At 44.2% G+C, this 230,915-nt stretch overlaps 8 protein-coding genes, 1 long non-coding RNA gene and 1 pseudogene across 19 annotated transcripts; 7 read left to right on the top strand and 3 right to left on the bottom strand.

Annotated features, from left to right (window-relative positions):
* Positions 1-18,404: 18,404 nt before the first annotated feature.
* Positions 18,405-51,645, bottom strand: LOC114696445 (tetratricopeptide repeat protein 27-like). 4 transcript variants are annotated; one of them, XR_003735025.2, is made up of 4 exons: positions 51,365-51,642; positions 50,569-50,746; positions 21,593-21,709; positions 18,405-19,665 (listed from the first exon to the last, which is right to left on the bottom strand). XR_003735025.2 is itself a non-coding variant. In XM_037198075.1 (4 exons), exons 1-4 carry the CDS (start codon positions 51,462-51,464, stop codon positions 46,648-46,650), a joined length of 483 nt encoding a protein of 160 aa, XP_037053970.1. In that variant the 5' UTR covers positions 51,465-51,645; the 3' UTR covers positions 45,240-46,647. The 4 variants fall into 4 exon arrangements, 2 of the variants coding, with proteins under 2 accessions (XP_028729979.1, XP_037053970.1); XR_003735028.2 differs by lacking the exon at positions 51,365-51,642 and adding an exon at positions 51,218-51,314; XM_037198075.1 differs by lacking the exons at positions 18,405-19,665; positions 21,593-21,709 and adding exons at positions 45,240-46,789; positions 47,269-47,331 and having other exon boundaries at positions 51,365-51,645.
* A 69-nt stretch (positions 51,646-51,714) lies between these two features.
* On the top strand, positions 51,715-86,083 carry C22H2orf16 (chromosome 22 C2orf16 homolog). Of its 2 annotated transcripts, none has more exons than XM_037198074.1 (5): positions 51,715-52,084; positions 67,252-67,300; positions 67,901-67,952; positions 68,712-68,807; positions 69,852-86,083. In XM_037198074.1, exons 3-5 carry the CDS (start codon positions 67,924-67,926, stop codon positions 85,849-85,851), a joined length of 16,125 nt encoding a protein of 5,374 aa, XP_037053969.1. In that variant the 5' UTR covers positions 51,715-52,084; positions 67,252-67,300; positions 67,901-67,923; the 3' UTR covers positions 85,852-86,083. The 2 variants fall into 2 exon arrangements, with proteins under 2 accessions (XP_037053969.1, XP_037053968.1); XM_037198073.1 differs by lacking the exon at positions 51,715-52,084 and adding an exon at positions 57,560-57,866.
* Positions 65,288-67,863, bottom strand: LOC119086465. Its single transcript, XR_005089749.1, has 2 exons — positions 67,597-67,863; positions 65,288-65,491 (listed from the first exon to the last, which is right to left on the bottom strand). It is a non-coding gene; the product is annotated as an uncharacterized LOC119086465 (long non-coding RNA).
* Positions 86,084-86,250: 167 nt separating the features above from the next.
* Positions 86,251-143,290, top strand: LOC114696415 (zinc finger protein 512). Of its 3 annotated transcripts, none has more exons than XM_028874088.2 (14): positions 86,251-86,484; positions 87,011-87,069; positions 117,311-117,495; positions 118,175-118,279; positions 118,542-118,625; positions 119,315-119,439; positions 120,172-120,258; positions 131,119-131,217; positions 132,012-132,179; positions 134,142-134,333; positions 136,986-137,087; positions 138,697-138,759; positions 139,887-139,985; positions 141,364-143,290. In XM_028874088.2, exons 1-14 carry the CDS (start codon positions 86,455-86,457, stop codon positions 141,700-141,702), a joined length of 1,737 nt encoding a protein of 578 aa, XP_028729921.1. In that variant the 5' UTR covers positions 86,251-86,454; the 3' UTR covers positions 141,703-143,290. The 3 variants fall into 3 exon arrangements, with proteins under 3 accessions (XP_028729921.1, XP_028729913.1, XP_028729948.1); XM_028874080.2 differs by having other exon boundaries at positions 117,308-117,495; XM_028874115.2 differs by lacking the exons at positions 86,251-86,484; positions 87,011-87,069 and adding an exon at positions 87,147-87,167.
* Positions 92,798-92,898, top strand: LOC114697547 (annotated as a pseudogene).
* A 2,543-nt stretch (positions 143,291-145,833) lies between the features above and the next one.
* Positions 145,834-148,537, top strand: Ccdc121 (coiled-coil domain containing 121). Its single transcript, XM_028872889.2, has 3 exons — positions 145,834-145,863; positions 146,408-146,730; positions 147,509-148,537. Exons 1-3 carry the CDS (start codon positions 145,834-145,836, stop codon positions 148,443-148,445), a joined length of 1,290 nt encoding a protein of 429 aa, XP_028728722.1. The 3' UTR covers positions 148,446-148,537.
* Positions 148,538-156,904: 8,367 nt separating this feature from the next.
* Positions 156,905-175,858, top strand: Gpn1 (GPN-loop GTPase 1). The gene is made up of 14 exons (XM_028874068.2): positions 156,905-157,053; positions 157,641-157,734; positions 159,580-159,619; positions 160,501-160,567; positions 161,339-161,376; positions 163,323-163,401; positions 163,606-163,700; positions 165,736-165,781; positions 166,364-166,510; positions 166,710-166,792; positions 167,739-167,778; positions 169,465-169,555; positions 173,823-173,930; positions 175,245-175,858. Exons 1-14 carry the CDS (start codon positions 156,943-156,945, stop codon positions 175,325-175,327), a joined length of 1,122 nt encoding a protein of 373 aa, XP_028729901.1. The 5' UTR covers positions 156,905-156,942; the 3' UTR covers positions 175,328-175,858.
* Positions 175,859-177,901: 2,043 nt separating this feature from the next.
* Positions 177,902-187,146, bottom strand: Supt7l (SPT7 like, STAGA complex subunit gamma). Of its 4 annotated transcripts, none has more exons than XM_028874054.2 (6): positions 187,037-187,146; positions 185,280-185,403; positions 183,379-184,051; positions 182,163-182,487; positions 180,550-180,787; positions 177,902-179,172 (listed from the first exon to the last, which is right to left on the bottom strand). In XM_028874054.2, the coding sequence occupies exons 3-6, from the start codon at positions 183,789-183,791 to the stop codon at positions 178,910-178,912; spliced, it is 1,239 nt and encodes a 412-aa protein (XP_028729887.1). In that variant the 5' UTR covers positions 183,792-184,051; positions 185,280-185,403; positions 187,037-187,146; the 3' UTR covers positions 177,902-178,909. The 4 variants fall into 4 exon arrangements, with proteins under 4 accessions (XP_028729887.1, XP_028729889.1, XP_028729891.1 ...); XM_028874056.2 differs by having other exon boundaries at positions 183,379-183,987; XM_028874058.2 differs by having other exon boundaries at positions 185,297-185,403.
* An 87-nt stretch (positions 187,147-187,233) lies between these two features.
* On the top strand, positions 187,234-218,262 carry LOC114696357 (solute carrier family 4 member 1 adaptor protein). Of its 2 annotated transcripts, none has more exons than XM_028874033.2 (14): positions 187,234-188,111; positions 188,333-188,522; positions 195,300-195,422; positions 198,041-198,101; positions 198,499-198,638; positions 201,197-201,357; positions 202,022-202,091; positions 202,680-202,866; positions 207,932-208,043; positions 209,457-209,697; positions 211,168-211,254; positions 212,480-212,547; positions 214,872-214,941; positions 217,926-218,262. In XM_028874033.2, the coding sequence occupies exons 1-14, from the start codon at positions 187,425-187,427 to the stop codon at positions 217,973-217,975; spliced, it is 2,247 nt and encodes a 748-aa protein (XP_028729866.1). In that variant the 5' UTR covers positions 187,234-187,424; the 3' UTR covers positions 217,976-218,262. The 2 variants fall into 2 exon arrangements, with proteins under 2 accessions (XP_028729866.1, XP_028729857.1); XM_028874024.2 differs by having other exon boundaries at positions 212,477-212,547.
* On the top strand, positions 189,604-191,763 carry LOC114696369 (BAG family molecular chaperone regulator 4-like). The gene has a single exon (XM_037198071.1). It carries the CDS (start codon positions 189,619-189,621, stop codon positions 190,987-190,989), a length of 1,371 nt encoding a protein of 456 aa, XP_037053966.1. The 5' UTR covers positions 189,604-189,618; the 3' UTR covers positions 190,990-191,763.
* Positions 218,263-230,915: the final 12,653 nt, after the last annotated feature.

Raw genomic sequence — 230,915 nt, 5'->3', positions numbered from 1 at the left:
TGTATGGTGCTGGGGATTGACTTGATAGTTCATACATGCTAGGCACGTGCTCTTTACTGGCCTCTATTCCCAGACACTATTTTCTAGAAATTTTAATTTGATATCCTGTTTAATATGTTTATGAAATTTTTGTGGACTTACGGTTCACCACCAACTGCTTTAATTCAGTTTTTCTTTATACCTCGTGATTATGGGATTGTCAGAGGGGACAAATTCTCCGGTGTCTTCTGCCAATCCTCAGGAGCCCAACACCCCTACCCTCACCCTCCCACCCCGCCCACCTTCTCAAATCCCTTCCTTCTCCTGTGACACTGTTCTCAATTCTCCTTGGCATCTGCCCGGACACGGACCTTACTTCTTCTGCAGCAGTTCTCTGGACAGTCCAAGGCTTGCTGCATCGAGAGCCTTCTCCAAGCAATCCATTTTCCCCAACCACTGTCAGATGATGTCCGGGCTGCTCCCATCTCCAGCCATGTCCAGGTTGCCCACGAGAAGGAAAAGGTATCCTTCCCCCTTGCCGGCCATTCAACCAAAACTTTCTGAGGATCTTAAAAATCTATGGAGCTTGGTGTGACACTGGATTTACAAAGCTCAGAGATCCGTGCCACATACAGCTCCCATTTGGAGGGGTAGGTGGATGGGGGTAGGGGTGGGGTGGGGAGGCGTGACTGTGACAGAAACTACAGAGGCAAAAAAAGATACCAACAAAGGGGCTTCTGTTTTGGAGGGGCATCAAGAAGGACTGAGAGGCTTTTGCACAGGACTTCTTTCTAGTCTTGGTAACAGCTTCCTGTTCCTGCACCCACCTTACCTCCTGTGCCCAATTCTCTGCCTCTCCCAGGGTCTTTCTCACATAACCTTTTCTCCAGCTCGCCCTGCCCCTTCCCACAGGTGATCCCCACAGCCTTGCTGAGTCTGCTCCTCCCATGCTCCATCGCGGAGGCTAAGGCACGCCTGGCTGCAGCTCCTTCCGTCTGCGAGGCTGTCAGGAGCGCCCTCTCTGGGCCGGGTCAGAAACGCACCACCCGAGCCCTTGGAGACCCGACATCCTGTAGTGCACTGAATTGATGATTCTGGGACCTCAAAGGGGCAGAGCCGTGGTCCACTCCCACGAGGACTTGTGCCAATAATACGCGTGGTGGTGGGACAAATCCAGTTTCGGGAAGTGGGGTGGGGGGAGCACTAACAACCCAGGATCGGGGAAGAGTCCCGCTCTCAGCTGGATCATTTCCACTTTTTTTTTTTTTTTTTTTTTTTTTTTTTTTTTGGTTTTTCGAGACAGGGTTTCGCTGTGTAGCTTTGCGCCTTTCCTGGAGCTCACTTGGTAGCCCAGGCTGGCCTCGAACTCACAGAGATCCGCCTGGCTCTGCCTCCCGAGTGCTGGGATTAAAGGCGTGCGCCACCACGCCCGGCCATTTCCACTTTTACTGGCATCTTCTGATCTCAGAAATAAAACTAAATGTCTTGCTTTGGAAACTAACCTTGCAAAAAGTCAGTTATCACAAACAAGGAAAATGGGGGCACCAGGTAATTTCGGGCAAGAGAGAAGGTACTATTCACTAGAGAAAGACAATCCCAATGAGACAAGATCCTTCTGACTAGAATGAATGCCACATCTACTTAGAGACCAGTGAGCAGAGGGCTTTGACTGCACCCTCTCCCTGTGTTTGAAGAAAGAGCAAAGGAACTCTGGATGTGCTGGGGACCCTTTGGTGGTGGGATCCAAAGAACACTAGAAACTTGTCTGCACAGCTTTAGACTTCATCTACCATGGGTTTTGATAAATAAAGGCACCTGGATTCATCCCAGGTGCAGTCAGTCTTTAGTACCTGCAGCCAAGACTCTTACGGTAGAGATCTGGCTCCCCCTTGTGGCAGAGAAATAGCCGATTAAGAGATACCCCAGGACCTCCCCTATGGAGAGAGTTCATTGCTAGAATTATTTTGAGATATTAGAGGGGAAGTCAAGAATCAAGGAAAGTTTTGGAACAAATGAGGTTAAAATGAGGCAAATAAAACCTGAGAATGTTTTGAAGGCTTACAGTGGTTCTGTGGAGTGAACAACAGGGAGTTAGGTCCTTGTTAGGGGATTCTGGGCTCTAGGCAGAGCTAAAATAGTTCAGAAATTCCTTAGAATTGGGTAAAGCACGGCAGTACATGACTGTAATCCCTTCATTTTCGAGGATGCAGTAGGAGATTGTGAATTGGAGGCTACATGTCAAGAACTCTCTCTCTTCCAAAGAATTATCCAGAGACATATGGTCTACAACCAGCCTCCACACAGCTAGCACTCTGGAGAAATCAGACATCCGAGGAGATGAAAACAACTAGAACAGGCAGCCATGATGCTTAAATGTTGATGGGGGTGGGTGGTGGGTGGGTGGGGCTGACCATTGGGTTGAAGAAGATAAAGGCACGTGATCTCTTGGGTACCCATTTGCTGCATCAAAACCAGGAGGATTTAGGGTAGGCGACAGTTGGATACTGAACACACTGGAAGTCTAATATATTGAAAATGGAACTCATGACCATTCTTCCCGGTCAGCTAGTTGTTATTTTCACAACTTAGGTGGAACTGGGTTTAGACAGGCTAGCATGGGTCTTGAATCTGTTAAAGAGCTGGGTCCTCTGCAAGGACAAGAGCTCCTAACCACGGAGCCTGTAAGATCTGGACAGCGGTGGTGCACGCCTTTAATCCCAGCACCTGAGAGGCAGAGTCAGGCAGATCTCAGTGAGTTCGAGGCCAGCCTGGTCTACAGAGAGAGTTACAGAACAGCCAGAGATGTTACACAGAGAAACCCTGCCTCAAACAACAACAACAACAATCAAAGCAAAAAGAGTAGGGTTTGGGAGATGGCTCAGTGGTTAAGATCACTGGCTGCTCTTGCAGAGGACCTGGGCTGAGTACCAGCACCCACATGGTGGCTCACAACTGCCTGTAACTCCAGTTCCAGGGGATCTGATGCCCTCTTCTGACTCTCTTGGGCACACATGTGGTACACAGACATTCATGCAGACAAAATATCTATACACATAAAATAAATTTTAAAAAAAGATGCTAAGGATATGGGAGAAAGGGTAAATGGGGTTTGGTTACTACTATTACAGCTTTTATGAGCACTATGAAATAAAAAGTCTATTAAAAAATAGAATTCCTGCCAGGCAGTGGTGGTGCATGCTTTTAATTCCAGCACTTGGCATGCAGAGGCAGGTGGATCACTGAGTTCAAAGTCAGCCTGGTCTACAGAGTGAGTTCCAGGATGGCCAGGGCTATGTAGAAAAACTTTGTTTTGAAAAAATGAAACAAAAGCAGAATTCCCAATTATAATAGCATGTCATATGTGGGAAGGCTAAATGAATTTAAATATTCTAAAGGCCCTGGATTATCCGTAAGAGGATAAGTGTTCGATTGACCTAACACTCTGAGCAGTGTGTTTAGTGCATTCTAGAAGACACCCAGGGCTGGTGAGATGGCTCAGCAGGTAAAGGCGCTCGCTGCCAAGTCCAGTGACCTGAGTTTGAATCCCAGGAGAGAGCACAGGCATGGAGAGCTGGATCCGTGGTCAAGAGCTCTTGTTGCTCTTGCAGAGGACCCAGGTTCAGTTCCCAGCACCCACACGGCAGCTCACCATCTCTAACTCCAGTTCCAGGGATCCGATGCCCTGTGCTGACCTCCGTTGGCACCAGGCAGGCGTGTGGTACACACACATACAGGCAGACAAAACACTTGTACACATAGAAAGAGCTAAATCTAAAAATATACTAAAGAGAGCTGACTATCAAGTTGTCCCTTGACTTCCATGTAGGCCACAGTGCAAGTACACACACACACACACACACACACACACACACACACACACACACAAATACACACATCACATCACATCACATCACATCACATCACAAAGATACATACAAGAAACAGACAAACAAGGCTAGAGAGATGGCTCAGAGGTTAAGAGCACTGGCTGTTCTTCCAGAGGTCCGGAGTTCAATCCACATGGTGGCTCACAACCATCTATAATGGAATCTGATGCCGTCTTCTAGCCTGCAGGCATACATGCAGGCAGAACACTGTACATAACAAACAATAAACAAATGTAATTTGTAGAAAGGCATTTAGCAGGTGTAGCTTAATAGTAGGATGCTTGGCCAGCATGTGTGAGGCCCTGGGCTTGACACTCTCAGCACTGGGGAAAGATATAAAGACATATATATGGTTTACTATGCTGCCATCTGTTCCTTCAGCAGGGCCACTTCATTGTGACACAGTGACATGAAAGCAACCATAGACACTAGGCAAGTGGACCGAATGGACATACGGAGACTGTATTTATATCACTTGTACAGTATGTCTTGTTTTTGCGCACATGCGGACTGTTTTAATCGATTTTTCTAGGTAATGCTATGGATTAAACTCAACTGCATGCATGCTAGGGACCTGCACTACCAATGAGCTGTAGGCATCCCTAGCATGGTGGTTAAATATTTAAGACACAAAGAATATCTTTTCTGGACATACTAGGCCACTTGATCAAGAAAAGAACTTTATTTTGGCTCTGAGTTGAAGCAGTGTTGACAGGTCACATCTGGTGGCAGACCTTTTGCTGGTAGAGTCCAGATGTGGAACAGGGAGGATGTCACATGGCAAGAGACAGGGAGTTTATGTGTATGGATTTCCATTTTTACCTCTTCCCCGCTTCTGAGGCTACCAGTCTTCAACCATGGGGCTCCACTTGCATAATTTTCTGCCTGTGCGCCCCTGAAAGGCCCCACTTTTAAACACCATAGTTGGAGTCGGGCTAGTGGTGCTCACGTGCTCTCCCAGCATTTGGTTGGTGGAGGCAGTAGGATTCAGAAGATCAAGACCAGCTTTGGCTACATAGCAAATTTAAGGCCAGACTAGACTAGGGCTACATGAGACCTGCCTCGAAAATATGAAATAAATAAAATGATAAACATTTTAATTAATTAAATTCCGACTCTCCTGATGCTTCACCATGGGATGAAATTTCACCCCACGAACCCTTAAGGGACACACTGACATCATATTTAAATGACAGGGCCTATAAAGGTCCTTGTCAGGGCTGGAGGCAGCACACTGGTGAGGTACTGAGTTCAGTACCCAGCACCCATATTGTGTGGTTCACAAACATCTGTTAATGGCAGATCCCCTCTAGCACCCTCACTGTGGCACCTGCACTCATATACACATTCACATCATTTAAAATAGTAATAAAAACAAATCTTGAAAGGTTCGTGTTAAAGTGCACATAAATGTTTTAGGAAACCGAAGGGATATCTCGTCCCCAATTCTTCACCAGGACTCCAGGCTGGTCCACAGCTAGCACCTGCCACATAGCATGTGCTCAATGTACAAGCCAGAGCTCTTTATAATTAAAATCCTTGTAGAAATTGCATAGTGCTTCATGAAGCACACACACCATATTTATTTAACTATTTCTTTTTTATTTTTATTTTATTTTATTTTACAATTCCATTCAGTTCTACATATCAGCCACGGGTTCCCCTATTCTCCCCCCTCCCACACCCTTCCCTTACCCCCAGTCCACCCCCCATTCCCACCTCCTCCAGGGCAAATCCTCCCCGAGGACTGCGATCAACCTGGTAGACTCAGTCCAGGCAGGTCCAGTCCCTTCCTCCCAGACTGAGCCAAGTGTCCCTGCATAAGCTCCAGGTTTCAAACAGCCAACTCATGCAATGAGCACAGGACTGGGTCCCACTGCCTAGTTGCCTCCCGAACTGATCAAGCCAATCAACTGTTTCACCTATTCAGAGGGCCTGATCCAGCTGGGGGCCCCTCAGCCTTTGGTTCATAGTTCATGTGTTTCCATTCATTTGGCTATTTTATTTTCAATAATTGAGTAAAACTGAAATTTATTATAAGCCACAGTCGTCCTAGGGACCTCCATGCTATATATATAGCCTCCATGGTTCTATGGGTTGTGGTCTGATCTTTATTTTATATCTAGAATCCACTTATGAGTGAGTACATACCATGACTGTCTTTCTGGGTTTGGGTTACCTCACTCAGGATGATTTTTTCTAGTTCCATCCATTTGCCTGCAAATTTCATGCTTTCATTGTTTTTCTCTGCCGAGTAGTACTCCATTGTATATATGTACCACATTTTTTTCCATCCATTCTTCTGTTGATGGGCATCTAGGTTGTTTCCAGGTTCTGGCTATTACAAATAGTGCTGCTATGAACATAGCTGAGCATGTATCTTTATGGTATGAATCAGCATTCCTTGGGTATATGCCCAAGAGTGGGATGGCTGGGTCTTGAGGTAGTTCGATTCCTAATTTTCTGAGAAACCGCCATACTGATTTCCACAGTGGTTGTACAAGTTTACATTCCCACCAACAGTCGAGGAGTATTCCCTTTGCTCCACATCCTCTCCAACATTGGTTGTCATTGGTGTTTTTGATCTTAGCCATTCTAACAGGTGTAAGGTGGTATCTCAGAGTCATTTTGATTTGCATTTCTCTGATGATTAAGGATGTTGAGCATTTCTTTAAATGTCTTTTAGCCATTTGTGATTCTTGTTTTGTGAATTCTCTGTTTAGCTCTTTAGCCCATTTTTTAATTGGACTGTTCAGTATTTTGATGTCTAGTTTCTTGAGTTCTTTATATACTGTGGAGATCAATCCTCTGTCAGATGTGGGGTTGGTGAAGATTTTTTCCCCATTCTGTTGGCTGTCTTTTTGTCTTATTGACTGTGTTTTGCCCTGCAGAAGCTTCTCAATTTTGAGAGGTCCCATTTATTAATTGTTGTGCTCAGGGTCTGTGCTGTTGGTGTTTTATTTAGGAAATGGTCTCCGGTGCCAATGTGTTCAAGAGTGCTTCCTACTTTCTTTTCTATTAAGTTTAGCGTAACTGGATTTATGTTCAGGTCTTTGATCCACTTGGACTTGAGTTTTGTACATGGTGACAGATATGGATCTATTTGTAATCTTTTACATATTGACATCCAGTTATGCCAGCACCATTTGTTGAAGATACTTTCTTTTTTCCATTGTATAGTTTTGGCTCCTTTGTCAAAAACCAGGTGTTCATATGTGCATGGATTAATGTCAGGGTCTTCAATTCGATTCCATTGGTCCATATGTTGGTTTTTATACCAGTACCAAGCTGTTTTTATTACAATAGCTCTATAGTAGAGTTTGAGGTCAGGGATGGTGATGCCTCCAAAGGTTGCTTTATCGTATAGGATTCTTTTAGCTATCCTGGGTCTTTTGTTTTTCCATATGAAGTTGAGTATTTTTCTTTCCAAGTCTGTGAAGAATTGTGTTGGGATTTTGATGGGGATTGCATTGAATCTGTAGATTGCTTTTGGTAAGATTGCCATTTTTACTATGTTAATCCTACCTATCCATGAGCATGGGAGATCCTTCCGTTTTCTGATATCTTCTTCAGTTTCTTTCTTTAGAGATTTAAAGTTCTTATCAAAAAGGTCCTTCACTTGTTTAGTTAGTGTTATCCCAAGGTATTTTATATTATTTGTGGCTATTGTAAAGGGTGATGTTTCTCTGACTTCTTTCTCAGCCCTTTTATCATTTGTGTATAGGAGGGCTACTGATTTTTTTGAGTTGATCTTGTATCCTGCCACTTTACTGAAGGAGTTTATCAGCTGTAGGAGTTCCCTGGTAGAGTTTTTGGGGTCACTTATGTATACTATCATATCATCTGCAAATAGTGAAAGTTTGACTTCTTCCTTGCCAATTTGTATCCCTTTGATCTCCTTTTGTTGTCTTATTGCTCTAGCTAGAACTTCTAGTACTATATTGAATAAATAAGGGGAGAGTGGACAGCCTTGTCTTGTTCCTGAATTCAGTGGTATCACTTTGAGTTTCTCTCCATTTAATTTGATGTTTGCTGTTGGCTTGCTATAAATTGCTTTTATTATGTTTAGAAATGTTCCTTGTATTCCTGATCTTTCTAAGACCTTTATCATGAAGGGGTGTTGGATTTTGTCAAAGGCTTTTTCAGCATCTAAGGAGATGATCATGTGGTTTTTTTCTTTCAGTTTGTTTATATGGTGTATTACATTGACTGATTTTCGTATGTTGAACCATCCTTGCATCCCTGGGATGAATCCTACTTGGTTGTGATGGATAATTGTTTGTTTGTTTTTTTTTCACTTTCTTTCTTTCTTTTTTTTTTTATTTTATTTTACAATACTATTCAGTTCTACATAACAGCCATAGATTCCCTTGTTCTCTCACTTCCTGCCCCCCTCCCCTTCCCCCCAGCCCACCCCCCAATCCCACCACCTCCAGATCAAGGCCACCCTCGAGGACTGAGATTGACCTGATAGACTCAGTCCAGGCAGGTCCAGTCCCCTCCTCCCAGATTGAGCCAAGCGTCCCTGTATAAGTCCCAGGTTTCAAACAGCTATCTCATGCAGCGAGCCCAGGACCTGGTACCACTGCCTAGAAGCCTCCCAAACAGATCAAGCCAATCAACTGTCTCACCTATTCAGAGGGCCTGATCCAGTTGGGGGCCCCTCAGCCTTTGGTTCATAGTTCATGTGTTTCCATTCGTTTGGCTCGACCAACAGTCTAATTAAGAAATGGGCTATAGAACTAAACAGAGAATTCTCAACAGAGAAAACTCAAATGGCTGAAAGACATTTAAGGAATTGCTCAACATCCCTAATCATCAGGAAAATGCAAATCAAAACAACTCTGAGATACCACCTTATGCCTGTCAGAATGACTAAGATCAAAAACACTGAGGACACTTTATGCTGGAGAGGATGTGGAACTCGGGGAACTCTCCTCCACTGCTGGTGGGAATGTAAGCTTGTACAACCACTTTGGAAATCAATATGGCACTTTCTTAGAAAATTGGGAATCAATCTCCCCCAAGATCCAGCTATACCACTCTTGGGCATATACCCAAGAAATGCTCAATCATACCACAAGAGCACTTGCTCAGCTATGTTTATATCAGCATTGTTTGTAATAGCCAAAACCTGGAAACAACCTAGATGCCCTTCAACTGAAGAATGGATAAATAAATTGTGGCACATATACACAATGGAATACTACTCAGCAGAGAAAAACAATGACATCATGGGGTTTGCAGGCAAATGGATGGATCTAGAAAAAATCATCCTGAGTGAGGTAACCCAGACTCAGAAAGACAAATATGGTATGTACTTACTCATAGGAGGATACTAGATGTGGAACAAGGATGACTGGACTGCTACTCACATCACCAGTGAGGCTACCTGGAAAACAGGACCCCAAGAAAGACACGGGGTCACCCAATAACGGAGAAATGGATGAGATCTACATGAACAGCCTGGACATGAGTGGGAGCAATGAACGGCGAGGGTCGAGGGAAAGAGAGCGGGAGATCCCACCTGGATCAAGAACAGAGAGGGAGAACAAGGAATAGGAGACCATGGTAAATGAAGACCACATGAGAAAAGGAAGAAACAAAGTGCTAAAGAGGCCCACAGAAATGCACAAAGATACCCCCACAAAAGACTGCTGGCAATGGCCGAGAGACAGCCGGGACTGACCTACTCTGGTGATGGGATGGCCAAACACCCTAACAGTTGTGCCAGAAACCCCATCCAAGTACTGAGGAATCTGGATACAGAAATCTAAGGCTAGGCCCCAGGTGGAGCGCTGGGAGTCTAATTAGCGAGAAAGAGGAGGGTTTATATGAGCGAGAATTGTTGAGACCAAGGTTGGATAAAGCACAGGGATAATTGTTTTGATGTATTCTTGGATTCAGTTTGCCAATATTTTGTTGAGTATTTTTGCATCAATATTCATGAGGGAGATTGGTCTGTAGTTCTCTCTCTGTTGCATCTTTGTGTGGTTTGGGTATCAGGGTAATTGTAGCCTCATAAAAAGAGTTTGGTAGTGTTCCTTCTGTTTCTATTGTGTGGAACACTTTGAAGAGTATTGGTATTAGTTCTTCTTTGAAAGTCTGGTAGAATTCTGCACTGAAACCATCTGGTCCTGGGCTTTTTTTGTTTGGGAGACTTTTGATGACTGTCTCTATTTCTTTAGGGGTTATTGGTCTATTTAAATGGTTTATCTGGTCTTGATTTAATTTTGGTATGTGGTATTTATCCAGAAAAATTGTCCATTTCTTCCTGGTTTTCCATTTTTGTGGAGTACAGGTTTTTGAAGTATGATCTGATGATTCTCTGGATTTCCTCGTTGTCTGTTGTTATGTCTCCCTTTTCATTTCTGATTTTGTGAATTTGGGTGCTCTCTCTTTGCCTTTTGGTTAATTTCGCTAGGGGCTTGTGTATCTTGTTGATTTTTTCAAAGAACCAACTTTTTGTTTCATTGATTTTTTGTATTGTTCTCTTGTTTTCTATTTCGTTCATTTCAGCCCTCAACTTGATTATTTCTGGCATCTATTTCTCCTGGGTGAGTTTGTTTCTTTTTGTTCTAGAGCTTTCAGTTGTGCTGTTAATTCATTGGTATGGGATTGCTCCATCTTCTTTATGTGTGCATTTAGAGCTATGAATTTTCCTCTTAGCACTGCTTTCATAGTGTCCTATACGTTTGGGTATGTTGTACTTTCATTTTCATTGAATTCTAGGAAATCTTTAATTTCTTTCTTTCTTTCTTCCTTGACCCATTGATGTTTCAGGTGGGCATTATTCAGTTTCCATGAGTTTGTGGGTTTTCTATAATTTTTGTTGTTGTTGAGGTCTAACTTTAAGACATGGTGGTCTGATAAAATACAGGAGGTTATTCCAATTTTTTTGTATCTGTTGAAATTTGTTTTGTGTCCAAGCATGTGGTCAATTTTTGAGAAGGTTCCATGGGGTGCTAAGAAGAAGGAATATTCTTTTGTGTTAGGATGGAATGTTTTGTAGATATCTATTAAGTCCATTTGAGCCATAACATCTGTTAGGTCCTTTATTTCTTTGTTAAGTTTCAGTCTGGTAGATCTGTCTTTTGGTGAGAGTGGTGTGTTAAAATCTCCCACTACTAATGTGTGGGGTTTGATGTGTGTTTTAAACTTTAGTAGTGTTTCTTTTATGAATGTGGGTGCTTTTGTATTTGGAGCATACATGTTTAGAATCGAGACTTCATCTTGGTGGATTTTTCCCGTGATAAATATGTAATGTCCATCCTGGTCTCTTTTGATTGATTTTAGTTTGAAGTCTATTTTATTAGATATTCGGATAGCTACACCAGCTTGTTTCTTAGGTCCATTTGCTTGGAAAGCCTTTTCCCAGCCCTTTACTTGGAGGTAGTGTCTGTCTTTGAAGTTAAGGTGTGTTTCTTGTAAACAGCAGGATGTGTCCTGTTTTCTTATCCATTCTGTTAGCCTGTGTCTTTTTATAGGTGAGTTGAGACCGTTGATATTGATGGATATTAATGACCAGTGATTGCTAATTCCTGTTATTTTTTGTGGTTGTGTTGTGTTGTCCTTCTTTGGTGTATGTTGGTGTGGGATTATCTATTGATTGATTTTTCATGGATATGTTTAGCTTCTTTGGGTTGGATTTTCCCTTCTAGTGCTTTCTGTAGGGCTGGGTTTGTGGACAGGTATTGATTAAATCTGGTTTTATCCTGAAATATTTTGTTTACCCCGCCTATGGTGATTGAGAGTTTTGCTGGGTATAATAGTCTGGGTTGGCATCCGTGGTCTCTTAGTGTCTGCATAAGATTTGTCCATGATCTTCTAGCTTTCATAGTCTCTATTGAGAAGTCTGGTGTTATTCTGATGGGTTTGCCTTTATGTGTTACTTGGTCTTTTTCCTTTGCGGCTCTTAATATTTTTTCTTTGTTCTGTGTGTTTAGTGTTTTGATTATTATGTGGCGAGGGGACTTTTTTTTTTTTGATCCAGCCTATTCGGTGTTCTGTAAACTTCTTGTATCTTCATAGGTATTTCTTTCTTCAGGTTAGGAAAGTTTTCTTCTATGATTTTGTTGAATATATTTTCTGTGCCTTTGAGTTGGTATTCTTCTCCTTCTTCTATCCCTATTATTCTTAGGTTCGGTCTTTTCATGGTGTCCCAAATTTCCTGGATGTTTGCCTCTGCCGGCTGCTGCCGGCTGCCGCCTGGCCTGTATGTCCCTGTCGACCGCCGCCAGGCCCATCTGCCTCTGCGGGCCGCTGCCGCGGGCCTACCTGCTTCTGCTTGTCTCCACCGCGGGCCTGTCTACCTAACTATTTCTTTTTTAGTGGGCTTCCCAAGAATATTAATTGTACTGACCCTATAGACAGAAAATACTGTGGGGGGAAAAGTCTTTGTCTTCTGAAATGGTGCCTACCAGTCAGTGGTTCATTAGTGTTCCTATATGAAAAGAATAATTTTGATCACATGAATTGATCACATCAATTTTGTTTGCACTGTGTTGACTTAATAAGATGGTGTGGTTAGACATGACTATTCTAAACTTGGCAGTGAGACTGTAGATCCTCTAAGGCCACTGCTTAGTGTGATGTGTGTCAGGTCAACAGCAACTAGGAAATATGGAGACCTGGGAACTTAGAAAACCAGGTACCTTAAAGTCCCTGAGAGTTCCCACTTCAACTATCCCAACTCTCTTAGATTCCACTTGACTCTGTGTTCTAACCTGCAGTTTGAAATTTATGGCCATAGACCCAATCCCAATTTATGACAGTGACCGGCTCCAAAGAAAATGTGAGTCAGAACAAGTCATTTTGGAAGACCTTTGAAACTTTACCTCGCCACTCCTTCCTTAGTGACGAGTTTGTCTAGCTGGACCCTAGAAGATTCATAGATGGATTCTCCCCTGAGCTTTGGCTATTAGAGCTCAGAGAAAGGTCAGCCACAGGGAAGGGCATCAGCTAGGACCTGAGTGTGCACTGCTTTACCTGGCACTGCCTATTGTGATGTCATGAAATCTCAGTCTGGAGACAGAAACTCTGTAGTGGAGAGGGGCATAGGCTTGAGAAATGTCCCTAATATGGGGGCTCGCTTTCCCACTGCCGACACATCTCAGCCTTATGCTACTTGGTTTCTTGGTTTGTGGAATATGGGTGTTGTTTTCTAGGTATCAGAGGCAGAAACAGGTGGCAGCCAAGACAGAGGTACGTGATAGCCACTCGCTCTGGAAACTCTCTCTCTCCATGCTGAAACCCTATAGGTTTGTCTAAATGCCCATCCTCTGGGCCTTAGGAAGAACTGGATGGAGGGGAGAGGGGGGTTGAGACAGCATTGATAGATGGCTTCCTCTTTTATTTTTCCTTCCTTGTTTTGGTTTTCTGAGACAAGATTTCTCTGTGTATCCCTGGCTCTCCTGACTCACTCTGTATACTAAGCTGGCCTTGAACTCACAGAGATCTGTCTGCCTCTGCCTCCCAAGTGCTGTGATTAAGGGTATGAGCCACCACTGCCCACCTTGCCTTTCTCTTAATTCACTTCAAGAAGCCTTAGGACGGGCATGGTGCAGGAGTATCTCTCTGAGTTCGAGGTCAGCTTGGTCTACACAGTGTGTTTCACTACAGTCAGGACTACACAGGGAGAGTCTGTCTCAAAAAACCAAGAAGAGAAGAGGGAAGAAGAAAGAAGAAAGAAGGAGGAGGAGAAAGAGGAGGAGGAAGAGAAGGAGGAGGAGAAGGAGAAGGAGTAGGAGGAGGAGAAGAAGGAAGCAGAGGAGGAGAAGGAAGAGGAGGAGGAGAAGAAAAGAAGGAAGTAGTAGTAACGGTAGCTTTAGGATCTATTATCAAATAGACACTGAGGCAGAATGTTCTAGATACTGAGAAAGTGCTGTCTAGGAGCTCGAGCTGAAGTGAGACATCCGGATGACAAAACTTTGGGGGAAAAGAATGTGGTAAGGGTGCTGTGGGTATTTTCCATCACAGGATGGGAGGCAGACGGGAGAGTGAGTTTGTTTTATAAAGAAAGATTTATAATCATATGACGAGACAAAGAAAATCAAGTGACACTTTGCTGTGGGATTTTTATTTCCAGCAGAATTGTTTTGAGTTCGTGGTACACGTGTTTAATGTTAGTTGGTCATGCCTCTTCTGAGTTTTCAATCATGTGAGCAGACCATGAGTGACTGGCTCCCCCACAGTCCTGCCATCTTGCTCAGACTTGGCACATCCACCTCTTATTTTAGTGATTCCAGTGAGTGGTTGTTATCGCATTGTGATTTCGTGTGCAACCCCCATAACTAAACACTGAGCAATGTCTCAGGTTTATTAGCCATTTGGAAATTCTCTCTTGTAAACTGCCTATTCAAGTCATTTGTGCATTGTGTGTGTGTGTGTGTTGGGTGTATGTTAGGTGTGTGTTAGTAAGGGTCAAATTCAGGTCATTGCTCATGCTAGGCAAAGCACCCTACCACTGAGCTACATCTCAGGTCCTTTTTTTCCTTGTTTTTGTTTTTGTTTTTTGAGATGAGGTTTCTCTGTGTAGTTTTGTCCTCTTCCTGGAACTCACTCTGTAGCCCAGGCTGGCCTTGAAACTCTCAGAGACCCACCTGCCTCTGCCTCCCAAGTGCTGGGATTAAAGGCATGCGCCACCACAACCCTGCTTTCCTTGATTTTTATTAAGGATAATTTCAGGCAAATCAAAGGCACACAGAATTGGTAAACGAGCCTACTCTGAACAAGGCACTACATTTAATCCTTAGTATAAGAAAAAAAATTAAAGGTGGTCTGATGAATCTTCATAGACCAGTCACTCAATCATTTTGAAGCAAGTCAGAAATAATTTCATGGTAAATGTTTTAGTATGCATATTTTGAGATAATGCCCCTCTCCACAAAAAAAAGAAAGAAAAACAGGTTAATCACAGTATCATTATTACACCTAAAAATGTAACAATAAAATCTGAATAATTCCTTAATACCTCACATACCCACCAGCATTTAAATTCCAATAATCACGCAGTTATTTAATGGCATAAATTATTAGTTAGCCAAACTCAATATCGAATGTTGAGATTGAACAATATGTTTCTTTATTCTAATCTACAGAGTCTCTCTTTTATTTTATTAGTTTCATTCATGTATTGGATAAAAGGGTCATTTCTCTAGATTTCACAACATCTTGTTGATCAAATACCCATGCTGTGCAGCCATACACATATAGGCAACACTAATTTCACTTAGTGGGTTATAAAAAAAAAAGTATGAAGTTAGGAGGTGGATATGTTGTGGGGTATATATGGAGGAAGTTTGAGTGGGGAGGGGTGGGTATGATTATATTTGATTGTACACATGTATAAAATATTCTGAAATTAGGAAAAATTATAATGCCCCCCTCCATGTTGTCAGTTGGCACACTGCTGCCTCTCGTACTTCATGTGAGTGAGTTGAGGTTTATCCAGAACTCCTGCAGAAATGCATTTGCCAGGGCAGCAGGGTTGGAAAGTGCGACCTTCAAGCGGGTTTAATGCCATTCTTTCTAGACTGAGTAAGGTCTCACAGGCATGGCTCCTCACTCTCTGAGGACTGGGTTCGCTGCCACAGGACTCAGGACCCCTTTTGTCTTCCACACACATCCACTTGCTCCTCTGGCTCTGTCTGCTGTGAGTTGAAGCTACGCAAAGACCTCAGGTGAAGCTAAGGACATGCTAGCTCTAGGATCTTAGACATCCTCATGTGAAGCTAAGGACATACTAGCTCTGGGATCTTAGACATCCTCAGGTGAAGCTAAGGACATGCTAGCTCTGGGATCTTAGACATCCTCATGTGAAGGGAAGGACATGCTAGCACTAGGACCTTAGACATCCAGAACCATGAAGCCAACTAAACCTCTCTCCCTCATAAATGAGCTGATCACAAGTATTCTATTTCAGCAGCTCAACATGAACTAGAACCATGAGGAAGTTGGTTCTAAGATTTATCAGAATTTGTTTTCTGGTAGGGAGAGATGACATAGTTCACAGGTAATGATAATCATCAGGAGGCAAAAATGTGTGATTTCGCATGGCATTTTACTTTTATCTATCATTATCATCATCTATATCTATCTTTCTATCATCTATCTCTATCTATCTATCTATCTATCTATCTATCTATCTATCTATCTATCTATCTATCGTCTATATCTATCTATTTATTTATTTTATTGCTAAGGATCAAATCCAGAGTCTCGTGCTCTCTGCAAGCAGTCCACCACTGAACTACATCCACAGGCCTGGTATAATATTATAATTTCTTTTTTATTTTTTTGTTTTTCCGAGATAGGGTTTTCCTGTGTAGCCCTGGCTGCCCTGGAATTCACTTTGCAGACAAGACTGGCCTAGAACTCACAAAGATCTACTTGCCTCTGCCTCCCAAATGCTGGGATTAAAGATGTGCACTACCACCACCCCTTGTAAATACCATTTTATATAAATGATGAAGAAACCCGAAAATGCAACAGATCTTTCCATATTGAGCTGCTTAGAGAACCCTGCTAAGTGTATCACTTTGACTTTATTCTCCTGTAGGAATATTCTCTAAATTATGCCATGTGTAAAAAACAAGTTTTATTGCCTCTTTTCCAACCTTATGTCTTGGTTCTCCTTGCCTTCATTTATGATTATGACTTCAGGTACAATATTCAGTAGCAATGTGTTGCGGGCATCTGTCTCTTTATTAAGTCAAGGACATTTTCCAGTAATTCACCAGTTATGTATAATGTTTTCTGTGGTTTTTCAAATATTCTTTCCCAAGTTAAGGAAGTTTTAGCAAGAACTGGTGTTAATTCAAAAAAATCTAAAATTTTAAATTAAATCTCTTTATACTGGGTGCTAAATATTAAGTATATTTCCTGCCTCTGTTTAGATGGTCATATATTTTTTTCTTGTTCATTGAATGTACTGAGTTGCATGAGAATGTAAGATAATAAACCAGCTGTGAATTCCTAGGATACGTATAACACATTTGTAATGTTGGTCCCAATACTTTAATTAGATTCATTAGATTCAGTTTGCTGATATTTTGTTTGGGATTAATGCATCTATGCATAAATATATTGACTGGTCAGGTCTGAATTAGATTTTAGAATGATGATTGTTCCAGCTTCCTCAATTAAAAATAGAAGCAAATCCGAATTTCCATCTCATTAATGTAACAGATGCCACAATACTCATGGAATTGCAAGGGTTTTTGGAGTTCTGTACCAAGAATCTGGAACAAAGACCAGATTGTTCTTTATCTATCTCTCTCTCTCTCTCTCTCTCTTTCTCTCTCTCTCTCTCTCTCTCTCTCTCTCTCTCTCTCTCTCTCTCTCTCACACACACACACACACACACACACAGAAACAAACATACTCTCCAAAGGAGGATATACTAAGGTTAAGAAATAGGCTCTCATAGCACCTCTGAAATTCATAGACAAACTTGAGTAAGAGTTAATGTCATTGTCCCAAGCCCAAACACAGCATCCCCAAAGAATCTATAGATTGTGTTGGTAATGCCATTTTACCATCAAACCTTCCGATCATGAACAAAGGATGTCTTATTTACTATTTACGCTCTACAACAATGTTTTGTAGTTTTTCCATCTCATGACATAGCCACCTCCCAAACACTCCATCTACTAATACCATTACCTTGAGGGTTAAGATTTCAACATATCAAGTTGGGGGATAACATTGGACCCAATGTATGCTGGGGGAATTTCCCAGGTATTTCTACTTTGTTGAGTGTCTTAAAAACAAACAAACCGCATGAGTATATGTTTGGTTTTTCTGCACCACTGCTATGACCATGGCACCCCCCACTTTGTGTTATTAGTATGGAATAGTGTGTTGACCACTGTGCTATGCTGAAACGGTCCTGCATTATTTAAACATCGTTTCACTGTGTGTATCTACTGTATCTGGTACTGTTACACTGCACACAGTCCCCTCCCTCCCCACTCTCCTTCACTGTCTCCCCACAGTGTCCTTAACTCTTCCAGTCATTTCTACTTTCATGGCATGTTTACATCTGTGAGGTTATGTACTCTATGAAATTAGGACCCACAAAGGAGAACAATCATTTGATGTTGGTCTTTCTGAGGCTGGCTTAGCTGCTGTATAGGAGTTCCAGTTGCATCCCTTTTCCTGAGAAAACTATGTAACCTTGTTCTTGGTGACAGAAAAAGTCCATCGTGTAGACACACACATTTAACATCCAGTCCTCCATTGCTGCACACATAGCTTGGATCCATAACTCAGTTATTATGCATAGTGCTGCAGGAAACGCTGATGGGCATGTGTCTCTGTCACATTAACCTCCATACATTCTTTGGATAAATTCCAAACACTCAGATTCATCATCATTCTGTAAGTTCAGGCCAGCCAAGTAGGTGTACTGAGTTTATGTTTATTAACAAATTTTTCCACTCTGTCTTACATTTTTTAAAAATTTATTTATTTATTATGTATACAGAGGAGGGCGCCAGATCTCATTACAGATGGTTGTGAGCCACCATGTGATTGCTGGGAATTGAACTTAGGACCTCTGGAAGACCAGTAGGTGCTCTTAACCTCTGAGCTATCTCTCCAGCCCTCTGTCTTACATTTTTGAGTAGTTCCACTAAGTACAAGTCTAGATAGGCATTTGTTTTCTTATAGCACATTCAAGAATTTATGCTGTTGTTTTCTCGTGCCCTGTATTTCTAAGAACACGGCAGCTCTTCCCCTTACTGCTCATGCGGATATGCTAACTCTTTTATTCGGGGCCAAGTATCAAGAATCTTCCTCTTCTGTTTTCAGCATTTTTGAATCTACTTAATTCAGCTGTTCTTCGGCTTCTGCTGTCCTAACACTTACATATCAGTGCTTCTCAGTTCTCACGAGTTTCTAGTTTTTAAGTCAAAGAACAGACTGCTTTGAAGCAGTTTTAGGGATGAGGAGATCCGTCAGTCAGTAAAGTACTTGCTTTGCAAGCGTGAGGTCCTGACTTCCATCCCTAGAATTGTGATAGAGATCTGTGCTCAGTGGCACACACTTGTAACACCAGCACTGAGGTGGGGGTAGAGACACGCGTATCCTTGGGGATCCCTGTCCAGACAGTTCAGATCTTGACAAGCTCCAGGCCAATGAGAGACCTTGTCTCAAAAGTCAAGGTGGGTGGCACCTGAGGAATGATGCCTGAGGCTAACTTCTGACCTCCATGTGCACATGCCACATAAGCAGGCACACCCCTGCACACTTGTGTACCTACGTGTACATGCACAAACCAAAAATTCACATTATTTTCCACACTTGAATTCTTTTATAAAAATTGAGATTTTTTTTTGTATTTTATGTATATGAGGATTTTGCCTGCAAGTAAGTATACATGTGCACCACATGTTGCCTGGTACTTCCAGGGGTCATAAGAGATCAGATCCTCTGAACCTGGAGTTAAAGTTATAAGCCACCATGCGGGTGCTGGGAACCGAACCTGGGTCCTCTGTAAGTGTAGCCAGTGCTTTTAGCGGTTGAGCTATCTCTCCAGCCCCTCAACATTTGAATTCTCAACCCACTTAGAGCCCATCTCTGAATCCCGTATTGAGAAATGATCCACTTTTATTTTTCTCACTGTTTGCCACTGTCTTAGTTTCTGTTCTGTCACTGTGACAGAATGCCCTAACAAAAGAGCCTGGGGGGGGGGGCTCACTTCAGCTCACCATCACCCAAGGTTATGGTCCATTGGTCCATGGTGGTAGAGGAGGTCACAGCTGCAGGGGCTTAGGCTAGCGAGTCAACGTTGCATCTGCAGTAAAGAAGCGGAGAGGAGTGATGAGTCCAAACTGTAGCTCACTTCTCTTTCCCCACTGACACAGTCTAGGATCCCAGTCAGAGAATGGCGCCACCACAGTGGCGCCCCAGGTATGGTTATCAAGACGGTTCCCCATGGGCATGCTCGGAGGCACGGGTCCACAAGATTCTAGATTTTGGCAAGTTGACATCACTTATCACAGCTATGGAATCATTTCTTGTCACTATGTGGAGCTCTCTTCAATTAAGCTGACCTATGTAAGTGAATTTATTTCAGAGCTGGGCTTTGGGTTTTTTCTTTGTTTGTTTTGAGACAGGTTTCTCTATATAGCCCTGGCTGTCTTGGAACTCACTATTGACACAGAAAAATCCTTCTGCCTCTGCCTCCTGATTATTTCAGAACGTTTTTGTTTTTAAATCCCACCTGCCTGCTCCTGTTCTTATGAACTTGTTTTATGGTATGTCTTAATTTTTGGTCCAGTAAATTGCTCCCTTACACTTCTTTTTGTGGTTACTTTTGGCAATTAGCAGACCTTTCTTTTTATTTATTTGTTTGTTTATTTATTTATATTCATGGTATTCATTAATTACACTCATGATATTAATTACATTTGTGGTATTCATTGATTACATTCGCAGTATTGATTCAATAACTGTATTTATGATATTCATTAATTATATAAATTGTATTGATTTATTACATTCATGATATTATGTCCTGATACTACTGTCCATTTATGGGCCTTTTTCATCACATAAAACAGAGATTCTGTACTTAGGAAATCATTGCTCTATATTCCTTTCTTCTCCATCTTGAGATATCGTCTAATCTTTCTGTCTCTATGAATTTGTATATTCTATATATTTCATGTAATACAATTCTATAGTATTTGTCCCTTTTTTGAATGTAAAGCCATTTTATGTACAACTGCAGGAGAAATAATACACTTGAGCATAAAAACAGGTTATAATTCAAGTCCAGGGTTATTTTAAACAAGTCAGTTCTTTTCATCTGCCGTACTGGCCACAGGGATTGAACATAGGTTGCCAACACTTGGCAACAGGTGCCTTCAGCCACTGAGCCATGTTGCTGGCTCCCACATGGCATCTTACCTATTTAGTTGGCTGTTTTCCTTACTAATGCAAGTCTCTAGAGCACAGGACTCATATTTACCTCTAGAGTCTCAGGTCTACACACAATAATCTAGGACTTAGGTTTGTTTAAACACTTACTAATTTGCATGTGGGTGCATGCATGGACAGATGGCATGCACGTGGAGGTGAGCACAACTTGTGCAAATTGCTTTTCTCCTTTTACTATGAGGGCTCCAGAGATGGGACTCGAGTCATCAGAATTGGTGTCAAACACCTGTGCCCACAGAGCCATCTTGATGGTCCCTTAGGATATTTAATCCATTATTCACAAAGAAATAAATGAGATGGTAACTAATGATATGGTTGCAGATGACAACTGATAAAACATATCGCTATCCCCTATGTAAGATAAGATGTGTTGTCAATAAGATCCCCAAACCAGGACGTAAACCTGACTGGGTTTCTCTTTGTGTGTTTCTCTAGGCTCCTAAGCAACAAAACACATCTCTAAAACAGATCCGGAAACTCACAGGTCAGAAGGGTTCTATCCTTATGGGTCAGCTCAAGACTGATGACTGATCAACTGTGGACCTGCTTTAGGACTCTTTCCACTTGAAGGGAAGAAAGTTGAAAAAGAGGGTGTGCCTGGAGAGTACGCCCATCTCTCTGACATCTTTCCTTCCAAAGTCAGTCAGACAGCTCCATCCTCCATTGTTTCCTTTCCTCGGGCTTCTCTGTCCCTACATCTTCATGTAGAGCCCAAAGTATGGGAGAGGAGAATAGACAAATAATGAGCTACCAAGAGTCTGGTGCAGGAGGTCCATTACCTTTACTCCTCTACCACGGATGTGGATGTGGGATGGCCATCTTTGAAGGGAAGACGTATCAGGATCTCTGTGTCCCCGGGTGCTGTGTTCCCATTCCGGGCTCCTCATGGGTCACTTCTAGGACATGACGAAGACAGGATAGTATGCTTTAGAAGCAAAACAAACCTCAATAGCTGTGCTGTACACTCCTCAGCTTCACGATGGGTGTGACTTCATCTTTGCTCCCCTAATTGTTAAATGAAGGGGGTTCTGTTAGATGACGTCAGCAGTCACTATGCTAACAGTTTCTTTGCTCCTGTTACAGTTTCACGGTTGGAAGAAACAGAGATGACCGTCAGTGCAGCTGATCTGACAAGGTAAGCAGAGTCTGTCTACAGACTGTCCTGTGACAGATACCCGTGCTGACTAGTTTCCTGTCAACTTGATACAAGCTGCCATCATTTTGGAAGAGGGAACCTTAATTGCCCCCCCCAGATTGCCCTGTGGGCAAGCCTGTGGTACATTTTCCCCTGGCTGTCCTGGAACTCGCTCTGTAGACCAGGCTGGCCTTGAACTCAGGGATCCATCTGTCTCTGCCTCCTGAGTGCTGGGATTAAATACATGTGCCACCATGCCTGGCTGGATTTTCTTAATTGATGATTGATGTGGGTAGGTCCAGTTCACTGTGGGTAACCACGCATGAGCTAGTGGTCTCAGGGGGTAAAAGAAGGCAGAGTGAGCAAACCATGAAAGCAAGACAGTAAGCAGCTCCATGGCCTCTGCATCAGCTCCTGCCTCTTGAATCCATCTTGCCCTGAGTTCCTACCCTGACTTCCATCAGCAATGGAGTATGACCTGGGTGTTGTAAGCTGAAACAAACCCTGTCCCCCCAAATGTTATATTCATTGGGGTTTCCCACAGGAATAGAAATCCTACCCGTGACATCATCTTCATTGTGAATGCTCTACGTAAAACACCTGGCACTCTGACTTCATTTACTCTGAGACCAACTGCCTCCTTCCTAAATTATCCTTCTATTCCTCCTATAATGTCACTTCAATCCCACTGACATTCTCTGCTGTGTCCAGTATTTCAGGACTTCCTACTGACTGGACCCAGGATTATGTATTCTGGTCAATAGACAGGAGTCTGCGACAGATCTTCCAACATCTGGATAATGCAAGGTCAGGAAACAGAGTTACTAGGCAGGGGACAGAGGTGGGGGGGAGAGAAGAAAGAGTAAAGGAAGGAGGTAAAGGAAAAAGTTAGTTTGAGGAGCAGTGGAGAACTATTTTGTGAGCTTTTTTTATTTTATGTTTTATTTATAAGTATGTGCACCACATGCATGCCTGGTGCCCACAGAGAGCAGAAGAGGGTATAAGATCCCCTGGTACTGCAGTTACAGATGTTTGTGGCCTACAATGTGGGTGTTGGAATTCAAACTTGGGTCCCCTGGAAGAGCAGACACTCAGTCACTGCTCTTAACTACTGAGCTATTTCTCTAGGCCTCACTGTATATATATATATATATAAAATTCATTTGTATTTTTGTGCATGGGTGCCACATCATGTATGTGGCAGTCAGAGGACAAGCCACAGGAGTCAGTTCTCTCCTTCCAACATGTGAGTCTTAGGGATCAAACTCAGGCCAAGCCAAGTACAGGTGTGTGTGTGTGTGTGTGTGTGTGTGTGTGTGTGTGTGTGTGTGTGTGTGTTTTATGTAAAACTTGGGTGTCATTTCTGGGAGCCATCCACCTTGTGTTGTGAGATAGAGTCACTCCCGGGGACTCACTGATTATTCTTGGCTGTCCAGTGAGGCCCAGGGCATCTACTTGTCTCTGCTTGCCCGGCACTGGGGCACTGTGTTCTTTTTTTTTCCTGTGGGCTCTAGGGAGGGAACTCAGCTTCTCTATTGGTATAGCATGTACTCTACTGACGGACTCGTCTCCTTTGTTCTTGGTGGAGGAATTCTTTACATAAATAATTGATGTTTGTGAATGCAACTCCTCTTTTCCCTCATCCTCCCTTAGACCAGAAATATTTTGGATTTGAAATAGCCGCTCCCTTCCTTCTCTCTAATTTCCCTACTGATTCCAAAGAAAATGAAAACATTTCTCTTGGTTTCTCAGATCAACGCTTATGGAGCTGAACGTTTCAGAATCCCGAGATGTGACTTCTTCCTCCGTCTCTGACGTTGTGCTTCAGGAGGCTGTCCCACCCAGCTGTTACTGTAAAAAGGGAAAGCCTTCTACTGACTACAGCATGTCCTCTGCATCATCCAACAACAGCTCGAGCCTGTCTTATCTTCCAATGTTTCATGAAGGAACAGCTTGGCAATTGCAGAGCGATAGTGGACCTGTTTCCTCCCAGAAGGAACCATCTATGCCCAGGAGCCCTGGCACACCCCTGCCTACTTCTCGGCTGACAGATCCTGAGAAATCAGCTCTTTCTCTGAATTTGGCAGTTCTTCCTCCCTTACAAGCTCAAACTTCCTTCATTAGCTGTATTTTAGAATCCTTAGATCCTTGTGAGCAAGAGAAAACAAAAGATAAGGGAAAGACTCATTTTCCATCAAATCATGGGTCAGATTCTGATTTGGATGAGAGTCCAGGACCCCTGGTATGGGCTCCACTCCAGCTCTCTCCTTTGATCAGAGGAGAACTGGAAGGACATATGTCTCAGAAGGTTTCTACTTTGCAGCAAGAAGTGGTGCCTCTGCCTGTGAAGAAATCCTGGAACATACTCAATCATCTGATGGATGTACAAGGAGTCCCTGAAGAAGAGCTCCCGAAAACTCAGTTACCTACACTCATTCCTCAGAGTGCTGAGGAAAATACCAACACATCTCCAGATCCTCCATCATTTCATCTCCATATGAACACTGGGGTGAATTCTGAGGTCCATAGGACGGAAGCAATCATTTCACAGCCATTTCCCTCAAACAGGCAGTCACAACCCCAGGATGACGGCCAAGAACCTAGATATAATCCTTTAGTAATATCAACAGGCACTCCATCTCCCAGAAGTTTAGGGGTTAACATAATTCAGGAAGAACAAGCTTTAGTGAAAAAGGATTCAAAGCATGTGTTAGAGCTGAATATAGAGCAGAGGGTCATAGGTCTTCCAGAAAAAAGGTTACAGACACATAAGGAGCTGACACCCAAGGTACCACCTTCAGCCACTGACAGCATAAAGGTCACTCCACTGGCATTGCTTCAGGTTATGGACTTAATGGGAATAATCCCAGAACCACAGTCGGAGGTGATGGACTCTGTGGGGTTTTCCCCACAGCCACCAAATCAAACAGAAACAGTGAGTATAACTCCTCAGCCATTGAATCAAGTAATTGAACCAATAGAAGTAACCCATCATCAGCATCAAACCACAGAATTAAAGAGCATGGCCTCAAGACTGAGTCAAGTCACAGATGACATGAAGGTAACTCCTGAGGCATTGTTTCACGTCATGGATTCCATGGGGATGATTGACAAATTAAGTCCACATGGCATAGAACCAGTAGGAATAGCCCCAAAGCCACAATACCAAGTCATGGAATCAGTGAAGAAGGATACACTGCATAACTATCAAGCCATAAGACCAGGAAGTATGAGTCGAGGGCCACAGCAAACGGTTGTGGAAGCTGTGGAAATGATTCCCCAGCCTCAGCATAAAGACATGAGAACACTGACCATGACCTTGGGGTCACAGAATCAAGCCACAAAACACATCAGGATTACTCCCAGTCCAGTACATCAAAATGCAATGGAAATTAGCTCAAGTGCACTGCCTGAAGCCACTGAAGATACAAAAGTGTCTCCAGTGGCAAAACAAGTCATGGATTTCATGCAGATGATTCCACTAGGACAGCCACACATTACTAAATCTAGGGCTTTGATCCGAGGCTCCCAGCCTCCAGCTGAAAATTTGACCCCAGTGTCAGCTCAACCAGATGTTCCGACTACTACTGTCCCAGTAGGAACTGTAGAACCTAGAAGCGTACCTCCACAGCCACCATCTAAAGTCCTGGAGCCATCAGGAATGACTGATGACCTACTACTGTCAGGTCAGTCCCTGCATGCTCTAAAGGTGACCCCGCTAGTCCAGGCATCTCCCACAGAAATGATCACACCACTACAAATTGTAGAACCTCAATTCAAAGAGTCTCTGGAATTGCCTTCTGGGTTACAGGGTCAAGTTGGAGTCTCCGTGGGGACTATGCCACAATCTCGAGGCACTGAGTGTGTGTCACTGACTCCAGGACTGTCTCATCAGGTCACAGACCCTTCGGAGATCACCCCATGGCACCAAGACTTAAACTGTTCGGAGGTGAGCCCAAGGCAAAGTCACAACATGACAGAAACTATGGGGTTGAACTGGCCACAAGTGAAGGATCCTATGGAGACACCACAGCCACATCATCAAAGAATGGAATCCACGAGAACAATCCCAGCACCACCAGATCAAGGTGCAGTACCTATAGGAAGGAGCCAAAAGCATCAAGTTCCAGAAGCTGAAGTAGGGCCAGTCATACCACTGCTTCAGGAAATGGAATATTTGGGGGGGAGTACAATCCCACAGACTAAGGTTAGGGATTCAATGGACTTACCCCCAGAACTACCGAGTGTAAAATCTGAGCTACTAATGCCAGATCCAAGATTGCAAAGTATGAAATCTGTGGACATAACCACAGATTTAGTCCCAGAAATGGAAAAATATGGACCACCAACCTCAACAGTGGTATGTATAGATTTGGCCCCAGAACTGCATCAGCAGAATATGCAATATGAGGAATTAATCCCCATACCACAACTGCAAAGTGAGACATCTGTGCCATCGGCTCCTGAGTCTCAGTTTCAAGATGTGAAATCTGGCCAACTGACAGTTGAACCACAACTCCAAAATAAAAAGTCTGATGAGCTGACTCCTTGTCCACAGTTGCACAGTAATATATCAGTGCATTTGATTTCCGATCCTCAGTCTCAAGGTATGGAAGAAGCTCTTTCAGCCCTATCACAGGAGATACAAGGAGATATAAAAATGGTGGAGTTGACTCCAAGACCATCACTGGAAGATATAAAATCTGTGAACTTGGCCCCAGAACCATGTTCACAAAGCACTGGCTCTGATAAGATAGCCCCTGTACCACTGCTTGAGGATACAAAGATTCCATTTGTAGAAGGTAGGAGTCTACTTCCTGAGGCACAGGTGGAGAGTATGGAAGTTGGTGAACTGATCCCAAGCACACACTTTTATACAACAAAATCTTTAGAAGCGACCCCCAAACCAAGTTATCATTTCCTAGAACCTGAAGGACTGACCCTACAGCATCCAGCCTCAGAAGCAAGGGTGGCCTCTGAACCTTGCCAGCAGGTGGAAGAATCTGCTCCGTTGCCACAATCATCATTAGGGATGAGTCCAGCACCATTGAGCCAGACCTCAGAATCTGTGGAGATGAGCTCACCACCACTCCAAGAGACTCTTGAACCTGGGACCCAAGTTGTAAAAGAGATGGAAGAGACTCCAGAATCAGGAAGTGCAATTAAAGATACTCTGGATTTGCTACTAGATTCAGAAGTGCAAACTATGAGCTCAGGAGTGATGGCCCCAGAGCCACAGCCCCCAGATGTGAAGTTTGTTCAGGTGACTCTAGAACCGGGTTCAGAAGTTACTAACCCATTGGAAAGAACTCTGAAACCAGAAGGTGAAGACACAGAGACCTTCAGGTTGACATTCTCTAAAGCTGATGATACCCAGGGAACCATCATAGACCTATATTCAGAAGTGAGATCTCTGGAGTTTAGTCTAGAACCAGGAGTGCAAGGTGAGAAATCAGAGTCCTTTGCCCAGAATTTGAAGTCTGCAGAAGTAATCACCGAACCACCTGTACAAGTTGTAGAACCTGCAGGACTAACTACAGGACCCAAAAAACATATTAAAGATGTGATCCCAAGGCCACAGGTCCACGAAGTAAAGTCTAGGCAAGTGGATAGAGAATCACAGTTGCAAAATGAGAACTCTGTAAATGTAATACAACCTTCATCTGCAGGAGAGTTAGATCCTGAAAAGACAAAACCAGAGCCACAACTACAAAGTTTATCACTGAAGGAACAGATTGAGGGGACACAGTCCCCAAATGTGAAATCTGTGGATTTAAATCTAGGCCCACAGCAGCTAAGTGTCAAATCGAAGTTGATTCCAGGGCCAAAATTGCAAACTGTCCAGTTTCCAATGTTATATCAAGGACTACTTCTTCAAGGGGAAAACCCAGTAAATTTCATCTCAGGCCCCCCACATTATGGTGTGAAATCTGATGATGAAATATCATGTTCCCTGGGGCCAGAAACAAAATCATCAGATTTTATCCTGGGGCCAAAGCTTCCAGAACCACAGCCACAACCACAACCACAACCACAACCTGGGAAGTCGGTAGATGTAAATGTAAGACCATGCTTGCATCATGTGAGATTCTCTGATGCGATCCCAGAGCCGAAGCACCAAGGTTTCAAATGTGTACAGTTCATGCCAGGTGTTCAGCTTCAAGATAGGAAGCCTCGGGCATTGATGCCAGAATCGGTTTTGCCATTAAGCCAAGAGACACAGGTTGAAGATAAGAAGCTTGTGTTGTCTCTGGAACTATCAGAGTTTTGCAGCATGAAACGCCCAATCCCAGCCTCTGAACTGCAACATCCAAGAGTGATAGCTAAGCCGGTCAATCCAGGACTGTGGCACCACGATACCCAATTTTCTGAGTTGGCTTCTAGGAGGAAATATCAAAGAGTCAAATTTGGGGAGCAAACCCCAGGATCATTGTCTCATGGTATGAGTCCTATGGCTCCAGAGTTAGGGATACATGATCCCAAATCAGCAAAGGTGACTCCAGGCCTACAAGATACAAGGCAGGTGAGTTTTAACTCAGGGCCATGGCTGAAAGATGTCCAATATTTCTATGCAATTCCAGGAATTCAACCTCAAGGTGTGAAGACTTCCGAGTTAAAATCAGGGCCACAATTAGAGTGTGTAAAAATGTTTGAGTTGACCACACAGCCAGAGAGGCAAGGGATGAAGCCAGAGTTAATAGTACAAGAGCCACCCTTTAAAGATATGAAATATGTCACAAGGAATCTAGTACCAAACTTTGAAGGCAAAATGTCTTATAAACTAGCATCTGAACCACAGATACCAAATGCAGAATCAAAGAAATTGACTCCTGGGAAACACTTAGCCGGTGCAGATCATTCTGAGTTGATCAGAAGAGCACAGGCACAAGGTGTAGAATCTTCTACATTGATCCAGAGACAGCATTTGGGACATATAAAACCAGTAGAGAAGATCACAGCCTCAAAGCAAGGAGAGTTAACGCCAGGGCCACATTTGGAAGACGTCAAATCTATGGAATTAAGGTCAAAGTCAGAGCTGGGGAAAATCATATCTAAGCTGTCAACCCCGGGGATACAAGCAGGAGATAAGGAACATGAGGAGCTGCCTCTGTGCTCTACCTTGAAAGGTTTAAAATACGAGTTACCACCTTCAGGACCACAGTTAGAAGACAGGAAATCTGCAGTTTTAACTCTAGGACAATGTCTAGAGAGGATAAAATCTACAGTGATATCCCCAAGTAGTTCCCAGTCAGATGGTATGAAATCTGTGAAGTTGATTCCAGGTTCAAGAATTCAAGATTTGATAACTGTGGGGTTGGCCTGTGATGCACATGTGCAAGATATAAATGCCATGGGCTTAGAACGTGAACCAAAGAAGCAAGGGGAGAGTCCCGGGACTTTTGCACCAGGGATGCTGTTTCAAGATAAGCCTAGGGAGGTGTTGCAAGAGTCTCATCAACACAATGTAAAACCCAAGGAACTGACTTCACGGCCACAAACACAAGATAGCAAACGTGTGATTGTCTCATGTCTGAAGCAGCAAAGTCTAAAACCTGTGAATAAAACCAAGAAACAAGGGATCCAAGGAGTAAAATTCATGGATTTAGTCTCTACACAACAGTATCAAGGAAGGACACCCATGGATTTAACTCTTGAGACCGGACAGGATGACCACATAAGCTCAGCAGAGTGGAAAGGTGGGATGTTCGACCGGCTCAACAAACAGTTGGAGTCAGAAGATATGTTCTCTATGGGGTCAGATCAGGAACCCAAACCTGCAGGTAGAAAACCCATAGAGCTCACCTCTAAACTACAATGTAAGGATGCACCCTCATTTGAATTGGCTCCTGAACCAGTTGTTCATAATGTAAAAGCTCAAGAGGTCCAATATGGGCCACAGGCACTAAGTATGAAACCTTGTCGATTGACTCCAGAATCACAGGTGTACCAAGTGAAAGCCATGGAGCCAATGTTAGAGCCACCACTTCAGGATGCGAGAACTGTGGCACTAAATACAGAACAAAGTGCAAGTACAAAATCTGTGCAGTGGATACCAGTATCTGAGCTTCAAAGGGAAAAATGTATAGGGTCAAACTTTAGGTTACAGTCTCAAAGTTCCAGCCCTACAGAATTGAAGCCGTCTACACAATGGAGAGGTGGGAGGTCATCTGATTTGACTGTCAGGTCAATAATTCAAGCAGAAAAATCCGGAGAGTCTCATCATGAGTCACAGTTACAGCAAGTAAAAACCTCTCCGTTAGCACTAGGGCTGCAGAAAACCCAAACTTTTAACTTAACTTCCGAGCCTCAGCCTCAAGGGATCAAAACTGATCAACTAAACAAAGAGACACAGGTAGAAAGTGTAAGATCCATCCAGTGGATACCAGGACCTGAATTCCACGGTGTGACATTTTTAAGATTAAATAGTGGGTCATCATCTCCAGGTGTCAAATCTACAGAACGGAAACCATCCATAAAACTGGAAGGTGGGAAGACATCAGAGATGGCTCTAGGGCCAAAACCTCTAGGAAAAAAATCCGTGGACTTTAACCTTGGGCCACAAGTACAGTGTGTGAAGACCCCTGAGTTGTCCCCAGGACCAGAGCTACAAGAAGGGGAAAACATCACATCAACCTCAGAGCTACAGTCTCAGTGTGGGAAAAGTGTGGCCTTACATCAGGGACCACCGCTTGAAAATACAAAATCTGTTCTTTGGATACCACTGTCTGACTGTCAAGTTAATAAACCTACACTGAGTCTTAGGTTACCACCTCAAGATGTCACAGCTAAAGAGTTAAAACCCTCAGTACAACTAGATGTGAAGACATCCGATGAGTTGACTACAAGGCCGAAGTCACAAGGTAAACAGCCTTCAGGGTCAACCCAGGAACATCAGTCTCAGAGGTCCAAAACTACTGATTTTAAATCTGAGCAACAGTTTAGAATTATGAAAGCATGTAACCCAACCTTAAGATCAAAGACCAATAATATAAAATTGACATTCAAACCCAGGTTTTGCTTAGAAGACAGGAGCTTTCCTGGATTAAACCCTGGAATACAGCCACAAGGAGGGAATCCCTTAGGGTCATCCTCAGGAACACAGCCTCAATCTGTGACACCTTCAGTGTTTAAACAAGAGTCACAGTCCTCAGAAGTGAAATATGGAGCAATAAGCCAAATGCCACAATCACAAAACAATGTAGAGTTGAAATGTGGAAAATCTTCTGAGTTGGCACTTCAGACAAAGCCTCGAGGCATGAAATCTGAGAACAGCTCTGGGCCCCAGTGTCGACATGCAAACTGTTCTGACTTGACACCTGAAATAGAGTCCCCAGATATGAAATGTACTAAGTTAAGTCACAGCTCACAGTTAAAAGGTAAACCATGTATTGAGTTAGTTACGGGTACCAAAACTCGACCTGTCAAACTAGGCTGTAAACCTGGGCCACAGTGGCAAGGTATGAAATCTAACTCATTTCTGAAGACAAAGCCTCAAGGAATGGAAATGGAAGACTGGGAATCAGGCCCGCAGTTACAAGATCTGAAATCTTCAAGGACAATCATGGGTATAAAGGTCCATGATGTCATGTCTGTGGACTTTGGTCCTGGACCACACTTACAAGGTATGACATCTGAAGTCATTACAGGGAAGAGGGCTCATGGAATGAAATCCGTAGAAATCAAACCAAGTTCAAAGTTACAAGGTAAGAAACATGATTTCACCCCGAGGAAGATGTTCTTAGGTACAAAATCTGTAGAGCTGGACTCAGGTCCCCCTTTACAAGATTTGAAATATCCTGAGCTGATCATGGGTATGAAACTTCAAGGTGTGAACTCTATGGGACAACATGTTACAAGTATAAAATCTTCTGAGGGGGTAACACAGATAAAACCCCAAGGTGTGACAGTGGTGGACCTCAATTCTGGACCACAGACACAAAATAAAAAGCCGTCTGAGTTGGCTCAAGGGCAAAGGCTCCCAGCTAAGGAGTCTGTAGAGTTTCATCATGGCCCAAAGTTACAAGGTGTGACAGTGGAGTCCAAGCCCCCAAATGGGGAATCTGGGAAGTTAAACTCAGGCCCTCAGTTACAAGATGAGAAATATTCTCAGTCAATTCTGGGGACAAAGCTTCAATATGGAAGATCTATGGAGGTCAGTCCTGGCCTATGCTCACAGGGTATGAAGTCTTCTGAAGTGATTTCAGGGGACAAACTTCAAAAAGAGAAACCCGTAGGCTTTGTGCATCAGCCACTGTGGCAAGATGTAAAATCTTTAAAATGGACATTTGGTAAGGCACTTGACAGGGAACCTTTGCAGTTGGAAACCGCTCATTTACAGAACAGGAATTTAACTATGTTAACACCAGAATTACATCTTCAAGGTATGAAACCTGAGTTGGTCAACTGTGGATCAAAGTTGAAAGGTGTGAAGTCTGAGCCCACATATGTCCAGACAGTAAAGGATACAGGGATCAATCATGGTGCTGAATCACAGTTTGTGGGATTCTCTAAGCAGGCCTCGGACTCAAAGGTTTATAGAGTGGTGCCTTCTGAATTCAATGCCAGAAGCCAGAAGCGAGATCGGAAGTCTCACAAATTAAGTCAAAAGCAACAACTTCAAAAAATAAAACAAATAGCGTTTAGGGATGAGCCACACTTGCAACATATCAAGTCATCAGAATTATGTACAAAGCTTCAAGACCTGAAATCTATGGAATTCAATTCAGAGCAACAGTTGCAAGATGTGATATCCTCTGAGTTTGGCCTGGGAACAAGTCCTCAGTCTTTAGAGTTCAACCCTGGGCCACAGTTGCAAGAGATAAAATCTTCTGAGGTGTGTACAGAAACCAAGCTGCCAGATGAGCCGTCTCAGGAATTCAAGCATAAGCCTACATTGCAAGGTAGGGCATCCTGTGACCTGAGTACAGGGCCACAGATTCACTGTAAAAATGTTATGGCATCCAACACCAGAACACAAAATGTAGAATTGTCTGAATTGCACCCTGGTCCAGACCTTCAAGATATAAAATCTAAGGTGTTCTGCCTGGGGCAGCACTTGGAAGATGTGAATTCTGCATGCACTCCTAATGCAAATTCTCAATATATAAACTCCAGTGGGTGTAAATGTGGGCCATATTTGCAAGATATGAATTCCTCTGCATGCATTCCAGAGCCAGACCCTCAATGTACAAAGTCTGTGTGCAATCCTGGGCCACATTTGCATGGAATGAATTCTGCATGCATTTTAGGACCAAAATTGCAATGTGTAGATTCTACTGGATGCATCCATGAGCCAAACTGGCAAGATGTAAATTCTTCTGTATGCACCCCAGGGCCAAGTCCTCAGTATGTGAATTCTTCTGTATGCACCCCAGGGCCAAGTCCTCAGTGTATGAATTCTTCTGTATGCACCCCAGGGCCAAGTCCTCAGTGTATGAGTTCTTCTGCATGCACCCCAGGGCCAAGTCCTCAGTGTGTGAATTCTTCTGTATGCACCCCAGGGCCAAGTCCTCAGTGTATGAGTTCTTCTGCATGCACCCCAGGGCCAAGTCCTCAGTGTGTGAATTCTTCTGTATGCACCCCAGGGCCAAATGCTCAGTGTGTGAATTCTTCTGTATGCACCCCAAGACCAAATCCTCAGTGTGTTAATTCTTCTTTATGCACCCTAAGACCGAGTTCTCAGTGTGTGTATTCTCCTGTATGTACTCCAAGACCAAGTCCTCAGTGTGTGAATTATTCTGCATGCACCCCAGGGCCAACTCCTCCATGTGTGAATTCCACTGAGTGCCATCCTGAAGCACATTTGCAAGGTGTGAATCAATGGGCATCAATTCTAGGGCCACACATTCAGTGTGTAGGTTCTACTGGACGCAATCCTAAATCACATTATCAAGGTGTGAATCCTTCCTCACGCACTCCAGGGCAAAACCCTCAGTGTGAACATTCTAATAATAGGTGTAGTCTTGAGCCACTTCTTCTTGGTATGAATCATGGTACAACATTTCCAGCACCACAAATTATGTGTGTAAATCCTGTTTGGTGCAATACCAAAACACATTTGCACGACGCGGATTCTCCTCCCTGTACTGGAAGACAAGAGTCACAGTCTGTAAATTCTGCCGGATACAACCCTGGGCCACATTTACAAGCCCCAAAATTTCAAGGTATGAAGTTTTCTGAGTCGAACTCAAGGACAGGAATTCAAAGAGACATGCCTATAATAGTTAGCAAAGGTCAACACGTGCAAGACCTGAAGTTTGAATCAACTCCAGGGTCAAATATTATAGATGTAGCACCTGTAGAATACAACCCTGGGCCACAGGTACAGAGTGTGAATTTTTCTGAATTGAATCCAGGATTAAAATTACAATACATAAATCCAGCAAAGCTTAGCTCAGGGCCACAGTGGCAAAACGTGAAATCCTTTGAGTTGACCCCTGGACCAGAATCTCAATGTCCAAAGTCTGTTCTGTTGAACTCTGGACCACCTTTCCAAGGTGTGATGTCATCTCACTTAATGGTAGGGGAAGAGTTTCCAGACATCCCATTTTTGAAGAACCAACTTGGGTCATGGCAGGACACTGAAGAACCTGTGTTTACCTTGAGATCTCCATCAAATGGTGTGAAATCTGTGGGAGTTTCACCAACCACACTGCCTGAAGATAGAATGTCTCCAGAGATGATCAAACAGCCATTGCTTTGTTTGACAAATTCTGTAAAACTGACACCTGGCTGCAGTCTGCAGGACTTGAGAGGTAAGGAATTTTCACCAGAACCTTGTTTCCAAAAAGTTAAATCTGTGAAGTTGAAGCCAGGCTCACCGACTCCAAGTGTGAACCCTTTAGAGTTCCCTCCATGCCACTGTTCTCAACGTACTAAGACTTCCTTTGCACTGAAGCCATGTGTTCATGAAAGAGAGTCTATGCAGCTGAGACTAGGCTCCCAACAGCAAAGCATGGATTGCCAACAGTTTCCTTTAAATGAGAAACCAGTGGTATCAACACCAGAGTCCACTGGGAACTTCTTAGCCGGACCAGCACTGTCTAGTGTCAAATTTTCAAATTTGATTCCGGAATCACAGCAACAATGCATGAAATCAATGGAATTGGCTTCAGAGCTGAAGTGGCAAAGTGTAAACCATTTGAAATTGTCATCAGGGTCTCTGCAACAAACTGGGACCTCTGTGGGGTTATCACCAAAACCATTCCTTCAAAATGTGACATCTGGGAAAAAAAATCCCCAAACATGTGATCAAATCATAGAATCCTCTCAAGTGATATATAGACCAGGGCACCAGATAGCGGACTATGCTGAGAAGATCAGACACCAAGTCTCTAAATTGGTGGATTTTATTTCACTACCAGTTTCTCAAGATGCGGGGTCTTCAGAAATGACAAAAGGGTTGGGACATAAAAGCCCAGAAACAACAGAGAAATCTATGAGGTTGACCCCCAAACCAACAGATCAAGACATAGAATCATTAGGGATGCCTCAGCAGCTAGATCTTCAAGGACCAGAATCTGTTGATCTGACTCCCACACTAAGTGATCCAGATTGGAAGTCCTCAGAACTAACCCCACAGAAAAGCTACTGGAGCCCAGAAACTCTGCAGTTGCTGCCTTGTTTGTGGCCCCAATTTAAAGATTACAAGGAGTTACCAACAGAACAATCCACAGGATCTGATAGAATGACCCTTGACCTCAAGAATCATGTTGCAGAAGTAAGGATGCTAACTTGTGAGGTAAGACCAGGGAAAGAATTTCTTAGTGTGCCTTCAAAGCCAGTAAACAGAGAGACTGGACATGTGGAAAAATCTCCAGAGCCGTGTCCTCAAGACTTAGGACCTGTGGTGTTGAGTTCTAGGAAAAGAACCCAAAGGGAACAATCTGTAGCATCGCCACCAAGGCCATCGTATCACGTTCCAGATTCTGTTTCAGGGATAACACCAGGGCATGGACCTCAGATTCCTGAATCTGTAAGTTTGACCTCTAAGCCATGGCTGCAAATAGAAGAATTCTTAGAGTTGTCAACCCAGCAAACCAGTCAAGTTGTAGAAGATACAGACTGTGAGGAGCTCACTTTTGAGTCATGGCAACCAGGGGAGGGAGCAAGTAGGCTAACAAAGGCCCAGAATGCAGGCATGGGAGCTTTAAACATAACTCCAATTGAATCACTGGATCAAATGATAAACTTTATAACGATCAGTCCAAAGCAACTAGGTCAAGTGACAGAATCCGCAAAGACACGGCTTCATGTTTCTCAGTCAGCTGCTCTCCCCAAGGTTTCTGAATCTGTGGAAGTTATCTCTGGTCCACCACTTCAAGTTATAGAATCTGTGATGATACCAGAACCAACTTCTCAAAGGTCAAAACATGCTGATTTGACTCCCAAACTGCACGATGTGATAATGTCAGAATTTGCTTCAAGCCTTTGGCTACAAAATGTTCAATCCAAGAAATTAATTGCAGCACCAACACATCAAATTTTAGAAACAATACAGTTGTCAGGCTTTCAAGTTATAAAGACTATATTGGTTCCCAAACCACTGCTTCTGATTGTAAAATCTGAAGAGCTGGCTCCAGGACCAAATCCTCAGGCTATAGAACCAATAGGAGCTGCCACAAAATCTAGCATTAAAGTAATGGATGGTTTGAATTTACTCCCAAGACCACATCTTCAAGACATGGTAAAACCTATGGAACGAACTCCAAGGGCAAATATTCAAGAGAATTTTGCAGAATTAATGTTACAGCAAACATCTCCACTTGAGGAACCTCCAGTATTAACTCATGAGCAAAGGCTTCAGGCTGAAAAATCTCTAGGGATCAGAATAGAATCTCCTAAAGTAATGGAAATTGAAGATTTGAATCAGAGATGGGTGTGTGAGGATAGAGACTCAGAAATGATAACATCAGAAAAGTTACAAGCACAGAATTACTTCTCTAGGTTCATACCCAGCCCTTCAATCCCACTTATTTCAAGTTCTGTCAAAACAACTGAGTTAGGACCCCTTTATGGTTCTGGAATGCCGGAGGTATCAAGAGCCTTGGCTATGAAGAACTTGGCTGTTGGTATTTTGCCGTCTCCAGAGTCCTATACAGACACTATTATGTTCCGTTCATCAGCCCTTCCCTTGGTTCTTCCCTCTGATATTGGGAACACTGTGGGAACCCTATATCCTGACATCTGGGAAGTGGATGTCCTATCCAAGGAAGCAGCTGAAAAGAAGCAAATGGAGGAATTTGAGAATTCATTCCAGAGCTATTCTCCATATCCACTGAGATTACTACCCTCGGAGTTTCAGGCAGGATTAGGGGCTCGAAGAAATTCTATCCGTTCTTTCCTGGGTAGACAACAGAATGTCTGGGAAAGTCATGTCTGTAGGCAGCGACTCCCTAGGAAATATCTCTCCAATATGCTGATGCTGGGAAATGTCCTGGGAACCACTATGGAAAGGAAGCTTTGTTCTCAGCCGTTTTTAACAGAAGAAGCCACAATGGATATCTGTCAGTTTATTCAGAGTTTATTTGGGGTTCCAGCTGAACTGATGGCATTTTCCCAGAGCCTACTAGAGAGGGGTCCTAGGACGATTTCACAGACTTCAGTGGTCAGAAACTATATTCAGAGACATATTTTATGCCATGGTCACGAGAAAAGAATGCCCTTAAAGATGTGGACACGTGGATCCACATCTTCCATAATACAGCAATACTCCGGTACTAGATTGGGAATAAAGAAAACAAACTCAAAACTCAGTGATATATTCCAGGAAGTCACTCAGAACGTGTCTGTCTCGTGTACAAGGGCCCAGTTTCCTGCCTTAATGAAGCCGGAGTCTTCTCTCAAGATACTTTACAATAGGGAAGACCCTGTTTCCAGTGATCAGAGTCACGACTCACAGAGTGACTCACAGACAAGGACTTCTGACTCTCACCACTTCCTCAAAGCAAGTTGTCTTTCCCAGGCCAAGAGGGATATCTCAGAACAGCTCCATCTGCTAAAAGATCTACAGCTAAAAATAGCAGCAAAACTCTTAGAGAGTCAAGTACCCCACAATGTCCCTCCTCCTTTCTCATCAGGTCTTGTCCTGAAATATCCCATCTGCTTGCAGTGTGGCCGATGTTCAGGAATTACTTGCAGTCATAAGTTACAGTCTGCTTTTGGTCCATATCTTCTCATCTACCCACAGATCCACCTTTTAAGCACCCCTGAAGGCCATGGTGAGATTCGGCTGCATCTTGGTTTTAGGCTGAGAACTGGGAAAAGACCTCAAGTCTCAAAGCATCGTGGAAGAAAAAGAGCAGATACATGGAAGAGCACTACATCACCATCACGAAGGAAAGCTAAAATCTATCCTCCAGCTTCCAAGAGTCCAACCACTCCAAGAGATTTCCAGGCCCGATCTTCCCAGGCTACGGCTTCTGTACAAGTGCTCATTAGAAAAAAGCAATGGGACAGCCATGGTGTGGTCGGCAAGACAGATGCCGAAGTCTCTGAGCACCGTGAATTCTGTCAGGTTCACTCTGTATCTGAGAGTGGCTTTGAAAGTAATCAGGAAGAAAAATGGTCGAAATCAAGCCTCAAACAGACCTTTGGCTTCAAATATCCAATGAAGGAAACCATCAAGGGACTTAAAACACAAAACACAAAGCTCTACAAGAATAGTGGAACCCCAGAAGAGAGTCCTTTTAGAATTATGTGTCCATCAAGAAGCAAGAGTGTTGAAACCATTCAAACAAGCACTGCTTCTTCGAAGACACAACCTAAGAAATCCTCTCAGCCCAAGTTCTACCATCTGCTTTTCCAGGGCCTAAGGCAGGCATTCCAAATAGCACATAGAATTGTGGCTTATACTGGACAGAAGCCTGCGGACAGGACAAGGCCAGACAAGTTGTGGTCAACCCAATACTTGCACCCCAAACAAAAACCCAAGAAGTATTGTTTAGCAGGGGATGGCAAAGGAGCCAGCACACCACTTGCCCAGCAAAGGTCAGCAGGTGTGAACCCTAAGCAAGAGGACAGATTGCAGGGAACAGGTGACCAATGTAGACAAACTCAACAGCCAAAACAAGTGAGCTCTCTCCAACCCAGACCTTTGCAATTGGAGACCATGGCTTCTGAAAGAGATGCCACTTTCCAAGTTACCTCAGTCATCCAACCTTTGAGTATAGTTGAAAATGTCAACGGCAGAGCAAAGAACAACTGTGGTGATGAAATCTCCTGTCTGGAGTCTAAGAACTGTTCTCAAGTAGGAGCCAAATGTCAGGCCCAAGAGAGAATGGAACCTGACTCTCATTTGAAGAGATCCCTGCAGAGTCACTTTAAAGAGACACACACACCCAAGGAAGAACAACATGGCTTCTTCAGGGAGAGGGACCTCCATAATAAGCCTTTTGAAAGGACCAATCACATCCTTTTGGAGAGAATTCATGAAAGTCTCTCTGAGAGGAGATACCGCAGTCGTCCTCAGAGAAGGCATAGCAGTCCCTCTGACAGAATGCTTAGACATCTCTCTGAGAGGAGTCATTGCAGTCCCTCCCAGAGACAGGATAGTAGTCCCTCTGTGAGAACCCTTCAAAGTATCTCTGACTGGAGCCTTTACAGTCTCTTTAAGGGGGTAGGTCGCAGTCCCTCAGGGAGGAGCCGACCCAGTCCTGGGAGACGCCCTCGGAGTCCCTCTAGGAGGTCTCTTAGTCCTCGACAGAGAAGAGGACGAGAGAGAAGAGGACGAGAGAGAAGAGGACGAGAGAGAAGAGGACACAGTCCCTCAAAAAGGTGCCATCTCAGTCCCCTCCAGAGGACACGGTGCAGTCCTTCAGAAAGGAGCCATGGTAGTCTCTCTGAGAGAACCCCTTTCAGTCCCTCTGGCAGGAAAAGGCATAATTCTTCCGGGAGAGTCCACCACCCTCCCTCAGAGTCCAGGCTCTACAGATCTTCTTCCAGACTCCACCGCAGTCATTCTGAGAGAACTCACTACAGTCCCTTTGAGATCAGACACAGTTATTCTGAGAGGAGCCGGCAAGGTCACAATGAGGGACTCCATCACAGTACCAAGGAGAGGCTCAGGGTAAGGAGAAACCCAGACATAGCTTGTCTATAAAGACTTCAAGACTTATAAACTCCTAGGGACTTATGCCTCCTAGGGACCACACCAAAAAATAATCCAGAAGCTGGACAAGTGTGGAGACATGAAGTTAGTAGATAAGGAGAGACCTGCCCGTTAATTACAGCCTGCACATCTTCACCTAGCCGCCCTTTCTGCTCAGCCACTGCCTGCACCCTCAGCAATGAAAGAGCTTTCTGGAGGGGACTGAGAATGGGTCTGTAATTTAAGATCAATAAAGGGGCAACAATCGAACTCTTTGCATCCCTAAGATCACTTGTGGGGTGGGTGGGAGTAGGTGTGCAAACTGCCGGAACTCAAGGGTTGGGGTTCAGGAGGACCCCTTACTTAAACCTTCAGACTCCGCCCACTTGCTCCAACCCTGCGGCCCGATGGCCTCCCTAAACCTCCTGTCGCCATGGGGGCGGGGTCTCAAAAGCATCAGAAGAGGCGTCGTCACGTGACTTTCCCCGCTGCAGCCCCCTCTGAATCTGCTAGGCGGAAGTAGATGTTCAGAACAGGGCTAGTCGCCGCCGAGACCACATCCGGGAGAGGCGAGGAGAGCGGAAGTGGCGTTGGTCTGGCCGGAGCCCTTGGGTGAAATTGTTAGGCGTGGAGGGGGAGTGATGTCTTCCAGACTCGGTGCAGTCACCGCCGTGAGTGTCTTGGTGTGACCATTATACTTTAGAGATAGAACTGTCGAGCCGCGAACACCAGGGCCCTTGCTTTTGTCCCGAACTCGGAGTTGGTTTTATCAGAGCCCATCGTAGGCCCCACCCTTTTATATCAGAGCCACTTGCCCACCGTTTCTCCCCCATTTTTAGTTCTGCCTGTTCCCCGTGTCCTCGGACTCACTTCCTCGGCAGATCGTAATTAGTTATCTTCCTTCAGCATCCCCAGTGCCTCCCGTTTCCTTTTCTTATTTTTTTCCCGTCTCCGTTTTCGATCCCTCCTCTAGGATAGGGCTTTGAGAATGGGCAAAAATGAAAGCCCCGATATTGTCAGCCCGCCTTCACACTGTGGAAATATAGCATGGCACATGTTTCCTAGGAAGTGTCACCCACCTTCCTTCCATTTGAAGTAGTTGCCCGCGAGAGCTTCCCGTCTAGGCACAAGGGGGAGTCATCTCTTGGTGGATGAGGTTCAGAGGTCCCTGGCACTCACTCGTGTGCTTGTGATTTGCTAGACCCCGGGACCCACAGCCTTTAAGCCACAGAGGAGCACCAGGATCGTGGGAGCTAAGAAGTAAGTGAGGTTTTCTGGGGACATTTTTGAAATTGTGTAGACAGTGCTGAGAAAGATGTTTTGTGTCTGCACTTTGGAGCATCATAGCATAGATATTCTGCCACAGGTAGCAGATTTGACTCCATGTTCACTATGAATCCGATGTCCATTGTCAAAGTCCATGAAGTACTCATGAACTTTCACCAGCACTGTGATGACATCAATCTACTGCTGCTTAAAAGAGGTTCCTAAATGCCAAATGATAAGCTGCCAATGCACTGACATGCAACCCTCAAAAAGCATCTCTTCAGCTGGGTGAAGGTGGCACATGCCTTTAATCTCAGCACTCGGGAGGCAGAGGCAGGTGGAACTCTGTGAGTTCGAGGCCAGCCTGGTCTACAGTGAGCGAGTTCCAGGACGGGCTCCAAGTTGCACGGAGAAATCCTGTCTCAAATCCCTCTCCCCCCAAAAGAGCATCTCTTCTCCCTCCCACTACTCCAAGTCAGCCTGCCATTTAGCCACTTTCTAGAATACCATGTTCTCAGATTGTACCTCAGAGTTTTAAACACTGGTTGGTGGATTTAACAGATTATAACATAACACAAAACCTTTGTCATACTTACATTAAACTGCTTATCTTAAAGCAGCTTCCCTGGAGATGCCAAACAGCATCCTTAATCTTCCACTCCTTGAATGGGGGCACACAGAACCATCTAAAGAACCAGCTTGAGAATACTCTAGAATCCTTCTACTCGGTGTGGCCCATGAGCTGGGAACTTGTTGGAAATACAAAATCCTACATGCAAGTGCTCCAGCACCCTGGGTAATGAGAGTCTGCATTCCTAGCAGGCAAAACATCACTGTCCAGCCCCAGTCAGGAACAACTGGATCTAAAGCAGCGGAGGGGTCATGTGCATGGGCATTCAGGAAGCCTGGGAAGGGGCCAGGCAGCAGGAATAAGGCCAGGCTCTCTACTTACATCACACTGCTACAGAATATGATTTCAAGGTTGTTACTTTTGTTTATGCTGCATTTAACTCTGTGAAGCTTTGTTACCGTGCCTGTCTAGAATACCTGATGGTCTAATAAAGAACTGAATGGCCAATGGCAAGGCAGGAGAAAAGGTGGGGCTAGAAGGCAGAATATATAGAAGGAGAAATCTGGGAGGAGAAAAGAAGGAGCCAGAGGAGGAGGACTCCAGGGGCCAGCCACCCAGCTACACAGCAAGCCACAGAGTAAGATTTACAGAAGACAGAGAACAGGAAAAGCCCAGAGGCAAAAGGTAGATGGGATCAGTTACGTTAAGGAAAGCTGGCTAGAAACAAGCCAAGCTAAGGCCTAGCATTTGTAATTAAGAATCAGCCTCTGTGTGAATTATGTGGGAATTGGTGGCTGGCCCCTCGAAGAATAAAGAAGAAAAACAAACCAACAACATCACAGACTTCCAGTCACTACACTCTGAAAACTGCAGAGTGAACCTACAGCTGCTGTAGACACCACAGACTTTCTCCCAAATCTGTCAGGGCAGAAATAACCCTCAGCATGTGTTGGCTTTCTCACCTCCAGCCAGCCCTCCCACCCCTGCTCACTTCCCAACTTCTTCAGGCTTCAAAATAAACCCATGGAAAAACAGAACCCATCACACCAGCCCTCCATACCCCCTCCATCTCTGCACTTGTTGCGTACACCAAGCTTCTGGCTCGACTTCAGGAAATTCTCCCAATAACTTGGAAGCAAGTGGTTTGCTGCTGCCACCTTACAAACTAAAAACCAAAAAAGCCAAACAAGACTTGCACAGGTAATTGTCAAGGTCACCCAGCAAGTGACTTATCAAGTTGATTGGGGGGTGGGGGAGAACATATCCATGTATATGTATGTGAAGGTCAGAGGTCAAACTCGGGCATTTTCTTCTAATTGCACTCTATCTTTTTTACTTATTTATGGTTTGTCTTAAAGACAGAGTAACTGACTGGCCTGGAACTCTGCCATGTAGACCAGGCTGGCCTTGAACTCTCACAGAGATCTGCCTGCCATCACACCCCACTGTTTTGTAGGTCTCTCATGGCTGTTAGACTGCACAGCTGGCACACTCTTGGCACCTGTCCACCTCTACAATCACCCCGCAGAACTACAGTCACAGATGCACACCTCCATGCCTAGTTTTCATGTGGGTGCTGGGAACAGAACTCAGGACCCCTTGCTTGTACAGCAAGCGCTTTACCCTGAGCAGCTCCGGGCTCTGGGGCTGAGCTTTGGTGAGGGGATGACACAGGAGCAGTGCAGTGGCTAGAGCGCCTCCTGCAGGCCAGCTCCATGTGCACACTCAATCCGGCCAGCAAGGTGTGCTGCCCCGTGCATTCTGCAGATTAAAAACTGCAACAACCTCTCCAACGTCACACACATGGGGACACATGTGGATTTGAACTCAGCCAACAGGAATAAACCAGGACACCTGAAAAGAGCACGCAGCACGAGATGACCTGATCCAATGACGAAGAATTAAAGGGTCAGGCTCACAAATATCTACCTCAGGGGGGTAGGAGAGAAATGGAAGGAAGGAATGAGACGCCCTAGGGAGCCTCACTACATGGAAGAAGATTAGTGAGGGGGCCACACTTGGGGACACTCTCCCAGAGAAGGAAAGGGAAGGGGTGTGTGAAAGAGGGTGTGTGTGTGGTAAGAAGCAAGAAATTCCAAAACCAGGTGAAGAACCAGCAGTCAGCGGAGCCCCATGAGGCTGAAGGCCGGATATCAGCTGACGTGGCCACACACCCTATCAGCTGCCCCTTCAGTCTACACTGAAGAGTTCTTCAGTCTGGACACTCTTCATGGGTCTTGACACCCTTCTGGACCTAATGAGAGTTTGGGACATTCCCCCAATTATGTATGTACCCATACACAATTTTTATCTGGTATTTAATTTTATAATCTCCTAGAGCCTTCTTTAGAAATTCTGCTTTGTTCTCTAGGGCTCGGTGTTCCCGTGCTGTCTCTTAATATTACATACGAGCAAACGCACGCCTCTTGTTTGACTTTGAAATATGAGTGTGTGTGTGTGCGTGTGCGTGTGCGTGTGTGTTGTGGTGTGTACACGCGTATGCCACAGCGAGGAGTCATTTCTCTTTTTCCACACTGTGGGTCCCAGGGATTGAACTCAGGTCCTTAGACTTGCTGGCAGGTACCTTCACCCACTGAACCATCTTGCTGGCCCCACTTGTCTCTCTTTGAGGTTTATTATCTTCCTGTGAACTCCGATTTCCTCCCCCAGTGCCGGCGACTGCACTCAGGACCTCACACATGCATAAACACCCATCTTCTACTGACCCAGCCCCTGCTATATTCTTGGTATATCCCTGTTGTTCCTAGGCACCCGAGCCCGACAGTGTCCAAAAGAAAGCCGCTGCCATGACTAGTTGGGGGTCTCTGGCTTCCCCTCAAGGTGCCTCTGCTCACGTCCCCTCTGCTACTTCCCCCAGCCTCCAGTGAGGTGTTGGATCTGTTCTGGAGACTTCCGAGAGCCACACCACACTCTTACAGCCAGGCTTACAGCTGTTTTCCCCATGAAAGGGAGTATAACATTGTGGTAAAATAAAGTTTCTCCCAAAATCATGTCCACCCTGGGCCCCAGAATATGAGTGTTTGGGGGAATTAGGGTCTTTGTAGATATAATTAGTGATGATGAGGTCATATGGACCAAGGTGGTCCCTCAGCCCAGTAGCTAGGACTAGAAGTCATTGATTCCTTCCATGTAAGAGGAGAAAACTCAGACAGCGAGGAGAGAATACAGACATGACCGAGTTTGGAGCCTCGGTACCACAAGAGGAAGGTCCAGGACCACTAGAAACTAGAATGACCTCCCCCCAGAATCCCCAGGAACATGACAAGTTCACACTCTGATTCTGGACTTCTGGATTCCAGAGCTGAACTACAACGACAAGAAGAAACTTCCACAGAAGACACCAAGTTTGTTGAAATTTGTTACAGCAGCTCTAAAAAGAACCAAGACAATGTGTAAAACATTCAAATAAGCTCTTCCCAGGCACTCACCTGGCCAGGCTTGGCTTCAGTGCAGGAAGTCACAAAACAATGTCACCCTCATAGCCTGTCCCCCCATGGTTGGTGACCCCTTACTTCACTCACTGATCAGAAGTTCTTCCCCATGTGCAGAAGTTTTAAATGATAAAGCTCTTCATCTTCTATGATTTCATGATTATAAGTCTTCCCCCCACTCCCAAGCTCATAAAAATATCTACCAAATTTTCCTGTAATGCTTTTACAGTTTTACCTGTTTGACAATGGTGACAACTATTTTTAAATGCACTTGCATGCACCAGGCACCAGGCCACACCCATCACGTGTACTAACACATTTGATCCTCACAACTGTCCCTCCTGTGAGGCGGCTGCCGTTTCATCCCTGTCTCATGAACTGAGGCATGAAGTGGTTAACTAACCTGCCCAAGGCCACATGGCCAGTGAGTCAGAGAGAGGCGGGACAAACTCAGGCTGCCTAATTCCCACGTCTACACTCACCTACAGTATCATTCTGTTTAGAATTCCAATTTAAATGTTTTGTCCATCTGAACTTATTTTGGCTAATGGATGCAGAACTTCAGTTTTTGGACTTAATGTCTGGCTAACAACTTGGTACACACTGAATATTCTGTTCTGACAACAAGGATTTTAAAATGTGTCACTATCATGAACTACATTCTCATCCTTACTTGAATGTGCTCGTGAATTCTACACTCAGTTCCCCTTCATTCCTATAGCAGATGGTAACTCTTTGTATCATAAAGCTATTATTAGCTTGTCGCCTTTCTTATTTGTTATAAGTATTTGTCACATGTTTCTTTAATGTGGTCATAAAAATTCCTTCCAGTTTTCCTTTAATGCCTCAGGGTTCAAGAACTTTCTAAGCATTCTCTCCTGTTCCTTGTTTTCTGGGAGACAAAATACTTGGCATACATGGAGTCCATTTGGGGTTCATTTGGTGAATCATTAGACAATCTAAATAAACATTGGAAGCCTGATGCTTAAGAGACTTTAAAAATGACAATGATGTAGCTTATTGTGATAAACACGGGACAGAGAAATAGAATAAAATCATCCGAATGAATCGAAATCACCTTCTAGCTTTTGAAAGACGGAGCTGAAAGTGAAGAAGGGCTCCTGCCCTCCCACTGCCAAAGCCCAAGCAAAGGCTCTGAAAACAGAGAAGGCAGTGAGTGCTGAGCGGCGTCCACAACCAAGCACGAAAGAAGATCCCTAAGTCGCCCACCTCCCAGCCCAAGACCCCGAGGCTCTTGAAGTGGCTCAAAAACCTTCTCAAGAGCATTTCCAGGAGCAACAAGGCTGGCCAGTGTGCTGTCATCACGTGTCCCCTGACCACTGAGTCAGCCCTGAAGAGACAGACGACAAGTCAGGGGTGCTCGATGGGACGGCAAGGCCAACAGGCACCAGAGCAAACAGGCTGTGAAGAAATTCTATGACACTGATGACGTCAACGTCAGTCCTGATGGAGAGAGGAAGGTGTGTGTGAGGCTGGCTCCTGATTCTGATGCTCTGGATGTTAAACAAAACCAGAATCATTTTGACTGAGTCCACCTGCTAATTCTAAGTATAGTTCTCATCACACAAGTCTTTTTTGGCTAAATATTTACTAGATATTTTCCTCCTTCTGAATATACTCTAAATGGAATTGATTGCACAATTTCTTTCTTAGACTGGTGTCTCAGTTAGGGCTTCTCTTGCTGTGAGAAAACACCACAACCAAAAGCAACTTGGGGAGAGAAGGTTTGTGTTAGCTTGCATGTCCCGATCAGTCCATCACAAAAAGAAGTCAGGGCAAGAACTTAAGGCAGGGACCTGGAGGAAAAACCTGACCAGAGACCACAGAGGAGTGCTGCTTATTGGCTTGCTCCCCAAGGATTGCTCTGCCAGTTTCCTTACTACATCCAGGACCAACAGCCCAGGAGTGGCACTCAGGCTTACCTACAGGCCAATCTTTGTGGGTATTTTCTCAATTGTGTTTCCTCTTCCAAATGACTCCAGCTCCTATCAAGTTGACAAAAAACTAATCAGGACAACTGGATATTGTTAGTATCTGAGACATAACTGACTTTGTACTAAATGGTTCTGTGTCAACTTTCCACAAACTAGAGTCATCAGAGGAAGGGGTCTTAGCTGAGGAAAAGCTCCATGAGATCCAGCTGTAAGGCATTTTCTCATTTAGTGATCAATGGGGGAGGGCCCAGCCCATGGTGAGTGCTGCCATCCCTGGGCTGCTGGTCCTGGGTTCTATAAGAAAGCAGGCTGAGCAAACCATGGGAAACAAGTCAGTAAACAGCACCCTCCATGGCCTCTGCATCAGCTCCTGCCTCCAGTCTCCTGCCCTGTTTGAGTTCCTGTCCTGACTTCCTTCAGTGATGAACAGCAATGCTGAAGTGAAAGCCTAATAAGCCCTTTTCCTATCAACTTGCTTTTTGGTCATGGTGTTTCGTCGCAGCAATAGAAACCCTAAGACAGATTTGTACTCTTACTTTGCTGATTTAAATTAGTTCTAACAGCTTTTGTGTAATCTTTATGAGATTTTGTATATAAGATCTTATAATTGGCAAATACATGCTTTGGCTTCTTCTTTTTCTATGGCTCCCATAGGCTCATAGGGAGTGGCACTATTAGGAGATGTGGCCTTATTGGAGTAGGTGTGGCCTTGTTGAAAGAAGTGTGTCACTGGGGGCGGGCTTTGACGTTTCAGAAGCCCAAGCCAGTCCCAGTGTCTCTCTCTTCCTGATGTCTATGGATCAGGATGTAGACCTCTCAACTACCTCTCCAGCACCATGTCTGCCTGCATGCTGCCATTCCTGCCATGGTGATAATGGACTAAACCTCTGAACTAACTGTAAGCCAGTCCCAACTGAATGTTTCCCTTTAGCCAGGAGTGGTGTTACACACCTTTAATTCCCAGCCCTCAGGACGCAGAGGCAGGCAGATCTCTACGAGTTCAAGGCTAGCCTGGTTTACAGAGTAAGTTCTAGGACAGCTAGAGCTACATAGAGATACCCTGTCTGGAAAAACAAAAAACAAAAAGGAAAAAAAACAACAAAAAAACTCCCATCAAGCAATAGTTGAAACTGTCCTAATCTGGTACAATTTATATCTGCAATGTCCTCCATTAGCCACATGTGGCTTTTAAATTGAATTTATTCTAGAGCTGTAGAGATGGCTCAGCACTGGCTGCCCTTCCAGAGAACCCAGGTTTTATTCCCAGCACCCACATGGCTGCTAACAACTGTCTGTAACTCATTTCCAGGTGATCTGCTGCCCTCTTCTGGCTTCCACATGCACTGCATGCACATGGAGCACACTGGTATAGGCGAAATACACCCATACATATAAAATAAAAATAGATAAATCTTTTAAAAAATGTTAACACAGATGTAAATCTAATTTAACTTAAACTTAAAACGTAGTCTCCAGTCTCAATTTCCATATTTCAATTACTCAATAGCCAAGTATGAAAAGTGGCTACCATACTGACTACAAAAAGACACAGAATCTCCCCATCATCAAAACATTCTCTTGCAGAGTGTACCCTGAAAGAGGTCATACCAAGTGCCTCTTTTCAAACTACAATTCGAGTGCACCTATGAATAATGCATTTGTGCGCGTGCGCGCATGTGATGCTGGGGGAAAGGAAGAGCAGGGATGTGAATCCACGAGGCGAACTTTACTACAGTAGAAACACATCAGCCAGCAAAGAAGAGTCAGAAACAAAGCCAGGCCGTGTGCTGAAGCCTGCAGTCCCAGCTACTCAAGAGGCTGAGGCAAGAGGATCACACACTCAAAGCTGCCCTGGCCAGCTTAGTAAGACCCTGCCTCACAATGAAAAGTAGAGAAAAGGGTTAGGGATACAGCTTAATGGTAGAATGTGAGAAGTCTGAAGTTCAATCCCCAGTGGCAAAAGAGGGGAAAAAAAAAAAAAAAACACAATCAAAAATGAGCTGGAGCTGGGCATGGTGGTGTATCCCTGTAATCCCCAAATTTGGGGAGATAAGGCAAAAGGATTATGTGTTTGAGGCCAGCCTGGAGTTTACTGCAAACCCCTGGCCAAATGTGTAATACACGACATGATCACAAACAACAACAACAAAATCAAGAATGACAATATTGGAAATTAGAAAAAAATGAAACAGAATTTTGAACTATTTATGAATCTGTGTTAGGTCTTATTTATCTTTACAACCTAACGAATTAGCTGGCTTATTCTTCGGACGACTGTCTGAAACTGTTCTGTAAACACCAGGGTAAAATGATATTATAGGCATTTTGGAGATGGTTAACAATTCTAGACAGACGTCATGGGTGGATGAGAAGAAGAAGTAAGCTAACAACGTATGACAATAAAACAGACGCCTCTAGAAGGCTTATATTTAATCAGTGTGAAGGCATCCTAACTGAAGAAAGGTAAACTGAGGGTTCCATGATAAACACATGGAGTTCTCTGATCACTGCAGAGATAACAATCTGAGACACAGCAAATGGAAATGTAAGCATCTTTCAGTAACCCAGAAATAGCAGGATTCAAGGTACATTTACACGTTAAAAAAAATGAGCTGCCCCCTTTAAAGCACGTGCCTTTCATCCCAGCCCTTGAAAGGCAGAGAAGCAGGTGGATCTCTGAGTCTGAGGCCAGCCTGGTCTCCATAGTGAATTCCAGGACAAGGCTACATAGTGAGACTCTGCCCCAAAACAAAACAAAATGAGGAACAACAAGAAGCAAAAGGACACAAGCTGATAACTAGCACTTCCCAAACCTACGCTCTGGGGAGATTAGCAGTGACTACCACGCATGCGTCATTCTCATATACAAAACTCATTTTGATCCCACACCACTTCCATTACTCATTCTGGAAGATCTGGACCAGAGACCTCACGGAGATTACTTGACACATCGTGAGCTCAGGTTTATCAACAACTGCTAAATAGCAAGGCCTGTATGATGCCAAGGAGCCATAAAAGTATCCAAAATTTATTTATTCATTTGATGTATATGAGTGGTTTGCCTGGGCATACATATGCGCGCTACATATGTGCCTGGTACCCATGGGTGTCAGAAGAGGATGTTGGATCCCCTGGAATTGGAGTTGCACAGTTGTGAGCCACCATGCGGGTGCTGGGAATTGGACCTGAGTCCTCTGAAACAGCAGTAAGTGCTCTTAATCACTGAACCATCTCTCCAGCCCTCTGCACAAGTGTGTTTCTCTGTGGAAATATCAAATAAAATTCTACCTTCCAATGTCTTCCAAATCCGTAAAGCAATCCAGGAAATTTACTATCTGCTTCTCCAGGTAGCTGTCAATCTTTTCTCCAGCCATCATTGTGGAGCTGAATATATTTTGTGTCACTGAATGTAAGCACATGGCCTCATAGCTCCCTTCCAACAGCAAGTCTAAGAAAACTCCAATATCTGTAATTAAAAAAAAAAAAAAATCAGGCCCGCAAGCCAACAGAATGTAAGTGTAAATGATAATCCATTACACAGATATTTTAATATACAAAACGGTATAAACAGAATGCTGGCTATACAGGAATCACTAAGACTTGAGCAAATCCTTCTCACTCTACCAACATCACCCCTCCTAGAATTACAGGATACCTACAATGACTATGAGCAGCAGAGTGGAGGTCACACAGAAATAATAGTAGTAGTAGTAGTAATAGTAATAATAATAGGCGTAGTGCCCTTCTTTGGGAAATTCACAGATTCCAACCGACACAGAAAAGTTTCCTTTGCTGAGGTCCGACCTTCAATATTCTCCCCCAGAAAGCCAATCCAAACACACAGGATCTCTCGTGACTCCCTCACATTCCCCAGCTCACACCTGCCTCAATACTTTCACAACCCCGATTAATTTTTTTTCCTGACGAACTCTCTTACCTGTCAGTCCTAAAGGAAGAAAATCAGCTCAAGTCTGTCTCTCGGGAACTTTCCCAGACCACCAGATCTCAGACCACCGAACAACACTGCCCCCTCCTGCCCCCTCTCCGTACCCAGGGCCGGCATCCCCGTCCTCACAGCCCCCACCTGAGCCACAGCGCCCCTCCCGCGTGCACAGCAGCCGCTCCGCCTCCGTGGAGAAGCCCCTCAGCAGCGCCCGCTCCGGAGTCCACGTCACCCCCGGCATCACTGGACCCAACTCGGGGTCCCGCGAGGGCCCCTCGGGGGAGGAGGAAGCAGGAGGAGGAGGGGCCAAGGTCGCCGGCGTCTGGTGGCCACGGGCACCGTCAAGACACCCACAGGACTAGCGTCCCATGTGAGGATACAGGTACACGGGGGCAGCCATGACAGCAGCGCAGAGCATCCTGGGAAAACATCCCGCGCTCCTAGGCGACCAATCGGAGACTCGGGTGTGAGCATGCGCAGAGGATAGGATCGCGGCGGGCCTTGTCGGGGCTGTGGGGATGGATGGAGACGGGTCGCCCTCGGTCCTGGTGACTTGGAGGTGTCTCCAGGGGAGACAGAGGTGGGAAGCAGGTTCTGCGTGCAAACACTCCACGGTCAGAGGCAAAAGCAAGTCCTTGGAGGTGAACACGCAGCACCTTTTCTCCAAGCAGATAGGCGTAGGCCCTAGAGGTTACGACCCCATAAGTGGAGCCCATGAGCCCCAGGCTCGAGCTGCCTCGGCGTAGGCTATCCTTCGGATGACGGAAAGTGCAAGACAACCAAGCTGGAAGTGCACGCGCAGCACTGAGGAAACTGAGGCAGAAAGATCGCTGCAGTTTGGAGGCCAGCCCGAACTGCACTGTGAGTTCCAAACTGGCCTCCCCTAAGAGTGTTCCCCTATCTTAAAGGGGCAGTGGCGGGGCGCCTGGAGAGATGGCCCATCCGAGTACCAAGTTCTGTTCGCGGCACCCACATCAGGTGGCTCAGCACCACCCGTCCTTCCAGACGGTTGTCCTCCTCTGGACTTCTAGGCACCAGGCATGCAAGTGGTACATCACACCTGCCGGCAAACATTTATACGCCTAAGATAAACCATTTCTTTAAGAAGCGGGAGGCCATCACATAACCTGGCAGGGGTCAAGGACCTGGAAAGTTTTGCAGGCCAGTCTGTAGAACCCAAAACACTTCTGTGAAGTGGGAAAAGGGAAAGAAATACATCCTCCTGGCAGTGTGGCAGCCACTGAGCACAGAGTTCGCTGTGCGTCTTCTCTCTCTCTCTCTCTCTCTCTCTCTCTCTCTCACTCACTCACTCAGGATGAATGTTTTGTTTCTTTTTCACGAAGCTGCAAAGGTCCCTGCTTCACTGTGGAAAACAACAGCAGCCAATGCAGCTCAAGGTGAAGTGAAGACAGTACTGTCCTTCATCTGACATTGTACAACACTTCCCTGTGCTCCCAGACATTTCTAACGAGAAGAAACATCAAGTCTTTTGACCAAGACCCAAGAGTAGCTGGGCAGTGGTGGCACATGCATCTCAGCACTTGGGAGGCAGAGGCAGGCAGATCTCTTGTGAGTTCGAAGCCAGGCTGGTCTACAGAGTGAGTTTGAGGACAGCCAGGGCTACAAAGAGAAACCCTGTCTTGACAAAACAATAAAACAAAGATTCAGGGATAGATCTGGGTGAGTTATAATAGTATATGAGAGAACATAGTTATCCTGAAATAAGTCACTATTTTTTTGGTAGGGTCTCACCACATAACTCTTGCTATGTAAACCAGACTATCCTCAAAGTAACAGAGATCTGCTTGTTGGAATGCTGGGATTAAAGGGTGGTTCCTCATCAAACCCAGCCTCATAACTCCCCCCCCCTTTCCTGGAACTCACTCTGTAGCCCAGGCTGGCCTTGAACTCACAGAGATCCTCCTGCCTCTGCTTCCCTAATGCTGGGATTAAAGGTGTGCGCCACCTCCGCCTGGCATTTTTTTTAAAATTTATTTATTTTATGTATATGAGTACACCTTTATTTCAGAAGAGGACATCAGATCCCACTATAGATGGTTGTGAGCCTCCAAGTGGTTGCTGGGAGTTGAACTCAGGACCTCTGGAAGAGCAGCCAGTGCTCTAAACCACTGAGCCATCTCTCCTGCCTGCCTCATAACTTTTAACCATAGATAATCTCATGAATTCTGCACACCAGGGCTTAGCCTCTAGTCTAGGGTCTTACAAAAAATATGTACATTATGTTTATCTACATCCACTGGGGAGTTGGGGACTTTCTTCAGTAGCACTGTTGAGAATAGTTCTTATTTATCCATTGGTATTGCTAAAAGTTATTTCAAGTCTTCTCTAATTTAAGACAACCATGCTATCACGTTACTTCCCACTTTTATTTGGGGATGGAAGTGGGAGGTGCCGTGGTCACTCCTCATGGACTTCACAAATTTCTCATATGCCTCTTCACTGTTAATTCGTCCAGCTCTAGAGGGTCACTCATTTTTACCAGCCAACCATCTTCATGACAAGATCTGTGGACAAGCCCTGGATTTTCTTGGAGCGCTTCATTGGCGTCTGTCACCTCTCCTGACAGGAGAGTGGACGTCATTGGCAGCCTTCCCCCATTCCAAAGCACCAAACTCAGCTCTTTATTTATTTTGTCCCACCTTGAGGCAGCCGATACAGTAAACAACATCTCCCAAAGTTTCGTGCGCAGCATTGCTGACTCCCACTGGTCCAGGACCACTCACTCTCCTTTGATGTCCGTTCATGTTTCTGTGAATTGATGAACTGACAACATGGCAGATGTTGTCCTTCCTCTTTTACTGCTGGGAGAAAAATGAAGCTCCGGGAGCAAGGACTAGGACTGGGCATGGCCCCTGCAGCCTGACACCTGAAGTGGCAAGTGCCATTCCAGACCCAGGAGGCAGCTCAGGCCAGCAGTTAACCACAAGATAGCCTTGGAAGAAATAACCACTGTGTGGGGGTGGGGTGAGGTCGGGGAGGAGTATTGGGGAATGTCAGGAGAAATTCAGTGCTTCTTTTTAATTAATTAACTGGCTCTAACTTTTTAATGATATATAATTCATACCTCACCCCCTTCTCAGAACCCAGAGTTCTCCAGACTGCTGAATGAAGCAGGCAAGCATAGGTGGTAGTTTAGCAACCTGGGACTCCACTTGGTTTGGACTATGCACACACCCCTCTGCTAACAATGTGCTTGAAATCTGAGACATTTACCCACACGTACAACACAGTGTCAGCTTCTCTCCAAATAATGCACCTATCCTGCACTGAGATGCATGCATACCCTCTCTGAACTATAGAATAAGTTTCTCCTCCCCTTAACAATCATCAAACATAGACAGAGTCGTTTGAAAAGTATTCTCAGTACATATGTCTGAACTGGTTTAGGGTAGGTGCACAATAAGGTAAACTTTGTCTTCAAAGTGAACTTTTAGGGAAATCTATTTGCTATCTTACACATATTTATAATTGGGCTTGGATATGATTAAAATCAAATGTATTATAGGATGGGGCATGCAAACTAGAGAAATAGTTATATAACTTAATCTGTCAATCAAAGTAGAGGCATCCAAACTATCTCCCTTAGCAACCCAACTCCCTCTTCTCTTGAACCCTATAAAAGAAGTCCCAAACAGTGACTGGAGCCTTTGAGGACCTTCATTCCTGTGGCTCATTGTCAGTCCTGACCGGATATTCCTTTCTAATCTGTCCCATCAGTTTGCCTTAAATAAAGTTTGTGTTTCTTTGCAAATCTGTGTGAGCCCCTTATTTCAGTCTGGTGAATGAGAGGCCAAGAACCTGGAAACTCCGGCCTAGACTGCAGCTGCCACTAACAAAGCCAGGGCTCTCACAGCAAAAGCTGGAAAATTTGAGCAACAAAATGAATAACAGCAGTATTGAGCCATAACACAAAGTACAAAAGAAATATACACGCATCTATACTAGTAAATATAAATGAACAAATAGAATGTGGGGAGAGGGAGACAAATCTTTCTTACTCAAGAATCTCAAATGAGTTGTGTTACAGTATTCCTCCAGGAGATGGAACTTAATCATGCCAGCCTCGTACCTCCAATAGGAGTTAGATTTATAGATTGGCCACTTTTAGAAGCAAAGTATGAACAAAAGAAAATAACTTCCAGTAGAGAAATGTGGCATGCACTCCCCTACAAAGTACTTGAGACTAGCTAGCAGGACATACTGATAACAGATCCCTCTTGGAGTGCTGGAATAGGGAGAGCATACCACTGCTCTGTATTCTCCATTCCTACCACACCACACACATAATTTCAGTCTAAGCATAACGAGAACATCACAGAGACTCAAATTCAAGGATTTCTTCCTCTTCCTCCTCTTCTTTTATTCTTCTCCTTCTTTCTTCCTTTTTTCTTCCTTCTTCCTTCTTCCTTTCTTCTTTTCTTCTTCTTCCTTCTTTATTCTTCTCCTTTTCTCTTCTTCCTTCTTCCTCCTTCCTTCTTCCTTCTCCTTTCTTCTTTCTTCTTCCTCCTCCTCCTTCCTCCTCCTTTTTCTTCCTTCTCATTTCTTCCTCCTCCTCCTCCTTTTTTTCTTCTTCCTTCTTCTCCCCCCTCCTTCTTCATGGTAGAGCACTAGAGAACTCTGGGTTTAGTCTCCAGCAACATGGTACTATGCATTAGATCCTGAACATTGGTGGGAAAATATGAGATCCAAATGAAGGCTGAAGTTTAGTTAATAGTAAATGTGTAATGCTTTTATTTTATTTTTTGAGATAGGGTTTATGTAGATCAAGCTGGCTTTGAATTTGCAGTGTAGCCAAGGGTGACCTTGGAATCTGGATACTCCTGCCTCCACCTCCAAGGTTTAGCTCATGGTCTTGATAAGTGTACTAAAGTTTTATAACTTTATGTTTAGAGTGGAGCTGGGGCCGGGCAGTGGTGGCACTTGCCTTTAATCCTAGCACTTGGGATGCAGAGGCAGGTAGATCTCTGTTTGAGGCCAGCCTGGTCTACAGGTCAAGTTCCAGAACAGCCAGAGCTTTTACACCGAGAAACCCTGTCTCAAACAACAACTACAACAAAAACCAAAGCAAGCAAACTAACAAAAATAAAACAAAAGAGTGGGGTTGGGGAGATGGCTCAGTGGTTAAGATCACTAGCTGCTCTTGCAGAGGACCTGGGCTGAGTTCCAGCACCCACATAGTGACTCATAACTGCCTGTAACTCCAGTTCCAGGGGATCTGATGCCCTCTTCTGACTCTCTTGGGCACACATGTGGTACACAGACATTCATGTACACAAAATTCTATACACATAAAATAAAATTTTAAAAAGATGCTAAGGATAGGGGAGAAAGGGTAAATGGGGTTTAGTTACTACTATTACAGCTTTTGTGAGTACTATGAAATAAAAAGTGTATTAAAAAATAGAATTCCTGCCAGGCAGTGGTGGTGCATGCTTTTAATCCCAGCACTTGGGATGCAGAGGCAGGTGGATCACTGAGTTCAAAGTCAGCCTGGTCTACAGAGTGAGTTCCAAGATGGCCAGGGCTATGCAGAGAAACTTTGTTTTGAAAAAACAAAACAAAAGCAGAATTCCTGATCATAGTAGCATGTCACTAGGACTCCAGGCTGGTCTACAGCTAGCACCTGCCACATAGCATGTGCTCAATGTAAAAGCCAGAGCTCTTTATAATTAAAATCCTTGTAGAAATTGCATAGTGCTTTATAAAGCACACTCACTGTATTTATTTAACTATTTCTTTTTTAGTGGGCTTCCCAAGAATATTAATTGTACTGCCTCTATAGACAGAATATACTGTGGGGGGAAAAAGAATTGGTCTTCTGAAATGGTGCCTACCAGTCAGTGGTTCTTTAGTGTTCCTATATGAAAAGAATAATTTTGATCACATGAATTGATCACATCAATATTGTTTGCACTGTGTTGACTTGATAAGATGGTGTGGTGACACATGACTACTCTAAACTTGGCAGTGAGATTGTAGATCCTCTAAGGCCACTGCTTAGTGTGATGTGTGTCAGGTCAACAGCAACTAGGAAATATGGAGACCTGTGAACTTAGAAAACCAGGTGCCTCAAAGTCCCTGAGAGTTCCCACTTCAACTATCCCAACTCTCTTAGATTCCACTTGACTCTGTGTTCTAACCTGAAGCTTGAAATTTATGGCCATAGACCCAACCCCAATTTATGACAGTGACCGGCTCCAAAGAAAATGTGAGTCAGAACAAGTCATTTTGGAAGACCTTTGAAACTTTACCACGCCACTCCTTCCTTAGTGACGAGTTTGTCTAGCTGGACCCTAGAAGATTCATAGATGGATTCTCCCCTGAGCTTTGGCTATTAGAGCTCAGAGAAAGGTCAGCCACAGGGAAGGACATCAGCTGGGACCTGAGTGTGCACTGCTTTACCTGGCACTGTCTATTGTGATGTCATGGAATCTCAGTCTGGAGACAGAAACTCTGTAGTGGAGAGGGGCATACATAGGCTTGAGAAATGTCCCTAATATGGGGGCTGGCTTTCCCACTGCCGACACATCTCAGCCTTATGCTACTTGGTTTCTTGGTTTGTGGAATATGGGTGTTGTTTTCTAGGTATCAGGGACAGAAACAGGTGGCAGCTAAGACAGAGGTACGTGATAGCCACTCGCTCTGGAAACTCACTCTCTCCATGCTGAAACCCTATAGGTTTGTCTAAATGCCCATCCTCTGGGCCTTAGGAAGAACTGGATGGAGGGGAGAGGGGGGTTGAGACAGCATTGATAGACGGCTTCCTCTTTTATTTTTCCTTCCTTGTTTTGGTTTTCTGAGACAAGGTTCCTCTGTGTATCCCTGGCTCTCCTGACTCACTCTGTATACTAAGCTGGCCTTGAACTCAGAGATCTGTCTGCCTCTGCCTCCCAAGTGCTGGGATTGAGGGCATGAGCCACCACTGCCCACCTTGCCTTTCTCTTAATTTACTTCAAGAAGCCTTAGGATGGGCATGGTGCAGGAGTATCTCTCTGAGTTCGAGATCAGCCTGGTCTACCCAGTGTGTTCCATTACAGTCAGGACTACACAGGGAGAGTCTGTTTTCAAAAAACCAAGAAGAGGAGGAAGAGGGAAGAAGAAAGAAGAAAGAAGGAGGAGGAGAAAGAGGAGGAGGAAGAGAAGGAGGAGGAGAAGGAGGAGTAGGAGGAGGAGAAGAAGGAAGCGGAGGAGGAGAAGGAAGAGGAGGAGGAGAAGGAAGAGGAGGAGGAGAAGAAAAGAAGGAAGTAGTAGTAACGGTAGCTTTAGGATCTATTATCAAATAGACACTGAGGCAGAATGTTCTAGATACTGAGAAAGTGCTGTCTAGGAGCTCGAGCTGAAGTGAGACATTCAGATGACATAACTTTGGGGAAAAGAATGTGGTAAGGGTGCTGTGGGTATTGTCCATCACAGGATGGGAGGCAGACGGGAGAGTGAGTTTGTTTTATAAAGAAAGATTTATAATCATATGACGAGACAAAGAAAATCAAGTGACACTTTGCTGTGGGATTTTTATTTCCAGCAGAATAGTTTTGAGTTCGTGGTACACGTGTTTAATGTTAGTTGGTCATGCCTCTTCTGAGTTTTCGATCATGTGAACAGACCATGAGTGACTGGCTCCCCCACAGTCCTGCCATCTTGCCCAGACTTGGCACATCCACCTCTTATTTTAGTGATTCCAGTGAGTGGTTGTTATCGCATTGTGATTTCGTGTGCAACCCCCATAACTAAACACTGAGCAATGTCTCAGGTTTATTAGCCATTTGGAAATTCTCTCTTGTAAACTGCCTATTCAAGTCATTTGTGCATTGTGTGTGTGCGTGTGCGTGCGTGCGTGCGTGCGTGCGTGTGTGTGTGTGTGTGTGTGTGTGTGTGTGTGTGTGTGTGTGTGTTAGGTGTATGTTAGGTGTGTGTGTTAGTAAGGATCAAATTCAGGTCATTACTCATGCTAGGCAAAGCACTATACCACTGAGCTACATCTTGGGTCCATTATTTTTCCTTTTTTTTGTTTTTTGAGATAGGGTTTCTCTGTGTAGTTTTGTGCCTTTTCTGGAACTCACTCTGTAGCCCAGGCTGGCCTCGAACACACAGAGACCTGCCTGCCTCTGTCTCCCAAGTCCTGGGATTAAAGGCATGTGCCACCACCACCGGCTTTCCTTGATTTTTATTAAGGATAATTTCAGGTAAATCAAAGACACACAGAAATGGTAAATGAGCTTAGTCTGAACAAGGCACTACATTCAATCCTTAGTATGAGAAAAAAATTAAAGTTGGTCTGGTGAATCTCCATAGACCTGTCAATCAATTTGAAGCAAATCAAAAAATAATTTCATGGTAAATGTTTTAGTATGTATATTTTGAGATAATGCCCCACTCCACAAAGAAAAAAAAAGGTTAATCACAGTATCATTATTACACCAAAAATATAACAATAAAATCTGAATAATTTCTTAATAACTCAAATACCTACCAGCATTTAAATTCCAATAGTCATGCAGTTACTTAATGGCATAAATTATTATTTAGCCAAACTCAATATTGAATGTTGAACAACATATTGAATGTTGAACAATATGTTTCTTTATTGTAATCTACTGAGTCTCTCTTTTCTTTTATTAGTTTCATTCATGTATTGGATAAAAGGGTCATTTCTCTAGATTTCACAACATCTTTTTGATCAAATACCCATGCTGTGCAGCCATACACATATAGGCAACAGTAATTAGACTTAGTGGGTTATAAAAAAGAAAAGCATGAGGTTGAGAGGTGGATATGTTGTGGGGTATATATGGAGGAAGTTGGAGTGGGGAGGGTAGGTATGATTATATTTTATTGTTCACATGTATAAAATATTCTGAAATTAGGAAAAATTATAATGCCCCCCTCCATGTTGTCAGTTGGCACACTGCTGCCTCTGGGACTTCATGTGAGTGAGCTGAGGTTTATCCAGAACTCCTGCAGAAATGCATTTGCCAGGGGAGCAGGGTTGGAAAGTGCGACCTTCAAGCGGGTTTAATGCCATTCTTTCTAGACTGAGTAAGGTCTCACAGGCATGGCTCCTCACTCTCTGAGGACTGGGTTCGCTGTCACAGGACTCAGGACCCCTTTTGTCTTCCACACACATCCACTTGCTCCTCTGCCTCTGTCTGCTGTGAGTTGAAGCTACGCAAAGACCTCAGGTGAAGCTAAGGACATACTAGCTCTGGGATCTTAGACATCCTCATGTGAAGCTAAGGACATACTAGCTCTAGGCTCTTAGACATCCTCAGGTGAAGGGAAGGACATGCCAGCACTAGGCTCTTAGACATCCAGAACCATGAAGCCAACTAAACCTCCCTCCTTCATAAATGAGCTGATCACAAGTATTCTATTTCAGCAGCTCAACATGAACTAGAACCATGAGGAAGTTGGTTCTAAGATTTATCAGAATTTGTTTTCTGGTAGGAAGAGGTGACATAGTTCACAGGTAATGATAATCATCAGGAGGCAAAAATGTGTGATTTCGCCGGGCGGTGGTGGCACAGGCCTTTAATCCCAGCACTCAGGAGGCAGAGCTAGGCGGATCGCTGTGAGTTCGAGGCCAGCCTGGGCTACCAAGTGAGCTCCAGGAAAGGCGCAAAACTACGCAGAGAAACCCTGTCTCGAAAAACCAAAAAAAAAAAAAAAAAGAAAGAAAGAAAGAAAGAAAAGAAAAAAAAAGGTGTGATTTGGCATGGCATTTTATTTTGATGTATCATCATCATCATCATCTATATTTCTAACATCTATATCTATCTTATCTGTATTATCTGTCTATCTATCTATCTATCTATCTATCTATCTATCATCTATATCTATTTACTTATTTTATTGCTAAGGATCAAATCCAGAGTCTCGTGCTCTCTGCAAGCAGTCTACCACTGAACTACATCCACAGGCCTGGTATAATATTATAATTTCTTTTTTATTTTTTTTGTTTTTCGAGACAGGGTTTTCCTGTTGTAGTCCTGGCTGCCCTGAAATCCATTTTGCAGACAAGGCTGGCCTTGAACTCACAGAGATCCACTTGCCTCTGCCTCCCAAGTGCTGGGATAAAAGATGTGCACTACCACCACCCCTTGTAAATACCATTTTATATAAATGATGCCGAAACCTAAGAATACAACAGATCTTTTCATATTGAGCTGCTTAGAGAACCCTGCTAAGTGTATCACTTTGACTTTATTCTCCTGTAGGAATATTCTCTAAATTATGTCATGTGTAAATAACAACAGTTTTATTAACTCTTTTCCAACTTTATGTCTTGGTTCTCCTTGCCTTCATTTATGATTATGACTTCAGGTACAATATTCAGTAGCAATGTGTTGCGGGCATCTGTTTCTTTATTAAGTCAAGGACATTTTTCAGTAATTCACCAGTTATGTATAATGTTTTCTGTGGTTTTTCAAATATTCTTTCCCAAGTTAAGGAAGTTTTAGCAAGAATTGGTGTTAATTTAAAAAATCTTCTAATATTTTAAATTAAATCTCTTTATACTGGGCGCTAAATATTAAGTATATTTCCTGCCTCTGTTTAGATGGTCATATATTTTTTTCTTGTTCATTCAATGTACTGAGTTGCATGAGAATGTAAGATAATAAACCAGCTGTGAATTCCTAGGATACGTATAACACATTTGTGATGTTGGTCCCAATACTTTAATTAGATTCATTAGATTCAGTTTGCTGATATTTTGTTTGGGATTAATGCATCTATGCATAAATATATTGACTGGTCAGGTCTTAATTAAATTTTAGAATGATGATTGTTCCAACTTCCTCAATTAAAAATCAAAGCAAATCCGAATTTCCATCTCATTAATATAACAGATGCCCTCAATACTCATGGAATTGCAAGGGTTTTTGGAGTTCTGTACTAAGAATCTGGAATAAAGACCAGGTTGTTCTTTATCACACACACACACACATACACACACACACACATACATTCCACACACACACATAACACATGCACACACATAACACACACACATAACACACACACACACACCACACATATACATATCACACACACACACACACACACACACAGAAACAAACACACTCTCCAAAGGAGGATATACTAAGGTTAAGAAATAGGCTCTCATAGCTCCTCTGAAATTCATAGACAAACTTGAGTAAGAGTTAATGTCATTGTCCCAAGCCCAAACTCTGCAGGACAGGACAGGCTAGAAAAATGGGTACACTTTTGTGTTCTTCAGTCTTGTGAAAGGATTCTTTCCTCTTCAGGGAGTTCTGGCCTCTGCTCTTAAAGCCTTCAGCTGATTGGGTGATGCCCACTCACAGTATGGAAGGCAATCTGCTTTAAAGTGTACTGATTTTAAATGTTAATCATATGTAAAATTACTGTCAAAGAAATGTTCTAGACTAATATATGGCCAAACAACTGGGCTCCATAGCCTAGCCAAGTTGGCATAAATTAACCATTTCACTCCTTTCTCTTGCTTAGATTTATTATTATTATTATTTTTTAAAGGTGTGTGTGTGTGTGTGTGTATAAAATTGTGTGTTTGTGTAATTGTGAGTGTGAGCATGAGCACAGGTGCCAGCAGAAGCCAGAGGTGCTGGATCCTCCTGGAGCTGGAGTTACAGGGGATTATGAGCCGTGTGATATGGGTGCTAGGAATCAAACTTGGGTCCTCTGCAAGAGCAGTATGTGCTGTTGTTAACCGCTGAACCATCTCTCCAAGCCTAATTCTTCGCCTCTTTTTTATCTGCAAAGAGTTTCATAACTTAAATAGTTCTTACATTTAGGTTTTCACTCCATCTCCAGTTTGTTTTTAAATATGATATGAAGTAAAAGGCCCAACTTCATTTCCTTACATGTGGTTATCCAGTTGCCTCAGCACCACTGGTTGAAGCTTATTCTTTTTGCATTGAATGGTCGTAGTGCCTATGTAGAGAATCAGCTGACTTTTAATATTAGATTCCTTAGATCCTATAGGTCTATTTTTTAAATAGTTTTTGGGTTGTTTTTAGAGACAGGGTTTCTCTATGTAACAGTCCTGGCAGTCCTGGAACTCACTTTGTAGATCAGGCTGGCTTCGAACTCACAGAGATCCGATTGCCTCTGCCTCCCGATTGCTGGGATTAAAGGCGTGTGCCACCACCACCCTACTCTATAGGTCTATTCTTAAATCAGCACCACAACTATTTTTGAGTACTGTGGTTTTGTACACTGTTTTTCTTTTTCTTTTTCAAAGCAGGATTTCTCTGTGTAGCCCTGGCTGTCCTAAAACTCACTCTGTAGACCAGGCTGATCTCAAACTCGTAAGATCCACCTGTCTCTGCCTCCTGAGTGCTGGGATTAAAAGTGTGTGCCACCACCACCCAACTCTGTACAAAGTTTTAAAATCAGAAAGTATGGGTTTTCTGACTCTTGTTCTTTTTTTTTTTTTTTAGCTACTTATTTATTTACTTACTTACTTACTTAACTTACTTACTACGCATACAATGTTCTGTCTACATGTATACCTGCTATTTATTTATTTATTTGTTTATTTATTTACTATGCATACAATGTTCTGTCTGCATGTATACCTGCCTGCCAAAAGAGGGAACCAGATCTCATTACAGATGGTTGTCAGTCACCATGTAGTTGCTGAGAACTGAACTCAGGACCTCTTAACCACTGAGCCATCCCTCCAGCCCTGACTGTTCTTTTTCAAGGTTGTTTTGGCTCCTGAGGGATCTCTGTAATTCCATAGGGATTTTTAGGACAGGGTTTTCATTTATGCAAAAAAGGTCAGTGGGGTTTGAGTAGGGATTACACAGCATCCCTAAAGAATCTATAGATTGTGTTGGTAATGCCATTTTACCATCAAACCTTCCGATCATGAACAAAGGATGTGTTATTTACTATTTACTCTCTACAACAATGTTTTGTAGTTTTTCCATCTCATGATATAGCCACCTCCCAAACACCCCATCTACTAATACCATTAACTTGGGGGTTAGGATTTCAACATATCAAGTTGGGGGATAACATTGGACCCAATGTATGCTGGGGGAATTTCCCAGGTATTTCTATTTTGTTGAGTGTCTTAAAAACAAACAAACCGCATGAGCACATGTTTGGTTTTTCTGCACCACTGCTATGACCATGGCAACCCCCACTTTGTGTTATTAGTATGGAATAGTGTGTTGACCACTGTGCTATGCTGAAACGGTCCTGCATTATTTAAACATCATTTCACTGTGTGTATCTACTGTATCTGGTACTGTCACACTGCACACAGTCCCCTCCCTCCCCACTCTCCTTCACTGTCTCCCCACAGTGTCCTTAACTCTTCCAGTCATTTCTACTTTCATGGCATGTTTACATCTGTGAGGTTATGCACTCTATGAAATTAGGACCCACAAAGGAGAAGAATCATTTGATGTTGGTCTTTCTGAGGCTGGCTTAGCTGCTTTATAGGAGTTCCAGTTGCATCCCTTTTCCTGAGAAAACTATGTAACCTTGTTCTTGGTGACAGAAAAAGTCCATTGTGTAGACACACACATTTAACATCCAGTCCTCCATTGCTGCACACATAGCTTGGTTCCATAACTGTTATTACTTATAGTGCTGCAGGAAACGCTGATGGGCACATGTCTCTGTCACATTAACCTCCATACATTCTTTGGATAAATTCCAAAAACATAAGCAGGCACACCCCTGCACACTTGTGTACCTACGTGTACATGCACAAACAAAAAATTCACATTATTTTCGACACTTGAATTCTTTCATAAAAATTGAGATTTTTTTTGTATTTTATGTATATGAGGATTTTGCCTGCAAGTAAGTGTACATGCGCACCATATGTTGCCTGGTACTTCCAGGGGTCATAAGAGATCAGATCCTCTGAACCTGGAGTTAAAGTTATAAGCCACCATGCGGGTGCTGGGAACCGAACCTGGGTCCTCTGTAAGTGTAGCCAGTGCTCTTAGCGGTTGAACCGTCTCTCCAGCCCCTCAACATTTGAATTCTCAACCCACTTAGAGCCCATCTCTGAATCCCGTATTGAGAAATGATCCACTTTTATTTTTCTCACTGTTTGCCACTGTCTTAGTTTCTGTTCTGTCGCTGTGACAGAATGCCCTAACAAAAGAGCCTGGGGGGGGGGCTCACTTCAGCTCACCATCACCCAAGGTTATGGTCCATTGGTCCATCGTGGTAGAGGAGGTCACAGCTGCAGGGGCTTAGGCTAGCGAGTCAACGTTGCATCTGCAGTAAAGAAGCGGAGAGGAGTGATGAGTCCAAACTGTAGCTCACTTCTCTTTCCCCACTGACAGTCTAGGATCCCAGTCAGAGAATGGCGCCACCACAGTGGCGCCCCAGGTATGGTTATCAAGACGGTTCCCCATGGGCATGCTCGGAGGCACAGGTCCACAAGATTCTAGATTTTGGCAAGTTGACATCACTTATCACAGCTATGGAATCATTTCTTGTCACTATGTGGAGCTCTCTTCAATTAAGTTGACCTATGTAAGTGAATTTATTTCAGAGCTGGGCTTTGGGTTTTTTCTTTGTTTGTTTTGAGACAGGTTTCTCTATATAGCCCTGGCTGTCTTGGAACTCACTATTGACGCAGAGAAATCCTTCTGCCTCTGCCTCCTGATTATTTCAGAACGTTTTTGTTTTTAAATCCCACCTGCCTGCTCCTGTTCTTATGAACTTGTTTTATGGTATGTCTTAATTTTTGGTCCAGTAAATTGCTCCCTTACACTTCTTTTTGTGGTTACTTTTGGTAATTAGCAGACCATTCCTTTTATTTATTTATTTGTTTGTTTATTTATTTACATTCATGGTATTCATTAATTACACTCATGATATTAATTACATTTGTGGTATTCATTGATTACATTTGCATTATTCATTCAATAACTGTATTTATGATACTCATTAATTATATTAATTGTATTGATTTTACATTCATGATATTATGTCCTGATACTACTGTCCATTGTGGGACTTTTCCATCACACAAAACAGAGGTTCTGTACTTAGGAAATCATTGCTCTATATTCCTTTTTTCTCCATCTTGAGGTAACATCTAATCTCTCTGTCTCTATGAAATTGTATATTCTATATATTTCTTGTAATACAATTCTGTAGTATTTGTCCCTTTTTTTTTTTTTTTTTTTTTGGTTTTTCGAGACAGGGTTTCTCTGTGTAGCTTTGCGCCTTTCCTGGGACTCACTTGGTAGCCCAGGCTGGCCTCGAACTCACAGGGATCTGCCTGGCTCTGCCTCCCGAGTGCTGGGATTAAAGGCGTGCACCGCCACCACCGCCCGGTTATCCCTTTTTTTTAAATGTAAAGCCATTTTATGTACAACTGCAGGAGAAATAATACACTTGAGCATAAAAACAGGTTATAATTCAAGTCCAGGGTTATTTTAAACAAGTCAGTTCTTTTCATCTGCCGTACTGGCCACAGGGATTGAACTTAGGTTGCCAACACTTGGCAACAGGTGCCTTCAGCCACTGAGCCATGTTGCTGGCTCCCACATGGCATCTTACCTATTTAGTTGGCTGTTTTCCTTACTAATGCAAGTCTCTAGAGCACAGGACTCATATTTACCTCTAGAGTCTCAGGTCTACACACAATAATCTAGGACTTAGGTTTGTTTAAACACTTACTAATTTGCATGTGGGTGCATGCATGGACAGATGGCATGCACGTGGAGGTGAGCACAACTTGTGCAAATTGCTTTTCTCCTTTTACTATGAGGGCTCCAGAGATGGGACTCGAGTCATCAGAATTGGTGTCAAAACCTGTACCCACAGAGCCATCTTGCTGGTCCCTTAGGATATGTAATCCATTATTCACAAAGAAATAAATGAGATGGTAACTAATGATATGGTTGCAGATGACAACTGATAAAACATATCGCTATCCCCTATGTAAGATGAGATGTGTTGTCAATAAGATCCCCAAACCAGGATGTAAACCTGACTTGGTTTCTCTTTGTGTGTTTCTCTAGGCTCCTAAGCAACAAAACACATCTCTAAAACAGATCCGGAAGCTCACAGGTCAGAAGGGTTCTATCCTTATGGGTCAGCTCAAGACTGATGACTGATCAACTGTGGACCTGCTTTAGGACTCTTTCCACTTGAAGGGGAAGAAAGTTGAAAAAGAGGGTGTGCCTGGAGAGTACGCCCATCTCTCTGACATCTTTCCTTCCAAAGTCAGTCAGACAGCTCCATCCTCCATTGTTTCCTTTCCTCGGGCTTCTCTGTCCCTACATCTTCATGTAGAGCCCAAAGTATGGGAGAGGAGAATGGACAAATAATGAGCTACCAAAAGTCTGGTGCAGGAGGTCCATTACCTTTACTCCTCTACCACGGATGTGGATGTGGGATGGCCATCTTTGAAGGGAAGACGTATCAGGATCTCTGTGTCCCCGGGTGCTGTGTTCCCATTCCGGGCTCCTCATGGGTCACTTCTAGGACATGGCGAAGACAGGATAGTATGCTTTAGAAGCAAAACAAACCTCGATAGGTGTGCTGTACACTCCTCAGCTTCACGATGGGTGTGACTTCATCTTTGCTCCCCTAATTGTTAAATGAAGGGGGTTCTGTTAGATGACGTCAGCAGTCACTATGCTAACAGTTTCTTTTCTCCTGTTACAGTCTCACAGTTGGAAGAAACAGAGATGAACATCAGTGCAGCTGATCTGACAAGGTAAGCAGAGTCTGTCTACAGACTGTCCTGTGACAGATACCCGTGCTGACTAGTTTCCTGTCAACTTGATACAAGCTGCCAACATTTTGGAAGGGGGAAACTTAATTGCTCCCCCAGATTGCCCTGTGGGCAAGCCTGTGGTATATTTTCATTCTTTTTTTCTTTCTTTCTTTTCTTTTTTGTTTTTCAATGTATAACCCTGGCTGTCCTGGAACTCGCTCTGTAGACCAGGCTGGCCTTGAACTCAGAGATCCATCTGTCTCTGCCTCCCGAGTGCTGGGATTAAAGACATTTGCAACCATGCCTGGCTGGATTTTCTTAATTGATGATTGATGTGAGTAGGTCCAGCTCACTGTGGGTGGTACCACGCATGAGCTAGTGGTCTCAGGGGGTAAAAGAAGGCAGGGTGAGCAAACCATGAAAGCAAGCCAGTAAGCAGCTCCATGGCCTCTGCATCAGCTCCTGTCTCTTGAATCCATCTTGCCCTGAGTTCCTACCCTGACTTCCCTCAGCAATGGAGTATGACCTGGGTGTTGTAAGCTGAAACAAACCCTGTCCCCCGAAACCTTATATTCATTGGGGTTTCCCACAGGAATAGAAATCCTACCCGTGACATCATCTTCATTGTGAATGCTCTACGTAAAACACCTGGCACTCTGACTTCATTTACTCTGAGACCAACTGCCTCCTTCCTAAATTATCCTTCTATTCCTCCTGTAACATCACTTCAATCTCACTGACATCCTCTGCTGTGTCCAGTATTTCAGGACTTCCTACCGACTGGACCCAGGAATATGTATTCTGGTCAATAGACAGGAGTCTGCGACAGATCTTCCAACATCTGGATAATGCAAGGTCAGGAAACAGAGTTACTAGATTACTAGGCAGGGGAGAGAGAGAGAGAGAGAGAGAGAGAGAGAGAGAGAGAGAGAGAGAGAGAGAGAGGAGAAAGAGTAAAGGAAGGAGGTAAAGGAAAAAGTTAGTTTGAGGAGCAGTGGAGAACTATTTTGTGAGCTTTATTTATTTTATGTTTTATGTGTATGGATATTTTTCCCACAGGTAAGTATGTGCACCACATGCATGCCCGGCACCCACAGAGAGCAGAAGAGGGTATAAGATCCCCTAGTACTGGAGTTACAGATGTTTGTGGCCTACCATGTGGGTGTTGGGATTCAACTTGGGTCCCCTGGAGGAGTAGTCATTCAGTCACTGCTCTTAACTGCTGAGCTATTTCTCTAGGCCTCACTGTGTAAATATATACATATATATGTATATAGATACATATATATATAGAATTCATTTGTATTTTTGTGTATGTGTGCACATAGGAGCCACATCATGTATGTGGCAGTCAGAGGACAAGCCACAGGAGTCAGTTCTCTACTTCCAACATGTGAGTCTTAGGGCTCAAACTCAGGCCAAGCACAAGCGTGTGTGTGTGTGTGTGTGTGTGTGTGTGTGTGTGTGTGTGTGTGTGTGTGTATGTGTTGTGTAAAACTTGGGTGTCATTTCTGGGAGCCATCCACCTTGTGTTGTGAGGTAGAGTCACTCCCTGGGACTCACTGATTATTCTTGGCTGTCCAGTGAGGCCCAGGGCATCTACTTGTCTCTGCTTGCCCGGCACTGGGGCACTGTGTTCTTTTCTTTTCCTGTGGGCTCTAGGGAGGGAACTCAGCTTCTCTATTGGTATAGCATGTACTCTACTGACGGACTCGTCTCCTTTGCTCTTGGTGGAGGACTTCTTTACTTAATAATTGATGTTTGTGAATGCAACCCTTCTTTTCCCTCATCCTCCCTTAGACCAGAAATATTTTGGATTTGAAATAGCCGCTCCCTTCCTTCTCTCTAATTTCCCTCCTGATTCCAAAGAAAATGAAAACATTTCTCTTTGTTTCTCAGATCAACGCTTATGGAGCTGAACGTTTCAGAATCCCGAGATGTGACTTCTTCCTCCGTCTCTGACGTTGTGCTTCAGGAGGCTGTCCCACCCAGCTGTTACTGTAAAAAGGGAAAGCCTTCTACTGACTACAGCATGTCCTCTGCATCATCCAACAACAGCTTGAGCCTGTCTTATCTTCCAATGTTTCATGAAGGAACAGCTTGGCAATTGCAGAGCGATAGTGGACCTGTTTCCTCCCAGAAGGAACCATCTATGCCCAGGAGCCCTGGCACACCCCTGTCTACTTCTCGGCTGACAGATCCTGAGAAATCAGCTCTCTCTCCGAATTTGGCAGTTCTTCCTCCCTTACAAGCTCAAACTTCCTTCATTAGCTCTATTTTGGAATCCTTAGATCCTTGTGAGCAAGAGAAAACAAAAGATAAGGGAAAGACTCATTTTCAATCAAATCATGGGCCAGATTCTGATTTGGATGAGAGTCCAGGACCCCTGGTATGGGCTCCACTCCAGCTCTCTCCTTTGATCAGAGGAGAACTGGAAGGACATATGTCTCAGAAGGTTTCTACTTTGCAGCAAGAAGTGGTGCCTCTGCCTGTGAAGAAATCCTGGAACATACTCAATCATTTGATGGATGTACAAGGAGTCCCTGAAGAAGAGCTCCCGAAAACTCAGTTACCTACACTCATTCCTCAGAGTGCTGAGCAAAATACCAACACATCTCCAGATCCTCCATCATTTCATCTCCACATGAACATTGGGGTGAATTCGGAAGTCCATAGGACGGAAGCAATCATTTCACAGCCATTTCCCTCAAACAGGCAATCACAACCCCAGGATGACCGCCAAGAACCTAGATATAATCCTTTAGTAATATCAACAGGCACTCCATCTCCCAGAAATTTAGAGGTTAACATAATTCAGGAAGAACAAGCTTTAGTGAAAAAGGATTCAAAGCATGTGTTAGAGCTGAATATAGAGCAGAGGGTGATAGGTCTTCCAGAAAAAAGGGTACAGACACAAAAGGCACAACTAACTAATGTGGAGCTGACATCCAAGATACCACCTTCAGCCACTGACAGCATAAAGGTCACTCCACTGGCATTGCTTCAGGTTATGGACTTAATGGGAATAAACCCAGAATCACAGTTGGAGGTTATGGACTCTGTGGGGTTTTCCCCACAGCCACCAAATCAAGCAGAAACAGTGAGTATAACTCCTCAGCCATTGAAAGAAGTAATTGAATCGATAGAAGTAACTCATCATCAGCATCAAACCACGGAATTAAAGAGCATGGCCTCAAGACTGAGTCAAGTCACAGATGACATGAAGGTAACTCCTGAGGCATTGTTTCACGTCATGGATTCCATGGGGATGATTGACAAATTAAGTCCACATGGCATAGAACCAGTAGGAATAGCCCCAAAGCCACAATACCAAGTCATGGAATCAGTGAAGACGGATACACTGCATAACTACCAAGCCATAAGACCAGGAAGTATGAGTCGAGGGCCACAGCAAACGGTTGTGGAAGCTGTGGAAATGATTCCCCAGCCTCAGCATAAAGACATGAGAACACTGACCATGACCTTGGGGTCACAGAATCAAGCCACAAAACACATCAGGATTACTCCCAGTCCAGTACATCAAAATGCAATGGAAATTAGCTCAAGTGCACTGCCTGAAGCCACTGAAGATACAAAAGTATCCCCAGTGGCAAAACAAGCCATGAATTTCATGCAGATAATTCCACTAGGACAGCCACATATTACTAAATCTAGGGCTTTGATCCGAGGCTCCCAGCCTCCAGCTGAAAATTTGACCCCAGTGTCAGCTCAACCAGATGTTCCGACTACTACTGTCCCAGTAGGAACTGTAGAATCTAGAAGCGTACCTCCACAGCCACCATCTAAAGTCCTGGAACCATCAGAAATGACTGATGACCTACTACCGTCAGGTCAGTCCCTGCATGTTCTAAAGGTGACCCCGCTAGTCCAGGCATCTCCCACAGAAATGATCACACCACTACAAATTGTTGAGCCTCAAATCAAAGAGTCTCTGGAATTGCCTTCTGGGTTACAGGGTCAAGTTGGAGTCTCCATGGGGACTATGCCACAATCTCGAGGCACAGAGTGTGTGTCACTGACTCCAGGACTGTCTCATCAGGTCACAGACCCTTCGGAGATCACCCCATGGCACCAAGACTTAAACTGTTCAGAGGTGAGCCCAAGGCAAAGTCACAACATGACAGAAACTATGGGGTTGAACTGGCCACAAGTGAAGGATCCTATGGAGACACCACAGCCACATCATCAAAGAATGGAATCCATGAGAACAATCCCAGCACCACCAGATCAAGGTGCAGTACCTATAGGAAGGAGCCAAAAGCATCAAGTTCCAGAAGCTGAAGTAGGGCCAGTCATACCACTGCTTCAGGAAATGGAATATTTGGGGGGGAGCACAATCCCACAGACTAAGATTAGGGATTCAGTGGACTCACCCCCAGAACTACCGAGTGTAAAATCTGAGCTACTAATGCCAGATCCAAGATTGCAAAGTATGAAATCTATGGACATAACCACAGATTTAGTCCCAGAAATGGAAAAATATGGACCACCAACCTCAACAGTGGTATGTATAGATTTGGCCCCAGAACTGCATCAGCAGAATATGCAATATGAGGAATTAATCCCCATACCACAACTGCAAAGTGAGACATCTGTGCCATCGGCCCCTGAGTCTCAGTTTCAAGATGTGAAATCTGGCCAACTGACAGTTGAACCACAACTCCAAAATAAAAAGTCTGCTGAGCTGACTCCTTGTCCACAGTTGCACAGTAATGTATCAGTGCATTTGATTTCCGATCCTCAGTCTCAAGGTATGGAAGAAGCTCTTTCAGCCCTATCACAGGAGATACAAGGAGATATAAAAATGGTGGAGTTGACTCCAAGACTCTCACTTGAAGATATAAAATCTGTGAACTTGGCGCCAGGACCATGTTCACAAAGCACCGGCTCTGATAAGATAGCCTCTGTACCACTGCTTGAGGATACAAAGACTCCATTTGTAGAAGGTAGGAGTCTACTTCCTGAGGCACAGGTGGAGAGTATGGAAGTTGGTGAACTGATCCCAAGCACACACTTTTATGCAACAAAATCTTTAGAAGCGACCCCCAAACCAAGTTATCATTTCCTAGAACCTGAAGGACTGACCCTACAGCATCCAATCTCAGAAGCAAGGGTGGCCTCTGAACCTTGCCGGCAAGTGGAAGAATCTGCTCCGTTGCCACAATCATCATTAGGGATGAGTCCAGCACCATTGAGCCAGACCTCAGAATCTGTGGAGATGAGCTCACCACCACTCCAAGAGACTCTTGAACCTGGGACCCAAGTTGTAAAAGAGATGGAAGAGACTCCAGAATCAGGAAGTGCAATTAAAGATACTCTGGATTTGCTACTAGATTCAGAAGTGCAAACTATGAGCTCAGGAGTGATGGCCCCAGAGCCACAGCCCCCAGATGTGAAGTTTGTTCAGGTGACTCTAGAACCGGGTTCAGAAGTTACTAACCCATCAGAACAAACTCTGAAACCAGAAGATGAAGACACAGAGACCTTCAGATTGACATTCTCTAAAGCTGATGATACCCAGGGAACCATCATAGACCTATATTCAGAAGTGAGATCTCTGGAGTTTAGTCTAGAACCAGGAGTGCAAGGTGAGAAATCAGAGTCCTTTGCCCAGAATATGAAGTCTGCAGAAGTAATCACCGAACCACCTGTACAAGTTGTAGAACCTGCAGGACTAACGACAGGACCCAAACCACATATTAAAGATGTGATCCCAAAGGCACAGCTCCACGAAGTAAAGTCTAGGCAAGTGGATAGAGAATCACAGTTGCAAAATGAGAACTCTGTAAATGTAATACAACCGTCATCTGCAGGAGAGGTAGATCCTGAAAAGACAAAACTAGAGCCACGTCTACAAAGTTTATCACCGAAGGAACGGATTGAGGGGACACAGTCCCCAAATGTGAAATCTGTGGATTTAAATCTAGGCCCACAGCAGCTAAGTGTCAAATCGAAGTTGATTCCAGGGCCAAAATTGCAAACTGTCCAGTTTCCAATGTTATATCAAGGACTACTTCTTCAAGGGGAAAACCCAGTAAATTTCATCTCAGGCCCCCCATATTATGGTGTGAAATCTGATGATGAAATACCATGTTCCCTGGGGCCAGAAACAAAATCATCAGATTTTATCCTGGGGCCAAAGCTTCCAGAACCACAGCCACAACCACAACCACAACCACAACCTGGGAAGTCGGTAGATGTAAATGTAAGACCATGCTTGCATCATGTGAGATTCTCTGATGCGATCCCAGAGCCGAAGCACCAAGGTTTCAAATGTGTACAGTTCATGCCAGGAGTTCAGCTTCAAGAGAGGAAGCCTCAGGGATTGATGCCAGAATCGGTTTTGCCATTAAGCCAAGAGACACAGGTTGAAGATAAGAAGCTTGTGTTGCTTCCGGAACTATCAGAGTTTTGCAGCATGAAATGCCCAATCCCAGCCTCTGAACTACAACATCCAAGAGTGATAGCTAAGCCGGTCAATCCAGGACTGTGGCACCACGATACCCAATTTTCTGAGTTGGCTTCTAGGAGGAAATATCAAAGAGTCAAATTTGGGGAGCAAACCCCAGGATCATTGTCTCATGGTATGAGTCCTATGGCTCCAGAGTTAGGGATACATGATCCCAAATCAGCAAAGGTGACTCCAGGCCTACAAGATACAAGGCAGGTGCCATGGCTGCAAGATGTCCAATTTTTCTATGCAATTCCAGGAACTCAACCTCAAGGTGTGAAGACTTCCGAGTTAAACTCAGGGCCACAATTAGAGTGTGTAAAAATGTTTGAGTTGACCACACAGCCAGAGAGGCAAAGGATGAAGCCAGAGTTAATAGTACAAGAGCCACCCTTTAAAGATATAAAATATGTCACAAGGAATCTAGTACCAAACTTTGAAGGCAAAATGTCTTATAAACTAGCATCTGAACCACAGATACCAAATGCAGAATCAAAGAAATTGACTCCTGGGAAACACTTAGCAGGTACAGATCATTCTGAGTTGATCAGGAGAGCACAGGCACAAGGTGTAGAATCTTCTACATTGATCCAGAGACAGCATTTGGGACATATAAAACCTGCAGAGAAGATCACAGCCTCAATGCAAGGAGAGTTAACATCCGGACCACATTTGGAAGACGTCAAATCTATGGAGTTGAGGTCAAAGTCAGAGCTGGGGAAAATCATATCTAAGCTGTCAACCCCGGGGATACAAGCAGGAGATAAGGAACATGAGGAGCTGCCTCCGTGCTCCACCTTGAAAGGTTTAAAATCCGAGTTACCACCTTCAGGACCACAGTTAGAAGACAGGAAACCTGCAGTTTTAACTCTAGGACAATGTCTAGAGAGGATAAAATCTACAGTGATATCCCCAAGTAGTTCCCAGTCAGATGGTATGAAATCTGTGAAGTTGATTCCAGGTTCAAGAATTCAGGATTTGATAACTGTGGGGTTGGCCCGTGATGCACGTGTGCAAGATGTAAATGCCATGGGCTTAGAACGTGAACGAAAGAAGCAAGGGGAGAGTCCCGGAACTTTTGCACCAGGGATCCTGTTTCAAGATAAGCCTAGGGAGGTGTTGCAAGAGCCTCATCAACACAATGTAAAACCCAAGGAACTGACTTCACGGCCACAAACACAAGATAGCAAACGTGTGATTGTCTCATGTCTGAAGCAGCAAAGTCTAAAACCTGTGAATAAAACCAAGAAACAAGGGATCCAAGGAGTAAAATTCATGGATTTAGTTTCTACACAACAGTATCAAGAGAAGGCACCCATGGATTTAACTCTTGAGACCGGACAGGATGACCACATAAGCTCAGCAGAGTGGAAAGGTGGGATGTTCGACCAGTTCAACAAACAGTTGGAGTCAGAAGATATATTGTCTATGGGGTCAGAACAAGAATCCAAACCTGCAGGTAGAAAACCCATAGAGCTCACCTCTAAACTACAATGTAAAGATGCACCCTCATTTGAATTGGTTCCTGAACCAGTTGTTCATAATGTAAAAGCTCAAGAGGTCCAATATGGGCCACAGGCACTAAGTATGAAACCTTGTCCATTGACTCCAGAATCACAGGTGTACCAAGTGAAAGCCTTGGAGCCAATGTTAGAGCCACCGCTTCAGGATGTGAGAACTGTGGCACTAAATACTGAACCACAAAGTGCAAGTACAAAATCTGTGCAGTGGATACCAGTATCTGAGCTTCAAAGGGAGAAATGTATAGGGTCAAACTTTAGGTTACAGTCTCAAAGTTCCAGCCCTACAGAATTGAAGCCGTCTACACAACGGAGAGGTGGGATGTCATCTGATTTGACTGTCAGGTCAATAATTCAAGGAGAAAAATCCAGAGAGTCTCATCATGAGTCACAGTTACAGCAAGTAAAAACCTCTCCGTTAGCACTAGGACTGCAGAAAACCAAAACTTTTAACTTAACTTCTGAGCCTCAGCCTCAAGGGATCAAAACTGATCAACTAAACAAAGAGACACAGGTAGAAAGTGTAAGATCCATCCAGTGGATACCAGCACCTGAATTCCACGGTGTGACATTTTTAGGATTAAATAGTGGGTCATCATCTCCAGGTGTCAAATCTACAGAACGGAAACCATCCATAAAACTGGAAGGTGGGAAGACATCAGAGATGGCTCTAGGGCCAAAACCTCAAGGAAAAATATCCGTGGATTTTAACCTTGGGCCACAAGTACAGTGTGTGAAGACCCCTGAGTTGTCCCCAGGACCAGAGCTACAAGAGGGGGAAAACATCACATCAACCTCAGAGCTACAGTCTCAGTGTGGGAAAAGTGTGGCCTTGCATCAGGGACCACCGCTTGAAAATACAAAATCTGTTCTTTGGATACCACTGGCTGACTGTCAAGTTAATAAACCTACACTGAATCTTAGGTTACCACCTCAAGATGTCACAGCTAAAGAGTTAAAACCCTCAGTACAACTAGATGTGAAGACATCCGATGAGTTGACTACGAGGCCCAAGTCACAAGGTAAACAACCTTCAGGGTCAACCCAGGAACATCAGTCTCAGAGGTCCAAAACTACTGATTTTAAATCTGAGCAACAGTTTAGAATTATGAAAGCATGTAACCCAACCTTAAGATCAAAGACCAATAATATAAAATTGACATTCAAACCCAGGTTTTGCTTAGAAGGCAGAAGCTCTCCTGGATTAAACCCTGGAATACAGCCACAAGAAGGGAATCCCTTAGGGTCATCCCCAGGAACACAGCCTAAAACTGTGACACCTTCAGTGTTGAAACAAGAGTCACAGTCCTCAGAAGTGAAATATGGAGCAATAAGCCAAATGCCACAATCACAAAACAATGTAGAGTTGAAATGTGGAAAATCTTCTGAGTTGGCACTTCAGACAAAGCCTCGAGGCATGAAATCTGAGAACAGCTCTGGGCCCCAGTGGCAACCTGCAAACTGTTCTGACTTGACACCTGAAGCAGAGTCCCCAGATATGAAATGTACTAAGTTAAGTCACAGCTCACAGCTGAAAGGTAAACCATGTATTGAGTTAGTTACGGGTACCAAAACTCGACCTGTCAAACTAGGCTGTAAACCTGGGCCACAGTGGCAAGGTATGAAATCTAACTCATTTTTGAGGACAAAGCCTCAAGAAATGGAAATGGAAGACTGGGAATCAGGCCCACAGTTACAAGATCTGAAATCTTCAAGGACAATCATGGGTATAAAGGTCCATGATGTCATGTCTGTGGACTTTGGTCCTGGACCACACTTACAAGGTATGACATCTGAAGTCATTACAGGGAAGAGGGCTCATGGAATGAAATCCGTAGAAATCAAACCAAGTTCAAAGTTACAAGGTAGGAAACATGATTTCACCCCGAGGAAGATGTTCTTAGGTACAAAATCTGTAGAGCTGGACTCAGGTCCCCCTTTACAAGATTTGAAATATCCTGAGCTGATCATGGGTATGAAACTTCAAGGTGTGAACTCTATGGGACAACATGTTACAAGTATAAAATCTTCTGAGGGGGTAACACAGATAAAACCCCAAGGTGTGACAGCGGTGGACCTCAATTCTGGACCAAGGACACAAAATAAAAAGCCGTCTGAGTTGGCTCAAGGGCAAAGGCTCCCAGCTAAGGAATCTGTAGAGTTTCATCATGGCCCAAAGTTACAAGGTGTGACAGTGGAGTCCAAGCCCCCAAATGGGGAATCTGGGAAGTTAAATTCAGGCCCCCAGTTACAAGATGAGAAATATTCTCAGTCAGTTCTGGGGACAAAGCATCAATATGGAAGATCTATGGAGGTCAGTCCTGGCCTATGCTCACAGGGTATGAAGTCTTCCGAAGTGATTTCAGGGGACAAACTTCAAAAAGAGAACCCCGTAGGCTTTGTGCATCAGCCACTGTGGCAAGATGTAAAATCTTTAAAATGGACATTTGGTAAGGCACTTGACAGGGAACCTTTGCAGTTGGAAACCGCTCATTTACAGAACAGGAATTTAACTATGTTAACACCAGAATTACATCTTCAAGGTATGAAACCTGAGTCGGTCAACTGTGGATCAAAGTTGAAAGGTGTGAAGTCTGAGCCCACATATGTCCAGACAGTAAAGGATACAGGGATCAATCATGGTGCTGAATCACAGTTTGTGGGATTCTCTAAGCAGGCCTCGGACTCAAAGGTTTATAGAGTGGTGCCTTCTGAACTCAATGCCAGAAATCAGAAGCGAGATCGGAAGTCTCACAAATTAAGTCAAAAGCAACAACTTCAAAAAATAAAACAAATAGCGTTTAGGGATGAGCCACACTTGCAACATATCAAGTCATCAGAATTATGTACAAAGCTTCAAGACCTGAAATCTATGGAATTCAATTCACAGCAACAGTTGCAAGATGTGATGTCCTCTGAATTGAGCCTGGAAACAAGTCCTCAGTCTTTAGAGTTCAACCCTGGGCCACAGTTGCAAGAGATAAAATCTTCTGAGGTGTGTACAGAAACCAAGCTGCCAGATGAGCCGTCTCAGGAATTCAAACATAAGCCTACATTGCAAGGTAGGGCATCCTGTGACCCGAGTACAGGACCAGAGATTCACTGTAAAAATGTTATGGCATCCAACACTAGAACACAAAATGTAGAATTGTCTGAATTGCACCCTGGTCCAGACCTTCAAGGTATAAAATCTAAGGTGTTCTGCCTGGGGCAGCACTTGGAAGATGTGAATTCTGCATGCACTCCCAATGCAAATTCTCAATATATAAACTCCAGTGGGTGTAAATGTGGGCCATATTTGCAAGATATGAATTCCTCTGCATGCATTCCAGAGCCAGACCCTCAATGTATAAAGTCTGTGTGCAATCCTGGGCCACATTTGCATGGAATGAATTCTGCATGCATTTTAGGACCAAAATTGCAATGTGTAGATACTACTGCGTGCATCCATGAGCCAAACTGGCAAGATGTAAATTCTTCTGTATGTACCCCAGGGCCAAGTCCTCAGTGTATGAATTCTTCTGTATGCACCCCAGGGCCAAGTCCTCAGTGTGTGAATTCTTCTGTATGCACCCCAGGGCCAAGTCCTCAGTGTGTGAATTCTTCTGTATGCAACCCAGGCCCAAGTCCTCAGTGTGTGAATTCTTCTCTATGCACCCCAGGGCCAAGTCCTCAGTGTGTGAATTCTTCTGTATGCACCCCAGAGACAAGTCCTCGGTGTGTTAATTCTGCATACACCCCAGGGCCAAGTCCTCAGTGTGTTAATTCTGCATGCACCCCAGGGCCAAGTCCTCCTTGTGTGAATTCCACTGAGTGCCATCCTGAATCACATTTGCAAGGTGTGAATCAATGGGCATCAATTCTAGGGCCACACATTCAGTGTGTAGGTTCTACTGGGCGCAATCCTAAATCACATTATCAAGGTGTGAATCCTTCCTCATGCACTCCAGGGCTAAACCCTCAGTGTGGACATTCCAATAGGTGTAGTCTTGAGCCACTTCTTCTTGGTATGAATCCTGGTACAACATTTCCAGCACCACAAATTATGTGTGTTAATCCTGTTTGGTGCAATACCAAAACACATTGGCAAGATGTAGATTCTTCTGCCTGTACTGGAAGACAAGAGTCACAGTGTGTAAATTCCACCGGATACAACCCTGGGCCACATTTACAAGCCCCGAAACTTCAAGATATGAAGTTTTCTGAGTCGAACTCAGGGACAGGAATTCAAAGAGAGATGCCTATAATAGTTAACCAAGGACGACACATGCAAGATTTGATGCTTGAATCAACTCCAGTGTCATCTCACTTAATGGTAGGGGCAGAGTTTCAAGAGATTCCATTTTTGAAGAACCAACTTGGGTCGTGGCAGGACACTGCACAACCTGTGTTTACCTTGAGGCCTCCGTCAAATGGTGTGAAATCTGTGGGAGTTTCACCAACCCCACTGCCTGAAGATAGAATGTCTCCAGAGATGATCAAACAGCCATTGCTTTGTTTGACAAATTCTGTAAAACTGACACCTGGCTGCAGTCTGCTGTACTTGAGAGGTAAGGAATTTTCACCAGAACCTTGTTTTCAAAAAGTTAAATCTGTGAAGTTGAAGCCAGGCTCACCGACTCCAAGTGTGAACCCTTTAGAGTTCGCTCCATGCCACTGTTCTCAACGTACTAAGACTTCCTTTGCACCGAAGCCATGTGTTCATGAAAGAGAGTCTATGCAGCTGAGACTAGGCTCCCAACAGCAAAGCATGGATTGCCAACAGTTTCCTTTAAATGAGAAACCAGTGGTATCAACACCAGAGTCCACTGGGAACTTCTTAGCCGGACCAGCACTGTCTAGTGTCAAATTTTCAAATTTAATTCCGGAATCACAGCAACAATGCATGAAATCAATGGATTTGGCTTCAGAGCCGAAGTGGCAAAGTGTAAACCATGTGAAATTGTCATCGGTGTCTCTGCAACAAACTGGCACCTCTGTGGGGTTATCACCAAAACCATTCCTTCAACATGTGACACCTGGGAACCAAAATCCCCAAACATGTGATCAAATCATAGAATCCTCTCAAGTGATATATAGACCAGGGCACCAGTTGGAGGACTATGCTGAGAAGATGAGGCACCAAGGCTCTAAATTGGTGGATTTTATTTCACTACCAGTTTCTCAAGATGCGGGGTCTTCAGAAATGACAAAAGGGTTGGGACATAAAAGCCCAGAAACAACAGAGAAAAATATGAGGTTGACCCCCAAACCAACAGATCAAGACATAGAATCATTAGGGATGCCTCAGCAGCTAGATCTTCAAGGACCAGAATCTGTTGATCTGATTCCAACACTAAGTGATCCAGACTCGAAGTCCTTACAACTAACCCCACAGAAAAGCTACTGGAGCCCAGAAACTCTGCAGTTGCTGCCTTGTTTGTGGCCTCAATTTAAAGATTACAAGGAGTTACCAACAGAACAATCCACAGGATCTGATAGAATGACCCTTGACCTCAAGAATCATGTTGCAGAAGTAAGGATGCTAACTTGTGAGGTAAGACCAGGGAAAGAATTTTTTAGTGTGACTTCAAAGCCAGTAAATAGAGAGACTGGACATGTAGAAAAATCTCCAGAGCCGTGTCCTCAAGACTTAGGACCTGTGGTGTTGAGCTCTGGGAAAAGAGCCCAAAGGGAACAATCTGTAGCATCGCCACCAAGGCCATCGTATCAAGTTCCAGATTCTGTTTCAGGGATAACACCAGGGCATGGACCTCAGATTCCTGAATCTGTAAGTTTGACCTCTAAGCCATGGCTGCAAATAGAAGAATTATTAGAGTTGTCAACCCAGCAAACCAGTCAAGTTGTAGAAGATACAGACTGTGAGGAGCTCACTTTTGAGTCATGGCAACCAGGGGAGGGAGCAAGTAGGCTAACAAAGGCCCAGGGTGCAGGCATGGGAACTTTAAACATAACTCCAATTGAATCACTGGATCAAATGATAAACTTTATAACGATCAGTCCAAAGCAACTAGGTCAAGTGACAGAATCCGCAAAGACACGGCTTCATGTTTCTCAGTCAGCTGCTCTCCCCAAGGTTTCCGAATCTGTGGAAGTTATCCCTGGACCGCCATTTCAAGTTATAGAGTCTGTGATGATACCAGAGCCAGCTTCTCAAGGTTTAAAACATGCTGATTTGACTCCCAAACTGCACGATGTGATAATGTCAGAATTTGCTTCAAGCCTTTGGCTACAAAATGTACAATCCAAGAAATTAGTCTCAGCACCAACACATCAAATTTTAGAAACAATACAGTTGTCAGGCTTTCAAGTTATAAAGACTATATTGGTCCCCAAACCACTGCTTCTGATTGTAAAATCTGAAGAGCTGGCTCCAGGACCAAATCCTCAGGCTATGGAACCAATAGGAGCTGCCACAAAATCTAGCATTAAAGTAATGGATGGTTTGAATTTACTCCCAAGACCACATCTTCAAGACATGGTAAAACCTATGGAACAAACTCCAAGGGCAAATATTCAAGAGAATTTTGCAGAATTAATCTTACAGCAAACATCTCCACTTGAGGAACCTCCAGTATTAACTCATGAGCAAAGGCTTCAGGCTGAAAAATCTCTAGGGATCAGAACAGAATCTCCTAAAGTAATGGAAATTGAAGATTTGAATCAAAGACGGGTGTGTGAGGATAGAGACTCAGAAATAATAACATCAGAAAAATTACAAGCACAGAATTACTTCTCTAGGTTCATACCCAGCCCTTCAATCCCATTTATTTCAAGTTCTGTCAAAACAACTGAGTTAAGACCCCTTCAGGGTTCTGGAATGCCGGAGGTATCAAGAGCCTTGGCTATGAAGAACTTGGCTGTTGGTATTTTGCCGTCTCCAGAGTCCTATACAGACACTATTATGTTCCGTTCATCAGCCCTTCCCTTGGTTCTTCCCTCTGATATTGGGAACACTGTGGGAACCCTATATCCTGACATCTGGGAAGTGGATGTCCTATCCAAGGAAGCAACGGAAAAGAAGCAAATGGAGGAATTTGGGAATTCATTCCAGAGCTATTCTCCATATCCACTGAGATTACTACCCTCGGGGTTTCAGGCAGGATTAGGGGCTCGAAGAAATTCTATCCGTTCTTTCCTGGGCAGACAACAGAATATCTGGGAAAGTCATGTCTGTAGGCAGCGACTCCCTAGGAAATATCTCTCCAATATGCTGATGCTGGGAAATGTCCTGGGAACCACTATGGAAAGGAAGCTTTGTTCTCAGCCGTTTTTAACAGAAGGAGCCACAATGGATATCTGTCAATTTATTCAGAGTTTATTTGGGGTTCCAGCTGAACTGATGGCATTTTCCCAGAGCCCACTAGAGAGGGGTCCTAGGACGATTTCACAGACTTCAGTGGTCAGAAACTATATTCAGAGACATATTTTATGCCATGGTCACGAGAAAAGAATGCCCTTAAAGATGTGGACACGTGGATCCACATCTTCCATAATACAGCAATACTCCGGTACTAGATTGGGAATAAAGAAAACAAACTCAAAACTCAGTGATATATTCCAGGAAGTCACTCAGAACGTGTCTGTCTCATGTACAAGGGCCCAGTTTCCTGCCTTAATGAAGCCGGAGTCTTCTCTCAAGATACTTTACAATAGGGAAGACCCTGTTTCCAGTGATCAGAGTCACGACTCACAGAGTGATTCACAGACAAGGACTTCTGACTCTCACCACTTCCTCAAAGCAAGTTGTCTTTCCCAGGCCAAGAGGGATATCTCAGAACAGCTCCATCTGCTAAAAGATCTACAGCTAAAAATAGCAGCAAAACTCTTAGAGAGTCAAGTACCCCACAATGTCCCTCCTCCTTTCTCATCGGGTCTTGTCCTGAAATATCCCGTCTGCTTGCAGTGTGGCCGATGTTCAGGAATTACTTGCTGTCATAAGTTACAGTCTGCTTTTGGTCCATATCTTCTCATCTACCCACAGATCCACCTTTTAAGCACCCCTGAAGGCCATGGTGAGATTCGGCTGCATCTTGGCTTTAGACTGAGAACTGGGAAAAGACCTCAAGTCTCAAAGCATCGTGGAAGAAAAAGAGCAGATACATGGAAGAGCACTACATCACCATCACGAAGGAAAGCTAAAATCTATCCTCCAGCTTCCAAGAGTCCAACCACTCCAAGAGATTTCCAGGCCCGATCTTCCCAGGCTACGGCTTCTGTACAAGTGCACATTAGAAAAAAGGAACGGGGAAGCCATGGTGTGGTCGGCAAGACAGATGCCGAAGTCTCTGAGCACCGTGAGTTCTGTCAGGTTCACTCTGTATCCGAGAGTGGCTTTGAAAGTAATCAGGAAGAAAAATGGTCGAAATCAAGCCTCAAACAGACCTTTGGCTTCAAATATCCAATGAAGGAAACCATCAAGGGACTTAAGACACAAAACACAAAGCTCTACAAGAATAGTGGAACCCCAGAAGAGAGTCCTTTTAGAATAATGTGTCCATCAAGAAGCAAGAGTGTTGAAACCGTTCAAACAAGCACTGCTTCTTCGAAGACACAACCTAAGAAATCCTCTCAGCCCAAGTTCTACCATCTGCTTTTCCAGGGCCTAAGGCAGGCATTCCAAATAGCACATAGAATTGTGGCTTATACTGGACAGAAGCCTGCGAACAGGACAAGGCCAGACAATTTGTGGTCAACCCAATACTTGCACCCCAAACAAAAACCCAAGAAGTATTGTTTAGCAGGGGATGGCAAAGGAGCCAGCACACCAGTTGCCCAGCAAAGGTCAGCAGGTGTGAACCCTAAGCAAGAGGACAGATTGCAGGGAACAGGTGACCAATGTAGACAAACTCAACAGCCAAAACAAGTGAGCTCTCTCCAAACCAGACCTTTGCAATTGGAGACCATGGCTTCTGAAAGAGATGCCACTTTCCAAGTTACCTCAGTCATCCAACCTTTGAGTATAGTTGAAAATGTCAACAGCAGAGCAAAGAACAACTATGGTGATGAAATCTCCTGTCTGGAGTCTAAGAACTGTTCTCAAGTAGGAGCCAATTGTCAGGCCCAAGAGAGAATGGAACCTGACTCTCATTTGAAGAGATCCCTGCAGAGTCACTTTAAAGAGACACACACACCCAAGGAAGAACAACATGGCTTCTTCAGGGAGAGGGACCTCCATAATAAGCCTTTTGAAAGGACCCATCGCATCCTTTTGGAGAGAATTCATGAAAGTCTCTCTGAGAGGAGATACCGCAGTCGTCCTCAGAGAAGGCATAGCAGTCCCTCTGACAGAATGCTTAGACATCTCTCTGAGAGGAGTCATTGCAGTCCCTCCCAGAGACAGGATAGTAGTCCCTCTGTGAGAACCCTTCAAAGTATCTCTGACTGGAGCCTTTACAGTCTCTTTAAGGGGGTAGGTCGCAGTCCCTCAGGGAGGAGCCGACCCAGTCCTGGGAGACGCCCTCGGAGTCCCTCTAGGAGGTCTCTTAGTCCTCGAGAGAGAAGAGGACGAGAGAGAAGAGGACGAGAGAGAAGAGGACACAGTCCCTCAAAAAGGTGCCATCTCAGTCCCCTCCAGAGGACACGGTGCAGTCCTTCAGAAAGGAGCCATGGTAGTCTCTCTGAGAGAGCCCCTTTCAGTCCCTCTGGCAGGAAAAGGCATAATTCTTCCGGGAGAGTCCACCACCCTCCCTCAGAGTCCAGGCTCTACAGATCTTCTTCCAGACTCCACCGCAGTCATTCTGAGAGAACTCACTACAGTCCCTTTGAGATCAGACACAGTTATTCTGAGAGGAGCCGGCAAGGTCACAATGAGGGACTCCATCACAGTACCAAGGAGAGGCTCAGGGGTAAGGAGAAACCCAGACATAGCCTGTCTATAAAGACTTCAAGACTTATAAACTCCTAGGGACTTATGCCTCCTAGGGACCACTCCAAAAAATAATCCAGAAGCTGGACAAGTGTGGAGACACGAAGTTAGTAGATAAGGAGAGACCTGCCCGTTAATTACAGCCTGCACATCTTCACCTAGCCGCCCTTTCTGCTCAGCCACTGCCTGCACCCTCAGCAATGAAAGAGCTTTCTGGAGGGGACTGAGAATGGGTCTGTAATTTAAGATCAATAAAGGGGCAACAATCGAACTCTTTGCATCCCTAAGATCACTTGTTGGGTGGGTGGGAGTAGGTGTGCAAACTGCCGGAACTCAAGGGTTGGGGTTCAGGAGGACCCCTTACTTAAACCTTCAGACTCCGCCCACTTGCTCCAACCCTTCAGCCCGATGGCCTCCCTAAACCTCCTGTCGCCATGGGGGCGGGGTCTCAAAAGCATCAGAAGAGGCGTCGTCACGTGACTTTCCCCGCTGCAGCCCCCTCTGAATCTGCTAGGCGGAAGTAGATGTTCAGAACAGGGCTAGTCGCCGCCGAGACCACATCCGGGAGAGGCGAGGAGAGCGGAAGTGGCGTTGGTCTGGCCGGAGCCCTTGGGTGAAATTGTTAGGCGTGGAGGGGGAGTGATGTCTTCCAGACTCGGTGCAGTCACCGCCGTGAGTTTCTTGGTGTGACCATTATACTTTAGAGATAGAACTGTCGAGCCGCGAACACCAGGGCCCTTGCTTTTGTCCCGAACTCGGAGTTGGTTTTATCAGAGCCCATCGTAGGCCCCACCCTTTTATATCAGAGCCACTTGCCCACCGTTTCTCTCCCATTTTTAGTTCTGCCTGTTCCCCGTGTCCTCGGACTCACTTCCTCGGCAGATCGTAATTAGTTATCTTCCTTCAGCATCCCCAGTGCCTCCCGTTTCCTTTTCTTATTTTTTTCCCGTCTCCGTTTTCGATCCCTCCTCTAGGATAGGGCTTTGAGAATGGGCAAAAATGAAAGCCCCGATATTGTCAGCCCGCCTTCACACTGTGGAAATATAGCATGGCACACGTTTCCTAGGAAGTGTCACCCACCTTCCTTCCATTCGAAGTAGTTGCCCCCGAGAGCTTCCTAGGCACAAGGGGGAGTCATCTCTTGGTGGATGAGGTTCAGAGGTCCCTGGCACTCACTCGTGTGCTTGTGATTTGCTAGACCCCGGGACCCACAGCCTTTAAGCCACAGAGGAGCACCAGGATCGTGGGAGCTAAGAAGTAAGTGAGGTTTTCTGGGGACATTTTTGAAATTGTGTAGACAGTGCTGAGAAAGATGTTCTGTGTCTGCACTTTGGAGCATCACAGCCGCCAGCCAGGTATGGTTTTTGGGCACTTGAGATGTGGCTAGTGCAACTGAAAAACTGAATTATAAATTTTATTTAATTTTAATTGACTTAAATTTCAGTAGCCATCTGTAGCTAGTGGCTCCTGGATTGGACAGTGCTGGTATAAACCTAGTGTGGGGGAGGAAAACCTGGCTTGCAGTAAAAATGCACATTATAGTAAAAATGGAATATGTGATTCATTCAGTTAGTGGTAGTCCTGCAACCCCCCTCCTCCACATCAGATGTGTGCTCATAATTAATTTGATGAACTTGGGAGGGAAAATAAAAACAGCTGTAAGGAACCTTTATATTTTCAAGCTACTTAATTGTGGCACTGATTTATTATTTTGTGTAGTGAAGGTGCCAAGTTTTTCTATGGCTAATACAAAAGGAAGGATCCCTGTTCGCCTTGGACCTCCCTGATGAATTCCTTCATTTAGATAACATTTCTTAAATGTCCGCTCTGTGGCAGCTGTGTAGTAGTTTGGGCATACAAGCATGGGAAACGGAATGAGCTAGGTCAGCATGGCAACACAGTCTAGTGTAATAGGAAAAAATCAGTCCTGAGGTAGGGTCTCACTATCTGGAAACTCACTGTGAAGCCTAGGCTGGCCTCTAGCTTGCAACAGTCCTGCATCTGCCTCCTGAGTGAGTACATGCCCGTGACACAACACACGTGTTTTTTGTTTGAGACAGGATTTCACTCTGTGGCTCATGCTGATTAGAACTGACTATGTAGCCCAGAATAGGCCACTGGTAGACTGAGGTTTGAAAGTCAAAAAATAATGTTATTAGCTAGCTAGGAGACTCAACCCTTCTGTCCCAAGAGAAGAGCGTTTGAACAGGTAAAAGAAGTTGATACTAACTAGTTCTGTATCATTGGCGTGGAGGATGGCAGCGGGTGGAGGGTATTTTAGGGACATCCTTTAGAGAAGTTAGCAGGAGCCAGCCAGGTCTTGGGGCATTATGGCATGCTAAGGTGTTGGAATTGTAATTATCGTGAGGGGAAAGGTCACTTTTGAAGAGATGGATTGAAAGGTGAGTGGAGACTGGTACCAAGACAATTATAATAACCTAAGAAAGAAAATAAAGCATGGTGCATGATGGTAACCATTTTAGGGATGTGTATGATGATTGGAGGGGAGAGGTAAGGGGGAGGGACATAGGGTGTCTCCAGGTTTCTGTCTTTGGCTTTGGATTCATAAACCAGACAATTTTTGAACAAGAGGCAACATTAGCAAAATGAATGGATTTGGACTTCATTTGAAGAGTTGATCTAAAGTACAGACTTGAGAATTATCTTCTGTAAAAGGAATTGGAAACATGTTATTTTCCTCCACGAGATGAGTGTATTCATAAGCTTGTCTAGGGATTATGGTAAAAGCAGTGTTTCTTAGTGTGTACCTTGGATTGACTGGAGAAACTTGTTAACTAATATGAAGGTAAATGGGCCGCCCGCCCATCTCTTAACCAGGATTGGACTCATCGGGAGTACTTAAAAACCTTTTCCAACTTATTCATTTATTTGATGTGTTTATTGTTTTGCTCACATGGATGTCACCTGTGGAGGTCAGGTCATAGGATCTCCTGGAGCTGGAGTCATGGATGATTGTGAATCACCATGTCGGTACTGGGAATCAAATCTGGGTCCTCTGCACACAAGTGCTCTTCACCACTGAGCCCTGTCTCCAGCCCTGGCCAGACTCAATCTGACTTAATCATCTTCTTAGAGATTGCAGAGTTTGAGAGCTGACGGTCTGCAGTGAGACCTGAAGAGAGGGTGAAAGCATGGGGATACCAGTCTTTAAGATGAATAGACTAGGGAAGGATTGCAGACGATGCTGAGGTGAACCAGAATGCTTTTTAAAAAATGAAAGCTAAATATTTGAATAGGCTAGAGGCTCTTAAAAATGCTTACTCCAAAAAGAGTTGAAAATAGGCTAACGTGATCATTTGTGTGATTAGGAGCTGAGACTTGTTACACCAGTGATAAATTCTAAAGTCGCTAATCATGATAGGTGTTTTTCTTGTTATAGGGTTGTCATTTGTGAAAGTTTGAGATTAGTATCATTTTTTATTTTTATTTTTTTTTTATTTTTTGGTTTTTCGAGACAGGGTTTCTCTGCATAGCTTTGCGCCTTTCCTGGAGCTCACTTGGTAGCCTAGGCTGGCCTTGAACTCACAGAGATCCGCCTGGCTCTGCCTCCCGAGTGCTGGGATTAAAGGCGTGCGCCACCACCGCCCGGCTTAGTATCGTTTTTAATAAATAAAACTGCCTTGGGTTGGTAGACGGCACAAAATACTTTAGACGTGTTTCTGCTGAGTATTTTAAAAAATAAGTCAGTAACTTAGGAGAGAGAGTTTCTTAGCCATCTTGACTTAATCCACCATATATTAATCATGCTGATCCTGTGAACTACTGATTTTTCCATGCTTATGCTTATTCATGAGATAGAAGTCGGAGGTTTCTGGTCCTCTGTTGATAGTAAAATAATTCTCCACAAGACTTTTCTAACAGGAATCACCTGGGATTTGTCTCTTAATGGTCTGTTGGTGATGTGAAGTCTTTATTGAATAGAGATTGCTCCTGTTGTTTGGAATGCTGAGTTTCACTCCTAGAGGTCTGTCAGTTCCCATTATTAAGGTATAATTGACATACAGTAGATACATTTGCTTCATGTGTACACTATGAACAATTTTGATAAGAATTGAATTGATAAGAACAAATCTATAAAACAGCAATCACAAGGACAGACATTTCTGTCTATCCCCCAGTTTTTCTATGTTTATGTTTAATTTTATGTGTGTGTTTTGCTTGCTCATATGTCTGTACTATGTGTGTGTCTGGTGCCTGCCAAGGCCAGAAGAGGGCATCAGATTCCTGGAACTGGAGTTACAGAAGGTTGTGAGCTGCCATGTGGGTGCAGGAATTGAACCTGGGTCCTCTGCAAGAGCAGCCATTGCTCTTAACTGCTAAGACACCTCCCCAATCCCTCCAAAGTTATTTTGTTTCCTTTTTGTTTTTTTCTTTTTTGAGACAGGTTTTTTTCTATGTAGCCCTGGTTGTCCTGGAACTCACTCTGTAAACCAGGCTGGCCTTGAACTCACAGAGATCCACCTGCCTCTGCCTCCCAAGCGCTTGGTGTTAAAGGTGTGTGCCACCACTGCCCAGGTTTTTTTTTTTTTTCTTTTACAATACAATTCAGTTCTATATATCAGCCAAGGATTCCCTTGTTCTCCCCCCTCTCGCCCCCCCTTTTTAAATTTATTTTAAATTATTATTAATTATTAAATTATTATTAATTTATTTTAATTTATTATTATTATTATTATTATTTGGTTTTTCGAGACAGGGTTTCTCTGTGTAGCTTTGTGCCTTTCCTGGAACTCACTTGGTAGCCCAGGCTGGCCTCGAACTCACAGTGATCCGCCTGGCTCTGCCTCCCGAGTGCTGGGATTAAAGGCGTGCGCCACCACCGCCCGGCTCTTAATTTATTATTTTAAATTATGTTTATGCATTTGTATCTGTGTAGTGTTAGGCATGTGAGTGTTGTGTCCACAGAGGCCAGAAGGGTTGGATCACCTGGAGCTAAAGTTACAGCCTCCCAGTTTGTGTGCTGGGAACTGAACTTGGGGCTTCTAGAAGAGCAACAAATGCTTTTAACTGCTGAGCCATCTTTCCAGCCCCTCCCCAAAGTTTCTTGTGTTCTTTTACAGTCTGTTCCTCCCTTCACTCTTGTCCCTAGGCCAGTGGATGGCAACCTGTGGGTCATGGCCCTTTTGGGGGTCACATATCAGTTGTCCCACATATAAGATATTTATTTATTTTAAAGATTTACTTATTCATATATTTCATGTGTATGAGTGCTCTGTCTACATGCACACCAGAAGGAATCTGATCCCATTACAGATGGTTGTGAACCACTATGTGGTTGCTGGGAATTGAACTCAGGACCTCTGGAAGAGCAGCCAGTGCTCTTCACCGCTGAGCCATCTCTCCAGCCCCATATCAGATATTTATATTGAGATTCATAACAGTAGCAAAATTACAGTGATGAAATAGCAATGAAAATAATGTTATGGTTGGGGTCAGCACAATGTGAGGAACTCTAGTTAAGGATCGCAGCCTTAGGAAGGTTGAGAACCCCTGCTCTAGACACTAATAACTAACTGTACAGTGGTTTCCATGTTCTGCAATCACATAAGTCACGTCTCACTCTCCTTGTCTTTGAAAAATGTTATTTCTTAACAGAACACTAATTTTGATGTGTGAATAGTTATTCATTGCCAAGTAGAATTCCATTACAGGTATATCACCATTTGTGTAGCCATCTACCTTTATGGAAATTTGGGTTGTTGGGTTATTTTTCATGTGAGGAATTACAGTCAAGTTGTATGAGATTCATGTGTCAACCTTGTGTAGACAAGTGTTTTCATTTCACTTGGTAAATATCTAAAATAGCATTTACCATCCTGTGTTGATTGGGTCATATGACAGCATTGTGTTTCATTTTTGTTATTTAAAAATTGTTTCCATACCACATATTTTGATCATACTTCCCTCCCTGACTCCTACCAGACCTTCCCACTTCCGTCCCCACCCAACTTCATGTTCTCTCTTTCTCTTCCCCTCTCTAAACGAAATAAGAAAATAGGAAAAACAACAAAAAGAATATGATCTGGCTTCCAAAGTAGTGTGTGTGTGTGTGTGTGTGTGTGTGTGTGTGTGTGTGTGTGTGTGTATGTGTGTACATATTTGCTAATAGTTGCATGGGGTGCTCCTGTGGCTAACTTTTTTTATAAGTAACACCGAGCATCTTGCTCAGTATCCTTACTGACCACGTTATCTTTTTCTGTAAAGAATCCATTTATGTTCTTCATTGTTAGTTTTTTTTTTTTTTTTTTTTTTTTTTTTTTTTTCCCCTTTTGGTATCCTTCCCATTTTGGGTGCTAAAAATCAAACTCAGGCCTGAAGCATGCTAGGTAAGTGTTCCATCCACTGTACTACATCCTAGGCCTAATTTAAAACCAAAAAAAAAAAAAAAAAAAAAAAAAAAAATCAAGATGTCTTATTTCTGATTTGTAGTGTATTTTTTCCCAGTTGTGGTTTGTTCTTTTTTTTTTTTTTTTTTTTTTTTTAAAGATGGGGTCTCACTATGTAGCCCTTGCTATCTTAGAACTCAAGATGTAGACCAGGCTGGCTTCAAATTCACAGAGATCTGTCTGCCTCTGCCTCCCAAGTGCTATGATTAAAGGCGTGCGCCACCCACCATGCCTGGCTTTTTCATATTCCCAGTGGGTGGTGTTTTTTGAAGAAAAAACAAAAGTTTAAAATTCATCATTAAAAATTATTCCGTGTGTTGGGGTGGTAAGAAGGCTCAGCAGGTATCTTACCTGTCAGCACCAAGCCTGACAACCTGAGTTCCAACCCCAGGACCTGTGGAAGAAAGAGAATGGGTTTCTGAAAGGTGACCTCTGACCTTCAAAACACACATGCGTCCTCCCAAATAAATACAAAATATAATTTTTAAAAATTGGAGAAGGCCTTTTTAAAATTAATTTTTGGACTACAAAATTTATTTTTTAAATAAAATAAAATGATAAAAGATAAGAACTAGTGTGATTGTTTCGGCAGCAATATACTAAAATTGGAATGATACAGAGATTAGCATGGCCCCTGCTCAAGGATGACATGCGAATTCATGAAACGTTCCATATTTTTGGGCCCCAGTCCTAATTCCTAAGTCCTGTGTGATTCTGGCACTCTAATAAAACCACTTTGCCCAGGGGGGGGAAAAAAAAAAGAGCCCAAGAGAAGGCACAAGAAACAGACCCACTTGTTCACACACTCAGGAATCCCATAAAAACACTAAACATGAAGCCGTAATGTATACACACAGAACCTAGGGTGGACCCACTCATTCACACACTCAGGAATTCTATAATAACACTAAACAGGAAGCCGTAATGTATATACAGAGGACCTGGGGTAAGCCCACTCATTCACACACTCAGGAATCCCATAACAACACTAAACAGGAAGCCGTAATGTATACACAGAGGACCTGGGGTGGACCCACTCATTCACACACTCAGGAATCCCATAACAACACTAAACAGGAAGCCGTAATGTATACACACAGAACCTGGGGTAGACCCACTCATTCACACACTCAGGAATCCTATAACAACACTAAACAGGAAGCCGTAATGTATACACAGAGGACCTGGGGTGGACTCCTGCAGACCCTGCGCATGCTGCTTCAGTCTTTGTGATTTCGTATGAGCTTTGCTCATGTTATTCAGAGGGCCTTGTTTTCTTAGTGTCCGTCATCCCCTCTGGTTCTTAGATTCTTTCTGCCTCCTCTTCAAGGTTCCCTGAGCCCTGAGAGGAGGGATTCATGGAGCCATCTCCTTTAGGGCTGAGTGTTCCAAGGTCTCTCACTCTGCATAAGGTCTGGCTGTGGATCTCTGCATCTGTTCCCGTCTGTGCAGGAGGAAGCTTCTCTGGTGATGGCTGAGCAAGGCACTGATCTATGAGTCTAGCTGAATGTCATTAGGAGTCATCATTTTATTCTTTCTCCTTTTTTTTTTTTTAGAACAGCAGTATTTGGTTTTCCCCTCGGTCCCTGGGCTCCGGTCTCAGGTCCTTGGTCACCTAAGCAGTGTCGGGTATGGGTTCCATCTTGTGGAATAGGCCTTAGGTCAGATCAGCCACTGGATGGTCACTCCCACAGCTTTGTGCCCCCTTTGTAGTACTGGCATACCTTACAGACAGGACCCATCGTCAGTCGGAGAAAGGTTTGTGGCTGGGTTGGTGTTTATGGTTCTCTTTGGACAGTGTGCAGAGAACCGTCCTGTACCACAGATGCTAGAACAGAGGGGTGAGGCTCTAGGTAGGCACCAGCTCAACTTCTCCATGTTCAATACATTGTGGAGGTCTTGTCTTCAGCGATGGGGCCTTGCCTTCAGCTTGTAGAGAGTAATCGATAGTCGTGGCAACAGCCTGGATTTTGGGGGGATTTCCTTGGGATCCCTTTGGCCAACAACTCAATTACATGTAACTCAATCATGTGACTAGAAGCTTCATTTGGTGACATGGCCAGTTGGGACCTTGTCTCTCCTATTATTTGGCAATTTCAGTTAGATGGCCTTCATATATGAATATATTTTAGGAAACTTTTACTGTATTGGGTTTCCAGACTATCCCTCAAATAGTTCTTAAAATGGTTAGTTGTCTCTCCCTGTATTCCCTCCCTGGTCCCCCTCCTCCCCATTTGATCCCCCCATTCAAGCTTCTTGACTCCACCCATCCATAACTAACTTTACTTTCCTAGAAAGATCTGTCTGTCCTCTCTAGTCCCTTACTCAATACCTAACCTCTGTGGTTCTACAGTTTGTAACTTGCTTATCATTGACTTAACGGCTAATGTCCACATATAAATGAATACTTAACCATATTTCTCATTCTGGGTCTGGGATACCTCACTGAGGATGACATTTTTCTAGTTCCATTCATTTACCTGTGAATTTCATTTTTTTTTTTTTTTAAAGTGGCTGAGTAATACTCCATTGTGTAAATGTACCATTCTTTTTTTTTTTTTTTTTTTTTTTTTTTGGTTTTTCGAGACAGGGTTTCTCTGTGTAGCTTTGCGCTTCTCCTGGAACTCACTTGGTAGCTCAGGCTGGCCTCGAACTCACAGAGATCCGCCTGGCTCTGCCTCCCAAGTGCTGGGATTAAAGGCGTGCGCCACCACCGCCCGGCCAAATGTACCATTCTTTATCCATTCTTCTGTTGAGGGAAGTCTAGATTGTTTCCAATTTCTGGCAGTTGTGAATAGAGCAGCAGTGAACATGGTTGAGCAAGTATCTCTGGGGTAGGATGAAGCATCCTTTGGGTATATGCCCAAGAGTGGCATTCCTGGATCTTGAGGTAGATTGATTCCCATCTTCCTGAGGTACTGCCACACTGATTTCCACAGTGACTGTACAAGTTTGCATTCCCACCAGCAATGGATGAGTGTTCCTCTTAGCCCACATCCTCGCCAGCATGGCCTGTCAGTTGTTTTATTCACCAGACATTCTGACAGGTGTAAGATGGAGTCAGAGTCATTTTGATTTGAATTTCCCTGATGGCTCAGGATGTGGAACATTTCTTTAAATGTTCCTCAGCTATTTGAGGTCCTCTTTGGAGAGTTCTCTGTTTAGATATGTACCCCATTTTTAAATTGGATTATTTGGTTTTTGATGTCTAGTTTCTTGAATTCTTTATATATTTTGGTTAATAGCCTCTATCAGAGGTGTTGTTGTAAAAATCTTTCCCATTCTTTAGGCTGCTGCTTTGTCCAAATGACAGTGATCTTTGCTGTTCCAAATGACAGTGTCCTTTGCTGTTCCAAATGACAGTGTCCTTTGCTGTGGCAAACCTTTTCAGATTCATGAGGTCCCAGTTACTAACTGTTGTTCTTAGTGCCTGCACTATCGATGTTCTGTTCAGGAAGTTGTCTCTTGTGTCAGTGAGTTCAAGGCTATTCTCCACTTTCTCTTCTGTTAGGTTCAGTGTACCTGGTTTTATGTTGAAGTCTTTGCTCCATTTGGAGTTGAGTTTTGTGCGGGGTGATAAATATGGAATCTAGTTGGACTGTTCTACATGCAGCCATCCAGTTTGACCAGCACCATTTGTTGAAGATGCCGTCTGTTTTCCCAGTGTGTATTTCTGGCGTCTTCATCAAAAATCAGGTGTCCATAGGTGTGTGGATTTGTGTTTGGGTCTTCAATTAGATTCCATTAATCAACAAGTCTGTTTTTTTGTTATCATGCTGTTTTTCTTACTATAGTTCTATAGACTTGAAATTGGGGATGCTGATACCTCCAGCAGTTCTTTTATTATTCAGGATTGTTTTACTATTCTAGTTTTTTTTTTTGTCTCTGTGTGTGTGTGTGTGTGTGTGTGTGTGTGTGTCCATATGAAGCTGAAAATTGTGCTTTCAAAACTTGTGAAGAATTGTATTAGAATTTTGAATCTGTAGATTGCTTTTGGTAGGGTGGCCATTTTTACTCTGTTAATCCTACTGATCCATGAGCATGGGAGATCTTTCCATCTGCTGATGCCTTCTTTCACTTGTGTGGTTAGAGTTACCCCAAGATATTTTATATTTTATATTATTGGAGGCTATTGTGAAAGGTGTTGTTTCAGTCTGTTCGACATTTGTATATAGGATGACTACTGATTTATGTGATTTATTTTGTATCTAGCTACTGTGCTGAAAGTGTTTATCAGCTGGAGGAGCTTCCTGGTAGAAGATTTAGGTTCACTGATGTATACTATCATATCATCTGCAAATAAAAGTAGTTTGACTTCTTCCTTTCCAGTTTGTATCTTCTTGCTCTCCTTCAGTTGTCTTATTGCTCTAGCTGAGACTTCAAGTACTATATTGAATAAGTATGGAGAGAGTGGACAGCCTTGTATTGTTGCTGATTTTAGTGAAATTACTTTGAGTTTCTGTCCATTTAAGTTGATGTTGGCTCTAGAGTTGGTGTAAACTGCCTTATTGTGCTGAGGTATGTCTCTTGTATCCCTTATCTCTCCAGGACTTTTATCACGAAGGGTGTTGTATTTTTGCGAAAGGCCTTTCCTGCATTTCATGAGATGATCATGTGGTTTTTGTCTTTCAGTTTGTTTATATGGTGGATTACATTTATTAATTTATGTATGTTGAATCATCGCTGCATCTCTGGGATGAAGCCTACTTGATCATGGTGAATGATCTTTTTAATGTATTCTTCAATTCAGTTTGCAAGTATTTTATTAAATATTTTTGCATCATGTAAGGGAAATTGGTTTGTAATTCTCTTTTTGTGTTGGGTCTTTATGTGGTTTGAATATCAGGATAACTGGCCTTGTAAAATGAATTGGGCAATGTTCCTTCTGTTTCTATTTTTGGAATAATTTGAGGAATATTAACTCTTCTTTGAAAATCTAATAGAATTCTGCACTAAAATCATCAGGCCCTGGGCTTCTTTTGGTTGGGAGTCTTTTAATTACTGCTTCTATTTCAGTAGGGTTTATAAGTCTGTTTAAATTGCTTATCTGATCTTGATTTAACTTTGGTAAGTGGTAGTATTGAGAAAATTGTCCATTTCTTTTAGATTTTCCAGTTTGGTGGAGTACAGGTTTTTAAAGTCTGTCTATATGATTCTCTGAATTTCCTCAGGGTCTGTTGTTTTGTCCCCTTTTTCATTTATAATTTTGTTAATTTGGATATTCTCTCTCTGCCTTTTAGTTAATTTGGATAAAGGTTTGTCAATCTTACTGATTTTCTCAAAGAACCAACTCTTTGTTTCATTGATTCTTTGCATCGTTTTTGTTTCTATTTTATTGATTTCAGCCCTGAGTTCGATTATTTCTTATTGCCTACTCCTTTTGGATGTGATTTCTTCTTTTTGTTCTAGAGCTTTTGGGCTTGCTGTTAGTTACTATTATGAGATCCCTACTTTTTTATTTTTTATTTTATCTCGGCACTTAGTGCTACACTTACCTCTCAGAACTGCCTTCATTGTGTATCATAACTTTGGGGATGTTGTGCATTCATTTTCATTTTCATTGTATTCTAGAAAGTCTTTAATTTCTATCTTGACTCATTTTTCATTCAGTAGTGAGTAGTTGAGTTTCCATGAGTTTAAAGCTTTCTTTCGTTTCTGTTGATATCCAGCTCTAATCTGTGGTGGTCAGAAAGGATGCAAGAGGTTATCTCAGCTGTCTTGTCTTAGTTAGTTTTAGAGAAAGTTACATGAGGTGCTGAGAAGAAGGTATGTTCTTTTGTGTCTGGACAAAATGTTCTGTGAATAAATCTGTTAGGTACATTCATTTATAATGTTCCTTAGCTCCAGCATTTCTCTTTAGTTTTTGACTGGATGACCTGTCTATTGGTGAGAGTAGGATATTGAAGTCTCCTCCTATCAGTGTGTGAGGGAAAATATGTGATTTCAGCTGTAATAGTGTTTCTTTTTGGGAGCTCTTGCATATGGTGCATAGATGTTAAGAATTGCAATGTAGCCAGGCAGTGGTGGCTCACACCTTTAATCCCAGCACTCGGAGGCAGAGGCAGGCGGATCTCCGTGAGTTCGAGGCCAGCCTGGGCTACAGAGTGAGTTCCAGGAAAGGCTCCAAAGCTATACAAAAAGAAACCCTGTCTCAAAAAAAAAAAAAAAAAAAAAAAAAAAAAAAGAGTTGCAATGTCCTTTGGATTTTTCCTTTGATGAGTATGTGGTATCCTTCTTTATCTCTTCTGAGTAGTTTTAATTTGAAGTCTATTTGTTAGACATTAAAATGGCTACCCCAGCTTGCTTCTTAGGTCGATTCGTTTGTAACATCCTTTTCTATAATTTTATCCTAAGGTGATGTCTATCCTTGATTTTAAGGTGTGCAGAAAGATGGATCCTGTTTTCTTATCCATTCTGTTAGTCTGTGTTTTTGATTCCTGTTGTTTTGTTGTGGGGTGTGTGTGTGTGTGTGTGTGTGTGTGTGTGTGTGTGTGAGAGAGAGAGAGAGAGAGAGAGAGAGAGAGAGAGAGAGAGAGAGAGAATTTTCCTTCTTTTAATTTGTTTGTTTGGGATTATTCTTTGTGTTTTCTTAGGTTGGAGTTTTCCTTCTAGCACCTACTGTGAGGCTTGATTTGTAGACAAATATTGTTTAAATTTGGTTTTACCATGGAATGTCTTATTTCCTCCATCTATTGTGTTTGAAAGTTGCTGGATATAGTAGTCTAGACTGATATCTGTGGTCTCTTAGAGTCTGTAGAACATCTGTCTAGGCCCTTCTGGCTTTTAGAGTCTCCACTGAGAAGGCAGTTGTTATTCTAATAGGTCTGCCTTTATATGTGTTTTTTCCCTTGCAGATTTTGATATTCTTTCTTTATTCTGTATGTTTAGTGTTTTGATTGTTATGTGCTGGGGAGACTTTCTCTTCTGGTCCAGTCTACTTGGTGTTCTGTATGCTTCTTATACCTTGATAGTTAGGGAAATTTTCTTTTATGATTTTGTTGAAAATATTTTCTGTGCCTTTGACTTAGGTTTCTTCTCCTTCTTCTGTTCCTGTTATTCTTAAATTTAGTGTTTTGATAGTGTCCTGGATTTCCTGGATGTTTTGTGGCAGCATGTCTTTAAATTTAACATTTTCTTTGACTGAAGTATCCATTTATACTGTCATATCTTCAGTGCCTGAGATTCTCTCTTCCACATCTTGTGTTCTGTTGGTGAAGCTTGCCTCCGAGTTTCCTGTTTGAGTTCCTGAATTTTTAATTTCCAGATTTTCCACAGTTTAGATTTCATTATTGATTCTATTTCCACTTTCAGGTCTTGAACTGCTTTATTCATTTCTTTCCACTCTTTGTGTTTTCATAGATTTCTTTAAGGGATGCACTCGTTTCCTCTTCAAAGACCTCCATCATATTTTAAGGTCTTTTTCTTCAGGTGTTTCAGCTGTTTTGCAACACTCAGGGCCTGCTGTGGCAGGGTTGCTGGACTCCAGTGGAGACACGTTGTCCTGGCTGTTTGATTGTGTTTTTACACTGGGGTCTAGGCATCTGGGTTGGGAAAGATTATAATTCTAGGTGCTGATAGCTGGTCTTGTCTTTGTTGGGTGGGTGTTTTGTTCCTTGTTTTCTGTTGCCCTCTCTGGTTCTCAGGAGTGTGGTGGCTGTATAGGAAATTCTTCTGGGATCCTGCTAGATGTGGCCACTAGGGTTCCAGGTTAAATATGTTTCTAGGTTTTGGAAGCTGATCCTTAGGAATGAGGGTGGGCTAGGAGGTGGGGGCTGAGGAGGTCCACAGGAGGGGGGGAAGCAGGGTGTTCCACCAGGGTCTGCTTAGTTCCCTGGGAAGGGGGGGCATAGAGTGAGGAGGGGTTGCAGCAGGCATTCTGCTACAAAGCTGGGGTGAAACTGGGGGATTGGACTTGGAAGTGTGGAGGGAGAGGTGAGAACCTGCATTCAGCCTGCCTGCTTCTCTGGCCAGAGTGCCCTGCAGGCTTGTTGGAGTTAGGGACTGGGGTACAGCAATGAATGGGGATGGGGGGTGAGGAGGGAAAGATCTGTGTGATCCACTGGAGTTGGGGACAGTGGGGGGAGGTGATGCTGCAGCAGGTGGTTGCTACAAGCTGGGGATAAGACAGGGATTGGTTTGGGAGGAGCTGAGGGAGAGATGAGGATCTGCCATCAGCTGCCTGTTTCCCTGGTTGGAGTTTGGAGGCCTTTGTAAAAATATGCACTGCATTTCTTTGCATGTGTGTTGAATGAGTGCGGATGCCTGTGCCCATATGTACTTGTGGAAGCTAAAGGTCCAAGGCGGGGGCCTCCTTTAGTGCTGTCCACTTTATTTTTCGAGACAGGGTCTCTCACTGAGCCTAGAGCTCACTGAGGTTTGGATGGTCTGGCCAGTGAACTCTTGAGACCCAGTGGACTTCTCCAGTGCTGGAGTAATGGCACACACCTCCACAGCTGGCTTTATGTGTGTGCCGGGGTTTGAACTCAGGTCCTCTTGCTTGCATAGCAGACACTTTAACCACTAAGCCAGCTCCCAGGACTGCATCTGTGTTTCTTACTTTTAAGGATCCTATTTAAACCTGTGGGTGTGAGTCGGTGGCACACGCCTTTAATCTCAGCAGAGATTAAACTCTATGGGTTCGAGGCCAGGTGAATCTCTATGAGTTCAAGGGCAGCCTGGTCTACAGAGAGAGTTCCAGGACAGCCAGGGCTACACAGAGAAACCCTGTCTCAAAAAACAAATAAACAAAAAACAAGAAACCTTTGCATCCCATGCTTGCAAAGATTTTTCTTCTTTCATCTAGAGCTTTTTTTTTTTTGGGGGGGGGGGAGGAGGTTGAAATGGGATTTGGCCAGGAACTTGCTATGTAGACCAGGCTACCCTCAAACTCATAGAGATTAGACTCTGGGTTTTGTGCATGCTAAGCAAGCACTGGGCTGTATCCTTAGCCAAGGTTCTTAATTTAATTGCTCATTTCAAAGAATCAAGAGTTTTTTTCTTAGTTTGTGCATTAAAATTTTTTTCCTTCTTTGGTTAAGTTTGCTTTTCTTTTTAAGGTAACTTTAACTGAAACCTTTTGTCTGTGATTTGGGATCATCCTGAAGTGAGCTGTTGAGTCTTGAGTTCCCTCCCAAGTGCTGTGTTATTTGTACCACAGCTGAGGATAAACACATCTTAGTTGCTCTTTATACAACATTTCTAGTTTCCTTTGTGGTATCATTTTCACCTGGAAATTATTTAGGAGCAGGTTATTAAATTCCTAAATATTTGAATATTTTTGTGTTTTGTTTTAGTTTGGTTTCTAAATAATTTGGTTTCTAAATTGATTCTGATATGGTCGAAAAACACATGGTGATCTTCCTCCCTTCAATAAAAATGTAAGTTTGAGACCCAAAATGTTCTACTATGACAATTTTTTTCCTAAGTTTTTCAAGAAAGGATTTCTCTGTATAGTACTGGCTGTCCTGGAACTTTCTCTGTAGCAGGCTGGCCTCGAACTCAAAGAGATCCTTCTGCCTCTGCCTCCTGAGTGCTGGGATTAAAGGCGTGCGCCACCAGGCTCGCCAACGACTATAATTTTTTAAGCTTATGGAATTGTCTGCTTTTCTCTAATTCTGAGAGTTTTCAGTATGTGTATTTTGAGACTCTATTATTAGATGTTGCAACAGATTATTATGTCTTCTGAATAATTTGACATTTTGTCATTCGGAAGCTTGTCTTTTTATATCTGGCAATACTCTTTGTCCCGAAGTCTGTTTTATCTGAAATTAAAATAGCTATCACATGTTTGCTGATTACATAGTACAATTGCATTGATTCATCATTTTAAGATTTATTGTATTTAAGTATGCGTACATGTGTGCTGTGTATGAGTATATGCATGTGAGTACAGCCACCTGCTGAGAGCAGAGGCATCAGATCCTCGAGGGCTGCACTAACAGGTGGTTGTGAGCCACCTGATGTGGGTACTGGGAACCAAACTCAGGCCCTCTAGAGTGCAGTGCACACTTTTAAATCCTGAGCCGTCTCTCCAGCCCCTATTTAGTTTTGATCTATGTATTTATATTTATAGGTTACAGGCTATAGGTAGCATATGCAAGTAGAATATCTTTGTAGTGAATCTGTTGGAGTATTTAGAGCAAAAGCATTTGAATCAGTATCAACGGGGTTGGATTTGGGTCTACCCTCCTATTCTTTGTTCTCTGTCCTATGGTTTGTTCTTGTTCTTCTTTTGGGTCATTTGAATGCTTAGGGTCCCATTGACACTTACTACTGTTGGTGGCTGGAGAGAGGAGAGATGATTCAGTGGTTAAGAGTACATACTATTGTTGTAGAGGACCTGAGTTCAATTCCCAGCACCCACATTGGGTGGCTCAACTGCCTCTAACTCCAGCCCCGGGGGAATCCAATGCCTCTGGCTTTCACAGGCACATTGCATTCTCAAGTACATCCCACACAGAGGAACACACCCATACATACAAAATTGAAAATAAATAAAATTATAGGAATCTTTGCATTTCCTATGGTATTAGGAGTTTGGCTAAGGCTCTACATTAAAAATTGAATTCATTGTTTCCTCTAGGTATTATAACTCATGTACATCCTTTCCCAGTCTATTTAGATTAATATCTCCTCCTTTGCTTAAACGTAGAATCCTCCCAAACACGTAGATTCCTTCTATCACCTGCCATCTGACTCTTATGTTGTAGCCTTTGGATGTATTGTCTATGTATAGTCTTCAGAAAACTTACCAAACAATGTTAACATTTTGCTTTAAATGATTTTTTTAAATGTTACCCAAGCTATTTGTACAAGCACACATTCTCTCCCTCTCTGAGATGGTTTTGCTTATTAGTCTACCTGGCCTTGAACTTTGCATCCTCCTGCTTCAGTCTTCCTAGTGATGGGAACACAAGATGTGAACCATCATGCCTGTCTGTTGCAGTCTTTATTCTTTTTTTCCCAGACAGGGTCTCACTCTGTAGCCCACAGTGGACTTGAACTTGAGGCAATTCTCCTATCACCCATAAGTACTGGAGTTATAGGTGTGAGCTACCACGGCTGGTTGTCTGCTGCCTCTTCCTTCTCCCTTACCGACTCTTCTTTTATTTAATTCATCTAGGGCCATCAAGGTAGCCCAGTGGATAAAAGCCAAGCCTACAGATATGAGTTCAGTTCCTGGGACCCATATGGTGGGAGGAGACATCCAACTTTATACATTCACAGTTAGCTTTCTCTTTTTTATGTAGTCCAGGACCCAAGCCCAAGAAATAGTGTCCCCCTTCTAGGGTGGATCTTCCTATCTCAGTTAACCCAGTGAAGAGAACCACTCAACAGGCCTGCCCAGAGGCTAACCCCATGTCAGCCTGAAACCCAAACACATCACGTTTATTTTTTATGTATATGTGTATGCATGTGTGGGTGTCAAGGTACATATGTGGAGGCCAGAGGACAGCTTGTAGGAGTCAGTTTTCTCCACCATGTGGATTCTGAAAATTAAACTCAGATAGTCAGGGTTGACAGTAGGCACCCTTACCTGCTGAGCCATCTTGTTGGCCCCCAAACACATCAATTTATTCTACACCCTTCTACTCTTTGTCTCCATAGGTTGATGGCTAACTCATAATGCAAAAATGTATTCAGTCCAACTTCAAAAGTGTTCATGGTCTAACAATTCCAATACAATTTAAAGCTTCTAAGTCTCTTCTGACATTGCAGGCAGTCTCTTAACTCTGAGTTTCAGTATGATTAAAAACAACTACATACTTAAAACAAAGCTGCACAAAGTAAAGACGGGGACCATAGACCAAGACAAGACTGAAATCCAGCAGGGCAAACACCAAATCCTGCAGCTCTGTGTCCAGCATCTGGGGCTCCTGATGGAATCGTCTGGGTTCCAGAGGGCTTGAGTGACCTCGTCCCTCCAGCTCTGCCATCTGTAATACACACAGCCTCTAACTGGAACAAGTTCCATGCCGGGCCTCTGGCTTTCCTCATGGGAAGTCCTATGGTCCTGGCATCTTCAGCAACCTGTGGTCTCCATTACTTCACTTTCACAGCTTCACACAGTGGCTTCTCAGGGCCTCTTTTCAGGAAGCCTGATCCTACCTACCACTTATTTAACTTAATCAATGTAATCCCTCACAGGTGTGCCCTCACAGGAGGCTTATGATTCTAGGTCCTGTTGAGTCGACAGTATTAACTATCACATGTAACATGTATTGCTAAATGTTCTTATTAATAAAACACCTGGAGCCAGATATTGGGGTGAAAGCTGAAAGATCAGAGGAGTAGAACAAACCAGCCACAAGTTCTTACCGCTAGGAAATCCTCAGCCCAAGAGAGCTACTTCCTGTATACTCACGCCTTATCTACTTTTCTATGCCCTGCCATCTTACTTCCTCTCTCCGCCCAGCTACATCACTTCCTCTTTCTGCCCATCTCTGTCACTTTCTGTCAATACAGACCTCTATGGTTAACTAGCTGGGCTTAAAGGCAAATGCCACCACACCTGGCTCTGTTCCCAGTGTGGCTTGAACTCAGAGATCTGGATGAATCTCTGCCTCCCAAATGCTAGGATTAGAGGCGTGTGCTACCATTGCCTGACCTCTGTGTTTAATATAGTGGCTGGCTTTGTCCTCAGATCCCGAGGCAAGTTTTATTTGTTAGTGCTCAAATAAAATATCACCACATTTCCCCCTTTTTTTCTAAAATAAAAAAGTTATAACTAGTATAAGAAAAACTATATACAATAAATACAGTAACTATATACAATATATATTGGCAATAAATACATCAACAGTGTCTAGTTCAGTTGCATTTGACAAATTCAGCAAAAATATTCCATTATCTATCCTATTTTGGTGAGTCCAAAATGTACCTAATTCACTTTCTATCCTAACTTGTATTACCAACTGAAAACTATCTTTTGATATCTTTCAAACTTACACACTTTATACATCTTTAGTGAGTTTTTTTTCTCAATTTGTTAACAAGAAAAACTATAACTGTCTAATCCTAAACTCTCTCAAAGACCCCAGAATGAAATAATATTACCCAGTTAAACAGGACGTGCAAACAAGTGACTTCCAAAAATATGAGGAATGACAGAAACAGCTGGCTGCCTGGACAGTCATCCAAGATTTTTCTGCAACATTGGAGCATCCATCTTTGGCCTACAGACCTAGCATATCTGACAGACTCATCTGTGAAGCAGGATTTTCTAAAGGGCTGTCCTACCTTGTCTTGGCAAGGATCAGCAGTCCTTTCTTTTGTGTCCTGCTTGTCCATTTTGGACAGCATACTATCAGCAGTTGTGGCAAGGACCCTTTCTTGCCCAGTGACTAACTTTTGCCACAGTGAAAGTAAACTCCATAAGGAGTTTCTTCAATGCCCATCATCTTCTCTGAAGTAGATTGGTGCTACCAGGAGCAGACATATCTCACTGTCATTAAAAAAAAAAAAAAAGTACAGAGATGACTAGCCAAACTAGTTGAAATGCATTAACTATGGACCAATAGCTGAGGAGCCCCCATGGTATTAGTCTAGGCCCTCTGGATAGGCAAGACAGTTGTTTAGCTTGAACTGTTTAGAGGACCTCCAGGCAGTGGGATTGGGACCCGTCCCTAGTGTATGAGCCAGCTTTTTGGAGCCTAGTGCCTATGGTGAGACACTTTGCACAGCCTTGGTGCAGGGAGGAAGGGCTTGGACCTGCCTCAGCTGAATGTAGCAGGTTCTGCTGACTCCCCATGGGAGACCTTGTCTTGGAGGAGATGGGAATAGGAGGTGGGTTGGAGGGGTAGACTGGGGCATGGGATGAGGGAAGAGAGGGAAATCTGTGGTTGAAATGTAGAATGAATAGAAAATCTGTTAATAATAATAAAAAAGAAAAAAATCTATGTTATTAAAACATCTTAAATGCCATATTTTGTAGATCTCTGAAGTGTTTGAAGATAACCTGTATACCTAAGATGTATTTTTGCTTGACCTTGAAAACATACCTAATATGACTACAAGTTCGATTGTAATGACTACTAACTTTAATTTCTTTATATCCTTACAGTTACTGATAATAACTTTCAAGAATTAGCAATTTGCATTACATTGCTAAATGAACTATTTAGGTACAATACCTTGGACAAGATTAGAAATATATGTAAAATATTTTCTAACAAAATCAACCTCAAATTTGTATCAATATATAATTTGTATACAATATACAAAAATCCAATCCAATGTAAAATACTTAAAACTAGTAGTTGCCTTTTAAAAGTAGATTCAGTGATCTACTTTTTTATTTTAACATGGCTATATCCTCTCTTTATTTTCAGAGTAGATTCAATAATCTACCCTTTATTCATCATTTCTATATCTTTTTTTTCCAGAGTAGATTCAATAATCAACCTTTTATCTATATCCTCTTTTTTTCTTTTTATTTCTTTCTCTTTTTTTTTTTTTTTGCAAACAAAAATCCTGAATCTAGTCTCCTTGTTTAGCTTTTTTCCCCTGACAATTATCAATTAACAACTTGTAACCAACTATCCCAAACAATGACAATTATCCATAACCCATTGAATGACCAAAAACTACCTGCCCCACCTCTTAGGAATGTGGGCCTCGTAGTCTTAAAATTACTTCCTGTTGTCTGGTGATGAAGGCATCTTTTTTTTTTTTTTTTTTTTTTTTTTTTTTTTTTTTTTTTTTGGTTTTTCGAGACAGGGTTTCTCTGTGTAGCTTTGCGCCTTTCCTGGAACTCACTTGGTAGCCCAAGCTGGCCTCGAACTCACAAAGATCCACCTGCCTCTGCCTCCCGAGTGCTGGGATTAAAGGCGTGCGCCACCACCGCCCGGCGATGAAGGCATCTTTAAGGGATCCTGAAAAGAAAAAAAATTGGGTTAATTGTCAAGTTCTGGGAGAGGCAGCTGTATCATTTGTTGTCCATTCTCTGCATAATGGGAAAATGCAGGGCTTATCTCAAGTCCTCGTTCAAGTAGTCTGTGAGGCTGGATCATCTCAGCTAGCCATCTCGAAATTGTCCTGAGCAGTTTGTAGTCCAAAGCTGATCTTGGGGTGGTGTTTGTCAGCTTAGTGGTGTTATCATCGTCCTGAATGGAATTGTCGTTGTGGGGCCCCATCATCTTTTTGGAGACTTCAAAGTCCCTGTTAGGTGTGATCATGATTCCCTGCAGAAATTGATAGAGATTCAAACCTGAAATCAGGTACAGGAAGCTAGATAAAGCCTTTTTTCTAGTATTAATTAGTATTCTATATGACCATTAATATCATGACAAAAGTTTAAATATATATATATAAAAATCTTATAAATTTTGATATAAAATTCATACTTTATGAAAAGTTTTAAAGAGTCAAAATAGAACCAAATAATTATGAGATTAGTGGCAATAGAATAGTTCCTTAATTTTGTTTTTTCTTCTGTCCCATATCAGGTGGCTCTCCTTATACGATACAGAGATTTTGGATTTTCCTTTTAACAAGCTTGCTTGGGTTTAGAGAAAGAGCGAGCCATGCTCCAAAAAATTAAGCCAGCTTAATTTTTTTTATTGAACTGGGACTACATAAAGACCATTTGCCCTATGTGTCTGTAGAGAACAGCGGAAACAAACATTTAGGAAGACTTAGGAAATTTTACTGTTTTAGATAGGTGATATACCTATAGGCCAATTTACTCTTTTTCTTGGGACATTTTTTTCTGGATGATTTGTCCTTACTTCTTCAAATATCTTATTTGTCCAGTGTTCCTCAGATTCCTTAGCCTTCATTTTACTGAAAGACAAAAACAAAAACCTTTCCTCAACCCTAACTTTTGGGAGGTTCCCTTTTGGCAAGTTATATCTGATTAAATGAAAAGCATTTAAGTTAGTATAAGTTAGTTTAAATTGATTGGTCATGCTGGTTGATGAATTATCACCTTTTGTTTTGTTTTTGTTTTGTTTGTTTGTTTGTTTCGAGACAGGGTTTCTCTGTGTAGTTTTGGTGCCTATCCTGGATCTCACTCTGTAGACCAGACTGGCCTCGAACTCACAGAGATCTGCCTGGCTCTGCCTCCCAAGTGCTGTCACCACCGCCTGGTGCTCACCTCTTCTAATTAAGAGGTCTCTCTTGTTCAAATTGAACCCTTATCAATTTTGATGATATCCATAGCTTTTCTTCTCCTGTAGAAAAAAAAGCAAAATGTCGTTTCCAATGTAATACACATCCTGGTTTCCTTTCTGAGGTCAGTGCATCTTTAAAGTATACAGGCTGATTTAATTCTGTAGTTTTTTCTATTAACCAATGTCTTTCCGCAGCTGTTGTTCTTTTTCTTTAGCATTGAGAAAATTCAAAGTTAATAGAGCATTATGTAATCTATTTCTGGGGGGTTTTGTTACCCCTTTCTGTTTATTTAGCATATTCTTTAGAGTTCGATTTGATCTTTCTATGACTGCTTGGCGTGTAGGATTATGTGGTATACCTGTAATATACCTTATATTGTAATAAGCAAAAAACTGTTTCATTTTACCAGAGACATATGCTGGAGCAATGTCAGTTTTAATTTGTACAGGTATACCCATGATGGCCATAACTTCTAGCAAATGTGTGATTACAGAATCAGCTTTTTCAGAACTCAAAACAGTTGCCCATTGAAATCCCGAATAAGTGTCAATGGTATGGTGTACATATTTCAGTTTTCCAAATTCTGCAAAGTAAAACACATCCACCTGCCAGATTTCATTCCTCTGAGTACCCTTTGGGTTACATCCTGTTGATAGTAGAGTTTGATTGTAAAAAGAACAAGTAGGGCATTTCCTTATAATTTCCTTGGCTTGTTTCCAGGTTATGGAAAAAATCTTTTTTTAAACCCTTACTATTGAATGATGTTTTTTATGAAATTCTGAGGCCTCCAGCACATTTCCTATCAATAATTTATCAATCTCATCATTACTTTGTGCTAGAGAGGCTGGCAGACTCGTATGGAATCAGTTGTGAGTTATATATAAGGGATGCCTCCTATTCCTGATTATATCTTGTAACTGAAAAAATAACGAAGTTAATTTTGACTCATCAGGGATAAATTCTGCAGTCTCGATGTGTAAGACCACTCAGCATTCTGAAAGTCAATAGCTATGTTGAGAGGTTCCATAAAATCCATTAATACCATCAGAATAGCATATAATTCCAATTTTTGAACCAAATTATAAGGACTTTGAACCACTTTACTTGTGTTTGTATAAAATGTAGGGGCTCCAGATATTGGTGTTTCCAGTACAATGTGAGGCAAGAGCCAGTTAGCTCTCTTTATAAGTTTAATTCTATCACTTTTGGAATATTTGTTATTAATCTCTCTCAAAAAATTACTGCAAGCTCTTTGCCAAGGTTCACTTTCTGCTCATCATTTGTCAGTGTCATCCTTAGTTAAAGGTGCTACGATTTCTGCAGGGTCTATTCCTGCTAATTGACGAAGTCTCAATTTTCCTTTTAAAATCACGTCAGAGATCTTTTCCACATAAGTTTTTAATTTTTTACTCTCTTTATTTGGTAGAAATATCCATTCCAATATAATATCTTCCCTCTACATTAGAATTCCTGCAGGAGAATGCTTGAGGGTACAATAACCAAAATGCAATCCAGCTTTGGATCAATACGATCCACGTGCCCTTCATGTACTTTCTTTTCCACCAAGGCCAATTCTCTCAGCTTCAGCTGATAATTCTCTTGGACTATTTAAGTCCTTGTCACCTTCTAAGGTTTTGAACAAATTGCTCAGTTCATCATTTTTTACCCCAGTAGCAGTCCATAGACTCAAAACGTCTGTGAATAATCTTTGAAAGCCATTAAGAGTCTGTAATTGATCTCTCCTAATTTGCACCTTTTGGGGTCTAATTTTTTGTAGACCTATTTTATATCCTAAATAATTAATAGAATCTCCTCTTGGTATCTTTTCAGGAGCAATTTGTAATTCCCAACAAGGCAAAATTTTTCTTTACTTTTTTTTTTTTTTTCTTTGAGACAGGGTTTCTCTGTGTAGCTTTGCGCCTTTCCTGGATCTCGCTCTGTAGACCAGGCTGGCCTTGAACTCACAAAGATCCACCTACCTCTGCCTCCTGAGTGCTGGGATTAAAGGCATGCGCCGCCACCACCTGGCTTCTTTACTTCTTCAAACATTCTTTTTAAAGTGTCTGCATTTGAATCAGCTAGTAAAATATCGTCCATGTAATGATACATTATAGATTTAGTAAAATTGTTTATGTATTACTTCAAACGGCTGTTGTACAAAATATTGGCACAGGGTTGGGCTATTTAACATTCCCTGTGGGAGAACCTTCCAATGATATCTCTTGACTGGCTGGGAATTATTATAAGTAGGTACTGAGAAGGCAAAGTTTTCTCTGTCTTTCTCTTGTAAGGGTATTGAGAAGAAACAGTCTTTTAAATCAATTACTATAAGAGGCCATCCTTTAGGTAACATAGAAGGCAAAGGAATTCCAGATTGTAGAGAAGCCATTGGCTGAATTATCTTGTTAATTGTGCTTAGATCTGTTACCATTCTCCACTTACCAGATTTCTTTTTATAACAAATATAGGAGAATTCCAAGGGCTGGTTGATTCTTCAATATGCTGAGCATTTAACTGCTCTTGTACCAGCTGTTCTAAGATCTGTAGTTTCTCTGTTGTTAAAAGACATTGCCGAACCCATACAGACTTGTCTGTTAGCCATTTTAAAGGTAGGGCTTTTAGTGTCTTTGAAAGATCAACAGCTGTTGTACCCTGTTCTTGTACAATCTGGATGGTTGGTGACTGTTATTTATAATACCTTCTAATATTTTTCTCAGAAATGTGTTAGTTTATGGTTTGTTTCTGAGACTGGAGGAATGTTAATCTGGGTATTCCATTGTTGTAATAAATCAGGATCCCATAGATTCATAGCTATATTAGCCACATATGGCTTTAATTTTCCTCTCTGTCCTTCTGGCCGTATACATTCGACCCATCTTGCACTCTGTTTCACTTGAGATAATGTTCCAATCCCTAACAGCTGAACATGTACCTCCTGAAGAGGTCAGTTTGGATGCCAAGATTCTGGTGCAATTTTGTAACATCCGCACCTGTGTCTAAAAAAACTTCAATGAGAACATCATTTATTCGTATTTTTAATTTTGGACTTTGTTCATTTATAGAAGTTTGCCAAAAAAATTTGCTTTATGGCTGGGAGGAAGGGACTGAACCTGCCTTGACTGAGTCTACCAGGTTGATCGCAGTCCTCGGGGGAGGATTTGCCCTGGAGGAGGTGGGAATGGGGGGTGAGCTGGGGGTAAGGGGAGGAGGTGGGAGGGGGGAGAATAGGGGAACCCGTGGCTGATATATAGAACTGAATGGAATTGTAAAATAAATAAATAAAAATAAATAAATTTAAAAAATTATAAAAGCAAAAAAAAATTTTGCTTTATGGTTTCTCCTGAACTTTTGTTCTGTCTTCTATATCTGTTCTATCACCCCGAGGAGTATGGTTTTTTACAATAGGTGTTTGGTTATTTAATTGCTCTGAGAAAGGGTTTCTTCTACAACGGTAGGAAAGGACTGAACTGGATTTGCCATGGGGTCCTGCGAGAGGACCCTCATGGAGTTTCCTGATGGCAAAGGAAAAGTATTACCTTGACTGTCCCTTGTTGATCGACATTTGTTAGTCCAGTGTTAACCCTTACCATACTTTCTACATAATCCAGAAGGGAGGGACATTCTGTTGCCATTGTTCCTTGAAAAAACATTGTTTCTAGGAATGCCCTGTTTATAGTCCCTTTTAGGTGACATTGTTTACCACAATTAAAGCATCGGGCATTATTATTTTTCTTCAAACCTCTGGAAGTCACCTCTCCTATCCAAGTATCATTATGGTTATTCCTCACAGAGCAGATCTACTGAAGACAGATTTTAGTTTTTCTTCATCTGAAGAAATATCACTGTAGGAACTTCTCACTGAAGCTAGAATTCTGAGTTGACAAATCTCCTTCAGGATTTTAAAAGCAGCATTGCATGGCCCTGATTTCCTTGGTTTCTCTTGAGCATCCATGATCCTGTGAGTCACCTCCCTGTATGGTAAAACATTATTTTTCTGGAGGTATGCTCAGCTTCCTTCCTTCCTTCCTTCCTTCCTTCCTTCCTTCCTTCCTTCCTTCCTTCCTTCTTTCTTTCTTTCTTTCTTTCTTTCTTTCTTTCTTTCTTTCAAGACTTTGTCTTTAATAGTTTCATTAAGATGTACATAGCTATGTCTTTCTTTGAGTGATCTGTTAAGCTTCTTAAGTCTTTCAATTTATGTTTGTCACCAACTTTAGGGGGCTTTTAACTAATTTTTATTTTTTTCCAAATGTGTTTTTCTTTGTGTGCATATGTGCGTGTGTGCAGTGTCTTTGTGCTTGCAGGAGTGTGTGTGTAAGCCAGAGGCTGATGTTGATTGTCTTCCTCAATTACTCTCCACCTTATTTTTTTTTTAATGTTGCATGCCAGTGGTGGCACACACCTTTAATCCCAGCACTCTCTGAGTTTGAGGCCAGCCTGGTCTACAGAAGGAGTTCTGGGACAGTGAGGACTACACAGAGAAACCCTGTCTTGAGTGGGGCAGGGGAGACACAGGGGGAGGAGGACATCTGCAGAGAAGACTGAGCTGTTAAAAGCACTTGTTGCTCTTAGCACAGGACCTGGGTTCAATTCCCAGCGTGCCATGGTGGCTCACAGCCATCTATAACTCCAGTTGCAGGGGATCTGAAGCCCTCTGCTGACTCATATAGGTGCCATGAATACATCACTGCACGTAAATACATGCAGGCAAAACAGTCAGACACATAAAATAAAAACCTAGAAAATTTGTTGACTATTTATTTATTTATTTATTTATTTATTTATTTATTTATTTATTTATTTTAGCACTTGTGCAGATGTTGGAGCACAACTTGCAGGAGTGGGTTCCTTTTACTGCTCAAGTCTTGGGGATCAGACACAGGCAGTCGGGCTTGGAGGCAAGCCCCTCTTCCTTCTGAGTGCTCTCACTGACCTTCCCAGGCTGGCTGCCCCGCAGGCTTCTGTGTCTGCCTCTCAGTACTAGGATTACAGATGTTCTTACTTGGGTGTGGGCACTGTATTGACTGAGTCGTCCCCATCCCCCAGTGCATTTATCTAGCTGGGTTTCTCTCTCTTCTCCCTTTGGCATTTCAGTTATTTCAAACACTGCATTTTTGAGTTTTAAATTTCATGTAGTTCTTTTTCATGTTTCCTGAATACCCCTAAGTCCTACCCTTCATTTGATATGTTTTCCTTCTTAGGCAGTCTGCATAATTGCTTAACATAGTGTTTACCATTCCCAGTATCTGAAGCATATTTGGTTCAGCACCTGCTAATGATGTTGCTTTAAAAAATTCTCACGTTTCCATGGTTCTCTGTGTGTTACATAAAGTTGTATATCATGTTTGTAGGGTTTGGGTCCCTCCTAGGGAATGTTGCTAGTTTTTTTTGTTTTTTGTTTTGTTTTGTTAGCTGTTCATTTAGTTTGAGGCCGTATGTGTTGACACACCTTCTGAGGGCACTGGTGGAAACCTCAGCTGTGTTCTTCATCTCTTTGCTGTTATGGTTTGTCTGGCTTGTCCCATTGGCAGATAGGCCACATAGTTGCTCTAAGACTTCGCTGTTTCAAGTCTTTTCCATGCTCCAGGCTGTTCTTTATTGATTGGTTCACTCAGTTCAAGTCTTATGTCAGATTTCAGTCTTTGCCAGGCTGATCTGAGTATGTCCCTGTCTTCCACATACATAGCTCAGGCTACGCTGTGACTTGTGTGATTGTATGCACAGAATTACACAGTCCCCTTCTTTGCTTTCTCCTCTCCACACTTCCCCACACTGTGGGCCAGCCTCCTGTGGTCTCAAGATGAATGTGCATTGTAGTGTGATGTGGAGGAAGCCACCCTTGTGGCGGAGCCATGGAACATCCTCAGGAAAGTGACGGCACATGAGTCACTTCCCTGCCTTTACTCCCCTGGGCAGCCCACCTCCTTTTGTTTAAGGCACACTTTGGAGTTTATCGTTGTAATCAGCTGATTCTGCCACACCTTCCAGGACTGCTCCATATCAAATTTACAATAATTTATAATTGTGGACCTTGTACAGTCAGCTGATAATTGTTCCCCGACTCCTAGAATACTGACACCTTCTATGTTTTACTCTGTCCCCCTTCACTGTTGTAGAATATTATTTTAAGGTGTGTTACATTTGTTTTTGCTGTGGAACATTTGTTTTAACGATGCAGAGGTGTGTTGCATTCTTTTATGTTGCATTTGCTTAACTCTGTGAAGCTGTGTTACTTTGCCTGTCTGAAACACCTGATTGGTCTAAATAAAGAGCTGAACAGCCAATAGTGAGGCAGGAGAAAGGATGGATGGGGCCGGCAGGCAGAGAGAATAAATAGGGGGAGAAATCTGGGGAGAAAAAGATCATTGAGCAACAAAAGAAGGGGCCAGCCACCCAGCTACACAGCCAGACACGGAATAAGAAGGAATGAAAAGATGTACAGAAATAAAGAAAGGTAAAAGCCCAGAGACAAAAGATAGATAGGATAATTTAAGAAAAACTGGCTAGAAACAAGCCAAGCTAAGACTGAGCATTTGTAAGTAATAATAAGACTCCATGTGATTTATTTGGGAACTGGGTTGTGGGCCCCCAAAGAGTAAAATTTGAGTAAAAAACAACCAACTATACTTCATCTCAGAAGAAACCATATAAGCAAATGTGTTTGTCCTTATTTATGAATCTCTTAAAATCAGATCTGCTTTATATACATATTTGTTTTTAACTTTACTGAGATACCATTGTAAGAGAGATTCTGTTCTGTTTCCTTTTGTACTTAGCTGTATCCCCCTTAATCCAGTTAGGTCTCTATATGCTGAACTGCTTTATTTTTGTTTTTGGTTGTTTGAGACAGGGTTTCCCTGCGTAGCTCTGGCTGTCCTGGAACTCGCTCTATAGACCAGGCTGACCTTAAACTCACAGCGATCCTCCTGCCTCTGCCTCCATGTGGGGATTAAAGGTGTGCGCCGCCACTGCCAGGCTGCCGGACTGCTCTGATGCAGTTAACAACTGTGTAGTGTTCCAGAGTTGTTAGCTGTCACATTTAAAACCCTTTCTTCTCCCCCCCTCCTCCTCTCCCTCCCCCCTCCTCCTCTCCCTCCCCCCCTCCCCCTCTCTCCCGCCCTCTCCTCTCTCTCTCCTCTCTGACAGAGTCTGGTTATGCAGTCCAGGCTGAACTCCTGCCTTAGCCTCCCGAGGGCTGGGATTGTAAGCCTGTGCCACAGGCGAATTTACCACTTGCGTTGAAGCAAGCTGGCTCTTCTTTGATTATTCTTTACCCTTGGCCCATCTTTTGGGCAATAGCCAGAGTGATCTTTCTCCCTCTCGGGGTCTGAAGTGGGCCTCATAGCTGTGAACTGGCACAGGGAGGTCCTAGAGGTCTTTGGGCACACCCTGAAAACTGTGTGCTACTGTGTAGTGAGTGACCTAGGGAATGTGTGACACATTGAGTTTCTCCGCAATTTTTCTCTCTTTCTTTCTCCTTGAGAGAGGGTTTCTCTGTGTAACTCTGGCTGTCCTGGAACTCACTCTGTAGACCAGGCTGGCCTTGAACTCACAGAGATCCACCTGGCTCTACCTCCAGAGTGCTGAGAATGTTGAGATTTCAGGCGTGTGCCACCACTGCCCAGCCCTAAATTGTTTTTCTTAATCATTAACCTAAGCCATAGTCTATGTGGCTATTTAAACTAACATTATTATTATCAATTAGACAGTACATCTTAGGAAGAAATCATCTTCTTAATAGTCCAGAGGTAAAAATGTCCAGTAGGACAGGTTGTTTCCATGGTATAAACACACTACATTACAGGCAGTGGGGATCTCCCCACACCCATTCACACCGTGCTAGACACCAGAGAAAGATGGCAGCCACAAACATGTGAAGGCACAGCAGAAGCAAGAGACATTCTGGAGTCTGTGGTCTCATGGCCTTGCCTATCTGAGACTCATCCATCAGGGACTTCCCTCCTGGTGGGCTGACACCCTGAAGTCAACTGCCACCTGCTGCTCCTCTGAAATGGCCATCGGCAACTGTATAGCTCTGTCCCGGAACTTGCTCTGTAGACCAGGCTGGCCTCGAACTCACAGAGATCAGCCTGCCTCTGCCTCCCGAGTGCTGGGATTAAAGGCGTGCGCCACCACTGCCCAGCATCAGTAATTTTTCTTAATGACCAGTTTGATTGAGAAATCTGAACCAGGCTTCTCTGGGTAGCTTCCCTAAGACAAGACAGCATTGTTTCTAAGCTGTGAAAGCTAAGGGTTGTGTTGCATAAGTAGGCCAGGGCCCCGTATCAGCTCTGGGAAGGGAGGCTGAGGGGGAGGGTGGTTCACACCAGAAACCACAGACTGTTCTTTTCCTCTGTGCTCAGAAGCCTTTTGGTTATGGTTCTTCTTTCAGATAGGGGAGATGGGATACATGTGGCTATGTATCCAGGGAGCGTGTGAGCCGTCACGGTGCACTCTATCACTTCGCCTGCTTTCTTTTCGCAGAGCATTCTGGGAAGGCATGCCTTCCTGGGCTGCAGAGGGATCATTTGTGTTGTCTGCTTACTGTGACTGCACTGAGTGTAAGAAGAATTGTGTATGCTGTGTTAAATTGACTTGGAATTGTTAGGTATTATAACCAGTGTTATGTTTTGGTGTGTGTGTGTTTTCTTCCCCCCCCCCTTTTTTTTTTTTTTTTTTTTTTTTTGGTTTTTCGAGACAGGGTTTCTCTGTGTAGCTTTGGAGCCTGTCCTGGAGCTCACTCTGTAGACCAGGCTGGCCTCGAACTCACAGAGATCCGCCTGCCTCTGCCTCCCCAGTGCTGGGATTAAAGGTGTGCACCACCACCGCCCAGCTTTTTTTTTTTAAATAAACAAAACAAAAACCAGTCTTAATAGTTTTGCACAAGTTATTAACTTGGTTGTAATTTTGCAATATAAGGAGAATGATAGGCGGTTCCTCCAGCCTCCTCTGTGGTACATACTTCTGTGTTGTGTCAGCAGCAGGACCCAGTGCTCCATCAAGGATAATAGCTTCCAGTACACAATCCCCCATGACGACTCCTTAAGTGGCTCATCGTCCGCCTCCTCATGTGAACCCGTGAGTGATTTCCCAGCGTCCTTCCGAAAGTCCACCTACTGGATGAAGATGAGACGGGCCAAGCTGGCCGCCCCCCCACAAGTGGAAGGTATCCGTTTCAGACTCGCAGTTCTAAGACAGGCTGCTCGCCATTAGTGATTAGACACGATTTTGTTTGAGACAGGCTTTGACCGTGGGGCTCAGGCTGGCTTCAGGTTCAGTGTTGAGCTCAAGCTAGCGTCAAACTTAGGATACGCCTGCATCAGCTTCCAGAGTGTTGGGCTTACACTGCAACCAGCTTGATTGGACAGATGTTAAGGAGTTAGTCTGTCGTGTACTGTTAACTTCATGACCATCCTTTGTCGATGGAGTGAGTTTCTGCCAGTCCCACTTACCGGCAGCCTTCTTATTCATGGGATTTGACCTTCTTTTTCTTATTCTTCTGTTGCCCTCTGCTTTTGGGAATGTGGGGGCTGGGCAGTAGATTAGCATGGTAGTGTATGCTGGAGGGTCACAGTCAGTGATTCATAGCGTCTTTATTGAGCTCTGCTTCCGTAGTTCTAAGTCGCAGTCAAGAGCAACGTAATAGGCCCTTAAGCCAAGGAAGAGCGGATGGTTTCTGAGGAAAGACAGTCTAAAAGGAAGAGGGAGCCTCTGTTACACCAAGTTTCCTCGGGCTTTTCTGGGAGGGTGTTTCCTGGTGACCCGTGCCTTTGGTGGTATTGTGGTAAGTTTTTGGAGGCTGGCCCGGGAGTTCACTGACAGACATTTGTTGTGTGGTGTGTCAGGCGCAGGTGCACAGGAAAAGGAGAAGGCCAAAGGAAAAAGGAAAATCAAGCAGGAAGAAGATGAAGACTACCGTGAGCTTCCTCAGAAGAAGCACAAGCTCTATGGTAGGGCCCCTGCACTGTCTGTCCTTCTGTGAGAGACTGAGCGTCGTCCTTTAAGGCCTGAGGGAGAAAGCCTTTGGTTTGGAGGCTTGGTTGGCCTTGGAGCCCCTAGAATTTGGGTGAGGGAATGGCCTTCACCCGCCTTCCTGTACCATTCCACTCAGTTTTGTGTGTGTGTGGGGGGGCGTCTGCTGAAGAGAAGGGGAAGCAGTTTGTACAGTCGACATGTCAGACTTCAGATTTCTGAATTTCTGTCTCGTGTCAGGGAGGAAGCAGCGGCCGAAAGCTCAGCCTCACCCAAAACCCCAGGCTCGCCGGGTCCGGAAGGAACCACCAGTTTATGCGGCAGGTATGCTTTCTCTTTGAATGTGTGTTGTTTCTGTGAGGAAGGATGTGCCGGATAAGGCTCTCACTTCTCCCTCCGTCCTTCTCCTTCTGTCTGTGTGAGGATTTGAACCCAGCACTTCGTTTGTGCCTGGCATGCACTCTGCCAAGCCTCGATGCAGTTCTTGGAAGCAGCAGCTGCTGGTTTGGGGTCATAGAGACTTTTAAGTTTTGGCACATTATGCCTCCTGCCCTTTCTCAGTCTGTTTTCCTTGTACAGCCTTGGGTTTCCTTGTATGTAAGCAGACAAGAAGTATGAGACTTATACAATTTAAATGACATAAAACACCTTTAGTGTGGTCTCAGGCACGTAGGGGAACAATCTCAAACAATGGTTTTACATGTCTCAGTATCTTTTTCTTAAATCACGGTCTGAAAAGTGGTACCCAGTTGTGTATGTCAGCGTGCTTTGGAGTGAGCCTCAGATGGGTTTTTATCATGGGGAACTAGGTAGAAGTTTCTGGAACTCTGCAGTGAATGGAAACAAGTTATGTGTGGAAGTTAAATACTCAGGAGTCTATCATTGTTGCCTACCAAGGCAAACCATTTTTCTTTTTCAAAAAGAAACCATAATACTTTTCCTCAATTGTAGACTTAAGCTTGTTGTTTCCGGAGAATGCTACAGATTACAGCGTCCAATTCTTTCCTTGGCAGGAAGTATGGAGGAAAAATGGTACCTAGAAATCATGGATAAAGGCAGTGTGTCCTGTCCTACCTGCCAGGCAGTGGGGAGGAAGACTATAGAGGGTCTGAAGAAGCACATGGAAAACTGCAAACAGGTTCGCCATTTTGTGCATTTCCTGACTGTGGGGATGGTTTGGTGGTTGTTGTTGTTGTTGTTTGTTTGTTTACCTAAACTGTAGACTTCTGGTAGTGTGTGTCCAGTCTGTTGTAGTTACTAAGGGGCAGCAGTGTGCAATAGAGAAAGCACGGATTCTGCACGTCTGTTTACTTGTTCTACTTGTTGCTGTCTTAACGTGTGGACCTTGGTTTCCTCTCGTAGAACGCAGAAGGGATGACAACAGCCTTGAGGGGTGTGTTGTTTTATGTCGCTGTGACCAGATTCCTGACCAACAGTTAGAGGGGAGCGTTTGCTTTGACTCATGGTGTGAGAGAGGGCATAAGCCCGATGGTGGCCAGGAAGGTGGGACGGCTGGAGTGACTCATCTGTAGGTGCCAGGAACTTGTACCAGAGCTTTTCCCGTGGCAGTTGAGTCAAGACAAAAAAAAAAAAAAAAACAAGGAGGAAGCAGGCGACTCCTAAGCCACCCTCCTCCAGCCAGACCCCACCTCCTGAAGGTTCCACACCGCCCCCCTTCCCCAGAGCAATGGCACCAGCTGGGGACCATGTGTTCCACACATGAGCCTGTGGGCAACATCAGATTCAGGCCATAACGTGCGATGAGGAAGAAGTGACCCAGGCTGGCCTGGCCCAGCTGGTGGCATTTAGTGACCTTCTGTGTCCCCCTGAGCATCTGGCACTGAACACTGACGGACTTCTCTCCTTTCAGGAAATGTTTACCTGCCATCATTGTGGGAAACAGCTTCATTCACTGGCAGGGATGAAGTATCATGTGATGGCCAATCATAATAGCTTGGTAAGAGTTTCCTGTGTTCTTTGTGAGACTATGTGATGGTCATATACACACATATGCATGCATACATACAGGTATATGTGTGTATATATATGTGCATACACTTGCATGCATACATACCTATACACATGCATACATACATATACATACACATAAATAGTTATGTTTTTAAGATTTTTAAGTTTGATTTTTTGAAATACAAAGTATGAGGGAAAGAGGGATCTTTATCCACCGTTGGTAGGAATATTGATGTACCATCATGTGAGTGAATATGGAGGCTCCCTCAAACAGCCAAGAATAGAACCACTTATAGTCGTAAGTACTTATGGTCACTTACATCATACCTGTGCATAGACCTAAAAGACTGTAAGACACCATACCACAGATACTTCACACCCATGTTTATTGCTGTATAATTCATGAACACCAAGAAATTGATGTGAAAACACCTCCTTCCCTCCCTCCTTCCCTCCCTCCTTCCCTCCCTCCCTCCCTCCCTCTCCTCTTCCTCCCTCAGGTAGCACCCTATAGTCAGTCTTGCTTGGAACTCACAAACCCAGGCTGGCCACCAATTTGCAGCAGTCCTGCTTCAGTTTCCTTATAGGCATGGTCCTGGTTTAGTTGGTGTTTGTTTTGTTTTGAGACAGGATCTAATGTGCCCCCGGCTGGCCTCTAATGGGATAAATCAACAGAGTCTATTTGATGGTCAAAGGAATTTATTTGGGAGTATTATCTCACAACCAGAATAAAGGAGTTGGTTGCAGAATCCTGGAGGGGTGGGGCACGGTCCAATGCAGTTCTCAGGAGAGCTCTGCCTTGATCTGCACCAGCATCCAAGACCACAAGGTAGTGAAGAGAAGAGAGCACACATACGTATGTGCATCCCAGGTCTTAGGGGTCCCTGGTGGCCATGCCCAAGGGGTAGGTCCCTAGCAGCTACCTGATGTCTCTCTAGGGGTGGTGCCAGGGCATGGCACAAACAACCACCCACTATATCTCCCCCTTTTGTATAAGGAAGAAGGGTCTAACCTAACACAAAACTATATACAATAGAAACAATTACCAAGGAGAAAGAAAGGGTATAACAAACAAATGGAACAACCACCAACAAGAGCAACATCAAACAAGAGACACATACTAAAACCTAGAGAAGTCTAGAACATAGGTATATGGCACATTACAGAGACCATTCCAAAAGGTGTCGTATCCTGAAGAACCTGAATCCAATACTTAATATGTTCTAGATAAGATACAAGAAGATTGTAACTGTAACTGTTAGTCTTCAATCTCATCAAAGACCTGAGAAGGAATATAATAATACCCGAGAAAACGGGAGATGGATGCAAGCAACTTTTGGAAATCTTTCGAGACTAGACAGAGACAGCTGACAGCCTGGACAGTCACCTAAAGTTTCTTAGCACCATTAGGGCATCCAAATTGGCTACAGGCCCTAGAATATCTGACAGACCATTTTCAGAAGCAAGAATTTTGAAAGACCATCTTACCCTTGCTTGGCAAACTTCAGTAGTCGTCTTTCCTTGTGTCCCACTCATTCAGAAGGGACAGCATTCATACTATCAGCAGTCGAGGCAAGGGCAGTTCTTTGCCCAGGCCATGTTGTGCCAAGAAGACAAACTTCCAAACGGGAATGTCTAGAAGCCCAACATTCTCTCGGGATCAGATCAGTTCTGCCAGGAGCAATTGTGTCTTACGTCAACAGAATTCTAAGTTATATTTAAATAAGCCATATTCTCTAGGTCTATAAAGTGTTTGAAGATTACCTGTCTATCTGACCTATGCATCTGTAAATCTGGACAACCTAACTAGCAACTATAAAGATGACAAGCGTGGGTGACTATCAATCTGTAAGTCTTATCTACCTGAATAACTTAATGACTAAGGCTTCATATAAACAAGGTAAACAGTCTGTAAACAAATATACAATAAAAGGACAATGACCTAAAAATTGTGACAATACACAAAATATCTTTTTTTTTTTTTGGTTTTTCGAGACAGGGTTTCTCTGTGTAGTTTTAGTGCCTGTCCTGGAGCTCACTCTGTAGACCAGGCTGGCCTCGAACTCACAAAGATCCGCCTGCCTCTGCCTCCCGAGTACTGGGATTAAAGGCGTGTGCCGCCGCCCAGCTGGCATGAATGTGGGTATCATGGCGTCAGTCTGGACTGGGTAGAGTCATCGTTGTGGACTCCCATTTTCCTTCTGCAGACTTCAGAGATTACTATTGGAAAAACTTATTTTTTACTGTGGAAAACTTGAACATTTTTGATACCAAGATGGAAAGTTTTGGATTTATTCTGGATAGAGAAAGATATCTTTTTTTTTTTTTTTTTTTTTGGTTTTTCGAGACAGGGTTTCTCTGTGTAGCTTTGCGCCTTTCCTGGAACTCACTTGGTAGCCCAGGCTGGCCTCGAACTCACAGAGATCCGCCTGGCTCTGCCTCCCGAGTGCTGGGATTAAAGGCGTGCGCCACCACCGCCCGGCTGAGAAAGATGTCTTTGAAAGCAAGGACAAGCATGGAAAGAAATGGAATCTAGACAACAATGGTCCCTAAATTATTGATTTTCTTCTGTTCCACACAAGGCAACTCTTTCAATATGAGACAGAATCTCCTGATTTTTCTTTTAGCAATATGTTTGGGTTTAGAGAAGGAGAGAGTCACATTCTAACTCCAAAACCAGCTTGATTTATAATTGAATTGGGATCACAACTTTTCTAGAGTTAAAGAGATATAGATGTTAGGCAATGAGATACTACCCTGGGTAGATTGGTACCAATAGATTTTTTTCTTCTGCTGTAGACACCTGGGTATCCAAGGCCTTATGACTTTTGGAAGATGGTTATTCCTATTATCTTGTAAAGACAGAAAACAGAACCCTGCCCCAACCTTTGTTTGTTGAGTTTTTTTAATAACTTGTAGAGATGTCACATCAGTGGATAAGCTTTTACTTCTTCTTATCAAGGGGTTTCTCCTGTTCAAATTGATTTTTTTATTAATTTTGTTGGTATCTATAGCTTTTCTTCTCCTGCAGAAACAAAAGCAAAATCTCTTTCCCAACATAGGACGTATTTTGGTTTCCATTCCAAGATCATCACATCTTTGCAGTAAAGCAGTTGGTTTAGCCCAGGAATTTTTTCTGCTGGCCAATGTCTCTCCACAGATGTTGTCTCTTTCTCATCAGCACTGAGAAAATTCAGGGTTAATAGAGCACTATGCAGTCTATTTCTAGGGGTCATTGTTACCTTTTTCTGTTTATTTAGGATCTCCTTTTAAAGTTTGATTAAATCTTTCTATGACTGCTTGGCCTGTAGGATTGTGTGGTATATCTGTAGTATGCTTTATATTGTAATTGTAATACAAAAAAGAAAAAAAACACTGTCTCATTTTATTTGAGACATATGCTGGTGCATTGTCAGTCTTAATTTGTACAGGTATTCCCATGATGGCCATAACTTCTAATAGGTGTGTAATCACAGAATCAGCCTTTTCAGAACTCATAGGAGTTGCCATTGAAATCCTGAATAAATGTCAATGGTATGGTGTACATATTTTATTTTAGTCTTCCAAATTCTGTGAAATGAAACACATCCAGCTACCAAATTGCATTTCTTCATATGCCTTTTGGATGGCTTCCTGCAGGTAATGGAGTTTGGTTATAGAAGGAACACGTCCGACTTTTTTTTTTTTTTCACAATTTCCTTGGCTTGTTGCCAAGTGATGGAGAAATTATTCTTCAAACCCTTGTTATTGTTGGGCAGTGGTGGCGCACGCCTTTAATCCCAGCACTAGGGAGGCAGAGGCAGGCGAATCTCTGTGAGTTCCAGGAAAGGCGCAAAGCTACACAGAGAAAGCCTGTCTCGAAAAATCAAAACAAAAACAAAAACAAAAACAAAAACAAAAACCCTTGTTATTTACAGGGTGTTTATTGTGTAATTCTGAGGTTTCTACCACATTACCTATTAGTAACTGATCAATCTCATCATTACCTGTGCTAGAGGACCTGGCAGACCCATATGGGATCTGATATATATCTCCCTATTTCTGATAATTTCCTATAATTGTATAAATAGAGAAGTTAATTCTGTATTATCAGGAATAAATTCAGCAGTTTCAATATGTAAAACAACTCTCTGCATATTGAGAGTCAGTGACAATATTGAGGGGTTTCGTGAAATCCATTAGTACTGTAAGAATGGCATACAGTTCTGCCTTTTGTACAGAATTATTTGGGCTTTGAACCACTAAAGTCTCCTGATTTGTATCCTGCTTTCCCTGATTTATTTGTATCAGTATAGAATGTGGGGACTCCAGAAATTGGCTTTTGCTGTACAACGTGAGGAAGGACCCATTCAGTTCTTTTTATGAATTCTATTCTTTTGCTTTTGGGATAACAGTTACTAATTTCTCCCAAAAAATTACTACAGTCTCTTTGCCAGTATTCATTATCTTTCCATAAAGAGGAAATCTCCTTATTAGTTAAAGGTACTACAATTTCTGCTGGATCCATTCCTGTCAGTTGACAAAGTCTTAATTTTCTTTTTAGAATCAAATCAGAGATCATTTCTACATAAATTTCTAATTTCTTACTTGGTTTACATGGTAGGAATATCCATTCCAATATAATATCTTCTCTCTGCATCGAAATCCCTGTGGGAGAGTGTCTGGAGGGGAGTATGATCAGAATGCAGTTAAGTTCTGGATTCACATGATCCACATGTGCCTCTCACATTTTCTTTTCTACTACAGCCAATTCCTTCTCAGCTTCAGCTGATAATTCTCCTGGACTATTTAAGTCCTTGTCCCCTTTTATGGTATTGGCCAAATTTACTAGTCCATCTTTTGATTCCAATGAATGTCTGTAAGTTTGAAATGCTTCCTAATAATTTTTGAGAATCATTAAGAATCTCCAATTGATATCTCCTGAGTTGTACCTTTTGGAGATCTATCTGATATCTAAGTAATTAATAGAATTTCCTCTTTGTATCCTTTCTGAAGCAATTTGTAGTCCCCATTGAGGCAAACTTTTCTTTACTTCTTCAATCATGCTCTCTAAGGTACCTGACTTTGGATCAGCTAATAAGATATCCATGTAATGATAAATTATAGATTGTGGAAATTTCACATGAATTATTACAATGGTTTTTGCACAAAATATTGGCACAGAGTATGGCTATTTAACATTCCCTGTGGGAGGATCTTCCATTGATACCTCTTGACTGACTGGGAATTATTATAAGTAGGTACTGTGAAGGCAAAGTTTTCTCTATCCTTTTCTTGTAAAGGTATGGTAAAGAAACAGTCTTTTGCTGGGTGGTGGTGCACACCTTTAATTCCAGTACTCAGGAGGCAGAGGCAGGCAGATCTCTGTGAGTTTGAGGCCAGCCTGGTCTACAGGGCAAGATCCAGGAAAGGCACAAAGCTACACAGAGAAACCCTGTCTCAGAAAAAAAGAAAGAGAGAGAGAGAGAGAGAGAGAGAGAGAGAGAGAGAGAGAGAGAGAGAGAGAAAAGAAAGAAAGAAAGAAAGAAAGAAAGAAAGAAAGAAAGAAAGAAAGAAAGAAAGAAGAAAATAAACAGTCTTTTAAGTCAATAACTATAATGATCTATTCTTTGGGTAGAAGAGAGGGCAAGGGCATCTCCTTCTGTAGGGAGCCCATAGGCTGAATTACTTTGTGAATGGCTCTTAGATCAGTCAGCATCCTCCAATTACCAGACTTTTTTTTTCTCATAACAAATACAGGAGAATTCCAAGGGCTGGTAGATTCTTCAATGTGTTAAGCATTTAACTGCTCTTGAACCAGCTGTTCTAAAGCTTGTAGTTTCTCTTTTTGTCAGAGGCTATTGTCTCACCCAGATAGGTTTATCAGTTAGCCATTTAAAAGGTGGGGCTGTTGGTACTTCTGAGAGTTCAACAGCAGTTGTGCTCTGTTTATTCAACCCATTCAACCCATCTAGAACTTTGTTTTACCCGAGATAGGGTTCAACCCCTAGAAATTGGATGTTTACCCCTTGAAGAGGCCAATTCGGATACCTTGATTTTAGTGTAATTATGGTCACATCTACACCTGTGTTACCAGGCCCTCCAGAACAACTCCATTAATTTGTACTCTAAGATTTGGTCTTTGTTTATTTATGGAAGTCTGCCAAAATACTCATTTTATGGTGTTTTTTTGGAACTTTTGATTCATCACTCAGAGCAGTTCTATCATCCAGTGCAGTGTTATTCTTTACATTAGACACAGGGTTCTTTAATTGTCCTGGAGAGGAATTTCCTCCACAGTGGCTAGAAATGTTTGGACTATGTTCAGGTTGGGGGCCTGCAAGAGGCTCCCCAAGGCATTTCCCACCAGTAACGGGTTGCCTTATTTATCTATTGTTGATCTACATTCATTGGCCAGTGTTGGCCTTTGCTACACCTTCTGCATAATCCAGAAGGTTGGGGTCTCTCATTTGGGCTATTTCTAGGAGTATTGCTTCTAGGAGAACCCTGTGTACAATTTCTTCTCATATGACCTGGTGTACCACAGTTAAAACATTTGGTACTTCGAGGCCTCCTTCCACCTCTGGAAGTTGCCTCTCCTACAAGTCTCATTACCATAGTTAAGAGGCCCAACAATGTTTATATACTGAATCCAGTCCTCCAAAGGTGCTGACCTGACCTTTAATGGTATAAGTATTCTTTTGCATTCTGCATTAGCGTTGTTAAACCCCAAGGTCAGTTAATACTTGTCTTAGTTCTTTATCTGACACTGCCTTTTTTATAGCTGTGGTCAGCCTTTGTTTAAAAAAAAAAATCAGTAAACCGTTCTGTGGGCCTTGGAAAGTTTTTGTGTATAGCTCAGTTGGTTTTCCTGATTCTGGAATTTCCCCCAAGCATTTAGAGCTACTGTGTGGCATAGGGATAATGTATGCTCATCAAAAGTAGCTTGTGCATTTCTATCAATGAAATGTCCCTCGCCAATAATTTGATCTTGGGAGCTCTCAAAACCTCTGGTCTTACCTTGCTGTTCTAGGATCCTAGCTTCCTCTCTCACCCAGCTGTTCCATTATAACTACTGGCTATATTTTAAAACAGCTGAGATTAATTGATTCCAATCATCTGGTATGATTATATTTATGGAAGACCACATATTTAACATCGGTTTTACATATGTTGAGTGTGTACCATAGATGACCACCGCTTCCTTAACGGTTTCCAAATCTCTCATAGGAATAGGTTGTAACATATATTCCACATATGGCTCAGGATGTCTATATCATCGGCTGGCCTCTCATGGATGGTGACAGGATATGCCATTGTATGTTAGCTATCTGGCAATGTTGTGACTTGCATGGCTTTGCCCTTCTGCCTATTGTCATTGGTCATTTTTACTGAGAGTTTCTTCCAGAACTTGCAACTGAGTAACTATGGTCTGTTGCAGCATTTGAACCTCCTCTGTTGTAAAGGATTCTAGAGATTTCATGGAATCACGCAACCTTTTATGTTCTTCTGAAACACGATTCTATAGACCTTAGTTCATCAGTTAGCAATAAACTTTCTTCTTCATAAATTATCAGAGTAGGGTGGGTTGAGGGGGAAGGCTGGGGGCAGGAAGAGGGAGGAGGGGGGATCTGTAGTTGGTATGTAAAATGAGTAGAAAATTTCTTAATAATAATAATAATGAATATTATCTGAGTAGTGGTAACATTGCTCTGGAGAGTCATTGTTTTATCCATTAAGTATTCATACTTATTATCAATAGAATCAAATCTGGTTGTACATTTATTATTAATGGACTGAAGTCCTTGTGGTAAATTGGCAGATTCCAAAGAAAGAATCCTTTTACTTAAGTCTTCATTACTATCTTGTAAAGCTTATATCAGTCCCATTAATGCCTTATTTTTGTTATCATTATTAAGCCAATTTTCCAGTTATATGATATTATTATGCTAAATACCATAATAGTGAATATTAGATACAACTCAGAAGTTTGTATATGTCCTGTAAAAATTCATTCATCATACAAGCAAAAAAAAATTTAAATTCTTGTGATGTAATATTTTCTTCCATTTTTTGAGAAATATTCAAAATTTGTAAAGAAAATTTTACTATTTTGTTTAGTTATTAATCAGTTTTAAGGTGTAAAATTATCAAGTACTTTTACCTTGGATGAAATCCTTGATTGCTGTGTTTCAGTTCTTGAGATGTTTTTTTGGGTGTAACGCTGGTCAGCCAGCAAGTGTTGCAGGTGTCACACTGAATCAGGTCCTGCCGAAGACCCTGACCTTTTTGGCTTTGAAGACCCATCGAACAAGTTTAGCAATGGCCAGCGGCAGCTGCAGGCAGGACCGGGGAAGCCAGGGGTGGGCAGGCAGCCACCTCTTCTCACGCCTGCACACACTAGGTGTACTCAGAGGCTATACAGGACCCGGCTTGGGGGGAGGAGTGTGCAAGGTGCAACTAGTAACTCAAAATAGGGAACTGATGCCCATGACTGGGCCAAATGGGTAAGCACTGAGTCCCCAGGAGGAGCAGGAAGATTAGAAGAGACAAGGAAGCGTGGAAAGTGTGCCACAGCAGCCATGGAGGCTGAGGGCAGAGGCCACCTGGGCATTTGGAGTTTGCCCCATATGAGCACCAGATAATGGGAGAAATCCAGAGTCTATTTGATGGTCAAAGGAATTTATTTGGGGGTTAACTCACAACCAGAATAAAGGAGTTGGTCGAGGAATCCTGGAGGGGTGGAGCACGGTCCAATGGGGTTCTCAGGAGAGTTCTGCCTTGATCAGCACCAGCATCCAAGACCACGGGGTAGCGAAGAGAAGAAAGCACACATACGTACATGCATCCCAGGTCTTAAGGGTCCCTGGTGGCCATGGCCCAGGGGCAGGTCCCCCACAGCTACCTGCAGCCTCACTCGGGGCAGTGCTTCAGGGCAAGGCACAAACAGCCACCCACGACAGGCCCCAAACTCCCTGTGTTGCTGAGGCTGACCTTGAACTCCTAATCCTACTATTTCTACCTCTCAAACGCTGGTATTACCATCACACCTAGCTGCATGTGAGCATTTCAGATATTCAGGTAACATGTGAGAATGTCCAATCCATTGGTCACCAGGGCAATGAATATTAAAACTATGGCAAGAAGGGAGGAAAATCTTCAAAAGTTTCACAATGCACAGGCCTGTGCCCTTCCAGCTCTTAGGAAGCTGAGGTGGGAGATTGCTACTACATCTGGCAGTCTGGCTGGGCCACATGGTGAAACCTTGTCTCAACCAAGACAGGTTTTTTTTTTTTTTTTTAACTCAGAATGATAGGAATGGGGGACAACAGCCTGGGACACCCAGAGAGCTTGTGGGCAGTTATCCATGGAAGGAAATACACTCACAAGCAACAACTCCACTTCTAGACTAGAAATCCACAGACGACATGATGAGTTGTGGGGACATTAACAATAGTTTTGGGTGAGCTCAGTGAAAGTGGCAGAGGCCTATCTCTAGCAATTTAGAGGGTCAGAGCATATAAGACACAGAAATTGCTCAACAGGAAAACCTCCCTGGGATCTACAAGATTCCCTAAAGAGTCAGAAACATCCTGGGCTGAGGAGGCTGGAGAGACGGCTCACTGGTTAAGAGTATGTAGTGTTCTTGCAGAAGACCTGAGTTCTGTTCCCAGCACCCACATCAGGCAGCTCACAACTGCCTGTACTCCAGTTCTCGGGTGATCTGACAGCTCCTACATCCACAGGTACTGGCACTCACGTTTACACACCCCTACACAAACGTATGCACATAATCAAAAAGAAAAGAAATCACCCGGTGTTGTGGTGCACACCTTTAATCCAGCACTTGGGGGCAGAGACAGGTGGATCTGTGTGAATTCAAGGCCAATTTGGTCTGCAGAGTGAGTTCCAGGACAGCCAGGCGTATACAGAGAAACCCTGTCTCAAAAAACAAACAAACAAATGAGTGAACAAATAAATAATTAAAATACATCTTTAAAAAAGAAAACAAAAGAATTATCCTAACCGTGGTTTTTCCATGTCTGCAATGCCACCTCCCTCTGGTACTCTGATGTCAAGCAAGAGACCAGGAATCTCTGGAAGGCTGAGAAGAGCTCTGTGGAACCCGGGGAGGATACAGTATCTGCTGGAAGGTTGGGCATATAGGAGACCTAAGGCCAGGCTGCAGCTATGGCAACTGGGAAATCCTGGGTGCTGCAGCCCAGGACACAGTAAGAGAAGCTGGCCTCTGTGGGTCCAATTCTCAGGGTGGAACACATCACCACTGGGGTCTTTCCTGCCACAGAGAAGCATCTTGTAGGTTTTCAGCCAGATGGTGAGGAGGATTTACAGTCCAGCTCCCATGGCTGCATTCAGACCATTTGTTGCTGCTGCAGCAGAGTTTATGCAGGCTGCTGCATGTACTCAGTACATGCACACCTGGTGCTCCTTCAGGTTGCTTGGGAGCCAGGATCAGCAGTCCATCCTGAAATATTTCCCCACTTGATGCTGCTGATCCTTGCTATGAAGATGCAGGGACAAGGAGTTCAGTAAATCTCTGGCTTCCTCCATCTTGGCTGGCCTTCTGTTGTGATGTTTTGTGTGTCTCTTACTTAGTGAGTATAGACAGCTCAATGAAGCTGGATCTGGCCCTTGTACCTCATAATAGAGGAGATAAGACTCTTCATTGCTGGAATTGCATAGGGTGAAATCTTTGCACTGGACCATAGGGTATTTGTTTAGGTTAATCCTCTACTGGGAGGTAGAGATGAGCACTGTGTGTCCATTATACTTACTTCATGCCATCTGGAAGTGGGGGTGCTGTTATGTTTTTGTTCCGTAAATCATGTTTAATTTTTTTTTTCAGCCAATTTTGAAGGCAGGAGATGAAGTAGATGAGCCAAGCGAGAGGGAGCGGCTGCGAACAGTTCTAAAGAGAATGGGAAAGCTCAGGTGCATGCGTGAGGTAAGAGCCCGGGGCAGCAGATCCTTCTCCCTGGAGTCTCAGGTCTGTCTGTCTGTTGTTCTTTCCCATCCGTCCTCCTCTTCCCTTGCAGAATTCCTCCTCTGCCATCTGATGGCGTGGGATGGTACCTACGTTTTCAGATCTCTTGTAGTCATTGATAGTTCTTTATTTTTTCTCCTCTTCACAAGTATATTCTCCCTCATCTCCCTTGCTTGAAAGGGCTGCTGCAGCTACTTCTGCTGCTGCTTCTTCCTCTTCTTCTTCATTTACTTTTATTTTATGTGCATTGGTTTTTTGCCTGCAGGTATGTCTGTGTGAGGGGGTCAGATCTGGGAGTGACAGACAGTTGTCAGCTGCATGTGGGTGCTGGGAATGGAACTTGGGACCTCTGGAAGAGCAGTCATTAGCCTTAACCATTTAGCCATCTCTCCAGCCCCACAAAGGAGCTGCTTCTTTAGTGGGATGAAGGTGATTCCCATGAGCTCATACTATGATGAACTGGTTTTTGCTGGCTAGTTGATACTGGGGTGGGACTGGGTCACAATCCAAGAAGGAAGCTCTGACACAGAGTAGGTGTATGGTTATACTTTCTCAGTGATCAGTGAACTGATTGACAATATGGCTCATAGACAGGGTTGCCTAGGAAAAGGAGGGTTGTGCCAATGGGAATTGCAGGTGAGCATCTTGCAGTCTCACTGTCTTTTTGTGGTTTGTGGTGCGTGATGATTTCTGAGAAATTGAGGGATCATGTGAAACATGTATGAATCTAACATAGGCGTCTTCCCTATGCTCAGAGTTGCTCCAGTACCTTCACCAGCATCATGGGATATCTGTACCATGTTAGAAAATGTGGCAAAGAGGCAGCCGAGCTGGAGAAGTTGACCCTGAAATGTCACCACTGTGGAAAACCATACAGGTCAAAGGCTGGGCTTGCGTATCACATGAGGTCAGAGCACGGGCCTGTGAGTATTGATTCTTCTCAAGACATTGAGGATGTGTGCTGTGCCTGGCACTCCTCCTTGTATCTTCTGTGGATCCTGCTTCCTCATTTGTGTCCTGTTTACTCTTTGAAGGCTTTTGTTGTCTCTTCCGTGGAAGGGCGGGAGAGCGAGACAGTATGATGCACATATGTCTTAGTTACCAAGGCAACTTACAAGCAAGTGTTTAATCGGGCTCATGGTTCCAGAGGGTCAGAATTCATCATAGCTGGGCAGCTGAGAGCTCACATCTTGATCTACAAGTAGCAGACAGAGAGAGAGCACACTGGGAATGGCAAGAATCCTTTGAAATTTCAAAGCCCACCCCAGTGACACACCTCCTCCAACAAGGCCACACCTCCTAATCCTTCCCAAACAGTTCCATCAACTGGGAACCAAGTATTCAAACATCAGAGCTCATGGGGGCCATTCTCATCCAAACCACCACAACATATATGTGTTTGCCTGTGTGTGTAGGTACACTTGTATTTGCAGGTGCACATGCATGTATGTGCGCTTGTTTGAAGGTCTGAAGTCGACCTTGACTGTCTTCCTTGATCACATATTTATTTATTGAGGTGGGTTCTCTTGCTCAATGAACCCAGAGCTCAGCAGTTTGGATAGTCTAGCTAGCCAGCTTGTCCTTGTCTCTGCCTCCTAAGTGCTGGGGTTCCCAGTGGCTGCTGTGCCTACCCAGCTTTTCTGTGGGTGCTAGGGGTACAAACTCCAATCCTCACGCTTGCATGACAAGAACTTTATCCGTCGACCATCTCCCCAAACCCTAGTTATTATATTAATTTTTTCTAGATTTGTTTTATATGCGTGAATATTTTCCCTGCATGTGTGTATATACACCCATGAGTGCCTAGTGCCCTTGGAAGTCAGAAGAGGGTGCCATATCCCCTGGAACTGGAGTTATGGGTGGTTGTGAGCCACCATGTGGGTGCTGGAAACCAAATCCAGGTCCTCTGCAAGAAACAAATGCTTTTAACTGCTGAGCAGTCTCTCCAACCCCCATTACTATATTTTTAAAACTAAAACATTCCCTCGTATTTAGATGTTTTTTTGTAGGAATGTCTCTGTTCTTCATTTTTTCTTTGGTCTTGACTCCGTTTTTATATTATATTTTCATACTTGTCTGTGTGCTCGTGCATGTGTGTGCATGTACATATTTGTGTGCAGGTGCATGTGGGTGTGCGGATGTGGAGGCCAGAGGACAACCTCAGGTGTCATCCCTCAGTAGCTGTCCCCGTTTTATTGAGACGTTGGCCTAGGTCTGCCAGGCTGCCCCCCTGTTTTATTGAGACGTTGGCCTAGGTCTGCCAGGCTGCCCCCTGTTTTATTGAGACGTTGGCCTAGGTCTGCCAGGCTGCCCCCTGTTTTATTGAGACGTTGGCCTAGGTCTGCCAGGCTGCCCCCCTGTTTTATTGAGACGTTGGCCTAGGTCTGCCAGGCTGCTAGGCTTGTCAGCCAGCCAGACAGCCCCAGAGGTCCTCCTGCCTCGGCTCCTCCAGTGGTGTGATTACGAGTGTGATGACGAGTGTGCACCACCACACCTGTCTTTTCAATGTGGGCTTTGGGGACCAACCTTAACGGACTGAGCTATCTCCTCCTTCTGCCTTACCCTTTGTGTGTGGTGGGGGAATATGTGTGTGGATGTGTTTGTGTGTGTGTACACATACATGTGTGAACATGAATGTTGAAGTCAGAGGTCTGCACTGTGTGTCTTTTCTCAGTTTCACTCCACCTTATTTTTAAAGGTGGAGTCTCGCGATGACTCTGGGATTTGCCTTCATTAGCGAGACTGGCTGGCCAGTGAACTCTGAGGCTCTGCCTGTCTTTACCCCTGTGTACTAGTGTCATAGACTTTATCCTGCTAAGAAGGACATCATGTGTAATCACTGGCTGTGACTAAAGCCACTTTGTTTTCACGGCTCACTCTTGCAGGTCTTCTTCCCAGAATCAGGACAGACAGACTGTTTAAAGGAGATGAGTCTGGAAGCAAAGGGCGGAGGCCGAGTTCAGCGGCGTTCTGCCAAGATAGCTGTGTACCATCTGCAGGAGCTGGCCTCTGCTGAGCTGACCAAGGAATGGCCAAAGAGGAAGGTGCTCCAGGACCTGGTACCTGATGATCGGAAGGTAAGGTCTCGTGTTGCTGCTACTCGATATTTTATAGATGTTTCCCTGTATGGATTTGTGTGGCATTCTCTCAAGCTTAGGTTGAAGGCCATATGGTTTCCATGGAAACACCATCCAGGCAATGTTGGACCTTCTTGATGCATTGAGTCAGAAGGTACATGGTACTGATGTGATCAGCAAAAAGTTTCTGTGGTGCTAACTGATCAGTTGGCAAGCATGTGTCTTCTGGGTAACTCAGTGATAAAATTACACTGGTCCCTCAATTAGTGCATAGTTGGAGTAGAGGCCAAGCCTGCACAAAGGTCTCTGTCTTATACTCTACCCGCTTTTGTCAGCATTCATTGATGAACCTTTCCTGCGGTAAGTGTAACTGAGGTGCTACTTAATGACCGACTTTCACTTATTTCATAGCTTTTGTAGTCATTCATTGAAACTGTACCGTGAGAAAAATGTATTACTATCAGCACAGCCTTCCTTCATAATTCATGAGGAATTAGTTGTAGAAAAACCTCACAAAGGATGGCATTCTATGGACAATCAAACATCTTATGGATGCTCAAACACCTTATACCAAATGGTATGGTATTTGCCTAGAATCTGTGCACACCTCCTGTATGCTTTAAATCATTTCTAGATTAACTAGCTGATACAAAGTAACTGTTTTACAAGTGTTTCTGAACATGTGTGGTGGTGGACAGAGCACTGGGGAGACCAAGGGGGAGAGCATGCATGTTAAAGACCAGCCTTGGCTACTCCATGAGACACTGTGCTGGAAAGACAAAGTAATTGTAATTCTGTATTAGTTAGGAAATAGTGACAAGAATAGTATCTGGAAATTACATTACACACACACACACACACACACACACACACGCACGCACGCACGCACGCACGCACGCACACGGTCTTTACCTATTTTTAAAAATTCTATTTTATTTATGGGGAGGGGTGCATATGGGTGTCAGAGGACAACTTCCATCATGTGAATCCCATGGATTAAACTTACGTCATCAGGAAAGTGCCTTTCCTCAGCTGCCCCACCAGCCCCATACGCAGTCTTCATGAGTTGCAGTTGGTTGACTCGGCAAATGTGGAGTCTTTAGCTCTGCATAGAGACTCGCTCTATTAGATACTCATTTTACACTATAGGTTCTAATTCATTACTAGTAGTATTTAGCTTTCTGCTCCAATTGACCCAGATTGGAATATCAGAGGTAAGTCAAGTAGACTCCTGAGTCTTTTGATGTTCCTAAACACTTCTTTACTTTTAAAAAACGTATTTATTACTGGGTGTGGTGGTGCACACCTTTAATCCCAGCACTCGGGAGGCAGAGGCAGGTAGATCTCTGTGGTCTACAGAGTGAGTTCCAGGACAGCCAGGGCTACACAGAGAAACCCTGTATTGAGGAACAAAAAGCAACAAAACAAAAACTAATTTATGTGTATGAGTGTTTGTCTACATGTATATACATGCATCACGTGCATGCCTGGTATCTGTAGAGGCCAGGAGACATCAGATCTCCTAGGATTTCAGTTAACAGATGATTGTAAATTGTATATGCTGGAAATTGAACCCAGGTCCTCTGGAAAAGCAGCCAGTGCTCTTAACCTCTGAGCCGTCTCTCCAGCCCACACTTGTTTAGTTTTGTTTTGAACATCATAAGATACTGAAAGATTAGCTTGTGTTTCCCCACTCCTGAAATTAACCATTCGTATAAGCTATGCGGGTTCCTGTCAAGAGAATATGTTTAGACTATAGAGCAGAAGATACGAGTGCTAAGTGCGTTCATTCCTACTTGGCTCTCATTGCCTCTGGGTCCTGCCAGTGCAGAGGCATGCTGTATATATGTAGGTGTTCATGGGCCTACATAAAGCCCATATATAATAATACACACACACACACACACACACACACACACACACACACACACACAGAGGTAGAGAGAGAGAGGGGAAGTGAGAAAGGTTGAGATTATGAGTTACTTTTCTGTTGCTGTAATATAACACCATGACTGAGGTAACTTAGAGAAGAAGTGGTTTCTTTGGGTCTTACAGTTCCAAAGGGTAAGAGTCCATCACTATCACAGCATGGATCAGGGAGGCGTGGCATCAGGATCAGCTGGAGTGATGTCTAGGGATCATTCTCATGCAAATCACCACTGTGTATGTGCGTGTGATGTTGCCATGGCTCTTATATAAGGCAAACTTATACGAACAGAACAGTAGAGAAGGGCAATGCCACTTCCCGAATTATTCTATTTGCATTTCCCTTTTTAATTTATTCATTTTTATTTTATGTACATTGGTGTTTTGCCTGCAGGTATGAGGGCATTGGATTCCCTGGAACAGGAGTTATAAACAGTTGTGAGCTGCCACGTGGGTACTGGGAATTGAACCCCGGTCCTATGGATGAGCAGTCAGAAATGATAGCTCTGTAGCTAAGAGCACTTTTTCCTAGCACCCACATTTGGCACCTCACAGCAGCCTGTAACTGTAGCTCCAGCAGATCCAAAGCCTCTCTCTGGCCTCTGCAGACACTGCATTCGCGTTCATATACGTGGTGGAAATAACTATCCGTTTCTTACAGTAGGCATGAAGTTTGGGGGTGTTACCATTGGGAGTTGCATTCTCGCAATGTTTCTTGTCTTCTAGTTAAAATATACTCGCCCCGGGTTACCTACGTTCAGCCAGGAGGTACTGCACAAGTGGAAGACAGATATCAAGAAGTATCATCGCATCCAGTGTCCTAACCAGGTGACTCTTCCTCTTTCATTTTATCAGCAAATGCTTCTGGAGAATCTGCTGTTTTAGTTACTGGTTGATTCATGACCAAGTCCTTGAACTGTAGTGGATACGTGCAACAGTTATTGAGTCTGTTCAGAATTGGGGACCTCCATAATTCTGTTGAGATCGTCAGGACAGCCCTGCTGCTATACACAGCATCATTTGAGATCACTCATGGGGGCCATGAACTGGAATGTCCCATGCAGCTGCATTCAGCTGAGCAGATGGCACTCCATATGGCGTCTCTATCTGCAGGACAGCAGGATTGCCAGTAGGGAATTTAAGTGACTAACTTCAGACACAGAAGTAAAAGATGCAGGTCTCTTAAGGTCCCACTGCACAATTTGTACAGCCTCACTTCCATAGCAGCCTTAGTCAAAGGCATCACAGTATATTAGTTCCCTTTCTGTTGCTGTGACGCCATAACCAGAAGCAGCTTATAGGAGGAAGTCTATTTGGGCTCACGGTTTAGAGGGACAAGAGTCCATCACGGTGGGGAAGCATAGTGGTGGGTGCCAGATGTGACGGCGGGTGGCAGGTGTGGCGGCAGGAACAGAAGCTAAAGGTCCATATTCAAAAGCAAGCTTGAAGCAGAGAGCAGACAGGAAATTGAGTGGGACTAATGCTTAAATCCCACCCCTAGTGATGCACTTCCTCCAGCAAGGCTCCACTTCCTGGAAGTTCGACCACTTCCCAGACAGTACCACCAAGTGGGACCAAGGTCGTATGGGAGCTGTGGAGGTTTGAATGAGAATGCCCCCTACAGGTTCATATATTGAATGCTTAGTTCCTAGTTGACAGAACTACTTGGGAAGAATTAGGAGCTGTGGCCTTGTTGGGGGAGGTGTGTCTCTGGGGACAGGCAGGCTTGGAGGTTTCCAAAGTCCAGGCCATTCCCAGCTAGCTTTGACTCTGCTTCCAACTTGTGGGTAAATGTAAGCTCTCAGCTACCGCTCCAGCACCATGCTTGCCTGTCTGCTGCCGTCCTTCCTGCCATGATGGTCATGGACCGACCCTCTGAAACTGTAAGCAATTCCTCGATTAAATGCTTTCGTTTATAAGTTGCCTTAGTCAATGGTGTCTCTTTACGGCAATCAAGTAACTAAGACAGGAGTCTGTGGGGCAATATTTCTTAATTCAGACCATCACAGTAGGGCGAACCTAGACTCAGAGAAAATGTGAATGGACTCCACTTCCAATGATAGAGTGGCAGAGCTTTGCTGCTATCTTTAAAACTGGTACCAGAGCTGATAGTGCCGTCCTTTTGGAGGGAATAAATACAAATGTAGTTGATATATTTACACCAAATAAAATAGAGTAAAAAATATAACCGAAACTTTGGGTATTCTGTTAAATGTCAGAGAGAGGACCAGGGAAAGGAACGGCTCAAGCTTACATTTCACCTTCCTTCTCGTCTTTCCTTTGGGTTTCCTTCCTGCCTCTGTCCTCTCGTGTGTGTCTTTTTAGGATTTGGTTTGTGGCACTGGCGATTGATGTGGAATTGGCCAGTGTAAATGACCGTGTTGCTAAGAGAGGTCCTGTGTGGTACGGCGCTCACCTCGCCGCTTCTCTTTTGCAGGGATGTGAGGCTGTCTACAGCAGTGTATCTGGCCTTAAAGCTCACCTGGGCTCTTGCACACTGGTTTGTAACATTTTCGATTTACTACCTTAATGCGTCCTCTCCAGTAGTCTGGCGTAGAAGAGAATTCTCTCTAGGGGATCAGCCAGTCATTCTGTTGGTCGCCATCTTCAGAGGCTGCCCTTTGGCCTCAGTATCATGGACATTCTTGCTCTCATATTAGATGGAATAGCAGGGTGCATCTAGGATGCAGAAAAGGTCGACCAATTCATGCCTTGCTCATTTAGGGAATTGGAAGAAAACCCTATGAATTTGGAATCACAACCAGAGACTACCTTCACCTCCCTGGCCTCACACACTGGGCTTCCCTTGCCTTATTTTGCCATAATCTTCCTGAAAACTTGTTTGGACAGGTGAAGATCCTCCAAACCCATCTCGACTCTATTGACCCCATGGGATGGGAGGCAGGACAGGGACTCAGGCTAACTACCACTCATCTCTCTGAATCATTTCCATGGTGACCCAGGTGTCCACGTTCCAGTCCCACTGAGAAGTATCTCCTCACACAGCATGAGCAGCATTGAAATGTGCGGCCTCAGGAGGGGAGGCGGGGGTCTCAGTTCAAGGCCCCGAGGGAGTTGTGGACATGTCAGCCAGGTCTGTGTAGCAGTGCGTAGGAGAGTGTCACCTTGATCCTAGCTTCCGAGTCCTTAGACTAGGAACTATGGATGGTATTCATTTTAGTTGGGATCTCCAAGGCACAGTTTCCGCCATGGTTCACAGGGGGAAGGACAGAGCCGGGTGCCTCTAGTGAACTTGGGGGGTTTGATTATTGGTGGAGAGGAATCAAGGAAAGCCAAATATGAAGCAAAAAGGAGCCAAGAAGGTAGAAACAGTGGCCCGGAACGTATCGGGAGCAGGAGAATGCCAGGCTGTGTCGCAGGGCAGCGGGCGTTGGTGCAGAATGGCATCCGGACAGGTGTGCAGCAGTAAGAGTTCGTCTCAGCTGGTTTTCATGTCTGTATCTATATAGATACGGTTTGCATATCTATATCACCATTTTGGACCGTCTCCTATGGTTTCTGATTAAGCAGACGCCCCCATTTCATCTCTCACAGTCCCTGCACAACGCCCAGGTATGTTTTCCTGAAATTACCCCTAATTCTCTCTTCTTTCTGTCTTGCAAACAGGGCACCTTTGTGGCTGGAAAATACAAGTGTCTTCTGTGTCAGAAAGAATTTGTGTCCGAGAGTGGCGTCAAGTATCACATCAACTCTGTCCATGCTGAGGTGCGGGCTCCGCTTCCCCCTAATGTCTGTGTGGCCCTGTGTGTCCGTCTTCAAGCTGTAAGGAGTGGACTTTGTCCCTGGCTTCACGTACTAGGACTGGCAAAGTAATTAAGGTTGAGAACTTGCCAGAGTTAAAATGCTCTCAGAAATTAGAAGAGTGGCAAATGTATTTTTCTGTGGAGATATTTGAGCCCACTAAGGCTGGACATCTTTGAGCCCCTATAAACAGGACTTCCCCTGTTTCAAGAGCTCACTAGGCATAGGTGGCCAGTGACTGTCACCTTTCATCGTGTGGTTGGGAGGCTTCACTTTGCCCACTGGGGACTGTGCTGATCTGTCCTGTGGTAGCGTTTCTTCTCCTAGCTGTTTCCAGTGAGTTGATCGTCCCACCTGGGAGATTAATTGGATTACTTAGATTCAGGCTCATGCATTTCCAGAAGACTATAATAAATTTCCTCTACCCCACGATTTTCGGTTTTTTGTTTTTGTGTTTGTTTTTCGAGACAGGGTTTCTCTATGTAGTTTTGGTGCCTATCCTGGATCTCGCTCTGTAGGTCAGGCTGGCCTTGAACTCACAGAAATCTATCTGCCTGGCTCTGCCTCCCAAGTGCTGGGACTAGAGTGCTGGGATTAAAGGTGTGCGCCGCCACCCCATGGTTTTTTAAATGAGGCTCAAAGTGATGAAGCCAGAGGAAAGGAGAACTGTACTCAGGCTCTGATGGGAAATTCACGCTCCTGTCACTGTAGTGTGGTGACATGAGCGTCCCCGTGAGCCAGCGCTTCCGTCCCAGGGTGTTACACAGCAGGAGGTGACAGGTGACATGATGCCGCTTAGATACACTCTATGATCACAGCCTTTTCCTTTCCTTTCACTGTGTAAAATTGTGTGCCTGCATATAAGTACGTGTACCACCGTGTGCTGCTGCTGCCAAAGTCAGGTCCCCGGGAACTGTAGTTACGGGTGGCTGTGGGATGTTCGTTGTTAGGCTGGGAACAGAACCTGGGTCCTCTGGTGCTCTTAATTGCTGAGCCCAGGTTTTGGATTTTTGAGACAAGGTCTTAATGCTGCCAGGCTGCACTAAGACCTGCTGCGTGTCCAGAAACGACCCTAAGTGCTAAGAGTCCAGACATGCACCGCCACACCTGTGTCTGGATCACGTATTAAGTTACACAGAATCGTGCATTCATTACACAGTACTCACTTAAGAGAACTGATGCATATTGGATTTCTCCAGTTTAAAATGGAGCTCTGAGGGCCCGTGTGCCCCCTCATTCCTATGCTATCCACCTAACACTACCTTCTCTCCATTCTTCCTGTCCCTTTGTGTTTCCTTCATGGCGTTTCTAAGTGGCCCCCATTTCTGCTTCGCCCTTTTAGGATTGGTTCATTGTAAACCCGACCACCACCAAGAGCTTCGAGAAGCTGATGAAGATAAAGCAGCGACAGCAGGAAGAGGAGAAGCAGCGGCAGCAGCAAGGGAGCCGGCGGTCTCTGAGAAGGCAGCAGCAGCAGCAGCAGCAGCAGCAGCAGCAGCAGCAGCAGCCGCGCCCCGAGCCTCCAGAGAGCCAGCCGGAGCCGAGGGCAGGGAAGGGGCAGGGCGGGAATGAGGAACTGGTGGTGTCCGCTTTATGTAAGGGGTCAGAGCAGGAGACAGTGCCGGCGCAGTCCCAGAAAGCAGAGCCCGCCAAGACCACTCACAAACGAGGGAGGAAGTAGGCTCTGGTCTTGCTCCTAGGAGAGTGGGTGTGATGCTGTTGTCATGGAGACGTGTGCAGGGGAGGCCTGGGTCCTGGGGCTGGGTGAAGATGCTGTCAGATGTTGCTGCTGGGCTGTGGCTCTCAGCTCCTCTGTGTGCATTTCACGGTCTTCCTGACTAGTTCACTTTCACCCCCCCTGCCTTAGTAAATTCATATTCCCGTTAGAGTCCTTTTGCTTTTTCCGTTGTCCAAAGAGGTCCCCCTAGAAAAGCATCTGCAGGCCCCCGGCCCTGCGCAAGGTTAAGAAACCTTCGGCTGGCTTTCTTTCTTCTTTCCTTCCCCGGGTTATGAATGTTCTTGGAGTCTTTGTTGATTTAGTGGCGACTCCATCATCTAGCTCATAAAACAGATCCAAACTGATTTTTTTTTTTAAGCCATGACATGTTTTATCTTTCTGCATTTGTGACATAGAGGATTTAGAAAGGAGAGCCGTCGCTTTTGTTGTAGTGTGACCCCGAACCCCGGGAAGCAGAATCTGACGGAGGATACTTGTCTGTAATTTGATTTTACTGTTGAGGAAAGAAAATGATTTAGCATGAAAAAGCTGGACGCTCACTATGCTTGGAGCAGGGACTAACTGGACCCACAGGCATGAAAATGAAAACACAGCCTCGGGGGTCTGTCCCCAACACTAAGGTCAGAAGGAAGGGCAGGGCAGGGGCAGTAAACAGGTCCCCACTTTCCTGGGGTGCCAGTTTCAGTGCCCTGGCAGCCCGACTTGGCTCCTTGGTTTTAAGGGTTGGGAAATGACTCAGTCCCCCCCGCTGTGTTGACTCGGTGCCCTGGCCTCTGGAAAGGCCACTGGGGTTCAGGGTGTGCTTGCCCTCTCCCTGCACTTACCTCGTTAGGCCACGCCCACGTGTGTCCTCAGCCAGGGCATTGGCCCGCCGCTGTCCCTGAATACTCTGAGAATACTGTTCTATTGTTTTGTATGTGGAGTTCTATCTGCTTTGTATCGTGAGCTTTGGACACCAGATGTAGATATTTCTCTGGAGCCGGAAAGAATGGTCTCTCTCTGTACCTCATGCCTGTCTGGTGGTGTTGAGCGGGCTCCCTCCCCGTGAGGGTGGGTATCTTTGGAACATGGGTTAGAGTAAGTAGCCTTGTTGTCGTGTTCCTGGTTCCTCTTCCTCCTCCTGTGTAAATACTGTTCTCCTCTATTCCTGCCTATTGTGTGGCATGTGCCACTCACAAAGTTAACCTTGAGGTGGACAGATACTACCTTTTCAAACTCGGAAAGGCTGTTCGCCACCCTCAAGTCTCTGTTCTCTGTGCTCCTCTAAATAGCTTTATCATGTGTGCTTTGTGAAGACCACTTTTCAATAACGGGGCATTAAAACTTGAATTGGGCACTGCCAGAAGGGGTCATTTTGAAGCAAGTTGAGAAAATGATGTCTTTGTGCTGTTTTTGTTCCTACTTACACCCTTGAAGGTCCTGTAGTAGATGAGGGTCGTCGAGGGGAGAAATGAGAAGCTATGTTAAGTTCCGGTGACAAGGACTTGGATAATATTTGACAATGGCAAATAAAATGACTCATTAGAAAGTCTGTGGCTCTGTTTGCTGCCTCTCTGCTGTCATACTCCTTGCTGACACCACATGGGACTCAGAAGATGGCACAGGCTGAGGGGTGGGGGGTGGAGTTCCAAGTCTTTTTATAATTCCTTGGCTCCTGAAATCTGCTGCTCACAATGACGGGGGCAAAGGGGAGTGGATGCAGGGGACATGACATGTTTCCCGTGAGCCTCCTGTAGCAGGCCTTTTCTTTATCCTTCCCAAGGCCAAGAATCAACAAGACTGGTATAGCCTGGCCTGGCCACTCTATTCAGCTTTTAGAATTCATTAGAATAAAACAAAGCAAGGGCAACAGTATTTGGTACACATAGGATGTTGAGCAATGTGGACGTGTGTGTGTGTGTGTGTGTGTGTGTGTGTGTGTGTGTGTGTGTATTACTAAGTCTCCATCAGACATGCAAGCAGAAAATAAAAATAAGTCATTACCAAAAAAAAAAAAAAGATTTCTATACAACTCAGGATTTCTTCTATTAACAGCAAGTGACATTTCTAGTCCTATTAAAAGAGACACATGGATAGTGGTAGCATACAGCTTTAATCCCAGCACTGGGGAGGAAGAGGTAGGCCGATCTCTTGAGTTTGAGCCCAGCCTGGTCTACAGAGTGAGTTCCAGGACAGCTGGGGCTATATAGAGAAACCCTGTCTCAATGAGCCAAAAAAAGAAAAGAAGGAAGGAAGGAAAGAAAGAAAGAAAAAGAAAGGAAGAAAGAAAGAGACATGGATTCTGGGCATGGTAATCCATATGATACAGATAATATGGATTGATTAAATTGTGTGTGTGTGTGTGTGTGTGTGTGTGTGTGTGTGTGTGTGTGTGTGTGTTTGAATGCCACAGTGAACCTGAGGGAGCCAGAAGACAACTCATGGGAGTCAGTTCTCATCTTCCACCATGTTGATTCCAGGGATCAAATTCAGGTCATCTCATGAACAAAATACAAGAACACTCCCCAGGGCCTTGGTGATGATTTTCCCGGAGCTGACCGGGTGAATACTTCAGTCTGTCTGGGTGTGTCAATCAAGGCATATTTGGCTCCAGAAAACCACTAGAGAAGTGTTATACTTGTGCAGTCCTGAAAGATGGATACTAAATGCGCCAATCCAAGACTGCAATACCATCCACATACCCCAGTTCCCATGTATGTTTTCTAAAGCCACCACGTGGGTTCTGAGACCTGAACCCAGGTCCTCTACAAGAGCAGCAAAGGCTTTTGGCCACTGATCCATCATCTCTGCAGCCTTTCCTAGGCTGGCCTTTGACTCGCTGTGTAGAAGAGGAGGTCCTCCTATGTCCACCTCCAGAGTGTTGAGATTAGTGTGTGCTCTCACACCAAGCTTTAATTGGTGCTGGACATTGAACTCGGGGCTCCTTGTACACCAGGTAAGCACTCTGACTACTGACTACTCTCAGCCCCTCTCATTCACTGAATTTCTTAAAATTTGTTTGTTTGTTTGTTTGTTTGTTTATTTATCTGTCTGTGTCTGTCTCTTTAGTGTGTGTGTGTGTGTGTGTGTGTGTGCCTGCCTGCTCCCGTGCCCTCTTCTGGTCCCCTGAATATCCTGTGCTACGCCTATGTTCTAGGCCTATGCTCAACATTCAACTCTCAGCTCAAAAGCTTGATTGCCCACCGAACAGCACTTCCTTCACTCTTAGTCTCCTCCTTACTGTATGAGTACAGGTGTTTCTTATAGCCCTGTAGACCAGGCTGGCCTCAAACTCACAGAGATCCACCTGCCTCTGCCTCCTGAGTGCTGAGATTAACGGTGTGTACCACCACTGCCTGGCGCTTTGCGATATTAGAACATTAATGTCATAACAGGATCCTTGTTGACTTCAATTTTGCTCTTTATTCATTCCCAGAACATGGTAGGTCCTTCTTCAGTGATGCTTCACTGCTAATTTATGACAGCTTCCTCTGTATTCAAGGCAAGAGTTAGTTAATCTTTTTTTTTTTTTTTTTTGTTTTTCGAGACAGGGTTTCTCTGTGTAGCTTTGCGACTTTCCTGGGACTCACTTGGTAGCTCAGACTGGCCTCGAACTCAGAGATTCGCCTGCCTCTGCCTCCCTAGTGCTGGAATTAAAGGCGTGCGCCACCACCGCCTGGCTAGTTACTCTTTTTTAAAAAGATTTATTTATTATGTACAGGGTGTTCTGCCTGCGTGTATGCCTGCAGGCCAGAAGAGGGCACCAGATCTCATTACAGATGTTTGTGAGCTGCCATGTGGTTGCTGGGAATTGAACTCGGGACCTCTGGAAGAGCAGCCAGTGCTCTTAACCTGAGAGCCATTTCTCCAGCTCCGAGTTATGTATTCTTAAACCCTGGCTTTTAAGAATCTGTCTATTTTGCCAGGCGGTGGTGGTGCATGCCTTTAATCCCAGCACTCAGGAGGCAGAGCCAGGTGGATCTCTGTGAGTTCGAGGCCAGCCTGGTCTACAGAGATCCAGGACAGGCACCAAAACTACACAGAGAAACCCTGTCTCGAAAAAGCATCTATTTCATCCTTAAGACAGTGTACAACATGGAGAGTTACACCTGCTGTGCACTGGGAGTATGCTGAAGACAACAGTAACTGATCTAAGTTAGCATCCCAGGTTTCCCAGAGGAAGGACCTGGAGTGGAAGTCTAGTTGCCTGGAAGCCAGCCATCTAGACTCCATCACCTCAGAGATCCTCCTTCCCTTCAGCTCTGACCACCTTCCTGCCACAGCTACCTCTCGCCAGGCCCCACCATGTCTCCTCAAAGTCGTCGTTTCTCGAAAGGTGATTCTTCTGGACTCCTGCCGTTCTCGCTCCCAACAGACACAACCGTGGGCTGATGTCCCATGAGGTCTCAGACTCAGCGGAAGTTGCAGTCTAACCCCTCACCATAGAGACAGCAAATCACTAGAGAGACTTCTGTGACATTCCATGAGATCATCGTGCGGGGAACATTTGACCCCAATCTGAGGAATAGGGGACAGCGGTAGGCCCGGGAGGCGTCTGTGGGTTTTCCCCTGCTGGGGCTAACTGGCGATAGTGCCTGAGAAATGGAAGGGCCGGACAACTGAGAAGGTGTGTAGGGCACTTCCACAAGCCGTGGTGGTAGTAGACTAGTACGTGGGAGGGGCAAGGTCCTACTCCTCACGAGTGAGAGAAGACATGGAATCCCGAGGACAGGACAACCGAATTTCAAAATTCAGAAGCCCGATATCTGGGGATAGATCCAGTCAATCTGTTAGGACTAATTTGGTAGGTGAGACCATGATATCATGGGATGTCAACTCTAACCATGCGAAGTCCTATCATGTTGTCCCCAAAGTGAAGACACCTCTTGAAAATGGTGCTCGCAGAAGGCAGATACCTAGCACTAGTTTTTGGGCGAATACCTCCAGTGAACACCAAATTCACCCCGATAAACGCATGAAGTCTAGAACCAGGTAGGTACTGAGGATGAGGAGGGAGACTGATGTGAGAGGAAGGTCTAAGCTTGGCAACAATGATGGAAGAGGGAGGACCTGGGAGATGGTCCAGCAGCTCAGGTATCCACCACATGGCAAGAGGACCTGAATTCCGATCACCAAAACCAATTTAGAAAGTGGAGCAAGGGCCGGGCGGTGGTGGCACACGCCTTTAATCCCAGCACTCGGGAGGCAGAGCCAGGAGGATCTCTGTGAGTTCGAGGCCAGCCTGGGCTACCAAGTGAGTCCCAGGAAAGGCGCAAAGCTACACAGAGAAACCCTGTCTCGAAAAATCAAAAAAAAAAAAAAAAAAAAAAAAAGAAAGCGGAGCAGGGCAACACACGCCTGTAACTCCTAAGGTTGGGATGGGGGCGTGGAAATAGGCAGATCCCAGATGTTTATTGGCCAGCCAGCAAGCCTAGCTTAATCAGTGAGCATCAGGTTTGGTGAAAGACCCTGTCTTAGATGGGTTTCTATTGCTCTGATAAAACTCATAACTAAGTCGAGGCAGTGGTGACACACGCCTTTAATCCCAGCACTTGGGAGGCAGATGCAGGTGGATTTCTGGGAGTTCAAGGCTTGAAAGTCTGCAAAGAGTTCCAGGACAGCCAGGGCTGTTGTGTAGAGAAACCCTGTCTCAGAAAAAAAAAAAGACGCATATTACAATAATACAATGATCTGGGTTAGTTTTTGGTTCTTGTTTTCTCAATTGTGTCTAAGAACAGATAAAGGAAGGTTTCCTTTATTCTTCCTCCAGGTTTGTCCCGAGTCCCAGAAGATCTCCCCAACCGTCGATGTATCTCACTGTTCTAAATGAATTTTTCAAGTCGGAGGGGCTCACAAAACTGGAGAATAAGGTAAAACGGCGGACAGTTGAGGCACTGGAGAAGCTGAGCAAGAACATCGAAGAGACCCGGCGTCGGCAGGAGCTGCTGCTGCAGGACAGCAAGGCACTGCAACAGGAGACGCTCCACCTGGAGACTGAGAACAACTACTTCCTGAAGTTCCTAAGAAAGCGAAATGACCTGTGCAAGAAGAAACATGAGGACCTGTGGAATCACTATTTCCAGGAGTGCGGGGAGATGAGACGGAGGAGACAGCAACTCGCATCCATGTTTGCCCAACAGAATGCAGACCTTCAGAAGCAGCTCTTGCATGGGAAGAGCACCCAGTTCCAGTTGAAGCGGCAGGTTCAGTCACTGAAGCATATGAATGTAGTCAAGAAGGGCCAGGAGATGAAAATCCGGGCGTTACAGGAGGAGCTGGCGGACATGAAAGCGGTGACCGCTAAAAGGGACCAAGAGGCATTCTTGCAGTTCCTGCAGCGAAAGATCCCCCTAGACAGAGAGATGCAGGAACTCAAATGCCTGCAGGTGGGACGGGGCAGAAGCAAGGAGGTTAAGAATAAGGCCCGGGCCATGGCATCAACAGCCAAGAAGGTAAATTCTGAGATTTGCTCTAGTGTCTGCAGAGAGAATCAGGAGTTACAAGAAGAATTGGTGAGGCAGATCCGGGAGTATCACAAGCTAGATTCTCTAAAGAGGCAGTTAGAGAACTGGAAAGAGAAGCTGAAGGAGGAGCAATGGTACCAAGAAGCCTTAGTTAGGGGGAGACACCAGCTGAAGGCAGAGAGAGAGAGAAGTCATGATCATGACCCTTGCCCGAAGAACGGGGTACCCCCGAGGCCAGACTGAATCACATCCTTTATGCACCAAGTCAAGAATAGATCCGAGGTAATTTATTTATTTGAAATTAGAATTGGAAATAAACAACTAGGTTCTGGCACTGTCTTGGCCTACTGGGGAGGCTGTTGAATTGCCAGTGACCCTGGATTTTCCCAGCTTGGAAAATCACTTTGAAATTTGTGCGTGTGTGTGTGTGTGTGTGTGTGTGTGTGTGTGTGTGTGTGTTTCTTACGCGTTCCCATGGAGGACCACTGGATGACGTGGGATCGTTTTTCATAAACCAGGATTCACAGTGCAATAAATCACTCTTCTAGCCTCAGTCTGTGGTAATGCTAAAAATTACAACTACCTTAGTGAACATTCTCCTTTACAGAGGAAACGAAACTGGGGGATGTTAAAGGAATTGGGTGAAGTAACAGGAAGCTAGACCTGAATATTCAAACCTAGTGAGGAAATTGGGGAGGGAGATCTCCCAGGAAGAGACAGGTACTGAATGCAAAGGCCCTAAAATCAGAGTGAGGTGAGTCATTAAAAAAAAAAAAAGAACTGCGCATATAACAAAAGTATTGCCAGCAAAATGGCTCAGATGTTAAGAGTGTGGGCAGCCAAGTCTTGAGTATGATCCCCAAATCCAGGGTAGAGGAAGCAACAGACTCCTTCAGGTAGCCCTCTCACCTCCACATGGGCAACATGGCATACATGCACACACACACACACACACACACACACACACACACACACACACACACAAGTATTGCTGGTGAATGATCAGATAATTTGGGTAAAGGAGGGTGCTGTGGAATAATCCTCTTGTAACTGTAAAGATTTGTCACTCGAATTGGTGTAATAAAACATTGATTGGTCAGTATAGGTGGGGTGACCAAACTAAGGATGATGGGAAAAGGAAGGGCGGAGTCAGAGAGTCGCCAGCCAGATGCAGAGGAAGCAAGATGAGAATATCGTATTGAGAAAAGGTACCAACCCACGTGGCTAAACGTAGATAAGAATTATGGGTTAATTTAAGTGTAAGAGCTAGTCAGTAATAAGCCTGAGCTACCAGCAAAGCATTTAAAATTAGTATAAGCTTCTGTCCGGTAATTTTGGAAGCAGCTTATTTGGGAGTTGCTGGCAGGACAGAAACTTCTACCTACAGGAGGGGAAGGTGGTGCTGGTAAGAGGTACGGACAGAGAGGCAGGAGACAAGTGAAAATGATTCTGCTGGCTTCCACATCTGAACACACAGTGGAACTGTTGGCTCCAGAATAGAAGTGACTAGGGTGTGAGAGAGAGTTAAGAGTAGGTGCCTTTGCAGCGAGGAAACATCTAAAGCATTGCCTTTGCAGCGAGGAAAATATCTAAAGCATTGCCTTTAAGAAAGAGGTAGGAGCTGGGTGGTGGTGGCGGTGGTGGCGCACGCCTTTAATCCCAGCACCTGAGAGGCAGAGGCAGGTGGATCTCTGTGAGTTCGAGGTCAGCCTGGTCTACAGAGGTACAGGGTAGGCTCCAAAGCTACACAGAGAAACTTTGTCTTGAAAATAACAAAAAAACCAAACAACAACAAAGCAATCGAAGGGAATTTATAATCCTGAGCTGGTAGCTATGATGTTATAATGTTTAGTAGTCTGTAGCATGAATCTTTAAAGTTCTTATTAATAAAATCAAACCTGGAGCCAGGTATTGGGGTGAAGCTGGATGATCAGAGAAGCAGAATAAGCCACAGCCATCTCACCTCGCCAGTTCTTCAGCTGGTCCTGTTTCCTCAGACTGGAAGCCTCTGAGTCCAGAATGAATCTCAGCTGAACTGCTGAGCCTGAAAGCTTAACCAGCCAAAGGTTTCTAGTTTCTGGTCTTCATGCTTTATATATCTTTCTGTTTTTGCAATCACTCCCTGGGATTAAAGGCTCACTTCTTGGGATTAAAGGCATGTGTCACCATGCCTGGCTCTTTTCAATGTGGCCTTGAACTCACAGAGATCCAGAGGGATTTCTACCTCTGAAATGCTAGAATTAAAGGTGTGAGTGCCACCATTTTCTAGACTTTGTCTCTAGTGGCTGTTCTGTCTCTGACCCCAGATAAGTTTATTAGGGTGTACAATATTTTGGGGAACACAATACCACCACAGTAGTCTGCTATCAGAGTTTTATTGGTTAGTGTTAAAGTTATGGAGTCATATAGCATAAGAGAGAGAGAGAGAGAGAGAGAGAGAGAGAGAGAGAGAGAGAGAGAGATGGAACATGCTTTCTTTTTTCTATTATTATCAATTAGGCTTCCTATCTTCACCCGAGACAAACCTTAAGATACCTGTTTCCTTTCATTATCTCGGTATCACTCCAGCATCCAAGAGACACAGGTGATTGATTACTGAGGGCATTTAACAGTAGTAAACTATTATATTAAAGTCTGTTTTTGCAGAGTCCAGATCCTTTTGAGTCTGAGGGTGTGAATACCTCTGGAGTGTTACTGTTTCTTACCGCCTGGGTATATTTGATGGTCCTTGCGCCTCTGGCTGTATGGCTGATGGTGGTCCTGAAAGTTAGCTGAGTAGTTCATTAGAAATTTGATTATGTTATTAGAGTCACAGAAGGAAACTGATGAAGCAGGATGTATGGTCAGTAGAGACAGGAGAATGCAGAGTAGGAATCAGGAAGGAGAACCTATGGGGTTCCCAATCCAGTGGGATTGAGTATGGTTATGGGATGAAACCTTATTCTTTTGGAATTGGAGACAAGGCAGTTGATCTCGGTGTCCTTTGGAACTTAAAAGAGCAGGGCCCTGTTTGTGTCACTGTGTATGAGGAAGAATTCCCCTGGGTTGGGGGTGGGGGAAAAGGCTAGGCGGAGGAGGAGAGGAGCTTCTGGTGAGTCTGGGGTCAGGCGAATGGAGGGAGCAAATAAATTGGAAGCTCCTACCTTGGCTAAAACAAATCTCTTCCCATTAGGGGCACAGAGCAGGTTGGCATGACCAAAAATGTGTGGGTGAGAGGATACCCCTGAAAATACAATTAAGTGGTGGGGTCTGATGAGATAGGTAATTCTGTCCCCCTACCCCAACAACAGGGAGACGAGAAGGGGAGGAGGGTCCCCAAAACTCCCTCAGGACCGAGTAAGTGGCCCCGGTGTCCAGGAGGAAGGAAATGGATTGCCCTGATACCGTAATGGCTCCCTGTGGGAGATGACAGTTGTTGGGGCCGGAGCCTGGGCAGCTACAATCGTCCATGGCCAGATCCAGAAGGTTGATTGGAGGGTGGTCTGTGTTTGATGTCCCCCTGCCATGAGGGGCCACTTTGGACATGGCCCTGGTGGCCCATGTGGGGCAGGGCAAGTATGGGCTCAATGGCCTTCTCGACCACATTTAAAACAAGGACCTGGGGGCCCTTGGGTGGCCAGCCAGATGACTGTGGCCAGCATTTGGTATTTCTTTTTTTTTTTTTTTTTTTTTTTTGGTTTTTCGAGACAGGGTTTCTCTGCGTAGCTTTGGCACCTTTCCTGGAACTCACTTGGTAGACCAGGCTGGCCTCGAACTCACAGAGATCCGCCTGCCTCTGCCTCCCGAGTGCTGGGATTAAAGGCGTGTGCCACCACCGCCCGGCACATTTGGTATTTCTATTTACATGCTTTCTCATCTTCCCCTTGGTACACCTTAAAAGCCAGCGCTAAGACTTCTGCCTGTGGGGTCATGGGCCCCTCTCTCCAGATGCCTAAGTTTAGCCCTAATGTCGGGGAAGCTCTGCAAAATGAAATGGGTCATAAGGAGCTGTCTGCCCTCTGGGCCTTCAGGATCTAGATTAGTACACTGTAAGAGGGCCTTTGTAAGTCCTTCTAGAAATTGAGACGGATTCTCTTGTCTGTCCTGAACTATGTCTTGAAGCTTTTCACAGTTTACTGGTTTGAGGGCAGCCTTAGGAAGGCCTGCTGGGAGGCAGGTCGTAAACTGATTCTCAGCTAGGGAGTCACCTGGGGTGCTATAATCCCACCATGGATCCTGATCCGGGACTGCCTCAGCTCAGGGAGGATGTGCTGCAAGGGGCGGGTCAGAATACTAACACTGGTTTCTAAGGGGCGGGTCAGAATACTAACACTAGTTTCTAAGGGGCGGGTCAGAATACTAACATTGGTTTCTAAGGGGCGGGTCAGAATACTAACACTAGTTTCTAAGGGGCGGGTCAGAATACTAACATTGGTTTCTAAGGGGCGGGTCAGAATACTAACACTAGTTTCTAAGGGGCGGGTCAGAATACTAACATTGGTTTCTAAGGAGCGGGTCAAAATACTAACACAGCCTTTTATTGGCTTTTTGAGGTCTCTTATATGGGGAAAGGTTAAGGTTAATAGAAAACAACTGTAAGCGTGTTTACAGGGGTGGGATAATTGGCTGCTAGAAAAAATACAATGAAAGGTAAGAATAAAAGCAAGAATATACATCATGTGGAAGGAGAGTCCCGTATGATGGGGTGGTGGTCATGGGTATAGATCAAAGTATCTTGAAAACATATTTTGTAAGGCAAAGGGCAGTCATACATCATGGGATCATGAGTTCAGAGCAGGTTGAAAGACATGTTTTGCAGGGTCCATTAGGTTTAGGAAACAGAAACTTATTTTTGTAAGGTACAGGGACTTAACAAAGTGGCTTCTGGTTCTAGTTTCATACTGTACCACTGTACATTTCTAACTCTATCAAAAAGTTCCAGTCCCTGGTGACTAACTATTCAAATATATGAGTCTTTAAGTGGGTGTGTGTAGATGTAACCAACTGTCTTATTAAATAAGAAACACAGAGCCAATACAGAGATGAAAGCCAAGAGGTCAGAGCAATAGCTAAGAGCTAAAAAAACCTTACCCTTCACTGTTACTGTTGCCCTACCTCTCAGAAAGAGAGCTACTTCCTGTGTGTCTGTCTTTTTATAGTGTTTCTGTTCTGCCTTCTCATTGGTTGTAAACCCAACCACATGACCTCCCCGTCACTGCCTGTTTGTACAGACCTCCAGGTCTTCTATGGTTGGTATTGAGATTAAAGGCGTGTGTCTCCATGCTGGCTGTATCCTTGAACACACAGAGATCCACCTGGCTCTGCCTCCCAAGAGCTGGGATTAAAGGCGTGCGCCACCACCGCCCAGCTTTTGCTAAGGCTTGCTATTAGCTCTGACCCCCAGACAACTTTATTTATTAACATACAAATCACATTTTAGTACAAATAAAATATCACCATAGGTGTGGTGGGGACATTCTTATTCAAACCACCACAGAAGTCAAGGCAGGAACGTGGAGCAGAAATCATGGAGGAATGCTGTTTGCTAGCTCCCTGTGGCTCGTGCTCAGCTAGCTTGCTTTTATAACCTAGAACCCTAGGACCACCTGCCCAGGGATGGCACTCCTACATCAATTAAAAATCAAGACAAACTTCCATAGATATAGTCACAAGCCAATCTGATCTGGGTAACCCCTCACTTGAGACGATCTTCCCACAGGTGACTCTTGGTTGTATCAAGTTGATACTAAAATATAGCCGGGACAGAATCATACTTGAGAGTTCATATTAATAGAACCAACACCTTGGATGTATCCAGCACTGCCTCCTGGTTGGTCAGGTCCCATTGAATTTTTAGAGAGCAGTGTGGTCTGGGTAATCTATGTTGTGTCCTTAGACCTCTTTCCGTGGGGAGGAAGAGAGAAAAGGTTGTTGCAAGGGCAGGGGGCAGGATGTGGTTCAGGTACCACATCTCCCTCACCTCGAATGACCCATCATGACCATCAGGTCTTGGGAGCTCATCTGCTATGGACACAATTGCATTTGGGACTTACTTCCATCTCTTGCCACTTTGTGTTTTTCATCTGGGCCTTGAACTTGACCATCTTCTGCCTCAGTTTTTCTGAGTGCTGGGAGTACAGGTGTTGTACAAAGGGACTTTAAATATTAAATTATCTCCAGGTTTGAGCTCCTTCTGTTGCCCCAATATATTTAAAAAAAAAAAATTACGCTGAGCGGTGGTGGCGGCACATGCCTTTATTCCCAGCACTCGGGAGGCAGAGGCAGGCGGATCTCTGTGAGTTCGAGGCCAGCCTGGGCTACCAAGTGAGTTCCAGGAAAGGCACAAAGCTACACAAGAGAAACCCTGTCTTGAAAAAAAAAAAAAAAAAAAACCAACCAACTAAACAAACAAACAAACAAAAAAAAAACAACAAAAAAAAATTACAATGAGCCTGCTTTTATTTCCAACATAATGAGTGGGATTTCCCATGTGCTTGGATTATGACCACACTGAAACAGCAGGGATTTCAAAACTTGGCTTTTTTTTTTTTTTTTTTTTCTTCAAGACAGGGTTTCTCTGTGTATCCCTGGCTGTCCTGGAACTCTCCCTGTAGACCAAGCTGGTCTCGAACTCACAGAGGTCTGCTTGTCTCTGCCTCCAAAGTGCTGGAATTCAAGGAGTGCGCCACCATTGCCCAGTTTTTTTTTTTTTTTCAATAAGTGGGAGGAATCAAATTTGTAGAAAAGTAGGGAAGAGAATCTCGCCATACACAGCTTCAACTTGCCATTTTGCTGATGCCATAGCCAAGAGATGGGTCAGTAAATAAAGCTGCTTACAGCCAAGCCTGCCCACCCCAGTTCCATCCCTGGAACCCACATGGTGGGGAATGATCACTCCCACAAGTTGTCTTCTAACTTATATACACACTATGGCATGCATACCCACATACGTGCACTCGCACACATAACTGTAATTAAAAAGACCCCAGATTTAAATGTCACCACAGCTAAACTAACTGAACTGTATGTCTACTGCCAGCCAAAGAATTTTCCCATCAAGTCACCTACCTATATCACCACTAGAAAGTAACACAAGCCGGACCGTGCTGCCCGAAGAGGGCCTGAGTCAGGCCAGGTCAATCACTGTCCATCTGAGATGTTGAGACAAGGTCGCTCGCTAACCCTGGAGCTCCCTAATTTGGCTAAGCTAGCTGGCCAGTGAACTCCAGGGGTCCTCCCATCTCTGGCTCCCGAGCAGGAGCACTGGGATCGTAGGCACATGACACCAAGCTTGGGCTTTTATGTGAGTGCTGGGGACAGAGCTCTGGTCCTTACCCTCGTGCAGCAAGGACGTTACCAACTGAGTCATCGCATTGTCTTCACGTTATTATATGATATATATATATATATATATACATACATCCTCCTATATACTATTAGATAATATGTAACCTTATATGATCATATACACACATATATATTTAGATATGTATATATTGTATAAATATAATATTTATATATAAATAAAAATATATAAAATATATTTATATATATAAATAAAATCTCCTTTTTTGCTTTGCAAGAGTTTTATCCACTCTGCAAGAATGTCAACAAAACCAAGGGCTACCCCTGACCTACAGCCCTAGGTACCCCCCCCCCCCCCCCCCCGCGCCTTTTTTTTTTTTTTTGTGCTACCTCTCTCTTAAACGGGACTTTTTTAGGAGTTTTACTTTGGTTCACTTGGGCCTTTGATTTTTTTTTTCACCATCTATCTAGTCTTTTCTTCTTCCCTTGGACAAATGGACATACAGATGGGCAACTAAGACATTTTTGGTCACAGTCTCTTGCCATACGGGCTTTCCCTCGTGAGATTCATCCTACTGGCCTCTACTCATACGCCTCACTATTAATCACTCGGCTACACTTGGGCCACACACACCCTCTTGTTCTTTGATCTCCTTCGCATTAGGTGAGGACCCTGCCTCAACTATTTCTTCTTCTGTTATTTGAAGGACAGTATTCAGTCTATCTTTCAAGTGTTACCCTAATTTTTACCTAATATTTTCTAGGATACAATGACCTTTAAAAACTTTTTTTTTTTTTTTCGGGCTGGAGAGGTGGTTCAGCAGTTCAGCGCACTGACTGCTCTTCCAGAGGTCCTGAGTTCAATTCCCAGCAACCACATGGTGGCTCTCAACCATCTGTAATGAGATCTGGTGCCCTCTTCTGGCCTATAATCATATGTGCAGATAGAACACTATGCATAATAAGTAAATCTTAAAAAACACACACTTTTTTTTTTTCTTCTTGGCTAATAAGATAGAAGGTGGATTGACATCTTAGCAGCTAACCTCACAATCTTGACAGGCTTGCGCCACGATGACTCTAGGCTCGGGATCCCACCTCGTTTCGCCCCTAGAGACAAGATCTTTGCCCCTCCCAGGCCCTACCTCACCCCGGTCAACTCTTCCTGGTTCCATACACTCCCCCTCACTTGTCCCAAATCCCTACTTGGCAGCTGGAGCATCTAAAACAGTCCCGCAGAGTCTGCTGCCTGGAAGCCCTTCTGGATCTCGGCAGGTTTGAGCGGTTTGGATATTCCGGCCAATCGTAGCCCTAAATGCAGCGAGGCAGGCTCATCCCACCAATCGTAGCTCTAAACACAGAGAGGGCGGATTCTCCGGCCAATCGCAGCCCGGAATGCAGCGAGTCTCCGGCCCGCCGGGCGTCTGCGTGGAGCGGTGGGCGTGGCTGAGGGAAGATGGCGGCGCCCGTGGCTCCGGCTGAGCCCCAAGCCTCCGGGGCTCCCCAGCTCCCTGTGTGTCTCCTGGTGCTGGGGATGGCGGGGTCCGGGAAAACTACCTTTGTACAGGTGACGTGCACTGCGCGGAAGCGGCAGTAGCGCTCGACAGGTTGCCCGTGGCCAGGGAGGACGGGAAGAAGTTGTCTGGGGAGTTGGGAGGCTCTAGGCGCGTGGTTTTCTTGCCTCTGACTCCCGAAGTCTCGAACCCTGGCCTGGGTCGCTTAAGGCAGCCTTCTGGGTGACCATAGTGCATGTTTGGTACAACTGAAATTGTCTTGCTGTGAATGAGCAGCTTTTTTTGAAGGCCCCGGGCTTAAAAGAGAGTAGGGGATATAATGCCAGCACCCCTGGTTTTGCGTGAGGAGTTGTGAAAGAATTAACTTCTTTCGACCCAAGACGTTCTAAGTTCTGAGTGTAGAGCGAACACGGAATCGACAGGGTTCTTGCTTTCACGGTGTTAATGTCTTAGTGAAGGAGATGAGGCGCGGGGGAGGGGGGACTCCCCAAACCCTTACAGGGCCATTCGAAGTTAGTGAAGAGGTGATGGAGGGTAGAGGAGGCCTGCTCGATGGCTTTTAAACAGAGTTTGTTGTTAAACAAGTGTAATAGGTGGAGGGGAGAATCAAATTGTTATAGATTATTCCCTGGTTTTGCAGAGGCTCACAGGACACCTGCACAACAGAGGCTCCCCACCTTACGTCATCAACCTGGACCCAGCTGTGCATGAAGTCCCCTTTCCCGCCAATATTGGTGAGTGCCTTCAGTTTTCATTTTTTTTTTTCTTCCCTGAATTAGCTAACTATCTACTTTTTATTTTCTTTGGATTTGCCCGAGTTCCACAACAGGCTTCTTCCTTACTGAGATTCATCCCTCTCTTTATCTAATGGCTCCTAAGGTGTGTATCATTTCCATTCTCTTCCTCCTCCTCCTCCTCCTCCTCCTCCTCCTCCTCCTCCTCCTCCTCCTCCTCCTCCTTCTTCTTCTCTCTCTCTCTCTCTCTCTCTCTCTCTCTCTCTCTCTCTCTCTCTCTTTTGTCCTTAGTGTGTGAACCTGTTGTAATGGATTGGAGGAGAAGTCACATTAAGTCGGGCTATAAAAAAAAAAAAGTGACATATAAATCATTCAGTTTCTTGTATCAGTGTTGTATGTAGTAAGAGTTTATGAGTTCTGCTCGAATTCACTCTGATCCGTAGGAAGGTCCCTTCCATTCCCAAAGGTGAGTGTATGTGTGTGGGGCTGGATTTAAAAATAGACATTGCGTCTCAAAAAACAAACAAACAAACAAACAAACAAACGAGAAATGCATTGCTCTGAGGAGAGTTTCTGACTGAAACTATCAGAAAGATTAAGTATGGGTTGTTATCCAAGAGAGTCTGAGGCATAATATTTTAAGAGTTCAGGGTCAGTAGGACCTACCTAGCCAATCACTCCTTGTTTGTTGTTTTTTAATAAAGAAAAAAATGGGGGGTGAGGGGTAGATTCATTATGAAAGTGTATGCGATCCAGTGACAAGGTTCTTGCTGGGTTCAGGCTTCCTGATTCCTTGGCTATCACTATCACTTGTTAATCCTAATAAGCTTCTTATATCCCAAATATACAAATTAAGGGGGAGGTGGGGAAATGTTATTTTAAGAATCATAGATCATTTTGGGAAGATTTGGCAAAAAACTTGACTTACGGACATTTGTGAGCCGCTCTGTAGGTGCTGGGAACTGAATCTGGGTCTTCTACAAGAGCCACAAGTGCTCTTAATCACTGAGCCCAGCTCCTGGTGGATAGGTTTTGGTAGATCTCAGTGGATGGATTCTTTTTTCATATGTCTGTGAGTTGCCTCTATTACCAGGCAGTGGTTAGTAAGAAGTCTTCTTTTCTCGGTTTGAGTTTTGTTTTTTCCCCTGTGCACGTGCCCACTACCATTGAAATTGTCTAAAACTTTTAATCTTGTTTCAGACAATATCTATCATAGTTAAGAGCTTCTAGCCTAACTTTTTTGTTTGTTTGAGACAGGATCTCCCTATGTAGTCCTGGCTGTCTGTCCTGGAACTTACTTTGTAGACCAGACTGGTCTCAGACTCATAGATATCTGCTGGACTCTGCCTCTGCCTCTTGAGTGCTGGGATTAAAAGTGTGCATCATCACACCTAGGAGCTCAACATTCTTCATAGGATACTTGGCAGTACCTTTAGTCTGGAAAGAAGCCATTGTAACTGGAGAAAGGTATAAGAAAATGCTGGTAAGAAGCCTAAGTCAGTTTTGGTGGCACTTGTGCAACCTTAGCACTCAGGAGGCTGAGGCAGGAGAATTGCTCAGAGTTTGAGGATAGCTTGGACTCCATGGAAAGTTCAAAGCCAGTCCAGACAACTGAGACCGTGCCTCAAGAGGTAAAATAACACCGGGCGGTGGTGGCGAACGCCTTTAATCCCAGCACTCGGGAAGCAGAGCCAGGCAGATCTCTGTGAGTTTGAGGCCAGCCTGGGCTACAGAGCGAGATCCAGGAAAGGCATCAAAACTACAGAGAAACCCTGTCTTGAAAAACAAACAAACAAAAAACAAAAAAAGAAGTAAAATAAACCATGATCTCTCTTTTCCCCTCAGATATTCGTGACACAGTGAAGTATAAAGAAGTCATGAAACAGTATCCTTTTCTTCGTCTACTGTGGGATGGACTCGTCCCTGGAGAATTGCTCCCCACTTTGACGGACTGGTTTGCCTGTCAAATTGTGAAATGCACAACTTACTTTTAAGTAATCTGTATTAAAAAGATGTAAGATGAATAAGATGAATGTAGGGAGAGTGGAGGTTTCCAGCCATCCTACCCTACCATTTGATTCCAGTTTTCTTGACATGCACAGACTACAGGTATTGTAATCAGAGAGCAGAAGATGAGTGGCCAGCTGTTAACTGCCCGGGTCCAGTGAAGTGATGTTGTCTTGGGTGAGACAGTCATTGATATCATTGATAACTGTGAATTCAACCAGGAAACTCAGAAAAATATGTTGAGTTGGATAAATTCTCATGGATTGATTTCAGCTTGGCATGTGGCTCTCTGTAAGTACTTTTAGGTTGCTTGGTTAGTTAGGATCAGAGTAATATAGTCCTGGTGGGGATGGAACTCACTGTCCCCCGGCTGGCCTGAAATCCACAGAGATCTGCCTGCCTCTGCCTCCTGAATGCTGGGATTAAAGGCGTGGGCTCCCATGTCTGGCTGCGTAGATGATTTTAATGACGGATGCTAGCAGCCTGTCACTCACTGTTCACATGTCTGTGTATTCACTACGTTTTGGCCATTATCTTGTGTGACCGTCCCTAAAATGATAGATGAACAAGGAGGCCCTTGCTAGTCAATGGTTCTTGGAATGTCAAGGTTGTGTGGTGGTCAAGACTGGGTTGCCAGTGCCCATGAATTGAACACTAATACCGTTACATACTGAACATGATGCTCTTGGATGAATGACAGTCTAGATGTGAGCCATGTGATCTCATATGTGCCACTTAAATCCTTGACTGAACGCTCAGGTATGGCCTGGGGCCAAATGGCGGCATAGTGACCTCGCTCAATCTCTTTGCTACCAGATTCGATCAGGTGAGGCTTCTTTACGTTTACAGGCATGGCACTATCCGAGTCTGGCTCTGAAGACGCTCCTGCTTGATCCCACTGATAAAGAAGAGCAGCACAAATGGAGAAATACCGAAAATGAGCAGGCATTGTGGTAGACAGAGATAACCTCTGACTGCACTGGGACACTTCACCTTTAATGTTTGTGAGAGAACAAAAGAGAAATCCCAGAGACCTGGGTTCTTCCTGTGACCCGTTCCCAGCTTATGGTGTCACTGAGGGTACAGGGCCCTGCGGTGAGCCACAGCCAGGGAGGTGACATAATGACCCTTTTTTCTTGTAAGGAGTATTGGCCATCCTCTAGATTTCCCCTGCCCCTGACTCCCATGAGAGTGACTTTATAATCACTGCGTTTTACTCTGGTCCTGCTACTTGAGACATGAGCACTTGACCCAAGCCAGGATGGTGTGTAACTGAATTCCCAGCTCCGGAGCATGAAGCAGGAGAATCGCACAGAGCTGAGGTCCGAAGTACGCCTGACCCTGGCTCTTTAAAGCACACAAATGTGGCCATTGTGTTAAGGAACCCTGATGCCACAGTGACGGTCCAGGTCTGGCGCTGTGCTCCAGGTTCCAGAGCTGTTGCTGTGGCTCTGCTTCTCTGCATCGAGGAGGCCATTGCTTGGCGTCCTCGGGTTGTGCTCTGTGATGGTGCATGTAACACGTGCCACCCTGGAGGGTGACCTCTGGTGCGGTGTTGGAATTAGATGGTGTTACAGTTGACATCTTTTTCTTCTAGGTGATGAAATTTATCGAGAAGGCCCAGAACTCATTCAGGTAGGTGGTTTGAGTTGACTGCCTGTCACTGATACAGTTCTAGACCTTTGAGAGGATTTGGTGACCTTGGAACCCCGAAACGGTGTTAGCTGAGACAAGTCATTAGAAATGAAAAGAAAGAAAGGTGGACAGTAAAATCGTTGAGATGACACATAACACAGAGGATTGCTCCCGATTATTTTGGCCCCTCCCCACAACCCCAGCACTTCTCTTCCTTTTTCTGTGACTTTTGGAGAAACACGTACTGTTTTCTCCTTTCTCAGATTGAGGGAGGAAGACTTTTGCTCTTTGAAAGAGCACAGTCAACCATGATGGGGAAGACCTCATTTCTCTCCATTAACTATTATTAAAGTTTTGATATGTTTACTTTCTCTTTTTGTGTAATTTTCTGTTCAGATTTTAAAGCTATAAAAGAGGGGAAGACATCTGTATTATCTGTCTAAGTCACCACATCCTAAAACAAATACTACTGCTGCCAGCAGATTCACTGTACGCATTTCTGATGAAATTCAGTACAGAAACTCTGTCTCGAAAAACAAAAAGCAAAAACAAATTAAAAGCATGTGCCAGCGAGATGGCTCAGCAGGTAGAGGCGCCTGCAGCCAAGCCTGATGACCTGAGTCTGGTCCCTGGGACCCCCATGGTGGGAGAGAGAACTCCTACAAGTTGACCTCTGGTCTCCACATGTCTCCTCTGTACTTTTACATGTAAATTAAATAAATGGAATAAAAAGGTTATTTTAAAAGAATACATATTTGAGACATGAAACTGTCATTCTCGGTCCTAGTAACAATTACTGTTATTCGCTGTTTGGCATTTCACCTATTTCTATGCATAAAGTATTACAAGGATGGGATTATAATCGAGGTAGATTTTTGTTTTCATTAGAAAAAATAGCAAGGGCTGGAGAGATGGCTCAGCCGTTAAAGGCTAGGCTCACAACCTGAAATATAAGAAAAAAAAACCAACAGAACAGTTTTTTTGGTTTGGTTTGGTTTTGAGACAGGGTTTCTCTGTGTAGCCCTGGCTGTTCTGGATCTCGCCCTGTAGACCAGGCTGACCTCGATTGAACTCACAGAGATCCACCTGCCTCTGCCTCCCGAGTGCTGGGATTAAAGACATGCGCTACCACCTCCAGGCTAAAAAAGGTTCTTTGAGATCACATTCTGTAGTTTTCTTTTTTAAAATGTATTTTATTATATTTATATACTGGTGCATGGATCATGATTGTTTAATTTCACACATCTCACCTATATACTCATTAACAGTCACTCCTTAATTTCCCTTCTCTGTTTCCCTAGTACCTCTCCTGTATTTATTTGCTAACTTTCTTATTAGTTTATTCTCATGGGGATTGGACTCGGTGTCAAACACCCTAAGCCCATGCTTAGCCTGTGTTTGACCCTGACTTCCATCCCTAACCCCAAGTTTGCCTGTTTCTAAAATATTTATTAAGATACAGTTTACATGACATCCAAGTGTACAAGTCTGTGGCTTCCAATACGTCCAGAGTTGTACACAGGGTTGTGTAACTGTCAGTGCGGTCAATTCTAGAATGTTCTCTAGGCAGTAGGTATCCCCCACTCCCCCATTCCTCCATTTTTTCTCCTTCCCCCCACGCCTCCCTAAGAAACAAGATGCTTCCCAAGAGAGCTGCGTTCTGGTTTTGCTAACGTCTCATTGGTAGCGAAGGGTTTCTGTAATTACACCGTTTCCTCTCTAATTAGTTACTGCAGATTGTGCTGTGCTGTTTCTTCTCATTAGCATGCATATTGTACCTGGAGCACGCTCTTGGGAATGCGCAGTTTTAGGGCATGGTAGGACTGTGGTTGGCAGTGTGCAGAGGTTGTTGCAGTCTTTGGTCAGCAGACATTGAGCATTCGCTGTGATGGAATATCTTCAGAATTGCCCAAGTATAACACCCCTTAATGGTCTCCTTGACGCAGATATGTCTTGATTGACACACCTGGACAGATTGAAGTGTTCACCTGGTCAGCTTCTGGGACCATCATCACCGAGGCCCTGGTGAGTGTCCTGGGTCTTGTTCCTGAGAGCATCTGGAGGGTTTGCTTGGCCTCTGTCTCCTGCCTGGGCTGAATACGAGGGGGAGAGGGGAGGCTCTGCACGCCCTGTCTACAGTGCGGCTCTTACAAGAAAGGGAGGAGGAGAGTACGGGAGCAAGTGATGAGCCCCGTGACTAAGACCTCACTTACTCTGTGGTTCTTCTAGGCGTCCTCATTTCCAACAGTGGTCATCTACGTGATGGACACGTCCCGAAGTACTAACCCGGTGACCTTCATGTCCAATATGCTGTATGCATGCAGGTAACTGGTGGTTGGTAGGCATGGTGTTCTGCCAGCTGTGAGGCTGCTTTCTCTTTCTCCTATCTGTCTGTCTCTCATCTATCTATCTATATCTATCATCTGTCTGTCTGTCTATCTATCTATCTATTTTTTTTTTGAGACACGGTTTCTCTGTGTAAGAGCCCTAGCTGTTCTTGAACTCTCTGTAGACCAGGCTGGCCTCGAACTCACAGAGATCCAGCTGCCTCTGCCTCCCGAGTGCTGGGATTAAAGGCGTGCACCACCACCGCCCGGCTCTCCTTTTTATTTTTTAAAGACATTTACTTACTTATTTGTATGTATGTGGGCCTGTATGATTGTATGTGTACCACGGGTGTGCAGGAGCTTGTGGAGGCTAGAAGAGGATGTCAGATCTCTTCAAACTGGACTTAGAGGTGGTTGTGAGCCACCATGTAGGTGCTGGGAACTGAACCTGGGTCCTCTGTATAAGCTCTTAACTGCTGAGCCATATCTCCAGCTTTATTTTTTCTGACTTTATTCCCCTTTTGGTTTTGAGTCCTGGTTATATGCCCCTGGATTTGTGATCATCTGTATTTACAGATTGTCCTGAGTCAAGAGAAGGCCAGTAAAGATATATATATATATATATATATATATATATATATATATATATATATATAAAATATTGGCATTTTCTCTCAGCATCTTCTTCCCTTGTCTGTCAGAGAAATAATGCGGTGGTTATTCCCAGCTGGGTGAGATCCAAGTCAGGATAGAATCAGTTCTTTGGTATAAATGGTGCTTAGGTGTTGTATAAGTAATATAAAAATGTAACATGAGGAGACACCAGGAATAAAAAGTTTTATCAAAACGAGGTGTAGTGATGCATTCCTATAATCCCAAGTCAGGAGGTGAAGGAGGGCAAATTCAAAGTCAGTATAGAGTATGGAGTGAGACCCTGCCATAACATTAGGAACATTAGTAACAGAAAGATTATAGTTATCATCCCAACATGTACTAGTTTGTCCCAGATGTTGCATTGGGAGAAAAAAAGTTGCTTCACGGTTCACTGTGAATGCAGACTGAGGTTTTAGGAGAGTGCCATGGAGACTGAGAGGAGCCATCACCAGGATGCTGGGTCTCGGAGTAAACATCACATTGGATGCAAGACATCCTGACAGAGGAAGATAGCATTGCTCCACCTTACGTTAAGGAGTAAAACACATGTCCTTGATTATCCTGAGCGCATTCATAGCTCAGAATGTAGCTCAGCAGGAGAGGGTGTGCCCCTTACTTTCCAGGCCTGGGTCAGTCGTCAGGACTGCGGACATTAATAAAGGGTAAGGGGAGATCAACTTAAGACAATTCATGATGCACGCCTTAAGTGTATATAATTTTATCTTGGGCATCTACCTCAGGAAATGTGGGAAATTTTCAACCTGCAGGACAATGTTTCCGGAGGCTGAAGCAAGAGCATTGCCATAAATTCAAGCCCATCCTGGACTGTGGGCTAAGAAGTTCTAGGCTAGTGCAGGCTATAGAAAGAGACCCTGTATACAGCGAAAGTTGTATACATTTACATGGCATTTGTATGGATTAAAGGAGATAATGTATATATATATACATGTGAAAGTGCCTACCAGAGTAACCATCCTGTTTTGGGTATTCAGGAAATGTTCATTCCCTCCACTTGGGTAACAAAGGAGAGAATTGTTTGATAAAATATTAAAAAGGATCACTGTCAACACATGGTATGGGCTGGGGGTCAGTTGCTGCCTTGATGTTGGTGGTCATTTTCCTTTGGCAGAGGAGACTCAGCACCACTTATAACTCACTCGGAAGGTTTTCCTGTTCTCTTTACTTAGTGCCAAGAGCTTGACTGCCGTTAGTTGTTTTAGAAATAAACTCTCACTATATGTCCAGACTGACCTTGAACTGATGAACTTCCTGCCTGTGCCTTCTGAGTGCTGGAATTACAAGCATGTGACGTTATGCGTGGTCTTAAATGCCTTTAATAATGCTGGCTCCATCTTTGATTTTTTTTTTTTTTTTCCAGCATCTTGTACAAAACCAAGCTGCCTTTCATTGTGGTCATGAACAAAGTAAGTGCTGCTTCCTGTGGGGTTGTCAACATGTCTTTAACACAGAGCCATGACTGACGTTAGAAGTCTGGATAGGTGTGAAGAGTGACTTCGAGTGCTGTCAGCAGATTAAGATTTTACTGTAGAGGCCGGGTGGTGGTAGTGCATGCTTTTGATTCCATCCCAACTCTTGGGAGGCAGAGGCAGGCAGATCTCTGAGTTCGAGGCCAGCCAATATGCTGTATGCATGCGGATAACTGGTGGTTACTACAGAAAGTCGGAGGGACATCAGGGGAGTGGGTGCCGCCTCTCACCCAGTGATTGTAGGGCGGACAGGCTAACCCATCAGCCAGAGTGATTCAGTTGTCCCTCAGCGTCAGGGATTCTGTGTCAGTAGAGGGGCAGCAGTCCCCTGGGAATGCCGATCAGAGGCAAGGCAGCTTTCCTTAGGGTTTGTTGCAGTGGAGCTGGGAACGGGAGCCGGAGAAGGAAACTCTGTGGGTGCTGAGTTCTTGGCGGTCACCATTTGCATAAATGATTTTTGCCCTGGTTTAGTTGTGCTCTTGATTCAGGTCGCTGACGCCTGCCTTCTCTCTGGCACAGACCGACATCATCGACCACAGCTTTGCAGTGGAGTGGATGCAGGACTTTGAGGCTTTCCAAGATGCCTTGAACCAAGAGACTACCTACGTCAGTAACCTGACTCGCTCCATGAGCCTGGTGTTAGATGAGTTTTACAGCTCCCTCCGGGTAAATTTATCTCCTGATGTAGTGGTGGTTGCTGCAGATAATGGCTTACCATAGCCTTAACGGGCTTTGAGCCAGCGCTGAAAGGAAATGCTTTACGTTCTGTAAAGCAGGTTCTGCTTAGTAAAGGGGGTCCATGGGCTGGGATGCAGCTCAGTAGCAGAGTCCTTGTCCAGCACGCACATTCATGCTTTCTTGGCAGGTGGTGGGTGTCTCTGCTGTGGTGGGCACCGGCTTCGATGAACTCTGTGCTCAGGTCGCCAGTGCCGCCGAGGAGTACGAAAGGTGAGGATGAGGGAAGGACCGTCGATGCGCTCTTCGTCACCCACCATCCTCACGTGGTGGTCGTGCCAGGAGAGGCATCTCCATCTCCTGTGGAAAGGGTATCTACTTGCCTGTGTGTATCAGACCTGGCCACGCTCAGGAGTGACAGGTGCCTGTTCCCTTCTTTGAAAAGGTAGCCGTATAAAGTGTTCACTGCTCTGAGTGGTTGCCCGGCAGCGGCCATCAGGCCTGTTCTGAGAAGAGCCACTTGGTAGATATCACAAGCTTCGTGGGCAACTTCTCACGTCTGTTGTAGGACAGAAGACCTGTAGATAGTTCAGGAACAAGATCATGGTTATGTCCCTGTAAGACATCACCTGCTCACGGGCATGGTGTGGCCTTGGCACTAGGGTTGCTGTATTACTTGAAGAAGTATACGCTAAGTCCCATCACAGTTAGTGACACCTCATGGAGACACTTCATTGCTGACAGTGGGGTCCCATTCACCTGTGACACCGAGACCATGACCTCATGGGCTGCTTGTTAGCATGCTGCTTGGGCTTCCTAGTTTGACCCTAAGGGTGACATTGTGGTTGCCAGGCAACATTATTTATCATACACTGATGAACCCTGAAGGGTTTTGTGTATGTTTCCCAGGCTCAGGATGCAGTCGGTTCTGTTGTCACTCAGGTCCATCACTTCCTTACACCCCGGGCTTCCTGAGCAGCAGCCCGTCTCCTTACCTGTTTCCTCCTCACACCAGTGACGAGCCCCTCAGTCCCTCAGCGGTGGTGGCTTCATTGTCAGCTTCTACAGCAGCCCTTAGGTGTTGTTGAGTTCCACAGGGCAGACTCGGTGATGCGGAGGGTGTGCGGGGACTCCAGTGAGGTCGCAAACGGGATAGGTCGGGTGGGTGGTGTGGGTCATTCGGGAGAGGAACTTACAAGGAAGGCATTTCTTTCTCCAGGGAATATCGGCCTGAATACGAGCGCCTGAAGAAATCACTGGTAAGAGGGAGAGGGTTAGAGCTGTCAGAGAGTCCTTCTGACCCACACGTGGCACAGGCCTGCAGTCCCCGCCAGTCACCAGAGACTGGTGGGGGACTCTTGAGCAGAGGAGTTGGGGACCAGCTGGTATGCTGGCCTGTGCTGTAATCTGCACTCAGGGAGGAGGCATGAGAAGGAAAGAAGATTGGAGACTGGGGTCTCCGTGTAGCCCAGGCTGTGCAGGAACTCCCTCTGTGGACCAGGCTGGCCTCAGACTCGTAGAGATGTGCTTGTCTCTGCGTCCTGAGTGTTGGGATTAAAGACATGCGCCACCACTGCTTGGCTTGTATTTTATTTTTTCCCCAGCTTTATTGAGATATAATTGACTAATGGAATTTCAGTGTTTCTTTTAAATTCTTGCATTTTTGTGTGTGTGTGTGTTTGTTTTGTTTTTTTCGTTTTTTGGTAGGGCTCTACACACTGAGCTGTGTGCCCAGCTCTGTTTGGTTTTGAGTTGAGGTCTCACGTACCCCAGGCTGGTCTAAAACTCTGGGGCTCTAGTGCTCTCTTATCTCAGCCACCTGAGCAGGTGGGACTGCAGGCCTGTGACACCACGTCCCATCTCAAACCCTTGGTCATTGACATTGGTAAGGCTGTGTGTAATTGTCTGTATGCAGAAAGGCCTCCTAGCAACCTTCTTCTCTTCATATGTGAATATTTATCCTTCTTTTGCCTCATCCTTCTGAGTGCTGGGATTACAGTCTGAGCACCACACAGGCTTTGTATCTGAATTTTTAAAATATCAGAGTTTTGCTGAAATATATTTACCAAGACCTTTTTATGCCCTACCTCACCCAGTCTCTGAGGTCAGCTTTAAGGCTTGTTGTAGGATTTTGAAGAACAGAGGGTGTCACACAGCTCTTGTCCCAGACTCTAACTTGAGTCTCTCCCATTGTCAGAGCCTGCATGGGGTCCTTTCTCCGAGGGCCTTGCAAGCTCCATTTGAGGGTTCTTTGGTCATGGTTTTGGGTGTAAGCCCTGAAGCTCTGAATGAGTTCATTCAGCGCATGACTGAGAATCTGCTGCCGCTTGGACCCACATGGCTCACTCGTTTTGTCTCTATGTCTGCCATCCTTTACCGGCCTCTAGTACCTTATAATTCCTAATCTCTTCTTAAAAGGGTGCCATCTTGGGCCTGGGGACCCAGCTCAGTTGGTTGAGAGTCTTTTTAGCATGTATTGTGCTTGTTCTTAGGTGGTGGACCCTATTAAGTTCAATATCATCCGTGGTTACATAGAGAGTTTGGGGGTGGGTGGCCTACACTACATGATTCCCTACCTTTAAAAAAAAAAATCAAACTGGCATCTAAATATTATATATATTATTATAATAATTTATAATTTACTTTGCTTTATTTCTTTGTTCTGGAGATTGAAACCAGTACTTCACGTCTGCTGAGCACCTAGCTGCTCACTTAAAAGCCCTGCCCCAGAGATCTCCTTTGAACAAAAAAGTTACAGTCTTAAATTTATTGGTATCTGGAGGACAAAGGACAGCTTGCGGGATGCGGGAGTCGGTTCTCTCCTATCACGTGGGGTCCGCAGATGGGATTCAGGTCGTCCTTCATGGCCAGCACTTACACCGCTGAGCCCTCTCACCAGCCCGGCATCTGCTGCTTTAACCTGAGGATGTTCCCTCCGTCTGTAGGCGAGTGCCCAGAGTGATCAGCAGAAGGAGCAACTGGAGCGCCTGCGGAAGGACATGGGCTCCGTAGCCCTGGACACAGGGACCGGCAAAGGTATCGGAAGGGTGCTTGCTGAGGGCAGAGAATAGGGGTGGAGCATTCAGCAGCAAGAGAAAGGGTGGGGCGGTGGGAGACGTGCGTACATGGATCTGCAAAGTGACCTGGGACAGAAAGTACCCGAGGGTGGTGTGCGCTTTACGCTGCTCTGAGGTCCTTTTGGAAGTTTTGTACTTTGGCAAAGTACTGTGGCTGTTTTTTTTTTTTGTTTTTTTTTTTTAACAGTGTGTTATAACTGAATTTTAGATATTACTTAAAACTCATGCAAATATGATGATCTTTTATTTTGAATCCTTCTGTGTATACTTCCTAAAAATAAAGATATTATTTTATAAAACCTCAGTATAGCCAGGATGTGGTGGTGCATACATTTAATCCTAGCACTCGGGAGGCAGAGGCAGGCAGATCTCTGAGTTTGAGGCCAACCTGGTCTACAGAGTTCCAGAACATCCAGGGCTACACAGAGAAACTCTATCTCAAAAAAACCAAACCAAACCAAACCACCTCTGTACAATGAGGAAAAACGAGGAGATTAGCATGGAGACACCATTGTCTAATGCACGGCCTTACTTAGGTGCAGCCATTTCCCTTCAGAGCAGACTTAGCTCATCAGCGTTGGGGTTGAGAGTCCTTATCCACGGAGCACTCAGCTTATCCTGGACTTCTTGTTTATTCTGCTGGTTTCTTTCCTTACATGCCTGCACATTTTAATTAAGAAATGCTTCGGTGTCTGCTCAGGCTGGTCTCCCTGGTCCTGTTTCTCTCCCTGCTATTCTCACGTTTGCTTTTCCACATGCACTTCTCATCAGCTTCTCAGCCTCCTAGAAGGCTTTGGCATTTGTAAAGAGGTTGCCTTGTGCTGCTTACATAGCTCAGGAAGAACCGACCTGGCTGATCTCACACCTTCCTCCTCAAGAGCAGGAAGAATTTTTGTATTTGGCAAGTCTTGTGTCTTTCTGGAATGTTATCCTGAGTATGTTTTGCATATTTCTTGTTACATTATGCAGTGGATTTTGTCTTCCTTATTAAGTGTCGTTACTGTTTTAAACTGCTTGGTCTCCTAACGGTGTGGGTCTGTGTTGTGTTCTGTGTTTCAGTCTTTGATCCTGCTGCCTCCTCACTCTTGGTTCTTCCCTCTTCTGTCCCCTTTCTTTCCTTCTGTCTGTTATTCTTATCACTGACCCTCAGAGGGGAGTGTCTAGGATATGCTCATATTAAATAATAAATACCCCTGGGGCTGCAGAGATGGCTCGTCAGTTAAGAGCACTTGTTGCTCTTGCAGAGAACCAGGATTTAATTCCCAGCCCCCATGATGGCTCATAGCCACCCACTCCAGTTTCAGGGGAGCCATCTCTCTCTTTTGACCTCCATGGGCATCAGGCTTACATGTGGTTCATAAACACACACATAAAAGTAGTCAAAACACACACATAATAAGTCTAAAATACATATATACCCCACCTCCTCGAGAGGCAAGAAGATGAACTGCCCACAAAAAGCAGGGTGGAAATTTGTTGCAACTCTGTGAGACCCAGAAACTAAATAGATGGACTTTATTTTTTAATATATAATAAGTTCCATTTTATTTATATATTTATTGTGACAATAAATTATAAGCTTTAGGTTTTTTTTTTCTTTTCTTCATATAGCAACATTTTTTCCTTGGGTACCTTATTAAAAGAAAGAAGCTTCTGTTGTGACCTTCATTCACTTGTTTTCATCAGAGAACAGCAAGGTGGGAACCTGCCTGGGTAGCCAGTGACATGAATGCTCCTGGGCCATTCCTGATACCTCCCCATCTCATGTGTGTGTATACACCGAGGTCCTCCAGAGTCACAAATCCGGAGTTAAATCTGCTGCTGCATCCAGATGGGAAGGGAAGAAGAGTCCATGGATGATTTGAGAAAAGTCTCTAGTATATTTGGGTTATTCTTAGTTGGGTGTAGAAGGACATACACTGTCAGCATATTCTGTCATCATTGTTCTATAGAGACATAGGTGTGTCATCCGTCCGTCCCCCGCCCCCACACACACACATGGTTTACTATACATCTCTGGCTGTCCTGGAACTTCTTCTGTAGATCAAGCTGTCCTCGAACTCACAGAGATCTGCTTGCCTCTGCTCCTCAAGTGCTGGGATTAAAGGTGTGCACCACCATGCCTGGCTGGCCACTGAGATCAGCCTGTCTTACACCTCTCCCTAGCTGAGCTCTCCAGTCTCTTGAACAGTGGTCAGTGTTCACACCTTGAGTCCTGGGCCAGGAATTTCTGGATCAGACTTTCTTCCCATTCTTAGGGCCTAGTCCTTATCCACCAAGTAGGGAATTTTACCTCTAATAGTATATTCGTGCTGGGAGCCATCCCTGAAGGTAGACAGGTAGGTCCCTGCAGAGGATGTAAGGAGTTGGCGAGGGAGGGAGGTAAGCCAGGCCATGGTGGTGGTGAGAATCTTACAGCTATAAATAAATAAAGAGTGCTCCGTTATTTATACAGAATTTAGTAAGCAGAGATAGATTCATGTTGTTCCAAAACATAGATCATATCATTTTTGTCTTTGGACATGGGTTTCACTTCCTTTTGCTCATCTTTTAGTCATCATTAATAAACTATGACAGGACAGAGTTATCATTTCCAATCATTTTCCCTAAAGTTTTTTTTTTTTTTTTTTTTTTTTTTTTTTTTTTTTTTTTTTTTTGGTTTTTCGAGACAGGGTTTCTCCGTGTAGCTTCGCGCCTTTCCTGGAACTCACTTGGTAGCCCAGGCTGGCCTCGAACTCACAGAGATCCGCCTGTCTCTGCCTCCCGAGTGCTGGGATTAAAGGCGTGCGCCACCACCGCCCGGCTTTCCCTAAAGTTTTAACATCATTGATAAACAGTTATTTTTTATAGCCATTTTTACTCATTAACCCCATAACCCAATTTTTAAGAATCTAAAGGCGTATGGCTGGTAGATCTGGTTGCTTCAAGGATACCCGGCCATATTGCTGTGTCCCAAGCAGTGTATTATTAACTCTTAACAGTCAGCATGCCCAAGAAAAGTCCTCAGGCCAAAGCTGCTGCAGTTATTATTTAAATTTTGGCATAATACAATGTTTATATTTTATATCTTTATAGAATTTTATATGTCTAATCCTGGCATTCTGTTGTACCTTGGTCATATGACACCACAGTGACTCTTCGTGAGCTAACTTCTCTAAGAAAGGGAGGTCCTGACACCTCATTCTCTTATCATCTTTCCACTCCATTCTTTGCTCATCAATATAAGTCCCTGTGTGGGGCAGAGGCGACTCCAGCTAGTCTAACTTTGTAGCTGTATATGCCACATAATCGCCTGAATGTTCAGTGGGAAGAGGCTTGCAATTCTTCTAGCCCACCGAATCTTGTTAACCTTTCAAGTTTACTTTGTTTTGAATATCTTGTCCCTAAGTAAGTACAGGGATAGATGTTTCAAGAATGTCTCATAGCCTCATAAAGAGACCTCTGGCTGCTTTATGTGTGTCACAACCTCCAAGGTGTAACAAGACCTTCAAGTAGATGAGGATATATATCTTCCTAAAAGTGGGAGGGGTAGTATGTCCAGGACTTTCCTGGGGAACCTTAGAAGCAGCATTCCTGGGAGAAGGCATAAATGATTCAAAAGGAATTTTCTATCAATCCAGTATCCCCAAATTGTGCAAATATTAAAAGTTCTCTAAGTATGCAACAAGTGGAGATGAAAACCCAAGGTGGCATGGCAGCCATCATGGGGCTCAGCTTGGCTGGATCTTTGTTAAGCAGCTGGGCTGGCTTATGACTTCTGCCGTTCCCATCAGATATGGCCGCACCACATTTGATTTTTTTTTTTTTTTAACCCCCCTTCCATTGCTTGAAGGTTGCCATGGCAGCTCTATTCCATATCATTTCACCCTGTATTTTCTTCAGACCTCCCCTGAACCTCTATCCCACCCAGAAGCTTCTACAGTCTTTAAACTGTTGCCAGTTTGCAACCTTGTATTTCCTTATCTTTCATTGGAAAAAACCATAGCTCCTTCTAGTCTGTGAGCTAGCGAGGCAGCGTGCTGGTGTTTCTTATGTTTTCCTCAGTGGAAATAAGGGGGCTCACGAAAGTGCTTTGTGAACGAAGCCCTGGTAGAAATGACAGGTGGAAGACTCACTCTCCTGCCTTCTGTTTGTCACGAGCTCTCTGATGCTGCCAACGGATAGTCATAATTACTCAGAAGCAGCTCGTGAAGACGCATCTGTGCTGACGAGTGTTTTAACCCCAGACAGTGTCTCTCCTGTGCTGGACCCTTCTGACTTGATCCTGACTCGAGGAACCTTGGATGAAGAGGATGAGGAGGCCGAGAGTGACACGGATGACATTGACCACAGAGGTGAGAGGTCGCTGATGGGACTGACGCTGTTGAGACTTTGAAGATCTGAGTATGTGGTCAGTGGCAGGAAAGAGGATGCTGAACCGAACAGTGCCAGCAAAGTCCTGTATGTTCTACATACGCACATTTATGCTCCACGGTCTACTTGTGTTCCCTTGCTGTGACAGAATAGCCTGACAGAAAGCAGTTAGTGTCGAAAGAGTTTATTTCCTAATTCCAGGTTCCATCGTTATGGAGAAGTCAAGGCAGGGACTTCCCTCACATCCACAGTCAAGAGCTGAGAGCAGTGCATCCATACAGCCTCACTGTTTGTATGCCCTCAGCTTGACTTTCCTCTCAAGACAGTCAGGAGCCCTGTCTAGGCAACGGTCTATACACAATGGGCAGGGTACCAAAACCCCAGTACCATGCCTTTTATGCCTTGTAACTTCTGACTCATCTGCAGATGCCACTGTTTCTGTTACTGCTGTGTTGGTTAATTGGTGATAAGGATGGACTCCAGGGCTTCCTGCTTGCTAAAAGCATGTGCCACTGAGCTACATCCTGAGTCCTTAATGTTGGGTTTTTTAAAAGATGTATTTATTTTTACTTTATGTATGTGAATGTCTTGCCTGCATGTCTATGTACGCACTATGTGAATACTTGGTCCCCACGGAGGTCAGAAGTCCCCTGGAACTGGAGGTACAGATGTTGTGACCCACCACGTGGGTGCTGGGCACAAAGCTGGGGCCTATTCAAGAGCAACCAATGCTCTTAACCGCTGAACCACCTCTCCAGCCCCTGAGTGATTTGTTTTGGATCTTTAACAGTCAAATATGGCAGTTCCCTACTTATTCCTAGCTCTTGGGTAGCTGAGGCAGTGGCTAACTCTACTCTAGATGTTTTTCTGTCTCTTGCCTCCCTGAGTAGACCTCCTTTTAGTTATTTATGAAGGGGATGTTCTCTTTACTTAGCTGCTGCACACTTTGGTAACTTGATAAATAAGGCATGCTTCTAGAAGCTGTTTCATTAACGGAGGTGTGAGTACTTAATGCCGTAAAAGTAGTTTCAGCCAGGTGTGGTGGCACATGCCTGGAACCCAGTGGTGGAGATGGAGGCAGGAGGACTTTGAGTTCCAGGCCAGCTTGGGATTTATAGTGAGTCCCTGTCTTGAAAAAGTGAAAAATCATTTTCAAATGTGGTTTCTGACTGGTGTGTGTGTGTGTGTGTGTGTGTGTGTGTGTGTGTGTGTGTGTGTGTGTGAGTGTGTGTGACAGGGCTGACTTGCTTGTCGTACCCAGAGGGTTTTAAAAAGAGCACCCTTTTCTCCTGCAGTTACAGAGGAAAGCCGCGAAGAGCCAGCGTTTCAGAACTTCATGCAAGAATCAATGGCACAACACTGGAAGAGGAACAAGTAGCCCATCCCACTTGTTCCTGAGTCTGACATGCTGGGTCTCCACAGAGAGGTCCTTCCTGGGAGTCAGGGCTGCAGGCAAGAGCAGTTTCTCCAGGATAGTGACTTCTTTGAGGGAAACCGGACTTAGATGAAGTCAGGGTTGAAGCTGGAGCTGGCAGGTGGGTGCCCATCCTTGGAAACTTCTCCTGGTGTTTATACAAGGAAGTGTATTCTCACCGCTCTGGAAGCTGATAACTGTCGAGCCTAAAACTTGGAGTTGCACTGTTTGAACTCAAGTACTTTCGATGCTCATGGGACGGTTCTGAAGACGACTTTGGATCTTGACCAGGCTGGACTGTGGACTCAGCTTCTTTAGCACTGTCCTTTTGCCTCTGCACCTCAAGTTGCTGTTCTTAACCAGGATGGGAGGAGACGGGGCAGTGCGGGGGCCCTTGGCAGCCAGAGCTGGTATGAGATGTGCTCGCCTGAGGTAACATTATAGAGAGTTCTGTTTGAAGGGTGACCTGGATAAAGTTTTTAACCTTGTGGTAAACTTGTCTGTCATGATTTCAAGTTAGAAATTACGTGATCACTAATTGATTCACTGTTAGTTAGAACCGAGCTTTAAAGGCAGGTCTGGCAGGATGTAATGTGTAGTTTAGTTTCCCATGTGCATTACCTACCCAGGTCCAAAGCCATGTCCTATTTATATCGTCCTTAGAACAATGTAGAACATTGTGACCACAGGATTTGGCTAGGTATCTATTCAGTAACACATAACCAGAAGGGTTTGCCCTCGTTCTCAGGGTGTAGTCTCTGGACCGGAAGTAAGATCATCAGCCAGGAAAGTTTTACTGATTTATCTCCAAATTGGCTTCACCAGAAATGGGGTGGGGGCTCAGCAGACTATTCAGTAAGCCCCCCAGGTGACTGGGGTGTGCTCGACTTTCAGAACACTGTTCCAACTCAGCCTACGACTTAATCCCAGGCCAGATGAATCAGCTACCAGTCCTCATAACTTGCCTTTTCAAAGTATCCTTGTCTTTCTTGACTTGGTGCCTGTTCTCCAGTATTATTTCAAGGCAACACAGAATTTTATTTTACCATTAATTATTCAATATTCCATACCTAGTGGGAAACTCTGATCTTTTTTAAAGCTAAAACCTTTCTGCCCGACGTCATGCCGTTGTGGTGCACATTTTTTTTTTTTTTTGTGGTGCACATCTTTAATCCCAGCATTTGGGAGGCAGACAGGTGGACTTCTGTGAGTTCGAGACCTGTCAGGGTGTCAGGGCTACCTAGTGAGACCCTGTCTAAAAAAAGAGAAAGAAAAAGAGGACCTTTCTTGTGTCCCAGACCACCTCTGCCTCCTGAATGCTGCATCTGTAGGGTTGGGCCGCTATACTTGCTTGACCTATTCAAGGGGAAACTATTTGCAAAGCAATACTCTGAACATGTTCAGCTCTTCTCCATGGTGCCTCCTCTTACCTATTTCTCTCTTAAAATGGTACTTGTCTCTCCTGCTGTCAGCTCTGTAGGGTCTTGTCTTTACGCCACTTGTGTGAGACTTAGTATATGGATGTGCTTAATGAACGTTTCCCAACTAAGTGAACTAAACACTGTACATACACTGCCTCTTGGCCACTTCATTCATGAAAATGAAGATCAAAACGGGGTAGATTTTAAGAGTGTTAAGGATTAGTTTGGAAATTCATAAATATTTTAAAATAAGGTATAACTTCAGGTCAGTCTGAGGTACATGATGTGGCTGTCTTTAAAAACCCCGGAAGTGGGATGGGGAGATGGGTTAGTGGGTTAAAGGTGTTGCTGTGCCAGCCTGGCGCCGTGGGTTTGGTCCCTGGAGCCGTGTGAAGGTGGAGAGAATTGACTGCGCACAGTTGTCTCTGGCTTCCTCACACACGACCGCACCCACATGCGCTAGCACACAGGCACGAAATAAACCCGGAAACACACTCCAAGGTCGGGAGCTCAACCCCTCACCTTGGTTTGGCATTTGAGGAAGGGAACATGCCTATCCTTTGGCCTAAACTCGTTTACCATTTGAGATAGAGCTATGCTTGGCCTTCATCGGAGCTTATGGTAGTGGGCATCAGTTAATGCAGAAACCTGTAACTGGCCAAAGTGTGGCGAGTAAGTGGTGGTGAGGTGCTAATTAGGACACATCTATAACACACACACACGCTCAGGGACCATCAATAGAAGGGGAGTGAGAAGAATTTAAGAACCACAGGATGAGAGATGGACAGCAAAAAGATACCTTCTGAAGATGATGTAGCCACTGTACTCACGGACTCACTATAGCGCTGGTTACCTGCACAAGATAGGCCTGCCAACATTTCATCGTGATGAGAGGGCACCTTGAGACCCCACCCCTCCGAAGGCCTGTTAGCAAAGGCTGGTTGTTGAGGGAGGGGGTGTGCTTTTCCTCAGTGAGGTAGCTGCTGCTAGGTTGCTTTTGTTCCACTAAGTTCTCACCTACACTTGAGCCAACTCTGATAAACAGGGTCACACACACAAGACATGAAGGGGGTGGGGAGGAACTTGTTCAGAAGAAGGGAAACATTTGACTGTTTTCAAAAATAATTTATTTTTAAATTTATTGTGTGTGTGTGTGTGTGGTACGCCCAGGCATGCACCATGGCATGTATATAGGCCAAAGGACGACTTGGAGAGGTTAGTTCTCTCCAGGCACCATGTAGGGCCTGGGGATCAGAAACTCAAGTTTCAAGTGCCTTTACCCACGGAGCCATCTCTCTGGCTCCTCAGATGTCTTCTTCAAGAAAACAACAACAAAACAAAATAAACAAAGAACAACCTGGAACAAAGCAAATGCTGCCCATCTAGCAACTGGAGCAGGTCCTGTTTGCATCCTTCACAAAGGAGAAAACGAGCAGTTGGAAATGTGCACGGTGAAAATGCTTGAAAGTGTCTGTCAGCAGAAAGCATACTAAAAGTAAAAAGGATGAGACTGGATAGAATAATCTAGAAAAGAAATGTGGGAAAAGCGCTGTTTACATAAGGCTGTCACCACAGGGCTCTCATTTTGTAAGAGGCTTGAGTAGCAAAAATAGTTTTGAAACATGACTGATGTTATGTTTAGCTATTTCCTGTATTACTACTGGATTCCCAATGACTTGACCCAAAATGCATGAATGAGAACCTGACATCTCTAATGGCATATATTGATGTGAATGAATGCCACAAGCCTTGATGTTTAAGCAGAACACCTCGGCTTTGCACCTCTGCAGGGAACATCATCAAAGTGTCGGTGGTTCTTCCCAACTGTGCCAGAGAGATGGCCGAGAGGAGCTAAGAACGTGTGTCCCACAGGAAGATAACAGCGGGGACCGTGCTTTGGTCTGATTACTGCCAGTATCACAGTCGGACTGTGAACAGTGGCTCTGTTGTTCTGAAAAAGCACAAAAACGGTGCCAGCGTGAAATGTAGCCAGGCTAAGACCTTTTCTCTGAAATTAGGAAAGCCCGCTGTATTTAAGAATAAGAATCCAATCACTGTTATGGAAACAATCTAAACAATGAGGTTCTCTGCTGATGATGCTGGTCTGGACCAGAAGGTCCTGCAGTTAAATCTTCCTCATTTTCTTCTTGCAGCGCTGGTTGAAAACGGGGGAGGACCCCATGAGGCTATCCGTGGAGTGGGAACCATAGCTGCTGTCCGAGTCCTCGGGGCTCTGTGGGATTCCAGCTTCACTCATGCCTGACATTGGTTCCTCAAAGACGTCGCTGCCCAACACCCCATGCCCAGACACGTTGCCTTCTTCACTTTCCTGAGGCTCCATTTTCACATGAGCCAGGTTCCAAAGAGGAGAAGCATTTACTTCTGCACCTAGAACGAAGGGGAAGAGTATGAACCTGTGGGGGGCCAAACAGAACTGGCCAAACTGACTCCCATCCAGGGCTGACGAGCGTCCTCTACGCTGTCTTCATAGCTGTTCCACATATGGACTGAGGATGTCTATGGTTCAAAATGTCACCCCAAATTACCAACTTCCCATCTCCATTTTCCCTGCACCAGGAAAGTAAAACTGGGTGGAAAGATTATGTTCAAAGGTAGATACAGTTCCAGGCCTTGCTCAGGTAGTTTATCCTGTCCTTCCCGTGTGTGTGTGTGTGTGTGTGTGTGTGTGTGTGTGTGTGTGTGTGTGTAATACAAATAAACCTGCAGGTATGTGTGCATACCTACATGCATGCAGAAGCCAGAGAAGGATGCTGGAATCTTCTGTTGCTCTTACTGCCTTGACCTGGAACTCAGTTTTTACAAGGCTGGCTGGTAAGCTTTTAGGATCACCTGTCTCCATTTCCCAGTGTCGGGATTAGAGACACACATAGCCACCCACTCCTTTTACACGGGTGCTGGGATTCGAACCCGGGTCCTCACACTTGCACAGTAAGCTCTCCTAACACTGAGCATCTCCCAAGCTCTCTTTCCTTCCTTTTATGGGGCTGTCTTCTTATTTTCCTGCCTTTTGTTTGAGACTCTCTCTGGACCTCTCCTGCATTCTGAAGACTCTGATCACTGCATGATGCTGACATCTGTTCCCTGCTTGTTTCTCCTGACAAGGGACATGGTCCTGGATGCCCCTCCCTCTCTGTATCCTGGTAATAAATACAGCTCTGCTGTTAACTGTTTCTTCTTCCTTGGCCAAAAGCCTCTTTTCAGCATGTCTGACACTGGCCTAATTTTCTGTGGGTCACATTTGATTTGATATTTAAATTTCTTATGCATTTACGTTTGTAAACAAGTATCCAAACTAATTATAATGTAACTGACTTGGGTAGTGAGGCAGGCAGCATGTGGTGTAGCCCAGCCATCCCAGCACGAGGGAGGCTGAAGCCGGAGGACTTGAATTTCAGACCCACCTAGACTGTATGGCAAGACCTGTCTCAATAACCAGCCAAACACATACAAGTGTAATGGCCTAAAACTAAATGAACCAGTGTCATCACAGCTACAACCTACAAGAGAGCTGCGTACTCAAACAGGGTACGACAATCTCATCCCTTTTGTCTGCAGTTGGTTGGCCGTCTCTGGGGAGGAACACAGCTTCTTCCAGCAGAGCATACTGAAAAGGGCCCACCACAGCTGTTTGTTCCAGCAACGTTCTTCTGCCCATGCCTGCTTTTCCCCACTTAGAGTCCGAGTCTAAAATGTCTAAGTGCTAAGATGGACAGAACTAGAGCCCAACTGCACGTAGTGCCTTACTTGAAGCCTGTGGCGAAGCCTCCACCTCCAGGTTGGACGGGAAGCGCTCACTCTGAGCCCCGAGGACTCCGATGGGTAAGGACTGGTCTCCAGAAGCAAGGTCAGCTTCCAGCTCCTCACTGACAGGAAACGTGATGTCACTCACAGGTTCCTCCTTGATCTTCACAGGTTTAGTGTCTTCCGTGGCCTTCTCGGGATTGACAATCCTTTCATACTCTTCAGAGAGCTGCTTACTAATCTGTTGGCAAGCAAGAGTTAATTTTCCAAGGCTATTCTAGAATTTGATTGGATAGTCAACTTGTGGTAACCCAAGGAGAACCCAGGAGAGTACAGGTTATCAGATGATTTGTACTTTTATTTTTTCTTTCTTTTTGGTGTGTGTGTGTGTGTGCATGTGTATGTACATGTGTGGGTATGCACGTGTCTATGCATGTATGTGTGTGCATGTGCACTCAAGTGCATGTGTGTGGAGGTCAAAGAGTCATCGCGGCTGCCTTTCTCAGGTGCTTCCGCCTTGTGAGAGAGTGAGCTCCAGGAATCCCTCTCCATCTCCCATCTCACCAATGCTGGGATTTCAGGTGTGCACCACCACACCCGACTCTTTTCATGGGCTCAGTCGGGGAAATGAATCAGGTCCTCATGGTTTTGAGGCAAACACTTAACTGAGCCAGCCTGAAAGTTGAATGGTAAAACTTCTCCTGCCAGGGCTGGGCGCGCAGGCCAGCGGAAGCGGGAGAGCGTGTGCTTCGGGTGTGCAAGGCCATGCATGCATCCGCAGCACCACTAAGCAACAAGGACTTGCGCTGCCAATGGGAGGAAGTTGCTGAAGGGTCGGGTCCAAGGTGACGACAGAGGCACACAACGAAAATGTGTCAGACAGTCTTGATCGTTAATTAAAAGTTACATGAGGCAAATATGCCGGAGGGAGGAGAGGAAAGCCAGCCACAAGTGGAATCCTGTCTCACACGACAGACCCCCCCCCACACCCCCACCCCCACAGACATGTGGCCTATAGACCCTACGGGCCAACACGAGTGAAGCAAGCAATCTGGATCCTAAGCAGTCTCCGTTAGAAGCTGAGGGTTCCCGGTCACTCTTAAGTGGACAAACTGCCTAAGATGGACAAACGGGAGAGATGTTTGTGCTCTAACCCTAGCCCTTCAGGCCCCCTTCCAGGACCTCCTTCGGTTTTGTTTAGTTTTCGACACACTTAGTGTTCTCTGAAATGGTTGTGGCTATTACAGGTTTGCCTGGTTGTGCTTCTCGTGACTACTGCAAGTTCCAAAGAGTTGACTCACCAAGTAAGCTATGATCTCCCACAATGCCTGATTCACAATAAGTCACAATAAATGCGTGTTGACTAAAAAGAATGCTAAGCACAGTGCCAGTGCTGAGACCCCAGATACCTCTGAGCTGCCCACTGACTGAAAGGGCCCTGACATCTCACTGGGCCAGTGTGAGGACACAGAAACAACAGGCCACGAGAAAAGTGGGTTAAAGCCACTCAGCTGCAAGTCCCCATGCACTGGGCTCCGGAAGGAACCTGTGCTGTGGACGCTGCTGGACTCTCCCAGACTATGGCATCGGTGCCCACGTCTCCCAGGCCACCTCACCTGGAGCATGTAAGTGTGATAGTCCTTGATGCGATGCTGCCAGAACTTCTGGAGGGAGAGCATGCTGCCAATGCCCACTTCATGGAACACCTGCTCCATGACATCAGGGAATGGGGACTGTCCCAGCAGGGCCTCCCGGTCTACGGCAAAGCGCAGCAGCTTGGTGAACTTCAGGCAGTACTCGTGCGCCACGTCAGTCAGGGTCTCCAGGACGCTTTCATTAGCACACTCGAAGCCTGCGTGGGCCAGGATCGTGGCCACGGCTTGGTAGAGGAGCTGCCGGCAGGAGGGCCAGCTGAGTTCAGTCACAGGTCCTCCTCTTCCGCTGAAAGAGGAGGCATGCTAGTGTTACCTGTGCTCTTGCCCCGGGGTGGCCAACTGAGAGTTTTACAATTCCACCTTCCCAGGGAAACAGACCCCTTCATCCTGCAGTCTCCCCAGCGACTGCCGTCTATCTGAAGGCAGGGTCTCTCCTTGGCCTGGAGCTCACCCAGGAGGTTCGCTGATTGGCTAGAGAGCTAACAATTAAAACAGAAACCTGACCAAAGAAACAAAAATAAAAACAAACCCTACAAAATTATAGTAATATCATGAGTTTAATATGATGAACAACAATATTTTGCTGAATGAAACTATATACCCTCAAAAAAAATGTGAATATGGTGCTGACTGTTATAGGCTGTTTTTTCTTCTTTTTTTTCCTTGTTGCTAGGCCACGGCTCCACCACTGAGTGATATCCTCAGCCTTCTTTCTACCTTTATGTATCACTGTATTATTTCACTTCTAGTAAAATGAATGGTATGAGTAGGCACTCAATGAATGCCTACTGTATTAGGAAATTAAAAACATACAGACTCTAGAGTCTGAAGATTTGGACTAACACGAGACATTCCACTAATGATGTGAGCGCTGTCAGCCAAGTCAATCACTCTCATCCTCAGTTTCCTCGTGTCGAAGTGGAAATGCTCCTATAAGCTTAACAGGATCACTGGGGAGGTCACTTAAGAAAAAGATAACATAGCTGGACAGTGGTGGCACATGCCCTTACACCCAGCACTCGGGAGGCAGAGCCAGGCGGATCTCTGTGAGTTCGAGGCCAGCCTGGTCTACAGAGCGAGATCCAGGACAGGCACCAAAACTACACAGAGAAACCCTGTCCCGAAAACCGAAGTGGGGGGAAAAAAGAAAAAGATAACTAGCAATGCTTTGTCTTACCGGTAAAAGTCGCTCTCTGGGTCACTATGCCGGATCTGGAAGGGTGCATTGGGATTTTTACAATCCAAAGGCTGGAGGTCATCAGGGAGAGGAGGTGACCCAGGGCAGGAGGGAAGAGGGTCACTCTCTTCGGCCTTTACGCCTTCCGTCTGCTGCTGACTCTGGGTCTGAGCTGTGGCGATGAGGCTGCGAAGGCGTCGGTTGTGCTGGATCAGCTGAATGGTGTGGATGGTAAGACTGCACGGCTCCGAGGGGATGTCCAGCATGGTGGGCGGCTTGGGCTTGTTGGCTGAGGGCTGGTGCAGGGGTGGGTCATGGACTTCCACCAGGCGGAACTCCCGTGGGAGCAGGTCAAAGGAGCTTCTGTTGGTCTGGCCTGACGGGATTGGTATCTCTCCCCAGTATCTCAACATTTTAGAGCAAGCAGAGAAGAGCCCTCAGGGTTAATGTAGATGAGACCCTACAGCTAATATGTTTAAGTCTCTGGCAATTGCAGATCATAGGCTTCTGCAGTGAAAAATATGAAGTCCAGGCAGTTCTTACATAAAAAGCAAGTTGAGATCACTTTGAGAAAGGTGTCAGCAAAACTCTAGGACAAAGGATGTTCTCCTTGAAGAAATTAAGAGAAAAATAATTGTCAGATGCCAATCACACGGTGACAGTTCCTCTTGGACTGAAGGACAAAAGAACAATTGGTCATTAGTAGATGACCAGCAGTCATGGTGCCTGGGACTCTAACATGTACACTGCCTATTTCCCTTCACTAATTCATGACCAGAATTCCCATCATGCCTAAATCTAAACACTTCACAAAGCATGTCTTTTTTTTTTTTTTTCTTCCGTTTTTCAAGACAGGGTTTCTCTGTGTAGTTTTGGTGCCTGTCCTGGATCTCGCTCTGTAGCCCAGGCTGGCCTCAAACTCACAGAGATTCGCCTGGCTCTACCTCCCAAGTGCTGGGATTAAAGGTGTGCACCACCACTGCCTGGCTACAAAGCATGAAATTTCAATGGGAGGTCTAGAATATTTCCAGAGTATTTTGACACAACTGTGCTAGATTAATAGAAAAAAGTAGCACTAAACATACTGACAGATAGCCAGATGTGATGGTGCATGCCTTTAATCCCAGCACTCTGGAGGCAGAGTTGGGCAGATCTCTGAGTTCAATGTCTACAGAGCGAGATCCAGGACAGCCAGAGCTACACAGAGAAACACTGTCTTGGAAAATAAACAAAAAATACTAGCAGGTGCTTTTTATCCTATGCCGTGCCTGAGCATATTTTAATTTATCCTGGTGGAAACATTCATGAACGTTTAATCTAGCCTTATGCTTTCAAATTCGGACATACAGATGAAAGAATGTAAGAGGTTTCTTTGTGTGCGCATGTACATGGAGTCCAGAGATCAACCTTGGGTGTCGTTCCTCAGGTGTCCTCAATCTTGCTTTTTGAGACAGGACCTCTCACTGGAACCTTGCTGCTCATTCCAGACCAGTGACCTCCAGGAATCCGCCCGCTTCTGCTGCCCCAGAACTAAGTTCATAAACACATGTAGCCACACCTGGGTTTTTTATATGGGTTTGGGAGCTCAAACTCAGGTCCTCATGCTTGCAATGGCAAGTACATTATAGACCGAGCTGTCTCCCCAGACTGAAGCTGGGAGACTTCAGCTGCCATCTCTCTGGTATCCCTCCCTCTAGTCTTTCCCAGAATACTTTACATTGTTGCTCGGCTTGCTCTCTCTCTCTCTCTTTTCTTTTTTTTTCATGGTACTGAAGACTGAACACAGGTTAGGCAAGTGTTTTATCCCTGAACCACACCTCCAGCCTGTTTTTTTGTTTTGCCTCTTTGTCTCAGACAAACTCCTGTTGAATGAAATCCTTGGTCGAAATTCTGTGGCTTACCATTCAATGAAACTTACAATCTGTCTTCAATTTGCTTCTCCAGATTCATTGCCTATATGTCTCTTCAGGTTCGATACACATCGATTGAATACTAGACATTGTGTGAAGGTGCAAGCTCTTTGTCCTGAGGTGAGAGACACAGAAACAAAATATTTCAGTATAGGAGCATGCAGTAACTGCTAAAGGTGTGGACCCAGTGCCCTGCAGGCAAACAGAGGGGATTCCTGGGTTAAATGACCTTAGTTCTAATAATATCATACTACTAAGTTTCTTTTTTCTTTGTAAATTTTTTTTTTAACATTTACTTATTTTGTGTGTGTGTTTGGGGGTGTGCATGTAGAAGTCAGAGGGCAGATTGTGAGAGTCAGTTCTCTCCTTCCACCACGTGGCTTCCAGGGATTGAACTCAGGTTGTCAGGCTTGGCAACAAGTGCCTTTACCAGCTGAGTCTTCTACCTGGCCCCTCAAAAAATAAACTATTTTTGCTAAGACTTTTATTTTATTTTTTAATCGTTTTGGTTTTTCAAGACAGGGTTTCTCTGTGTAGCCCTGGCTGTCCTGGAACCCTCTCTGTAGACCAGGCTGGCCTCGAACTCACAGAGATCCACCCGCTGGGAATAAAGGTGTGCGCCACAACTGCCTGGTGCTTAGATTTTACTTTTATTGTTTTGTACACGTGTGTGTGTCCCATGTGTATGCAGGCGCCCAAGGAGGCCTGAAGAGGGCATGAGATCCCTGTGGAGCTGGATTTACAGGCTGCCCTGATGTGGGTACTGGGAACAGAACTCAGGTCCTCTGGAAGAGCAGCCAGCACTGTTAACCACTGAACCATCTCTCCAGCCCCACTACTCAGCTTCTTGAGAACGGCAGACATTGTCATAATCGACTCTTTGAGTAGTGTCCGATGTCAGGAATCCTCTGCCACCCTCTACATCTTTTTTTTTTTTTTTTTTTTTTTTCTCTTTTTGTTTTTTTGAGACAGGGTTTCTCTGTGTAGCTTTGCGCCTTTCCTGGAACTCACTTGGTAGCCCAGGCTGGCCTCGAACTCACAGAGATCCGCCTGGCTCTGCCTCCCGAGTGCTGGGACTAAAGGCGTGCGCCACCACCGCCCGGCCACCCTCTACATCTTTATCAGACTTGAATTGGTTCTTTAATATAACTAAAATCATTATCCCCTAACATTTCCCCAATATACATCCTTCCTTTGTATTCTCACATCGATTTGCATTTATCCCTGGATTTAACTTTAATTGACTTAATCAGCTGCATTCGCCCACCTGTCATGGCTACCATCTTGGTATAGAGTCTAGGCATCTGCTAAAAGAGTTACAATATGAACTACTGTTTAGTTCAGTTTTCCAACACTCCTGTGACAAAGGGAGCACCACTATTTCCAGTTTTTCAGACGTGGGAGCTGTGGCCCGGGATCATGCCAAGGTCGTAAATACAAAGGATGAAAGAGAAAATAGGTTTCCGATGTCCAGGTTCGTAAAGCCACTGCACACGCCGCCTCAGCAATTGGTTCTGCGAATAACAAGGAACGGACGAACTAACAAGAAACTGCCCCCTTCCCTGACTTCACCACAGGAGGAAAAGGGGTATCAAGCCTAGGCCCGGGAGGGGCAGGGTAGGGGCTCGGTGATCACGACCAGCAAGGCTTGGGCGCCAACCACAGGCTCCTGGGAAGTCTGGTTTCCAGGACAGCAGTCACATGGGGAACTCTGGCCCTGAGGCAGACAACAAGGCTCGAATACTCACCGCCGTCTTCCAGGAGCGGTCTACGCGGCTGTCCGACTCCGACAGGTCCGAGGCGACGACTAGGTCAAGCCTAAGAGCCTAGTTTATTGATTAATGGCTCTAGGCCGCCGGAAGCGCTTCTTTTCAATCGCCCTCTGCCACAGGAAGTTATTACCAGCCGGTTGCAACGCCTAAAAACGTCCGCTTTCTGCACAACACCACGATAGCTCTCCCCCACGCCCCCCGGTATTCTTACTCCCTAGGGCTATTTACACCTTTACAACTCGGTGAGTCTTGAAGGAGGAACTCCAATACTGCCGTCCAGAAAGGCGGCAGGAAGCTGGGAACGTGGAGAGCGAGCGGCCGGGGTTCCGGAGGGACACATTTTTGAGGTTGCACCCGGCCGAGGATGGCCGATCCTACCTCCCAGTCCGAACCGCCTGCACCGCAGGAAGTCAGCAGCGAGTTCAAGAAGCCGGTTTTGCCGTTGTCTCCGGCCGTGCGGAGCAAGGCGCCAGCCTCCAGCCCCCCAACCCCTGAGGATGTGGAGCAGGAATGTCCCGCCGTGCTGCTGGAGCCCGGCTGCAGGGAGCCCCAGGTCCCATCATCGACGCAGCCGGACGGCGGGGAGACTGGGAGTCCACCCGCGGAGCCGCCCCGATCCCCGCGGGTAGCTGCTGCTGCTGCTGCTGCTGCTGCGGCTTCCGGCGGTCCGGCCCGGGCTCCGCCGTACCAAGAGCCATCGTGGGGCAGCCCAGCCACGGCCCCCTACAGCCTCGAAACCCTGAAGGGCGGCACCATCCTTGGCACCCGCACCTTGCAAGGGACGAGCTGCTGCCTTTTCGGGAGGCTTGCCAGCTGTGACGTATGCCTGGAGCATCCCTCCGTGTCTCGGTACCATGCGGTGCTTCAGCACCGGGGGTCTGATCCCGACGGAGAAGCCGACAGCCCTGGACGGGGCTTCTATCTCTATGATCTGGGAAGTACCCATGGCACTTTCCTCAACAAAACTCGCATCCCGCCCCGCACTTACTGTCGAGTCCACGTTGGGCACGTTTTCCGCTTTGGAGGCAGCACCCGGCTCTTTATCCTTCAGGTAAGTGGAAAAATCTAAAGTAAGAAGCTTGGGACGTCACTAGGCTGGGATTCTGAGTTTCTTTAAGGTTTAGTTGAGAAGAAAAAAAAAGATTCTCCCACTCACCAGTGACAAGAGCATAGGGGTCAGTCTGGATCCACTGTGTCCATTGCTGTATCTCGGAAAATAATTTCTCCATCCCTGAATCCATATCTGTATATATTTCCCCCGTGATTCATTAGGGACCAGAGGAAGACCGAGAGGCAGAATCTGAGTTAACAGTAACACAGTTGAAGGAACTGCGTAAACAGCAACAGATATTACTGGAGAAGAAGATGTTAGGGGAAGACTCCGATGGAGAAGAGGAAGCTGATACCACCGAAGGGAAGAGAGATGTTCAAGATGATGAGATGGGTTGCACGTGGGGAATGGGTAAGACATTGCCAACAAGTTCTGAGTTCTTTGCTAATGGCGCCTTTAAATGCTTTTGATCAGGTAGCTCTTCACGGCTCTTCGATATAGATGTAGGGCAAGCGTAATTTGCAAATAAAGTAACCCAGGTTCATTAACTTTAGTGATATAAAGGAATTGAATTGTGAGCACTATACATACTCTTCCTCACCATATAATTTACTTATTGCTTTCATCATTTAAACACACACACACACACACACACACACACACACAAGAGGGCATGGAAAATTTAATTCATTCCTTTGGCTAAGAAATCAGCATTTGATATTTCATCTTTCAGGCTATTTTCACAAAGTACAAAAAATTCAAGAGACCATCGAATATATCCACAAACACCAGACATTTTGGAGGATGGTCTATAAAAAGATAGAAGTCAGAGGCTAACAGGGCATTGTAACCCACATCTTTAATCCCAGCACTCTGGAGGCAGAGGCAGGGTGGATCTCTGCGAGTTCAAGGCCAGGCTGATCTACATATCCAGTTTCAGGACAGCCAGAGCTACATTATAGAGACCCTGTTTCAAAAAACCAAAAAAGAAAGCAGCTGTGGCCTGATGAGATTGCCCAGCAGGTAAAGGTGACTGCTGCCAATTGTGATGACCCTAGTTTGATTCCTGGGACCCACATGGTGGAAAGTGAGAATGGTTGTCTTTTGACCTCCCTGTGCACTGTGGCACTTGTATGTGTGTGACCTGTCTATGTAAATATGAAGCCAGAATAATACAGAATTACTATGCAAAGTGTCAAGAATAAGCCAGAAACCATTAGCACGATCCGGTTAGTGTCAGAAAAGGAAGCAGTCACTGGGAACTTAGACCTGTGCTGTTCAGTGTGGTAGTTGTTATCTATATGTCTGATTGGCTCATCCAAACTAGCATGTCTTCTAGGTGCAAACTATACACAGGATTTCAAAGACAGTGAAAAAAGAATTGAAATATTTGTCATCATATTCTTGTATTGATTATTATGGTGGAATGACCTTTTAAAAGCAGCTAACAGGCCTGCGCCATGGGCCGGCCGTGGGGGGCGGGAAGCGCTTCGCGGCGGCGGAGCCCATGTCGGCCCTGAGGCGCTCGGGCTACGGCCCCAGTGACGGCCCTTCGTACGGCCGCTACTATGGGCCCGGCGGAGGCGATGTCCCGGTGCACGTACCCCCGCCCTTATACCCTCCTCTGCGCCCCGAGCCTCCCCAGCCTCCCGTTTCCTGGCGAGGGCGCGGGGGCGCCCCGGCCGAGACCACCTGGCCCGGGGAAGGCGCAGGTGGCGATGCCTACTACCCCTCGGGAGGCGCCTGGGCAGAGCCGGGGAGAGCCGGAGGCGGACACCAGGAACAGCCACCATATCCTGGCTATAATTCTAACTACTGGAATTCTGTGCGACCGAGAGCCCCATACCCAAGTGCATATCCTGTGAGACCAGAGTTACAAGGCCAGAGTTTGAATTCTTATACAAATGGAGCATATGGTCCACCATACCCTCCTGGTCCTGGACCAAATACTGCCTCATACTCTGGGGCTTATTATGTACCTGGCTACACTCAAAGCAATTACTCCACGGAAGTTCCAAGCACTTACCGATCACCTGGTAACAGTCCAACCCCAGTCTCTCGTTGGATCTATTCCCAGCAGGACTGTCAGACAGAAACACCTCCTCTCCGGGGTCAGGTCCCAGGGTACCCTGCTTCACAGAACCCTGCAATGACCTTGCCCCATTATCCCTATGGAGATGGTAACCGCACTGTGCCACAGTCAGGATCAACTGTCCGACCACAAGATGGTGCCTGGGCTTCTGGTGCTTATGGGATGGGGGCCTGTTACCCCTGGCCTTCAGCTGCACCCTCAGTCGCACCTGGGAATCTCTACTTGACAGAAAGTGCTTCAGCCTGGCCTGGCAACAGTTCTCCTCAGCCACCTCCTTCACCGCCACCCCAACAAGCTAAGGACTCCTCCTACTCCTATAACCAGTCGGGTCAAGGCATGAGCCGGCATGGCTTTCCTTGCAGTGTCCATCAGTATGAGTTTTCGGGAGCAGCGAACAATGAGAATTCAGACCTTCTGGATTCTCAAGTCCAATACAGTGCTGAGCCTCAGCTGTATGGTAATGCCACCAGTGACCATCCCAGCAATCCAGTTCAGAGTAATAATCTCCCTGAAGAGTGTTTCTCTTCAGATGAAGGCACGCCTCCAAGTATTAAAAAAATCATACATGTGCTGGAGAAGGTCCAGTATCTTGAGCAAGAAGTCGAAGAGTTTGTAGGGAAAAAGACAGACAAGGCATACTGGCTTCTGGAAGAAATGCTGACGAAGGAACTCTTAGAACTGGATTCTGTTGAAACTGGGGGCCAGGACTCAGTCCGTCAGGCCAGGAAAGAGGCCGTCTGTAAGATCCAGGCCATACTGGAGAAATTAGAGAAAAAGGGATTATGAAATAATTTGGAATGAAGGGTAAGCCTGTTACTATTGTGGCCAAAGAACTCTTGGATTTGGTTAGTTACCATCTTTTGAAATGCCTGTTGTGACAAGAACAACACATTCCAACTTCTGACTTAAAACCTGAAAGGAAAAAACATGGAAGGCTGGCAGAGGACTGGAAGAGCGTTACTGGATTCTGTCGGTTTTCAGATGACTGAACAGAACAGGAAACTGGAGTTACCAGTACTGCCAAGTAGACCCACTGCTTAAGAAATCCATGGGCGTCTCTAGGCTGCTGCTTATCAGCAGGAGGGAAATAGACTTTCTGTAACAGGTTCTCAAAGCATAATCTGAGGCTGTTTTGTAAGCATCCAGACTGTCACATTTTTGTGCATTGTGACTGCATATGCTTCATGTGTAAATTAATTATAGCTTAGACTCTTGGACCTCGGTTTCGTTCACAAATGTAATACTACTCTACTTCTTGGTACATTTTGTAGTACTATGTTTAATATAATCGAATGCCGGCAGCCAGATAGATGGGCAGTTCTGAACAGTCACACCCTTTCCCCACTGGAATATTCTGCAGTGTGTAGTGAGCTCCTGAAGTCAGTCATTATCTCCTTTTTGTGTAGCATGTTATGTTAGAGTTCTTCCCACTTCTGCTTTTCATAGGAACCGGGAAGGTGAGTTTGGAAATTACATTAACCTAAGAATGACAATGTTTGTGGACATTTTACTTCTTTGCTCTTTTGTTGTATTTGGATAAAGATCCACTTTTAAAATTGCTTTTTTAAGAAAAATATCTTTGGCTATTGCTGCTTCTAGAGAGCCTTATGATAGAAATATGAAACCTAAATGCCACAGTTAGTATAAATAGTGACTGCAAAAAGCAACAAATACAATGATTTAATAATATCATTCTCCATTTAATAGTTTCTGTGGGGCAGGTTTGAGCTCGGTGTATAGCTGATAGAAGGAAAAGGAGATTTACGCTCAGGGAATGCATCAGCCATAGCTAAAGTAGGAAATTCATGGTGTTTTAGATTTAAATTTGGTCTTTACTTCATAGAATAAATTACATAGAATTGCCTGTTTCATAAGAAAGATGTTATGTATTAATAACAGTTGATTTGTTAAATCAAGTTTAAGAAGGGAGCCTTTCTTGGTTATCCATATATGTTATTATACAGATATAGGTAAATAATTTACCTTTTAAATCTAAAGGGAGGTCTAGCATACAGTATCTACTTTTGCAACAAAAGCAGTTTCTTAGTAAAATATCAGATACTTGTTTTCTAGACAGTGGGCCTGTATATTAGTAATAGTAAACCTACAGCCGCCATCGCTTCTACTCACATAGAGCCAAACCAATGCCAACATATAACGAGTAGAAATGTAGTAAAAATATTACATGGAGGCTGGAGGTGTGGCTAAGTTAGTAGAGTGTTTGCCTCTCATCCATGAAGTCCTGGGTTAAATCCTCAATGTTGCATAAACCAAGCATAGTGGTATATACCTGTCTCAGCTTTTGGGAAGTTGAGGCAGGAAGATTGCAAGTTTAAGGTCATCTTCAGCTATATAATGAAATTTAAGGCCATCCTGAGCCACATGAGATCCTGTCTCAAAAAACTAATAGGATAAGTGATTCAAGATGTCATGATTTTATCCAGGAGTCTTGTTTTTAAAAGATTTTATTTGGCTGGGTTTGGTGGTATACACTTTTAATCCAGTCAGAGGCAGGTAGATCTCTTGAGTGCAAGATCAACCTGGTCTACAGAGAGTTCCTGGCCAGCCAGGGGTACATAGTGACACACACACACACACACACACACACACACACACTATCTATCTATCTATCTATCTATCTATCTATCTATCTATCTATCTATCTATCTACCTACCTACCTACCTACCTACCTACCTACCTACCTACCTACCTACCTATGGGATGTGTGTGCTAAGATGGGCATGGTGGCACGCACCTGTAACCCCAGCATTCAGAAGCAGGTGATGGCTCTCTGATTTTGAGGCCACCTTGGTCTACAGAGTGAGTGCCAGACTAGCCAGTAGTGAGACCTAACCACCCTCCAAAGAAAAGTTTTCTATAAAATATGACAATTATACTTAAAAGTTTAAGAGGAGAAACCTTAAAACTGTGTTGCCAGCAAGACAGTGACAGATTCAGAACACATTTTTTGCTTAACTATGCTGCCCAAGATGCCAATTTCTGCACATTTCAATTTTACATATTGTACACGTTATGCACACATGTACATATATGTGTATATATGTATATATCTTAAGTTATTTTTTGAACTATTAACATGGTTTTAAACTTACAGAAGAGTCGTAAAAGCAGTAGGGTTCCTGTGTGCCCTCCATTCACCCCCTTGTTTTGACATCTTCCCTAACGAAAACAGTTGTCAAAATTAAAGAGTGAATCTTTTATAGTGCTCTTAATATTCGCTAAAGTAGCAAGCTAAAAGTCGATATTTTATTAATCTTGTTATTAGCATCCTCTCAACCGTTCCAGATCCCAGTTTGCGTTTAGTCGTGTCGTCTTGGTAGTCTTCACTCCGTGACGCTGTGTCAGAAGGATGGCCGGTGTCGTTGGGTTTTGCCGGTGTGGTGCACTCTGGTGCACTCTGAGCACTCTGCTGAGGTGGTGTCTCCTGGGACTCTCTACTGTGAGCTTACCCTGCTTTCCTTTGTAATGACTGAGTGTTTGCTAGAGGTACTTTGAGACTATGCAAATGCCCTGTTTCTGCTTAGCGTTTGCCTCTCCTGTCTCCTGGCAGGCCTTGCTTGTGACATTTACTACTGTGGTGTTCAAATGGTGATTTTTCTATTTCTTTCCTTTCCTCTCTATTTAATAATTGGAATTCTTCTGGAAGGAAGAACTGTGGTTTCTGGATTTATATTTTTAATTATATCAAGATATTCAGGATAGGTACGAACTCAGAACTTAGAAGATATAAATCATGTTAATTGGGTCCAAATGGCCAGTATCAAAGAACAAAGCAATGTTGGTGACCTGTCTTTGAAAATATAATGAATTTAAGAATGAAAATAGTATTTATGATTTGTAAAATTTGTCTGGCTTTTGACTTGAAATTGATTTGAAACTGAAACAATTTTCTTTTGAAATTTTACATCTAGACTTTTTTTTTTTTTTTTTTTTTTTTTTGGTTTTTCGAGACAGGGTTTCTCTGTGTAGCTTTGCGCCTTTCCTGGAGCTCACTTGGTAGCCCAGGGTGGCCTCGAACTCACAGAGATCCGCCTGGCTCTGCCTCCCGAGTGCTGGGATTAAAGGCGTGCGCCACCAACGCCCGGCTTACATCTAGACTTTTTTAAAGTGTCTAAATTTATATTACTTTGGGGATCATTTTTGTCAAATCTTGAATAAAGTTACCTATACCTGGCATGAAAAAAAAAATAAAAAATAAAAGCAGCTAACAGCAAATTCAAAACTACCCTCATAACATTCATATTTCTGTTGGACGATACCAATTTAGATCTTTTGGGAACTGTGAATTCATTTATTTAATTTTTGTGCGTTTGTGTTGGAGGGCATGGTGTGCACGTGGAGGTCAGAGGACAACTTGCAGGAGTTGGTTCTCTTCTACCATGTGGGTCCCGGAAGTCAGAAGCAGGCTGTCAGGCCTGGCCGTGGGAACCTTTACCTGCTGTCCCACCTTACACATTTTTAAACCACAGTTTCAAGCCGGAAGTTGAAGGAAAGGAAAAGTAGCCGTAATAAAGAGCTGCACATTGGCATCACGTTTGGTTCTGTCTGTTTGGCAGACAGGGGAATTAAGAAATTATTTTGGAATCAGTGAGTAAGACCTGAATAGGAGAGAAAGAGACCCATAGCCTAAAGAGCTCAGTGCTTTTTCAGAGTGTAGTAGGTAGATGTTGTCTTTAAAGTGATGAAAAGAAAAAAAAAAAATGCTGTGGAAACAAGTCTTGTCTGTTACATAATTTAGAAAACTAAAAGATGTTCATGATCTGTGGTTGTTCCATCCCATGCCCTCAAATATCTTTTTAATCACTTTCAAATATAGATAAATAAGTGTGTGTGTGTGTGTGTGTGTGTGTGTGTGTGTGTGTGTGTGTGTGTGTGTGTGTTTCTTGAAGCATTATCTCTATGCAGTCAGGCGATCCTGGAACTTACGATCCTCCTGCCTCAGCCTCCCGAATACTGATTACAAGTGTGTGTCACTGTGCCAGCTCTTCTAATTATATCGTTACTCAGTCTGGAAGGATCAAGGCTGTCATTCACGTCTCCTCTCCTCATATTTGTTCTTTCTTGTGCCCTGCAGGCGAGGATGCTGTAGAGGATGAGGCTGAAGAGAACCCCATTGCCTTGGAGTTTCAGCAGGACCGGGAGGCCTTTTATATAAAGGATCCAAAGAAGGCTCTCCAAGGCTTCTTTGACAGAGAAGGTATGTATAAGTAAATGCGCTTCTGGCCCTGACAGAAAAGTGCGTTCACGGCAGTGCTGCTTCCTAAAGCTTTGGCCTCACACTTGTAAACGGTTTGTTTTGTCTGTTGTCTTCCTTGTTTGGTTCTTGCCCTGTGACCAGTTTCTTTGGCTCTGTCTATTTTTATTTTCTGTGAGATGCTGAGGCTCAAACCCTGAGTATGTGCTAGGAAACTGCTCTCTCTACCACTGAGCTGTACCGCCAGCCCCAGATTTATTTCAAAGATAGTAAAACTCTTGTTTATTTTTCTTTTCATCTTAGAGAAATATTTCTAACACATTCTTCTCAAAAGACCTTGGCCTTAGTGGTAGGGCAATGAAGCAAAGCCTTAGAATTTACTGTTTCTAATCTACATAGACTTTTATAATCAGTACTTTTTAATGTGTATGTGTTCTGGAAAAGCTGAGGTGTCCTCCTCAGAAGCACCATCTACCTCCTTGGAAATAGGATTCTCTGTCCTCGAGCTCACTAATTACACTAGACTGACTGACCTCTGACCCCCAGGGATCCTCTCGCCTCTGCCTCTCCAGGGCTGGGACTGCAAGCATGTGCTTTTTCACCTGGCTTCTGGGGCATTGAACTCAGGTCCTATGCTCTCTAAGGAAGTGCTTTTCCAACGGAGCCATCCCCTCAGCCCCTGGTCTTTTCAGTTCTTAGCGCAGACTTTAACTTCATATGATAAGAAAGTTCTCAGGGAGAATTGTTTCAGTAGATATACTTTGAGAGAACATTGATGCATATTTACGTGTGTATTCATGTTCTGTGAATATATTTATACATTCATAGTTATTCACAGGGCTTTTTTTGGGATTAGTTCCAAGACCCTTCCCTGAAGATACCAAGATCTGAAGATGCTTAAGTTCCTATATCAAGTAGCATAATGTTTGCATATAAACTGCATATAGCCTCCCATATACTTTAAACATATTCTAGATTATTTACAGTAACTAATATACTGTAAATCTATGCAAGTGGTCATTATACTGTATTGTTTAGGGAATAATGACAAAAGTGTACATGTTCAAAGCAACAATTTTCTTTCTTTCTTTCTCTCTTTCTTCCTTTCCTTCCTATCTTTCTTTCTCCCCCCCCCTCCCCCCCCCAGACAGGGTTTCTCTTTGTAGCCCTGGCTATCCTAGAACTCACTCTGTAGACCAGGCTGGCCTCAGACTCACAGAGATCCCCCTGCCTCTGCCTTTTGAGTGCTGGGATTAAAAGCATGTGCCACCATTCTTTTCTTAAAACTTTTATGTACATTGATGTTTTGGCTACATGTATGCCTGTGTGAAGGTGTCTGATCCCTGCAATTGGAGTTACAGATGTGAACTATCATGTGGGTGCTGGGCATTGAACCCAGGTCCTCTGGAAGAGCACACACACACACACACACACACACACACACACACACACACACACACTTGCATAAATAAAAGTATGTATGATGCCGGGCGGTGGTGGCGCACGCCTTTAATCCCAGCACTCGGGAGGCAGAGCCAGGCGGATCTCTGTGAGTTCGAGGCCAGCCTGGGCTACCAAGTGAGTTCCAGGAAAAGGCGCAAAGCTACACAGAGAAACCCTGTCTCGAAAAACCAAAAAAAAAAAAAAAAAAAAAAAAAAAAAAAAGTATGTATGGAGAGACGATTGGATTGCTTGTTTTGTTCTGATTATTCTGGGATGAAATCCAGAGCCTTGTTCATGCTAGGCAAGCATTCTATCACCCAGCCACAACCTGAACCCCACCCCCACCCCCACCTCCTCTGTAGACCAGACAGGCCTTGTAGCTATGATCTTCTTGCCTCAGTTTCTGAGTACCTAGTATTACAAGCCTACACAACCAGGATTGTGTTTTGTAGTCCTGGGGTTGATCGTAGGACCTATATGTACGTCGAGCAAGCACGGTGCCACTGAGGGGTATCCCTCGGGGTTTTTTTTAAAATAAGAGATAGGAGTTTACTCAATAGCCCAGGTTGGCCTCAAACTCTCAATGTAACTCAGGTTAGCCTTGAACTTGCAGTGATCTTCTACGTCTCCTTCCTGACTGCAGGGATTATAAGCATGAGCTACCACACTTGACTGCAGCTCTCTTCTTTCAGTTGTGGGTTTTTGTTGTATTTTTGAGACAGGGTTGACTAAGTTTCGTTGGCTGGCCTTGAATTCACTCTGTAGCTCAGGCAGGCCTTGAACTTGATCTTCCTGCCATAGCCTCCTGTGTATCTGGATGAAAAGTCTGCGCCACCACTTGCTGGAGGCAGAGGCAGGCGGATCTCTGTGAGTTCGAAGCCAGCCTGGTCTACAGAGCTAGTCCAGGATAGCTAGGGCTGTTACACAGAGAAACCCTCTCAACCAAATAGATGAACAGACAGACAGACAGACAGATAAATAACCAGTTAACCCAACATGCCACCAGGCCGTGCTGAGTTGACTGTTCTGATTTGAAATTCTTTTCTTTCATGTCACATTCATTCTAGTCTTACTTCAGTGCTCATTGTGATATTAAAAGTTGGTGTCTTTAACTTTGTTCTCTTATTGTATTGTCTAGGCATTTTTAGATCTTACTAACATTGTTCTTCTTTCTGCAGGAGAAGAATTAGAATATGAATTTGATGAGCAGGGACATAGCACTTGGCTCTGCAGGGTAAGGTATGTTCTTTTTTGTTTACTATTTTTTTTGAGACAGGGTCTTGTTTTGTGAGACTCCTCTGTCTTACTGAGCTCCTGGGTTCTTTTCTTGTTAGTGTCTACAACTGGAAGTGGCCACTTTCAAGTTAACATATGGTTGCAGAGATTATCCCCAAGAGGAACTTGACTCTGCATTTTAGGCTCTTACCAAGTTTGTGTCTTTCTAGTTTAGTATCACTGGGAGCTGAGTGAAATGAATAAACGTGGAAGGAAATGATTTGAAGTCCAGCCCTGGCAAGACAGCATGAAATTCACTGAGGGACTGAAAGGCCATCTGAGGAGACAGGGCATCGTGACAGTTGTCTTCATGGGACTCAGGGCTTACCACTGATCTGTCACTCCCTGTGAACCCCTGCAGATTACCTGTAGATGACTCAACTGGGAAGCAGCTGGTGGCTGAGGCCATTCACTCAGGAAAGAAAAAAGAAGCGATGATACAGTGCTCACTGGAAGCTTGTCGGATCCTTGATACATTGGGATTGCTGCGGCAGGAAGCAGGTAGTATATGAAAATCTTTCTTTCTTTTAAAAATCAAAGAAGGGCCGGGCGTTGGTGGCGCACGCCTTTAATCCCAGCACTCGGGAGGCAGAGGCAGGCGAATCTCTGTGAGTTCGAGGCCAGCCTGGGCTACCAAGTGAGTTCCAGGAAAGGCGCAAAGCTACACAGAGAAACCCTGTCTTGAAAAACCAAAAAAAAAAAAAAAAAAAAATCAAAGAAGGGAAGCCTGGGTAGCCTGATCTCTCTACATGGATAATGTGTACATTGTACAGAATTTTCTGAAGTGGAGAGAAAAGTCCCCTCTCTCAACATCCTAAGACATTTGTTTATATTGTCTTAGATATCTTCAGTACATAGGTGAATATACATTATAAAAATTAAATCCTGGTGGTGGATTAACTAATCCTGGTTAAAAAGCTAAGTCAAGTGGTGGTGGCACCCAACTTTAGTCCCAACACTTGGGAGCAGAGGCAGGCAGATCTCTGTGAATTCAATGCCAACTTAGTCTACAAAGTAAGTTCCAGGACAGCCAGAGTTACATGGGAAAACCCTGTATTGAAGACAAAAAAAAAAAAAAAGAAAGAAAAAAGAAAGAAAAAAGAAAGAAAGGAAGAGAAGAAGAGAAATAACAACTGAAAACCTGGCTCCTGGGAGCATGCTCGCACATGTCTGTAATTTGCAAGGCAGATACAAGAGGAGGGTTGTAATTCAAGGCCGTCCTGGTCCATGTGGGTTTCAGGCCAGTTCCCTGTTCCTTGGTTTATTTCCATGTTTATGATCTTTTTCTAATTATCTTCTTACTTTTTTTAATAGATTAATACCTATATATATACACGTATATATACATATATACACATATATATAGGTATTTATTTAAAAAAGAAGATAATTTTATATATATATATATATATATATATATATATATATATATATATATATACCTTTTTTTTTTTCTTTCTATTTTTTTAGTTTCTCAAGACAGGGTTTCTCTGTGTACCCACCGTGGCTATCCTAGAACTCACTTTGTAGACCAGGCTGGCCTCGAATTCATAGAGATACGCCTGCCTCTGAGAGCTGAGATTATAGGCGTGCGCCACCACCGCCCAGTTCTTCTTCTTTTTTTTTAAAGTGATTTTTATTTATTCATTTAATTTTTATGTGTGTTGGTATTGGGCCTGCATATGTGAGGATCTTCTGGAACTTGAGTTGCAGATAGTTGTGAGCCTTTATGTGAGGGCTGGGAATTGAACCAGGTCCTTTGGAAGAGCAGCCAGTGCTCTTAACCACTAGCCATCTTTCCGGCCTCATCTTCTTACTATTTTTATTGATTGACTTTTTTGTTTGTTTATTTTACTTACTTATTTTTGTTATTTTCAAGACAGAGTTTCTCTGTATAGCCCTGGCTGTCTTGGAACTCTATCTGTAGACCAGGGTGGCTTTGAACTCACAGAGATCTGCCTACCTCTGCCTTCCAAGTGCTCGGATCAAAGGTGTGCGCCACCATGCCCAGCTTTGTTTTAACTTTTTTTTTAAAAGATTTATTTATTTATTATGTATACAACATGTATGACTGCAGGCCAGAAGAGGGCGCCAGATCTCATTACAGATGGTTGTGAGCCACCATGTGGTTGCTGGGAATTGAACTCAGGACCTCTGGAGGAGCAGTCAGTGCTCTTAACCTCAGAGCCATCTCTCCAGCCCCTTAACTTTTTATTGTTGTAAAATATATGTAACATAAAACATACTGTAATTTAGTGATACTAAGTTTACTTACGTACTCACCACTGCCCAGCCCAGAACTTTTCGTCATTCCTGGTGCAACCGTATCCTGTGAACATTAACTCATTCTCCTTCCTCCCCAGCCCCTGGGGACTCCACTCTGTTTCTGTCTCTGTGATTTGATTACTTTATAAGGGATGTCGAGGTCAGAGGTTGGTGTTGGGTATCCTCTTCAGTCACTCCTCACCTTTTATATTGAGGTAGAATCTCCTGCTGAACCCTGTGTCCTGAGCTCGTTTAGCTGGCCAGCTAGCTCTGGGGATCCAGTCTTGTGTGTTGGAGTTGCAGGTGCCCTGCCACACCTGCCCAGCATTTGCACAGGCACTGGGGATCTGAACACTGGTCCTCACCTTTGTGAGGAAAGGACTTGATCTGCTGAGTCATCTTCTCAGCACAGAATCTAACTACTTTAGGTACCTCGTGTAAGTGGCATGATAAATATCCGTTGTGTCCGACTTATTTCCCCTTTCCTGTCTCTTTTTTTTTGAGACAAGGTCTTGTGTATCCCAGGCTGGCCTCAAACTTGCTATGTAGCCAAGGATAGCCTTGAACTTCTAACTCTCCTGCCTCTAACTCCCCAGAGCTGAGGTCACAGGTGGGCTCCCTTGCACCTAGTTAGGTGCTGCTGGAGATCAGACCCAGGGCCTTGTGCATACTAGGTATGAACGCTGCCAACTGAGCTGCATACCCAGCCCCCGCTTCCCTCCCTCTCACTCTCCTTATGTCTCTCTAAAAACACACACACAAAAAACATTCATTATGAATCGTTTTATTTTTAGTATCTCGGAAAAGGAAAGCCAAGAACTGGGAAGATGAAGATTTTTATGATAGTGACGATGATACGTTCCTTGATCGGACTGGCCTGGTAGAGAAGAAGCGTTTGAACCGGATGAAGAAGGCTGGGAAGATTGATGAGAAGCCAGAAACTTTTGAATCCCTGGCAAGTTGTTTATAGAAGCAGCTATTTATGTGGACATTATAACTTTTAAAAACAACAGCATGAAAATCTAGTACTGAGTTACAACTTTTGTGAAATCTAAATTTAATGGTAACAAATAACTTCTAGTCCTATTCACGCTGGTGGAAAAAAGAGTTTACTCACTAATGCAGACTTTCCTCTAGGTTTGTATTGATCCATTAGTGAACATTCTTTGGATATGGTGTGACTTCCCAACACGCAAAGAAAAAGTTCCCAGTTTGGGTGTCCACAGTGAAACTGATGTTAAGCTCTGGCATTTCAGAGAAGTCAGAAGAATAGTACTGTTTTAGTGTGGAATGGCGTGGCCTTCATGAAATTGCCCTAAGGTGGCATGGATTTCAATCTATATTTAGCAGTATTCCTAGCTTAAAACATTATCCAACATCTACCTCTTGTTCATTGATAAAAACAAATGTCTTCTTTTAAAGTTTCAGTAACTCATTCTATTAGAGTTCTTTAATTTTAAAATTAGTTCAGCTAGAATATAGTAAACAAATGAAATAACTATCAGGAGCCAATTTAGGTGGATTTCTGAAGTAATTATCTTAAAGCTTGTAATAATAATGACAATAGGAAGGTGATAAGAAGGAAAACATTTGCTAACTCTGTTGATTTGGGCATTTAGGTTGCAAAGTTAAATGATGCTGAAAGGGAACTCTCTGAAATTTCTGAGAGGCTCAAGGCTTCAAGCAAAGGTAAGACTGCCAGCCAGTAGTTACTGAGCACCTGCCATACAGTATATACTGCATCATGCTAGGCGCTGGGGTACCCTGGAAGGTTCAGATGTTGGAGACGTTGTTAAGGAGCAATATAGCTTTTTATTTTATGTGTGTTTCTATGAGTGAGTTTTGCCTGCACACATGTCTGTGAACCACTTGTGTCTGGTACTCAATGGATGCCAGAAGAGGGCGCTGGATCCCTGGACCTGGGGTTACAGAAGATTGTGAGCTGTCATGTGGATGCTGGAACTGAACTCAGGTCCTCTTCAAGAGCAGCAAGTGCTCTTAACTGCTGAGCCATTTCTTCCGCCACACAGTGTAACATTGTAAAGCTAGAAAGATGTTAAAAATAGTTTGGTTTAATCTCTTTTTATGTAATAGTTGAAGGGACTGACGTGTAAATTACCTCATAAGGTCTCACACAGCTATGACTTGATGGTGCCTTCTTAATATCAATGATGTTTTCTGCTCAGCTTTCTATTTGTGACCTCTTTGTGGATAATCTGGCTGAATTTTAGAGTATTTGGGTCATCTTTCTAAACATGTATATTCCTTTTTGGGCAGCTCTATCAGAATCATCATCTCAGGATTCTTTAGATGCATTCATGTCAGAAATGAAATCAGGGAGCACATTGGATGGCGTGTCCCGGAAGAAACTTCACCTGAGGACTTTTGAACTGAGGAAAGAACAACAGAGACTTAAAGGGTTAATAAAACTTGTAAAGCCAGCAGAGATCCCAGAACTGAAAAAGTAAGTAGTTCTAACTGGAAAAATCGTGGGGCTGGAGAGATGGCTCAGCGGTTAAGGGCACTGACTGCTCTTCCAGAGGACCTGGGTTCAATTCCCAGCACCCACATGGCAGCTCACAACTGTCTGTAACTCCAAGATCTGAGAGCCTCACACAGACACATGTGCAGAAAACACCAGTGCACATAAAATAAAAACAAATTATTTTTTAAAAAATAGAAACATTAAAAAATTGTTTTTGAGACAATATCTGATGTAGCCCGCCCTGGCCTCAAACAGGTTGTTGTAGCCCAGGTGACCTTAACTTCTGTCTTTATTTTTACATTGATTGTGTATACGTGGCTGTGCAGATGTTGCAGATGTCGGGAGTCAGCTTTCAGTGCTTGGTTCTCTCTCCGTCGTCTGGGGTCTGGGATTGCACTCAGACTGTCGATGGTGGTGGTCATCATCTTTACCCCCCGGAGCCACCTCTCCAGCCTAACACTGAACTCGTAAAGAAAATTTCAGTCACGTTTTTATTAATTCTCGGAGAATTTCATGTATTTTCTTGATCATATTCATCCCCTTTCTTCCCCCCAACTCCTATCAGATTTACCCAGAGCCGTGTGTGTGTATAATTAAAATATAATTACATGCTGCCTCTATTTCCCAATGCTGGAATTATAAGTATGTGCCACCACACTGAGTCTTATTTATCTTTGTATTTAATAATTACAGAATTATTTTGTTTGGTGGGGGGGGTGTGCTTTTGTGCACGTGCACTAAGGGTCAAACATGATAAGTTTGTATAGTAAGCATGTGCTATACCCTGGTGCAGATAACCTTTAACAACAGAAGAACTGTTTGTGAAATTTAGATTGCTGGATGATTTTCCATGGGTATTATATGAATTTCTGGTTCATTGGAATGCTATGAGGTTTTTAAACTTAATCTTACTGCAGGGCAAATTTCTTTAAAAAGCAACACGCACAAAAGACTCATTCCTCTAATATTTAAAAACCTATGCAAGGTAATAGATAATCAGCCACACAAAATATAAGTGGCCAAAGGAGATCAATTGACAGGCCACAGAAAATGAAACATGCACACGTGTGCACACACACAAAGACCTGCGCATGGTAGTGCATGCCTGTCATCCCAGTGTTTGAGAGGTAGAGGCAGAAGGGTCAGTAGTTCAAAGTCATCCTCCGATACACAGCAATTTGAAAAACTTGGTCTACACTTGGCAATGTGTGTGTGTGTGTGTGTGTGTGTGTGTGTGTGTGTGTGTGTGTGTGTGTGTGTGTGGTTTTGAATCCTAGCACTTAGGAGGCAGAGACAGGCAGATCTCTCTCTGAGTTTCAGACTAGCCAAGGCTACATAGTGATACCCTGTCTCAAAAAAAAAAAGCAAAAACCAACCCTCAGCATAACCAAAACAAAAAAGAAGAGGAAGAAGAGAAAACAAAAAACAAAAACATTTAGGGCTAGGGCTCAATGGTAGAGCGCCTGCCCAGCATGTGTAGGGTCTGGGTTCAATTCCCAATACTGAATTTAAAAAAAAAAAAATGTGAATTTATTTAGTGTTTTTTTTTTTGTTTGTTTTTGTTTTTGTTTTTTTGGTTTTTGAGACAAGGTGTCACGAAGTAGCCTTGACTGAACTGAAACTCACTCTATAAACCAGGCTAGCTTCAGACTCACAGAAACCTGTCTGCCTCTGTCCTGAGTGCTGGCATTAAAGGTGTGTGCTATCACGCCTGGCCCATTTCTAGAATCTTGTCTTTTACATACTTAGAAAATGGTGAATGTATATTATAATATTGTTTACAATAGCAAAATATGAACAGTCAGGTAATGATTACCAAGGACTGGGTTAAATATATATTATACAATAAAATACCCTGTAACTATTAGGATAAGGAAGCAATTTTCATAAAATGTGGAATTGTTATCAAAATATACTAAGTAGTAAAAGATATCAGCTAATAGAACAGTGCGTGCAATGTCTGTGTGAAGGGAATATGTGTAGATAAGGAGTTGAAAAAGAGAAAAGGAGAATCTCCACCAAGTAGCCATAGTGTTTTAGTTCTAAAATTGTGGTTGTGTGGTGGCAGTTTTAGCTTGAACTAACAAGTGACTAGAAAACCGTATACATTTTTATTGCAGACTGGGCGTGGTGCCCACACCTGTAATCCTAGCATGGGGAGGGCTGAGCAGGAGGTCTCAAGTCTGAGGCCACCTGCTAGAACTCACCCGTGGAGTGAGTCTTAAGACCTGGCAGCTGGGCGTGGTGGCTCGTGCCTGTAATCTGAGCACGTGAAAGCTGGAGACGTGGGGACGGCTCCAAAGTCTGCTTACTGCAAGTACCAAGTCAAAGCAAGGCTGGAGAGACGGCTCAGTGGTGAAGAGCACCGGCTGCTCTTCCAGAGGACCTGGGTTCAATCCCCAGCACCCACATGGCAGCTCCCAGCTGTCTGTGACTCCAGTTCCAGGCCAGGGGACCCGACACCCATGGCAAAACTCCAATGCACGTAAAAAAAAACAAAATAAATAGGGCTGGAGAGATGGCTCGGAGGTTAAGAGCACTGACTGCTCTTTCAGAGGTCCTGAGTTCAATTCCCAGCAACCACATGGTGGCTCACAACCATCCGTAATGAGATCTGGCGCCCTCTTCTATATACATAATAAATAAATAAATCTTAAAAAATAAATAAATAGATAAATAAAAAGCCCAAACCAAACAACCAACCACACAAACAAACAAAAAATTGTACTTTGATTGAAATGGCTAATGCTAAAGAAAATCTCTGCTCTTAAAAAAAAAAGTTGAGTGTGGCTATGTGAAAATTATCGTTGGCTATCCTGCACACTGGAGAGGCGCTCGTGGTTTAGAATAGCCCAGTTCTCATAGTCGGTGTAGAAAGGAGAGTGGAGGTAGAAAGGAAGGGTGCCAGCAGTCAGACCCTGACGCATGGAGAAACAAGGGACTGGAGAGTGCCACAGGAGGTTGACATCTTCCTCTCTCCTTTTTCATTTGGTCATAAACCCAGGGTTAAAGCAGCCGAGCTAGCTGGACGAGGGCTTGGTATAGCACATTACAAAATCATGAATGACATCTTCTAACAGTTCTCATCGTTTAGATTGAATTTATAATTAGTCATGCTTGATCTCCTTAGAGTGGTAGATGTTAAAGGGTTTTAAAGCTACAGGTAAAAAGCTGTGAGCACAAATAATCTGTATCTATCATCAATCTATAGCTATCTATAATCTATCTGTCTATCTGTCTGTCTGTGTACTTACCTACCTGCCTACCTACTCACCCACACACCCACCCACCCCTCCTTCCACCCACCTACCTATTTATTTATTTGAGACGAGGTATTTCCATTATGTTGCCCCAGTTGTCCTGAAACTTGTAGTCTAGGCTGACACTGAACTCACAGACAGCCCCCTGCCTCTGTCTCCTATGTGCTGGATTAAATACTTGAGCCACCACACCAAGCACCTTAGAACCAGCGGACAGCTTTTTAAGTACTTTCCAAAAAATACTTACTTTTATTTTATGTTTATGGGTACTTAGCTGCATGTATGTGCACCACATATGTGCAGTGCCCGTGAAGGCCAGAAGAGGGCGTCAGGTCCTCTGGAACCAGAGTTGTAGCTGGTTCAGCCAGTTGTGAACTACCGTGTGAGTCCTGGGAATTGAACCTGGGTCCACTGGAAGATCAACAGTGCTCTTAATTGCTGAGCCAGCTCTCCAGCCCTTAAGTACTTAAAAAATAATGTAAGTCCTTCTTTAAAAGGGGAGGATGTGTAAATGTGTAATCTCTAGGGAGTTGGTTTTGTGAATCTACTTCCATCTGTAGAAGGAGATTATAAACCAGATTTTGACATCACCACCCCCCGTAGCTAATGTTAATGAGTGGGAGTGTGTGTATGAGAGATTCCATTTTTATTTCTTTTTTTGAGGGGGGATCAATTTTTATTTTATATATGGATATTTTACCTTCATGTACATCTGTGCACCACTTGTGTGCCTGGTACCCATGGAGGCTGGAAGATCTTCTGGTACTAGAGTTACAGACCGTTGTAGGTTCTGGGAATTGAACCCTGGATCTCCTGAAGAGCAGTCAGTGCTCTTATCTCCAGCCCCAAGATCCCGTTTTCAGCGTGACAATGCTTAAAGGTTTTTTGTACTTTTATTGACAAGTGTTGAAAATGTAGAGTGTGTTGATACAAAAATAAGTCTGATGAGTACATTACAGGTGGACATTTGTGCAGGACATTTCTTGTTTTATTTAGATCTGTACTATCCAGTATAACACCCTATAATATTAAGCATTATATACTATTAAAATTTCTTAAAGTTTTAAAAATTCAGTCCTTCAGCATATTAGCCACACTTCAAGTGCTCCATGGCCGAATGTGGCTGATATCTAGTCAAATGGATAATACAATATAAAACATAATTTTTTTCCCATCATTGCAGAAAGTTCCGTTGTACAGCGCTGATTTAGGTTGTCGGTGAGCGTGTGTTATGCCCCTCATCCCTCTGTATGAAACCGGAACTCTTGTGTAAGAGCATCTAGATGTGCTTTTATTTTCCTTCACCAGTGACCTGTACTGGCGTCACCATTGATAAATGCGAAGCCCTGTGGCATGTTGGGAACCACTGGACTGAGGGTTAGCCTCCATCTTGCCTTTAGGACCTGTGTCTCCCAGTCCTCCATGGGCTGCTGGCCTCTTCCTCTTTTTATGTCCAGATACTCGCCTGTGGTCGTTTCTGTTCGTTCAGAAGTGTACTGTCAGTTTCACGGTATTTTAAAAACACCTTATTTCTTAGTATTTTGTGTGTGTTACTATTGGCTGAGGGGCAGTGCACGTGTGTGGCGGTCAGAGGACAACTTTGGGGAGTCAGTTCTCTCCTCCACAGGAGGAGAGGGCAGGCTAAGGGGTTGGACTTAGGTCGCCAGACTTGATTGACAAGTGCTTTTATCCACTGAGCCGTCTCCCCGGCCCAGTTTCACAGCATGTAAGTTAAAACTTCGGACTTCGCTAGAATAGGGATTTATAATTGTTCTTCTTCCTAGGACGGAACTTCAGACTACAAATACTGAAAACAAAGCCAAGAAACTTGCTTTACCTCTCTTTGGTGCCATGAAAGGAGGAAGCAAATTCAAGTTAAAAACCGGAACAGTAGGGGTAAGTTGTGAGGTGGGGTGTGCTAAACTCTTAGTCCTCGAGCCGTCCCTGGGCAAGGCTTTCCGTCTGTTTCCCTGGTCGTGTGGGAAAGGACCTGCTGGCTCAGCATGCGCGTCCTCCTCAGAGCTGGTGAGCTGGCTGCAGGCACCGCTCAGCTGTGGAAGTGCTTGCTGCCCAAGTACCCAGTACCAAGTAAAGTGAAGCCTGGTCGTGTGCAAGACTGCAGCCCCAGCACTGAGGGGCGCTGAGGCAGGAGGATGGCTGGGCTTGCTGACGGACAAGCCTCGCTGGGCTGCAGGTTCAGTGACAGGCGCTACCTTACAGGAATGGGATGGAGAGTGATGTCCTCTTCTGGCTGATGTGTGTCCACAGGCATGCACACATACACAAAAGAACTAACTGATTAATCTGTGCCATTCACTGAAAATAACTTGTCATTTTTTTTCTTTTGAGACCCGGTCCCACCATGTGGTCTTGGCTGTCCTGGAGCTAGTTTACTAGTTTCTAATGAATGTTTTATTTAGGAATAAAGTGTCTATGTTGATTCCTCCCCCCCCCCATATTATTTTGTTTACTGCTGTAATATTTTCTTCCTCATTTAAAAAATTAGGGTTTTTTTTGAGAATTTTGTACATTGTGCTTTGATTATTTATATTCAATCCCCTTTTCCAACTGCTCCAAGATCCATGGTCCCCCTTCCTACTCACCTAACTTGGTGGCCTCTTTTTTTTTTATTTTTTAAGATAGAGTTTCTGGCTGTCCTGGATATCTTAAATGTGTGTCCTACTGGAGCACACTTGATCGACCAAAGGCTCTACTCTTAGAGAAAACTGACTCCTGCCCTCCCTGCATCTGTGATTTGCCGGGAGCTCCTCAGCCGGGGCGAGAACTTTGTCCCTTCCCCCCTTTTCCACGCTGGGGTTCTGTCTGGCTTGCACTTGTGGAGGTCTTGTGTGTGCTGCTACAACCACTGTGAGTTCCTACATGTGACTGCCCTGCTAGGTCCGGAAAACCCTGTTCCTCAGAGTCGTCTGCTGCCTCTGACCCTGGCAGTCTTTTTCTATTTAATAATCCTGTAAGCCCGTGTAGCACTGAAGACTGAACCCAGGGCCTTGCATCTGCTAGGCAAGCACACCACCGCTGAGCTGCATACCCAGTGCTGTGTTCAGCAATTTTTGCTTGTTCTGTGTATATTTCCAGTCTAGTGATCTCTGGCCCTAGAAATTGCTGGAAACCAAGATCCGCAGATGGACAACATTCCCTGCGGAGGTCAGGCTTCTAGCAGACTTTGGTGGGATTTATAAATCTAAAGTTTGCACTGTATACATTTGACCTAACCTCCTAGAAGAGCTTTGTCTCTTTTTACCGTTCTGCAGAACTACTTCCGAGTTGATGGTTTTGTTTCCCTTGTAGAAGTTGCCGCCCAAGCGTCCAGAACTCCCTCCATCGTTAATGAAAATGAAGGATGAGCCTGAAGTCGAAGAGGAGGAGGAAGAGGAGGAAGAAGAGGAGAAAGCAAAGGAGGAGCGTGAAGAGCAAACGGAGGATGGAAGCAGCAGGCTGCCTCAAGAGACAGAGGCGGAGCTGGGGACAGCAGTGCCCGACCCACGTGCTCCCACAGATCCCTCTGGCTCTAGGGAGGCAGAAAGCCATGGTAGTCCCTTGCTTTTCCCTGTGCTCGCTCGTGGGCCAGTTGCGTGCGTTATATGTGTATGTGAAAATAGCAGGTTTGGGTTTTCTCTTTCTAGCAAGCCTGAGTCCGTTGGACAGCTGTTGGCACCACTGTTAGGTCATTGCCCGGTTGGTCCTTGTCTTGGTTCACGCTTGTCACAGCTGGAGAGCACTATGAATTTCTTCCCCTTGTCAGTGTGCATAGTCCTTTCTGGGGCAGCGGAAGCAGACTGCTGGAGCGAGGTTTCCAGGACGACAGCTCCAGCCTCTGAGTCTTGGGTCCTAGGTATGCGGTGTCTTTAGCACCAGGGACTTAACTGTCAGCTCTGGGAGGCAGCGAGGGGCGATGGCAAAGCTCCTATTGTTGGGGGAGTCATTGGACTAACCTGACCAACCACCTGGATAAAGGTTTCTTGTGCCTTGTGCTGGGATTTTTGTGAGGTAGGCTGTGGTCTTCTGGGAATTGTCAGCACAAGTGAAGTAACTATTTAAGAGCTCAGGTTTTAAAACTTGGTTTAATTTAAAACCTTAAAGATTAAATAATTAGTAAATCTGTGGTTGATAAGGGATTGTTCTAGGTTTTTGGGTCTCCTCCTTCTTACTTATTTTTTTGACATAGAATCATATTACCTGCAATTCTATAGCCTGTTTTTTCCTAGTTTTTAAAACTACATTTATTTGTCTATGTGTATGCGAGTATGTGAATGCATGTTACACATGTGGAGGGCAGAGACCTGTGGGAGCTGGTTCTCTCCTGCCCCCACGGGGACAGTGGGGGATCAGGCTTGGTAGCGAGTGTCTGAAACTGTCAACCATCTTACTGGCTCTGTGGAACAGATAAGGAATAATAAAAGTATTATTTTTAAAATGTGGTTTTCTTTTACTAAAGGAAGGTCTTAGTGGTCCAGTACATGTATGCATCGTGATTTAATTACCTTTTACTTTTTAAACATGTAAAATATTTAATCATTTTTAAATTTAATTGGAAAACGTTGAATTACCTTTATTGTGTGTGCCATGGTGTACCTATGGAGAGTATGACTTTCAGAGGTCAGTTCTCTCTTCTGCCATGTGCGTCCTGGGATCGAACTCAGGCTGTCAGGTTTGGTAGTAAAAGTGTCTCTACCTGCTGAGCCGTCTCGTTGGCCCTATTAATTTTTACAATTATAAAAATGTCAATAATAAAACTTGATGCTGAATTCTGGCATATCTGGAAGTTGAGAGGGACGTCTATACATTTTAAAGTCTTTTGTTGTTAAAAGTCTTTTGAAGTGGAACTTGGGTAGTCTGTAGACTTCTGGAGGCTCCTTTACCGAAGACTGTAAGGCTAACTGCGTCTGCTGGTAGTCTAACTGAATGACCATCTAAGTCTGCAGCTGCTGTCCTTGTTTTTGATTGTTTGGACTCTACTGTGAATTAAATAACAGCAGCACATCCTGCACTGTTTTTATAGAAACCATGTCTCAGCTCAGCCCAGCGGAACAGGGTGAAGATCATCAGGAGATGGGCGAAGCGGCTTCATCATGTGAGGACCCCTCGGGTGAGTGGTGGGGCAGACGCCGTGGCTGCGCTGCACACGGGTTTTGTGAGCAGGGAGGTGGCAGCAGCTGCCTTGGGAGGCAGGACAGAAAGTGGCCTCGCAGACCAGGCTACAACCAGGGCCCTAGACAAGAAGAGAGCGCGTAGAGGTTTTGTTTGGAGCCATCTTCTTTGCCTATTTTTTTTACTCCTAGACTACTTCCTGGGGCTCCCTATGTCCCACAAAGCAGTCAATGCCTCATGCTTCTCTGACCAGAGAGAGGAAGCCCCCCCCCCAGTCCATTATGTCCTACCATGGAAGTGAATCAAACCTGTAGTAATAAATCAGTTGATAGATTGGCCTACTATCTTTCTGACTGCTTTTTTCTGGCTTTGCCTCTTATAGTTAAACTGTGAATAGTAAAAGCAGCCTCGTTGTATTTGAGCTTATAGCCTAGCTTTGGTATTTAAAAACTGAAAAATATCAGTGAAAGGAAAATTCTCATTGTGTGTGTGTGTAGAACAAAGATGTATTCTATTTTTAAAATTGTGTGTGTGTGGGGGGGGATATATGTATGTGAGTGCTGCTGTCCTCGGCAGGTCAGAGGTGCCAGATCCCTCTGGAGCTGGGGTCACAGATGGTTGTGAGGCACCTGATAACGGGTGCTGAGGACCAAACTCAGGCCCATGTAAGGTTAATATATGCCTTTAACTGCTGAGCCATCTCTCCAACCCCCCCTGTATATTTTTAAGTTTATGTGTGTCTGTGATTGTACGCCACAAGTATGCAGGGACCTGCAGAGACCAGAAGGTGGCATTGGATTCCCTTGGAGCTAGATTATGGGTGCTTGTGAGCTGCTTGACAAGTGCTGGGAACCAAACGCTGGAGCAGCAAGCACTCTTAACTGTATCTTTAAAAGAGATTTATTTTTAGGGGTGTGTGTGTGTGTGTGTGTGCGCGCACGTGGGTATGTGCACATGAGTGCCAGTGCCTAGGGAATCCAAAGGTGTTGGACCCTCTGGAGCTGGAGTTACAGGTAGCTGGAAGCTGCCAATGCGGCTCCCTGCAAGATCTCTTAAGCACTGAGCCAGGACTCTGAGCCTTAGTGTGCATCCCGTAGTTACAGACATGCCAGCTGCTGGGGTGTCTACGACTTCAGATCCAGCACCGTCTCAGGGAGCTTCTTTCCGAAGCACTTTTACTTCTTCTGATAGCAGCTATTTCTACTTTTCCCCCTTTCAAGTAGCACCAGAGAATGACCATGAAAAGAACAGAGATGAACTGAAGAAAAAGAAAGCTCCTGGTCCCAGCAAAGTAAGTACTCGTGGTCTGTGGCTCTCGAGTGCCCTGGAGTTTCTAGCAGCCTCCTCCGCTCCTTGTAGAAATCTGGACTCTCCTTAATTTTCATTTTTTTTTTTTTGTTTGTTTGTTTTTAAAGATTTATTTATTTATTATGTATACAGAAGAGGGCGCCAGATCTCATTACAGATGGTTGTGAGCCACCATGTGGTTGCTGGGAATTGAACTCAGGACCTCTGGAAGAGCAGTCGGTGCTCTTAAATCTTAGTATGCAATGCAAAGACATTTGAGTAACATTGTCTCCCTCCTTTTATGACACAGAAGTAGAATTGATGTTCTCCATTCTAGTCTTAATTTTGAACCTTTGAACCTTATTTTGAATCATATTCAGAGCTTCCCATTGTGTCGATGAACCCTCTTAGCTAGATCCTTCGAGAGGGACAGTTGGGTTGTTTCTGGTCTTCACTGTACCAGTGCTATAGTGAGCCATCTTAGGGATGTATATTTGTAGCTGTGGTAAGCGACCGGAAGTGGATTGTTAGATTATGTCAGGATATGTCAGGGGTCCCCAGGATCATCTGGGATCAGGGCTCAGTATGTAGCTGTGCTGGCAGCTGTGGTTCCTGACCGAGCAAGGATAGCTGGCGTAGTCCGCAAAGGCTCCCAGAGTCTTCTTCCTCTAGCGATATGCAAAGGCTCCCAGAGTCTTCTTCCTCTAGCGATATGAGAAGTGCTTAATCGCCCTGGCAACTAGCTGTGGCACGGCACGTGTTGCCAAGTGGGGGAACTCATTAAGGACTCAGAATAAGGATTCTTAGTGAGGGTGTGTCGGGTAAGGCATCCCCTGCCTGCGTGTGTTCCATACTGGCAGGAGGAAAGCATTGGGTGTACAGTAGAGGCACAGTGAGCCACCCATACCTGTTAGAGCACAAGGCACCCTCTCAACCCAGGGCCGCAGGCACCACAAAGGCCAACCTTGTCAACAGTCTTACAGAGGATAGCGATCAGGCTTGTCCTGCTCATGCTCTCGTGCACCAGGTCAGGGCAGGTGCCAGCCTTTTCTTACCACCCTTTATCTTTCTTTCTCGTGTGTGTGTGTGTGTGTGTGTGTGTGTGTGTGTGTGTGTGTGTGTGTGTGTTGTTGTTGTTATTGTTCATTTTTGTTGTTTTGAGACAGGAACTTGTGTGGTGGTGCAGGAGTGCCTCAAACTCACCCCTCCTGCCTCAGCTGGCCAGATGTTAGCACCATTTAAAAGAATCTTAAACTGGGGCTGCAGAGGTAGTGTAGTTGGGGAGGTGCTTGCAGGCAAGTGTGAGGACCCGGGGGGCTTTGGATCCTCAGCACACACATACAGCACATGTCTTCAGTCCCAGTTCTGGGGAGGCAGACAGACCACCCAGCCTTGCCAAATCAGTGAATCACCCATCAGCTTAGTAGGGAAAGACACTTGCTGCCAACCCTGACAACTTGAGTTTGATATGCTGAAAGGAGAGAATTGAATCTGACAAGTTGACCTCTGACCTCCACATGTGCCCCAGGGCATGCACACTCAAAAGCACAAATTTTTATTTGTTTGTTTGTTTGTTTAAAAAATAGATATAATTTTATAAGTTAAAAAAAAAAAACAACAAAAAATGGGTGTGGTGGTGGTGCAGGCCTTTAATCCCAGCAGAGGTAGGGACAGGCTCATCTCTGAGTTTGAGGCCAGCCTGGTCCACAGATCAAGTTCCAGAACAGCCAGGGATACACAGAGAATTCTGCTTCCAAAAAAAAAAAAAATCGAAAGATAAATAGATAGATAGATAGACAGACAGATAGGCAGGCAGACAGACAAACAGACAAATAGACAAACAATTGAATGAATAATTGGTGGAACAGGTGTGGTGGCACGTGTCTTTAATCCCAGCACTTGGGATGCAGAGTCAGGTGGATCTCTGAGACTTTGAGGCCGGCCTGGTCTATGTAACGTGTTCAGGCCGGCTGGAGTTTCATGGTGAGCCTTTGTCTCAAAAGTAAAATAAAAGTGGATGGCGACTGAGGAAGACCGTCCACAGTGACCTCTGGCTTTATGAAAAAAGTCAAGACCCAGAGAGAGAAGGTGCCCTCTGTTAGTTACCAGTGTCGGGGTCATCCATGGAAACTGTTCTCTCAGTTTTGTTTAGTGACATAGGCTTAAAAATAACTCTTACAGCCGAAAATCTTTAGGGTCAGACATGGTGGGACAAACCTGTACTCCTAGGTGGGATGGTCACAGATTCCAGGGTACCCTGAGCTGCTCGGTGAGACTCCGACCTAACAAACAACTGTTTGAGTAAAATAATCTCTTTCTTCCTTGCAGTTTCCACCCATACTCTCTTCCAAATACCCCGAAGATGATCCAGACTACTGTGTGTGGGTTCCACCTGAAGGTATAGTTTTTATTTTTCTTTCCCTTCAAGATGTATGTATATGAGCCGGGCGGTGGTGGCGCACGCCTTTAGTCCCAGCACTCAGGAGGCAGAGGCAGATGGATATCTGTGAGTTCGAGGCCAGCCTGGATTACAGAGTGAGTTCCAGGAAAGGTGCAAAGCTACACAGAGAAACCCTGTCTTGAAAAACAAAAAAACAGCCGGGCGTTGGTGGCGCATGCCTTTAATCCCAGCACTCAGGAGGCAGAGCGAGGCAGATCTCTGTGAGTTCAAGGCCAGCCTGCTCTACAGAGTGAGATCCATGACAGGCACCAAAGCTACACAGAGAAACCCTGTCTCGAAAAACAAAAAACAAAACAAAAAAAAGAAAAACAAAACAAAAGATGTATATGTGTATGTGAGTGCCTACATGTATGTATGTATGTATGTATGTATGTATGTATGTATGTATGTGTACGACATGTAAGTCTGTTATCCATGGAAGCCAGAAGAAGGCGTTGGATACCCTGGAACTGGAGTTATTATTGGTGGTTGTGAGCTGCCATATGGGTGCTGTGGACTGAACTCAGGTCCTCTATAAAAGCAGCAAGCGCTCTTAACCTCTATGGGTCATCTCTCTGGCCCCTGTTTATGTTTTTAAATAGGCTGTATACTTAAGAAAGTTACAAAAGTGTATAGTAAGTCTCCCTTTTGATGGAATTAAAGATACAGAGACACATCAGCTGAATAGAATTGGTGCATCCTGTGTAGATCCTTACTTAAACAACTTCTAAAAATTATTATAGTCTAGTGCGTAGCTGAGTCGGCAGAGTGCTTGCCTAGGATTTGTGGAGCCCTGGGTTTGATCCCTAACAGTGCGTAAGCCGGGTGTGTGGCACAGGCCTGTAATCCAGCACTCAGGAGTGGACACAGGAGGATCAGAAGTTCAAGGCCATGTTTTACTACATAGCAAGTTTGAGGCCAGCCTGGGCTACATGAGACCCTGCTTCAAGATAAATAAATAAGTAAAAATCATTCTTGTGAAGTAATGAGACAACCACACACATTTGCACACTAACTGAGTATTTGCTGATAGAAATTACTGTTGGTTCTGTAAAGGTCTGAATGGTGTTGAATGATGGCTTTTGAGAAATGTCCTCAGTCTAGACAGGTTCACAGATGTAACGACATCCGACCTTTAAATGCTCTGGTAGTGGGGGATAGGAGACATTTGGGCAGAGGTAGTAGATAAAGCAGGATTGGCCACATATTATTATTTTTAAAGCTAGATGAGGGATGCATGGATTCTTTATTCTTTTCTGTTTACTTTTACAAGAATTTCAAATGTTATTAACTGAAAGACAAAAACAATTAGATTCTGCCTCCTTTACTCATTTTTTTCATCTAAAGATAATGAAATAGTATCAGTTTCCTACTAATTCTTATGCATTATATAAAATGCCTATTCAAAAGATAAGATGTATTTCAGTACCTTTTTCACACAAGTGGAGGTTTTTCTACCCATTATTTGTACTTAGCGCTACTCAGAGATCCACTGCTATTTATAGAGTTCTTGTTTCTCATTTAATTGACATCATAGTTACTGGTTTTTGGTTTTTACTTTTTTATTGTGCATGTGTGCATGCATGTGTGTGCGTGCATGTGTGTACTCGAACACACATGTGCCATGATGTGCATTTGGAACTCAGAGGACAGCTTGCAAGCGTCCGTTCTGTTTTTTCACAGTGCAGGTCCTGGGGCTTGCTGGACTTGGCAGCAAGTGAGTGACTTTACTTACTGAACCATGTCACTGTTTGTTTGTTTTTTTAAATGTATATTTTATTTTTATTAATTTTTGTTGTGTGTATATGATGCACAAGTATGGTAGGGATGGGGGAGTATATGTTCCAGGATGCACATTTGGAGACTGAGACAGGAGGATTATGAATCCACAGGTATATGCCACTGTGTCTGGCTAAGTGGTACTATAGTTCTCTTTTATGGCAGACTTTGTTATTTAAATAGTTCTCTCACTGGATATTTGCCATGTTTCTAGTCTTTTGCTATTTATTACAAACAAGTCTGTAATGAGTAATCATTAGATGAATTAGTCAGTTTCAGAAAGACAAACATTGCACATCTTCTCTCATTTGTGGGCCTTAGATTTTTCGTGGACACACAGAATCACACATGTACACACGACATGAAAGGAGAAGTGAAACTGTCCAGAGGGACGGAGGGACTATTGGAGGGGAGAAGGGGAGGGCGTTGGGGTTCAGGGGGACATGCTCAAGTGCAGATATACTCACATGAAAAACCCCGTGTAGTAAAATAAAACACTAGGAGGAAAATTAATAAACACAGAAAGTAAAGAGATGAAGGTTACTGGACAAACTAAGTAAGTAAAATGCATATGTTATAGAGATACATCTGTGAGGGTAATGTCCTGGGTCAGAGGTGTGCCCAGAATTCCATTCTGATGCATTATACCAGTCTTGTGCTAGTACATGCACACATCGTAAGAGGCGATTGTTTTCCCCACAGACCCATCGCATGTTGGTTTTTTGGTGGCTGGTGTTTCTAAGATACTAGTATCTATACAACTTTAGTTCCTAGAAACAGTTGCTTTTTATCCACTAACAAATGTTGAAATAGAAGTAATAAGAAACCATATCCTGAGATTATGCCAAGAAAGTAAATTTCCTGAGCCAAGTATTGTGGCACATGCTGTTAATCCCAGCACTTGGGAAGCAGAGGCAGGCAGAGCTCTGTGAGTTCAAGGTCAGCCTGATCTACACAGCAAGTTCCAGGACAGCCAGGGCTACACAGAGAAAGCCTGTCTTGAAAAACAAATCAAAAAAAGAAAGAAAAACATTTTAAAGTAAATTTTCTGTTCAAAAGAAACTGCCTTGTTTGTTTTGCTTTTGACCTCCTAATGTCTGAATAGTTTTTCCTTCTTGACTTTGGAAAAGTAAATACATTTCTTCTTTTTATATTTGCTGTAGGTCAGAGTGGAGACGGCAGAACCCATCTTAATGACAAGTATGGCTATTGACTGGTTCCCAGTCTCACAGGAAGAGCCCGTGGACCAGCACAGGATGTTTGGGTGATACAGCAAGTCGTGCCAGGCTAAGTTCAGATGACCGTTTGTGAAATCTGGTGACTGCCCTTTTCTTCTGTATCCTTGGCTTCCTAAATCATCTGCCCATTGGATCCTCCTGAACTGTGCTGTTTATATTTAAGTGTTTATGTATATATGTAAAAAGGAACCATGTACACTGAAAATTAGTAAAATAAGAGACATGACCCTACTATAAAATGAGAAGGTGATGGTTTCCCTCATGTTGATTTAAGGTCGTAGCTTCTAATGTAATTAAGGGCCTGTGCTGGTACCTAGTGCCATTCTGGGTGACACCTCCAGTAAAAGTGGATGACCCTGGGATTGAGAGTCCCATGCTCTACCGATTGAGCTAGCTGGGTGAGAAATCCACGGGAGTCTGCTTAATTTATTAGGATATAAATTGAGGAACTACACTCAGGAATACAGAACCGAGTAAACAGCTGAAGTTGTCCTCTGTTCTGACTGGGAGCAAATCCACCTGGCGGTCAGATCACACCAGGAAGCAGGAGGAAGTACCACCTCCTTCAGGCTGTATAGCCCAAGGTCATGGGCAGAGCAAATACCACTCCAGGGGAATAAGAGGTGGTTTATTTGTAGTCAAATGTCAGTGACCATAGCTGAGGGACGGGTTCAGGTTGCCCCAAGGGACATGGAAGTGGGTCCACCATGGAAGTGGCTATATGAGCTTTTATTAGTATAAGCAGAGAAGGTCATAAATCAGTGCATATATTAAATACACCGGTGGAGACTGCAATTACAGCAAAGTGAGGGGGAACTCTACCATGGGCTTCAGGTACCAACACAACATTCTTCACTTTGGGGTTGCTAGAAGCTGGTGGTCTACCAACAGTACATTCCAGAGATTTGTGTGTCAGAGGATACAGCATCACACACAGAGATGGACAATAGATGTCTATTAAGGTGACTAAAAATAGCCCAAGATAAATTGTTTCTGGTTCTTCAGCGTCCTAACTTTTTACCATCACACAATTCTAATAAGGCAGTCGGTTGTCCTGGTAGAATATTCAGCTTGGGTATTGCTTTTTTCCTGGGAACTTCTGATAATGCTTCTGTTGGCCAACCATTACGTTTTGTGCATGCAAAGGCTAATGTTTTCCTAGCACCATGATCTAACCGACTGAGTGAACTGGCCAACCCAAATGTTGTTTTATATCTGTCTATTAGTGTTAGCAAGGCCCATTCTAGAGACATGGCGAAGATGAGTCTGAGCAGGCAAGAAGGCATTCTTCAGAGAGAGAAATAGCCGTGAAAGCCACTAAAGAAAACGCCCTGGACCATATTAATAATACTGTTAGCCATCATGATCCGGGTCTTTCTTTTTGACCATCTCCATCTCGTGTTTACACAAAGGTGAGAGGAATATTATACCTACAATTAAAATAAGAGCATAGAATGACCCAAAGAAGTAAAGGTACATTGGGTGTGGTGGCACAAGCCACCAATTTCCAGCCGTTGGGAGGTAAAGGCAAGCAGGTCTCTGTGAGTTCGAGGCCAGCCTGGTCTACATAGTGATACGTATTCAAAGCTACATAGAAAGACCTTGTTTCAAAACCAAAAAGGAGAAATAATGGTAAGGTTGCAGATGAGGGAAACAGGCATTTTAACCAGTAAAAAAACCTCTCTATCAACCTTTTCTTCAGCTAGACTGAATAGGATTTCATTTCTAGTTCATGAGGTTTTAATGTTTGTGTTTGAAATAATTTATTCTTGCTGTTTTGTTTTGTTTTCTGAGACAGGGTTTCAGTCCTAGCTGTTCTGGAACTTGCTTTGTAGACCAGGCTGACCTTGAACTCTCAGAAAACCGCCTGCATCTGCCTCCTGAGTGCTGGGATTAAAAGCGTGTGCCACCACCGCCCGGCTTATTCTTGCTTTTAAAGTCTAGTTTTTCTTCTTAATTCTACAGCCATAAACCTTGTGTAGCGTGGTTTTTTCTACTTGTAGGAACTGTTGGTCTTTACAGTCTAAGTTATCATAACTCTTCTTTGTAATTAGTAATGCCTCTTGGTATTACACAGTATTCCAGTTTAAGGAAATAGACAGTCACATCACAAAAGAAGTGTGGTCATGATACAGTATCATTTTGAGTTCTTTCTGAACAAAATGTCCTTTCCTCAGGTTCCAAATATTAGTGACAGAAGAAACAGGAGTCTAGACTTGAGAAACCAGGACCCCACAGCTTTTGTGAGCCTCACTAAATCCCATTCATTACTTCACAACCAGAAAGGAAATCTAACTCCATTGAGCTCATTTTGTAACATTACCCGTTTACTTGTCTTTGCAAAATGTGAGTACTATTTTGTGCTTTTCTAATCCTGGCTGACTGGAGCATGTGGTGCCTTGAAGTCTCATTTAATCTGGAAACATGGGCTCTTGGCTATGATCTTTTTTTTTTTTTTTTTTTTTTTTTTTTGGTTTTTCGAGACAGGGTTTCTCTGTGTAGTTTTGGTGCCTGTCCTGGATCTCGCTCTGTAGACCAGGCTGGCCTTGAACTCATGGAGATCTGCCTGGCTCTGCCTCCCAAGTGCTGGGATTAAAGGCGTGGCTATGATCTTTTTTAAGATGTGCATTTAGTAAAGTCAGTCTGTCCTAAAATTCCTAGTCCAGTACTCATACACCCAGAGAGGTTTGATTTTTGGCTCGAGCATTTGGCTGGATTTGATTAAAAACACCATGAATGCTGTTGCCCTTGAGGACTGGTTGTTTTTTGTGTAATTTGGATAAAAAGAATCCTTCTAAAATCTTTCTAGTATCCCTAATAAGAATCAATAATCTCAATGTTACTCCAAAGCCTTTCAGGCCTGATGGTACTGTGTTTATCATCTGGAGTTTGAATCTATCAAGTTGCTGCTATAAACTGGAGTTTGAATGTTTGATAGATTTGGTTAGATCCCATTCTTTGTTATATCTGACTACATTTACAGGGTGGGTGGTTGTCGGGACTGGTTATGCAGAAATAAATCTCGGTAGAGCTGTAACAGATGGACCTTTTTTTTTTTTTTTGAGACAGGGTTTCACTCTGTAGCCCTGGGTGGTCTCAACTTATTATGTAGACCAGGCTGGCTTTGAACTCACAAAGATCTGCCTATCTCTGCCTCCTAAGAAGAGTATTGGGATTAAAAGTATGTGCCAACATACCTGGCCAGGTTGACCCTTCTTTTAAATTTTTTCTTTACGCTTATTTATTGCATGTATGTGCCTGTGTCCTAGAGCATGAGTGTGGAGGTCAGAGGGCAGTTTGTGGGAGTTGGTTCTCTCTTCCCACCATGTGGGTTCTGGGGGTTGAACTCAGATTCTTAATCTTGGTGGCAAGAGCGCTCAGCTTTTATCTAGGAATTTACTGTATTTTATCATTTCCAATATTGTGGCAACATGGCTATCCAGTTGTTTGGACCGAGTTACTATTCTTTTGTTTTGTTTTTTTCCGAGACAGGGTTTCTCTGTGTAGTTTTGGTGCCTGTCCTGAATCTCACTCTGCAGACCAGGCTGGCCTCGAACTCAGAGAGATCCGCCTGCCTCTGCCTCCTGAGTGCTGAGATTAAAGGCGTGTGCTACCACAGCCCAGCCCCAGTTACTACTGTTCTTAGTAGGAAGAATTTCCATTGCTTTGGCTCTAGGGGTTATAGATCTAAAATAAAACTACTCCCCGCAAGGAAACTCCCTTGGTAGAGTTAATACAGAGCTCTGGCAGTGTAAAGCCGACGACTTCTTTATCCCAATTTACTGAATAGTAAGGGAGTGGCGAAAAACTGAGTCATTCCTATCATGAAGATTTGGTTCAAGGAATGTAAGAAGTTTGGGTAAGCAAACAGTTGGTACCAAAACATGCCTAGTGATGAAGGCACGGTAACATTAAAGTCATCAAGACCAGCATTATTATCATTAAAAAAACATACAAAGGTAAACCCCAAGTTTTTCAGGCAAGTTTTAAAAGAAATCCATCCTAAAAGATTAAGAATTAGGGCTGAGAGATGGGTCTGTGGTTAGGAACATTTGCTGCACAGTCTTGAGGACTGGAGTTTGGATCCCAGCACCCAGATAACAAGCCAGGCGCCCCAGTGAACATGTAACACTGTTGGAGGCATTTGGATAAAATGGAACGTTTCGGGTGCCTCATCCAGGAAGGGATAAAGCATGAAGGCTTTGTTCTTCAAGCCTTTTACCCCCTTAAAGCAAAGTCTCCCTGGGTCCCCCTGGCTGGCTGGCACCCAGACCCACCTGCATCGGCCTCCTGAGTGCTGGGAGCAGCGATTAAAGGTCCGTTATCACACCCGGCCGGCCTAAGCTTGGTTCTTGTTGTTGTTGTTTGTTTTGTTTTTTAAGACCTTAATGTTTGAAGAAGTGAGTCAGGTTTCACTCCTGCATCAGAGCGTCTTTGAATTTTGACCTAAGGAAGTTAATAGCCTTTAATTATAGCAAAGTCATATAAGATTTATCTTTTACAAACCCTCCTATGACCTGGCAGGTTGTTTGCGACATACTTTCTGGTTTGGGCCTTATCTTTCCATTTCTATTCTAGAACAATCCTTTCCTTTCAGGGGGAAAAAAATCTGTATTTTACATTAAAAACTTTTTAAACTTAAAAAAAAACCACTTTAATTAAAAAAATTACACCTTTCTCATATTTGGTGGTTCTTCTACTTTTCTTCACAGAATTTCTCAGCTTAGGTCATTTCCTTCACAAGAATAACTGTATTTCAGTGAAAACCCAGGAAGCTATATGTATACAGGAAAAAAAATGGACATTATACCTTAAATATCTAATAATAACAGGCAAATTATATTAATTTCCTGTTGATGTGTTTATTGTCTCTTACCAACAAATTTAAATGAAGTTCTTAGATTTGTTTGGATTTTATGAACTAGAAGGAATCTGTACTAAGTTTATAATACATGAGCTCTTAAAGTCAATTTTAATCAAACTATTGGGGGGCTTATTTTGTAAACAAACCAAATAACATATTGCCACACCCAGTATGCTTCAAGATGAGGGGATGAAAAAGACAGACATACAGACGCAGGGAGATGCTGGGATCCAATGACTGGGTTCTGATGGAGAAACCACAGCACTCCGGAAGGTCAGAGTTTCTTATCTACAGTTGAACAGGGAGGTGGGGCTGTTGCATACAGCTGATTTCAGGAGGCAGGGTTACTAATCTTGGTAGACACAGTTTCTGTAGGGAAGCAGTCTTCAGGCCATAAAGGCCAGGAGGAAAAAGCTATGGTGGACATTTTCTATACGACTATCAATGTTCACACTTGGACCCCCAGAGTAAGGCTTTGCAATCTCTTTGAGCCTTATGCCTTGCCCATGTCAACAGCACACACTCATACAGGACTTCACTAATTTTGGGCTTCCTCTGTTCCCCACAACATACGTCTAAAAGCAGTATACAGAAACATTGATAGTCTCAAGATGACATAATTTTCTCTAAATTTTAGAGTCTAAAGCTTAGTTATAATAGAAAGCATTAGACCATGGTGCAGACCTGTAATCTCAGCACTTGGGAGGCAGATGCAAGAGGATCCACCAGTTTCAAGGCCAGCCTGGTCTACATAGAGGCCCACACCAGCCTGGGGTACACAGTTGGAACCCTGTCTCACAAACAAAACACAAAGCAGAGACAAAGTAATGGTGGTAGTGTGGGTAGTCATCTGTGGGGGGTCAGGAGGTGGTTAAACCCTGCAGTCCTGGGAATGAGCCGTTTTATAGGTGGAGGTGTCGAGGATGAGTGTGTTCTAACTGCCTGTCAGGGGCCGACTGTTGCCTCCAGAACAGAAAATGAAGGGCCCTCATTCAAACTCTTTTCAGAAGTAAAAGAAAAAGAAAGTCTTAAAAATCTGTGAGTTCTGTGCTTTAAACTAGGATGAGCTTGGGATAGTCATCTTGAGTAACCAAGTATGTTAGTTTTCAAAAGAAGCCAAAAAAAAAAAAAAAAAAAAAAAAAAAAATCCCCAGCTAGTTAGACCAAGGGACAAAAAAAAAAAAAAAAAAAAGAATCCTGTATCTTGGAGTCATAATCAGAATGTCAGATCAAAAAAAAAAAAAAAAATGTCAGATCATGAACATAGGTTTATAGACATATGACAAAATGACACATAAACAGTTAAATGAAATCAATAATTATGAACACAAACAAGAAAACAAAACACCCAGATATAATAAGATCACATTAAATTAGAATGCACCCAGGAGAAAGAACCAAAGTAGTAAGCTCATAGCCATGTCCTTGAGATGTGAGAGGGGCCCAGAGAAAGGCAGAAAGGTCAAAAGATGAAACTTGATCTACCACTGTAGGTGAAGAACTCCCCTTGAGAGCCACAGAGGGGCTGCCCTCCTCATGGAGATTTCTAATTAGGAAAACCCAGAGAACACTGGTGTGTGAGTCAATAGAGTAATGTAAAATCCTTAAGGAAGTCCCAGAGTGTCTTGTCTTTTATTGAAAACATTTTTCATGTAATATATTCTGATATGATTTCCCCTCCCTCCGTCCTAGTCCTCCACCTCCTCTCCCATCTGGTCCCACCCCCTTCCTCTCTCTCCTTAGAAAACACACAGGAATAGTGGTCTTCCATCCCAGCACTCCGGAGGCGGAGCCAGGCGGATCTCTGTGAGTTTGAGCCAGCCTGGTCTACAGAGTGAGTTCCAGGACAGCCAGAGAGAAGGGGGAAGACAGGAGGAGAGAGAGTCCCTGACTCAAAAAAGAAAAGAAATAGGCATCGATGGGGTAAGAGTAAAATAAAATATATTAAGATAAATCAGAATAGGACAAAACAAACAAAAGGAAAAGAATCCAGAAGAAGGCACAAACAGATATAGATGCAGAGATGCACTTGTTTGCACATTCAGGAATCCCATAAAAACACAAAACTGGAAGTCATTATACTCAAAACCTGTAGTTTAAAAAAAAAAAAAGCCCTGCATGCACCTCAGCCCCAGGGTGTTTCCTTTTTTTTTTTTTTTTATTTTTATTTTAACCCCAGACAGGGTTTCTCTGTGTAGCTTTGCACCTGTCCTGGAACTCACTCTGTAGACCAGGCTGGCCTCGAACTCACAGAGATCCGCCTGCCTCTGCCTTCCGAGTGCTGGGATTAAAGGCGTGCGCCACCACTGCCCGGCCCCAGAATGTTTCTCAGTATGATTCTGAAATCCCAGAATTGGTGCTCTCAGCCCAGGCTTGTCCAGGGATTAGATACCGTCAGGACCTCTGCTCCCTCTCGGCTTTACGTCAGCAGTGTTGGGATACTTTCCCCTCTGCTGTGGAATTGTTCTGCGTGGGGCTTGCAGGAGAAGAGACTGGGAGCAGCATGTAAGGAGGAAGAGGCAGCGAGGGAGAATACATGAGAGGAAAGGATTAGAAAAGTTAATTCCTCCAAATTCATCCTCAGTTCTCAACCTCTGAGATCCTTTCAAACAGGAACAGTTAACGCAGCTCTAGGGGTCGAGTTTAAAGTCTGCACATGTGAGATGCTGCTGCTCTGCATCGCCAGCCCTAAAATTCTCATGGATTTCGATAAGACGAATTGCTGAACGGTCTTATTAATAAAAAATAAAAAAAAAAAAACAACCCCGAGTCAGATATTGGGGTGAAAAGAAAGATCAGAAGAATAGGACAAGCCACAGCCAACCTCACCTCACCAACCTTCAGCCTCCAGAGAGCGCTACTTCCTGTATACTCACGCCTTTCTGTGCCCTGCCGTCTTACTTCCTCTCTCCGCCCAGCTACATCACTTCCTCTCTCCACCCAGCGCTGTCACTTCCTGTCTGTCTGTCCAGACCTCTGTGGTTAACTAGCACTGGGATTAAAGTGTGTACCACCATGCCTGGCTCTGTTCCCAGTGTGGCCTTGAACTCACGAGATCCAGAAGGATCTCTGCCTCCCGAATGCTAGGATTAGAGGCGTGTGCTAGCACTGTCTGAACCTCCATGTTTAATATAGTGGCTTGCTTTTTTTTTTTTTTTAAGATTTTTTTTTTATTTTATTATTATGTATCCAGCATGTATGACTGCAGGCCAGAAGAGGGCACCAGATCTCATTACAGATGGTTGTGAGCCACCATGTGGTTGCTGGGAATTGAACTCAGGACCTCTGGAAGAGCAGTCAGTGCTCTTAACCTCTGAGCCATCTCTCCAGTCCCCAGTGGCTGGCTTTTTCTTCTGATCCCCAGATAAGCTTTATTGGGGTGTACAAATAAAATATCACCACAAATTTCCTCTTTTTTTTTTAACCATCCTTAACATTTTTGATAGCATTTTTTAAATTGAAAATTTCATAATTTCTTTTATTATATCCATTTAAATTCCAGGTAGAGCAGGCTCTCCGCTTAGGATCTTTTGCTCTGCCACCTAGAACTTCCAGTTTAATAAGGAGAAAAACGGACAATTTAAGTATGTCAAAAGTTACTCTGACCACCCCCTTTTTTATCAAATACTTGCAAGTTAAATTACCATGATGATCAAACATGAAACCAGCTGGAGCACCACATGGTGTTTTCCTCCAAACATTTTCTTCTCCTCAATTTCCCATCTTAATGTTTTTTCTTCCCCCATGAAAGTTGCAGCCAACCTTCTAGGTTGGTGGAATTTGCATTTTGGATCGAGTTTGCGTGTTGTTTATGAGAGGCTCCTTGGGTTCTGGTTCCTAAGTCAGTTCTCTCCTGCTGTGCCTGGGGTCTTCACTGCACCTCCTCAGGATCGAGAGGGGCTCAGGACACTGGATGATGCGCCCTTCTGCGTGTCTTCCGAACAGAGCCAACAAGATTTCTTACAAACCAGGACTGGGGTGGGTTGCCTTGGTCTTGGTCTTCCCGTGAGGTCGTCACACATCCTGGGAGTTCCCCATGCCACCTACACCCTGTTGGCCTGGAGGGAACAAATGCCTCTGTCTTCGTGTCTTTATGATCACACAGTCGTAGAATTTCTAAGGTGCAAGGAGCTAGGTTGTAAAAAATGAGAGAGGATACAGGAAAAACAAAAAACAACAGAGACTTGAGGAACAGCAGGGGGCAAAGGCCAAATGCTAACAAACAAATGTTCTCAGAACTGCTCAGTGCTCCATCCAAATGCTGGGCAATGAGAGGATACACAACCAATTCAGAATATACCATCGGGAAGGCCCACGCCCCAGAAAGAACTCGCCAGCGTCCACCTGACAAGGCGACCGAGACAACTGGACACGAAGAGCCCTTGTTGGAACCTAGCACTGATCTTGCTGATTTCACCAGTGAAAGTGGATTATCTTGTGGGCCTGGCTTAGTTAAGGTTTCTATTGCTGTGATGAAACATCATGACCATAAATAACTTGGGGTGAAAAAGGGTTTATTTCAGCTTACAGTTCATATTACAGCCCATCACTGAGGAAAGTCAGGAGCTGATGCTGAGGCCATGGAGGGGTGCTGCTTCCTGGCTTGGTCCTCATGGCTTGCCCAGCCTGCTTTCTTAATAGAACCCAGGACCACCAGCCTAGGAGTGGTACTTCCCACAGTGAGCTGGTCCCTCCCACATCAATCAATCAATCAAGAAAAGGCGCTGCAGACTTACCTACAGGCAAATCTTCTTTTAAAAATATTTATTTTATGTGCATTGGTGTTTTGCCTGCATATTTGTCTGTGTGAGGGCGTGGGATCTCTGGAACTGGAGTTATACACAGTTGTGAGCTGCCGTATGGGTGCTGGGAATTGAACCTCGGTCCTCTTAACCGCTGAGCCCTCTCTCCAGCCCCCACATCTTATGGAGGCATTTCTCAATAGAGGGTTCCTCATCCCAAATGACTCTAGTTTGTGTCAAGATGATAGAAAACTGACCAGCACGGGGCCCAGCATTGGGTGCCAAAACTGTTGATGCAAAACATAGTCTCACCTCAAAGAAACTAAGAAATACTTATTCTGAGCCAAACATGAATGATTGAGGCCCAGCAACATGGCCTCATGTTGAGGTTGTGCCAAATGATGTTTCACCATGGAAGTGGCTTTATGAGTTTTTTTTCTAGTTACAGAATGAGAGAAAGTCATGAATCAATGCATTTACCAAATATATAGATGGGTGGATCAGGTTAAAGCAATTTGGTGAAAACTTGGTTATAAATTTCAGGTGCTATCTGATGACATGTATAGCTTTGGGGCTGGTAATGTGAAGATTAGGTCTTGATTATTAACTTTACAAGGTCTAGAATCACTGGAGGTTGGCCTGAGGGCATGCCTAGGGGAGATTATTTTGACCTTTCTAATTAAGGTTGGAAGACCCGCCCACTGTGGGTGGCACCATTTCCTGAGCTGGGGTCCTGGACTGTATGAGAAGGAGAGAGGGTATTGAGTATTGGTATTCATCACCATCTGCTTCTTGACGAGGGGTGCAGAGTCTCCAGCTGTCTCAAGCTCCTGCCTCTGTCATTTCCTGTCCTGTCAGGATGGACTGTCCCCTTGGACTATGAGCAAAAGCAACTCTTATTCCCTTAAGTTTCTTTTTATCAGGATGTTTTATCATAGCAACAGGAGAGAGTAGGTAAGATAATGGCATTGGTGGTCTGCTTAGAGTACATTCTAGAGGTTTTACCTGACAGCTGTTAAGGAGACTCAAGATGATACAAGATAACCATCTCTGGATCCTCAGTATCCCAATCTGAAATCAGGAAGTCTAATCAATCTGTCCACTTTGATATTCGGCACAGCTGAAGCATCTCTGTGGGACTTCGAATTTATATCTCCACGGCCTTTTATAGAATGTTGTAGAGTCAGGTATTACCTTAATTTCAAAAATCTCACAGAACAATGTTGAAGATTTTATTTAAAACATTTCTTACCAGACATTGGTGACTCACGCCTGAAACTCCAGTACTCAAGGACTTGAAGGAGAACTACCACAAGTTCAAGGCTAGCCTGGGCTACAGATTAACACCCTGTCTTAAAAACAAAAGAGAACAAAGCAAAATTATTTTCTCATTATATATGTGTATATAGACATATACCATTAGAGAGGAGAAAATAGTCAATGAAAGATGGTCATCTTGAGGATATTTAGAGAAAGGGGAAGTAATGATGCATGGATTAAAGTAAAAAGTATGGACATCCTAGCACTGGGGCCTGGAGAGATGGCTCAATCGCTAACGTACCTGTGTGCAAGCCCAGGACCCGAGTTCAGTCTGCAAAATCCACACGGAAAGCCAGGTGTCTGTCTGTTGATCTTTTCCCTGTTGCCGTGATGGAAATCCTGACCCAACAGCCTAAGGAAGGGTGTATTTTGGCTTCTGGCTGAGGAGCGTTGTCCATCCTGATGGAGAGCCGAAGCAGCGGGATTCCGAGGTGGAGTCACAGCGCACCTGGGGTCTGGAAGCAAAGAGCAGTGAATGGGCCCAGCCAGCCTTCTCCTGCCTTGAACTACGTTTTTATCTGTTGTGTGTGGTGAGCATGGCATTGGTGTGAGGCAATTGGAGGGAGCTGGTCCTTAACCTCCAGTCCTCAGGCTTGGTCTCCTAGGCGATACTAGACCCTGTGCGGTTGACAGTTAACACTGATGTCACACCCGGTAAGGCCTGGTGGCCCTGTGCCTGTGACCCCAACCCTGGGGAGGCAGAGACAGATAGATCCCTGAAGCTTATTAGCCAACCAAACTATCTTCAGTGAGCTTTAGGGATACCCTGACTCAAAAAAAAAAGAGGGTGGTGGTGCTTGAGATGGCTCAGTGTGTAAAGGCACTCACCATCAGGCCTGACAACCTGGATTCACTCCCAGGGACCCACACTGTAGAACGGGAGAACTGGCTTCCATGGATAGTCCTCCGACTTCCACATATGTGTTGTGGCATGTACATGTGACGTTACACGTCTCAGCATCCTCACAACAAGACAGTTGTCAAGATCTGCTCGTTTCATTTGGGCATTAGGACTTCGGTCTGTGACACATCTCCATCATCATGAGCACAGGCCTTGCTCTTCATTAGACCAATCAGGTGCCTTAGGCAGGCCAGGTGAAACAAATGCAGCACATCTTTACATCGTTGAACACATGCAGCATAAACAAAAGTCACACATCTTTACATCGTTAACAAAGGCAGCAGAGACAAATGTAACACACCTGCACACAGTTAGAGTCATAGTCCACAGCAGAAACAAATGTAACACATCTTTACCTAGTTAACATAACATTCTAAACACCCCTCCTACCCTGAGGATGTTGAGAGACCATATAATGTATATAAAGGATATTGAGAGGCCATATAATGTATATAAAGATGCTTTGAAAACCACAATTTGTATATAGTTGCTAAGGTATTATATGTCATGTACCCCCGCCCCCGCTGCCCCTTTTTGGTGCTTCCCTCCCACATTTCCGTCTTTTCCCGCCCCATCTCACCTCCATCCAAGGAATGAAGTGACTTTGTACTCAGTCTTGACCCCAGATGGCAGGGTCAGGCTTCCGCTAGTTTCCATATGTGTGTCCACATCCCAGCTGGGTTGGCCCCTCTGACCAGGCTGTACTTGTTTAGAGGTAGAAGAACTTCCTACCTAGTATTCGTTGGTGGGCTGTCCTTGTTGAGAGCCGTTTTCCTTTATAGCTGGTCCCTGAAACATATTCCCTTTATTTATTTATTTTTTTTAAAGATTTATTTATTTATTATGTATACAGAAGAGGGTGCCAGATCTCATTACAGATGGTTGTGAGCCACCATGTGGTTGCTGGGAATTGAACTCAAGACCTATGGAAGAGCAGTCGGTGCTCTTAACCTCTGAGCCATCTCTCCAGCTCCCCATATTCCCTTTAAAAGGTCACTTTTTAAAAAATGTGCAGTCCGTGTGGTCTGTTCTGTGTGAGTGTATGCTGCACATGCGGATGCCTGCAGAGTCCAGAAGAGGACGTTGCA

Source organism: Peromyscus leucopus, chromosome 22, assembly GCF_004664715.2.
Source record: "Peromyscus leucopus breed LL Stock chromosome 22, UCI_PerLeu_2.1, whole genome shotgun sequence".
In the NCBI taxonomy this organism is placed as follows: Eukaryota; Metazoa; Chordata; class Mammalia; order Rodentia; family Cricetidae; genus Peromyscus; species Peromyscus leucopus.
This window is presented reverse-complemented; position numbering and strand designations above follow the sequence as displayed.

Coding starts and splice junctions, on each gene's coding strand:
- Supt7l (XM_028874054.2), bottom strand. CDS start 183,791: ATGTTGAGATACTGGGGAGAGATACCAATCCCGTCAGGCCAGACCAAC. Junction 182,488..183,378: donor CCAGAGAGCGACTTTTACCG/GTAAGACAAAGC, acceptor CTCCTCTTTCAG/CGGAAGAGGAGGACCTGTGA. Junction 180,788..182,162: donor ATCACACTTACATGCTCCAG/GTGAGGTGGCCT, acceptor GCTTGCCAACAG/ATTAGTAAGCAGCTCTCTGA.
- Gpn1 (XM_028874068.2), top strand. CDS start 156,943: ATGGCGGCGCCCGTGGCTCCGGCTGAGCCCCAAGCCTCCGGGGCTCCC. Junction 159,620..160,500: donor TATAAAGAAGTCATGAAACA/GTATCCTTTTCT, acceptor CTGAACGCTCAG/GTATGGCCTGGGGCCAAATG. Junction 161,377..163,322: donor AAGGCCCAGAACTCATTCAG/GTAGGTGGTTTG, acceptor TCCTTGACGCAG/ATATGTCTTGATTGACACAC.
- C22H2orf16 (XM_037198073.1), top strand. CDS start 57,732: ATGTCCCTAATATGGGGGCTGGCTTTCCCACTGCCGACACATCTCAGC. Junction 57,867..67,251: donor AGGTGGCAGCTAAGACAGAG/GTACGTGATAGC, acceptor GTGTTTCTCTAG/GCTCCTAAGCAACAAAACAC. Junction 67,953..68,711: donor AGTGCAGCTGATCTGACAAG/GTAAGCAGAGTC, acceptor TGCTGTGTCCAG/TATTTCAGGACTTCCTACCG.
- Ccdc121 (XM_028872889.2), top strand. CDS start 145,834: ATGGAGAGTTACACCTGCTGTGCACTGGGA. Junction 145,864..146,407: donor ACACCTGCTGTGCACTGGGA/GTATGCTGAAGA, acceptor GTAGTAGACTAG/TACGTGGGAGGGGCAAGGTC. Junction 146,731..147,508: donor CGCATGAAGTCTAGAACCAG/GTAGGTACTGAG, acceptor TTCTTCCTCCAG/GTTTGTCCCGAGTCCCAGAA.
- LOC114696369 (XM_037198071.1), top strand. CDS start 189,619: ATGTCGGCCCTGAGGCGCTCGGGCTACGGCCCCAGTGACGGCCCTTCG.
- LOC114696415 (XM_028874080.2), top strand. CDS start 86,455: ATGTCTTCCAGACTCGGTGCAGTCACCGCC. Junction 131,218..132,011: donor AGCTCAGGTGCATGCGTGAG/GTAAGAGCCCGG, acceptor CCCTATGCTCAG/AGTTGCTCCAGTACCTTCAC. Junction 139,986..141,363: donor TCAACTCTGTCCATGCTGAG/GTGCGGGCTCCG, acceptor TCGCCCTTTTAG/GATTGGTTCATTGTAAACCC.
- LOC114696357 (XM_028874024.2), top strand. CDS start 187,425: ATGGCCGATCCTACCTCCCAGTCCGAACCGCCTGCACCGCAGGAAGTC. Junction 188,523..195,299: donor GGGTTGCACGTGGGGAATGG/GTAAGACATTGC, acceptor TGTGCCCTGCAG/GCGAGGATGCTGTAGAGGAT. Junction 195,423..198,040: donor AGGCTTCTTTGACAGAGAAG/GTATGTATAAGT, acceptor TTCTTTCTGCAG/GAGAAGAATTAGAATATGAA.
- LOC114696445 (XM_037198075.1), bottom strand. CDS start 51,464: ATGCCGGGGGTGACGTGGACTCCGGAGCGGGCGCTGCTGAGGGGCTTC. Junction 50,747..51,364: donor GGAGGGGCGCTGTGGCTCAG/GTGGGGGCTGTG, acceptor TTTTAATTACAG/ATATTGGAGTTTTCTTAGAC. Junction 46,790..47,268: donor CCACAAAGATTGGCCTGTAG/GTAAGCCTGAGT, acceptor TCTCTCCATCAG/GACTGACGTTGACGTCATCA.